Source organism: Schistocerca americana, chromosome 8 (genome assembly GCF_021461395.2).
Source record: "Schistocerca americana isolate TAMUIC-IGC-003095 chromosome 8, iqSchAmer2.1, whole genome shotgun sequence".
NCBI classification, from domain to species: Eukaryota; Metazoa; Arthropoda; class Insecta; order Orthoptera; family Acrididae; genus Schistocerca; species Schistocerca americana.
Window position 1 is genome coordinate 170750493 of NC_060126.1, and position 251017 is coordinate 171001509.

General features: G+C 40.0%; 1 protein-coding gene across 2 annotated transcripts; it reads left to right on the forward strand.

The window, feature by feature from the left end:
* Positions 1-53560: 53560 nt before the first annotated feature.
* Positions 53561-220669, forward strand: LOC124545443 (zinc finger protein 726-like). 2 transcript variants are annotated; one of them, XM_047124365.1, is made up of 6 exons: positions 53561-53731; positions 57664-57735; positions 146250-146324; positions 162580-162636; positions 180387-180424; positions 218588-220669. In XM_047124365.1, the coding sequence occupies exons 1-6, from the start codon at positions 53702-53704 to the stop codon at positions 219798-219800; spliced, it is 1485 nt and encodes a 494-aa protein (XP_046980321.1). In that variant the 5' UTR covers positions 53561-53701; the 3' UTR covers positions 219801-220669. The 2 variants fall into 2 exon arrangements, with proteins under 2 accessions (XP_046980321.1, XP_046980322.1); XM_047124366.1 differs by lacking the exon at positions 53561-53731 and adding an exon at positions 148968-149167 and having other exon boundaries at positions 57690-57735.
* Positions 220670-251017: the final 30348 nt, after the last annotated feature.

The following is a 251017-nucleotide window of genomic DNA, read 5'->3' on the forward strand; positions in this document are numbered from 1 at the left end:
TTTCTATTTAGTTCACCTGCTATATTCAGAAAGTGATTATTAAGTACTGTACATATATGCGACTTATCAGTAACACGGACATCCCCACTACGCACTGATTCTATATTCTCGACCTGTCCCTGCAGACCAGCCACTTCCTTTACGACTGACCATATGGTTTTAATTTTATCCTGAGACTTAGCTATTCTATCTGCATACCACATACTTTTTGCCTTCCTAATAACTTTTTTAAGCACCTTACAATACTGTTTGTAATGGGCTGCTGCATTTAGATTTTGACTGATTCTAACGTTTTGATATAATTGCCACTTTGTTCTACAAGATATTCTTATCCCTTTAGTCAGCCACCCAGGCTGCCTGTTTGTGCTAGTACCCTGTTTTGAACGTTCTAACGGAAAGCAACTTTCAAAGAGCACGAGAAAAGTCTTGAGGAAAGCATTATATTTATCGTCTACTGTATCAGCACTATAAACATCTTGCCACTCTTGTTCCTTGATAAGGTTTACAAAAGTCTGTACAGCAACTGGATCAGCTTTCCTAAAACGTTGGTAACTATATTTAACATGTGTTGCAGCACAAAAAACTTTTAGACTTAAAATTTGTGCATCATGATCTGAAAGGCCATTCACCTTTTTGCTAACAGAATGCCCTTCTAATAATGACGAATGAACAAAAATATTGTCTATGGTTGTTCTACTGTTCCCTTGCACTCTCGTTGGAAAGAATACGGTTTGCATAAGATTATATGAATTAAGGAGGTCTACCAGCATCCTTTTCCTTGCACAATCACTTATACAATTAATATTGAAGTCACCACATATAACTAACTTTTTGTATTTCCTATAAAGTGAACCAAGAACCTCCTCTAGCTTTAGCAAAAATGTTGTGAAATCGGAGTCTGGGGATCTATAAATAACAACAGTAAGAAGTTTAGCTCCACTAAATTTAACCACACCTGCACAACATTCAAACACCTTTTCAGTGCAGTACTTTGAAACATCAATTGACTCAAATGGGATACCGTTTTTCACATACATGGCTACTCCCCCACACCGCAAAGAGCTCCTAGAAAAGCTGCCAGCCAACCTGTATCCTGGTAAAGGAAGCCTCTGAATTATCTCCTTATTTAAGAAATGTTCAGATATACCAATAATTTCAGAGTCAACATCTATAAGCAGTTCACTAACTTTATCTCTAATACCTTGTATATTTTGATGAAATATACTAATTCCCTCATTAATCGGATACCCAAGCTTTGTAGAGAGTGGTTTCTTTGTTAGAGAGACTTCCCTTAAGCAGGAATACCTATCAGCTGACTTCAATCTAAAAAAGGTACAGCTCTAACACCCACAACTACCGGAATTTTCCCATGAGTGATCCCACCACCCCCACCTATGCTGTCACCTATAAGTTTTGCCAACCTCCCCTTCCCATACCTGTTGAGGTGCAGGCCATGTCTAGTGAAACCCGTCCTACTGATAGACTCCACCGACACCACTGAAATGTGACTCATGCCTTCTGTCATCAGCGCACCCCCAAGTCTCATGTTATTACGCCTGACGGCTGTATTAAGATGAGGCCGATCGTGACGCTGAAACAGTTCCACGAAATGCACATTCGTGTTGCCAGTCTGAGTGGCTATCTTTTCCAGGTCACCATCTATGTCATACTCCCCATCCCTATCAATACTATTACCAGCCCCACCCACAATCACTACCTGATCCTCTTTAGTAAAATCCCTACATAACCCCCCTATGTTAAAAGTCACCTGAGCCAATCCTGCATTAGGCTTCACAATGCTGGTGACCTGGTACTCACTCCCCAAAACTTCCTGCAACTGCTGGCCTACACCTCTACCATGAGAACTACCTAACAGCAGAACCTTCTTCTTTCTCTTAGACTTTGCAACTGTCCTAGCCACCGTAACTGCTGAGGTCTGCTGCATACTTCCTACATCTACAGCTACTAGAGATTCCTCTCCACTAGACTCTGACAGTTGGTCATATCTATTACAAACACCAATAGTAAAACTATCTGAAAATCTCCTTCTCCTAGCAGATCTCTTGCCAACAGCCAGCTCCCATTCCCCAACCCCCTTCTCCCTCCTCATCCTATCTAGCTCCTCCTGTGCGTTTTTCAACTGCACCTGAAGGGCACAGATCTTACGCTCCTGCTCCTCTATCAACTTACTCTTGCTACATAACCTGCAGTTCCAGGAGAGGATCTCACCAGAATGCCCACTGGCTTCCCCACTGCATTCCCCCCAGTGAAAATACTTCGAACAAGTCTCACACCGCAATCCACTACTCACGAACCTACGGCAAAGCCCACACTTCTCACTCATGGTAAAATTTTACAATTATTGAAACAAGAAAACAACTTTATCTAAGTTCCGCTACTACAATAAGAAGATGTTAAAAACTGACTACAATAATGACAAACTTGCTCTACAAGGGAAGTAACTACTATTATTGACAGTATTAATCAACAACAAATGAGAATATAACAAAATACTAACACAGAAAGAAAATCAAACGTCTAATGACAGTAACGAAACTGAAAGCAGTTCGCAAAAATTTCTTCTGAAGTTATTTCACCGGAAAACACCAAGAACACCGGTTGAAGACTACTAAAGTTCCTAAATAAACTACTATACACAAACAATTAATTAGTACTTAGCTTTCGATGCGCCGCTACAGCTGCAACTGGTCAGCGCGGAATGTAAACACGGGTAAGAGGTTAAGTTGCTCGATACGAAACACTCACAAATATCAGGCCACAACACAAGAAATGCAGAGGTGAATGAAGAAACCACTAATAAGTCACTTATATAGTAAATATTATCACAAAAACAGTTAAAATATATATCTGAAACCTAAAAATAGATGAAAACTTAGAGAGCGATCTCACACGCAGTCACGCGCTTATGACGTCACACTGTTAAAATGCTAAACAATAAAGAACGTGTGTTTTTAGTCGAACAAGTGTTCAAAGCTGACGGTAAATACACAGTTTCAGTTCGTCAAACACTTCATTCAGTTTTCCCGGAAACAACACTCCCACATCACGATACTGTGCGAGATTTGATTAACAAATTTCGAAGTACGGGTTCAGTGACAGATGCACCGAGAAGTCCATGATCATGAGGATAGACAGGACAAATGGATATTGCAGTAATTTCTGGTAATTAGGTCAGAAGGTGAAGGACATTAAGTCACATAGTAGTCTTCATCGACAATTACACTAGTCCAACAACTGATTTGAGTAATTGGTGGCACTCATCGCCCAGTTACTGAACATTTCTGTACCATGTATGTAATATTACAGAATAATGTTCATAAAATTAACTGAATATAGTAATTATTGGCACTCATTGCCCAGTTACAAAGCATCAGAAGTCATCATTCAAAACAGAAGCTAAGGAGTGGCATAGTATTAACATAATTCACTTAATTATAGTAATCATTGGCATCATAGGTAATCTTATTACAATAAGCAGTGGCATTCATTGGCCAGTTACAAAGCATTTTTTTTCTATTATTCAGAAATCATTATTGAAGGGACATACTATTCAGAGCTGATCAGTATTATTCAGAGTTTTCTTAAACTAGTAGCATTATTTGGGACTGGTAATTGTTTTGTTTGCTTTTGAGTTATTGCTGCAAATGAAGATGTGTAACGTCATTCATCATGAGTCAGCTGTAGCAAGGTTATGAAACAAGTAGAGTATATGTGATCACATTCATAAACGACATAGGTTTAATAAACAACTATTTATACCACATTAACTTCATGAATAATTTCTCCTGCAAAATATACAAAATGGATTATGAAACTGAAAGAAGAAACGCATATTATGCTGAAAAGTAGTGAACTTCGAATTAACAGGTAGTGAAATGTGTATAAAAATACACTCCTGGAAATTGAAATAAGAACACCGTGAATTCATTGTCCCAGGAAGGGGAAACTTTATTGACACATTCCTGGTGTCAGATACATCACATGATCACACTGACAGAACCACAGGCACATAGACACATGCAACAGAGCATGCACAATGTCGGCACTAGTACAGTGTATATCCACCTTTCGCAGCAATGCAGGCTGCTGTTCTCCCATGGAGACGATCGTAGAGATGCTGGATGTAGTCCTGTGGAACGGCTTGCCATGCCATTTCCACCTGGCGCCTCAGTTGGACCAGCGTTCGTGCTGGACGTGCAGACCGCGTGAGACGACGCTTCATCCAGTCCCAAACATGCTCAATGGGGGACAGATCCGGAGATCTTGCTAGCCAGGGTAGTTGACTTACACCTTCTAGAGCACGTTGGGTGGCACGGGATACATGCGGACGTGCATTGTCCTGTTGGAACAGCAAGTTCCCTTGCCGGTCTAGCAATGGTAGAACGATGGGTTCGATGACGGTTTGGATGTACCGTGCACTATTCAGTGTCCCCTCGACGATCACCAGTGGTGTACGGCCAGTGTAGGAGATCGCTCCCCACACCATGATGCCGGGTGTTGGCCCTGTGTGCCTCGGTCGTATGCAGTCCTGATTGTGGCGCTCACCCGCACGGCGCCAAACACGCATACGACCATCATTGGCACCAAGGCAGAAGCGACTCTCATCGCTGAAGACGACACGTCTCCATTCGTCCCTCCATTCACGCCTGTCGCGACACCACTGGAGGCGGGCTGCACGATGTTGGGGCGTGAGCGGAAGACGGCCTAACGGTGTGCGGGACCGTAGCCCAGCTTCATGGAGACGGTTGCGAATGGTCCTCGCCGATACCCCAGGAGCAACAGTGTCCCTAATTTGCTGGGAAGTGGCGGTGCGGTCCCCTACGGCACTGCGTAGGATCCTACGGTCTTGGCGTGCATCCGTGCGTCGCTGCGGTCCGGTCCCAGGTCGACGGGCACGTGCACCTTCCGCCGACCACTGGCGACAACATCGATGTACTGTGGAGACCTCACGCCCCACGTGTTGAGCAATTCGGCGGTACGTCCACCCGGCCTCCCGCATGCCCACTATACGCCCTCGCTCAAAGTCCGTCAACTGCACATACGGTTCACGTCCACGCTGTCGCGGCATGCTACCAGTGTTAAAGACTGCGATGGAGCTCCGTATGCCACGGCAAACTGGCTGACACTGACGGCGGCGGTGCACAAATGCTGCGCAGCTAGCGCCATACGACGGCCAACACCGCGGTTCCTGGTGTGTCCGCTGTGCCGTGCGTGTGATCATTGCTTGTGCAGCCCTCTCGCAGTGTCCGGAGCAAGTATGGTGGGTCTGACACACCGGTGTCAATGTGTTCTTTTTTCCATTTCCAGGAGTGTATATGTGTTCTCTAGCTGTCCTTTCCAAAACCTTCAGTCATCATACCATGCGATATAAAACATACTGTCAAAATGAACTGCAACAAATACTTAAATAACTACATAGCATCTCTTAACTAACAGCAAATATATAAACTTCATCATTATTTTCGTCTGCAAAGAAAAACTTCATTATCCATATCACCATAACTCCATTATTATCATCACCTGTAAAGAAAAACTTCATTATCCATAGTAGCATATTCTTCATCATTATTCATCACCATTCATTATCATCTGCAAAAGAGTCACTTCATTATTAATTATACAACTATTCCTTATTTCTATCATATTTCATCACTAAAACTAAGATGTGTGGTTCTGTCTGACAACCTGCATCAATCGCCTCGTATTCTGAAAGAAAAAATTAGTTAAGACTGCTATTCTACGATGTGTATAGTATATTCTTGTTAATGCTTGTTTATTCTGATCCATTTACTCTTCATCACGAGGTATTGCATCCTCTTTCGTTCATTCCAAAGGTGAAATTCCAATTTCTGCTTAATTTATTTCGTTTACACGATATTTCTTTCTGAAAATGATGAACAAAGATTAACGTCTTGCATTTAATTCATATACCCATATACCCAGTGTTCAGAAGCAAAAATGTACACAGTGTATCACAATGTAGCAGCAAAAAACGTAAAGTAGTCACGATGTTTAGATATCATAAGGCAAAATGTTAAAGTCAACTGGTGTTTGTTATATCTTAAATATTTCATAGTGCATACAAACAAAACAGGGAAAACAATCATACATACATAAAAAATGGAAAATATGCACGGTCTGATGTGTAACGACAACAAAAGCGACCTGCCAACCTTACCTTGCTGGGCACTTCCCAAGAAAAAATACGACAATCATCAGTAAGTAGTCACATAAATACAATTGCATAAGTGGTCATAAAATGTATAAGTTCATCTGGAAAAATATACATGCTCTGATGTGTAACGACAATAAAAGCGACCTGCTAACCTTACCTTGCCGGGCACTTGCCAAGAAAAAGTTACAATAATCATCAGTAGGTAGTCACATAAATATAATTGCATAAGTGGTCATAAAATGTGTAAGTTCATTTGGAAAAATATGCACGGTCTGATGTGTAACGACAAGAAAAGCGACCTGCTAACTTTACCTTGCCGGGCACTTGCCAAGAAAAAGTTACGATAATCATCAGTAGGTGTTCATGTGAATATAATTGCATAAGCGGTCATAAAAATTAGGAAATGGCATTACAGTGTGATAAATCATAAAGTATTTTCATTCAATAAAAGGTTTGACATTCGACACGTGGTGGTCCCCTTTGGTTTTTTTGGTTCTCAAAGTTTCGACGTGTACTACATTGGGGTGAGGAATGCTGCGAATTCGATATGGACCTGCGTATAAAAACTCAAATTTACTGCATTTACTGTTTCCTTTGTTGGGTAAATAGTGTGTACGTACTAATATCTTCTGTCCAATGTGAAAGTCACGGCGTATACAAACCTGTTTTTGCTGTCTTCTCCGGCGCTCTGCGGCACGTTTGATGTTGTTCAGCGCAATGTCAATTATTTCATGGTGTCATAGTCGACGAGATGTAGGAAATGTTACTAATTCTTTAATTTTGTTAGGTGGTTCAACATTTTTCACTGTAACAGACGGAGATAGCATAGTAGATTCATTTGGTATGGAATTAATTGCATCTTGGAATGAGAGTATGTGTGTGTCCCAATCAATATGTTTCTTATGGCAGTAAATTCTACACAGTTTACCAATTTCTTTCATTAATCGTTCACAAGGGTTCGAAGAAGCATGGTACCTGGATATATATATCGGAGATATGCCCATATAGCAGATCGAAACTGTGATCCATTGTCGGAAATTACTTTCAACACATGCCCTACATGAAATAAAAAATGGTTTACAAATGCTTTTGAAACAGTTTTAGCAGTTTGCGTAACGGAGTGAAGGTAACAAATTTTGAAGTGAGTTCAACAGCGACAAAGATGTAGCAAAAACCTCTATTAGTTCTGGGAATCGGACCAAAAATGTCTACAGCGGCCATATGTCTCAATTTAACAGGTATAATGGGATGTAATGGAGGAATATGTGAAGTCGTATCTGATTTAGCTTTCTGGCAGATTTTACACGACGCTAAAACTCGTCGTATACGTTTCTCCATGTTGGTAAAATAACAGTTCTGTCTCAGTATAACAAAACATTTTCTGGCTCCGTAATGTGCATACCTTAAATGAGTATACCAGATTAATTTGTTAACAAGTTCGTCAGGAATGCATAATAACCAATTGTTGCTGTCAGGATGAGAGCGGCGAAACAGAATGTCATTGCATACAGTGTAATGGTTTCTAATGGTAACATTATTCCTATCTTGTCAAAGGTGCTTAATCTCTTTCCATACGTTGTCTTTATTCTGCTCCCGTGCTATGTCTTGTAATGACGACGAAATGAAATTTTCAAATGCAACTTGTTGAATGTACATGACAATGAAATTTGCTTTGCAGAAGTTGGTTGCGATGTCTTGCTGATTGTTGCTGAGAGAACGGGATAGTGCATCTGCTACAATATTTTGTGTGCCGGGAATGTGAACAATCGTAAAATTAAATTCCTGTAGATAAAGTTTCCATCTGCTTAATCTGTTGTGTGTAAATTTAGCGGAAAGTAAAAATTGTATCGCTCTATGGTCTGTGTAAACGGTGGTATGTCTTCCATGAAGAAAATGCCGAAAATCTGGTAAAAGCCCATACAACACATAATGTTTCAAGTTCTGTTACAGAATAATTACGTTCAGCAGGTGACAGAATGCGACTCGCAAAGGCGATGTTTTTAATTACTGTAGTGCCATCTTCTTCAACTTCGTGAAAAATATGTACGCCTAAAGCGGTGTTAGAACTGTCGGTGGCAATGGAAAAATTTCTGGTAAGATCTGGGTGAGATAAAAGTGGTGCATTCAACAAAGCATGTTTCAAATAACGTTTTCGTGAACAAGATTCTGCGTGTCAAAAGTATTGCTTGCGTTACTGGAATATGCAACCTGTACTGTATTTAATCAAATTCTATCTGGCGTGTTATTATTTCCGGGAGGATGCTGTGGCATTTCCAATATTTGTACTGTTCTGTTATTTCTTCCTGACGTATTACGTTCTGGATGATACCTACTGTCTGGTTCATTCATGATTATTTGTTGTGGCGGATGTTCTTGCTGCTGATAAGATAGACTGTTTTTAAATGTACGCTGAAAATTGTGCTCATTACTTTTACGTCTGTCATGATAGTCATTGCTATATGGTGCATTGCGATAGGAATTGAAATAGCGTGTTTTCTGTACATACTGATTTCCTTGTTGCTGTGTGTTGCTATTTGTTGGCGCTGAGACTATACGTGCATGCGGCAAAACATTAAAGCTAGGTTGACCTTGTACATTACATTGTTGGTTAGGTATGCTAACCGGTTGGTTTTGCTGCTGTTGTTGGGAGAAACCTCTATTGTTACCAAAACATGGTTCCTGTTGCTGATAATTTTGCCGATACTGATAATTAAAATTTTGTCTGTTATTAAAGTTCTGGCAGTTTTCGTTCCTGAAGCGTCTATTGGCTTTGCTATTGAAATTGCGTGGCTGGTAGTAATTGCTGTATGTTTGTTGACCTTGGTTATTACATGAAAAATTTTTGTTTATAAAGGAATAATCCGATTGCTGCACTTCTAAAAGCTGTAACAGATCTCTGAATGCCGAAATATTTTCTTTCTGTTGACCCGTTAAAAGTGACACTCTTTATGATCGTGGCAATTTAGAAATACATAATTGAATAAGTGCAGATTCACTGTATGGTTCACTTACGTAGTGGTTTTGTTGGACCATGTGTTCAAAAAATTGTGTGACACTGGGAAAATTTGAGTTCTCATTATTCGGTAAACTAATTAGTTGATATTTAATTCCACGCTGTGTTGTCTTCGACCAATACGCTGACAGAAAAGCATTCTGAAATTCTTCTACCGAATAGCATTGCCTCGCGATCGGTCTCATACGAGTTGCCGGTTCACCTTCCAAAAAACTGCAAATAAATTCAAGTTTGTGCGTTACAGGCCAAGTTGGTGGAAAAGCAAAGCTAAATTGTTGTATCCAATCCAACGGGTGGATCTGTGTTCTGCCATTTTTAAATACTTTAAATTTTCTCACTGATAGAAAATGTTTGTAATCAAAATTATCGTCTCTGTATGTCTGAACAGGTTCACGATTGTATGAGAATCTATTTGTCTGTGACTGTTCGGACTCTAAGTCATGTACTCTCTGTAAATTACCTAAATTATCCTGGCTGTGTGAGTCTGACAAATGTTCGCAAATTGGCGTCTGCTGTGATGTATTAAACGCTGAAACATTTTTCATCTCTGTCACTTTACTACGTTCCTCAATTTGGTTGTTTTGCTGTTCACATTTCTTATCGACTTCCGTATCCAGAGTGTATGAAAGTTCTGGTGACTTTAAATTAAACTCGTCGTGTAACTGTGTCGCATTTTCAGAACATTGTTCAGCGACTGCATTAATTTCATCTCTAAGTGATTCTGTTGTCGCTAAGGCAAAAACTTTTTTCATTTCTGTTACTTTAATATGTTCGTCAATGTGGCTGATCTGTTGTTCAAATTTCTTATCGACTTCCGTGTTCAGAGTGTGTGAAACTTCTGGTAACTTTAAATTAAACTCGTCGTGTAACTGTGTTGCATTTTCTGAACATTGTTCAGTGACCGCACTAATTTCATCTCTAAATGATTCTGTTGTGGCTGCATGTGTATTATTTAATTCTTGTGCAACAGATGTAATTTCTTCATTACTGTTCCTAGCATGAGCCTTACTTTCTTCACATGATTGTTCTTTCGTGTCGTGACGTTGCACGGTAACAGCTGTAATCTGTTCACTAACTTGTTTGTTCTGTTCATTAAGGTTGTCGTGTTTTTCATTCGACAGATTGAAACTTTCATTAATTATTTCATTAAGTTGTTTGAAATGGTTGTCGAAACTTTCATTAAGTTGTTTGAAATGGTTTTCCTGTTTTTCATACATTTGTCGTAAAAATGCCGATACTTGATCCACAGTAACATTACCTACTCTATTCTCTGTGCTGTTTGATGGCGTATCTGCAATTGTCACGTTTTCTGTAACCATTTGGTCATTCTGTAATTCTTGAAAAGGTTTGTCAATCGGATGTGCACTGTTAGTTACTACACCGGAATTAAAACAATCTGTCGTACTCTGACTACACTGTTCATTTTCATTAAAAAAATTGTCTGTTCATTACGTAAATTTTGCAAACCAGGTGTGTCAAGCTGGGCAGCTTTCATTATAACAGAACGTCCCACGTCATCTATTGTCGTTAAATTAACAGAGAACACAATTGAATTCATCTGTTCATCACTAGGATCAAAATCAACATTAGTGGTCGGTACACACTGATTGTCTATGAATGAAGGATTGTCATCATTACACTGCGTGTCGCAAGTACTATCGGTCAAATTATTAGAATCGGCTATTTCATACATTAACATCGCGATGTACTGTTAACAGTTTTTTGCGGCATTTCTCACAAATCAAAATTATTCAAAAATAAAACAAAGACAATACAAAATCCAACAAACACAAGTACAACAAAGAACAACAAATTGCCGATGATCTGTGGAAGAAAGAGTGACAAATTAGTAAATGCGTTGCACCAGATGCAAACTACATTTAAGTAATTAAGAGCAGATATATGACTACTTCTCAGAAGATTCACAAAGAAATACGATCCTGGTCAGATGTCGCCAAGTGTAACCTCCCCACAGAAATAATAATATCTGGTAAATTTTATAAGGACAGCAGCGCTGACCTTCGGCCTTGTATTCTGAATAACAAAAGCAGAATTCTTACCTCAATAAACTGCAACTATATCTGCTCTTATTTATTGACACACCTTCGTGCAATGCTCGTGTATATATTTTTTTTATTCTTAGAAGGAAGGCATAGGAAAAATTCTTTAAATTGAAATGAATGCTTTTTCTTCAAAAGAGTGGAAAAATTCTTTAAATGGAAATTAATACTTTTCTCTAAAAGAGTTACTTTATAAAAAAAATTATTATTGGGGCATTTTTTCTGAACAAATTAAATTACAATCAACGTACATTATTAAATATGCGCAAGGCTGCTTCTTTACCTTCTACAACAATGCTCATCCTCCAGAGTCCTGACCAGAGTCGCGAGCAGAGCACACAGCCGACGCATGCTGACTCCCTGCTACCATATCCGACTGACTACTACTGCAGACAAGCGCAGACTGACTTCTACTGTAGACTCGCGCAGACTAGCGCAGACTAACTTCTACTGTCGACTCGCGCAGACTAGCACAGACTAGCAACAAGCAACAACTAACGAGAAACTACTCTCTGGTCAGAGATTCTGTCATGCCTCGCCCATCGCCAGCGAAGCATACACCTTACAAGACACTCAGAAGAAAAATCAAGAGCCTGCAGGAAAAAAATTAGGAGAAGAGAGAAGAAAAACTATTCAATGAAAGACATCATAAGTGCTCTGAAAAAGAAGGGTCATCTAACAGAGAAGCTGCATGCATTCCTGAATCAACAAACAGGGACTCAGGTGGAGTTAGTGTGCAAATTTGTTGAATAGTAGTGTGTCATCCAAGGGAAACAGGTACAAAACAGACATTAAAACGTTTGCAATGATAGTGTATTTTTATTCTCCTAAGGCGTATGAATAATTACAGAGATTAATGCCTCTGCCTCATAAATCACTAATTTCTCGTTGGGCAGGGACTGTGAATTGTGATCCTGGCATTTTAAGTGATGTGTTCAGGTACTTTGAATTTAACCATCAAGTGAAAACTTAATTTAAAGATTCTAGCCTCATAATAGACAGTATGGCAATTAGGAAACAGGTAGTGTGGGAACAGGAAACTAAGAGGTATACAGCTTATGTAGATTTTGGAGGAGAAGTTGAACAAAGAAAAGAAGTGAAAGAAGCTTCGGAAGCATTAGTTTTTACGCTTGTGTCCATAAAAGGTAAATTTAAGTGTCCTGTAGCGTATTTTTTAATGAATGGCTTTGATGGTAGTGTGCAGGCAAAGTTAATAAACTCTGCTCTGGAGAGGCTAAGCAATTCAGGCATCAGAATTTGGGCAGTCACTTGTGATGGCACAAGGACAAATATAAGTACTCTTCGTTCATTGGGATGCAGTATTAATTCTCATCAAAACGTTTCTTCTGCTCAGTTCATTCGCCCAGTTTCAAACCACAATGTTTACTGTGTTTTGGAGATGTGTCATTTAGTGAAACTTGCTCGAAAAGCATTAGCAGAAGTAGGTGTTATAGAGTCTACAAATGGCCATGTTAAGTGGCAGTACTTAAAAGAACTAAATGAGTTGCAAATTGAGGAAGGCATGACATTTGCTAACAAGTTGTCAGGACAACATATTAATTATGTTAGTAAAAAGATGAATGTCAGCTTAGCAGTCCAAACACTCAGTTCTAGTGTTGCAGATACTATAGATTTTTTGAGAAGAGCTGGCAATCCCAGATTCTATGGTAGTGAGGCAACAGTGGAGTTTTTGAGATTTATAGACAGAATTTTTGATGTCTTTAACTCCAGAAATCCTCTAGCTTCAGGATATAAAGCCAGCATGAAACTCAGTAATCAGGCATATTGGCTTGATATTTTTCATCAGACAGAATCTTATATAAGAAGTTTAAAAGTAAATGGTGTTTCTCTCCTGCAGCACCCAAGAAATACTTTTGCCTTTGGCATAATTTTGAACATGCATTCCATTGAAGCCATTGCACTGGAAATAATGACTAGGGAAAATTCTCCTCTGCAATATTTATTGACATATAAGTTTTCCCAAGATCATATTGAACTCTTGTTCTCATGTGTGAGATCTAGAGGGGGTTGGAATAACAACCCAAATTCATATTAGTTGAAGTGTGCTATGCACAAGTTGCTTTTAGGCACTAATGTTAGCACTGTTGGGGGAAACTGTACAAATTTTAACATGTGTTCAATGGTACCTGTAGGACTGTATGGTTTCCGAACACAAAAATGTCCTCTTGTAGATGATTCTTGTATGTTTGTAGACGAAGTAGAAAAATGGTGGACACTTATTGAAGAGGGTACTCTGTTTTCCACATACAAGCAGAACATTTTGTACTACATTGCAGGTTATGTTGCCCTCGCAGTTTCAAAACAAGTTACATATAAAGACTGCCTCTATTTAGGCCACCCACTGTTTGTAATGATGCAGCATATGCACTTCTTAGTACTGCAGAAAAGAGTTCATTCACAAACTTTGTAAGCCGTGGCAAGCTTATTGAAACAAGTAATGCTGTATACTCTATGGTGGAGCACTCAGAAAAATTGTTTCAAATGTTTTTTGTCAATGGTGACATGAGGCAAAAGCATTTAATTACTAAGATTGTCATGTGTGTTCTTAAAAAATTTGTGAACTTTCATTCCCTAAACTTGACCATGACTTCCATAATTAATGCAGAATTGAAGATTTGCATGAGACACAGCTTGTACGCAAGATTGCATCCAGGTACATTCAGGTGCGGCTGAAAACATGGGAAAAGGTTTTCACTTGGGAAAATAGGTCACAATACAACTAGTGTAAGACAAAAACTCAGTAAGATTATTTTATTCAGTAATGTGTAGTGTTGTGCTTGTAACATTGCAGCAGTGGTTCAAAACGTATTGGAAATGACAAATATAAATTTCGTTTTTCAATGTGTTTTTGTGTTCTCATTTCAATACCCTTGCTCATGCGTAATGTTTACAGTATTCATCATTTTACAAATGATAAAAAAGTACATAGACATATGAAGGTGTTCCTTCATCATTACAATCAGGGTAACTATTAACTAATCATAGTATCTTTGTACCAATTGCTATTCATGTTTCAAATGGCTGGTGTTCCAACTGTTTGTATTATTTTGTACCAAATGTAACGTTTTTATTACCTCTGTGATTCATTCAAATGTCTTTCCACCTCCCTAAAAGCTCTTAGGCTTGTGATTTTTCTTTAATTGCTTTGACTGTGAAGTGAGCTTCTAACAGTGATTTAAGTTGAACAAAGTCAGGTTGATATAAATACCTTAATATTTCAAAGTAAATCTGGAAACTGAATCAACACCGTTTTTACTCCTTATTAACACCTGATTTACTTTTCTTGGGATGTAAATTAATTCAGAACATTAGATATGGGAAAAATATTATGTTTTTTAAGACTGACGTTACCCAGAATGACTGAGTAATTTTGTACCAGTATTAAAACTGAAATTTTACTCCAAGAGAGCGTCTCTAGTACATATTTCCTCATTGCCAAGCACACCTCAGCAATACAGGTGAAATTTTGGTGTCTGTTGTGATGTAGATTGTGTGTGCAGTACTTTCAAAAAGACGGAAAAAAGTGGTGCAAAGTACCCAGATTGACTGTACTGTTTACATACGTTAGTTCTCCGTTAAATATGCACTTTAAACTAACTGATTTCATCGCAATTTTCACGTTGGTACATGTGAATTAGTTCAGTATAAGAAGAGAACAATTTTCGTGTCAGTGTCACAAGTTATTTTGGTTGTTTCATATGGTGCCTGACAATAATTAGCATATTGTTGTAGGTATCCAAATTCACGTTTAAATAAACCCCATTACGTTTTTTGCCAACGCCAAAGATGATGTCGCCACTGATAAGTGCATTACATATGTGAACAAAACTGTTCCTTACGCCTGGGAAAAATATTGTTTCGCCTTTAGCTACTTTATATTTACGATATTACAGTAGACTTTAGTGGTCATGAGCATAAAAGGAAATTGGTAGCTCGTTGCTTTAATGTTAATCTAGTTCGTTTTATTGTCGTCAAGAATGTAGAAACTTCCAAACGAAAACGAGTGCCGCCTTTCTAACTAAAATATCACATACAGTTTCTTGCCTAACTGCAATATGGCGGCGCAAACAGATGACGGCACGCTGAGACAGCCGAAGTTCGCCATCCAGTTAGTATAGAGATCACTGGATGTTACCAACTGAGGATTATGTCGTCTCTGAATTTCTGAAGTCACAGATTCAACAATTTCCAGACTTACGACACAGCGAAGGTTTTTGAGCCATGGCTGCATTTGGAGCAACGGTTTTGGAAAGTGTTGTGTTAGTCGATGTTTAAAATATTTTGTTAGAGATGTGAAGAAGTTGTGAAAGATTGTTGGCCACCATTTTCTCAGCGACGCAACATGGCTAAAATTCTAAATTGTTTAGTAGAAGTGACAATGTAGTTCGTTATTCAATGTAACTCGAATTTCATTTTACATACAGACAAGTCACTATCGTAATTCCTGTGTCATATATTATAATTAATAACTTTTGTTAAAATTACATCAGAAATAGCATTTACATAATCTGAAGAGTTTGCATATTCCAAGTATGATGAAGTTCGTTTATCGTTCGTTTAATCGGAATGGAATAAAAAGTTTGTGCATTGGTCACCTTGTTTCCATTTGCTGACGTAAATTTTGCTGAATGAAATCTTGTCAACTAGTTAACAAATTTCAGTATTTCCTAAAGTGAAAGCTGTAAATATGGATGCCTAAGCATGGCATCAGAAACAATACTGCTTGCTTCCATCTTGAAATTTTGAGCAAAAATCACAGTGATAAAACTGGATATTATTTTCAAAGTTAATAAAGTAGTTTATCTGCTTCGTAGATTTGCTACCGCAAAACATAGTTATAACATTTATTTCAGAGGGTGAAATAAGATTAGTCACAAATGTTCCTTTTCCTATGTGGCGATGCACTGGACAGCGGTGGTAGCGGTGGTATAACAGCCTGACTGTCACCCGCCTTATGGCCTGACATCCAAGAGCGATGGTCTGGGGTGCCATTTAATTGCATAGCAGGATTCCATTGGTTGTCATCCACAGCACCCTTACAGTACAGCTGCAAGTCGACTATATTGTAAGCTCCGTTTTGTTGCCCTTCATAGCAAGCCATCCTTGGCTTAAATTTCAAGAAGAGACTGCCTGCCCACATGCAGTGAGAATTTCTACTGCTTGTCTTCATGCTTGGCCAGCTAGGTCACTGGATCTCTCCCCCTAGAGTTCTCCATTAAATGTGATAAATTGCAAAAACCAGATGTGAACTAAAATAAAGTAGAAATACACAATATCCTTATGATCCATCTGAATAGAACATTTCACACACAAATTTTTAACCAGGAACAAATGTCCACAGAACACTATACAAAAAAAGCATCTTCTGCTGCACATGAAACAAAAACATTTACCTCACACAATGCTACATATTTGGGCCAAAATCAAGCAGAATACGAGCTACGTGTTCACAATGTCATTCAAAAAGTAACATACACACAAGAAATTGCAATCAAGAACACAGTTTCATGAAACCAGGTTGTGTGCCATATTGTGTCAGATGATTCAGACGTTTTGACATGCGCTAAGTCGCAATTATTTTCACATAGTACTGTCCACATTGTTGGAATTGCAATACTGGGTTTTACAAATAAATAATTCTACAGTCAGAAGGCACCCAAATGTCATTTACAAAATTTTACATACTCAAAAGACAACCACACTGTCACTTATAAAATTTTACATGACTGTGAACTTCAGCTATGAGAAGTTAATCTTTGTCTTTGATTGAGATTTCTCGAATGTATAACTCTGGAACGTTACAAAAACCTTTCAGCTTCCAGGTGCACAATTTACTATGAGACTACTACACCCATGCATAAACTATAAATGAAATGATCGTAGAACTTGCATATTTCTAATTAAAAATAAGAGGTTTTGGGCCATATTTCCTCGTGTTCCAAGTTGATTTCCAGACCACTAAGACTGCTATTGTTATTCTCTGCTTCCATGTTGTTAAGTCCCCCCATATGAAGATCAAACATTTTGTCAAACTTTACTAGGTTTATTAAGTAATTGGCAGTGTAGTGCATCGTTAAACTTGTTTGACAAACAAAGAGCATGTTCTATGTGTTTGAGTGAAATTTTGATTGGCAGCAGATTTGAAAAGAAGTCGGTAGTTGTTTGTGTTGATGTTTAGTAAAAAACTTTCCACAGCTCTGGAAATTACGATCCAGACCAAAACAGCATTGGCAACTACCAAAATGGTGGATATTTTGCATCTTTCTCAGATATACATTACATAGAAGGAAAGTTAAGGATAAAATCAACATTCTGTACACAACTTAAGGAGGCATACAGTAAAATAAAAAAATTGAAGCTCTTCAGTTCTTCCACATATGATTTATATGGTCCCACATTGTGGTGTTTTAATGAAGTGTCATTAGAGGAACAAGTTGAATAGTGAGCTTTTTCAAATATGTGTGTTTTTGTTTCCAAGAGTTGTCAGAGTAACCAAGTTATTAAAATTTGATTATCCATTTGCAGAAAGTTGTTGTAATCATCATGTTCTGAGTGTAAGATTTCCATTCTGAGCATAAAATTTCCTTTAGCAGATTTTCATAGGTATATCTATTTCAGCGACCAATGTCAATGTAAGAAATGCTTCATCTGCTTTGCAAGTCATACCTACTAGTGTGAAAATACTTCACAACATCAACAGCATCTGCTCCAGAAAATGTGGTTAAACTGACAAACTTCATTGATACCCAACAAGTGCTAGTTTGATGAACACACAAAGAAAAAATTTTTTTTATTTGCAAACAACTTTGATGGTTTAGGATGGCCTTAAAATGAGCTTTGTGCTCTTTATATTTTGGTTTCCTGTGGTACCAAGCCACGATAACATATCATAATACTAATTTACTATCCACATACAATATTGTTAGATCTTTTTCGTTAAGCTGGCAGATTATCACTTCAAGGAGGGAAAGGACAGCAGCAGCTTCTAAAACTGCAATGAATCTATCACTGAAGATATAAGGTTCATTATAGTAGCTGCCAGAGAGATATTCTCAAGCGGCAGAAAACAGGCACTGCTGTGCAGGAGCAGTTGTGATGTATGAACCCTCTGTTTGTTGTTTGTGCTGTTCAAAGGCTTCTTGTCGCAATTCTACTTGTAATTTCGTTGCTTGGTCCACTGTGGCACTGGTTGTCAATTCTCATTCCAATTTATTTTTAGGCCATATGGATTCCATTGTTCCAATATAAAAATGCCCTGTTTTATTTACATGTACGTTTACATACATCCTCTGCAGTTTTGCATACTAAGAAAGCTCCATGCTTTGGTACTCTGATCTACTACAATGACACTTTTGTGTAACTTAAAGTAATACTTCTACTAGGAAGTGTGACATTGGTATATAAACTTGTCATACTCAGTTTGTCTCTATTTGTAGTTTTGAATCAAGGTACTTGGTTGATTGGTTGGTTTGTGGGATTGAAGGGAACAGACTGCTAAGGCCATCGGTCCATTGAATCAAGGTACTTTTTTCAACTTGTACATCATGAATCCTACGCTTGCATCTTGGAATAATAGTCATAAAGTACCTCCAGAAAGTACTTAGAACAAGAACACTGTTCTCATAGAGCAGGGAAGTTTTGCCTGTTTTTATTTCTATTGAAAGAGATATTTTTTAAAGGCAAGGTTTCAGGGTTTCTGCTGTATGAACATAGTGATTAATTTTATGCCCTGAACTTGGAGCATGGGCAGTTTTTTGATTCTACCTCCAAAAGACTAAGATGATCTCAGTATGTAGACACTGCCAAGATTCCAAATAGATGAATACTGAGAAAGAGACATTCCATATATATCTGTTGGTTTTGTGCCATTAATTGCTCTTTTCTGAGCGAGAAGAATGTCTGAATTGTATGGAGAGAAAAAGCATATGTCTTAACCCAGACATGTATTAAACAAATGTATTACAGTGTCAGTTCCTTGTTTTATGTTGTGTCATGCACTAAATCACTCTTAATATTTGTTCTTAGTTTGTTTCAAGTTGAAATATTGATCTGCTGCTTCAGTAAACTTTCGGCATTCCAACACAATGTTATGCAGAGCAGCAACATTATCGAAATAACTCTTTAAATGTATGCTCTAAAGCTTTTACGTTCTTTTGTTAATATGTATTGGCTAAATCAAGATAAAAGTTTGTATAAGTGTATAAAAAATGAATATATCATACATCATATAAAGAAAGTGTATTGCAATGATAAAAAGGTGCTATGCTGCCAGTCTTCAATTTACCAAAGAGTGACATTGAAGACATAAACAAAACAAGTTAATAAATAATGTAAAGCCTAGAGAAGGTACCATGCAGGTGCCAAAATGTGTCTCATGATAAAAAACATTGTATTTTGTAGAAGGAATCTGTGCATGAGAAACAATTTATTCCGCTAAAGCTCACAATACATTTGCAATAAAATATTTTATTCCATACTACTGACGAAATTTGTCTGCTATCACCTCCAAGTGGACATTTATATATGTAGAGCATCGGCATATCTCACATTATGTCATAAAAGGAACAAGACGTGTGAGAATATGCATAAAGCATAAAAGGAACAAGACATATGAGAATACACCAAGAGCATCAGAATTTCGTAAATCATACTAAAAAACATATTCAGCTTTAAGTACACATTCCTATAAGGGTAATCCCAAAAGTAAAGCCCCCTATTTTTTTTATAAGTACAGAACTCTGTTTGTGTGGCAGTTGGTCATACTGTTATGCAGAGTGTTTCACACACTGTGTGTAAACATGTGCACCCCGCGCTGAGACGCTCAGTCTTTGCTTGTCAGCCACTGAGAATGGAGCTCCCATTGGAAGTTACCGCCAAGTGCGAATTGCGCGCAGTTATTCGGTTTTTGAAAGCAAAGGGCACTGCGCCGATTGAAATCCATCGCCAATTGACGGAAGTGTATGGTGAATCGCGCACAGATATAAAAAATGTGGTGTAGAGAGGTTGCAGCTAGTTGGACCGAAATTCACGACGAACAAAGGAGTGGGAGACTGTCAGTTTCTGAGAAGACAGTGTTGAAGGTTGAGCAAAGCATGCGTGAAGATCGGCGGGTCACCCTGGATGATCACTGCACGTTGGTTCCTGAGGTTTCCCAAAGCACCGCTCACAGAATTTTAATGGAAACATTGAACTACCAGAAGGTGTGCGCAAGTGGGTGCCAAGCATGCTGACTGAGGACCACATGCAGCAACGAGTTGCTTCCCGCGCATTTCTTCACCACCTTGCAGCTGAACAGGACAACTTTCAGGACTCAATTGTCACAGGTGACGAAACTTGGGCATACCACTTTACACCTGAGACCAAGCAACAATCACGCCAGTGGCTGCATCTTTCTTCGCCAAAGCCGAGGAAATTCAAACAAGCAGTCTGCCAGTAAACTCATGACAACCGTTTTTTGGGACTCTGAAAAAACTCAAACGGACAATTCAGAACTGGAGAAGAGGAATGTTGAGCAAAGGTGTACACACTCTCCCTGATAAAGCACGCCCACATATCGTTCGGCAAACTGTTGCTCTCCTGCAACAGTTTCAGTGGAACATAATCACCCACCCACCTTTTAGTCCTGACTTAGCACCTAGTGACTATCACCTGTTCCCTAGGTTAAAAGAACATTTGGCCAGAAAGCTATTCAGCTCTGCCGACGAGGTGAAAGAAGAGGTTCATAACTTTCTGAACAGCATGGCCGCGAGGTGGTATGACATAGGTATACAAAAACTGTCTCAGTGTCTACGAAAATGCATTGACAGATATGATGATTATGTCGAAAATAGCTAAATGTTCAAGCTGTAAACTGATGTAAACCATTGTAGAAATAAACAGGTCCATGTAATTATAAAAAAAGGGAGACATTACTTTTGAGATTACCCTCATCCGTCTAGATCCATCCCAGAGATATATGTATTCATCCATAAAACAATACAAAATGTATGGATGTTTTAATTGTTGGTACAATATTTCTTATGAAATAAAGTTTCTTATTAAATAGAGAACCTGGTATTAAACGTTTTGGTGTGGTATTCGGTATGCCAAATTTCTTGGAGTATCTCTTATGTTTGGTTCTTTATTATGGTATAATATATGACCTGATAATACTACATACATGAAGAGATGAAAATGTGTGCTTGAAATTGAGCAAACAGTTGAAACGTGGCTAAGCTTGGAATGAAACAATTAATTTCAAAAAAACTGACTATTTCAGGAAAAAAGAAAGGTTCATTTTAGTTGTAGCAAATGGACAAACGTAACTTTAATGTTCTGCAAGACGATTAATGCAATAATATGGAAGTAAATAAAATAAAAAAAAGAATCTAATAAGGTCATTTTAGTGTTTTGCTCGCATGGTAACTCCCATTTGTAGCAAAAAACACTTTCTGGGTATGTTCTGGTTGCTTGTTACTCACTCCTTAAGCAGCAAACAGCCATACTCCAAGTGTCCAGAAGCAGGAGAAGGCCCTGCTTAATAGTGTCTTCATCTCTGTACACATAACTGACACTGCTGCCAGCTATTAAACAAATCTTTTATGAGCTGCTCTATTAAAGGGCCCTACACATGTACCAACTGACCAACGAATTTCATGTGTAGCCTACATATGTCCCGATCGACTTCACTCGATGATTACCGTGCAGCCATATCACATGGTGTGAACTACTTATTGTAAGTTCACTGAAGTTATGTTCAATAAAGACGCCGCTTGGTTTTGCACTGAAACAAAAACTGGTATTTGCCTTGGATGTTTTAGAGGTAAGAAGGCCAAAAAAGTGAAGAGAAAGCTCTAGGCAAAGAACAGACTAATGTAAAGAAAGGTTCAAATTGCTCTGAGCACTATGGGACTTAACATCTGAGGTCATCAGACCCCTATAATTTAGAACTACTTAAATCTAATTAACCTAAGGACATCACACACATCCATGCCCGAAGCAGAATTCGAACCTGCGACCATAGTTGTAGCATAGTTCCAGACAGAAGCGCATAGAACCGCTCGGCCACCCCTGCCAGCTGCAAAGAAAGAAATTCATGAACTGTCTGTTACTTAAGAAGAGGGGAGACTACACTTCTTAACATAAGGCTTGGACATAGGCTAGATTTTTTAACACTTCTAACAATGAAGGATACATATTTTATGAATAAAACCTCATAGACTGTCTATGTTTTGGATTTTAGGTTTTGTATTCGACATATATTGAATCTGAAATGTAAGATTTATTCCCCCTCTTCTGTCTGTACTTCCGTTGATAACTTTGCTGGTAAATATCACAAATAAAACATAAAAATCGAAATATAGTAGCTCAACGAACTACTCTTATTTTACTCTTTCTTTATGCTACATGAAACCATTATGCACTCGTTAAAAAATGAAACAATTGCTTCAATTCTTACATCACTGTTGCTGTACTCCTGGCATGACATATTTCACAAACATCTGCACTTCTTAAATGTCTCCAGAACCTCTGTCATCGAAGTTTCGTCGACCTTTCACTCTAGCATGTATATCGAAACAGCTTTACAGTGACAAAAGACGAGACTTTTTTGTTGGATGGTTGGCACAAGAGTATCACACACAGCCCACTTTGTTGGGTGAAGTAGTGGTGAGGGACAGGTGAAGTGGTGGTGGTAACGGTAGTGGTGTCAGCTGTCAGATGGTCATACCTAACAAAATGCCCAACACGTTGGTTGGTCAGTAGGTCAAGAAGCCTTTTACTCTTTTTTTTTAGTCATCAGTCTTCTGACTTGTTTGATGCAGCCGACCACAAATTCCCCTCCTGTGCCAACCTCTTCATGTCAGCGTAGCACTTGCAACCTACGTCTCAATTATTTGCTGGATGTATTCCAATCCGTCTCCCTCTACAGCTTTTGCCTTCTACAGCTCCCTCAAGTACCATGGAAGTCATTCCCTATTGTCTTAAAAGATGTTCTATCATCCTGCCCCTTCCCCTTGTCAGTGTTTTCCATGTATTCTTTTCCTTTCCAATTCTGCCTAGAGCCTTCTCATTCCTTACCTTATCAGTTTCCCAAATTTTCAGCATTTATCTGTAGCAACACATCTCAAATGCTTCGATTTTCTTCTGTTCCAGTTTTCCTACAGTCCATGTTTCACTTCAATTCAATGCTGTGCTGCAAATGTACATTCTCAGAAATTTCTTTCCAAACTAAGACCTATGTTTGATACTACTAAACTTCTCTTGGCCAGGAATGCCCTTTTTGTCATTGCAAGTCTGTTTTTGATATCCTCCTTACTCTGTCCATCATTGATTATTTTGCTGCCTAGGTAGTAGAATTTTTTATCTTCATCTACTTCGTGATCATCAATCCTGATGTTAAGTTTCTCGTTGTTCTCACTTATGCAACATATCATTACTTTCATTTTTCATCCAGGATACCAATGTCATCAGCGAATTGTATCACTGATATCCATTCATCTTGGATTTTAATCCCACTGCTGAACCTTTTTTTTATTTCCATCACTGCTTCTTCGATGTACAGATTGAACAGTATGGGCGAAAGAGAACATCCCTATCTTACACTCTTTATAATCAGAGTACTTCGGTTTTGGTTGTCCACTCTTATTATTCCCTCTTGGCTCTTGTACATATTGTATATTACCCATCTCTCCCTACATCTTACCCCTTCTTTTCTCAGAATTTCGAACATTTTGCTCCATTTTACGTTGTTAAACGCTTTTTCCAGGTTGACAGATTCTAGGAATGTCTCTTGATTTTTCTTGAGTCATACCTCCATTATCAACCGCAACGTCAGAATAACCTCTCTGACGCCTTCACCTTTCCTTAAGCCAAACCGATCGTCATAGAACATATCCTCAATTTTGTTTTCTGTTCTTCTGTATATTACTCTTACCAGCAACTTGGACGCATTAGCTGTTAAGCTGATTTTGCGATATTTCACACACTTGTCAGCTCTGGCAGTCTTTGGAACTGTGTGGACGATATTTTTCCGAAAGTCAGATGGTATGCCGCCAGACTTATACATTCTGCACACCAACGTGATTAGTAGTTTTCTTGCAATTTCTCTCAATGATTTTAGAAATTCTGATATAATGTTATCTATCCCATTTGCCTTATTTGATATTAAGTTCTCCAAAGCTCTTTTAAATTCTTATTCTAATTCTGGGTCCTCTACCCCTTCTAAATAGACTCCTGTTTCATCTTCTATCACACCAGACAAATCTTTCCCATCGCAGAGGCCTTCAATGTACTCTTTCCATCTATCAGTTCTGTTCTCAGGATTTAACTGTGGAATTCCGATTGTACTCTTAATGTTACCACCCTTACTTTTAATTTTTGACTTTCCTATATGGTGTGTCAGTCCTTCCAACAATCTTTCTTTTTTCGATTTCATTACATTTTTCGTGCTGCCATTTCGATTTAACTTCCCTGGACTTTATATTTATTTCATTCCTCAGTGACTTGTATTTCTGCATTCCTGAATTTCGCTGAGGATTTTTGTACTTCCTTCTTTCATCAATCAACTAAGGTATTTCTTTTGTTACACATTCTTTGTTCGCAGTTAACTTCTTTGTACCTATGCTTTTCTTTCCAACTTTCGTGATTGCCCTTTCTAGAGATGTCCATTCCTCTTCGACTGTACTGCCTACTGAGCTATTCCTTATTGCTGTTTCTATAGCCTTAGAGAACTTCAAGCATATCTCATCATTCCTTAGTACTTCTGTATTCCACTTCATTATTTATTGATTCTTCCTGAATAATCTCTTAAACTTCAGCCTACTCTTCATCGCTACTACATTGTGGTCTGAATCTATATCTGCTCCTCGGTACATCTTACAATCCAGTATCTGACTTTGGAATCTCTGTCTGTCCATGATGTAATTTAACTGAAATCTTCCTGTATCACCAGGCCTTTTCCAAGTATACCTCCTCTACTTGTGATTCTCGAACAGCATATTTGCTATTTCTAGCTGAAATTTATTACAGAATTCAATTGGTCTTTCCTCTCTCTCATTTGTTGTCCTGCACCAAAATACTCCAGCAACCTTTTCTTCTACTCCTTCTTCTAGAACTTCATTCCAGTCCCCAATGACTATTAGATTTTCATCTCCCTTTACGTAACTTGATTCTGGATGCTGTTTACAACTGACAATCTGAAGTTCCTTTGGTCTTGGTACATTAATCTTATTCTCATTACTCTTTCAGTACCCTCATGTACTTTCTTTAGTTCTTCATCTTCAGCTTCCAATGTTGGCATGTGTACCTGAACTATTGTTGTCATTGTTGCTTTACTGTCGATTCTGATAAGAACAGCCCTATCACTGTTCACAGTAACACACTCTCTGCTATACCTCTGTGGTGTGCATACAGTAAGACCTTCGGTACACACGCCATCAGATTATTTGACTTGTCCCTCTAATGAAGTAGGCGAGTGTCAGCAATATGTCTGGTGGTCTTATCGTGGCATGTTTATCTTCTACCGTTAGGTCAGACGATAGAAATGCCACTTGCACGCTTAGAGTAGCAGATTGACGGTGACCAACTTTAAACAGAACTTGATTAATTTTCACACACATTTATTAAAATAATAAAAAGGATAGACATTACGTAACTTGATTCTGGATGCTGTTTACAACTGACAATCTGAAGTTCCTTTGGTCTTGGTACATTAATCTTATTCTCACATATCTCTGATGCTTGACAAAGTGTCTATACATTTCTCTTCATGGCTATGTACAGGAGTATGATAATCTTATTAGGCGCAGACTGAAACTTGATTATAGACTAATGCAGACTAATGCAGACTGATGCAGACTGACTAATCGGAGGTCTGTACACTCGTTATAATACCTCTCACGTTCAGGTATCACTGCGCAAGTGTGATTCGTGAGGAGAAAAGGTTCTACATTAGCAGCAATCTCATTGGCTGCATTACATATTAATACGCAGATCGGCGGAAGCAGAATTTGGTCCGTCTCTAAGACAGCGCCATCTCTAGTGCGGAGACGGCTGAGCGCTGCGCCTGCGCTGTTGCACTTAGCGGGGCGCGCTCTAGTGGGAAAGTTGTGTACGCGCTGACTACGCAGAACTATGTACACAACAACCTCCCTATTCATAATGAATCCTTCTACCATTATACTATTTTCAGCTGCTGTTGATATTAGCCTTTACTTATCTATCAGAAATCCTTTTCCTCTTTCCATTTTACTTCACTGATCACTTCTATATCTAGACTGCATTTTCATTTTCAGATTCATTTTCAGATTTTCTTGCTTCCCTACCACGTTCAAACTTCTGACATTCCACATCACACCTCGTAGAACATTATCCTTTCGTTGGTTCTTCAATCTTTTTCTTGTGGTCTCCTCCCTCTTGGTAGTCCACTCCTGGAGATCCGAAACAGATTTGCCAATGGAGAGATCATCACAACACTTTTTTCGATTACAGTCCGCATGTCCTGTGGGCTGTGGATACACGTTATGTTTCCTTAATGAAGTGGTTTCCATTGCCTTATACAAGCTCACGTCATTGATCATTGCTGATTCTTCCACTTTTAGTGACAGTTTCCCACTCTAATGATAAGAGAGTGCCCTGAACCTCTGTCCACTCCTTCGAGCTCTTTGACAAGGCTGTTTGCAGAATGAGAGTGTCTTCTTATGCTGGAAGTCTTCGGCCACCAGTGCTGACTATTAATCAAAATTTAAGCAGTGTCAGGTTCCGAACCTGGAACAAAGGACATTTCTATTTCCAAACAAATACGCTATCCCAAGACCATTGGTACCTACACTACAAATGTCAAATTTGTTGGTTAGTCGGTAGGTGCATGAGCAGGGCATTTAATTCCATTATGCTGCCATTCAGCATATTGAACAATCACAAAAGTCGATACAGTTTCTGTTATCTTCTGTATTGCATGTACACGTAATAGTTATGTCATATTTGAGTTCATCATAGACCAAAAATTTAATGTCTATGGTGCAAATAACCAAGGAGGTTAGAATGAAGGGAGATGTCATCATGTATGCTGAGAACAGTTGTAGGCTGAAGTCAGAGGACAATGCATTCCGCCATATTTTTGTAACCAAAACTGCCCTGCGTGAAATTTGCCCTCTCTAATTAAAGCCACGCCAACAGAATTGCTGCAGTGGTAACACCGAATCCCATCAGATCACTGAAGTTGTAAGTAGGCTGTTTAGGTTTTTTTATTGGTAACGCCACCTCTGTATGAAAATCACTGGCTGTGCTGTGTGCAGTCTGTGGCTGCTTTGCATTGTTGTAATACTCGCCATTGTAGTGTTAGGCAGCTGGCTGTGAACAGCGCGTAGCGTTGCGCAGTTGGAGGTGAGCCGCCAGCAGTGGTGGATGTGGGGAGAGAGATGGCGGAGTTTTGAAATTTGGCATGAACTGCTATATTTATATATGATGATATCAAGGTAAATACATTGTTTGTTCTCTACTAATATCTTTCATTTGCTAAATATCCCTATCAGTAGTTAGTGCCTTCCACAGTTTGAATCTTTTATTTAGCTGGCAGTAGTGGCGCTCGCTGTATTGCAGTAGCTTGAGCAGCGAAGATTTTTGTGAGGTAAGTGATTTGTGAAACGTATAGGTTAATGTTAGTCAGGGCCATTCTTTCGTAGTGATTTTTTTGAAAGTCAGATTGCGTTGCGCTAACAAAATATTGTGTGTCAGTTTAAGGACAGTCGTGTAAGAATTGTTCAAAGGGGACGTTTCATATGTCGACCCTTAGCCGAGGATACCTCACTGGAATCTTCTAATTTTTTTCTTGTAGTTTGTGTAATTAGTGTAGATTCTGTTCATTGCTAGCGCGTAATTATAGAGAGAATTTCCTTTGTAGTTGCAGTCTTTCATTGTTGTACAGTAAAACAGTTGTGGCATGCATGTAGATTTGCACCAAGTATTTCGCAGCTGCGCTTGCAATTAACTAGATATTATTTTCAGTGCTATGTTAATGTGTTCTCTTATTTTTGATCTTCAAATTGTGTTTTTCTGTGTTGTCGTGTGAAATATTGTGACAATTATGGCGTGTGAAAAACGTAATACTAGGCTCCAAAGTAAACTGAGAAATGACAGTGAAAATGAAAGCAGTGTGTTAGCGCCACCGAGTAATGAATTAACTCATGTTCAAAGTAGTAATTTGGTAATGGCGCATAGGGAAATGGAGCGGGCGGCAAACAATGGTGTAGACAGTGAAACAGGTAGTGAACAGGGAAGCGTTATCGATCGATTGGTCGGCAACATCTCGCCTCAGGAATCGGGAATGACAGAACACAATATTGCAAATACTGCAGACTCAGGTTTTGGGTTCTCACCGTTTTCTCAAATGAGTCAAGACACATTTTCCGCTTTTCAAAATGTGAATGTTGCCGGTGCAACTTCACTGCCGAAAAGCACTGAGGAACATGTTTCAGACACCAGTGCATTGTTATTACAATTAATGCAACAAATGGGACAAAAGCTTGAAAAGTTAGACACAATGGAACAACACCAGAGACAAACACAGCAACAGTTAGACACAGTGGAACAAAACCTCAAAAAGTTAGACACAATGGAACAAAATCAGAGACAAACACAGCAAAAGTTAGACACAGTGGAACAAAATCTTAAAAAGTTAGACTCATTGGAACAAACTCTTGAACAAACACGTGAAGATTTAACTACTGAGTTACATAACATTGAATCGAAATGTCAAAAAGTCTGTAATGACGTAAAAACTCAAATTTGTGAGCATTTTCAACCTATTTTTTCGCGGCATGGAAATGCATTACAGAATCACGAAGCAGCCATAAAAGAACTGCAAACTACTGTTCATGAAAATCATGAGACCTTGCAAGCTAAATTTGACTCAGTTGCATCTACCGATTCGGTTACGCAACTTGCAAAAACTCAGGAAAACTTAAAGGACACAGTAGATACTCTAAAACTTGGTTCAGAAAAACACACTGAGGAGATAAGTACACTATCGGATAAAGTAGCCGAACTTTCAGATCAGTTCACTAACTTATCTACAAAGGTAGATGATGATCTGAATGACACAACACCTGTAGCCTTCACAGACACAGAAGAGTATGAACAAATTAGGAAATTCAAACAAAATCAGATTCAAATTAATACGCAACACCAAAGAGAAATCCGGGAAGTACAAGATCAGCTGACACAGGTAATACAAGAATTACGTATTTCAGAGGACACTCGCGCCCCAACACGGGAAGAGGGACTTAGAAATACGGAAAAGACGCAAAATAATAACACAGGGCATTTCGGAAGTTATGAAAGAAACTGGCAATGTGCACCGAATTTCGAGATGGAACGGCCGACACGACCTAACAATGACAGATATGCGACTCGCCGACATAATGATTTTGACTATAAGCTGTTCATTACTACACGTAAATTCAAAACATTTAAGAATTCAGGCAACGACATTCATCCACAAGCATGGCTCCATCAATTCTCTCATTGTTTTCCTCCCAACTGGTCGTTAGAACACAGATTAGAATTTATGTGTGGCTACTTAGAGAATGAACCAGCTGTAAGAATGCGATCGGTAATTCACGATTGCCACAGTGAAGGAGAGTTTTACCATGCCTTCCTCTCAGCATATTGGTCTCAAGCTACACAAGACCGTGTAAAACATAGCATCATGATGATGAAACACTTTGAACAATCTGAATTTTCCAGTCTTGTCAAATATTTTGAAGACATGTTGCATAAGAATCAATATCTTTCAAACCCATACAGCCCCTCAGAACTCATCCGCATTTGCTTACTCAAATTGCCTGAACATTTACGACATATTATTTTAGCAGGACGTTGCAAAGACGACATTGAAGCATTTCAGGGACTGTTACAAGAACTGGAAATTGACACATACCGTCGCGGAACGCGAAACCAGGAACACAACAATTGCAGGTCACATCCGTCGCAATTCCACTATGAAAGAAATAATAACTGGACGCGACAAGACTATTATCACAACACAAATCGTGACCAAAAAAGACACCACCCGTATGACAACCGTTGGCAGAGTAGTAATAACTACAGGGAAAAATCACCTCTCCGTGGTAATGACTATCACAGAGACAATCAGAGAAACAGACAATATGGGAACCAAAATAAATACTATCAAGGGAGACAGAATAACTTTAGACGCAACGGATCAGCGCGCAGTTACGATTCAAGGAGAAATTCTCCACCATGTGACCGACAAGAAAGAAACCATGGAATCTACCGACATGACGACAGACGATATGATCGTAACGACAGACCTGAATTGCATCAGAACTGGCGGGATTCAAACAGAGCAGGGCCCTCTCGTCACGGTGAATTTGTAGAAGTTAGGTCTCCTAATCCCAATAACAACGCGCGGCAACAAAGAGACAGACAATGACTCGCGCCGCAGGCACCCACGTGCGCCGGCTGGCTCAGAGAAAAATAACATTGACGCTAACCCTGTGAAAAATTCCAGTATTCTTTACCGACGTATACCGCATGACAATCGCATTCGAGTTCAAACTCTGATTACTATGAAGAGTAAAGGATTTCACCACACTTCACATATAAAACCGTTTATTGAAAGATAATCTGCTTCTTAACTTAGTCTTTGCCATAAAATTTTTCGCTTCACATTACTAATATGTTTTGTCAGACTTAGAAGCTGTTAACATACAACAATGTTTGAAGTTAAATATCCAATCAAGAACCAAGAGAACTTACTTAAACAGAAATGACGAATGCATTGTTATAGTGAACAGACGTCACAGTGTTATTGTGTGTGTACATTCTTGCTTGTTAGTTGCACGATTATGGAACGACTATAATGCTTAGATACTTAGAACATTTACCAGTACTGCTAATGAGATTTTAATGCAACATTTTGGTTTACTTGAAAATATATTCTGGATTTAAAGTACTTTCTGTGAGATACCAGACGACACAGTGGTTAGTTTATGTGACAACTACACGGTTTTATCAGGACGCTACTAATGAGTGAAAATTTACAATGTTGCTTTTGCAGTGTTTCTGTTTTATATCTGCACAGTTTTCTGTTTTATTCTGGAAAGTAAAACAGGTTTTAGTAGTAACTTTTGTAGTATAGCTACAATGAGACTGCCTTTTCCGTAGCACAACAATACGTTACTGTACAGTACTTTCTTCATCACGGCAATAAGCGTAATAACTAAGACATTTATACGCAAAGCATTTCACTTTTGTGTATTATGAGGTAAGTACATTGACTTCTGCAGAACTTAGCTTTCGGAGGACGATAACTACGACACTTCCACAGAGATTATGTTGCAACAAGACGCACATTTAGCGCTACAGTACACGTATTTGAGTGATCAATTTTATACTTAAAACATTTATTTTTAAAGATTTTTGAATTGCAAAGAAAGTTTTCCGTGATATATTTCATTCCATTGGTGTAATCTGTAACACCTGAGGGTATAATTACATTAATCCTCAGGGGAGTACACGCTTACTTTGTGTACCATGTGTGTGGCAACCACAAGGAACCCTAGCTGATATGGTATTTGCTTATACAACTTTACACATCGGTACCATATTTCTCTAACACACAAATTACACAGCTATCTGATCATTTAACTGAGAGATAAACTTTTTTTATTACATCAGTGACACATGTTTACGCAATTACACAGTTGGATAACTTCACACTTATGAAATTGTATTTTGTCTGTACTTTGTGAAATGCTCATATTTTTTCGGAACCATTGTGATACTATGAGAGCTTTGAATGATGTATTTGGTATGGATTCATGATTTTTAAAGTACGTTTGAGGCAGATGACACTTTTGACATGAGCAGAGAATTTTTTTAATTATTGGAGGAAGCTACGACGATTTTGAGAGTTGACTGAGGTGTTATGATGTTATTATTACGACGACAATGTGTATTATGCTGTTGAGATATGTTTATGATCAATAAGATGATGCTATATGAGGAATTTGGTTATGCTATGTACTTATTATGATGAAATATTGAAGTGTCGTCGCAAGATTGACGTGTCGACGAATATATATGTGTAATAAGGTAAGGAGTAATGAGTAGTGGGTAGGGACTCTTGACTTGTGAAACAGGATGTTGGAAACCAAGAATAGTACTTTAAGAGTTATGAAATGTGTGTATATGCGTGAATGTATCACAATGCTGGCGAAAATTTTTTGAACACTGTTATATTTACAGGATTTTTTTTCTACACATTTGTTACGCAAATTTTCGACCTGTGAAATGTTTATATGAGACTGTCACTGTAGCGGAAACTGCTGTCGTAAATATGTCGGTAAGAAAGGTAAGTGACCGTGACGTAATGCGTTGCGAGTGGCCAGGTGTGCCAGTTGCCTGGAGGAAAAGCCATTATTGCGAGCCCTTTTCAGCGGCACAGGTAGAAAAAAAATAAAATAAAAAAAAGACGCCATTAACCTCGCTTCTGACATTCCTTTGTAGAAAGCATCGCAAAAACGACACGGTCGAACTTGAAAACATATGATTACACTGGATGCCTAATGAAATGACGAGAAATATTTTTATGTCTATACACCTGATTATGACTACTGTCTCTCTAGTTGAGAGATTTTTCTACTAACTTATGAAATGCCACATGGTTATTGAACGATGTTCTTATGCTTTGCTGTGTACATAGTTGCTTATTTCATTTGATATCTAGTTTCTAGCTGCACTGCTGCATTGGTTCAAATAAAATTTTATAGATGTACTAATATAAATATTTTCTGTCTACAGATCCAGTAAATAATAGTTTTGTGATATATTTCAAAAAAATGAGGGAGCGCAAAAAGATATTTCCCTTCACAGGAACTGCATACATAATTTTCTTTACAATATTTGGTAATTTATTTCATAGAGTAAGTTATCGTGATGCATCACCTTAGTGTTAAGATGTGACATAGGTATTAGACATGGCCATTTTTAGTGTAATATTTTTTCTGCTTGAGCTTTGTCATGTTTAGGTATATCATTTTCTGCTGCTGTTTGCCAGGCATAGTGTTGCTGAATTTTAATTTGTGTTACTCTGCTAAGCCAGATTTATTTTTATTTTTTGCGCATTGCCTCATATTAGTTGTAATGTTGAATTGCTTGGTAATTTAGATTTACTGTAGCTTGCTTTGCAACTTTCCATTTTTTTGTCATTGCTGTTTGTGTTAATTGTTTTGTGCTGCTGCATTGCCTCGTCCCTTAGTTTAATATCTGAGCTCTGTAGATTTAAGTTAGCTTATGAGGGGGTAGACTATATAAGAACCTAACTATGGAGAATAGGGAAATAATGCTTTGAAAGTTATATGAAAACGATTTGGGCCTAAATGAGTATTGTACAATGAGCCATATTTATTTTGAAAGAAATATGGTTAGAATACAGAAAAGAGGTACAGATAGGACTTTTTGGGAATAATGATGAACGAAGGGAGATCTCCAAGAACAAAAAAGGTTTTGTTCGCAAAATACTGCAGTACCAAATGTTACACTGAAAACAAACCCTGTCCTTTTCTCCTGTGTTATTCTGGTATGTGTATATGTACCCTTGTGTATTTGTCTTTTTCCTGTCTTCATGTGTTTAGCTAATAAGATTTATGTTGTAGAATTTTTCAAATACTATGTTATTTTCTTTGTAAAGATGTTTAGACATTATTTATTCTGTTCTGATTTAATGCTCATGTGTGAAATTAATGTTTCGAAAACTATTCTCATTATTTTATATATTCACTTATGTCATAATTCCTGTAACACTGATGTATATGTTATTTCGATTCTTTTGTAAAGTTTGTTACTACAAATGTTATCTGAATTGTTATGTTCTTTAATGATGTATTTTGTACCTTTGTAATTGTATTCTTATGTTATAAAATTGTAATTGACACCAGTTCATCATATTATTAACTTGTAAGTTCCATTTCACTGCACACGTTTCTGTTGGTCATAGTATATGGACAATATGTGAGAAGTTGGGACTGTTAGTGTTTGCACGTGTGTTACTAATTCAGCAAGGGACTGGATAACAGCATTGCTGGTTCTAAGGACAGTTCCGAAAACTTTGTGAGTGCACAAGTGGTGGTTTATGGACTTGCTATATTATCTGCAAGACTCTGCAATGGTGATTGTGCACCTGCACAGTCACAACAGATGGCTGCTGGCTATCTCTACAAGGACTACAGTGGGTCTGCATCTATGATGACCCACCATGCCATTATTTCTACAAGGACTGCAGTGGGTCTGCACCTCTGGTGGCCCACCAATACCGTAATCTCTACCAGGACTACAGTGGGTCTGCTCTGTGATGACCTACCTACCAATACTCTTCAAAATTTCGACTGACTCTGCTGTGGGTTTGCTCTGTTGTGGCCCATTACCTGTCTGCATGTCGAGAGTCAGCACTGTCTTTCCATTGGAAGGACAACACTACTTCTTCAAGACTGCATGGAAATCCACTACTTCCGTGTGCATTTTCTTTTACTGCTCAGACTTTGAGAAAAACACTGCTATTCTCCTGTTATGTACGATTAGGACTGTCTTTATGGACTGTGAGACAATTTTAGCTTTTGACCAACATTGTATCAATAAGTGTGTGCATTTGATTTCTTTGTTATTGTAATTATGAAAAATTTTATCAAATCATTATTGGCCACTGCCCAAAAAAAAAATTTGTAAAATTTTTTGTGGGGAGCATGGGGGCTATGTAAGTAGGCTGTTTAGGTTTTTTTATTGGTAACGCCACCTCTGTATGAAAATCACTGGCTGTGCTGTGTGCAGTCTGTGGCTGCTTTGCATTGTTGTAATACTCGCCATTGTAGTGTTAGGCAGCTGGCTGTGAACAGCGCGTAGCGTTGCGCAGTTGGAGGTGAGCCGCCAGCAGTGGTGGATGTGGGGAGAGAGATGGCGGAGTTTTGAAATTTGGCATGAACTGCTATATTTATATATGATGATATCAAGGTAAATACATTGTTTGTTCTCTACTAATATCTTTCATTTGCTAAATATCCCTATCAGTAGTTAGTGCCTTCCATAGTTTGAATCTTTTATTTAGCTGGCAGTAGTGGCGCTCGCTGTATTGCAGTAGCTTGAGCAGCGAAGATTTTTGTGAGGTAAGTGATTTGTGAAACGTATAGGTTAATGTTAGTCAGGGCCATTCTTTCGTAGGGATTTTTTTGAAAGTCAGATTGCGTTGCGCTAACAAAATATTGTGTGTCAGTTTAAGCACAGTCATGTATAATTGTTCAAAGGGGACGTTTCAAAGTTAGGCGCTGTCGGGCTAGGCTAGCACTTGGATGAGTTACTATCCAATCTGCCGAGCACTGTTGGCAAGTGGGGTGCACTCAGCTCTTGTGAGGCAAACTGAGGAGATACTTGATTGAGAAGTAGTGGCTTTGGTCTCAGACACAGACATACAGCCAGGAGAGCAGTGTGCTGACCACATGCCCCTCCATATCTGCATCCAGAGACACCTGTTGGTTGAGGATGACATGGCGACCAGTCGGTCCCTTTGGGCCTTCATGGCCTGTTCGGGAGGAGTTCAGTTTTAATTAAAGCCACGCTATTGACAGTCATAGCTGAGAACTCACATCTATTTAGGTACCATTTACTCATAATCAGACAGTTGAAAATTTCATTTGTTGATTCGAAATTTACTTCGTTAAGCATTGACTACATCGCAACAAAACAGCCAATTGTTTTACTGTAATTCAAACTATTAGCTGTAATAGTTAACTGTACAAACAGCACAAGATCCTACCAGTCATTTTGCTACCAAACCATACGATTTTCAGAATGTAAACATGGAAATGACGGCATTTTTGTGAGAGGACAAGAACAATATTGTATGAAAATTTTTGGTACAGCTCAGGTACATTTAAGCATTACCATTAAATCAAAAGCTTACACTTAATATCAAGTAAAGTGCATCTTCGTCTCTCTCATTCATGTTTCCCCTTCTAAGAAGGTTTAGGTCATTCTAAACACTATCAGTTGCGGTCAACAATTTTTCACAATCGGAAATATATATTTAAATCACGATTTTTACTTAGCACTACGAGCACTAGTACACATATATTCAATTATGACATCTGTAAAAAAGAGTTACACACTTAAACGATCATTTTGTGAGCAACAAAACAAGCATGCAGTAATTTGTTAAATTAAATTTCTAATTCACTTTCACAAACAAAACAAACTTGTACATATTAACCAGTATACTTTATTGCAAACATAGTCATTTCCATTCAAAAACAATCAGATAATCAGACTACTGTCTGTGAATTCATTTCTGTCATGTTAGAAAAAGAGTTTCATCATTCTTGTTGCATGAGCCATACTGATCTATAAACATCATGTGACTATTCATGCCTCATATGAGAACTTCAGTTCAGAAATAAAGTCTTGTTTAAACACTTATTCATAACTTCAATATCTATTAAATCAGTGGAATTCCACAGTCATACATACTGCATAACTTGTTAAAGTAGGTGCTCACTTCGCTACCATTTATTGTTCTATGCTGCAGCAAGAAAGTATCAGATATAAGCCCATCATAAGTGTATGCTCTTGTAAACCAAATTAAAGTGTTGATGGAAAAGGCCTCAAAGCTGAATGAATAAACATTCTGTTTTGGCAATCTGATGTGACAACTCTTCCTTTACACTAAGTAGAATTTATCTGTATAGTTTACTCTTAATCTGTATATTTCTTCTTCTCCAAGGTCATTATCAAATGATTCAAACGACTGTCCCACTTTTTGAGGTGACAATTTGACTGCTGAGGAAGCTTGATTTTCTTACTGTTTTGCATGTTTACGTCATACATAGTATACAGCTTTCTCTTGAAATGAACAATAGTGCCATGAGGTGGTGTGTCTGGATCGATTGGAACGACTTTTGACAACATTATATTACAAATACTTACAAAAAATTAGCATTTAATGTCAAAGTTTTTGATGCACATAAATTATTATTACTTTCTGGAACAGCAGTTAGGCGACTGATGACCTCAGAAGTTAAGTCGCATAGTGCTCAGAGCCAACAGCAGTTCCCATGTGGCACTGAAGTCAGTCAAACTGAGCTCTGTGGAAAGGTAAAAATCAGTTCACAAGATCTCAGATCCATGTGATATCATTTTGATGACGGATGCTGAAACGAATACAGCAGGAACTATTTTCGACTTTTCGTTAGCATTTGATGTGGAGCACTTGGGAGTCCCACATTGGTTGTCATTGTTGATATATTTTGAATAATAATTTCCATGTCAATGACACCTAGGAGCTTCATAAGAACATATCGTTCTTGGTACTATTTGTGTAATTGAAAGTCATAAATGACATACTAGCAGTTAAAGCTTTCATGAAATCTAAGTTACAGCATGAAGTCTTAAGTTCTGACACACTGTCGTAGTGTTGTGTTATAAGTGTGAACTTATGAAGTGTAAATTAGCTCATCTGCATCCAACCATCTCCAATTTTCTTCATCTTTTTCCCTTCACGCTCCTAAAAGATTCTAGAACTTCTTCATCAAATTATAATAAGTATGTTATGTCACATTAGATTTTATGTACATAAAAGAGTGCTCTATCAGTAGTGGGTTGTCATTGTCACTAATTTACAAGTTAATTATGATGACATGCAAATGTAAGTCAATATCCAAAACACACTAATCATCTGACCTACCACTGAGAATAAACAAACATAGAAAAGACTGACACATTTGCAAAAGAAGGTAAGTTAGTCTCACCCATCTATAAGTATAAAAGAAAATTTACAGTCTAGTTCCTTTAGGACACTTATTTGCCAAACTAGAATGTCCTCTACATTTTTAAACATCAATATGACGTTTTCCGCCTTTTTGTTATCAAAAATTGTTACAATACCGCAGCGTTTTCGATTGATCCTCAATGTGCTGATGTTTTGAAACAGCATTTATTCATAGAACAAAAGTTAAATGAGATGCTGCGTTAATTTGTCTGCTAGAATAGCCACCTGCTGTGTTTAATTACAGTCCAACTCCAGAAACCACTTAACAGAGTTTCAAACTATAAATTTACATTATTGAGACACTTTAATGAACCATGTTGAAAGTATACCAGTACATTAAATGGATTCAGTGGTGGCTGCCTTGAGCTTGTTATTTGCTTGTAAATCAAGAATTCATCTCACATTCAGTGTTGATGAAGGCACATTAGGAAAAGTAGTTAGTACAACTTTTCAATAAGCTGTGGAAATATTTTTCCAAACACTTTAATTTATTCTTTATCTATAGCCCAGTCCACATGATTGCAGGACTTAACACAGCTATAAACAACGTAATTATGCAGTCAACGTATTCTGCAGTAGTGTTATCTCCAGTTTCTTTTATTGAGCGAATGTTATTGTTTTGAACATTATGTTCGCCTCACATGTTGTGAATTTAACAATCATGAAAATCGATAAGCAGCTCTCTCATCTTCAGCAGTGTGTAAAGCCAAAATGACACCTCATGTGCATGAAGTGTAGTGAACTGATTCTTACACTTATCATTAGGGACAACTCAGACAGAAACAAGATTAATCAATAGCATTTCAGGGTAGTGTGACCCAGTAGGATTGTTTCAGACGTATCACAGCATGCCTGGCATTTAGGTCATGTGACATCCGCTGCTCACAGGAGGACATTAAGATTACTTCATCAAACTCATGTGCGACATCAAAATCGTATATACTAGCTGTACCAAAAGTGACAGGATCCACGTACCAACCTTTGTGAGTGTTCAAGATACTAAACTGTGGTTAGCCATCCTTGCAGAAGAGTAAAAGAGGAGCTCATTATGTCTTCATTTCATTCTTGGTAACAATTGCTGACTTTTTTTTTCTTTGAAGGCAAAAATCTACCAACTTTATGAAAATAACCTAACAATGTGCTATGTGAATGTTAAAATTGCGGTTCAGTCAGTTAAACAGTGGTGGGCCACGGCAGAAGTGTCATGTTGTAATCCATAGAAAACAATTTTTTTTCTTTATGTGAAAATTCTGCCATGTTGCACTATGATATCAAGTCCACATGAAACTCGATACAGACAAACTACAGAAACCTGTCTACAGGGCAGGTATGAACATTAGCGTTTTCTGATACGTCACACATGCAAACAACTCAGTGTTATGGTATGTCTGTTTCTCGCCATAGCTAGAAATGAAATAAGTTGTATTTAAATACGTATATTGGTTACAGTGGCCTTGTAAATACCACAGAACACACACTTCATAAAAATGTATACTTATTTGTCAAGAATGTTAAGTTATGGTAATGTCTAATTTCTATCAATTGAAAATGTGCCAACTTTGACCTCATCAGTATTTTACTTTAAATTACATTTAAAAGCAAGTCAAACTTACTATCATTTTAGGCATTGCACTGCAGCTGCTATTTTTTGCTATCATCTGCATTACTCATTTCTGCATTATCAAAATAGTTTGGATGTTTTTCATAAGCCTGAAAATTTAGGCCATGATTAATTACAATGTATACAAGCAAAGTAGTCTGTGCTGATACATGAAACATAATGTACTGCTGTTAGAAAATGGATGTCATAGCATACCATAGAGATTTTTCTTCCAGGTACTTTAATATCTCCATACTATTTTATTTGACAGTCAGCATTTATAGAATTCTTCACTCCTGTATTAATCATCGTTTGGCTACTGCAAAGAAAGTACTGTGGAAATTTTAAAATGCATGGGACGTACTAGATGAGATATATTAACAAACTTTGCATTTTACTGATAAAAAAATTTCGAAAATTGTCAGCTTAGTATGGTCACTTAAAATTAGTATTTAACGAATAATAGGTCTCCAGCTATCTATTTTTATGCTCATGCTCATGCTGTTCTCATCATGTAAGTAATGTGCACAGAAACTAAATGTGAAGTCAGCTTTTCACTATGTTGTGACTTCCACCCCTATGACGACTCAGAGAAAATAACTCAGACTGATGCCTTTCTTCCTCCACACACTGTAATGAATATTAGTATTAGCAATGGTGTTATTTTATATCTAGTTCTGGCGAAAATCAGATACACCACAACACTATGTTGTTTTCAGATGTTGGACCCATAGGAATAAACTAATGCACACACTCACTCCATCTGTAGTCTGTCCCCATCAAGTTTGGAGGACGTCCTCTGCACCAATAAAGCAAATGAAGATTTAATATGTTGCTCCTTTAATTTGTTTGTTAGAATGGCTACTGCAGTAGCTTCTTAAACGATTACAAAAGTAAAAAAAAAAATCGATACATGGCTTACATTATTTTCGATACAGCAACCATACATCATAATGACATGATTCATGTGTTTCACAGAGTGTACTTAGTGTCTTTCTTGTTCGCTACATATAAGATCCCAGAGTTAGTTTCTTGTATTTGGGTAAAATTTACACATTATGACCCGTATGCCATTTGTAGGCAATGGTACAATGAAGATCTCTCACAAACATGTCACTCTAGGTATGATTTGTTATAATTAAATGTCGGTTAAGGTCACTTTGGCTGTGAAAGTCGTAAGAAGATTTTAAAGTGAACAATAATCAAATCATTGCTTCTGTTACATGTTCTGGGTCTTCAGCATTCATGTAACAGAAATGCATTCTGCAATATTCAATGTTATTTATATATAATAGCGGGCTTCCTCAGTAATGCATTGCTTCCATTTCATGACTGGAGTTTGATTAAAAAACGAAAGACAAAATTTATGCAAGGGAAACAACCAGCAGTGACATTTATATTCCTGCCTGTAACAAATATTTGACGGTTTTTTTTTTCGAATACGTCGCAATTTCCCAGCCTGTGGTTAGCCACAGATCTAAGAGTACAGCTTAAATGACATATAGATTCTCGCCTGTCACGAATATTTTTCTGTTTATTTCCAAATAGCTCACGATTTCAGGCAGTGCAGATAGACAGGAACCCAAGAGCACAGCTTAAACTGCTACAGTAGTTGAAAAGAGCAGTAATCGTATTAATTATAGTTTTCCTTGTCAACAACACTTTGTTACGATTTTCGAAAGTGTGGGTAGGTAGGAACCTAAGAGCACAGCTTAAATTGCTGCATATAAAACAAACAACGATCATATACATAATCTTGTTTGTCACAAATATTTAGCTCTGATCAAATCCTTAAAAACGCTTCCATAAATCTGGTGCTCAAGACAAAGATCAAACCACACAGCGAGAAAGGGGCGTCATGTGGCCAATTCCCGATTTCAGCTGAACAGAGGAACGTCACATTATCGCTTTTCGGTGTCAGCTATTGGTTATTCTTGTTTTGAGCTGCACTATCCCTTTAGGCTGCATTCACAGTGGCATCGACAATGATCATTAGATACCATTGCCAGAGGTCAACCAATAATATTAACGACAATTTGGTCACTATGTGTCCAATCTCCTTCGTCAGTTCTTGTTGGGATCAAAGAGGTTAGGTTAGGGTAGAATCTGTTCTGTGTATGAAGTAGTTTAGGTTTTTATCCTCCAAGGATGGGATGGATACTACGACATCTTTGTTCTTGGACAAAAGTGCTTCTGTGTAGCATTTGCCATTTAAAAAACGCTAAAGGCATGTAAATGAGCTATGTCTGTCTCAAAAAGGACATGGTGAGTACCGTACATTCCATCTTCAGTTACTGGATTACAACACAAGTTTTAGAAATGTGTGAGATGAACGGAAAAACGCCTTGCTACAAAAGTTAAAAATGCTTTAACTTTGTAACGCCACTTTCCTTCTCCCACCATCCATTAGCATCAGAAGAGGCCACAATCTTTGAAGATAACATGCACTTTATTTGATTTTTTTCTTATTTATAGATGTATATTACGAGAGTATATAGTTTCAATGTTACACTGCATCAAGAATCTCTCCAAAACACGTCGTTCCAATTATTTTTTATTATGCTACAGTGGTAGGATGTGTGACTTCGAATTATAAACGTCCTGACAATCAGGCTATGAACCCATGACAGTTAAGTTACGTGGTGGAAGTAGCTATTTCCATTGCATTATGTGTGGATAAAATTTGTGTGTAAGTAAGCAAATATTGTTTAATTAATGAAAGATATATTTGTAGTTTCATTGCAGCTCACTTTATTCTAAAAACGTTGAGAACTAATGCAGTTCTGGAAGTATATTCAGATAGGCCTAATCAGATGCTTGTACTGGAAACTTCAATGTCCTTTAAACGCTTCCCCTGTGGCTCTGAGAAAGGAAGTAACAAGGTTTCTGGTGGCAGTGTTATTACAAAGTGAAGATTTTAATCAAGGAAATCAACTACATTAAAGTGCCTTTTAGTAGACTCACACAAAACATAGCTCCGAAATTCAGTGTACAATAAATTTAATATTTCATATTATTTGGGGTGCAAAAGTGAAACTGTTACTTTTTAAACTAATCTTTAGGGCAACCTAAGTAGCACCTAACGTATGTAGTGGTTAATAAAAAAAGAAAAGAAAAATAAGAGAGAAGAAAAGAGGTTGAAAAGGTGGAAAATGTGGGAAGAAATGGTGAATAAAAAGGGGGTTTCAAAACGTAAATGACCGTGAAAAAAGGAAAGAATGAAATGCAAATCGGACTTCGTATTACAGAAAAACTATAGTTGGGGGTGGTCCTTGTGGCGTTTTTGAGCAAAAGTTAAACCAATTTCCACTACAAAACTTACTGAAAAGAAACAGAGAATAACAAAATGTAACTGACAGGGGGAAGTGGCGTAGATGAGAGATTATCCTTTACCAGGTTAACTTGTCTTCTTTCGGGCGGCGTCCAGGTCTTCAAAAATCTCCTTCATTTCTGCGTGAAAAATCTGCTCAAAAATCTTGCAATAGTCCAGGAATCACTAATTTATACCAATTAAAATCATCTTGATACTGTATGCAATTTAATTTACTTTGCTACTTCCATCCTCCGAATTTCTTAACAACTTCCACAATGTCTACACATTACAATCAGATCAAGATTAGCCATTAAGTTTTTATGTCAGCATCAGATCACGCCTGCCTTAAGCTTCGGCTAACAAGAGACAAATGAAACGGAATAAAAAACAAAAAAGAGTCAACAATTTTAGTATTTTCTCTCTGCCGTCGAGCGCTCATACCGCTGCGACAGGATATTTTTATCTGAGGGAATGAGTGTAGCGCGGCGAAATTCAAAGTCCCGCTACATCGCCCCCTCGACTGTCACGCTAAAACATTTAGCGTGGCAGGCTAGCAAACAATGTCTATTATACGTATTTTCCCAGGAAACGCCACGTGCATACTTAGAGGATTATCTTTGTCAATACTTGGTTTCTCAATCTATATACTACATACACTTGTTACAGTTTTGATCCTTTTTAGACAATTAATATATATATGTTTACATAGTGTGTGTTTGAGCAAGCTGCTCACCAGCGCAGTTAATGTTGTGCGCTTCCAGCAATCGTTGGCTTCCTGCGTTGGTTTCCCAATGCATCTCTGGCAGCACGTAGTCTTTGCGCATGCGCAGTAGCATCACTGAATTTCGCGTGCGGCAGTTTCAGATTCGCTATGTTATGACAATCTTGCACAGTATTCACTTTCACATAGTGTTCATTACAAGTTGTTATTTCAGCATAAATGGCGTGTTAAGTTCGGTGACACCATAAGATTGAGCGTGTGCGTGATCTGAAGCAACGTCTATGTCTTCTGTTACGACACAACACTCCAGGTCCTTGCGCGTTTTCATGACTATTGTTGCCGGGGTATATATGGTCGATGTAGTTTTTAGCCTTCACATCGCCTACGACAGGTGCTGAGTTTATTGTCTCCAAGCATCTGAGGGCCGGCCAGGAACAACGGCGTCGATGTTCGCAAAGGTAGGTGTATCATCACGTTGTTTACACTCGCCAACAAACGTTCAATTGCAGTGTGAACATCCTCATTATCGTCGAAGTAAATTGCAGTTTATATTGATTTACAAACAGTTATTTGGTTTATCCACGTTTATGCACCATAAGTTTCACAAATAACACAAAATTCGTCGTTTATAACATTCACAGTTTAACACAGTTTGCAACATTTTTTTTGCCATATTTACATTTTAACAAAGTTCACAGTGTCCCAGCATGTTTACATAGTTAATTATTAAAGCTTACATTTCGTGGTCACATTTCAAAATATGTTGACAATATGCAAAGTTTTAATACATATACAAATACATATAAATTTACAAGAATCTGCATGTGAAATATTTACACTAAAAAATTATACTATTGGCTTTCTTTTATTGGGGAATTAATTTTTTTTTTAATCAGGTTTGGGCGTGCCAAGGGATATCAGACTTAATACTTAAAGCAGGGCTTTCCTTCATTTATTATTTCTTTCTTTCTTTTGATTCCATATCTTTGGCAAGTGGTTGACCAGGCTTGTAATGCCATCAGTATTCATGTCCTTTTATTCATACCTGAAAGTTTAGGTCACACAATATATTCTTACATTCCACAAACAAACAATACCCAGCTGCAGGAGGTGGTAGGATAATGGAGAAAGAAAGAAAGATAGACTGGAAGAAACTATTCATTACCTAAAAACTACCAAATCCTACAGCTACTACATACAAAGAGAACATAATACATTATAACATTTGCATCACCTTCAAGGGGTGTATGAAAGGAGGTGCTTACCATTTACCAAATCATAGGTAAATGTAAGTGTTCTTACGTCAAGTCTGCGTAGTGTTACATCATGACAGATTCTCTGTTTGTGTTGTGATTGTTCATATGACTTAGTGTATTATACCTTAACAAATCCTTGCATGAGTGAATTGCATATCTGCTCAGTACTTCCTCAACATCTCCACTTCTTGTGGATATCGTCTATACAAATGGAAAATGTATCTCAGAGATTGTCTCTCTCATAATGTGTATTATATGATAACATATCAAATTTCCTCTCAAGAGTTCAACCATGAACTTTCTTCTACTTTAGTGAAGGTTAAACATCATATATGTGGTGTATATATATCATTTCTTTCTATAAATCATAAATAAAGAACATAGTATTATAATTGACAGTAAAATGTCTCTCTCTCAGTGTTCGTTGCTCGACGTCGGCTGCACAGATGGTCACTGCTCCTTTGCACTTACCTTACATAGCCTGAAAAGTCAAATGTCTTCAACGTAGATGTAATTTTGTCATCTGTTCGCTTAAGTGGAGGTGTTGTACGAATCGCAAAACGGCCTTAATAACTCTCCTATCTTTTGTTTCCTCATGGTTTTCTGTGGTGTGTATAATAAAGGCTAACATGGCACTAATTTCACTTTCGTAAAAAAAAAAATTATACAAATATATTCAGATGAGGGCTGTGTAAAAACTATATTTCAACTTAAGTTCCTTAAAATATCATTCTCCTGTCTGAACACGAAATATAAATGTTTTCTTCCACACAATGGCTTAACAAAACTTAACGAAAGGTTACTAAGTTACACTTCTGAAATAAATTAAGGCTAATGTGTTTCTAAGTTACATTCTTATTACATTTCTTTCCACAGCTGTAATCATCTTTATGTTCACTCTGCTTTTCTTGCATTCATTCCTTTTCAAGGGCACTGAAAATAGATTAACATTTACCGTCCTCTACTCACGTGTTCTAACTCATCACAAATGTTTTCTTTCAAACTGAAATTCTTATGTAATCTTAAAGATGTAGACTGTTTGCTCACTTCTCTATGTAGCACAATATTACCAAAACATTCTCACTCATTCCTTACTCACATATTCATCATAATATATATATATCCTTATACATTAAACATATTCCTCATCATCAGACATTAATATATCACATACATGGGGGCATTTGGCACTTCCATTCTCATAAAACTCCAATATCATCTTCCTCAAATAATCTCTTGTCTCCATCAACTACTTCACAGTAACTTACCTTCTTATATTAACCTAAATATTAACTCATTCATACTGATCATTCATTCTTACGTCCTCATTCATTCTGCTACATACCTATGTCATTATTGATCTCAATAGCTATTATTTCCTCTCATTATAGTGCCTTGAAATAACTAACTAGTTGTTGATTCACCTTATAATTCACAATTAACAACCAATGTAACCTGCGTAGACCTCATTCCTACATGAATATCTTTTCTCATTCAGTAAGTGTACTCACCTGGGTTTACCTTTTCTTCATAATTATGTGTACAAGTGTAACTGCAGTATATAATTTCCATAAGTGAATGTTTGTGTTCTTAGGCTGTATAACTTAATGTTCGTGTATTCAATACAAATATTTATGATCTCGTTTTCACAGCAGCTTGCTCATGTTCAAATTAGTTGTCATTATATTATGTTGTTTTAGTGCACAAAGGATTTCAAATGTCTGTGGGGATGCAGCCCCCTCGGCTTGTGAGATAACGGGTATTCTAGGGAGTAACAACCTGGGTGAGGTATGCGTGCTATTCTGAAAGGACCTGAATATAATAGCTGTCATTTTGTCGTCGTACCTGAGGAAACAAACCGTCTCAGACGTTGCGCTCTTACAACACCTCATGACTGAAGCACGAGCGCTTAGCTCGGTCGTCGACTGTTTCCGTCGTCTGCTGTGTTTGGCCGGGTTCATTGACCAGCTCCACTATGTTTACATTCCGGCCGGTTGGCGCCCACGCGTCAGCTGATGGCGCGCCGCAATTGTTATTGCTACTTCGTGGCGGGGAGTGCATAACTGTACTGGGAAACGGCGGCGGATTCCTTGGAGGGTTATGATTTGTCAAGCGTGAATGTTGTGTGTCCCACATATTCGGTCGGTAACTGTTGGGATTGTTATTGTTTTGATAGTAATTATGTCTGTTATATGGCATGTTCCTGTTAAAGTAGCCCGGGTTGTACCAGTTATTCTCACGTCTCCTATTGCGGTTGTTGTAGTACTGTCTGTGATTTTCATTTTGCTTGTAGTTACCAATTTGATATGGGTGATAATTATTGTTGTTATTATTATTATTATTCCACGAATTTCTGCGGTTGTTCCTACTGTCATAAACGTTTCCATTTGAATATGTTTCGTGCGCAGGCATCGTACTGTGTCGCGGCGCGGAGGGATGGTTCCACCAACCACCGTCACTACGGTTCCTTTGGGGTGGGTGCTGATTTTGTTTACTAATATGCGTAAAATTTGAATGGCGTGAATCGCCTCTGTAAACTACGTCCATTTGATCTAAGAAGTTTAAGAAAGTCTTGACGTCATTCTCCGGTACTCCTATTAATCTGTCTCGGTATGGAAAGGGTAAGTGGCTCTTTAAAGTGTCAATTATCGCTGGCAAGTCGGCTGGTTTGGTCCAGTACAGTGTCTTGTCTAGGTACCTCTCAAAGTATTGTCTCAATGTCTCTTTTTTAGGGTCATAGGTCTCGGGGTTGCACACTTCTCTCCTTAGACTCTGTTGCTCATTCTCGGACCAGAATTCGTCCAAGAAGGCTTGTTCGAACTGATCAAACGTAAAGCACCGCCGTTTCATAGCGGCACCCCACTTAGCTGCTCGTCCTCTCATGAGATTGGTGACGTATCTGATTTTATCGACTTCTGACCAACTACGTGGAAAAACACCGTCAAATGATCTAATAAACACAATAGGGTGGACTTTGTGCTTGTCCTCACTGGAAAATGTCTGGAAAAACCCGTGCCTTACAAACGTGTCATCGGCCATGCCGGTTGGTATAGCACTATTGACGTGGTTTGTGTCACTTGCTACTCTAGGTGTCGTACCGTAATATTGCTCGTTTCGTGGAAAAGAAGGCGGCACATTGAAATTTTGATTGGAAATAGGTCATTCCACAATAGGTGTTCTGTCTGTGTCGTTAGCCATGGTTTTGGCTCTTTTGTCGTTCCCTGACGATGCGTTTGCACCAATCGCCAAACACGGCACAACATTGTCTCGTAATTTTGTCACTTCGTCTTCTATGTGTCTTGTCTCGTCTTTAACATGTGTCTTTGTTTTTGAAAGTATGTCCTGTGTAATTGTTTCAAGTTTTTTGTCCAGATAGTCGTCACACAATTTACATTCATGTACAATTCTCTCGGCCATGTTGGTGTCATTGTTTAGTGATGCGAGGTCCGCCCGGTCTTCTAATTTTTCTATCTTTTCTTTGAGGTGGGTTTGTTCAAGAACTACCATTGTGAGTTGTTGGGTAATATTTCCCACTTCTTCAGTGAGCTTTTCTTGGGTGGAGCTAGCTGAAGTGTGGGCCTGAGCTAACTCTTCCACACGAGTGTTCACTTCTTGCTGCACATTAACTATTTGAGTTAACTGATTCTCACATCGGGTGATATTGTTTTTTGTTTCGTGTGTGAATGTAACCAAAGTTTCTTCCTGTTTAGTGACTCGATCGGCCAATGTCTCAAATCGCTGGCTGAGCTGTTGAGTGGCGTTATTTAATTCTGTCATCTGTTTTGTCGTCCATTCAAAATTTTCGGTCATAGTATGGTTTAATATGTCAATTTTCTGACTAACGTCTCGTTTCATGTCTGCAAATAACTCTAATAGTCGGTCCAGTTTGTCAGTTTCCTCTGTCCGATTTGTGTCACATTCCTGAATTTGTCTCATATTCGGTTCTGACATTGATGTTAACAATGGCGCTGACGGTCTAGTCTCGCGTCCATTCCACATTTCGTCATTTAAAGTCGCCATCTGTGTATTATCACAAATGTTGCAAGTTTGAGGCAAAATCATTGCATTGATCTGTGAACTCGTCCATGGAGTGAAACGCGGACTTTCTTGTTGGTTGAAAGATGAATCTACTTCACTTAACTCATCTGCCGAAACTATCTCTACCTTATCACATTCCATTGTAATAGGATGTATAATCGTAAGTCGAAAGGGAATAATATGAGTCTGATTAATAAAGATTTGACTCAAATTTAGGTTGAAATATTTTCTCGTCAATGTAAATGATTGCTCTATTGCAAACAATGGTTGAGAAAGATGCAGTAGGGCGGACAAAATTTTTCGTAACAAATGACTGTTTGGCGGTCAAATTCACGATCTTCATATGCAGCTACAACAATACTATAATTACCATAAACTACAATAGAGATAGATAATTTTGGAAAAATCTAGAAGAAAACTACAGGATGTGTGGAAAGGGAAAAATGGATTCTGCAGTTGGCTATTGAATGCTTGAATGAAACATAATTGTGTGACTCACCATTAAATTTTCTGCCCTGCAGGGGCTGGTCAATCACTTCTGCGTAAATCGTATTCGTCAAAATATGGATTTTCTTAATACATCTCCATCGGATAATCACCAAAAGGTCTCAAAATAACAGTTTTGCATCAATATATGCCATGAAAAGAAAACAGATTGAATTAGTTACAACAATTCTTTACAATATTGTGGTATCATTTGCTCAGGTACAATAAAGTTGGTGTTTTAGTTACCCTTTAAAGTTCAGGATTTTTTGATATTCTCTGTTGGGAAAAAATACAAATTAAAGTTTCAAATTTGCTCAAAAACGACACATCCGAGAAATTCGTCCTGTCGTGGGAGCCAGTTGTAGTGTTTAATAAAAAAGAAAAGAGAGAAGAAAAGAAAAAGAAAAAAAAGGTTGAAAAATGTGGGAAGAAATTGTGAATAAAAAGGGGGTTTTAAAATCGTAAATGACCGTGAAAAAAGGAAAGAATGAAATGCAAATCGGACTTCATATCACAGAAAAGCTATAGTTGGGGTGGTCCTTGTGGCGTTTTTGAGCAAAAGTTAAACCAATTTCCAGTACAAAACTTACTGAAAAGAAACAGAGAATAACAAAATGTAACTGACAGGGGGAAGTGGCGTAGATGAGAGATTATCCTTTACCAGGTTAACTTGTCTTCTTTCGGGCGGCGTCCAGGTCTTCAAAAATCTCCTTCATTTCTGCGTGAAAAATCTGCTCAAAAATCTTGCAATAGTCCAGGAATCACTAATTTATACCAATTAAAATCATCTTGATACTGTATGCAATTTAATTTACTTTGCTACTTCCATCCTCCGAATTTCTTAACAACTTCCACAATGTCTACACATTACAATCAGATCAAGATTAGCCATTAAGTTTTTATGTCAGCATCAGATCACGCCTGCCTTAAGCTTCGGCTAACAAGAGACAAATGAAACGGAATAAAAAACAAAAAAGAGTTAACAATTTTAGTATTTTCTCTTCCGTCGAGCGCTCATACCGCAGCGACGGGATATTTTTATCTGAGGAAATGAGTCTAGCGCGGCGAAATTCAAAGTCCCGCTACACGTATCACACAAAAACCTTGAAATTTTATTTTGTAAGAATGTGAAACAGGCCTAAATATAGGAAAGGTGTAACTGCCAAATATCAAATATCGAAATGTCAACCAGAGCTATGTCTTTAATGTGATTATCGGATTTTTTGTTACAGCTCGAATCACACCTCTACAAGTACCTGAAATAGGCTTCCATTATCTGAAAGTATTTCACATATGGATCTTCAGCTTTATGTTTTTGAGATGATTAATAGATAGCTCGAAAAGTAAGATTACGAACACACTGTTTTGGTGAATTTATTTGAAGTTTTGCAGACATCTGTCAATCAATGCTCAACACTCAGCATATGGTGTATATGAAACATAAATGTTCTGGACACCAAAAGCACTGAAAAGTGGAAACACATACAGTACATCTGCAAACCATGTACATGAAACATAAATATTCTGGACACCAAAAGCACTGAAAAGTGGAAACACATACAGTACATCTGCAAACCATGTACATGAAACATAAATATTCTGGACACCAAAAGCACTGAAAAGTGGAAACACATACAGTACATCTGCAAACCACTTCAAGTAACAGAATCATCACCCTAATGACTTACAAGCGCCAGCAAGCAGCAATAAAAATTTGTAGAGAGATAATGTCCACCTTCCACAATCCAAAAAAATGTACTACAGTTACTTTAAGTATAAGGTACTGCATCCTTCTCATTTATGATAATTATTTTTACAGGTCATAATTTACGCCTAAAATTCTGATAAAGATTTTTCTTATTTGAGATTTCCAATAAACCTTCAATTTCAGTCCATAGATTCTGAACTATATTCCGATTAAATTTTTCATCCGCAGAATGCCAAAAACTCCTTCTTTGACTAAACTTATCCGTTTCGTGTCATGTCGGCAGATATGACTGAAGAAGAAAGGCTAATTTGAATTTCACCGAAAGTCGTCCGATATCTGTGCATTCGAGTGACGAGATCTGTTATATTATGACAATGCACATCATGGCGTTCGCAGGTACCAAGAGTAACATATTTTCCTCAATATACGTTTGTATTTCGATGAATAATACTATAATACACACATGCTATTCACCGTGTTTTGGCCGGCAACATATGGCAGAGTGGATAAATCGCTGGCTTCACAATGGCGAAGTCCTGTCCACAGGTAACAATCTGGGTGCACAAATGTCTGCGCGCATCACATCCGCGTAGATAGGTTGTTGTCTGTAAACAGGAGATCTGCACAGATATTAGATGTGCGCAAAACTGGACGGTGAAGGTTTGAGCGAAGATGCTCAAACGTGTAGTCAAATCACAAATCGGCCGCCAGGTGCAAGTGTTATTTCTGTCGACGCCAAGTTGGGCGACTTGCCCGCCGGTGATGAGGATGAAATGATGATGAGGACAACACAAGACCCAGTCCCCGAGGGGAGAAAATCTCCAATCCCACCAGGAATCAAACCCAGGCCCACTTGCATGGGAGGCGAGCACGTTATCACCCAGCTAAGCCGGCGGACCACATCTGCGCAGACAAGTTGTACATGTAGACAGGAAATACAAATCTGACGGACTACAGTCATAGGGATAAGAAAGCATCAGCCTATAATTCTTTCACGGAGAAATTACGAGCGGTTAACTCTACGGCAAACAGGGAAACAGTATGCAATAAAAGCAATTCGTTGCGTACTGTTTATCGCAAAGTAACCAAATCTATTTGATCTGGTGCTGAAATATTTCTAGCTTACTTTCACTCAGTACTGTCTCATTTTAGTACTGTTCTATGCCAAAATATAATGTGAGTTTGGACAGAGTAACAAACGAAAGTAGACCCCACTTGTGCTAATGAAGAGTGCAGTCAGAATATTGTGTTAAGCTGATATTGGGAGATCTGATAAAAGAGCCTTCAGGTACACAGCTATTATTCACTGATTTTGCTTCGTAATATAGTATGTGGTTCATAACAAGAGTGATTCACTTCCACAATACTACAAGTAAAACTTTTCAGATCAACTACGAATCTCTTTACAAAATTCAGAATGTAATTTCCTGGATATGCAATGAATCCCTGTCTAGAGTTCAGCCTGGAATTTTACATCCTGGTGTAAAAGTTGCAGGTAGACTTCAGGCAGGGAACTGAAAATATCGACTTAGAAATAAACTGAACCACAGCTCATTGGCAACGGTCCCTATCTAACTTCTAAGAATATACTGTTTCTCAAACGCTTCTATAACTGTAAAAATACGACCAATTACTTGTCAGAATTGAGGTACAGTACTTAACTTGCCTTCATGAAATCACGCTTCAGGACAGCGTAAATGGCGCAGGTGTGCGGGGTATGATTTCACTCAACGCTTGTTTCAAAATTATAGTAGCAAATTATAGATTATTGTAGTTACTGTTGTCTGGAATCTTAACGTCACCGTCAGCCGCTCATTTGGGAAAACTGCTCTCCTTAGGCAAGCCTTTTCTATATTATACTAGGGGTTATGGGCGTCAAAAGATGATTACACGTTCCTGAATTGTCCTTAAATAATTACATTACTCGTGAACTAAATTTATTTGCGAAAACTGCCTTTGCTTATGTAGCCACTGTGTAGACCGTTGAGATTTGTCTCTCTATTTCCGGTATTTTGTTTTCTTTTTGTTTTTTTGCAACACAAATTGCAAATACAGACCGTAATATAAGTTCCTCAATTTCTTAAGAAATGAAATAAATTTCGATGTTACTGTACGAGAGTGTCATCCATTGCCACAACAATTACTTTTCTACACGGACAGATAGCGGGGGAGCAGTAGATTGGAACTTTTGGCGTGTGAACGTACTACATTTGTGGCGATCCATTGCATGTACAGTTATTTGCACAAATACTTGCGCAGACAAATTGTTGAGTGTGGGGGTGCGTGTATTTCCCAGTAAGCTCACTGGTATCTCCGTATTATTCTTCAAACTTCCTTGCGCAGGCTAGTGCCGACTGTCGCTATAGCTGTCATAATTTGTAAACATGTAAAGCTTCCCTGCCATGGACTCGGGGACAAACAGTGCTAGTTTGTTTACACTAAACATTCTGTCAGTGAGGGAGAAAGGGTAGCAGGAAATGGAAGTAACTGACTCAGTGAAGATGGAGGTGAGGAGCTTCTCGTTGTACATGAACGCGGTTGAAATACGTGTAATTATTTGTATCTTCGGTAATCAATGTAATGTGGAACAGTATTTCCCATACATGTGCAATAAAGATAGTAGATAGCGTGCATTCTCTTGTTTCTGTAACCAAGCATTTAACACTGCGTTGCGACTGTGTTCGTTTGTACCACCGCTGTTACGAGGGGTCTCACAGACCCGATCTGCGTATCAGTCTTATTTGATAAAGATAGGGAGCACAAAAGGGCTTCACATTCACGTATGTTGCCTAGATGAAGTAAACAAACACGTTTTGGTTTGGATTCGAGTAAATTGTTGTCCTTTATTACTACGTAAGGAAATTAGACAGCGATTCTAACATTTACATACCGTACAGGACAAAAATGGTTACAGAATGTGACTGTCGTGTGTCATAGCACACAAAGTAGAACAATGAAAGCTGCGAAAATCAAACTCACGTATGAACAGATGAGTAGAAATCGGAAACGTTGTAAGTAAACGGAGAGTCTTCACAATGTCTTTCGAACGTACTGTTTCCACATGTCGTTTTACCACACCAGGCCACTACATGCAGTCTTTACAAATTAAACTTGAGTGTTTTTTTAGAGGCACAAACTTAGAGCATTTGCAACAAATATATTGCGTTTTGCTATCTTCACACCCATAGCACCGTCCTCTCTTAGGCACCATACTCAGTTTCACAATTCCATCGTCTTGCTGTTCGTCTCCCGCCAGCCTGTTGACAGATCTTTTGAGAGGCCGGTTGATATGCTTACTGCCGGCCCTGTATAGCGATTGGCCTCCGACAAGAGCCTACCCAAGCGATTTCAGAAAGTCTCTCCTCGTAGTCTCCCCCTGGTTGTTAGCTCTGAAGATGACAAGGTTATTCATGCCTGCTACATTCAGTAAGCAAAAGAATAAGAATAACTAGTTGTTCTTGCTACATCATAGGTGGCACACATCTGATCTACTAATTCGACCCCACCCTTAGTAGCATTATGCAGAGTTATCATCTCTGGCTTCATTTCTTCCCCAGTTGTTGCATCTTTTTGTTGTCATGGTGCATAGTACTCATTAGAAGTAGGCACCTGTTTTTCTTTGGTACATAAACTGATGTGCACGTGTGCTGAAAATCAAAGATATTTGCAAAAGCATTTCTACCTCATGTGTTCACGAATTCTGGGGGAATTTCCGTCTTGTTCTTCCTCACTGTTCCCAAAAATGTTAATTTATGGCCTTTCAGAAGCGACAGAGCCAGTTGATAGCTTGTAAACCAGTTATCCAAAATTATGTTCCAAGATGTTTTGGGAATATGATTACACAACCTTTAGACATCAGCTGCACAATTACTCACTTTTTATGGTCCATCTGGCTGCTCACCTAAATAAACTTCCAAATTTGATATGTACGCTGTTCTTGCATCAGCTAAATTGAACACTTTTATTCCATATTTGGCAGGTTTGGAAGGAATGTACATTGTTGTGAAAACTACATCGTCCTCAAAATTTGACAAGCATTTCATCTACAGTGACATATTCTCCAAGAGAATAGAGTGCTGTGCAGTTTTTGGTGAACAATATATTTCATATAGGAGCCATTTTATCCTCTTTTTGCCCGTCGGACCTCATTAGCTACACTGTGCCAGAAACCTGAGTGTCTGTAGGGTCATTGTAGAGTAGAATAATTACAAGCCTGTTCCATCTCTGTCCCAGAGTTCTTCTAAATTAATCCTACAAACCTTGTAGATTCCACCCAAATACGACAGACCAAGAAATGCTCCAATTTCACCTTTATCTGTCTCATGACTGAAGGTCTGAGCCATAGAGTATCTCAACTTAGCGGATTCAATACGTTGGTTAGTATGTATCGCTACTTCTTCCATTATTTCATCCATGAAAAACAGCCACCATATTTCTACATCTGTCCTTTTATTCTTTGCCATTCCGCTCACACCAGGAATATGGGAGACACTATTATGTGACCCCGTTCTCATATGAGTAGTAGACATGTCTTTCATCCATTTAATACACTTGCCCTTACGAACAAAATATTTCTTATTGTTGCGGTATCTATCACTGTCATCCTCACTTTTGTTGCTTTCCGTATCGTGTTCACTATCTAGTTCGACGTCCATGTCTCCTCCTTCGTCACCTGCTTTGTCACTAAAAATTTCATTTTCCAGTGCATCGTTACACAGATCTCTTATTACATCCATTATGGTCCTTGTCCGAAATAAATAGGCTGATTCAGCAATTTGAATGTGTGCTACAAACGTATTTGTGTTGGGACAAACGATACCATCATTGCTACTCTGGGTCCTATAGCCCCAACAAGTACTTACCTACTTTCTATGGTTGGTCTGGCAGACCCGAACACACTACTGGCACTCCTAGACAGTGGATTTCCACCATCACTTGACGAGCAAATAGCACAGCTGTGTAAGGTACTAAGCTACAAGTAATGCTGCTTATGTGCAATGTTGTGAACCTAATGAAAACGAATCACTCACACAAGTCAGGGTCCGTGAGACCCACCAATAGCAGTGCAGGGCTAAGCAACATACCCCTAATACTTTTATTCCTTTATGAAGTAATGTTCATAAGCATAATACCAATGCCATGGTAGAAGGTAAAGATCATTAAGACTTCCCACATACATATTTTTCTATGAGAACAAGGATAGAATCAGCGGAAAGTAAGCACTTATGGAACCAAAGATAAAGTTGTTTCCTGCATGCCACTGGTGGGTGGAATAGGCTTGCGATTAATTACATATGTATACTACACATTTTGCCACACTACAGTTGTTCACAAAATATAAATATACATGAAGAAGAACTAAAATTGATCTCATTTCGCAGTTTCACCTTAATCTGTCAGGGAAATAAGCAGTTTATACAGCCGTAATTATTTTAACTAAAGCCCATGTTCATCGAGGATGCAATTTTAAAACAGATTGAATGCATTTCAAGTGATAGACGCTTTTATTTATTTATTTATTTAACCAGGAATCATCTCACAGTGATATAGCAGTTGTCATCGTAACACAACAAAAATAAATAGCTCAGAATGCACATAGACAAAATTTACAAGTATGTATTATAATAATAATAATGGCGTGTGATGAGGGCCTCCCATCGGGTAGACCGCTCGCTATTTATGTGGGTAGTACAGGATAAGACTCAGGATATTAGAACTAATATTATCTGTGTGTGACAGGGTTGGGAGATTTAAACTTAGACTGAACTTGAATATGAATTCATAATGTTTCTGTAAGTTGTCAATTTGTAGTAACACATTCATATGCATTTTTAGTAAGTTATATTATAATATAAGGACATAACATGTGCCAAAATATACATCAGAAATTTGTCAATTGTGAAATACATTTTTTGTGAGTTTACCTTGTAACTTTATATTTTATAATGAATTAGCCTAAATACGATGTTAATGTAGATATTGGGCTATGCTACAAGTCAAACTCTGACTTCAAGCAAAATTTCAGAGGGGAGAGTGCACTGTCTCATAACAGCCAAAACATACTGTGTTCTTATAAATAAGCAAATATATTCCATGTCTTCATAAGGTATAATGAAAAGAACCCTCAAGATGCACAAATAAATGGATATATTTCACTAATGATTACATGTGGCAACCAGTGGATTCCTTGTATGTGATTTCTTATAGTGGAAGATAAAAAAATACTTATCATACATAAATATTTATCACAAATATGTTTTAATTCTTGTCATTCTTAGTCCTGAATTCTGTAATAATTGTTACACGATCACTGATGACACACTTGCATTCATTTTCTTGGAAATATATATAAAAAAGTTTTGTAGGAAAATTTAACAAATTAAGCATGCATTATCATATTACCTATTTATTTGGGATTTAATAAATATTTGGCTTTCAGGGATTTGAATTTATAGCAGTGAAGAATGAACGAGTTGAGGATATGGAAGCTGTTGAGCCAGTAGCATTCCAGGTGTGGTATTATCTGTGTAAGGTTTTTCGGTAATATTGTGTACCACCATAAAAAAAGCGTAGGCAGAATTACTCCATGATAATTTATGTCACTCCTTGTATATATCAATTTTATAATAAAAGTATTGTATAGATGAGCAACTTGACTTTCTGACAACAAGCACTAGAAAAGCATATTGCTCAAGCTAACAGATACTTTCAGTTTAAAACAAACAACAACCATCTCAACAAGAATCTCAATAACTTCTGCCACTACTCTGGACCAATCATTTGTGAACACGAACTGTATTATAAATTGTGCAAATACAAATTTTAGTGATAGTGAAGCCCAAGTGGTAACTATCTCAGGCTATTTACTACCAAGCCAAACCCATAAAAGAACCATGACTGCAGTGCACAGAATGAACACACATTCAATCACTTATGAAGAGAAAGATGGGAGGAAGTTTCTCAGATGCATGGCACTAGCAAAAAGTTGGAAAGTTCTCTGACATCTTCAACTATCATTTTGAAACAGTGTTTCCTCTCAAAACAGTGTTCATAGCTGGGTTACATTGTGCCTGGTGCAATGTTTTACAGAACAGTAATCAAATAACTATAAATTAAGCTGGTGGTTGTCATTTAATTTCTAGATCACTTATGCTACAAGTATTACCAGTTCCTTTTAATAACTAGCTTCATAACTGGGTCTTCTGTGAAAGTGGCCAATCTAACGTGAACTCTTTCCCTGCAGAGCAATCATTGCATTACTGTGTAGGAGGCATTCTTAAGCAGTTTTATATAGAAGAGTGGCATCTATCAAGGGAGCCTTTAAAAAGTCACACTCTTTGCCATTGCTACAAATGACATAGTAAAGAGTCCATTGAAAATTTATTTGTTTGTTGACAATTTTATGGTTTACTGCTCCTCCTCATCTTGCATCAACAACTCGCCAATTACAGTTGACAATTCAGAGGCTAGAGAACTACGCACAAAAGATGGATTTTTTCAGTAGTAGGTAAGATGATGTGTGTTCATTTTAATAGTATGTATTGCGTTTTTTGTGGTGTCACTGCCAGACACCACACTTGCTAGATGGTAGTTTTAAATCGGCCGCGGTCCATTAGTACATGTCGGACCCGCATGTCGCCACTGTGTGATCGCAGACCGAGCGCCACCACAAGGCAGGTCTAGAGATACGGACTAGCACTCGCCCCAGTTGTACGGACGACGTAGCTAGCGATGCACACTGACGAAGCCTCGCTCATTTGCAGAGCAGATAGTTAGAATAGCCTTCAGCTAAGTCAATGGCTACGACCTAGCAAGGCGCCATTAGTAACATTGCATGTATTTTTTACTATTGCAAAATCGATTTTCTGTCACTGAGTGACCATCTTCAGTGCTAGAAGTTAAAAAATTTTTCCACAATACGATCAAAGAGTACAACATAGAAAATCACAATTACATCTGCATATGAACGTAACACTTGTTAGAAACAAACCTATATTGTATAACTTAAATTGGGATGCACTGTTGTCACTAAGCTTACGGCAATCACATAGACTGAGGTCGCTGTTTACCTGCACTTGTTCAGCAGACCTCGGTGTGACGGGGCTTGACACGCCCTCTATGTGACATGTGTCACATGAAGACATAGTATTATGAATTATTAACACTAAATAACTCTTGTACTTTTATGAATGGTGTAGTAATTCAAATTTAAAATGTACGTACAACACATAGCAGACGCAGAAGAATATCTAAAAAACATTGGCGTATTGTTTTTTAGATATTCTTCTGCGTCTGCTATGTGTTGCACGTACATTTTAAATTTGAATTACTACACCATTCATAAAAGTACAAGAGTTATTTAGTGTTAATAATTCATAATACTATGTCTTCACGTGACACATGTCACATAGAGGGCGTGTCAAGCCCCGTCATACCGAGGTCTGCTGAACAAGTGCAGGTAAACAGCGACCTCAGTCTATGTAATTGCCGTAAGCTTAGTGACAACAGTGCATCCCAATTTAAGTTATACAATATAGGTTTGTTTCTAACAAGTGTTATGTTCATATGCAGATGTAATTGTGATTTTCTATGTTGTACTCTTTGATCGTAATGTGATAAATCTTTTTAACTTCTAGCACTGAAGATGGTCACTCAGTGACAGAAAATCGATTTTGCAATAGTAAAAAATATATGACCAATGCTGTCTCTTTTTTCAAGTATACCTGTTATCTGGTCGTAGTGCACAAGACAACATGGAGTTGCCAATCAACATTGCATGTATCTATGGAGTCTCACTTATATCGTCAATAGCGATGTACCAAGGATGGATTAAAGTTAAGTATTCCAGAAGCTACGTACTTTTCTTTATAGCATTCATTACGTATCCTGTTACAGACCTATCTCTTGCCTGCGTGAACTAAACGCGTGCCTTTCAGCTACTTCCGTGGCGTGGCTGTCTTGCTACGCCACAACAGTTGGATCCCATCCTCGTCGCCAACTGTTGTGGCGTAGCAAGACAGCCACGCCACGGAAGTAGCCGAAAGGCACGCGTTTAGTTCACGCAGGCAAGAGATAGGTCTGTAACAGGATACGTAATGAATGCTATAAAGAAAAGTACGTAGCTTCTGGAATACTTAACTTTAATCCATCCTTGGTACATCGCTATTGACGATATAAGTGAGACTCCATAGATACATGCAATGTTACTAATGGCGCCTTGCTAGGTCGTAGCCATTGACTTAGCTGAAGGCTATTCTAACTATCTGCTCTGCAAATGAGCGAGGCTTCGTCAGTGTGCATCGCTAGCTACGTCGTCCGTACAACTGGGGCGAGTGCTAGTCCGTATCTCTAGACCTGCCTTGTGGTGGCGCTCGGTCTGCGATCACACAGTGGCAACACGCAGGTCCGACATGTACTAATGGACTGCGGCCGATTTAAAACTACCACCTAGCAAGTGTGGTGTCTGGCAGTGACACCACATTTTTAGTGAGTCGTAAGAGGGTTTTAATCACACCAGTCTCCATTTCAATCGGTCATCTAGGTTCCCTTGTCTGATATTTGATTGAAGGCTCACATGAATACCTTGTTTTGTGGGACCTCGAAGTAAGTTTGTAAAGTGTCAGTGGAATAACATCTGGTGCAGACAGATCCAGCCTACAACAGTTTTATAGTTTTTATTCATCTTGTCCCATCCAGAATATATCTCTGTTACTTAAGGTTCAATCCAACCTTGGTACCTAAAGATAGTGCACACAGAACGTGCTGAGGGCATCAGACTGCCAACACAGATTTATTGAACAAATCCTGTCCCTAGTGTCAGCGTTGATACTAGTGGCTCATCATTTTCTATCCAATGACAATATTTGACCGTATAAAATGCCTTTAAAGCAAAGTCAGTGAAAGAATCTCCAGTGTCTACCATCATTAGTCACCCTTGGAATGTTCCCTGCTTTATTGGATTGGTGCTTGGAGGTGGATTTCATGTATTAATTCTGATGCTGATGTTTACAATCCGAAATTACTGACTTGCTTATCTGGAGTTTATCTTCCCTCTCCTTTCTTCCTTTGGGAGGATTTCATTTCTCGTACAGTTTGGCCTGTTCTGGAAAACGAATCATGCTTCTAATAACCTACCAAATGAAAGGAGTCGCTCTTTCAAGACATACGCATATTCTTCCAGCTCATACTATGTTAAAAATTGTATACAGTAACTGTTTGGCATTATGGTTTGGTTATTACATCAAGTAATACAAATTAATAGACAGTTCAGAGTCGACTCTCCATCGGACTTCAGACCAGACTTCCTTCTCTTTCTCCCATGACATAGTACATTGTCATAGTGTGCTCTATTCCATTTAGCACAGCGTGCCTCAAAAGCAAGGGTACAGCTGCATGGAGTAACTGCCAAACCAGCAGGTGCTGCAAAACATGACCAATCTGCTGGCCATCTTGCAGAAATGCTGCATCCATCCACACTCTGTTCCAGGCACAGATAGTACAAAATTTCCACACTTTATATGTGTCCAAAGTTACTAAACCAAGCAATGAAAATTAATTGCACGTTTGGTGATCATTATTTGTTGGTATGTATACTATGGCCAAAGTGGTAGATTACACTTCAGCCTTCAGCAGAGCAAATATTTTTGAAGCACCCTGAAGCCACAAAACCATTAAGGATTCGACTGAAACAGCTTTCGGCAGAGAACAGCATTGGAGATATCAAGGTTCTCTGAGTGTGTTGGAGCAAACAGTCACTTTGACAAATACAGAGAGACAGGATGAATTTTAAATTAACTTCCCAACAACAAGATAAATATAACAAATTTTCACTATAAGCACACACATCTTTGTATTTTAAATGATCAATTTTATGATGGCTCCAAACAAGGGGACTTAGATGGTGGTTCCATAATTTTCCAGACAGTGCCCTACTTTCCATTTATACATTCCTTGACACGTACATGAGTTTGTAGAGTTACACATACTGAGTAGACTCTTTCCTGCCACTGCTTCTTAGTGTTACATGGAACAAAAGGCAGGTGTCCATCCTTGAGAGCACTTCTGATATTGCACTGGTTTTGCTGATTGAATTCAAAGCTTTCATTTACCCATGTGCTTTCAAGCTGAGAAGAGAGTCTGCATCTTTGCACCCTACAGCTTCTACATCAGGCCATCAAAATTATTACAAGCAGAATATGCAACAAGTGGTGGTGCAAAGAATATAGGAGCATTTTAATAGAACAATATTAATGGAAACTGCATCTTTATGATATCTCTAGTGAAGATTATCATAGCAGAGGCAAACAGAAAATGGCATTAAATAAAATATGCTACATATTAAGAATATAGGCCACAGACTACAGGGCAGAAAATCAAAAAGAAAATAAAAAGTCTGCATTCGTACTAATGCCATGAAAACATGGCACTGAGGCCTCAAAGAGTAGTTGTACTGTCAGTGAAGATGAGACAGTTTACACATCAAAAGTTTGATTTTTAATGGACTTCATTTTCTGGGCACTGCTTGACGGATAAGAGCAGTGTGTGTAATATACATCCAAGATGAAATTTATGAATACACTATTATTTGCTGTGGAAAACTGCTATTTATTTTCATTTAATGAAATTAGGTATTTTTGTTACAACAGTTGAAGAAAGTTCTGTAAGTGCTACTGGAGAAGATGAGATATACTACATATCACAGTATAGGAAACAAAGATAACATCTTGCTAGCTTCTGCTGCCAATTTGATTGCAGTGTGCTGTGAATGTATGTTTTGCATTGCCAGCATTGTATCTATTTGCAGTATAGTATCTTCACATTCCCTTAGTTAATTACAGATACAGCTCTCCAATACATTGAAATAATGCATGGAGTTTTTGAGAAAAAAATGATGTATAATGCATGTTGCTAAAACTACCTTCTCGACCATTCTCCTAAATTTATTGTTGTTAACAGAACTCTGAATGTATTTGCTAACAACCCAAATGCGTGTTTGAGTCCAGTTTAATGTGTGATCAGAAAGTTTACTATTAGGTGTCACACCATTTATGATATGAGGTAGTTTTATGTTGTTTTTCTTAGAGGAAAGTGCCATTCAGCATTATTCACAACGTGTGCCAAGTTCCTCCTCCTAAATACACCTGTATCTCCAATTCTACCATTACAGCATATATCAGTGTACAGAAATCTGTTGTATGTATCAGCAATAAAATTGCTGTTCATTCTCTTGTAGTTGTAATACATTGATCTGTTGTTCTGCAGACTCATGAATTTGACATGTTTGCCATCTAAGGTCCCCAAACAATAGGGAAACTGCCACAGTACGTTAAAATTTTCTGCTGTGTTTGTCCGCTCATCCTTACAGTCTGGGAAGTGAAACAGTATTGTTTTAGTAGGATAAAAATAAGCATGTATGTTAAGCCTGAACAGTATGTTTTGTTATCAGATACATCCTCAAAAGGAGGATGGCACCGAGACAGAGGACGACCGAAGAAAGGCAGAAATACTGAATTCAGTGTTCCGAAACTGTTTCACTGCGGAAAATCGTAACACGGTCCCTGACTTCAGCCGTCGCACGGACGCCAAAATGGAAAATATTGAAATAAACGATATCGGAATTGAAAAACAACTGCTATCACTTAGTAGCGGAAAAGCATCCGGACCAGACGAGATACCCTTAAGATTCTACAGTGATTATGCTAAAGAACTTGCCCCCTTTCTATCAGCAATTTATCGTAGATCGCTGGAAGAACGTAAAGTACCTAGCGACTGGAAGAAAGCGCAGGTCGTTCCCATTTTCAAGAAGGGTCATAAATCAGATGCGAATAATTATAGGCCTATTTCGCTTACGTCAATCTGTTGTAGAATAATGGAACATGTTTTGTGTTCTCGTATTATGACGTTCTTAGATAATACAAATTTCCTTCATCATAACCAACATGGATTCCGCAAACAGAGATCATGTGAAACTCAGCTCGCCCTATTTGCCCAAGAAATTCACAGTGCCGTAGACACTGGCGAGCAGATTGATGCCGTATTTCTGGACTTCAGGAAGGCATTTGATACGGTTCCGCACTTACGTTTAGTGAAAAAAATACGAGCTTACGGAATATCGGACCAGGTTTGTGATTGGATTCAGGATTTCCTAGAAGAAAGAACACAACATGTCATTCTTAACGGTTCAAAATCTGCAGATGTAGAGGTAATTTCGGGAGTACCGCAGGGAAGCGTGATAGGACCTTTATTGTTTACAATATACATAAATGACTTAGTTGACAACATCGGTAGCTCCGTGAGGCTATTTGCAGATGACACGGTTGTCTACAAGAAAGTAGCAACATCAGAAGACTCGTACGTACTCCAGGAGGACCTGCAGAGGATTAATGCATGGTGCGACAGCTGGCAGCTTTCCCTAAACGTAGATAAATGTAATATAATGCGCATACATAGGGGCAGAAATCCATTCCAGTATGATTATGCCATAGGTGGTAAATCATTGGAAGCGGTAACGACCGTAAAATACTTAGGAGTTACTATCCGGAGCGATCTGAAGTGGAATGATCACATAAAACAAATAGTGGGAAAAGCAGGCGCCAGGTTGAGATTCATAGGAAGAATTCTAAGAAAATGTGACTCATCGACGAAAGAAGTAGCTTACAAAACGCTTGTTCGTCCGATTCTTGAGTATTGCTCATCAGTATGGGACCCTTACCAGGTTGGATTAATAGAAGAGATAGACACGATCCAGCGAAAAGCAGCGCGATTCGTCATGGGGACATTTAGTCAGCGCGAGAGCGTTACGGAGATGCTGAACAAGCTCCAGTGGCGGACACTTCAAGAAAGGCGTTACGCAATACGGAGAGGTTTATTATCGAAATTACGAGAGAGCACATTCCGGGAAGAGATGGGCAACATATTACTACCGCCCACATATATCTCGCGTAATGATCACAACGAAAAGATCCGAGAAATTAGAGCAAATACGGAGACTTACAAGCAGTCGTTCTTCCCACGCACAATTCGTGAATGGAACAGGGAAGGGGGGATCAGATAGTGGTACAATAAGTACCCTCCGCCACACACCGTAAGGTGGCTCGCGGAGTATAGATGTAGATGTAGATGTAGAAACAAGACAAAGAATCTCTGCTTGATGAACCCTGAGGGACTTTACCTTATGACAAGAGCACTGTGTATAGTTCCAGTAACACTACCTGAGGATATATTTAGCAAATTTGTTGCATCTGAACTGCAAAAAATAAGCTGCAAAATACACTGAGAAACAAAGGCTAATATTATCACAGCTTTATCTGTACAGCTTCAGTTTTGCCTGCACCCAGAAAACCTGAAGAACATCTCCTGCTTATCACAAAGTCTACAGCTACATGGATACTCTGCAAATCACATTTAAGTGCCTAGGTAGAAAGTTCAGCAAATCACATTAACAATAATTCTCTCATATTCCACTCTCGAACGGCATTTGGGAGAAAACAAACACCTATATCATTCCGTGTAAGCTCTGATTTGCCTTATTTTATTACGATGATCATTTTTTCTTATGTAGGTCTGCACTAACAAAATATTTTTGCACTCGGAGGAGAAAGCTGGTGATGGAAATTTTATGAGAAGATCCCACTGCATCGAAAAACACCTTAGTTTTAGTGATGCCCATCCCAAATCCCATGTCATGTCTGTGACACACTCTCCCCTATTTCCTGATAATACAAAAATACTTTCTAGGTGTGTACTCCATTAACCGTATCTGGTAAGGACCCAGTAGGAATTTTCCTTACTTTATTGAGATAAGTTACACACAAAGTTAAAAGCACATAAAGGATAGGTCAACACATGGTTGGAATAACAAAAACGGCCTCAGGTTCAAAATGTACATCAGTCACTCACTCGAGATGCAAATGCACTAGTCGGGCATGGCTTGCTAGAAATAGTGGATTCACAGAAATTATTGCCTCGTACCTGTATTCACCACGTGATATCCGCACTTATGATACACAGACTAAGACACACAAAGCAAAATTTATTATCTGCACAGAAGCATGACACAAAAACATAATATCCTCAGCAATTGCATGCCAGGCATAACGATGATGTGTCGCAGAAGCACCTGCTTTTGGAGTGTTGCCATGTGACCAGTTCCTCACGGCGCAGGCGTGGAGCAGCAACCAAAGTGGACAATGAGGGACAGATGAAAACTGGTGAAACTCTGTCAGTGGAAGCCTCACTAGGGGCATGTGTTGTTCCAGCAACTGTAGTGGTGAAGTGTCCTGTCCCATGGCAAGATCGACAACTGTGAACATAAATACTGTGTGAGGGGTGAAACTCGCTGCCTTAGCAGACAGCCGTATCGAGTTTTGAGTGTACGGAACTGCTAAGACAGCTGTGCAGTGAAAGGTCACCACACAGTTCCCCCCACCCCCGCAACCCCTTTACCCCCCAAAGAGAGTGGAGCTGTGATGCTGAGTGAGGGAGGTGGTAATGACGAAGACTGATACTGGTGGAAGGTTGTGTTATGCCGGCAGGGTGGCCAGATTGAGTTGAAATGTGCTTCTCTGCTCTATGGCAGAGGAGGGCGCTGCACATCAAGGCAGCGGGCATATGGAGGGCAAGGCGGCTCGCTGTCAGTAGTGCCGGTCCACTGTGACACAGTGTGCAGTTGCATGCAGGGTGGGGGCATTGCATGAGGATGGTCTGAGCCTGTGTTCGGTGCTGAGGGCGCAGATGTGGGCAGGCACTGGGTGAGGTTGCCAGCGCAGGGCTGCGAAAGGAGGGCACAGCAGCCTTTCTGGGTGGCTGCAAGGTGGTGTTGACAGGGTGACCACATTTTACACCTGAAAGCATATGCACTGGACACTGCAAGCGAAAGTCACTGGTGCCTCCCATGTCAGGACAGGTGGTGGTAGGACAGGAACGTGGCACTGGAAGAGCGTGAAATAACGCTGTTGCGGAAGCATTGGGGCCCTACCCAGCAATTAACGATGGTGGAGGGAAAATAGTTGGGTCATTCAGAGGCTGCAGGAGAGTTAGAGAAGCAGGAACATGAGCATCCTGTGCATTTGTGTTGGCGACAGCCCATGGGTTGGATGCATTGCTATGTAGCACAGTGGGTTTCCTACAGTGTTTTCAGATGTAATGTTGTGGGCGGGCATCTCGTGGGCTTGGGTGGCAGGGGCGACTGGGTTGTTGGAGGGCCTGGCATCATCGGTGGTGGCGTGCATCTGCGGCTTGTTGATGTGGATGGTAGTCAAACTGGGTGGCATGGGGTCAGGCAGCGTATAGGCAGGCTTCAGCCTATCAGTCAAAATGTTGATCAGTGTGCCCTGCAGCTGCAAGGTGAACATTTTGTAGTCCTGTTTTAGAACCCTATGTGGGCCACAGTATTGAGGTTGGAGCCGGGGGTGGTGCTGATGAGTATTGATGCAAAGCATAACGGTGCATGACACAGTTTCACTGTGAATGAAAGTTTGCATTTGGTGTGACACTGGGGAGGAGTGAGTAGCAGGCAGGCCATGCAGTCTTGCAACTCAGGGATGACATCATCTTCAGGCAGGTCAGCAGACTCCAGATAGTTGCCTGGATAGTGAGCAGCTGGCCATAAACAAGATTGGTGGCCGGTGTCTCAAGGTCATCCTTGTGAGCGACACGGAGACCAAGAAGTGCCAGCTGCAGTGCAGCTGTCCTCTTGTTGTGATGGCAGGTGAAGGCAGCCTTCAAGATGCGATGTAGCTGTTCCACTATGCTGTTGGCAGTTGAGTGGCAGCTCGATGTCAGGTGCAGGTCACCTCCGTACAGACCTGTCAGCACACGGAAAAGGCAGATGTAATTTGGCACCCATTGTCTGTAGTGATGTAGCTTGAGCTGCCAAAACTGGCAATCCACATGCAGACAAAGAGGGCTGCTACTGTGGTGGCAGTAATGTCGGTTATTGATGTTGTCTCAGACCAGAAGGTGAACCTGTCCACGATGGTAAGAAGGTAGTGGCAGCCATAGATGAAGGTAGGCAGTGGATGATGTCCATGTGAACGTGGGTGAAGCCATGCCTGATGTCTGAGAAAGCCGTGAAGGGGGTGTGTACGTGTTGGCCTACCTCGGCTCACTGAAAGGCAAGGCAGGTGCGGGCCCAGGTCCTGCAGTCCCTCTGAACGCCTGCCCACACCCTCTGAATACCTGCCCACACGAAGCACTGCATTACTAGAGGGGCAGACACGCACACACCAGGGTGCACCAGGTTGTGTAATAAATTGAATGCAGCCTTGCGGAAGTCAGCATGTAGGAAGGGGCATGGTAGAGTGTGTACATCGCACCAGTGACTTCTGTCAGAAAAAGAGCCAGTGCGCATCGAAGGCAGAGACCAGAGGCAGCATCCTGGCAGAGTCAGGTGAGTTGTGTGTCATGCCCCTGGGCAGTGTTAAGTGCCTCATAGTCCAATGACAAAGCATTGGCACAGGTGTGACTGAGACAGTCGTCCATGACATTGTCAATTCTGGACATATGATGGATTTCAGTCATATATTGTGAGATGAATGACAGCTGCCGAAATTGACATGGGGAGCACTGATCAATGTCTCCTGTAAGGGCAAACATTATGGGTTTGTGGTCAGTGAAGACCATGGAGTGACAGGCCTCCAGTGATGGCTGAAAGTATTTGACAGCCTCATAGACAGTGAGAAGCTCTCTGCCATATGCACTCCATTGCCTCAGAGGGGGAGGGGGGGAGCTTGCTGGAGAAGGAAGTGAGCTGCGAGCAACTGCCGGGTGTCACTCACGTGCTGCTGCAGGATGGCTGACAGGCAGGCATTGACCATGACAAGGGCGCAGTGGGGTGGGGTGGTTGAGCAGGGTGGTATCTGCTAAGTTGTGTTTGGCAGTCAAGAAGTTGTCTTCCATTTGTGGTGCCCATTACATAGGCTTGTTCCCCATTGTTTTGCCACTGCGAAGGGCGCCGGTGAGTGGCTCCTATATGTCAGTGCCATTCCTTAGATGGTGGTGGAAAAAGTTTAACATACTGAGGAAATAACAGAGGTCCTTGAATGTCTTTCAGCATGGGAAATCTAGTATAGCTTGTACTTTGCTGGGTAAGGGATGTAAGCTAGCAGCAGAAATGGTGTGGCCCATGAACTCCACCTTTCTGGCACCGAGCATGCATTTTGTCATTCCAGCGTCCTGGGTACCTTAAAAAATACTGTGGTCATGTGATTCTTGAAGTTTTCCCAGTGTACTGAATGTTCAATGAGGTTTTGGGATTGCAGCTGGGTCATGTTAACTTCTTGCCACAATATTTTGGCTGGCAATCGTCCAGCCATCTTCAGATGAGTGTCTGTCACTGGAGACTGCAAGTTCCTGGTGTCAGTTTTATACAAAAAGTGGCACAGAAATGCGTGCACATTAGTGGCCCTCACAGGAGCGTCCTCTATCGAAATCCACGCCCTCTGCTAATACTGTTCTATCTGTGGTGCACAGGTGCATGCATAAAGGTGAAAACCACATGTCCACACTCTGTCGGAATGTGTGCTTGTGTCACTAAAAACCAGACGTCAGATGTCGCCAGACATGTCACTATGAATAAACTGTCTTCTCTCAGAAGAAATTAGAGAGATCACTGGGTCCCAAGCCTTATCCAGTTGGAAACTGCCATCACGATTTATAATATTTTGTGCTAGGCATATTTTCACAGATTCTTTAATTACTGAATCCCAAAAAGTTGTCGCTGGGGCCAAGATTTTTATGGCAGAAAAATCCATAGCGAGAAGGGCACTAATCTTTGCCAGTGGTTGGAAGACTGCTTTAACTTGATGTTTCCTTAGCATCCTGCCTACTTTAGGTGAAAGGTTGCCAACATATGGAAGGAAAGCCCTGGACCTGAACAGCTTCTTATCTCCATGATGTTGTGGGTGGTCACGTTTCTTCCTTCTGAGCACTGTGCTAATCTGAAGTGGAGTTTAACCATTACCTCTGAACACCGACTGTAGATGTTCTAGCTCCTTCGTAAGGCTGTCTCCATCAAAAACAACATGAGCCTGGTGCACCAATGCTCTAAGGTTGCTGGTACTTTTTGTAGGGAGGTGGCAACTCAACGCTTGCAGGCAAAAGTCTGTATGTGTGGGCTTACAGTAGACAGAATGCCCTAGTGACCCATCCACTCTACTAGTAACAAAGATGTCCACAAATGGCAGACAACCATCCTTCCCTATTTCCAGCATAAACTTGATGTTCTTGTGGATTGCATTCAGTTGCTGCAAGAAACATGACAGTCCTCCTCTATCATAGGGCCACACTACAAATGTGTCGCCCACATATTGCCAGAAGACTCTCAATTTATGTCCTTTCCTAGAGTCTTCCATGAAAATGATTGCTACCAAAGGCAAGAGAAGACTGCCCAAGGCATCAGCGTCAGTCTGCTCAAAATATTCATTGTTAAATAAAATAAGAAGTAGGTTTTGACTAAGGTTCCTCTTAAGGACTCTTTGTCGCTCATCAGCAATAAGTTTGCAGCTGATATCACAGCACTTTTTCATCGTGTCTTTTTGTCAACCTACTTTATACGTAACAATGAATATTTGGAGCAGACTGACCAGCGATAACTTTTTGGGATTCAGTAATTAAAGAATCTGTGGAAATACGCCTAGCACAAAAATCTTATAAATTGTGAAGGCAATTTTCAACTGGACAAGGCTTGGGACCCAGTGATCCCTCTAATTTCTTCTGATAGAAGACAGTTTATTCATAATGTCACATTTGGTGACATCTGACATCTGGTTTTTAGCGATGCGAGCACGCATTCCGACAGAGGGCAGACCTTTAGTTTTCACCTTTACGCATGAACCTGCGCATCACAGAGAACAGTATTTGCAGAGCGCATGGATTTCGATAGAGGATGCCAATGTGCATGCATTTCCCCACCAATTTTTGCTATAAAGCCGACGCCAGGAACTTGCAGTCTCCAGTGATGGACACTCACTTGAAGATGGCTGGACGATTGCCAGCTGAAACATTGTGGCAAAAAGTCAACATGATCTGGTTGCAATCCTGAAACCTCATCGAATACTGTGGACGTGCTTGTGGTGTTCCAGTGGCGTCACTGAAAAAAATGAGTAAGTCATCCAGGTACGCAAAACAGCACAACAGGCCTTGCAGAGCGATGTCCAAGACCTGCTGACACATTGGTGCAGCGTTACGGAGGTTAAAGGTCAGAAAGATGCTCTCCTAGAGTCCAAATGGCATTATGATAGCTGTCTTCTGGATGTCCTTGGGCGCAACTGGAATCTGAGTGAAAGCCTTGGCAAAGTCTATTGTACTGAAGATTGTTAGCTCCAGCCAGCATGTTGTTGTAGCAGCATAGGAATGGCATCAGTTACTGGTCTGGGATACTGCAGGTGTTTAGCTCCAGTAATCAGCGCATGGATCCCTTCTTCTTGGCGAGCTGAACGGCAGATACCCTCAGGCTTTTAGGACGCAGTACCCCAGAGGTAAGCAGCTCATCAAACTCACCCTTGGTGATCTTCAGTTTATGCGACACCTGGGGGCGTGGGCGGCAGAAGACACATTGCCTAGGCGTCGTATCATAGTGTACAGTTGAATAGCAGACCTCCCGTGGCATGCTGGACAGGCTTGTAAGAACAAGGAATTGCACCTGGAAGTCAGTATATGGGCCAGCATATGCCACCTGTTTTGCATCGAAGAGAACAGCTAAATGAGTGGTGCACCTTGTTGATCTCCCATTGTTGCTGTCAATGAGGTGCTGACCAGCAATGTCAGGGAGCAGGTGGTAGTGTTTGTTGAAGTCTGCTGTGGTAATAGGGTTAGTACCATCGGCAATGGTGAAGGACCAGGGCAAGTCCCTTTGCAAGCCTAGATGAGGATGGATGATGAATTCTGTATGAAGCGATGGTGAAATTATTTGCTGCCAGAAGGAGAATGGCTGAGAGTTCCGTACAAGCCTCTGCGGGAAGATAGACAATTTGGAGCCTGTGCCCATGAGGAATGGCATGGCAGAACGAGTGTCGTGGACAAACAGGTGCTGGGAGACTGAGCAGTAGCCAGGTGCACCTAATCCTGGCAGTCATTGGTGTTTGTGTGCCAAGAGCAAGATTCTCTGCAGCTCATTGTATCTGGGCCAAAGTACTACTGGTACCAGCAGAGGCCGGTCCTTTTGTGAGGGGCATCAGCAGGGTGGCCAGAACTGTGGTGTCAGTAGGAGTCATTGCGCCAGTAGCTGCGGCTGCATGGGCTGTGGTGGTCAGAGTTAAGTCGGCCACAGTCACTTGCAACATTGCCACATCAGCATTGAGGCGTGTGAGCATGATGTATACTCCCAGCTGTTGAACACTGCTGTAGGCTGGAGGCATGGGCCCCGTGACATTACTAGCGACTTGTTGAGTGGCAAGGGTGAGCACCTGGTGGGATGGCTGGCTGGGTGACTGCCAGTTGGCTATGCTGGGTGGGAGTGAGCTTGGTACATGGTGGTGGCAGCCATGTACAGGGAGGCCAGCATCTCACGTACCCTGTCGGTGAGGCTGGTAGCAGTGGTGAGGTAGAGGTTGGTGTGTGACGCCACTTCTATCTGTATTGGGGCTAGGAGGCAAGCCAGCCAGAGGTTGTAAAGAAAACCATTAAAGACAATGTCTGGCTCTGTCAGTTTCTGGAGGTGACGCAGGAATAGAAAGGGTTGTAGGTCCCCACATTGCTTGAGGGAAAGGAGGACCTGGCACACTGCATTCCAAAAGAGGTGGGTTACATCATGAGGTGGTGCTGAAGTGTCTCGTAGCGATCAGTGGCTGGGGACGATGAGATGATGTCACGTACTTCCATCGAATATGTAGCTCGAGCTGGCTGATCGCCATGGTGAACTTAGTGGCATCCTGAGTGATACTGCAGCTGGAAAACATAGCACCCACTGAGGAAACCATAGGTGCAGATCTTGCAGGTTGAAGGGCAGCAGATGAAGCACAGCCAGATGGAGTGGTGATAGCTTTTACTGGATCAGACAGTGACTCTTAGAGACCAGTAGGATCAGTGGTGGCGGAGGCTGGGGCTGGTGCACACAGTGACATGGAATCTGGCATCAGGGGCTGGGAAGCTGGTGATCCCATTGCCATCAGTTGTGCACGCACATCGGCATTGCAGCATTCGAGTTCCACAAGCCACATGGTCAGCTTGACGATAATGTCATGCAGCACTGGCACGGCAGCTGCATGTGGTGGGGTGTGTATTGGGGGCCAGTGGTGGTAGCCATTGGTCACTAGCTTTCACAAGAGGTGGTGAAACCCATATTAATGAATGAGTTTGTGTTGTGAAGCACAGTAGCATCTGTAGCACATGTGCTAGGGTCGGAGCATTGCCTAATGCGGCAAGGCAGCCAGTAATGTGCCGAAATAGAATATTAAGTTGACTGAGTTCATCATTGTATCACCTGTATAGGAACGTTCCTTTGTTTTGCTGAGTAACAACGGAAGTTACAAACACAGAAAGAACAGGTCCACATGTTGCTGGAGTAACAAAAACACCCTCATGTTCAAAATGTACCTCAGTCACTCACTAGAGATGTGAGTGCAGTAACCAGGTGCAGCACAGTAGATATGGTGGAATTGGAGAAATCATTGCCTTGTCCCAGTGTTCATTGCATTACATCCACACTTACGGTACCTGCACTAAGACACACAAAGCAAAATTTATAGTGTGTATGGCAGCGTGACATGAAAACATTATATCCTCACCAGTTGTGTGCCAGACATCAAGACGGCATGGCACGGGTGTCTTGCAGCATCATGAAAGCACCAGCTCCAGGTGTGTCACCATGTAGCCATTTCCTCACAGTTCAGGCAGGGAGCAGCAACTAAGGGCAGCCAAAGAGTGGTGAAACTTGGTAGGTGGAAGCCTCGCTAGGGGCGTCTATTGTTCCACACTGGTAGTCAGCGACCATAGCAGTGTCCTGTCACACAACAAGATTAACAACTGTGAATGCATGTACAGTGTGAGGAGTGAAACTTGCTGCCTTAGCAGATGGCCGTAGTGAGTTTGAGAGTATGGAACTGCTAAGACAGTTGTGCGGTGAAAGGCCATCACAATCTTACACTGTGCAGCAGTACTCCAAAAGAGGATGGACGAGCATAGTTAGGCACTCTTTAGTAAATCTGTTGCATCTTCTGAGTGCTCTACCAATAAAACAGACTTTGGTTTACCTTCCCCACAACATTTTATATGTGCTCTTTCCAGTTTAAGTTGTTTGTAATTGCCATTCATAGATGAAACTTCCTGACAGATTAAAACTGTGTGCCGGACCAAGACTCGAACTTGGGACCTTTCCCTTTTGTGGGCAAATGTTCTACCAACTGAACTGTGCTTGGGTAGCTCAGTTGGTAGAGCACTTGCCCGCAAAAGGCAAAGGTTCCAAGTTCGAGTCTCGGTCCGGCACGCAGTTTTAATCTGTCAGGAAGTTTCATATCAAGTGCAGAGTGAAAATTTTATTTTGGTCATTCGTAGGTGTTTGGTTGAATTTACAGCCTTTAGAATTGATTGATTTATTGTGTAACTGAAGTTAAATGGATTCCTTTTAGCACACATATGAATGACCCCATACCTTTCATTAAGTCAACTGCCAATTTTTGCACCATACAGATATCTTTTGTTAACCATTTTGTAATTTGTTTTGATCTTCTGATGACTTTGCTAGGCATTAAATGACAGCACAATCTGCAGACAACCTAAGACTGTTGCTCAGAGTGTCTCCTAAATCATTTATATAGATAAGGAACAGCAGATGACCTATAACGTTACCTTGGGGCATGCCAGAAAATACTTCTGTTTTACTCAATGGCTTTTTATCAGTTGCTATGAACTGTGACCTTTCTGACAGGAAATCATGAACCCAGTGTATAATTGAGATAATATTGCATATACAAGCCATTTGTGAGATACCCTATCAAGAGCCTTCTGGATATCTATAAATACAGAATCAATTTGAAATCCCTTGTTGATGACATTCAGCACTTTGTGTGAGGAAAGAGCTACTTGTGTTTCACAAGACTGGTGTTTTCTAAATCCGTGTTGACTGTGTGTCAATAAGTCATTCTCTTCAAGGTAATTCATAGTGTTCGAACACAATATATGTTCCAAAATCCTGCTGCATGTCAGTGTTAATTATATGGGCCTGTAATTTAGTAGATTACTCCTATTGCCTTTCTTGAATATTGGTGGGATCTTTGCAACTTTCCAGTCTTTGGGTATGGATTTTTCATCAACTGAGCAGGTGTATATGATTAAGTATGAAGCTATTACATCAGCATTCTCTGAAGGGAACCTAAGTGGTGTACAGTCTGCACTGGAAGACCTGCTTTTGGTAAGTTATTTAAGTTGCTCTACTACTCCTAGGATATCTGCTTCTACATTACTCATTTTGGCAGCTGTTGTTGATTTGAATTCTGGAATATTTACTTCATTTTCTTTTGTGAAAGAATGTTGGAAGGCTGTGTTTACCAACTGTGCTTCAGCAGCACTTTCATTGGTAATATTTCCATTGTTATCACTCAGAAAAGGCACTAACTGTGTCTTGCTGCTGACATACTTTACATATGACCAGAATCACTCTGGATTTTGTGCCAGGTTTTGAGACAAGGTTTTATTGTGGAAATTATTAGAAGCAGCTCACATTGAAGTTCCCATTAAATTTCGAGCTTCTGTAAAATATTACCAATCTTGTGGATTTTCCATTCGTTTGGCATGTTTTTCTTTGTGGTTGCTGCAACAGTGTTCTGACCTGTATTGTGTACCATGGGGGATCAGTTCTGTCCTTTCTTAATTTATTTGGTATAAATCTCTCAATTGCTGTTGATACTATTTCTCCAAATTCCAGACAAATTTGTCATACACTTACTCAGTTATTTTGCAAGAAATGGAGATTATCTCTCAGAAGGATGTCAAGCAAATTTTTAGGTACTCTTTGAATAGATATATACATTGTGGGATGTTTGGATAGCACAAGGCAGACTAGACTAGGCTCCACAATATTGCAACCAAAGTAATAAAACAGGATACTTGGGGGACAAGGCAAGCCATTGCCACATGCCCTTGATACAGATTTGTTGTAATGAGAGCGGCCGGTAGCAGCATGTCGGCACAAGAAGTGGTGCGGGCACGAGTGTAGAAAATCATTTATTTGAGCACAGGGATCATCAGCCTAGCAGTGCCAACAAAGATGGGAGAGTCCCATCAGATGACCAGGCACCATGTGACAGCAAGCAGCCACCAAAATTATGGGCCTCTACTGCCACACCATCTGCTAGTACCAAGTCCTCCTCCTTGGACTTGTCATTAGTCTGCCAGCAAGTTAGCAGTTGGCCCATTTCTAGCAGCTGCCAGATTCCTGCCCTGGAAGGCAGTAACTGGGGAGCCGGGTGGTTCAACCACCTACCCTTCTGTGCTAGTGCAATTATTAAGGCTCTGCACACTGTCACTTGTGGGGGCATGTTAACCATCAGAAACTGGCATCCTGTACAAAAAACTCTGCCATCTTCAGTGCCACTGGCTGTGGCCTAGTAACGAGGCTACACACCACTCAGAATCTATTGGAGTCAGCATTGTGGGGCACTTCTGTCACAGTGGGGTAGCCATCAGCTCACTGCTGCCACATGCCGCCTCTCCACGTGCTCGAGGGGGCGTGGTTGCTGCTTCCACCAAGACACCGCCCTTGTAGACAAATGAGTGTTAATGAAATGTTTTAACTTTTGATGTGTGCCTGAGCTATTAGCAGTCTGTCATCCACACAATCTCTAGACCCAACTCTGAACAGAAGTGGTCTAACACCCCAGACAACTTCAGGTGGTGTCAGAAGTGTTGACATTTACTTCAGAGGGCTTAAGTGGACAGCAGAAGGCCCATACTCCATGCACTGTGATGTCACAGCCACAATGTGCAGTTGTCACACAGTGGGGTGATTGAGCAAACTGTTGATTCTGCTTCTGTGTTCAGGGGAGATTGGGTCTAAGCAAGAGCTGCGTAGGAACTTAAGAGTGACTTTGGTCAAACCGGTACAGCTGGTTGGGATATCAGAGTTTGATTGAAACTGTAGGAACACAACTGTGGCCAGTGAGGCGTTCTTCGTGTAACTTGGTAGGGAATACTGCACCTTGTGCAGAGACAGTATCAATAGTGTTGTACATGCTGCCGTTATGACCATACTGGCAGGCAGTGTACTTGAGTCTAGATCATTAATAATAAGATGAAGTGTAAGTTTTTGTGGAGCAGTTATAAGTTTGTGAGTAATGTGAATGAATTCTCTGTTGTGCCATGTTGTATATGAAGGGTAAAGATTCCACAAATACAGAGTCAGAACTCATTGTTTGGTCCAGCAAGAAGCAATACAGTTTTTAATTAGTGATGTAGTGCAATAGAGACCAGACATGACAGAGTTACTGTGCTGAATTGGCGTTAAGGATGAGCAGTCAGCATTAATCCATCAGTGTGATCATCAGATGGATCCAGTTGCTACCATCCTAATTAGTTCCTTTCCTGGTAAGTCAGCTGAAGATGTGATGTCTTTTTTAGATCATCTGGAAGCACTACCAAAGATGGGAGGTTGGCTGAAAGTAGCAAAGTTACAGTTGATTGGGGAGGCAAAAGCCTTTTTAAGGTGTGCAGAGAGGTTAAGGAATGTACAGGCATTTAAAAATTGTAGGAATGCTCCTATAGCGGTTTAAAAAACAGAATAGCCTGAGATTTTTCTGTTGTCAGTTGAGTAATGAGACAGTGAGACAACAGAGTAGTTCACAGACAGAATACATAAGAGTAATGTTCGAACATGTGAATTGCGAAAGAATGATGAGGCAAACAAGATTATACTCCAGAAAGCCAAACGTAGGAACTTGACACTCTGATGAAAGGCATGTCACCTGATAAGTCTGGAAGTGTCATTTTGTGTTGGAGGAAGTAGGTTACTTATGGCATGGGATTATTAAAGAAGGGATCAGAACAGACCAGAGATTAGTAAACAGTTCAGGATTTTCTGGTTCTTAGGACAGGTAAACAGTTGCAAACTGTTACAGGAAGTTTGTAAAGGGATTGGCTGCACAGCCACTCACACCACATGTTGAAAAAGGTGTGAAATTTGAGTGGATGAAGGAATGCCAATTCACTTTTGAGAGTTTGATAAAGGCTTTGACATCAAGCCTGGGTTGATTTTCCCAGACTATCAGAAGGAGTTTGTATTGTCACGTAGTGCTTCATCAGGCAGTTGGGTGGGTTATAAATCAGATAGTAAATAAGGAGGACATCCTTTGGCTTGCATTTTGTGACAACCAAATAAAGTGGAAAAGAATTATTTCATAACAAAGAACTGAAAGCTCAGAGAGAGATATATATATATATATATATACACACACACACACAAAGATGAGGTGACTTACCGAACAAAAGTGCTGGCAGGTCGATAGATACACAAACACACACACACAAAATTCAAGCTTTCGCAACAAACTGTTGCCTCATCAGGAAAGAGGGAAGGAGAGGGGAAGACGAAAGGAAGTGGGTTTTAAGGGAGAGGGTAAGGAGTCATTCCAATCCCGGGAGCGGAAAGACTTACCTTAGGGGGAAAAAAGGACAGGTATACACTAGCACACACGCACATATCTATCCACACATACAGACACAAGCAGACATATTTAAATATGTCTGCTTGTGTCTGTATGTGTGGATAGATATGTGCGTGTGTGCTAGTGTATACCTGTCCTTTTTTCCCCCTAAGGTAAGTCTTTCCGCTCCCGGGATTGGAATGACTCCTTACCCTCTCCCTTAAAACCCACTTCCTTTCGTCTTCCCCTCTCCTTCCCTCTTTCCTGATGAGGCAACAGTTTGTTGCGAAAGCTTGAATTTTGTGTGTGTGTTTGTGTTTGTTTGTGTATCTATCGACCTGCCAGCGCTTTTGTTCGGTAAGTCACCTCATCTTTGTTTTTATATATAATTTTTCCCACGTGGAATGTTTCCTTCCATTATATATATATATACACACACACACACACACACACACACACACACACACACACACACACACACACACACAAACAAACACCACCCAAACAGGCCTTTAATGAAGGCCCAACACTACCGACCGGCTACCTTATCCTCAGCCCATAGGCAACACCGGACACAGATACGAGATACGGAAGGGCATGTGTTCAGCACATTGCTCTCCTGGCCATTGTGTTTTGTGACCGGTGCTGCTGCTACTCAGTCAAGTAGCTCCTCACTTGGCCTCACAAGGACAGAGTGCACCTGGGTTGCCAACAACAGTTGGCAGACCGGATGATGACCCAACCAAGTGCGAAGCTTAACTTTAGTGGTTTGATGGGAACCAGTGTTACCCCTGCGGCAAGGCCATTGGCGCAGATTAATATATTGAGCTAGATTTTTTTGTGCTGTTTGTATAAAAAAATCAAAGTAGTGGCTGATCATGGAGCCCTAAAATGATTATTGGAGTTAAAGGACCCTCAAAGTGAGCTCACAAGAAGAGCATTGAGGTTGAGTGAATTTGGTTATGAAGTTGAATAAGCCAGGAAAGAAGCCTGTAAACACGAATGGATTGAGCAGTAAGTTGGCAGCAGTATAGCCACTAGGGCATAGACTTACTGAATGGCAAACAGCACAAACTGCTTAGACTGTGTGCAAGCTTTCCATGAGACAGCTGCAGTTCAACTTGTTTGATAGCCTGTTGTGTAAGACAACAGGGTTAGGGCCATATGTGGTGCCAGCAAAGCTCAGAGAGGAAGTGTTAAGTGAAACATGTGACAACTTACTATCTGGGCATGAAGGCTGGAGAGGAATGAACAGGGGGCTAGCAGAACAGTGCTGGTGGAAAGGGAGGAGAGATGATGTGAACAAATATGTAAAGGATTACTTTCAGTGTACACAGTAAGTGAGCATGAGCTGTAAGCATATACCTTTACAAATGTTACAGGGAGCAACAAAACCATTCAAAATTATTGGGATGGCTGTCTTAGATCCATTTAACCTGACTCCAGTGGGAAACCATTTTGTTTTAATGATTATTGATCAACTTTCTCTGAATGTGGAAATGATTGCCATTCCAAATCAGCAAGTAGCAACAGTGATGCAAGCCATAGTTAACAACTGGTTGCTCAAGTTTGATGCACCAGAGACAGTGATCATGGATCATTGGACAAATTTCATGTCTGAATTGATGAAATAGTTTGTCATTTGCACCAAGTTCAAAAATTGAGAACTAGTTCGCAACAACTGCAAACTAATGGTAGAAATGAGTGTGTCCATTGTACTGTGGGTAGAATGGCGAGTTACTACATAAATTCTCACTGCAGTGGCTGCGATACATAGCTATCATTTTTGTGGCAGCTCACAACTCGAAGGTTCGCACAGGTACTGGTATCCCCTTATGAGATGGTGTATGGGAGAAAAATGTCCTTGCTATTTGAAGTGATCAGATAAAAGATTGGTAAAATGCTTTACAAGTCGAATCAACATCCATAGTGAAGAGAAAGAGCAGAAAATGTGATAAAGAGGATTGAAATGAAGAAAATGAGGAGTGACGTGAGTTTTTGTGTTATGTTGTAGTGCAGTTACAGGGTAAGTAGTCTGAAGAGGTAGGAGATGTAATTTGAATGGGGTGTATCAAGTATTTTTTTGTGTACTGCAGTTAATATAAAGTTGTCTGGAGTATATGATTAATGTAGGTGTAATAAATATGTCAAGAGACAGAGACTATCCAAAGAGAAGGAAGAGTAATTGTGGATTCTGTTCTGAGGGTGCTGTGCACCAGGATGGGGACAAATGGGATCCTAGTTGTGGCAGTGCTTCACCTCTTCACAAAGAGTGGAGAGGGATATTGCAAGGTCAGTGTCTGGAGTGTTGATTTCCAGGCAAGAAGATGCAGTTCTCCATAAGTAGTCAATAGATTTTGAAGCTAAACATCAATTTGTGGGAGATGAGAAATGGGGAGAGGAGATTGGAGGATATGTTAGCATGGTCATAACAAATTGGAGGAGGAAGGTGTCGTTAAAGAAGTATGGAGGAGTATGGTAGATTGCACAAATCTTAAGAACAGCTATAGGAACAGATGAATCGAGAAACAGATGTGATGCAAATTAAGTTGGTTGGATGGCAGGGAAAGGTTACTGAAAACAGCATTTGAAACTGCAGATCAGAGTGACAGGGAAATAAAATGGAACCTCTGAAGGAGTGAAGGAAATGGCAAAGGATAATAATGGAGTGGTGGAAGGGCTTACCATGCAGTTGACAATCTTGGAGAGGGAGGTGATGAATAGTACACACCATGAAACAGGATCCAAAAATTGTACAAACTTGAAAGGACATTTTGGATATGAGGATAAAAATTGCAAGACTGTTACAATCAGTCGTGGACAGTGTCTGAGATGCATGTGTGGCAAATCTGCAGGAAGTCATTCACCATGCTGTTCATGGTCAGTTTAGGCCAGCCTTGATAACATCAGAACAGTACTTGAGTGGGTTGCAGAAAGTGGAGGAGCAGTTGCCATCAGAGCCAGAACTTACTGCAGAGCCACATAATCAAAATTTCTCTCTTTGCTATCACAAGTGAGGACAGTGGTTACAAGTATTTTGTTTGGTTACCAGTTATGAGTGGGCACATACAATTCAAGTGTTTCACCACTCATGCTTACCTGCATTAAAGTGAAAGATTGCAGGAAAATTTGTACACAGCAGGACAAAAGAAATCTTGTTCATATGAGATGCTGGGGGTAAGCATATGGTAAGACAGTGCAGGAACTTCAGCACCGTCATATGGAAAGGGTTACAGTCTGTCTGATTTGAGTGATCCAGACTGGCACAGGCACAGGGAGGGTTCTGCTGTATGTAGGATTATCCACATGATATTTTGTAGCCACAACACTCTTTCCAGCAAGCATTGCTACACTGGATTTATTTCATTTATGATGCCATAGTGGCTGTATTGAATTGCTGTGAGCAGGGGAGGCTCACAGGGATGAAGAGACTGGAATTACGCAGTAGTGGATTGTTAATAAACGGAACAGCTTGTGACACAACGGATCTACATTCTCTCTGTCAGCTGCAATTACAGGGACTCTGACTCATTTTGTGCAGCTTTCATCTACCTGAGATGGAGAGCCACCCTACCAAATGAACTCCTGAACCCCCGCCCCGAAAGTTAAGGTCGCAGCAGACAGGATGATTAATTGTATGAGAGTGGCAAAAAGTGCAGATGAGCAGAATGAATATTGTTGAGTGCATGAAAATTGTGACATTAGTAGTTGTAAGAAATGTGTACACTAGTATTTAAGGCAGTGTTGTAAAATGCCTTGTCATGTATAAGTCAGGGGAGATGCCCAGGATAAATGCCTGGGAAAATGCCCAAAATTCATAAATACCGGGGAATTTATGCATTTTAAAGATTGATAAGTGGCACTTATAAAAAAATTAAGCTGATATCTTGCATTGGAAAAGGTGTTTTGTTACACTGCTGGTTTAGTGGCTGGGTGGCCATGTTGAAAAAGCTGATTGTGAGTTAGAGGAGAGTTATAAGGGGAAATAAATTGGACTGTAAACATAACTTTTGCATCTTTAATAAGGTCAATTCTTGGGATAGTACATAATAAAAGAAGTAAGCAACATTTAAGATTAAAAGTATTGTTTGAAATAAGGTATAGCTTGTATTAAGTAGCAAGCCTGTGGGTACTATTTTTACTTGTAATACACTACTGCAAAAAAATTAAAACATTGTTCTCAGTCAGTTTTTTGATCTTCATAAGCAGGAGAAGATTCATAAGGTTCGAACTGTGCCTCAGCTTCTCCTGAACATAACTAGAATTAGAGTAAATAAAAGTTTATCCATAAGCATTTTAATTATGGATATGTCATGTGCTGACTCCAATTCCACAATTACAAGAATCACCGATTCTCTGGGAATCATAGGAATTGACTAGTATTGGAAACATTTTCAGCATCTAGGTTATTGATTCTTTGTTATTAAATCTTTTTTATGATAGTGTTCTCATTTTATCTTCACAGCAGCGCAGTCATATAAAAGTCGATAAAGAAAGGAGCAGAATAAAAACCTGTATTCTGTCTCAAATGTTGCTACATCTGACAAAGCATTTGTTTTTGTTTTTTCACTGAAAACCGTTTAACATTTAAGAATATATATTTCATTAAGAAATACTTGCCAGCTATTTAATGCATTCAGTAATAATTTTGCTATCAGTAATCATTCTTCAATAATATTTAGAGAGAGAGAGAGAGAGAGAGAGAGAGAGAGAGAGAGAGAGAGAGAAGATAGAAAATAGAACTGGTAAAAAGGACATTATGAATGATAAGCAACTGTCAGCAACAAGCTCACTTCCTCGGTACAGCAAGTTGGAATACTAGAAGCAACCTGAACCCTGAAGCAATCACTCACTGTTTGACTGCGTTGAGGCATTTGGGAACCCATTTGGCTGATAGCTGTTTAAAGTCCAAAATCTCATACATAATACAACCCACATATTCTCGAGATATGCCAACGGTCTCTGCTATCTTTTTAGCAGTTATCCTTCAATCATCGAGCATCAAATGAATAGCATTCACAGTTTCTATAATGGTGACTTGAATTGATCTTGTAATTGCTGAAATGCCCTTTTTAAATGCAGCAACCCAATTCTAGTAAGTGGAGTAGGAGAGGCTGTTACCCACCCAATGTACCATACATCTCATCATAAATTTGTTTGGTCATGTCCCCTTTTTTTAAAAAAAGAAAAGGACGTTTAATCATAGCACAACTCTTTCATTTTGAATTTTTACTATTACATATAATGTAAAGAACAAAGTTTAATGTCAAAACATTAGAATTATTTGCATCAATTTGAACTAGGAAAAGGCAAGAACTAACAGGCACCCCCTCATCTTAAGGTGCTGTGAACAGTAAACTATTCAAAGCACTGCCAGTTATGAAATATCTGAGCCACATTTTAAGGGCTCAGCTTCACTGAAAGGAAGTATTTGCAGCAGCAAAAGTCTCCCCATCAGTCCTAGCCCTCCTCCCCTGAGGGTTGCCAAGGGGGAAAGGCCGGGAAGGCAGAAACAAGAACTGAGATGGAACTATTCCTACAAAGAGTCACAGTCGCAGAAGAGCAGCCAGAGAGTTCAATACATTTCATGTGCCAAATGTCCACGCTGGTACCGCCCACTCCGATCATAGGCTCGCCTAATGGGCGCCACCCAGCCTTAGCAACAGCCGCATGGCATTATGGCTGTGGTCAGAATTTGCGATGCCACGAAGAGATAGCAACCACTCCTAGGCTTTCACATGGTGTTCAAGCACAGGTACCAGCAGTATGATCCCTGTCGGTTCAGAGGGCTCAGCCAAATGGATACATAAAGCCCCTCCACATGGATTGGCTACCGAGCAGGTTACCTAGCAAATAGGCAAAAGGGCTATGGCAGGTAGGGAGGGGAGGGGGAAAGGTGTGAGTGGGGGGGGGGGGGGGAGGAGGAGGAGGAGGAGGAGGAGGAGGAGAAGAGAAACCCATGCCAAAGACACTAGGGAGGAATGATGGGTCAATTGACTCTTTTTTAATAATCGACTCGTCAGTCAATTGTTTTTTCGTTCAGCCTGTTTTTCCAGTCAAATACAACTGAATGAAACTAGTCTCTGCAGCCATGTCAGGTACATGAATGTTTTCACTCACTCACTGTGTGAGAGTGATTTTACTTACAACTTTTTCAGCTCTTTTGGTTATACATGAACCATGAGTAGGGCTGACAACTGTTTTAGAGCCAAAGTATTTTGTTCAAGGAGATGTGAATAAAAGCATATTTCTAAAATAAAGCATATTCAAAATGTATGTATTTAGTCACTGAAATACGAATTTTTGTACTCATGGCATTAAATATCAATTTTTTGTTGGTTTTAAATGTTTACTGTTTGGTGCTATACTATAGATTTGTGTATATATAAATGAACAATCGTTTTTTAACACGTTTTTATTAGGTCAGTTTCTTGTCTTTCCCTCCGTCACAAACCACGCTTTTCTACCTGTCCTTATTTCTGAAATATATGTGATCAATGCTATAAAGTCAATTTTGGAACACCCTATGTTTTTGATACTGCTTTATAGAAACAGTGAGAAGCCGTCGACAATAGGCAATTGCATACACTATGACGCCACCCCGTTTGCCAGACGAATGAGTATCTTAAATGTCATTTGCCTTCTATTCATTGAGCTGTGTAAAACAGATTTCATTTATGTTTAATTTCCTTACTGCAAATTAGTACTATGTCTGAATATGAATGTCTCCATAATGAGTTTTCACAAATCCTTCTTTCATGTGTAATTTATATCTGCTGGTTGGATGGAGGCATGCATCTGCTGGTGTTGTTGGCACTGAAACGCCAGCAAGAAAACGTTACCCCTCTCATGCTCTCGCTCCCCACACAATATTGTGGCCATTGGCCAACTTGTCGTCTGCAGACTATTTGTGTCTCAGAAAATAATCTGATTTGACCCACATGTCCGGGGTTTTAGAAGTTTTTGTCTGGGGTTAGAAATTTAGGCGATGACAGACTTACCCCAACAATATGTCATGTTAACTACTTACGTGTTAATGGCAACTGGAACAATTTAATCCACAACAATACGTGAATCAGTTTTAAATGATGAAAAGAAAAATTACTCCATTCAGTACATAATTAAATGAGCAGTATACTGCTTATTTTACATTTGGCATACCCCTGAGATACATTTCACTTAGGACCACCCTCTGTCAGTATAAGATTAGTTCAACTAATTAAATTACTGTGGGCTAGTTTCACTCAGAAAAATAAATGGATAGCTTTTTCATCTAAAACACTGAAAGGGGTTTCAGTTATAAGAATGAACACATGGTTCAACCGACAGAAAAACTTCTGATTGTTTTCACTTGAAAAGAAAGAATGAACATTTCACTTGAAAAGAAAGAATGAACAATTCAGCCAATACACAAAGTTACAGTGGTGTCGTATCTTTTCATGCAGTTGCTCCCACAGATTAGTTTCACTCGAAAAAAATGAATGGATAATTCAACTGATACATGTAACTACAACCGAATGAGTCGACCGTTTTTAACAACCAAATGGATCAATCGTTTTCATTTAGTTGTTCCCATCCCTACTAGGATTGGACCTCTTCCCCATTTGGCTCACACTACGGATTTCAAATTTAGAGATGGTCAAATCCCTAAGAGGGACCAAAACAGGAAATCCAAAAGGGAGGAGGGAAAGCAAACAAACGAAAACCAAAGGATGAAACTAAGTCAAGAGGATAGCCAGGCCGACATAAATAAGAATACCAAGAGAGGGACAAAAAAGGGCAAAGTGAGGGGAATAAGGACAGGGGAGAAGGAAGAGGAAGGTAAAGCAGCCCAGAAAAGAAGAAGGAGAAAGGCTGCAATAGTTCAGAGACCAGTGTGTGCCACACATGTACTTGCAAAAGAGCTATGGGCCCCCTGGAGGGATTTATATTTGCTTGGTTGTGTTATTTTTGCAAATTTTATTATGTAAATATGGGCTTGGAAAGTACAGAATTAACAAGTTTAAAGATCATGTGTTTACCAGAATGTGCACAACTGATTTGAAAATATTGCTCATGCAAAATTATATTTACGGTATAGATGGAATGAATCTTTAAACTGGTTTCTGACAAAAAATCATGTGGCTAACTACAAAGGAGGGGGGGAGAGGATGGAAATTAATCTTAGTGTCTTTATTTCTTAATATTCTGATCACCTTCACAGTATTCTCCATTGACCACAACACAGTTCTCTGAATGATCCTTCAGTTCCAGAATGAGATTTTCACTCTGCAGCGGAGTGTGTGCTGATATGTAACATCCTGGCAGATTGAAACTGTGTGCCAGACCAAGACTCGAACTCAGGACCTTTGCCTTTTGCGGGCAAGTGCTCTACCATCTGCAGCGGAGTGTGCACAAAGTGATAATCTCATTCTGGAAACATCCCCCAGGCTGTGGCTAAGCCATGTCTCCGCAATATCCTTTCTTTCAGGAGTGCAAGTTCTGCAAGGTTCGCAGGAGAGTTTCTATAAAGTTTGGAAGGTAGGAGACAAGTTACTGGCAGAAGTAAAGCTCTGAGGACAGGGCGTGAATCGTGCTTGGGTAGCTCAGATGGTAGAGCACTTGCCCGCGAAAGGCAAAGGTCCTGAGTTCGAGTCTCGGTCCGGCACGCAGTTTTAATCTGTCGAGATGTCTCATATCAGCACACACTCTGCTGCAGAGTGAAAATCTCATTCTGGAAACATCCCCCAGGCTGTGGCTAAGCCATGTCTCTGCAATATCCTTTCTTTCAGGAGTGCTAGTTTTGCAAGGTTCGCAGGAGAGTTTCTGTAACGTTTGGAAGGTAGGAGATGAGGAGCTGGCACAAGTAAAGCTGTGAGGACGGGGCATGAGTCGTGCTTGGGTAGCTCAGATGGTAGAGTACTTGCCTGCGAAAGGCAAAGGTCTCGAGTTCGAGTCTCAGTCTGGCACACAGTTTTAATCTGCCAGGAAGTTTCTGATCCTTCAATTGTTCAAAACAGATTTTAAATTCGCTTATCAGGATATTCTTTACACCTTACAGCTATTTTTGTTTTACTTCCTCCACAGTGGCAAAATGCTTTCCTTTCATGTCCATTTTGAGTCTGGGGAACAAAAAATCACAAGGAGCTACAGCCAGTGAGTTGGGGGGATGGAAAATTGGTGTCATACCATTTTTTGTCAAAAACTGTTTGACGAAGAGGGCAGTGTGGGCCAGCACGTTGTCATGATGGAAGACCCAGTCAACTGTGTGCCAATGATCTGCCATTTTCTTCCAGATACTCTCCCTCAATCTTTTCAAAAACTCCAAGTAGTAGTAGTCCTGGTTGGCAGTTTGACCCAAGGGAACAAATTCCGTGTGCACAACACCTCTGCAATCAAAGAAGCAGATGAGCATTGTTTGATGCTTGACTTCACATGGCGAGCTACTCTGGGACAAGGAGAGCCACTTGTCTTCCCCTGACTTGATTGTCATATCCATAGCACCATGATTCATCACCTTGGAAAAAAATTCAGGATCCTCTTTCACCTTATTTTGAAGCTCAAAGCATCCTGAAGTCGATGCTCCCTTTGCTCAACTGTGAGAAGGCAAGGGACAAATTTGGCTGCAACCCTTCTCATGTGCAAATCTTTGAATAAAATCCTCTGAATTGAACACTACAATATTCCAGAAGTCTCGCAGAGTTGATCAGTGGTTTGGCGATGGAGTTCATGAATGAGGGCATTGATTTTGTTGACATTTTCATCATTTCTTGACATTGAGGGGCATCTGGAATGGGGTTGGTCTTCAATTGACATTTCTCCATTTTTGAAACGTGAAAACCACTCATAGGCTCTGGTTTTACTTAGGGAAGCAGCCCCATAAGCAGTCTTAAGCATTACAGTAGTTTCCATGTCTGATTTCCCCAACAGGAAACAAAATTTCCCAGCCACGCATTGCTCCCAACGATCTGTCATCACGTTTTCACTGGGGAAGAAGGTTTTTAACTAAAAAACTCTCACAGGCAGACTGAAGCATTCACACTGATACAACTTCACACACTGACTCAGATGGCATGACTGTAATAAACACTTTGTTGTCCTACATTGCTAACTTGTCAACTAAATCTGAACTAGTGTAGTAGCAGCAGCAGCAGCAGCAGCAGCAGCAGCAGTAGCAGTAGTAATGAAGGTAAATACAACATTCCTTTCCAAACAAATCATGAGTAAGTTCTAAAACTAGTAACTTACTTTCAGGATAATTAATGCCATAATTTGTGTCCTTACCAATATAAACCAAGAAGTTCAAATGGCTCTAAGCACTATGGGACTTAACATCTGAGGTCATCAGTCCCCTAGAACTTAGAACTACTTAAACCTAAATAACCTAAGGACATCACACACATCCATGCCCGAGGTAGGATTTGAATCTGTGACTGTAGCAGCAGCGCAGTTCTGGATTGAAGTGCCTAGAACCACTCAGCCACAGCGGCCGGCAAACCAAGAATTCCCATATACATTCAGAACAGCTTTCTAACAATTCATAAAATCATATACCAAATCTGATCCATTTTGGAAGAATAAATTGCCTCCATCCAAGAAGTCCTTTCAAGAGCAACAGAGATGCATCAACAGTAATGTCTGTCTGTGCTGCATAAGTTTAAGCAAGATGATATCTGACTCTCTCCTTATAAAGACAACTTGTGTCTGACAGTCAGCCTCCCTCCATGCCTGCAACCGCTTAGGAGATGTCTCCCAGTGAATATTACTCCTCACAAGTCTCTCAATGTGACACAGCGTGTAATTTTGCTAATGGTCCTTCTCCTCCAATCCTATGATGAACTTAGGGCTAATCTGGAATGATGTGGCATTCATTTCATCTGGCTTGTCCAGAGAGGCACTAAGGACAGTCGTGTAGACATTGGCTGACCTTCGAGGGGCATTCCCTACCCATGAAGGTCAAGCTGATGGTACACAGATGTGATGTCAAACCATTTTCTGGAATGCCCAGTGTAAACAGAGGAAAAGAGAATCCACGAAATAAAGGTCCTTGACCATCTCAGCTACTTTGAAGCCCAGAAGTAGTTCGACAGACTTCACCCTGTGGATTTCCCGTCTACCTTTGCCTCAGTTATGTCTTCCTCTCCTACCCCCTTCTCCTTACTCCCATCCTGCCCCATTCTCTTTCCTTCACCCTGGTGGCTCCTGTCCCTTCTCCTCAAGGAACTGCCCTTCCTACTCCTCCTCCTCCTCCTCCTCCTCCTCCTCCTCCTCCACAGCCAGAGAAGAAATCTTCTTCTCTGCCTCCTGCTAGGGGTAGCATCCATGCCCAGCGTATTCAAGGTAGGAAGCCTGCGACGTCAAGTCGGATGCAGGAAAGCACATTTCTAGGGACCCAAAGCTGCTTGCTCTCTGTTCAATTCAGGCTTCACTGCCACCTATTCCCATACTGATAACATCTTCAGCAAGAGAAGACGCAGCGTAAGTCCAAGGATGAGGCTTCCATGACATCCTGGGGGAGCTTTGCCCACTCCTCCTCACTCTGAATCAGACCCAGTCTGTACGGATGTCACCTCATCATCATCGGTGATGACCACTAACCCGATGACATGACCTCCCCTCAGCTTTTTTATGTTTAACCTGAACTCTTACTACACAATAATCCAGTGGAATTGCAACAGATGTAACCATCATCTACCACAGATACAACAACTTGTTTCCTCATATTCTGTCTTGCTCTTCATGAAACGTACTTCCATGTTGACAACTCACCAACATTGTGTGGTTATTGAGCGTTCTGTCAGAATCATGTTGGCACCGAGATAGCATCTGGAGGGGTCTGCACTTTGGTTCGCGCTGATGTCATTAGTGACTGGATCCCCTTTCATACCAATGTGGATCCCCCAGGGGGTCCACAACTCTTTTGTGGATACGTGCGTAGCGAGCACGGGACCCCGAGCTAATGCGGCCCTCCCTTTCCGGGCTGCATACCTTCCTTTTCTGCATCCTTCCCTCTCCCCCATCTTTGCCCCTCCTCCCCTCACCTCTGGCTCTTTCATTCCCTTTCTCCCCCTCTGGGAGTATGGTTTGTGCCTACGTCCGGAGACGGACGCTCGTAAGTGTACCGCATTCTTCGCCTTCTCTGCTTGTATGTCTTCATCCTTCCTTTGTCCTTCTCTTTTCCTTACCTCTTCTCTTTACCCTTTTCTCCGCTGCGGCATTTGAGACCTCTCCTCTTTCCTTTCCCTTTCTTTGTTTTTCCCTTTCTCTTTCTTCCTCCCTGTGCATGTCTGAAGGCCGACCCACGCGTTTTTGTGCGTAGCCGGTGACGGGGTAACATGTAGTTCCCAGCCCCGGGTAGACAGGTAGGACACGTACGTACCCCCTGGTTACGGCCAGGCCCAGGGAGGGGTGATTACCCGAGCTGATACCTTCCGAAAGTGCCGATTGGTCCCTTCGTCCGTTTGTCGGGAGGTGTGACCTGAGGTGTGAACAATCACCTAAGGTGGGAGTGCCCTCAGAGAGGGCCCCCACAAGGGAGGAGCGCGCCATCGGAGACGCCGGTAATCATGGGGGATTCTTCCGCAATGGTTTCCTCACCTTCCACTATGTCTGCTCACAAGCGTAAGTTCACTGAGTCTCAGCCACAGACAGTTCTTCCATCATTGCCACAGTTCCTTGTTGTTTCTCGGTCTGACGAAGGTCACGACTTCTCCACGGTCAACCCTTTCATTATTCAGAAAGGTGTCAACGCAATTGCAAGTCCTGTAAAGTCTTGTTCCAGATTACGGAATGGCACCCTGTTGTTAGAAACAGTCAGTGCCCTCCAGGCACAAAAATTGCTGCGTACTTCACTGCTCCACACCTTCCCTGTCCGGGTTGAAGTGCACCGCACTTTAAATTCCTTGCGTGGAGTCGTTTATACACGCTCCTTCAATGGATTGTCTGACGAAGAAATTCAGCACTACCTGTCTGACCAGGGCGTAACGGCTGTTCATAGAGTTATGAAAAAGGTTGACACGAACATCATTCCAACCCGCACTGTCTTCTTGACATTTGACAAAGTTCAACTCCCATCGAAAATCAAAGCAGGTTATGAGATAATTTCCGTTCGCCCTTACGTCCCAAACCCTACGCGTTGCTATCAGTGTCAGCGGTTCAATCACACCAGCCAGTCCTCTTCCAATCCGGCCAAATGTGTTACATGTGTCAAGGATGCCCATGAGGGTGCTTGTCCACCTCCATCCCCTCACTGCATCAACTGTATTCCTTTCGAAATTGCCCCGTTTTTAAGGACGAAAAGCTCATCCAGGAAATCAGAGTGAAGGAAAAGGTGTCGACCTTTGCTGCTCGAAAATTATTCGCCAGTCGACAGCCCACCATGCCTCAGACTGGAAAATACAGCACTGTCCTTGCTTCTCCTCGGCCAACAAAGGAGGCGGCCACGCAGACTTGCGACCACACCTTTAGTGCCACGGTCGTCAGATCAGCCAGCGCAAAGATCGCCCGTTCAACCTCACCACTTTCGCTTGCCCACTTTCTGGCTCACCCTTCATCGGGTTCTGCTAAATCTTGAGCCCAAAAGTCAGACACCAAGACTTCGAAAAAAGAGCATACTCGTGAAGATTTTTTACGTACTCCAACTTCACAACCATCGGTTCCTCCTTCATCTAAACATCATATTTCCAAGAAGGCTAATAAGAAACCCAGTTCATCTCCTTCTCTGCCAAGGCGTGTCTCATCTACAGCACCACTTGGCGGAAATCGCCCTCGGCCGTCTTCTGTGTCGCCGAGGCGCACTGCTGGCGGCCGATCAACCGGCCGATCGCTGGTGGCAGGAGCTGCTCCTGAACAACCTATGGATCAGGATCTTCTGCCTTCGGCTGAATGCCATTCCATGCTGTTGGTCGCAAGCTCTGAGCAGTCGTTGAGTTGACAGCAACCTTGGTCACATTCCTCCATTTTCTGTTCACCCTGTGTCCATTATCCACTGGAATATCCACGGCATTCGAGCCAACTGGGATGAATTGTCGATCCTCTTACGATCCTACTCGCCAGTCATCTTCTGTCTTCAGGAAACAAAGCCGCGTCCCCATGACCGCTTGGTTCTCCCTCATTTTCAGTCCATCCGATATGATCTCCCCTCTGTTGAAGACACTCCAGCCCATGGAGGACTCATGATTCTTCTCCATGATACTCTCCATTATCACCCAATCCACTTACACACTTCCTTCCAAGCTGTTGCTGTCCGTCTTTCCCTTTCTGGATACACGTTCTCTCTTTGTACTGTATACATTCCATCGTCCACACCAATGGCACGAGCTGATCTCCTTCATCTTCTTGGTCAGCTTCCACCCCCCTATTTGCTGGTTGGGGACTTCAATGCCCACCACCCGCTTTGGGGATCTCCACATCCTTGTCCACGTGGCTCACTATTGCTAGACGTCTTCCACCAAGCGGATCTAGTTTGCCTCAACACTGGGGTCCCTACATTTTTGTCTGCCTCCACGACAAATTTATCTCTTTTGGACCTTGGGGTCGGTACTGTTCCGCTAGCTCAGCGCTTCGAATGGTTCGCCCTTGATGATACACACTCGAGTGACCACTTTCCATGTGTCCTTAGACTGCAGCCTCAACTGCCATATATGCGCCCACGACGCTGGAAGTTTGCCCAAGCCGATTGGACACTTTTTTCGTCTCTAGCGACGTTCGATGACCGTCACTTTCCTAGCGTCGACGATGAGGTCACACATATTACTGACGTTATTCTTACAGCTGCAGAACGTTCAATACCACGCACCTCCGAATTGCCCCGGCGCCCCCCAGTTCCTTGGTGGAACGAGGCATGCCGTGACGCAATAAGTGAACGGCGACGTGCTCTTCGCGTTTTCCGCCACCATCCTACTTTGGCCAACTGTATCCGCTATCAGCAGTTCCGTGCACGATGCCGTCGTGTCATCCGCGATAGCAAGAAGGCAAGCTGGAAGTTCTTTATTAGCTCATTTAACACCTTCACTCCCTCCTCGGAAGTTTGGAGTCGGCTTTGACAGTTCTCAGGTGCACCTAGTTTCTCCCCGGTCTCTGGGCTCACTGTCGTGCACGATACATTAGTGGACCCCGTCGCAATTTCTCACTCATTGGGTCAGCACTTTGCTGAGATTTCGAGCTCTTCAAATTACCCGCCAGCGTTTCTCCCGAAGAAACGTGCAGCAGAAGTGCGACATCTTGCTTTCTCCTCTCAAAATCGCGAAAGCTACAATACTGTTTTCTCCATGCGGGAACTCCAACATGCACTCTCTTCTTCTCACTCCTCCGCCCCAGGACCGGATGGTATCCACATCCAAATGTTGCTGCATTTATCAACCCATAGTATGCGTTACCTCCTTCGCCTTTATAATCGAATTTGGACCAACAGTACTTTTCCCAGACGATGACGGGAAGCTATCGTCATTCCTGTTCCGAAACCTGGAAAGGACAAACATCTCCCCTCTAGCTATCGCCCCATTTCTCTCACGAGTAGTGTCTGTAAGGTTTTGGAGCTTATGGTGAATTACCGTTTAGCTTGGTGGCTGGAATCCCGCAGTCTTTTAACACCTGCCCAATGCGGATTCCGAAAGCATCGTTCTGCAGTTGACCATCTTGTTGCTCTCTCGACTTATATTATGAACAATTTTCTCCAGAAACGCCAAACAGTAGCAATATTTTTTGATTTGGAGAGAGCGTACGATACCTGTTGGAGGTCAGGCATCCTCCGCACACTGTTCTATTGGGGCTTTCGAGGTCGGCTGCCCCTTTTCTTCGCGAATTTATGGCAGAGCGCACATTTAGGGTGCGGGTGAACACTACTCTCTCCCGTACTTTCTCCCAAGAAAACGGGGTACCCCAGGGCTCCGTGCTGAGTGTTGTACTGTTTGCCATTGCCATAAATCCAATTATGGATTGTCTCCTTCCTGATGTCTCGGGCTCCCTCTTTGTAGACGATTTTGCGATCTACTACAGCTCTCAACGGACCAGCCTTCTTGAACGACGTCTTCAAGGATGTCTCGATCGCCTCCACTCTTGGAGCATCGAAACCGGCTTCCGTTTTTCTCCCAGTAAGACCGTTTGTGTTAATTTTTGGCGACATAAGGAGTTTCTTCCACCCTCCTTACATCTAGGACCTGTCAACCTTCCGTTTTCAGATGTCCCTAAATTCTTGGGTCTTATGTTTCACAGAAAACTGTGCTGGTCCTCCCACGTTTCCTATCTTTCGGCTCGCTGTCTGCGATCCCTCAACACCCTCCGTGTCCTGAATGGTACCTCCTGGGGAGCGGACTGAGTGGTCCTTCTCCGCCTCTATCACACCTTAGTGCGCTCGAAATTGGACTATGGAAGCATAGTCTACTACTCTGCTCGGCCGTCTATTCTTCGGCGTCTCGACTCTATCCACCACCGTGGATTACGTTTAGTGTCTGGAGCTTTTTACACCAGCCCTGTGGAAAGCCTTTATGCTGAGACTGCTGAACCTCCGCTGTCCAATTGGCGAGCAGTCCTTCTGAGTCGGTATGCTAGCCATCTGTCTTCCATGCCTGCTAATCCAGCCCATAACATTTTTTTCGACGCCTCCTTTGATTTAGGGTATGCAGGCCACCCCTCCTCCCTACTACCACCGGGAGTATGCTTCCGTCAACTGCTCCATTCTCATTCCTTCCGCTTTCCTAAAACCTTCTTGACAACTTGGGGTACAGCACCGCCTTGGCTCCGTCCCCGGATCTGCCTGCTCCGTGACCTTTGTCGATTTCCCAAGGATCGTACCCCTTCACTTGTTTATTGTTGGGCATTTGCTGCTCTACATGCACAAATGACGGAAGCCACATTTATTTACACCGATGGCTCGAAAACATCGTTAGGTGTAGGGAGTGCCTATATTGTTGGTGACACCCCAAATCACTTTCGGCTTCCTGACCAGTGTTCGGTTTATACTGCGGAGCTTTATGCTGTTCTCCAGGCTGTCCACTACATCCGCCGCCATCAGCGGATACAATACGTTATCTGCTCAGATTCTCTCAGTCTCCAAGCTCTTTACCCTGTGCACCCTCTGGTCCACCGGATTCAGGACTGTCTGCGCTTGCTCCACCTGGGGGGGGCATCTCGGTGGTATTCCTCTGGCTCCCGGGACACGTTGGTATCTGTGGAAATGAGGCGGCCGATATTGCAGCCAAGGCTGCAGTCTCTCTTTTTTGGCCAGCTATTCAATCGATTCCCTTCGCCGATCTACGGAGACTTTTATGTCGTCGTGTTGTTCATTTATGGCACGCACATTGGTCGACACTTCTCCATAGTAAATTACGGGACGTGAAAGCTCTTCCTTGTGCTTGGACCTCTTCCTCCCGAATGCGTCATCGGGAGGAGGTAATTTTAACTAGACTCCGGATAGGGCACTGTCTTTTTAGCCATCGACATCTTTTAAGCGGTGATCCTCCCCCACTTTGTCCCCACTGCTCTCAGCTGTGGACGGTTAGACACGTTTTAATTGAGTGCCCCTATTTTAATCCGTTACGCGCCCGTCTACAGCTGTCGCCTGATATATCGTCGATTTTAGCAGATGACACGCGCTCAGCCGATCGTGTTCTCGAGTTTATTAGTGCCAGTGAAATGACGTCAGTCATTTGAAGCTTTTTTTGGGGACAACCAACCCCTTTCTGTAGTGGATTTTTAAGCATTCATTCTGCTTTTAGTTTCTCCAATTTAATGACTTTCGTTCCCATTGCTGCTGGTTTCCATTTTCGGTTTTTTACTGTTTCCTAAGTCACGGACCAGGGGCTAATGACCATAGCAGTTTTGCGCCCTAAAAAAACCAAAACAACAAAAACAACAATACCAATGTGGAAGCAATAACAGCACTGCGGTCCCCCTATCCACAGGCCCCCCTCATCACGAGCCAAACCGTGATGAACCAAGGGTGTAGCAGCGGCTATCCAGGACTGCCATTGGCAACTGCAGTGATTTAAATGACACCTTTCACAGACCAGCCTTATTGCTTTTAAGCATCTCCATGCTAAGGCTCACTACCGTATTAAGCAGAGTAAACAGGAATGCTGGGAGTGCTATATATCCATCTCGAGGACATATGCCTCTTCATCTCAGGTTTGGTCCCAGCTCCATTGCCTTCTGGGCTGCCAGCAACAATTGACTGTTCAGGGTCTTATCCTACAGGGTGCTCTGTGTACTGAGCCATCAGTCCTGGCAGACCACCTCATGGCACAATGACACAATTTAGACAGCATCGGCATCCTCTTCCTACCCTGCTACCTTTTTCCACCAGGAACAATGAGTAGAAGCAGCCCCTTGATGTTTCAAACCCCGCCAAGCTGAGGCCTGTAATGAACCCTTCACTGTATGGGAATTCTTGCATCCTCCTACCTCTTCACATGACTTGGCCCCAAATCCTATAGTGTCCACATTCAGATGATCCAAAACTTGGATATTATCCAGAGGAAACATCTACTCAGGGTCTTCAACTGCATTTGGCTCACAGGTGTCTTCCCCTTGCAATGGTGAGACAGCATAATTATTCCTGTACATAAGCATGGGAAGAACCCAACATCTCTTGTCAGCTACTGACTGATTAGCCTGACTAAAGTATCTTGTAAACTGCTCAAGAGGATGCTTAGCTTCCAAGTATGTTGGGTATTCAAATCAATTTTGTCACGTATTAGTGTGGCTTCTGGAAAGGACCATTTAGTTAGATTGGAAACAGCAATCTGACAGCCTTTTCTAAATGCTGACAGGCTTCTTTGACCTACATAACACATAAGAAACAGCTTAGTGGCATCAGTTTTTAGTTACCCGCCATGATTGGAGCTTTTGCGGCCTCCTTCCGATTTTTATTCGTGAAGTTTTATCCCACCAGCTCTTCCAGGTTAGCATTGGCACTTTACTCAACACCCCTTGAATCCAGAAGAATGATATCCCACAGAGCTCTGTGTTAAGTGTCACACTCTTCCTCGTCACCATCAATGAGCCTGTAATCTCTGTTGAGTATATAGTTACCCAGGTGTTGTATGTCAGCTATTTTTGCCTCTAATGCAGCTCCCACTCGGTAGCGTCTTCTGAATGCCAGCTCCAAGGTGCCATCTGCTGGGCTTCTATGTGGGCCCTTTTCCATGGCTTTCAGTCTTCTCCCTCCAAAATGCAAGACATTTATTTGTGGTATGTTTAAACAATGGAAAATCCAGGATGGAGTGCACAACAAAAAGACTGTCAGAAAGTAGCTTTCAGCCAACAAGCCCCCCCCCCCTCTCCCCAACACACACACACACACACACACACACACACACACACACACACACATACACATTCTGGGTCAGATGTGATCATGTGCGTGGAACTTGTGGTTGAGGTCCATTGTCCACCTGACTTGCATCACATTACACGTTTTGAAAGCAATTGGCTGTTGTCAATTGCTGTCATCCACTTTTGCTATCGCCCCATAGCGGGAAGACTGCTACACAAGTTCTTCATCACCAGAACCCATATATATCATTCAGTTTGACGCCCTCCTCCTTCCGATGAAAATTACTGGGGTGTTTAGTAATCTTAGTAATCTCTGTGACTTCTCTGTGTAGATTTTCGTACATCCACTTGTGGCTGACAGTACCAATTATGGCTGAGTCTTATTTTATTGAATCCAGTGGTCTCCTGGCTGCAAAGCAGTTCCATGACAGCCGATCTGTCTATTTTCCCCCTTGCACAGTTGCCCTTGTGTTCTTATAGAGGTTTTCCAACTGTTTATTTTGGTTTATATAAAAACTGTGTTTTAGGCTCTTTTGTTTAATGTATGTTTCCAGCTGAGACGGTATTGAGTAGACGAGTGCTGGCAGTAGTAGTTGCCTGTGTTTCATGCAGATCGTGCTGAGAGGGGTAGTTCTTTGTTCCCTACCACAAAAGTGAGATAGCACAACAGTGTGCCTAAATTATCGCATTTAATTTGTGTGTGTTTGGGGGGGGGGGGGGGGGGGACAGGCAGGGCAGACGACATGTGTGACATGTGTGACGTGTGCACATTACACATTTTTTTAAAAATTGCTCACCCTTTCTGATTTCTATAAATATAATATCAAACCAAATTATTTCTTATCCGACATATTTTTTTTAATATGTGATACATTATCAGTTTCAGAAAACATATTACATTACACCACGATTGACACAATTTCTCAGTGTGAAGGATTCTGAAAAAGGTCCTTGGTGCACCTCCTGAACTCCATTGCTGCAAACCATGACCAGCATTATCAACATATCCTGTGTGTTATGCACAACAACTTTAATATGAAATGACTGTTCATGAAAATTTATAAACTTAAGAGAGAAGCTCACGTATTGGTAGTTATTTGAGTCCACAAGTGGAATATTTCCTTTCATTGCTCAAAATATTTCTGCTTATCATATTCCATAAGGCTGCCCAGGAGATCCCCCATGTTCAGTCCTTGTGGAGTGTAAGTATATCATAGTAGTAAACTGTTTATCCATACACATAAACCTTGATCCGTGTCCAACATTTACCATCAGTCTGTCATGCTCTCATGCTTTAGTGGAACTGTTCAATGGAAAGTGATGATCAATTCAATGAAGAATTCCTTGTCTGAATTCCCTTGCCAGACTGACCATCACTTTAAAGAAGGGCACTTGACTGTCTGAACACTATAAAGTTAACAGGGTATGTTTGAATGTCATAAGGAACTCATGGGAAGTGTAGATAACACTACAGACATGACTACCCGTACCACTTATAAATCAATCCACAAATTTCAGGTCAGCATTGAAGACAATGTATTCCCACTTGATATGAAAAGTGTGGTATTGCTGTTCCAACAAATGTGGTTTCCAGTATCAACCTACTGTAGAGAACCTCAAAGCATTCTGAATAGAGATGAGAAAATGTTGAATGTGAAAGAAGAGATTGTGACATAAGTTCAACACCATAAACCGGCCACCATATTATGTGTTGACATTTTAAAAGGTTCTGTAGAGATCCAACTAAAGGATGAACTGATAAATGAAGATAGTGATTTACATCTGTAGAGATCCATTTAAAGGATGAACTGATAAATGTGGATAGTGATTTCCATCTAAGTAAGGTGAAATGCCCTGCTTAACCTGCAGGACAGGACAGATAGAATAAATTGTGGAAAGGGGCCAAAATAAGGGGCTGTCAGTTACACTTGAACATACAACTTATTATTTGATCAAACATTAAAAGAGCCCAAGAAATTTTTTTAAACACACAGTCTTAATCTTTGGGACTTAATTACTGGCTGAAAGCCAGTTTAATCTAAAAATGGCTGAAGACCTATAACTTAAAACGCAAGCATAATCAGAACTTTAAAAGGCAAGCCCTATCTTAAAACAGTTCTTTAGTTAGGCTAAAGTAAACAAGTTAAATTCAAATCAGCTGAAGGCCGAACACTTAAAACTCCAAAACGTTATTTTTTTTAAAAAATACCAAAGTCCTTACATGAAACAGTTCTTTAATTTAGGCTGAAGGCCTTAAGAACAAACAACTGAAATTCAAACCAGCTGAAGGCCAAACAATTAAAAATTCAGTAGGCTGAAGTAAACAAGTTAAATTCAAATCGGCTGAAAGCTGAAGACTTAAAAATTCAAAAATTTTTTAAAATGTCAAAGGGCTTATGTGAAACAGTACTTAAAACTAGGCTGAAGGCCTTAAGAGTAAAACAACTATAATTTAAAACACAAAACCGCCTAGAAGCCAAACAAGTACCAACAACGAGAACAAATTAAAAAAAAAAAAAAACGGCTGTCCACAACAAGGGTGCCCAGATGTTTGAGGGTCAGCCTGTAAGTAATACTCGTTTAGGTGAGAGAGGCAGTCGGGCCAACCATTCACGATCCGACGACAACCCAACTGACAGTCAGCGGACCCACCAGCAAGATAACTTCCACATCATCTGACCAGGGCACAACAGGGAGTTCAACAGAACAATGGCACCCACAACCAATCATACACGGAGCTGTCAAACTACACACCGTGCTGGACAGCAACAACACGATGAGAAAACTACACTGCCTGAAATTTATGTCAACACCCAGGGCAGGTAACCAGAATGTTAATGGCCACAAGGCAGAAGATTCCGCTGGTGCACTTCAATTCAAATAACCAGATACAGTGAAACTCAATCAGAGGGTGTCTAGAATTTTCCAACTTGAAAACCATGTTGTTGCTTGCGGGAATATTGTAACAGCCGATAACAAACTCCAAATGACACAATGTGAACAGTCTTGACTTGCTAGTAAGTTAAAATCAAAACTCAACTGTCATGTCCAGGATTGGTGAGCCATGGACCTCATAGCAATAGGAACAGCATCACACTTTCCGACACCGCGTAGAGACCGCCAGCAGGCCCTGGCCAAACTATGCCCCACCGAGAGTTCCTCACTGCTCCATGCCAACCGACCAACTGCTCAGAGCCAGTACGCCGACATCATTTAAAATAATTTGTCAGTCAGAATCACACAAACTACACACAGTTTCATGAACACTTGCACAAAGGATTAGACAATGCTAACAGCAGTGACTGTACAATAACAGGGACAAATCACAAGTCGGTACACACAGCCAACACATAAGCGATCGCTGGCCAAATACACATTGTCTGGCAAGACAGCCAACCGACGACCAACCAAAGTCTTCCCCACTCCAATCATGTGTGTCGGCAACCGTCGGGCGAGTCATGGTGGTCCGGACCTCACTGCTGCTGCACCCAAACTGAACTTGTGCTGCATGCCAACTCAAACACTGCCAGGTCCGAACTAACTGCTGGCATGTTCCAACTCACTGGTCATCACACAACGACCAGGAAGTAATAGCAGTCCAGCAAAGATAATACAGCAGGGTTTCTATTGATAAGTGCTGCTGCTGCCGCTCGCGGGCAGGGAAAGCAGCAAGTCAGTGACACAAGTAATTGAAACTAACATAATGAGGTTGCAGTATGGTAAAAACAGAATGTTAAATAAGAGATGGCACGAACACGAGCCAGGCACAACTCATAAGGCTTCGGACCCAGCCTTGAGCATGCTCAAAGTATGATGACTGTCAAAAAATCCACTCGTGCCACGTAACTGAAGAACTTAGACAATACCACATAGACACGCTTCATCCTTATCAGTGGCCTCTTGGCCCGTGTGGTGGTGACACAAAAACAGAGGGATTTTATTTGTGATTCAACTAGCTTTTACCTCTCCACCACCCATCCCACCCATCCCTCCCCCGTCTGCCTTCTTATTCCATTCACCTCTGCATGGGCCCAAGCTCAGCAGTGGGAGGCAGGAGGTGTATAAAACAGTGCCCAGGAGAAAATAGTCATCAAGACTTTCTGAAGATGGCAGTAAGTTAGCTGGTGGAAATGTCTCACCGTTAAGACAATACCACCTGACTGAATACTGGGATCATTTGAAAATCATTGTGTGCCAGTAAAACCTAAAATCACACAACCCCATAAAACGTTTCATCACAGTCACAGTAGTAAGAGAGGGTGAGTACTTTTATATAAGGAGGCTGGTATGCTGTTATATTACATATGTAACACACAATAAGACTCTTGAGAATATTTGTAGAGACAAACCATAAACAGTGACAGAGGAAATTATTTTAGTCAGTGCATCTGGCAGTCACAACCTGGTCTTCTGCCACCACACAGTTGTTACTGAGAGGGGGAGTTGGGACTTACGTTCCATCAATGATGAAGCATACATCTGCCCATTTTCCTATATGAAAGTTAGATTGTACATTTTTGTAACTCATGGCCACAGTGGAAACCATGTGGACATGCTAAAATGCCCGTAAAGGAGACCTGTACAACTCGCTCACACTCTGAGTGATCTAATCGGAGAGGCAACACAGTTCATGGCTCATGGACAGATGTTATTTTAATGCCTCTCCTGAATCCTGATGAGGTCTGAAGAGACCTAAGATGTTACATGCTGTTGTCCTCAAAGGTCAGTAAGAAAGTGACTGGACTAGGTAGTGATACGCTAGTCTACATAAATGACTGTAAGCAGAGGGCCAAACTTTTTTCCTAGTTGATCCCTCCTGATTGTGTTCTCAAGATTTATCATCTTTGACAGAGAGATCCATTTGTTTATGGGGCAGTAAAGGAAATAATACATATAGAGCTATGAAATAACACAACAAACAAAACAGCAAAATTCTTCATGACAAAAAAAGAATGAAACAAAGGCAGTTTGGAGAATTAATAGGCATGAAGCAAGTACCCACCAAGGAAAATGGTACCCAAATCATTGACCACTAAATTCAACAAATTATTATAATAGCTGAAAACAAAAAAAGGAAACATGGTCTATCAACTCAAGATATCAAATAAAATGGTACATTGTGAGAAACTGTACTCTAATTTGGATCAATAAGTCAAACCCCCATTCAGTAATCTAATTACATTTCCCATAGTTCCCTTAAATCACTTAAGGCAAGTGCCAGGGTGGTTAATTTCCTAGTGACATGATTTATTTCCTTTCCTGACCAGAACTTGTGCTCTGTCTCTAATGACCTTGTCATCAACAGGATGTGAAACTCTAATATTTCTTCCTTTGTTTTGAAAGTAGATCCATTAGCATTATTTAGAAGCAAAATAAGTGCTTAGACACGCATGTGAGAAGCATTCACTGAATTTGAAAGTAAAACTTTTCCAACTGATGTGACTGCAAGGCCCAAAAAGTTCTGGTCTTAAAAAAGCATACATAAAGCAAGCAAGCAAATCATAATATTTATTCTGTTGTTCAGTGATGTGGATACAGAGATAAGGCCAACATACTGAATTCATTCCAACAAAAATGTTTCAACTGTGGAAGATCATAATATGGTTTCTCCTTTCAGTCATCACAAAAATGCTGAAATGACAGATATTTAGTTAGTTACTTTCTCCATGTATCATCCTTATATAAAAATTATGGTTTGGAACAGATCAGCAAAACAAACAACAAATTTCGTAAGTTTATTTATTTTTCGAGTCCAGGACATAAAATAATCACAAAAAGTAATAAGTATTGATTCACATAACAAATTTGCAAAATTAAATATGTACAGTAGTGTTTATGACACAGATTCAGTAATATATACAAACAAGCAGCAAGATAATTATATATTTTGACGGGCCCAGTATTTGGTGGTTATCACAGCAGTTTCGCAGGCTGCAGCAAGATCACTGATAGTGCATGCAGCCGGTAGATTCCTGCAGACTAGCAGATGTTGTTCATCCTGTATGTCACCACACTGACAAGTTTCCTCCTCATTACTGAAGCCCCCACTTCCTGAGGTTGGCTGTGCACCTTGACACCCCAACTCGCAGTCTGTTCAAAGTCTTCCAGGTCATGTATGACAGGTGTGTACCTTTGGCTATTTCCTCCTTGACCGTTATGTAATCGTCTTCAGCTAGGGAGTCTTGTTGCCAAAGCTCCTCTCTGCGAGTTCTGGGAGAAGAATGAATTGCCATAATTTTCTGTAGAAAGCTCTTTTTCTAGACCTCAGCCTTGGCTTTTGAGGGTCATGTCCGAACAAAGGATGTCTAGGGTCGATTTCTTGTTTTTTCTTCTCCACTTCTGTTGCAGCTTGCCTTCAAATGCATGGTGGTGCTATACTTGTAATTTGGTACAGTTTATTGACAGGAGTAGGTCATAAGCAGCCTGTAGCAATGCATCCTGTCTCGTTCAGGGCTGTATCTACATGTTTAGCATGTGCAGAGTTTTGCCAGATGGGTGCTGCATATTCTGCGGCCGAGAAACATAGTGTCAAGGCAAATGTTCTAAGCACTTTTGGCTGGGCACACCAGGTGGTTCCTGTAAGTTTGCGGATGATGTTGTTCTGCACTTTTACTTTGAGGCTCGTTTCTTCACAGTGGGCTTTGAATGTGAGGGAACGGTCCATCTTCACCCCAAGGTATTTAGGAGTTTCGCAGTGGAGTAGTTGTTCTTCTCTCCAAGTGATGTTTGGTTTCCTTTTGGCTTCCCTATTTCTAAGATGGAATGCACAGACTTGGTTCTTTCCAAGGTTCGGTTTCAGTTGGTTTTCATCATAATACTTGGCCAAATTTTCAAGAGCTATTGTCAGTTTCACCCCTACTTCCTCAAAGGTCTCACCTTAGGCAGCGAGTGATATATCATCAGTGTATATGAATGCCTTAGTTGAAGAGTTAATTGGCTGGTCATTTGTGTAGATATTATATAACAGCGGAGACAGCACACTTCCCTGAGGGAGACCATTTTTCTGCATTCTCCATCGACTCTTCTTGTCTTGGAGAGAGACAAAGTATCTCCTGTTTTGCAGCATACACTGAAGGATCTGAGTTAGTCGGTAAACCTTTGTAGCTAACTATACTTTCTAAGCAGCTTTTTGTGGTTAACAGTATCATAAGCCGCTGTGAGGTCGATGAAAGCCACACCTGTTATTCCGCCTCTCTCATACCCATCCTCAATATGCTGAGTCAAATTAAGGATCTGTCCACAGCAAGACCTTCCCTATTGGAAGCCGGACTGCTCTTTTATGAGTATTTTATCAATATACTCTGATATTCGATTTAGGATCAGCCTTTCCAATACCTTGTACAAATGACAAAGAACTGAAACCGGACAGAAACTGTTGTGAATTGGCAGGAGCCAATTCACGGAGTTTGGAGGAAGCCGAAAGGCACGCGTTTAAGCTCACGCAAACTGGCGTGAGGTCTGGAACAGGACAATGTAATTAATATAGCCAATAAGGTACGTTGCTGCTGGAATACTTACCGTATTTACTCGAATCTAAGCCGCACTTTTTTTCCGGTTTTCGTAATCCAAAAAGCCGCCTGCGGCTTAGAATCGAGTGCAAAGCAAGTGGAAGTTCTGAAAAATGTTGGTAGGTGCCGCCACAACTAACTTCTGCCGTCAAATATATGTAGCGCTACACAGGCATGCTTCATAGGCACAAAGATAAATACTGGCGCCAAAACCTCCGCGTCAGTAAATAAATTAAAAAAAAAAAGGTAGAAGACGAGCTTTTTCTCCTCCGCCCTGAGTTTCGACCACTGTATTTTCATACATTATCCAACGAAGTAAATACAAATTCCGTATTGTTCATCTTCGAATGTAGCAGAATTTCAATGTACTACGAAAATCCGACATGCAATACTGTTTCGGATGTTTGTCAATATGGCCAACTCTACTTTCTGAATTTTTTCCTACCTGTGAGAAGAGATGGTTGCTAATAGGAACCTGATGAAATGTGAATCACATGCAGTATTCTCTTCACCATAAGAATAATACGAATATAAACATTTTACCATGTATTGTTTCGTGTTTGCTGCTATCTCATTTAAATCCTGCATGCCTAATAAACTACGAAACTAGAGTGAGACAACAGCAAACGCGGAAGAATATACGTATCGTGTCATGTTTATATTCGTATTATTCTTATGCCTCCTAATAGTGATACAGTCAGAAATGAAGCATGACAACTGACTAGATTTTTAATTCTAAGATGACTAATTTCTGTGCAGAAGTTGATGTGCTAAAGAACTGGCCGCAAAGATTTTCAAACAGAGAAACATTTTCGCCTAACTCTCGTTCAGAACATGTTCTATCATACGCAGTCTATTATTTGGTTCTTGTTGATCATTATCAAAGAAAGCAGCAGTGTAAGTAACAACAAATAGCAGTCTCTTGCCATTGTTTTGCTAGTGAGACGATTACTCTCTCTTTTTTTTTGAATTGTAAGCGGCAGTAGCGCGCACAAAAGCAAGCTATGCCGCGAGCGGCGACAGGCCGTAAACACGCACTATCAGAATGCGACAAACAATGCGTGACACAGTACAGTAATGCATTTTCAGCTTAGAGTGACGCAAACACCTATAACAAAGAAAACAGAACTTATCAGATTAAAGCAAAATAAGCAATCGATTCAAACCAGACGAAGCACGCGAAAAAGGAAGGGTACCCGTATAAATACGGACGGAGCGCCTGACGCGTAGCAATGGCTACCTGGTTAAGCTTAACTGCTAAGCTTACGACTCGAACCAAACTACTGTAGCTGTATCGTCATTCATTCGACCTAAATTGTGTCTCATTATTACAATGGACCAACTTTGTTTCGATTTGGAGGTGCGGCCTAAAACTTTACTCTCCCCTTGAATTTCGAGTCTCAAATTTCCGGTGCGGCTTAGATTCGGGAATTTTTTTTTTTTCCTTATTTCGAGTCTCATTTTTCCGCTGCGGCTTAGATTCGAGTAAATACGGTAACTTTAATCCATACTTGGTGTACACCACTCTTGACGGTACATGTTTTACAATCTCAATATTAACAGGTAATGGCGCCTTGCTAGGTCGTAGCAAATGATGTAGCTGAAGGCTATGCTAACTATCGTCTCGGCAAATGAGAGCGTATTTGTCAGTATAGCATCGCTAGCAAAGTCAGCTGTACAACTGGGACGAGTGCTAGGACGTCTCTGTAGACCTGCCGTGTGGCGGTGCTCGGTCTGCAATCACTGACAGTGGCGACACGCGGGTCCGACGTATACTACCGGACCGCGGCCGATTTAAAGGCTACCACCTAGCAAGTGTGGTGTCTGGCGGTGACACCACAGAAACTTTTTAAGTCTGTTGGTTCTTTCCCAGGCTTTAAAAGTGCTATTACCTTGGCTTTACACCAGATCTTGGGGATTTGCAATTTTGAAATGCAGGTGTTCATAAGGTTTAATATCCACTGTTTTGTGGTAGGTCCAAACTGTTTGATTTGTTCCGTCCATATTTCGTCTTGGCCAGCAGCTTTATTACTCTTTATAGTTGTGAAAACTGTTTCCAGTTCTTTTAAGGTAAAAGGGGTGTTAAGATACTCCTTTTCATTTGCCTGTCTAATGAATTTAGATTTTTTCTGATCTTCCTTTAGTTTTGCCGTTGAGAAGTAATTGATGAGCAATTTGGTCAGGGGTTACCTTTGAGAGCTCAGGGGGTGTAATGGTTGGATCATTGTTGAGGGTCTTCTATAATTTCCACGCTTTTCAGCTATTCTGTTTCATATCTAGGTTTGATACCAAATCACACCACTGTCTGCTTCTGGAAACTGATATGGAATTTAATAGGTCCTCACCTGTTTTTATTGTTTCATCAGAGAGTGGATCTATTTCAAATAGTTGTTCATATCTCTCCAGCAGAGATTTGGAGTATTCATCGGGTCCTGGGATATAGTTCATTCTGCATCCTCTTGGGATATATTTACGTGAGATGGCTGGGACTGTTTTGACAAAATCATCATACCTCTCTGGTGATGCGTCGAGATTTAGGACTTCCGTATCAAGTTCTTGTGTGAAATTCTCCCACTTTACTTTCTTGAAGTTAAATTGTCTTTTGAACTGGACACACTCTGGTTTCACAGCTGCTTCAACAGAACAAACAATAGGTCGATGTTGTGTGCATGGGTTTATGTCTGTAACATACTTCTTTACCTGTTGGGCAACATGTTCACCGGCAAAGATGTTATCTGGGTTATAACCTCTTTGCCGTCAGCCACTATTGAAGGATGGTGGTAGGTAGCTTCCAGTCATGGATTAACATCAGTCCCATTTGTTCACTCCAATCTTCCAGATCTTCTCCATTTTTGTCAGTCTTGTAGCCCCATGGTGTACTGTGGCAGTTAAAGTCACCAATTACTAATTTTGTTGGTTCAGAGTGGAAGTTAGGTGGTTCCTTGAAGCAGAATTTAGCATTAGGTGGTTTATATAAGGATGTCACTGTACATGAATGGATTTCCACCATCAGGATCTCTATGTCATTATCTCACGTGGAACCTACTGAGATGATGTTTATATTAGGTTTAGCAAACACTGCACTACTATATGTCATACTTGGTCTTTCAATGATAAGTTTCATTCCATTTACTTTTGGTCTTCATTCTTCTGGGCCTCTATGTGTCTCTTGAATTAACAGAAAATCACAGGCTGTTTGTTTGCAGATATTAGATAATAAAACTTCTTTATCAGATGAAATACCTTCTATATTAAGGGATATTAGTCTAAAGGCTGGCTTTGATGAAAGCCTTTGTTCTTTTTGGTCCTGGTGGTGGAAGGATTCACCACTAGGATTCTTCCTAATGCCCAGGGTATGCCTCTCTTTGTCAATAATGACCCTTGCACAATCTTCTTGGAGGCTCCTTCCTTCATAAGTGAATAAATGTACTGTGAAGTTGTGTTTAGTATACCCAGCTGTTTAGAGATGCCTGTAATATCTGCATGTGTGAACCACATGCATAATTATAATTACTTTCCTTTTGTGTGATGGAATACTTTTTGCCTAAATGAGGAGTAATGGGTGTCAGTAAATGAAAATAAGCGAAATATAGTAACTTCTGACATTCACATCCACAAAGTTGACAGTTACTTTTATGGCAAAAGTAGCCAAACCTAAATGTTTTTACAAGTTTACCATATGGTATTTCCATTTTGTTTTCGTCAATATGCACACCTAATGAGATCATGGAATAGAAAATTGACTAAAACTGCTCAACAGTGAGAAAGCAGCTAGATCAGATGAAATACCCATGAGGTTCTACAGTTATTATGCAAAAGAACTTACTCCCCTTCTAGGATCAGTTTATTGCAGTTTGCTGGAGCAATGAAGGATACATAGGAATTACTCTCACAGTAAAACATTTTTGAAGAATGAAGAGCTTGCGGATTCCTCAATCGGAGATCTCATGAAACTAAGCTTGGTCTGTTCATCAGAGAGATTCAGGGCACCATACACAGGTGTCTGGGTTGATGTCATGTTCCTTGACTTCTGGAAGTCATTCCACTCTATTGTTTGGTGAACAAATGACAAGGATACCAAGTGGAGGACCAGATTTGTAACTGGATTCAGGGCTTTTTAGGAGATAACAGAATAAAATTGACAAATTTCAGGAGTATATTAGGGGAGATACATAGTGCCATGACTGTTTGCAATATGTATTAATGATCAAGTGGATAGCATTGGAGACTTCCTGAGGCAATTCATGGAAAATGTTGTCCCTAGGAGGGCTGCACCACCAGAGGACTGTAGCAAGATGCAGGAAGACACGGAGGATAGACATTTGGTGCCTGGACTGGCATTTGATCCAGAATGTAAATAAATGTAACATGTTGTGCAGGAATAGGTAAGGAGATGCACTAGTGTTTCATTACCTTATTAGCAAATAATCACTGGAAACAGTTGCTGCCATAAAATACGTTAATCCTAGGAGTTACCATTTGTAGCAACTTGAAGTGATAAGACCTCACAAAACAAATTGTAGGAAAAGCAGATCAGGCTGAGATACATTGGGAGAATCTCAAGGAAATGCAAGACATCCACAAAAGAAGTGTCACTTGTTTGACCAATGCCCTAGTGTTCAGTAGTCTGGAACAGGTAGTAATAGGGCTAAAAAAACAGAGGAAGAAAGGAGATCCAGCAGTATTTTTCATCATGAGAATGTTTAATCAGCATGAGAGCATTACACAGATGTTTAACAAGCTGCTGATGCAGACACTACTAGAGAGGTGGTGTGCATTATGGCAAGGTCATATACATGTCTATTAACATTCATTCCTCTCCTGTACTACTCATGAATAGAACAGAGAAGGGAGGAAAATATAGTGGCACCAGAAGTATCCTCCATCACACATTGTAAGATGACTTGTAATAGAGAGTTTGTGTGTGGTGGTGGGGGGGGGGGGGGGGGGGGGGGGGGGCGTGCGCGCGCGCTCCGGAATGTTCCACAATGATCCAGGATGTTCTGGGACATTCGGAAAGATTCCAGAATGTTGAAGAACAACAAAACTGTTGGAATTATTTACTTGTAGGCACCAGGTGACACCAGGAAGGTGTTTCTAATAAATGTATTGCTAGGAGAACTACGTGTTAAACAAAACATCGCACTGGCAGTTGCATCTTCTGGCATTGTAGTCACACTTTTGGGAGGATGACAAACTTGCCCATTCCACCCTACAGCTATTGTTGTATATGGCTGAAGAACAATTCCCAGTATGTAAAATCTCAAGAGCAGATGGACGGGGTGAACTTGTAAAGCAAGCTGAAATTATCTTCTGGAATGAATGCACAATGGCACATAAGAAATTGCTCAAAGCCATGGACAAAACATTACAAGACTTGCTAGGAAACTCTGAAGTGATGGGAGGAGCTCTACTCACTCTCAAGAGATTTTTTTTTACGAATGCTTCCAGTTATCCCCAAGTCAACAGCATCAGACAAGATCAATGCATGCTTGAAAAAAGTCATACTTCTGGCCATACATACAAATACTGCGACTAACAAAAAATATGAAAGGTGAGTTATCAAAAGACAAAACAGTACATTTTGCTCAACAACTTTCACAAATAGTTGAAGGCACATATCCTATTGACCAGCCCCAATGATTTCTGCAACACAACCACTGCTGAAAACAAACTCGTTGACCAAATTTATCCAAACATTGTTCACAACTATACTAATCCAGACTGGCTGTTTGAAAGGGCAATTTTGACAACTAAAAATAATATTATTGACAATATCAACTTAATATTCAAAAGAAAATGCCTGTGTGCCATTTCTCTGGCGCGTTGCGTATCCGGCACTATTGGTAGTGGCTTGTATTTCTGTTTCCGTCTGGTTCGGCCTGCGCAGGCGGTGAGGCGGCTGCTGCCCTCTGGAGCATTTTTCGTGGGGGGTCGCGCGCGCTCGGCTCGGCAGTTTGATTCGCACTGAGCTGGCGGTATATTGCCTTCCGCCCCGGCACGGAGGTGTGGTCTCGTTGTTGGCGGGCCTCATTGATTTGGGCATTGGGCAGTGTGCCGTGTTGATGACGTGGTGTAGTGGACAACTAATGGATTCCCTCACGAGATCGCTCGAGGTTCTCAGCCTCTGAAAAGGGTGCCACGATATTGCTTGGGTTTCCGCACTCAGGAGTTGTAAGGACTGCAGGGCAGTTTTTGTGTGTGTTTGCTCTGTCCGGTCTGCGTGGTTTGGTCCCGGGGGGCGGCCATATCTGTTGGTGGGAATTATTTAGCAGCGTGTGTTTTGCATGGACCCGGTGTGCTCACGTGCCCTGATTCTGAGTTGAAATTACTGTGGTCAGGCTGGCTCAGTTGCTGGAGTGTGTGTTGTTGGTTTTCTGGCTTGCTGGGGACTGCGCGCACGCCTGTTCCGTTTGTGATGTGGCAGCAGTTTGATATTTTTATATGTGCTTGTTAAGTTGCTAGCAATTGCTTTTAGCCTTGTGCTTACTTATTTTATTTAAATTGCTGGGCATTGTCATTTGTCTGTCCTTTTACCTTTATTTGTAGTGTCAATTAAGCCTAAGACGATGCCCAAGGTGCTAGCAATTGATTTTAGCCTCGTGTGTACTTAATCTTATTTAAATTCGTGAGCATTGGCATTTGCTTATTCTTTTACTCTTATTTATTTATTGTGCCAGTTAGTCCTACGATAATGTCAGACCTTGGTATCTGTCAACCTTATTTTGGCTACTAGCGCTCAGGTGCAATATTGCCGGGCTTATCCCGGATTTGTCATTAATTGAGAGCTTTTTATACTGTATTTTTAGTAGTAGGTTTGGCAAGTGCACTTGCATATGGTATTTATTGTGTTTACCCCTCCCCCCCCCCCCTTCTTCCTCCTTTGTGTAAACTGATTTTGGCAAGATTGCAAGGTGGCCTGTGTTATTACCTATGTAAGTTTACCCGCTGCTGTAGTCGTAACACGTTTTGACCGGCAGGCGGCCCATGTTGGCGAAAGTTTGTATGTGTTTGTGCTGTTAATGTTGGGCCTTGTTGCACATATATTTAATCATGTACGTGTTGTTGTGTTACGGATTTACGGGCATTTTTAGCTGAGACACCTGTTGAAAATTTCATCACTCTTTTAAAGAAGGTATAGGAAGGAGTAACTTCAACTGAAAATTTAATTGTAAATTATACATTTGTGCTTCACATTTAAAAATTTAACTGTATTAGGTGAAAGTATGTAGTTTAATGCACAACGATTATTTGTCAAAGTATCAACTTGTAAAGTTTGTTTGGCAGTGATTCAAACGACACAAATAAGTTTCTCTGTTCACATTTCACATTTTTATTACCTCATATTGTAAGCAGTTTGATTGTTTGTGTCATTGTAATTTGTAAACCATGGTGTAATTCATTACAATTAATTAATTGTTTTGGGGAAATAAACCTTGTATTGTATGTCCCCTTTTCATTAACCGAATCCCATCCAAATCGTCCGCTCAGCCTGGTGAAGAGAGAATACACAAATCGATCGACACAATGGTAAAAACTGAAGAAAGTGTGAACTTCCCAACAGAATTTCTAAAGTCTTTGCAAGTATCGGGAATGCCACTATACTGCCTTCAATTTAAAATTGGGCCTCTGATCATACTCCTCAGAAATATCAAATCACCAAAACCCTATAACTGAAAAAAGATGATTGTCAAACAGCTATTGAATAACTTCGTTGAAGCTAAACTTATGACTGGAAAGTACAGAGGACACACACTGTTTATCCCCAGAATACCACTGATCTGTACTGAACTGCCATTCCAGTTTAAAGGACTGCAATTTCCAGTCAAAGTAGCCTAGAGTTTTACAATTAACAGAGCGCAAGGACATACTTTAAAATATTACGTCAACCTCAAAGATTCCTGCTTTTCTCACCGTCAACTATATATAGCTTGCTCTCGAGTAGGAAATTTGGAAAAATTTTACATATATACTCCGGATAACAGAATGAAAGATGTTGGTTATAAAGAAGTATTGTGAATAGTTGGGATATGTTTTCAACAAAAAAAAAAAAAAAAAAAAAAAAACCTCTTATTCTTTCATAAGTATTGTAAATAGTTAGAGTACACTTTCAATAAAATTTTTTTACCTCTTATACTTTAAAGTTTATCCTTTTATTCCAACTACCATACAATCTCATATCAACTCCCTGAGTGAAGCCAGGTACACCAGCTAGTACATAATATAAAAGAAAGGAAACCACTTATATTTAGAGGATGCATGGCACACAGAAACACGTAATAGAAAACAGCTCTCAAGCTGTTGTTCATTACCTAACAAACACTGTGCAGTTCTATCGTGTATGTGCACATGCATAGACATCAGTTTTAGCAACTCATTAGGTGATTGAAGTGCAGTAACTCCTGGTTATGATGGTATTTCAACCAGAGTACTAAATCTTGTGCTCACTTGATAGTGCCTCTTTCGAAGTACAACTATTATCTGTCAGTGAATAAAGTTGTATTTCCTGAAAAACTAAAGTATACAACAGTGAGAATATCAAATATCCAAGGAAAAAGTTGATTATATGAATGCGTGGTGTCTGTTCTTTTGGACATATCTGAAAGAACAGACAGCATGTGTAATCTGCAGCTGTGATGCATATTACTTACATTGAAGATAGAGGGAGAGGGGGAAGAAGTTATTGATGTCAGCTGGATCAGGACTTTAATGCAGAAACAGTGGTGATGAGTGAAAATGTGTGCCAGATCGGGACTTGAACCCAGGGTTCCTGCTGACTGGGCACTTGCATGAACCACTGTGCCATCCAGAGACAGTGTTTATTGCAACTTGGCCGACCCATGCTCCCACCAAGTGCCACCAATCCACAGTCCCCATCCATGTCCTGCATGCTCGTTTCTTTGAGATTCCTACAGGAGATCCACCATAATAGTGCATCCGAACCAAAAATGGTGGATTCATGGCCCATCAAGGCAAATCAATTGTATGAAAGCATGGTGTCCGTTCTTTCTGACACATCCAAAAAACATAACTGATTCACCTTGATGAGTCATAAACCCACCACCTTCAAAGCAAATGTACTATAATGCAGGACCTGTAGGAATCTCAAAGTAGCATGCATACAGTACAGGGACAGGGACTGCGGATAGGTGGCACTCGATGGGAGTGTGGGTCGGCCGAGAGGTGTACTGAGATAGTCCATGCAGTTATTGTAATAAAAACCATGTCCAGATGGTGGAGTGCTTAATGGAACTGTTTCGTAAGCAGGAGATCCTGGGTTTGAATGAGAAAGGGGAAGGGACAGCAGTGTATGGGTAGGGGGAGAGAAGGGCAGCGTGTGCAGGGACTAGACTAGCAACAGACACAGCATTGGTTGGGAGGTTGTGGGGCAGTGAGGGTAAGGGGGGGGGGGGGGGGCAGACATATTTATAAAAGTGGGTATAACAAGATGCAATACGATATTTGATGTTTGCATAATTTTCACTGTTCCTGAAGTACTTTTCAGTCTGATTCTCTCTCTCTCTATTGCATATAGTTTTGTTCTGCAAATCAAGTACAGAAATTTTTCATTTAAACCATAGTTCTGCAGAGACCGATTTTATTACAAGTAAGGGAAATTTTACTTTAGTAACATGGAATTGTTGGCCACACTTGTCAGACCCATCTGCCTGTTAGGTTGTAAGTTTTAAAGTTCGTTGTTGACGTGCAAAAGTGATGTCAGTTTATATTTGGGTTGTTAAATGTGTTTTTGCAGTTAATTACAAATGAGTTCCTTCAAGTGTTTGAGCAACCTATAACTCTCCACTTCTGAACAAGAAGAGGAGTTACATTGGAAAAGGAAATTATTTGAGAATGTAGATGCATGGATTCATTGTTCACTGCTGGGATAACAGGCTCGCAATTTCTAATTCACAACTGTGTAAATATTAATTTTTACAAACACAGCAAGTTGTGTTCATGTTTGGAAATCACTTCCTGGTGAAACAATAGATGCAGGCTGTAAAAACTTTTCTATTGTCAGTAGCAATCTGCATGAGATGTAGAAAATGGTTGGTAATTTTCCATCAGCGTTAAAAGTACTTGCAGAAAATGGAAACTTCGATAGGTCAGGTAATTATTAAAACACATGTATGCCATCTCCAATTAGTGCTGTCATTGCCATGTTGATTAATCGGGTTTCTGCCGGTTATTCACGTCTTTCCTGCACAATATTTCAGCTGTGTGACTTGTAGTCTTCTTCAGGTGCTGTCTAATACTGCAGCAGCTGAAGAAGACTGCAGTTGAAATATCATGCAAGAAAGGCACAAATAACCAGCAGAAACCTGATTAATGAATGTGACAATGCCTTGTTGGGAAAGCTTGAAGAATTACAATGCTGTTATTATTAACTAAGATTACAAATGCCTATGTAAGCAACAGTCAAGGCAGAGGAGAGTAGACTCGCTGAAACAGAAGAAAAACTATGCCTCAAAACAATTGATGAACAACTTACAAAAGCTCAGGTATAACATTTTGTTGATTTTTTTATTGCAAACACTGACATAGATTACGTTACCCTTAAATGTATAAAAGGTTGTTTGATTACAGATTCCTAATATCATTTATAATGAAAAATATATATACAGGCTGTATCATTTCACTGCTTCCTTTGATTGAGATGAGAAATTTTCTTCATAAAATTACTCGGTGAAATCAAATGTTCCTTTCACTGCTAGGAGTGTCTTTGTAGGACATGTATTTCATACTTAGTGTCACTCATTGGCTTCACAAACTTTACTTAATTTTAGTCTGTTCGCTTAACATATAATAGAAAGTTTCAAAAGAAATTACTTCAAATATTTTTCTAGAAAGAGAAAAAAAATTTAGAAATAGTCACTGTATCATTTAGTGGAGGTAAAATGTAGTTCATTCGTCCTGGATTGTGGTGATGCTTGTGGTAGAAGTGATATAAGAAACAATGAACTGCAGGACAATGGTGTAACGACCAAGGAACTGTTGTCTGAACCACGAACCTCCAGGCAAGTTTTTCAGGATGACAGGGTTAGGTACTTACAGGCCCCTTTGTGTAGGATTCCAGGAAGTGGCATCAAGAATTGGTAGCTTACATAGAAAAGACACACAAGTGGGAATTACAGTGATTGCACATGTGAGTTACTTGTATATGTAACAACACAAACATCCCGAATGAGTTATTTGTTTGCTTGTTAATGATATTAGGCATTAAACTTTATTTTTATACAAGGATTGATTCGCATGAGATTCTAGTGAGTGTATCAGAGGCCATGTTACCTTCAGGCAACTGTAGTGGTCTTGCACTATCCATATAATTTTTTACAAAGTGCTGTACATAGCTCTTGAACTAGTCATTCACGTGGTAACAGATGAATAGAAAATAGCAAATAGATACTATATGTGCCATAGCCTTTATACATCATCTCGTAGTTGACAAAGTTGTCTTCATTTATCCATTTAAACTTCAAGAGTGTGGATTCCATGTCTAAAGCACCACCAACAATTGGAATTAAACTGCCTCTATTGGCAGTTCATTGCTCCTGTCACCGTGCCGTAGTGTAGTGTTTCGGGATATTTGTAAACATCCCAACACACCATTGGAAAGCTGTTGACAAGAGATGCACGTGAGTAAGTTGAATAAGAATAAATGTTGTGGGAAAGTGAAACTGTGTGTTTTCCTTTCTTGTATGCAGTGAATGTGGAGCAGTGGTGTAGCCGGCAAGAAGGGGACCGGTAAAAATGGTATTACAACTCCTGGTCGTCTGAGAGTCATTTGTGCCATGGTGCAGCAGTGCCTGAATATGAAAGCCATGGAGTAAATGATGCACCAACAAGGGCATAATGAACAATTGAACAGAAGTAGTTGTTTATCTGTTTTTGCTCTCTCAGATCCTAAAGTACACATGTACAGACGTTTTTGAATGTACTCAAGAGAGTGGTATTACCGTAGCAATTGTTTGTTGTGTTGTTAAAAGAAATAATGAAAATGTTGGGCAAAATATACCCCTGTTTGTGAGAAATATGGCTATTTATTGAGTAGCGCAGTAGAGAGAACTTGCGGAATCATTCCAAGAATCTTCACCACAGTTAGATCGACAGGGAGGTGGCATGGAAGGATCCAGACCACCAAACAACTACTCTGAGAAGAGAGGATAAAGGTAATAAATAATACTTTCATCAGGTGGTGTATTAGGGTTGGCAAAATATTGCCATGTTATATCGGCCAGGGACGCAACTTCTCGATAGTGCTGATATAAGACCCACCACAAATCCTAAAAAACATACATCAGCGGGAGAAAAAGGGTAAAGTACGCACCATCCCAAAGTTTGTCTTCTGTGGACAGTAACTCAATTTTCTCATACTTTAACATTTTAAGATTTAACTCTTCTTCATCTTTCATTCCTTGCCTGATTTTATTAGCTAACACATGTGCTTCGTCTTTTGTATAGCTTATTTTCATAAAATTTATATTAAAAATCATTCCTGTCCAGTAGTTCTCTGAAAATTACTCATTCTCTATGGCAGTCGTGATAAAGCATCTGGTACACAATTTAATGTTCCCTTGATGTATACTACTTGTATCTGAAACTGTTGTAAAAGCAATACCCACTTCATGAGCCTCCTATGTAATAAACAACTTTCCATTAAGAATATCAATGCTTGGTGATCTGTATAAATAACGATATCTGAACACCCAATCACTGTTTCAAATTTTTTTAAACTTCTTACCACAGCAAGTAATTCTTTCTCAGTTGCTGTATAATTCAGCTCGTTTGTCTAGGCTGCGACTAGTGAAAGCAGTGGTTTTATGTTCTCCTTCTTCTGGGTCCCATTTCCCTTGAAATACTTCTGCTGCTATGCCATATTCTGATGCATCTGTTATAATGCCAAATGGTTCGTGAAGACTCGGATGGCTTAAAATAGGAGCATTGAGTAGGGCATTCATTACTTCCTGGAATGCCTTTTGTGCATTTTCATGCCATATCTATTTCACTTTTGCTTTTATAACAATAGTAGATGTGGATAATTCGTGACTTGTCCTTGTATATACCGTCTATAAAATCCCACTAATCCTAAAAAGGGACATAACTGTTTCACATTCTGTGGGTGTGGACAGTCTTTAATCACTCTAATGCATTTTGGATCTGGCTTAATTCCTCTTATTCCTATGAGATGTCCCAAGAATTTTAGTTCCTCTTGCCCAAAATGTGATTTAGCATTCTTAGTAGTTATTCCCTTGGCATAGAATTTCTCTAGTGCTCTTGCAAGTAAATCACAATGTTTCTCTCAGTTTTCTGAAACAATCAGTATATCATCTACATAAAACAATAGCTCTTGTAACAACTTTCCCCCTAATGCTTGATGTAATGCTCTTATAAACACTGATACCGATAAGTATAACCCAAATGGCAAAACTTTAAACTGGTATGACTTTACATCATATAGGAAAGCAGTATAAGGTTTAGATTCTTTAGCTAATTTCACCTGACAGTACCCAGTCGTCAGATTCATGAAACTAAAATAATTTGCTTTTGCAAAATGAGCAAGTAGTTAGTCTATGCATATGGGATGATCTCTCTCTGGTTCAATGAGACGATTCAAGTTTCTCGGATCTAGTACTAGGTGCACACCTCCTGTTGCCTTTCTGACAATTAACAGTGGATTGTCGTATATGCCTGTACTTCTTTCTATAACATTATGATCTAACATTTTATCTATTTCTTCTTGTATTTCCTGTTTTATGTTGATTGGTACAGGGTTAGGTCTACAGAAAAAGGTTCCCTGCTTTTGATCGGAAAACTACACACATAATCTCCTATACTCCCTGGTTTGTCTGAAAATACATCTGAATATCTGCATAATATTCGATATAGCTCTTCATTTTGAGTAAGGGTTAACAGTTCTGATTCGTAAGCCTTTGTGTACAAATCAGGTTTATTTGCTGTTTGTTGTAGATTACTTACATCCTTCTCCATTGAACTCATATTCGCTATCAACTGTAAATTATTACTCGCATTTAGTCCTTGACATTGATCTTAAACAAGATCTCTTTATTATAGTTATCTAGACTGCACTTAAAAGAACCACTCTGAAAGTCTATTACCACTGCATATTTCATTAGCCAATCTACTCCTAGTAATACTTGCGTATTTATTTTAGGGACTATTAACATGGTTTGTTCAGACACCAGTTGGTCTATTTCAAATGTAACCCTTATTTCCCATTTCACTACATTGCTCTTAGTACCTGTAATACCTAAAATACGTACTCCTGTAGTGGGTAACTTAGGAAATTCCTTTATTCTTCCACTTAATAGCCATTCCTCCAAAATTATTGATACTTCACTTCCTGAATCAATGTAAATTTCCACTCCTTTATTTCCTATTCTTCCAATTACAATTGGTTTGCGTTGTACTTTTTCTAAATTTTCCTCTTCCACTAATAACCTGTCGTTTTCTATGTCACCATTTTTCTTATATATGGGCCAAGTATTGTTCTGTGACATCCTGGATTCTGGCCCTTCACCCAGGATTTTTCTCATTTTCCGTCACTAAGAACTTACTTCAACAATACACTGATATGCCCCTGTGTCATTATTTTGTTGCATATTTATTTGTTGGTTTTGAGGTGTAAACACCTGCGAGTTGATGTTATCAGTCTGAATTCTTTCCCCTCTAGGGTTATTGTAATTTAGACCATTGTCCTTGCTGTGAATAATTTCAGTACTGCTTACTCTACAATAATTGGATTCCTTTGTCCGCAGTAAGGAATTAGGAAAGGATTTGTTATTCCTATTCCCCATATTTCACTGAATAATTTTCATTTCTTTCAGTATTCAGTGTGTCTAAACCTTCAATAAACGTTAATAACTCATTCACAGTTTTTCACCCTCTATACAATATTCCTTGTCAAGTGTGGTATGGTAAACATCTAATGAGTACTTTTACTAAGTGCATTTCATCTATTGGATCATCTAAGTACTTCAATTTTGTCAAATGCCATTCTATGTACTTTTTATATGTGCCCCATCCGGGCTTTCAAATAGAAAATAGAATGGTGTAGTGTGGTGGCCCTCAACTATGTACCCTCTAACTCAGTGTTCAAATATTAAAAGTTTTGGCTGGTTTCGTTGTCTAGCAGTTGGGATACATAGTTGCCGCATTACAAGCCAAATACTGCTGAGTCTGCAGTATACAATATGAATAGACACATGAATCACTCGGCAATTGAGAATGTAACGTAGAAATTCTGTGATTAAATAAAATCTGCATGTACTATCTTAACGACTTTAAATGATGAGTACGATGGTAGAAGTACTTTTGAGAATGTGGTATATTTCTGCAAACACTTATTGGTGTTGTTGGTCCAGCAATTAAATAAAATATAAGTTGAATAACAGGGAAACAATAGATTCCTACTTCACATAATTAGTTATGAACAACAACATAGCTCATGAGATATTCACTTCCAAACACGTACTATGTCTTCACTGCAGAAGCCACGGAAGTCTCACAAGTCAGCACTATGGAAGGTTTCTATCTCTCGCGACCACGTGCAAACTGCTCCACTCCAAGTCTTTCCCACGACTCTGCGTCCGCCGCCGTACTGTCCCGGACTCTCCACGTCCTGTGCAACAGTCCCTCGCACTGTACTGTCACCGACTCCCCTGTGTCCTCTCCCGTACTCTTCTCCCACTTCCACCCAGTCTCCCCATTCACGAGCACTGTGATTGGTTAGAGTGCTCCCACTAAATCTTCAAGCCAACGCACATTCACAAACATAATTAAACACATTTGAAATACTGGATTTACATTTAAATAACTTGAAATTAAATAAATATTCCTATGGCTGGACCGTAATCACGCTCTAACATACATTATTGAATACATAAACCAATTAAATAAACATATATCAGTGGAATAGCAAGTAAAAGTAGGCCAGTAGTATAATGTCTCTGTGCTTTCTAAAAACAGTAAATATTTGACCAATTTCTTCATGAATGGTAGATATTGGATATAAACAAGGACATAGATGAATAAATATATTTATAAGCATGCTGCTACTGTTCTTTTTTTTTTTTTAGCTGTGGAGTACTTATGGCTTGACGTGATCGATGTTACAGCATTTTTCTGTAAGGATGTGATACATTTATTTGTGTCTGATATACTAGCTTGTACCACTTGGAATTGGGAATTCACATTATCTACATAGTCTGTCTACTGTCGGGCTGTTAATCTGTGTATACTTTCCTGTAAATGACCTGTTAACATTTGTTTAGCTCCTTGTTGCACTTCTATTGGCACTGAGTCTTGTAATTAATTTACTCCAGAATTTATTTTCATTATTTTAATGTTTTGATCATTAATTTGTGCATTAAAGTTAGATTCTAAGTTAGCTTTAACCTCTTGTATTTTATGGTTGAGTGGGCATCGATTGATTCAGTAACTTGTTCCTTAATGGACTCAATTAATTCTACTTGTTCCACTCTCCATCCTTCTTTAGCCTTCTCTGCTTGTTCTTTAATCATACCTTCTAGTATTATCTTATCTTTCTCTGCTTGTTCTTTAATTATACATTCTAGTATTGCCTTATCCTTCTCTGCTCGTTCTATAATTATACCTTCTAGTATCGATTTTAACTCCTTGTTTTGCATTGCCATCTTTCTTGTGATCGGCATGCACTATTTATTACCAATCAATAATATTAGTATTGAACCCTATACTCACAGAAATGTCTCTACTTTTTTAAATGTTCACGGCTCACCCTTCTGCGGAACTGTGAACTGCTGCTGGTTGTAGAACAGCCAAAGCCGGCTCTGAAGTTGAAGCTGACGTCTGCTCTCATGTTGCGCACTGTTGCTGACTGGACCATACAGCACCCCGTATCCGCATAACTGCTCGCCGCTCTGCATTGATAACTCCCGCTGGATCGACGTCCGCCATATGCATTGTTGTTGTTGTTGTTGTTGTTGTGGTCTTCAGTCCTGAGACTGGTTTGATGCAGCTCTCCATGCTACTCTATCCTGTGCAAGCTTCTTCATCTCCCAGTACCTACCGTAACCTACATCCTTCTGAATCTGCTTAGTGTATTCATCTCTTTGTCTCCCCCTTCGATTTTTACCCTCCACGCTGCCCTCCAATACTAAATTGGTGATCCCTTGATGCCTCAGAACATGTCCTACCAACCGTTTCCTTCTTCTAGTCAAGTTGTGCCACAATCTCCTCTTCTCCCCAATTCTATTCAATACCTCCTCATTAGTTATGTGATCTACCCACCTAATCTTCAGCATTCTTCTGTAACACCACATTTCAAAAGCTTCTATTCTCTTCTTGTCTAAACTATTTATTGACCATGTTTCACTTCCATACATGGCTACACTCCATACAAATACTTTCAGAAATGACTTCCTGACACTTAAATCTATACTCGATGTTAACAAATTTCTCTTCTTCAGAAACGCTTTCCTTGCTATTGCCAGTCTACATTTTATATCCTCTCTACTTTGACCATCATCAGTTATTTTTCTCCCCGAATAGCAAAACTCCTTTACTACTTTAAGTGTCTCATTTCCTAATCTAATTCCCTCAGCATCACCCGACTTAATTCGACTACATTCCATTATCCTTGTTTTGCTTTTGTTGATGTTCATCTTATATCCTCCTTTCAAGACACTGTCCATTCTGTTCAACTGTTCTTCCAGGTCCTTTGCTCTCTCTGACAGAATCACAATGTCATTGGCAAACATCAAAGTTTTTATTTCTTCTCCATGGATTTTAATACCTACTCCGAATTTTTCTTTTGTTTCCTTCACAGCTTGCTCAATATACAGATTGAATAACATCGGGGAGAGACTACAACCCTGTCTCACCTCCTTCCCAACCACTGCTTCCCTTTCATGTCCCTCGACTCTTATAACTGCCATCTGGTTTCTGTACAAATTGTAAATAGCCTTTCGCTCCCTGTATTTTACCCCTGCCACCTTCAGAATTTGAAAGAGAGTATTCCACTCAACATTGTCAAAAGCTTTCTCTAAGTCTACAAATGCTAGAAACGTAGGTTTGCCGTTCCTTAATCTAGCTTCTAAGATAAGTCGTAGGGTCAGTATTGCCTCACGCGTTCCAACATTTCTACAGAATCCAATCTGATATTCCCCGAGGTCGGCTTCTACTAGTTTTTCCATTCATCTGTAAAGAATTCGCGTTAGTATTTTGCAGCCGTGACTTATTAAACTGATAGTTTGGTAATTTTCACATCTGTCAACACCTGCTTTCTTTGGGATTGGAATTATTATATTCTTCTTGAAGTCTGAGGGCATTTCGCCTGTTTCATACATCTTGCTCACCAGGTGGTAGAGTTTTGTCAGGACTGGCTCTCCCAAGGCTGTCAGTAGTTCTAATGGAATGTTGTCTACTCCGGGGGCCTTGTTTCGGCTCAGGTCTTTCAGTGCTCTGTAAAACTCTTCATGCAGTATCGTATCTCCCATTTCATCTTCATCTACATCCTCTTCCATTTCCATAATATTGTCCTCAAGTACATCGCCCTTGTATAGACCCTCTATATACTCCTTCCACCTTTCTGCTTTCCCTTCTTTGCTTAGAACTGGGTTTCCATCTGAGCTCTTGATGTTCATGCAAGTCATTCTCTTATCTCCAAAGGTATCTTTAATTTTCCTGTAGGCAGTATCTATCTTACCCCTAGTGAGATAAGCCTCTACATTCCTACATTTGTCCTCTAGCCATCCCTGCTTAGCCATTTTGCACTTCCTGTCAATCTCATTTTTGAGACATTTGTATTCCTTTTTGCCTGCTTCATTTACTGCATTTTTATATTTTCTTCTTTCATCAATTAAAGTCAATATATCTTCTGTTACCCAAGGATTTGTACTAGCCCTGGTCTTTTTACCTACTTGATCCTCTGCTGCCTTCACTACTTCATCCCTCAAAGCTACCCATTCTTCTTCTACTGTATTTCTTTCCCCCATTCCTGTCAATTGTTCCCTTATGCTCTCTCTTTAGTAAGTTTATCCAGGTCCCATCTCCTTAAATTCCCACCTTTTTGCAGTTTCTTCAGTTTTAATCTACAGGTCATAACCAATAGATTGTGGTCAGAGTCCACATCTGCCCCTGGAAATGTCTTACAATTTAAAACCTGGTTCCTAAATCTCTGTCTTACCATTATATAATCTATCTGAAACCTGTCAGTATCTCCAGGTTTCTTCCATGTATACAGTCTTCTTTTATGATTCTTGAACCAAGTGTTAGCTATGATTAAGTTGTGCTCTGTGCAAAATTCTACCAGGCGGCTTCCTCTTTCATTTCTTAGCCCCAATCCATATTCACTTACTACGTTTCCTTCTCTCCCTTTTCCTACTACCGAATTCCAGTCACCCATGACTATTAAATTTTCGTCACCCTTCACTATCTGAATAATTTCTTTTATTTCATCATACATTTCTTCAATTTCTTCGTCATCTGCAGAGCTAGTTGGCATACAAACTTGTACTACTGTAGTAGGCGCGGGCTTCGTATCTATCTTGGCCACAATAATGCGTTCACTATGCTGTTCGTCGTAGCTTATCCACATTCCTATTTTCCTATTCATTATTAAACCTACTCCTGCATTACCTCTATTTGATTATGTGTTTATAACCCTGTAGTCACCTGACCAGAAGTCTTGTTCCTCCTGCCACCAAACTTCACTAAGTCCCACTATATCTAACTTTAACCTATCCATTTTCTAACCTATCTGCCCGATTAAGGGACCTGACATTCCACACTCTGATCTGTAGAACGCCAGTTTTCTTTCTCCTGATAACGACATCCTCTTGAGTAGTCCCCGCCCGGAGATCTGAATGGGGGACTATTTTACCTCCGAAATATTTTACCCAAGAGGACACCATCATCATTTAACCATACAGTAAAGCTGCATGCCCTCGGGAAAAATTTCTTCCGTAGTTTCCCCATGCTTTCAGCTGTTCACAGTACCAGCACAGCAAGGCCGTTTTGGTTAGTGTTACAAGGCCAGATCAGTCAATCATCCAGACTGTTGCCCTTGCAACTACTGAAAAGGCTGCTGCCTCTCTTCAGGAACCACACGTTTGTCGGCCTCTCAACAGATACCCCTCCATTATGGTTGCACCTACGGTACGGCTATCTGTATCGCTGAGGCACGCAAGCCTTCCCACCAACGGCAAGATCCATGGTTCATGGGTGGGGGGGGGGAGCCATATGCGTTATCCTATTGAAACAATTTTGTTAAGTTTTGAACTAATTCCATGCACTCACTGCTTGTAATATGGGTGCACTTTCTACTGCCACTGTCTTCTTTTTTTTTCTATTTCAGATATCCAACAGTAAATTATAGTTTCCATTCATTATGTGTTTATTAATCTTTCTCAGAAAATTCATTAAAAGAAGCTCTGAATTATTTTTGGTTTCTTGTTTTTTCTATTTCAGATATCCAACAGTAAATTATAGTTTCCATTCATTATGTGTTTACTAATCTTTCTCAGACAGTTCATTAAAAGAGGTTCTGAATTATTTTTGGTTTCTTGTTATGTGCGTTATTAGGCACTGTTGTTGATTAGTGGTTGTCAGGGGCAACTTCTCTGTCTTCTATTCTTTGAAGTTGTAATTCTGACTCAAATCAATTTTCTGCACTTGCTGGTGCATTCTCTGTTCGCATTTTCCAGGGTCACCACATGGGGTGTATTTTTCGCTCATTCCCCTGCTGATGTATATTTTGTAGGATTTGTGGTGGGTCTTATACCAGCACTATCGAGAAGTTGTGTCCCTGGCTGATATAACATGGCAATATTTTGCTGACCCTAATACACCGCTAGCTGAAAGTATTATTACCTTTATCCTCTCTTCTCATAGTAGTTGTTTGGTGGTCCGGATCCTTCCATGCCATCTCCTTGTCGAATCAACTGTGGTGAAGATCCTTGGAATGATTCTGCAAGTTCTCTCTACTGCGCTTCTAAATAAATAGCCATATTTCTCACAACCAGGGGTATATTTTGCCCAACATTTTCACTATTTCTTTTAACAACACAACAAACATTGCTACGGTAATACCTTTCTCTTGAGTACATTCAAAAATGTCCGTACGTGTGTACTTTATGACCTGAGAGAGCAAAAACAAACAAACAACTACTGCTGTTCTATTGTTCATTATGCTCTTGCTGGTGTGTCATTTACTCCATGACCCTTGAATTCAGGCACTTGCTGTACAATGGCACAAATGACTCCCAGAAAACCAGTGGTTGTAATACCATTTTTACTGGTCCCCTTCTCGCCGGCTCCACCACTGCTCCACTTTCACTGCATACAAGAAAGGAAAACACACAGTTTCACTTTCCCACTACATTTATTCTTATTCAACTTACTCACAAGCATCTCTTGTCAACAGCTTTCCAATGGTGTGTTGAGATGTTTACAAATATCCCGAAACACTACACTAGTCAGTGGTAGTGCCCAGATTGCATGAAACACTTGTGCAGTTTGGTGTCTGCTCATTTCAGCAGCAAATTTTACCGTAATATCAGTTGTCTCTTGGATGCTAGTTACACTGTTAGCTTTTCAAGTCCATTTGAGTACTGGTTGCTTGAACATAATTACTACTGTAATTCCTCTCCACCTTGCCTTATGTACATATTGTTTTACATTCATGTTTCTAAGCCTCACTAATGAGAAATACGATTAGAATATAGTTACTGATGTATCTAATGCATTTCATCACAACAACTTGCACATTTACAGATTTGCTGCATATCTCGTTCTCATTTTACAGAAACACAATTTTTTTAGAGATAGTGTTCCTATCAATTGTTCCTAGTAGAGCAGAATAAATGAGTAACATTTTGCATCACAGATCAGTCAGTCATGATTGCTTTAGTCATGCTGTGAGTAGTACCATAATCGTGCAAGTAATAAGTCTCAAACATCATAGACATGTAGTAAAATTCACATAAACTCCGTTGTAAAAGGAAAAGAAAAATTTCATGAGTTTGAGACTTGTTTTACATTAGTCCTCTGATCTTGAAAACTGGTGTAACAGTTTTTTTAGCACAAAAAGCATATATCAGAATGTTTCTAGAGTGCTTGCCATATGACATTACTTTGTCTCTTCCTTTGCTTGCACTATATAAGATAGCTAATAGCTATTGCACCTGACAAAACTTACTGCTACTACATATATATGTATATACATACACACGTATGTAGAAGTGGTAATTCTTAAGATAAATAAATGGAATTCTTTGCTGTTGCTGCATTATTATTCCAATTTTGGAGCGATATCCTGTGTTGTACTCTTATTGGCAATACAGTTAATTTTATTCATGGCCTCTCTCATCACCATGTGGTTGACAAATTTTATGTAATTTCCAACACAGTGAACAATTAGTTAAATCATTTAGGTAATACACTATCCACACATCATTTGATGATCTTGTGGCTGTAAAAGTCTTTATTGCATGGCTCTCCTGTAGCCAAGGAGTTTATCTCCTCATCATCTATTACAAAAATATTCCTTCAACATTTACCTGGATGACAGTCATTCCATCATCAGAAATCTTCAGCATCTATGCTCATTTGAGTGTGTTTATTTTTTTTATTTACACGTCAAGTTCCGTAGGACCAAATTGAGAAACAAATCTCCAAGGTCATGGAACGTGTCAGTACATGAAATTACAACATAAAAGTAATAACAGATAAAAATAAATGTTCATGAACCTGAAAAAAGTCGGCCCATAAGTTAAGTAAACACTATCAGCAATACAATAAGAATCAGTTTAATTTTTCAAGGAACTCCTCAGCAGAACAGAAAGCATAACCCAAGAGGAAACTCTTCAGTTTTGATTTGAAAGCGTGTGGATTACTGCTAAGATTTTTGAATTTGAGTGGCAGCTTATTGAAAATGGATGCAGCAGTATACTGCACACCTTTTTGCACTAGAGTTAAGGAAGTCTGATCCAAATGCAGATTTGATTTCTGCCGAGTATTAACCGAGTGAAAGCTGCTTATTCTTGGGAATAAACTAATATTGGTAACAAGAAACAACAAAAAGGAATATACATATTGAGAGGCCAATGTCAAAATACCTAGACTCGTGAACAGAGGTCGACAAGAGGTTCGTGAACTCACACCATTTATTGCCCGAACCGCCCATTTCTGAGCCAAAAATATCCTTATAGAATGGGAAGAGTTACCCCAAAATATAATACCATACAACATAAGCGAATGAAAATAAGCAAAGTAGACTAATTTTCGTGTCAAAGTATCACTCACTTCTCATACCGTTCGAATAATAAAAATGGCAGTATTAAGTCTTTGAACAAGATCCTTAATGTGAGCTTTCCATGACAGCTAACTATCTACCTGAACACCTAGAAATTTGAACTGTTCAGTTTCTCTAATCATATGCCTGTTCTGTGAAATTAAAATGTCAGGTTTTGTTGAATTGTGTGTTAGAAACTGTAAAAACTGAGTCTTACTGTGATTTAATGTTAGTTTATTTTCTACAAGCCATGAACTGGGGTCATGTACTGCACTATTTGAAACTGAGCCAATGTTGCACACAACATCTTTTACTACCAAGCTAGTGTCATCAGCAAACACAAATATTTTGGAGTTACCCATAATACTCGAGGGCATATCATTTATATAAATAAGGAACAGGAGTGGCCCCGACACTGATCCTGGGGCAGCCCCACTTGACAGTACCCCACTCAGATCCCACATCACAGCTGTTATAAACATTGTGAATAATGACCTTTTGCTGCCTGTTGCTAAAGTAAGAGGTGAACCAATTGTGAGCTACTCCCTGTATTCCCTAATGGTTCAACTTCTGGAGCAATGCCTTAGTTAAATAAAAAAATACGCCTGTTTAGCCCATCCATTACCTCACAGAGGAAAGAGAATATAGCATTTTCAGTTGTTAAATGACTTCTAAAGCTGAACTGTACATTTGATAGCAAATTGTATGACATAAAATGATCAATTATCCTTACATACACAGCCTTTTCAATAACTTTTGCAAACGCTGATGGCATAGAAATAGATCTAAAATTATCTACATTATCCCTTTCTCCCTTTTTATGAAGCGGCTTTACTACTGAGTACTTTAATTGCCCAGGAAACTGACCATTTCTAAAGGAAAAATTACAAATATGGATAAATACAGGGCTGACATGTGCAGCGCAGTACTTTAATATTCTGCTAGACACTCCATCATAACCATGAGAGTCGTTAGTCTTCAGTGATTTAATTATTGACTCAATCTCCCTCTTGTCTGTATCACAGAGGAGTATTTCAGACATCAATCTCAGAAAGGCATTTGCCAAGAAAGTTATATGATTTCCTGTAGAAACTAATTTTTTATTTAACTCACTAGCAATGCTCAGAAAATGATTGTTAAATACTGTACATATACCTGATTTGCAATAACAGAAATATTTTTACTGCGATCTGACTTTATATCGTCGACCTTGTACTGCTGACAGACACTTCCTTCACAACTGACCATATGGTTTTAATTTTATCCTGAGAATTAGCTACTCTATTTGCATACCACATACTCTTTGCCTTCCTAATAACATTTTTAAGCACCTTACAATACTGTTTGTAATGGGCTACTGTAGCTTGATTCTGACTACTTCTAACATTTTGATATAATTCCCGCTTTGTTCTACATGATATCCTTATCCCACTAGTCAGCCACCTGGGCTGCCCATTACTGCTAGTACCGTGTTTAGAATGTTCTAAAGGAAAGCAACTCTCAAAGAGTCAATATTGGTCACCTTAAATGCTTATGTTCCAGACTCAAACAGCTTATTGCATTTTGCTCATCAGCTTTAAAATCACATGACAGATTCAGATACCTGATGATTAAGTAAAATCCTTGAATTACAGGCTAACACATTTACCTTAGATCTTAGATGTAGATGACAAAAAGGCTTATAATATAGTCTTTTGCCTAAACTTTCTGATTACTAACTCTGTCATTTAGGTGCTTGTATTGTATGGACACAGTATTTGGCTGGCTATCTGTGTTGCGTGTGAAGTCCTTACATACACTCATTCACATATTATGCAAAACACTTTCATACCTTGTAGGACGTCATTAATTTTTCATCACCTCTTAACCAATAGACTTATGACCAAACTGCTTTTACCTGCGTAGTAAACGGGTCACGCCCATTGACGCTGCTGCCCTTAAGCAATACTAACCCTAAGGTTGCAATGGTCATACTACAAAAACATTCTTCTCCGACACATCAAGTGTATGTTTTCATTTAAATGGGAGAGTAGTCGTCTATGTTCTTGCTCCTGTTGCTACACCAATACCATTTGCATATGGATTAGATATACAATCTTTCGTACTTGCAGCCAGGCATTTCTTCTACAAAAAATAAAACTTAGTGTGTTGTGGTAATGTATGTTCCCAATTTCTTAACATTATTAACTAAGCAGAAGATTATACTCAATGTAACTAGCACAGTTCTATAACTAAAGCCTATGCTCATCCTATTTTATAGGTTCAGTCAGTATATGCATTCAGTTATTGGAAATACTTCCCAAGTCTTGTGAGGGTACTGACCTTTAATTTTACTCATAGTCAGATGGGTCGTAGGTAACGAGCTTTGTGGGGAATTTGGATTATCTGGAATAGTCTCATAGGTACCAATTGCCATTTCTTATTCTTTCTTAATAATAGTGAAGGTTTGTAGTGGGTTTTCAACATCACTTTCTCACCTACAGAGTATACCTGCATTCTACCCAGCCTCTTGTCATACTGTTCCTTTTGTAGAGTAGTATTTTCCGTGACAGAAGTCAGCCCTTGTTTTAACTTTCTTACAGGCTTTCCTCTGCTCATGGCATATGTGGAATAGGTTTCAGCCACTGATTCTTTTCTTTCCCATTTCAGTAAATCATCCGGAGTGTGTGAAGTAGGATGCATAGGAAAATTATTCACTATTTCTTCGAATATGCTTGGAAATTCTACCCATTTCATTTGTTTATGAGGTGTGTAAGTCTTCATAAAGTGATTGAACTCACAAAAGATCTGTTCCATGGGATTGGCTTGTGGGTTGAACTGTGGGACCAATATTTGCTTAATCTTCTGATCTTTCAAGTTTACCTATATTTGTGACAAGTGAAATTGCCCATTGTCTGACAAAATTGATTGAAACTTGCCTACCATAGGGATATTTTCATTTACTATTCTCCTAATGACTGGTGTGGCAGCAGCTGATTTCACTGCATAGAGCTTAAGATATTTAGAAAAGACATCATATAAGCCAACAGTATATTAACACCCCCATGGATGGAAGGTGGTAGTGCTGAAAGATCAATACAAACCATTCTCAAAGATTCTTTAGGTAATATCGTATGCAATTCTGTCTTACTGCCCAAGTTCAAAGGTTTTGCCTTTTGGCAGGGTAGAGACTTTTTGGAATGTGTTGTGTGCATTACTACATATTTGGGAAATAGTGATGTAAGGTCAATTTCCTGCAGCACTTTTTTGCACCATGCATAATGAGTATGCCATACAAGAGCATTTTGATAGGTGGCAGAATACACATGCATGCACTGTGATAAGGTGTCAGCAATGATTTAGTCACTTCATTTTACGTAAACAATATCAAAGGTATATGACTAAAGAAACATTGACCAATGGGTAAGATGATTATACAGCAGTTTTACATAACAGTAAGAAACTGAAGGCTCAGTGATAAAAGTAAACCTTGACATGTCTTCCAAACAATTAATAGTTAACTTTTTTAAAGCCCAGACAAGATCTGTACTTCAGGTGCAGAATATCCTCATTCATACTCAGACAGGGTCCTACAGGCAAAGCTCACTTCCTTATTTCATATTTTCCTTTGCATAGAATCGGTTTCAAATAAAGTGTCGGAGGCAAGGCAAAAGTCTTTTGATTTGTTGGGATGATGCAATATGTCAGAGTGAATGAACACACACTTTGTAGCCCCAAAAGTCCTCCTCACGTTCTGTCCTGTACCGCGGACTATTCTTTAAAAGGCCTAATAAGGCATAGCTATTCAACGACTGATGTGGCACAAGTTGCCTAAAAACATAAACATAACCCTATAAAGGCTTTCAGCTGTTGATTGTTTCTTGGAAGCAGAAAGTTCTTAATAGCACTCAATTTCTCACGATTAAACAATGGAAAATCCAGGATGAAATGCAACAATATTATGAAAAGGAAAGTTGCTACTCACCATATAGTGGAGTCACAGATAGGCACAACAAAACGTCTGTCACAAATAAGCTTTCAGCCACTACGGCAATAATAGATCACACACACACATACACATACACACACACCATGCAAACACGACTCATACAACACACACGACTGCAGTCTCTGGCAGATGAAACCACGCAAGTGGTGTGGCTTCAATTGCCAGACTGCAGTTGTGTGCGTGAGAGTTGCGTTTGCATGAGAGTGTGTGTGTCTGCTGTCTGTGACGAAGGCCATACTGGCCGAAAGCTTATTTGTGACAGTCTTTTTGTTGTTCTTATCTGTGACTCAGTATCTCCACTGTATCATGAGTGGCAACTCCTTTTCATAATATAATTTCTCAGGATTGGAATTTATACCCTCAGATGAAATTACTTGATTTAGGAATTTGATCTTGCTTCACCCAAACTTGAATTCTGATAAATTTTCAGTAACTCAAGCAGATGAAAATTTCTGCAAATTTTTTTCATCTAACAATTCTGTATGTTTCTGCCAGGTAGGAGTGGCAATATTGCTTCTGTTATTGGAGAGTAATATTGATGGATTCTAAGAATAGTGGCCAGTGACCCGATCTACTTGAGCTGCATGTGTGACATGTTATCACCAATTTGCCCTTTTACAGCGTTTAATTCCTTTTTCACACAATCAGTTTGGCTAGTTAATTTATCTTGAACCAGTTGTTGCCATTTGGACAGATTTTGAGGCAACGTTTACCTCATGGAACTAAATTCGCACTTGACAGGTTGCACATACATCAGTGACAGTCTGATGTATCACATTCCTTAGCTCTATTTCGAATTTTTCAGTTATCTGATTACCCTATTCTTTTAGAAATTCCTCTGTTTTGCTTTTAGGCTCAGCAGATATATGTACTACACATGACACTACTTGTTTCACTGCAAGCTTCAGAGTATTTTGATCTAGTTTCACATAAAAATTTGTTGTTGTTTTTTAGTGTTGAAAAGTCAGTATATGTGCTCTCTAATTTTTGCAAAATCAATGCAAGAGAATCTTGTTCTGTAGTAACAGATCCAGTTGTTAGGACTGATGTTACATTATCTACTCTGACAATGGGGCTAGAAATCATTGTATCTTGGGTCTAGAAATCATTGTATCTGGATCAATTATGGGATTAAAATTCATGGTATTAACTTCAGCAATAGAACTATAGGTTATAATATTGGATTCTGTTTAATATCAGTTTCAGCTGGCAATGTAACGCTACTTGCCATAGCCGAGTTGGTAGTTGTCTTGACATTGATGGGATTGGCATTAACCATTAGGCTATTCTCATGTAGAGTATTAGGCTGTGCCATTTTCAGCAGTTGCTGGTGAGGTAACACGATGATGATGGAGAATAACTTTCTAAAAGTTATCACTTATACATAATTCAGCTGCCATATGTTACAGGCTATAAGATGTTACGGACTAGAAGACGCATCTTAATTTTTCAGCACTTTTTTAAGAAATAACATTTCTGGAATTTTTATTATTAGACTGCAACCCCAGACTAAACAAAATCCTTAGGCTATAAAACTGAAGTGACCTTTAAAATCCCTGAATATCAACATCTGAACCTTCTTCTACTACTTCCTCCCCCCCCCCCTCCTCCTCCTCCTCCTCCTCCTCCTCCTCCTCCTCTTTGTCGTCATTATTGTCATCTTATATAAGATGGTCTTTGCTACCATCGAGAGCGTGACTTATGCTGCACTTCGTGAAATATTTAAGAATGATGTCATCTCTCACTCTAGACCATAACTGTTTTATCCACTAACACACTTGTTTGTTTGTAGGTCATTTTAAAGCTCCCTTTGGTATGAATTCATGTTTAGTTTCATCCATCATCCGTTTGTTCCATTCCTCTCTCATACCCTCTTCAAATGGTCTATCTATTGACACATCAAGAGTTCGTAGTTGTGAAGTGAGTCCTACCAGAATAACAGCAAGCTCTGTATTTCCCTGTTTCAATTTCTCTTTCACATAATTGTTTAAGTGATTACTAACTCTAACTAATCTAGTACAAGAAGAGAACTCATATTCAGTAAAGCACCTTTCCTTCTCTCCCACACTCTGTTAATCCATAATTTCATACCAGCCTTCTCCCTCCAACCCTTGTCATGTACATTGTTGAATGGTACTTAAGATAAGTAAATAAATTAGTGAAATCAAAGTGAAGTAGAAATTAGAAAATAAATGAAAAACTTAGTTTAGTTTAGAAGAATTACACACTGTGAAACAGTGGGCAGAGCAGAAGAGACAATGACCGTGAAGTCAGCAAGTTCAGAAGAAGCCATCACCCTCCCCACATAAGCGGACGCTGTCCATTCAGCCATCAGGGCATCGCCCGACCCGCTCGCGTGTTTCTCAGTTGTCACATGTGAGCAAAGGCCCTCGCCTACATTCCAAGAGCCAATGACCGACGTTAAGAAGATTCTTCAAGAAGCTTTTCAATGTGACAGAAGAGGCAATGACCGGCTCACGTGTTTCTCAGTTGTCACATGTGATCAAAGGCCCTCGCCTACATTCCAAGAGCCAATGACCGACATTAAGGAGATTCTTCGAGAAGCTTTTCAACGTCACAGAAGAGGCAATGACCGTGAAGTCGTTCACCTCCAGTGAACTGAAGTGAATAAATACGTGAGATGCAGTGGGCCCGACAAAAAGAGGAAGAAGAGAAGAAGAGTAGCAGTAGTTTTCAGTCAGTTTCGGTGCTGAAGACCATCATGCAAGAAAAGACTTCATCATACACAGACGCACCAAGTCCGCCGCTGTAATGGAATGGCAAGCAGCAACCTCGGTGCCAGAAGACAGAAGTTAAGAAGTATTTGAAGTCTGATTTTTACGTACCCGGGTGACTTGTGAGGACGGGAAGGAGACGGCCTCACATCAGCAGTCACCTGTGAGCTGGGATGAAGATCTGACAGCCGAAGATTGGCAAGCGGGAGTCCATTGTTCGAGTCCGGGACACTGACCTTCCCCTGCAGCACCGCTCCGCTGGCCGACGCACAACACTGACACATGCGACTGCTTAGAGAAGAGAAACACTGGGACGCCACATCCAAGGTATCACCGTCCGATGCACGACTTTGCTCTCAATAATTAAACGGGCCACCGCATGATGCGCATCTCCAGTCAACTGGGCGAGACAGCGACACGAGATACACACCGCCAGGCGTAATCAGATGCTGCTGCTGCCGCAGCAGAAGGCTTCGCAAACGACACAGCTGCCGCTCTCCGAGCCAGAACATTGAGTAAGGGAACAGTTTTACAAATCTTCAATAAAAGTTATCTTATGTAAAAATGCTGTTTCATTCTACCTCATACCCGAGCCAAGGAAGAACCCACCCTGCCCACATGTTGTTAAGAGAGAAAAATTAATTTATTTATTATTTTCACCCTGACATAATGCTTTGGAATCAAATGCCCTTTGCAGTAATGCTCATCCTGACAATTGACTAGCATCAAAAGAGAAAACCCAGTTACATTTAGTGGCAGAAGTGTTACAACATATACAATGCCACCTGTTGGTATTGTTTTGCATTAGACAGTGATCATTGGATTAAGTTTAGTACCATCTGTGGAAAATGAAAGAACAACTATGTAGTGCATTTTTTCATGTCCACTTGTTTCTATAGTTACAGTTTTAGCAACTTTCATGGCAACAGTTCTATTACTTGACACATCAAATGTCAGACAAGTTTTGTCCATATTTGCTATTTGGCTTACTTCCATACTGGTTTTCTTTTGATTTTGAATGATAAAGCAAAGGAAAGATAATATTTTCTCTACATACTCTTGTGGCATTTTCTGAGATATATTGGTTTTGTTTTGTATGCTAAGTCCATGATGCTTCATAAACCAGTTGCACCAACCAACTCATCCCTTAAAGTCAATTAAGTTCCACTGTTGTGCTAGTTTATGAGTGTGTATTTGAATCATTTTAGTATTAATTAAAAAGCCATTTTGACAGTGTCCTTGAATCCATTTCAATACGTCCATTTATAGTTTTGACCATCTTGCATTCAATCCTCTATTGACACAGGTAGTCTTCCTCTTTTTTTTAGTTCCCTCTTACTAGCCCACCAATTGTGAATCATTTTTTATGTTGGTGGAGGGCTGAAATGCCTCCCAGATGCAACACACAAGATATACCATACACTCAGTACACCCTAAGGAGGTACTAGAAAACCTCAAAGCTGTGTTGAAATACTTGAGCCATGAAAAACATTCTTGGACAATATGTTGGAGTTTGAATGTATGTGGTATGTCCCTTGGTCAGTAATCTAAATAAAACTGCTGTGTTTCATTTGTGATTGGTGCAGACAAGCGAAAGACAGGCATTGGAAGGTGACTAACTGGCCCAAAAGAACAACCCAATTCACCAACTACAATAAATGAACTAAGTGTTCAATCAAGCAGGATACTATCACCATCTCTTCACATCAAGCTTGCATTAATGAAACAGTCCACTAAAGCACTTGAAAAGATGATGACTGCTTCTGGTACTTGGTAACAAGATTTCCACATGTATCATGTGAGAAACATAAAGAAGGGATCTTTGTGGGTTTGCAGGTAAGACGTTTAGTGCGAGACAATTTATTTGAAAGTGCATTGAATCCACAGAAGTAGTGGCCATATTTTTGGGCTGCAACGAACATCCAAACTATAAACCCTTGGTGAAACAATGTTGCAGATTTCCATGAAATTAGGATGTAACGTAAGCATGAAGCTTAGTTTTCTACATTCACATATTGATTTTTTCCCCCTGTGAACCTTGACTGTGCGAGTGAAAAACAGGGAGAATTGTTTTACCAGGACACCAGGGAGATGGGAACGAGATAGAAGGGAAAACAGAATGCAAACATTATGGCTATGGTTGACTGTTGTTTTATGCTAAGAGAGATGGCATCGGTGAAGGGAGACAATCAGTGAAGAGAAGTTTAGCTCCATGTCATAAAAAAACTTGATGCCATGAAAACAACAAAGGGAAATTAAATTGCTATGAATGTGCTGTGTTTTTGTAATAATTATCAGCATTTTAAAGCGAACACACATGATTGTCGACTTTAATGAGGTGTGTGGTGGTTCTATACAAGGCTGGAAAGTAAATAATCAATTTTTACTTGAATTTTAAAAAATCCACATTATAAGAAAAATGTGATTTCAGAAGTGATTTGTTCATAAATTTGACATTGTACGGAAAAACTCAAATCAGATCTGAAATCAGGATAAAAAATGCTGTATACTTCTGATTATTTGGGGTAACTGAAAAACAGGAATAATCGAGATATTTCCACACATGCATTCTTTGTTCAAAATTATATCGAAGCTATGTAGTCCTGTTTATTTCTTAAAATAGTCTGTGATGTTGGTTTGCTTCTGAGAGTTGTTGACGCTTTTCCACATAGCATTTCAAAGTTTTCTTGCAGCAACAACATCACTATAGTGAAGTACAATGACTGACTAGTTTACTTTCTCTGTCCCCACTTTCTCATTCACTGTCCTCTTATTTGTTCTGTTGTGAAACAGTAGTCTCAATTTCAGTGTCACTCATGTTGTGGAAGCTGGGGTCACAAGTGTTGATCTTCAGCCACTCATTCAACTTTCCTTCATCAGCATGTTCAAAACCATTTAAACCTGTTGCCAAATTTGTTATTTGTGCGGTTGTTGTGTCTTCTCACTCAAACCATGAAAATCACTTGCTTTTGTACCTGGAAGAATTTTTCTCCATTATTGAACTGGTGTATGTGGCTTGACTTCCTGCCAGGCATCAGAAATCCCATGTATGGCATCTAGAATTGTCAACTCTCCAGAACATTACCAAATCATTCTCGTCAACTAGCATTCTCAGTTGGCCAGCCTAGTAGTGCTATTTTACCAATGCAATTAAGCCTTGGTCCATTGGCTGTATAATGGCAGTCATATTAGTAGCTAAAAATTTTGTTACAATGATACCATCACCAAATATGAGAACCCTCTCATTAGGAAGATAGAACAGCGTTCTGTAGCCATCCTTTCTCACTAGAAATCACTGCACTGTACAAAATGTGTGTGGAACCAGTTTTTGAAAATTTCACTATCCATGCTTGTTTTTGATCATAGTAATGCACTGGGATATCCTTATCTGCAATATCCCTGAACACGTTTTTTATTTATTTATTTATTTATTTTTATTTTCCAGTCACTAGCAGTTTCACTTTTTAATTCCCAGAAGCATTAGTGGTGCACAAAATTGTAATGTGTTCTTTAGAAAACATATCCAGCAGCACGAACTTTGCTCTTAAAGGCAAGGGTTCTGGTTGGTAAGCATTTCCAATTCAGACCACTTTCATCTGCATTATGTTTGGTCTGGTGTGAAATTCTCTTTTTCCATAAATTTCTAGAACTCTTCCCAGAAGGAATCAGCTGCTGTAACATTTGAACTAAACTGCTCTCCTTGCACAGTAACATAACATTATGAATCTGATTAGCCATCCAGATGAGGCATTAAATTGCCCCTCTAACTCTAGAACTTCATGAAAAAATCCTTTTATGGCATTCATTACACATGAAAATGAAACCTTCTGCTTGTTTTTGGCTAAACCACAGGAAAAGAGCAGCATCTAATTCAGGGCTTAACAACTGGCCAGTTTTGAGCACGAGTACTCGCGTCTGCTCAGGCACGTGCTCGCGAGCAGGTGCAAGGTGGAGGAGTAGGGAGGGAGGGGAAGTGCACGCGCACATTTGAATGTGATCTCGCGTTCTTAGCAGATTTAACTAGCCATCTGAATGCTTTGAACATTTCACTACAAGGTAAAGATCTGCTAATTACTCATTTCATAGATCAAATATGAGCTTCTAAAATGAAATTGACACTTTGGGTGAGACAGCTGGAAACAGGAAACCTAGCTCATTTTCCTAAATTATCATCCATGCAAGATGTTCACAAAGACTGTGAACGTTATTCACATAGTTTAGTTGATCAGCACTTTCAAGATCCGACAGCACTAGACAGTGATTTTGATCTGTTTTCTCCATATTCAGCGAATATTTAAGAGATTCGTCCTGAGCTGCAGCAAGAAATTATTGACCTGCAGTGTGACAGAGACTACAGAGACAAATTTCAGAACAAGAAAAACATTTTGGAATTCTACAGACACTTCCCTCAGGATAGATTTCCTCGTTTGCACAAACTGGCGGCTACAATAATATCAATGTTCGGTTCCACGTATGTTTGTGAACAACTGTTCTCTGCAATGAAATGTAAGAAGATGCGCCTGAGAAACGCATTGTCTGATCGAAATTTAAACTGCACGCTGCGCCTAAAATGCACAAGAACAATTACTCCGAACATAGATGTAATTGTAAAGGGCAGAAAGTACAAGATAACCGAGAATCCCACACTTCAGTGACACCTTTTATTGTGTAACAGTTAACAAATTAATGCGAATGTAGAGGCATACACTAAGCTAATAAAATTATGTGGCACGTGTACATTCTCCTTTATTTGTTTCATTTGTCGCAGTAATAATTCGTGAGTGATATCCCTGCAGGTGGCTGCGGATTTACATTGACAGGCGGCAGCTGTTGTGTGCCCCACGTGACTCTCACCACTCTCCGCTCTGGTCTGGTAGTGGGGGTAGCGTGCTCGCGCTGCTCCGTGCTCGCGCCTTGCTGCTCACAGCTTGCTCCGCTGATCTAATTCATCAAATGTAGATCTCTTCATGTTTTTTTTTGTAGATGATCCAGAACTAGAATCACGTTTCGTGACAAAATCCTGTATTATCTGCTTATTCGTTTTAATGACAGTGCATGATATCATAGTCAACATTTAGTTTTGCAGCAGTTTCACCTTTCTCAAACCTTTCAGTTAATTCTAATTTTTGTTTTAAAATCAACTCATGCTTCTTTCACTTCTCCATTGTCTCTTTTTATAAATTCCTTTTAACTTGCTCTGTTGACACTTACCTGCCAATTAAAGTCAGAAATAGAAATTGTTTTTGATTTACACAGGACAGGCTGGCTGATGAGAAGGGAAATGGGTCTCTGTTGTCAAGCAGCAGTCATTTGAACAACAGAAGTGGCACCTATTGTTGTGTGACAAGTTGTTGGTTGCTGTTTGCTAGAGAAAAATATTGCACATCTTTTTTCTTTGATGCACAAATAATACACAAACTGCATAATCCATACACAAATAATCAGGTGTACACAGTATTTTAAATACCACTCACAATCATAAAACATCATTTCAAAGAACAGAAAATTCAGAATGGCATAATGACAGTAGTATGACACACACACACACACACACACACACACACACACACACACACACACACACACAAAAAAAAAGCACATGCACATGCAAGTACAATTCACACGCACATGGCCACTGTCTTGGGCCACTGAGGTTTAATGATATGTGCAGAAATCATGTGTTACGTTGAAAACCCAGACATCTTGCAGAAGCCTCTTCTGGGATTTGTAATTCCAACATTTACAGAAAGGCCAATACTTTTACTGCTAATGGTGTTTTTGTTAATAATAAGAGTGAAATTTAGAATCACAATACTACAAGTGAAAATAATTTCCATATAAAATACATATACCTATCTATAGCTCAATAAATCGTTAACACAGGAGGATTGTACAAACATACAATCATTCGAGCATCGCACAGATGCATGTATGGAGGGCATAGTAAAATAGGTATCCCTGGTGCAGAGAAGCAAGTGAGAGTATTGAAAACAAATAAGCTGTCAGATCTGGATGGAATCGCAGTTCAATTTTACAAAGACTACTCTACAACATTGGCCCCTTACTTACTAGCTTGCTGCAGAATTCTTGAACATATTCTGAGTTTGAATGTAATAAATTTCCATGACGTGGAAAAGCTCCTGTCTACAAATAAGCCTGGATGCAGAAAGCATCGCTCATATGAAACTCAAGCTTGCCCTTTTCTCACTTGATATCATGTGAACCGTGGATGAAGGATAACAGGCAGATACCACATTACTAGTCTTTCGGAAAGCATTTGACATGGCCACCCGCTGCTGACTATTAACGAGGTATGAGCTTATGGAACAGTTCCCAGATGTGTGAGTGGTTCGAAGACTTCTTAAGTAATAGAACCCAGTATGTTGTCATTGATGGCAAGTGTTCATTAGGGACAAAGGTATCATCAAGGATGTCCGGGGAAGTATGAGAGTACCCTCTTGTCCTTCTATATACCTTGATGGGATGACGGACAAGGTGAGTAGCAATTTGTAGCTGTTTGCTAATGGTACTATGGTGGATTGGAAGCTGTCATTGAGTGGCTGTAGGAGGATAAAAGATGACTTAGACAAAATTTCTATTTGATGTTATAAACAATGGCAGCTTGCTCTAAATGTAGAAAAAAAATGAGTTAATGCAGATGAGTAGGAAAAAAAATTCCATTACATAGAGCATTGGTAGCATGCTGCTTGACACAGTCATGTCTGTTAAATATTGAGGTGTAACATTTCAAAGCAACTTGAAATGGAACGAGCATGTAAGGGCAGTAGTAGGGAAGATGAATACTTGAATTCAGTTTCATGGAAGAATTTTAAGAAAATATGGCTTGCCTATAAAAGAACCACATATATAACATTAACACTACTCATTCTTGAATACTGTTAGAGTGTTTGGGATCCTACCAGGTTTGATTAAAGGAAGACGTTGAAGCACTTCAGAGCTGAGCTGCTAAATTTTGTACCAGTTGGTCATGGAGATGTTTTGTGACTTCAAATGGGAATCCCTGTAGGGCAGACAACATTGTTTTTGCAGAACACTGTTGAGAAAATTTAGAAAACCGGCACTTGGAACTGGCTGCAGAATGATTCTACGGCCTCATTGTACATTTTACATAAGGATCATGACAATAAGATAAGAGGAATTGGGGCTTATATGGAGGTATCTAGACAGTTATATTACCCTTGCTCTGTTTGTGAGTAGAACAGGAAAGTAAATGAAGCTACACTCCACCATGCACCATATTGTGGCATATGTATCGAAATGTGGATGGTTCAGACAGTAATTTCATATTCTGGTACAAAAGGCTGTAATGGGTTGCTTGCTGATATCAGTTAGGAAATTGGAATACTCCAGATACAAAAAGATATCCGTTTGGATTCCTACTCTAGCAAGAGGGCACTTTCAGTTATGTGGTTTATTTGTATCTGCAAAATACATTTTAATATAAGGCAAATCAGGTTTAATGAAAGGGCATTCCTTGTTTTTGATGGAGTATTACCTTCCATTTTAGGCAGTAGCACAAAATGTTATGCAGTTCTTCAGCTTCTCCCAGCTTACTTATTATGAAACAGTTCACAAGTGAACTGCCCAGATATCACTATCCAATGGATACAATATTTCAACAGGTGACCTTGTTGCCATCATCAGGTACACTGATGAACTGACCACTTCAGGGGCGGCACATTGCTTTCATCTCCTCTCCCCATCCCTCGATCCCCCACTCAAACTGCTGACAAAGTGCTCTGTCTTAGGCTCACCTAGGGATGCATACTGGTGGCACCTCTGCTGTTCCTCCACCTGTTTGTGAAGTCATTTGATTTTGGGATATCTCCTCCCTTTTCATAATCAGACTACAGGTAATAGCACGTTCCCAAATCCTTACTAAAGATATAGCCATTGTCATGCTTGATCAGAGATTCTCTTAATCAAATCTCAATACATTCTTTAATAACAGAGCCCCAGAAATTAGAAGCCTCTATAAGAACTTTAGAATGGTCATAATCTACTCTGTGTAATTCCAACAGGCATGAGCAAGGTTGCGTAGTGGTTAGCACATTGGACTCTCATTCAGGGGGCTGTTGGTTCAGACCTGGGTCTGGCCATCCTGATTTCTCTGAATCACTTCAGGCAAATGTCAGGATGGTTCCTTTGAAAGGGCATGACCAGTTTCCTTCCCCATCTTTCCCTAATCCAAGCTTGTGCTCTGTGTCTAATGACCTCATTGTCGATGGGACATTAAACATTTATCTCCTCCTCCTCCTCCTAATTCCAACAGCTAGTGTTCAACAACTGCCAACTTTTTAGACTGTTGCAATCTGGCATGCTGTTGGTGTTCTTAGCAATGATCTTCAACAGTACACACTGTCTGACCAATAAATGTCTTGCCACATTGGCAGGATATTTGATAGACCCCTTATATCCATCTTTGGGATATCATCTTTGACACTACCAATCACTGCCCATGTTGTAGATGGTGCATATAAGACTGTCTACACTTGGTGTTTCCACATAATTCATCCTATCTTTCTGGATAATGAACAACAAGAAGGAATAGATGCAGTGGTGACATCGTCATGAGATATCTGGAATGTTACAATTTTTTGTGTGAATTCATGACTGTTATCAAAACTCTGTGAAAGGAAATGAGTAGTTTTCAGTGGTATCATTTTATCCAGCCAAGAATGAAATATTTGCCATTGTTATAATATTCTTTTATGTGTGTTAAATTCTTAATATTTGTTTATATTTAACATCATTATTCTGTTTTATGATTGATTTCTTTAATTTTCCACATTTTATTTTCATGTGTTATAATTGCTGTACCCTATGCTAGCTGGAAGACCAGCAATAACAGTGTTTTGTAACTTTGCATTCAAAGAGATGATGGACATAATACTTGGACGTCTGGCACCCAGAACTTAATACAGTCACTGTAATCAGTAAAGGACACAAGTTGGTTATAAAAGTGAATACAGCACAATGGACAATGCAAGCCATAGACAAAATTGTAGAATGGAGCAATGAGTATGCATTAGCATTTTGTCAAAATTCACATATGTTGAAGAAACTTTTGACTTCATTTCAGCAAAAACTGTGCAGATGGCTATTGGAAAACAAGGGAAAAGGTGCAGTCCAACATATGTTAGCTTGTTGAAGAATATATACAACAATAGTACAGCTTCCATTAGATTTTATCAGTACTGAAATAGGCTACAGGCAAGGAGATTCCTCTCAGCAGTCCTAGAGCAAGTATTCAGATCCTTGAATAGGAAAATGAAGACCAGTCTTAGTTTAGTGAGTATGCAGTGGATTTGTTATAGATAATGCAACTTCAAACTGATTTTTCACATTTCATTTTGTATTACTATTTATTATTGCAGCTATAGCTGTGGTTTATTTATTCTTTCTTCACCAAACAGGGTCTAATGAACCATATTAATTGTTTTGGCAGCTGTAACTACAAGAGCCCAAATTCCTTTCTCTTCTTGACTTCCTGCAGATATGGCTGCTCATATCCCTGTTCTGCTTTGGTTCATTCATCTACTCTTGTTACTGCTGGTGTGTATTTATTAATTTGTTTTACTCCAGATTTGCATTCTTATAATTGTGGGTGATCCTTGTTATTGATTGGTTGTATAATTATATTGTGGTGTTGTTTCACAAACTCCTCATTCTGTTTTTCTTCAAGGAGATGACAACTTGTGGGCTTGTTGGTGTAAAGTGACATCTGCATGTTACAAGAATCTCCTTGTGCAACACATGATTCCAGCTTTGCAAGAACACAGCTTTGTTCACACCACTATTTCCATACAAGTTGGGGCGACACCACATTTCTTTTGCAAGGTGAAAGATTTGCTTTGAGAAGCCTTTGGTAATGAATGCATCATATGTCGGCAATTTTGAGATGCGTGGCCTTCAAGATCCCTCAACACAAATCTATGTGACTGCTGGTTGTGGGAACATCGTGTCCATCAGTGATGTATCCAGACTCTTCCTGATATGCAGGATAGCATACAGTGATATATCACTGTGATTACACCGAATATGCTGTGAGCAACTGTCGACCATGCCATGTTACAATGCGGCATGTTGCTAAGTCAGTAGACTATCTTGAACAAAGGTTGTAACTTGTGACCATTTTCTAATAAACGTTCCAGAAACACGGTTATCATGTGTTTGATTGTTCCTCCCCATTCATTTTGCACAAACCACATTCTGGCTGCTGACAGTGCCATATTTTCACCTGATGGCAGAAAATGGGACTTTTTTGCCCCCCCCCCCCTCCCCCCACCTCACCCCACCCACAGTATACTCTGCAAGCACATTATTAATGAACATACTTACAATATTTCAGCTCCTGGCATGTATACAGCCCACATTGCAACATTAGGAACACTGTCAATTTAATTATAACCACCCAGCATATAGCTGAACTCCATCATTGTGTTAAAGTATTTGTGCATATCACACTACTGATTGTTTATTTGATGATGGTATAATTAAAATAAACATAATAATGGTTATTATTTTTCATATTTTACTGGTTTCTGGACTGACTGTAGCAATTCTTGATTGTTTGTTCGCCTGACAGATTTCACAAACAGTTCACAAGGCAAACTTGGTACTACTGTTTCTTAGGTTGAAGTATTTCATGTTGCAGGGAACTGATGATGTGGAAGTGAAAGAAGAGAAATTTGAAGATGTCTCTGAACCTGATACTGCAGATGTGGAACAGGTGAAAACTTATTTTTCCTGCTCGTATATTACTTCCATTCACTCAGAATTTTAATGCCATTTATCTGATAACAACAGAATATACACAATCCATAAAATGCACACACATTATATTTTCAATAAATACTATATTTCAACTGTCACATTGCATTCACAAATAGTGTACAAAACACTTTTCTTTATCATTAACATTTTGTGTAACTTAGTTTACAGATTAAACTGGATGTCTAGAAAAAGCAGACCAGTTTTTATCCATAGAGAATGTTTGTTTATTTTAACATGTTCAGCATACCTCTGTTTGGGAAACATTTGTTATTTTTAAATATTTTTTGAGTGATGTATCAAGTGTTATATGTAATGCCAATGGCTTTCAGTAAAATTTATGTAAAATTTGTAAAACTGGTGTATAGGTTCTCAAATGTCCTGTTGACCTTTTGCTACAACAAGAAAGAGATGAGATATTAGATGGAACAGTGATCAAGAAACAAAAAATCTGCTTCTGAGCAGGTAATATGATAATTCAAGACAACTGATTATTACATGTGGGTTGAAGACGAGGTACATGACAAGTAAACGAAATAAGAAGGTAGATGTGACAGTTGCAACCAACATCAGAAAGTAGTATAATACAGAGAAACGTAATTTGTGGAGTTGGAGAAAAATTTGTGCCAGGAAGATAATTTATGGGAGAGAAATTGACTATTGTGAAAGTAAAATGGTGCACATTAACAAAAACTGCAACTTTTCATTAGTGCATGCACTGATAACAACTGTGCTAAAAGATTTAACCCTTTAATTGGAAAGGTGGCCTGCTCATCCTCAGTTCAATGGATATATCCATCCACAGCATTCTTTGGTGTGTAGCCAATGGGAATGACTACTTTCGGGCTGACAGGTTTAATGCTACGGATAGACGTGTATTACACTAGATGGTATCTCTTGTCAGTTAAAATAATATATTCACAGCCACTTATAATGTTGGTATCATGAGCACGCATCTCCCGTCAAGAAAGTGATGACAGCTCTAATAGTTGGTAAGACACAGATGGTAAAAATATAAAATTGACATAGGTTCAGAATCATCTGATAAAAATGCAGCACTGCAGCAGACACCAAAAGATGCATTTGTACATGTTAATGTTAGTTCAGCTTGCCAGTGCTTTTTGTTTACTGTAAGAGTGGTATACGTTTGGCACTAATAAAGAATGATGTGATAAATTGTTTTCAGTGTTTTGTAGCTGACTCTTTGTACAAAACAAAATGTTTGGGACTTGTTGGTTTATACTGTATAGACATAAAGCATGACAGTCATTTTTGTGAAGAGAAAATAAATTTCTCAAATTATTTTATAACCTACTCATGCTTTGCTAGTAAAGGGTTATTGTATTTACCTTTACTATTGGTACAGTAGTCCAGATTTAGTTGATAAGTTAACGATTAAGGACGCTGCCACTGTTGGCACAATGTGGCAAAACAGAGAAGTTCCCAGACTCCATGGAAAATGAAAAACTGAAGAAGGGTGAATATGTAACAATGGAGAGAACAAGCAGAAGTTCATGAAATGACAGGACAAAAGATGTTGTGATAGTCAGTACAGTTTGTGACAATACATTGCAAGAAGTAAAAGCCAAGAACTGCATAGTTCAAAAGCTGAGTGTTGTCATGGATTACAACAAGAATATGGAATGTGTAGATAGGAGCAATTGCCAGTTGAAAACTGAACAAATGGCCACGAGCAAACTGAAAAAAATTTGTTACAAGATTTTTCCTCATTTGTTGGACATTGCATGCTTCAGAATATATCTTGTGTACAAAACACATGGTAACAAAAGTAGCAGACTGAATTTATGATTAGTTTTGGGAGAACAGTTGGCCATATTCTCTCCATAACATGTGTCATCTACTAGAGTTCCACCCCTACACCAAAAGTTGCTAATCTTATGACAGGGAAAGTTCCCATACTTTTGCGAAGTACAGTAAAGAAAAGACCAACAACGTGTGGAGTATGCATGAAAAGAGACCTTAGTTCCTCCTTCGTACCACAGTGTTATAAAATATTTCACGCAGGAAAGGCCTGTAGTTATATGACAGTGAAATTTCATTCTCTTCTCTAATGCATTCTATTTGAGTGTATTAATGAGGGAGCAAGGCACATGGTGCACCTGCACCATTCAAAGTTAGGGGAAATTGGTCACTGAGGTAGAGGAACACAGTCATGCCCTTTGTCATACATAGGTGATTCTCTTCTACTTGAGACATATGATCTTATATCACAACCAGTCTAAAGATTCACTCCATCCATACCATAAATGTAATTTTGTGGGAACAATATTTCCAAATCAGTCTTGCAGATTTTGGTAAACACAGTCTTAAAACATGTTAATTCTGTACTTTTCAAGCACCTTTTTACATAATTAAATTTACAAAAATAACATGACCGAACAAGACTAAATATCCAGGCTGGAATTGTATTCCAGCAGACTGAATCAGTCAGGGATATTTTAAATGGTCTTACGTGTGATATTATACATGGTTCATTAGTAAGAAAAAGAGGTACTGGTCTTGACAGTCGCAATCACAAGTGCGAGAGAATTGTGTGTTTATTGCAGTGAAAGATTAAACTGCAAATATTGTTTATGTGCAGATATATGCCAATCAGAAATTACATGAAGACTACCCACCTGATAGAATGAGGCTGTTTTTGGCACACAAGGCTGCTGCGATTCAACATGACATCATTTCTGCATGAAGTCATTGCCGCATGAAGGGAATCGGAGGGGGACCATACATGTGCACACAGCATATTTATGACTTCAGACTGGTGAATCCTGGCTGACAGTTGTGGTAATATACAGTGATCCATTAGTGTACTGTGAAAACTCTGCAATTTTTCCTCTGCCAGAACTCTTTATCATAGACTGTAGCTTCTTAGTTTTTATTCACTGTTTATTCCAAGAACTAAATGTGTCCAGTTTCTGTCTTTAGAAAAATAACATCTTAGTGAAACAATAATGGAAAATCCTGGATTGAGCAACACATAAAGTAAGAGAATGGCAGCCAGTCATCTGAAGCAGATGAATGAATGAATGGAGCACAGTGACACATAACAGCATCAGTCACACTAACTTTTGTGCGTTAGCTCTTTTTCTAGCAATGGTATAGATATTCATATACAGAACCATGGACACCCAAACACATATTCGTGTGGCCATAACAAGTCTAATTATTGATCCTCAGTTATCGAAAGCACTTGCCTGAGGTGATGTATGTGAGAGGGGTAGGAAAGAACACAAGGAGGGAGTAGCAGGAAAGTTGAAAGTCGTTGTACAGATGACTTTGCGGTCACACATCAAGACAAAAAGAGTGCAGAGGGTACAACAAAAAGAGGTTTATCAAGGAGGGGGGGGGGGGGGGGTGACTGAAGAGTGAAAAAATATGAGGGGAAAAAGGAAATAAAGGTGAAGATGACAAAGGAGAAAGATAGAAGATAGGGGGGAGGGAGGGAGGGATAGAGAGAGAGAGAGAGTGAGTGAGAGAGAGAGAGAGAGAGAGAGAGAGAGAGAGAGAGAGAGAGAGAGAGAGAGAGAGAGATTGCCAACATGGGAGGGGAGGGGGCAATGAGGAAGAGTGGTGGTAGAAGGCAATGCATGATCTGGATGGAGGACTGTTGTAGACGGGAGAGAGAAGGGAAAAGGCAAGGTGAAGCAGGGGGAACAGGTTAGTGAAGGTTTAGCCCAGAGGGATTGTTAGAGAACAGAATGCATTTGAGAGACAATTCCCATCTGTGTAGTTCAGATATTTTACACGTGGCCATGCCTATTTTTTGTGGCTAGGAAGTGCCAGTGACTGGGCTATGGTAGGAGGGGGTGGGTGAGTGCACAGGTCTTGCGCCTGGACCACCTGCAGGGAAACGACCCATAGGGTGCAGGATTGAGAGTAGGAATGTGGTATGTATGGACAAGGATTTTCTGTAGGTTGCATGAGCAGTGGAAGAGTATTTTAGTGGAATTTTGGTAGGATTTTGGATAGAATATCCATCATATCAGGGCACGATGAAAAGTAATTGAAACCATCATGGAGGATATTGTTTAGCTTTACAAGGCCAGGCTGATACTGGGTGGTCAGCGGAGTGCTGGTTCAGGTCTGTTTCAGTTTCATAGGTTTACTGGTCTCACAGGCACAAATGGCACAGGAGAATTGTTTATGTATGAACTATATAGGATATTGTGTGCCAGTAAAGGTTCTGTTGAGGCTATATTTTGACAACTGTAGATGCAGTGCCCAAGGATGGCAAGGCTGTAAGGAAGAGAATTTTCCACATGGAATGGTTGACAGCTGTCAAAGTGGAGTTACTGGTGGTGGTTGGTGCACTTGATATAGACAAATGCATTTACTGAGTCATCTGAGAATTAGAGAGAGACATTTAGGAAGGTGGCTCGATGAGTTGAGAAGGACTAGGAACAGGTATTGGAGTTATGGAAGAAAGAGCAAAGATTGTCCTTGCTGTGAATCCAGACAATGAAAATGTCACCAATGAATCTGAACCATGCGAGAGGTTTTAGGTGTTAAATGGATATGAAGGTTCCTCCCAATGACCCGTAAATAACTTGGCATAGGATGGTGCTATGTGAGTACACCTGGCAGTACCACAGATTTACTACAAGAATCAGCCTTCAAAAGAGAAATAATTGTGCATCAGGTTGTGGTCGGATTGAAGGATAAGTAGAGGTGGTGGGATTCATATCAGGAGAGTGATGAGAAAGGTAGTAATCCATGGCCATAAGGCCATGGGCATGCGGGTGTTTGTGTTAAAGGATGTCACATACATAGTTGGCCAAGAAAGGAGTTTGGAGATATTGGTCAACAAAGGCAGAAGTTCATTCTTTGGGTGCATTGTACCTATAGCTACAATGGGATGATCAGTATGGAGACCTGTGGAACAGGGTTTGTGGGAGTAGGTAAAAGGTAGTAGTGCAGGAGTTGCTGATGTGAGGAGGGAGATAGATTCAGGTGTCAGGTTACATGATGGAGTTAAGGCCTTGAGAAGCTACTTGAGGTCATGTTAGATATCTGGGATGGAATCATGGTTGTGTGGTTTGTAAGCAGAGACATCAGAAAGGTGGCAGAGGCCCTCAGTCACACAGTCACTATGATTCACGACCACTGTGGTGGAGCCTTTGTTTGTGGGAAGGTTGATTAGGTCTGGATTGTTTTTCAGGTTACGAGAACATTGTGTTCTATTGGAGTTATATTGGGCACAACTGGATGGGATTTAGGAAATGAAGGTGAGGCCAGGTTGGAAGTGGAGGAGGATCATGGTTGGAGTAAGGTTGGTACTGTTGTAAACAGCATTACGTATGGGGGTTTTGGTTATCTGTTGTCAGTAGAGGATGTGCTGTAGAAATGTTCCCACTGCAAAGATCAAGTAAAGGAAAGAAGGTCCCTTACATGTCCAGCACGGCTGTAATTAGGTTTGGGACTTAAGAAAGTATTGAGACTTCCTCAGGGGTCAGAGTTTTGGCAGAAATATTGACTAAAGTGTTATGAGATGGGTATTCAGAAGTAGTGTCTTTCATGGAAGGTGGAGAAGTTTTAGGGGATGTGGAAGGGAGATTAAGTCAACAAGACATTGTCAGCCCCCCAGGGGGCATGCCACTCTTTGGCAGGCTTGAGCTTGACTATCACGGGACTCCTGCCTTTGCCACATCTTGTCCCTTCCATGCTGCATGTCTATCCTGTTGCTATTCTTTTCATCATTCCTTGGGGAACATGTCTGCAGGTTTTTTGGAATGATCTGCATTGTCCATAGAACTGTGAATTCTTCCTGTGGTGTTATTTACACTAGACTTCTCAATGGCCTGACCTAGGCCAAAATCCTAACATACCTTTGATTAGGTGTCATTGCCATCCATCTGGTGAGGGAAAAGATAGATGCCTCCTTAGTGCCCATATGCACTCTTTTTCCCATCTTTGATAGAGTGCTGCTTCCGTCCAAGATCAAAGCACGCTATGAAGTTATCACAGTCTGACTGTACATTCTGAACCCGATGCACTGCTACCAGTGTCATTGTTTCAACCACACTCAAATGTCTTGTCAATACCTGGTCAAATGTGTACCCTGTGGTAGGGACGCATACCAGGGCAATTGTCCACCTCCTTCTCGCTGCATCAACTGCAATGGTGACCATGCCGCCACCTCTCGAGATTGTCCCGATGAGGGGGCTGTTCAGGAGATCTGGGTAAAAGAAAAAGTTCCTTACCCGGTCGCTCGCAAGGTATTGGCTAGTCGCAAACCATGTGTTCTACCTTCTGGCATTTATAGTAATGTTCTTGCTACATCTCGCTCCATGAAGCACATGGCCACACACACACGTGACCTCAAATTCAGCTCTGAGGTTGTGAAATCAGCCAGTGCAAGGTAGCATTGCCATTCCCTCATCCAGCAGTGCAAGAAGCCATCAAACTCTCGCCTCAAGGGGTGAAATCATCAGCTCCACAACCAGCAGGCCGGAAAGGGCAGAAGGAGTACTCTCGTGAAGACTGCCTACGTCCGTGCAGCCAACCAGCACCTGAGGCTTCCTTTCAAACTGAAAGGGCTCAAAGAAGTTTAACAAAGGCAAACGGTCTTCTAATTTGCCAACTTGAAGTTCCTTTTCGATGGTGTCGCCACATGATACCTTTGCCCGGCTGGCCTCCATGTCACTGGTGTGCACCACCAACCGTTTTTCTGCATTGGGCTCTGCAGGCTGACAGCACAAGAAAGCCAGTGCGTCTGTGGACCTCTTGGAGCAGGGTCATCCTGCCTCTCTGTCCTGTAATGGTGAGTCTTCACAGGCTGGCACGCAGCAGCCGTCAAGGTGACACCCTTCATTTTTTTCTCATCATGACTCTCCTCCAATGGAATGTGTGTGGCCTTCGATGCAACAAAGAGGATTTATGGCTGGTTTTAGAATTGCAGCATCCCCTTGTATTCTGCCTTCAGGAAGCAAAATTGCATCCTCCTGACTGCTTTGAGGTTTTGCATTTCTTCCTGGTACGTTCTGACCTTCCTCCTGAGGTCCTCATTCCATTCCATGAGGGAGTCATGCTGCTCATATGGGATGACGTTCATAGTCAACCCATCTCCCTGACTACCCGTCTTCAAGCTGTTGCCTTTCACCTTTTCCTTCTTCATCTGACCTTTTCCCTTTGTACCTTTTATACCCCTCCATCATTTGATGTCACCAGGGCAGACTTCCTCCAGCTTATTGGACAGCTATCTCACCTATTTCTGCTGCCGATTGACTTTATTGCACACCATCCCCTTTGGGGTTCTCCCAGAACCTGTCAGAGAGATGTTGTCTTGGCTGACCTTCTTAATCAACTTAACCTCTTCTGCCTTAACACAGGAGTGCCCACATTCCTTTCCAACTACTTGCACACCTATTCCCATTTGGACCTATCCTTCTGCACTGCCCAGCTTGCCCATTGTCTTGAGTGGTCTGTTCTTTCTGACATCTCCTCGAGTGACTATTTCCTATATGCTATCCATTTGCTGACTCCTATCCCACTTGCGTGCACACCCAATGGCAGCTTATTAAGGCTGACTGGTGGCTTTACTCCTCCCTGGTGACCTTCTACAAACAAGATTTCCCTAGTTGTGATGACCAGATGGATTATCTTACAAATGTTATCCTTACTGCTGCAGAAAGTTCCATTCCTTGCACTTCCTCTTTACCATGCTGTGTCCCAGGCCCTTATTGGACTGAGCCATGCTGCTATGCAATTCATGTGTAGAGACGTGCTCTCCATGTTTTTAACTGTCATTCTGCGATGGTAAACTGCATTCATTATAAACAGATGCAAACGCAGTGTAGTCACATTCTTCGGGATAGCTAAAAAGCTAGCTGGATATCATTCACTAGTTCTTTTAACAGTTCCACTCCCTCCTCTGTTTTGTGAGCCAACCTCTGATGGCTCTCTGGGAGCAAGATTCATTCCCCAATTTCCTGCCTGACAGTAGCAGATGATGTCATCATGGACCCTGTTGCTATCTCCAACAACTTGCTCCGCTCTTCCCACTATGACCCTGCCTTCCTCCATCAGAAGTAAGTGGAGGCGGCTCAGGCGATACCCTTCTCTTCCCAGAATCGTGACTGCTACAATGCCGCCTTTACTATGAGGGAGCAAGATCATGCTCTTACTTCATCACGATCCTCTGCCCCAGGGCCAGACGCTGTTCACAACAAGATGTTGCAGCACCTCCCTCTAGCAGTCAAACACTTTCTACTTAATGCATACAACAGCATCAGGGAAGAGCGCATGTTTCCCAGACGCTGGTGTGAAGCCACTGTCATACCTATACTTAAGCCCAGTAGGGACAAACAACCCCCTTCTTGCTACTGCCACATCTCTCTCACCAGCTGTTTCCAAGGTTACGGAATGTATGATTCATGCCCTGCTGGTATGGTGGCTCGCGTCTCGCAATTTGCTAAACACTGCACAGTGTGGATTTCGAGTTCACCGTTCTGTAATTGGCCATTTCATTGCTTTGTGCATCCATGTCCTGAATGGTTTTCTGTGGAAATCCCAGATTGTGGCCATGTTTTTCGATTTGGAGAAAGCCTACAACACCTGCTGGAGGACTGGTGTCCTCCGTACTCTCTACACATGGGGCTTCCGTGGCCGCCTGCCCTGTTTCCTTGAGGAGTTTTTAACAGACCCGAGTTTTCAAGGTTCATGTGGGTTCTGCCTTGTTAGACACCTTTATCCAGGAAAACGGTGTGCCTTAGGGTTCCTTCCTGAGCGTTGTCCTCTTTGCTATCGCTATTAACCCTATAATGGCTCCTCTTCTGCCAGGCATCTCCAGCTCCTGTTTTGTTGATGATTTTGCCATCTATTGCAGTTCTCCATAGATCAGTGTCATTGAGCAGTGTCTCCAGTGATGTCCCAATCATATTTATTCACGGAGCATCGACAATGGATTTCGTTTTTCCACTGGCAAAACCATTTGTATGAATTTCTGGTGGCACAATTGGTTTCTTCCACCATCTTTACATCTTAGGCCTCTTGCTCTTCCATTAGTCGGAACTACAAAATTCCTGGGGCTCATGTTTGATAGGAAACACTCTTGGTCCTCCCACATGTCTTACATGGCAGTCCGCTGCACGCAGTCTCTCAGTGTCCTATATGTCCTCAATGGTACTTCCTGGGGTGCAGATTGAACCACCCTCTGTTTGTACCAGTCCCCTTTCCATTTGAAACTAGACTACGAGTGCTTTGTTGATGCATCTGCACGTCCATCGTGGCATGCATTTGGCCACTGCTGCCTTTTACATTAGCCCGGTTTAGAGTCAGTATGCAGAAGCTGCTGAACTACTGCTGTCTTACCATTGTCACTTTCTTCTTAGCATGTATGCATGCTATTTGTTTGGCATCCATGGACACCCGTCCTATGCCTCCTTCTTCAATGACACCTTTGATCACCAGTATGGAGCATGTCCCTCTTCTCTGTTACCCCTTGGAGTTCGCTTTCAACTCTTGCCCTGGCAGCTTAACTTCAAGCCACCTGCAACTTTCCCAGTGGGTGTGAACCCCTCATCACCTTGGCTTTTTGCTGTGGCCCTTGTTCATCTTGGCCATCATTTGCTTCCTAAAGACACTACTCCAGCCTCAATTTCAGCTTCAGTTTCACGAACTTCGCATGAAACTTCACGACTGTATCTTTGTGTACACTGATGGGTCTCAGACTGACCTTGGTGTCAGGTGTGCCTTCGTCACTGGAGCCGATGTTTTTTCAGTATTGGCTTCCAGCACATTGCTCAGTATTTACAGTAGAGCTCTTCGCCCTGTATCAGGCCACAGAGTACATCCAGCAACACAGGCTTTTCAATTGTATCATCTGGTCAGACTCTCTCAGCAGCTCAAGATGACTGGGTGTTTGTGTTGTCCTCATCATTTCATCATCATTCCTGAAAGTAGCGAGTTTGGACTGAGCGAAGGTTGGGAATTTGTACGGACGCTGATAACCGCGCAGTTGAGCGCCCCACAAACCAAACATCATCATCATCATCATCATCATCATCATCATCATCATCAACATCTCTCAGTGCCCTTCAAGGCCTATGTGCACTGTACACTGCCCATCCCTCAGTGCAACAGGTCCAGGAAAACTGTCACCTTCTCACTCTTGATGGAAAATGAGGCTGCTGACACTGCTGCCAAGGCTGCAGTCCTCGTGCCTCAGCCCACTAGTTCTTATATTCTCTATGATGATCTCTGTGTTGCCATTTGTCAGGGGGTGGTGCACTCTGGCCTCGCTGCTGGTCCTCCCTTCATGGGAATAATCTCCAGGTTATTAGGCCACTACCAGCGGCTTGGATGACCTTCTCTCGGCCCTTCCACTGCAAGGAGGTCATTTTGACTAAGTTGCATATTGGGCACTGCCTTTTTAGCTTTTGTCATTTGTTAAGTAGCACTCCCACACCACTTTGTGCACATTGCACCCAACTTTTGACTGTCCACCATTTCCTGGTGGAATGCCCATTTTTTAACCGCTTACTTTCCCTCTTGGGTTTGCTGTCTGAGTTATTGACTGTTTTAGCAAATGACTCGTGGGCTGTCGACCATGTTTTACTTTTTATTCATTGTAGCAATACGGCGAAGGCCATTTAATTTTTAGTTCTGGACGTCCATTTCTCTATGGGTGTGTTTTATAGACCTTTCTCTGCGTCCCATTTTTTAGTTGTCTTCTCTTCCATCAATTGGGATTGACGTGTAGTCATTTTTAACTGCTCTCTTTGTCTTCATGTTTCACAGTTTTGAAATTGGCGCGTATGACCCTAGTTGTTTTTGTGCCCTTAAAAAAATTAAGCATGGTCTGGGAGCTCAGGGAGCTATAGAGGGTTAATGTGGTTCTGGTCAGAGTGGTAGGCTTTTACTTGGCTATAGTTAGCCCATGTGGGCATAAGCCGGGAGTAACTGGGACAGCTTCCTCAGACAGTGCTGTGAATGCTGTTCCAACTGTAAGAGGGCAAGAGTTTCTATTGCAGTGATAAGCAGCCAGTTAGTTGGTGTCACAGAGTAAAAATATTTTGTGAAAGGAGTATAGGCTGTCAAGTATGATTTGAGCTTGGGTTGTATGATTATGAAACATCAAATTGGTGAGGGTGAGGGTCTGATGGAATTGGAAAAGGTGAAGGTTCTTGTTGTAGGGTGGGTGACAGCCTGAGGTGTCAATTTTAATGGTAAGTTCATTAGGTGGGATACCATGTTCCAGATAAGGTTTTAGAAAGTGTGTATGTGATTGGAGTTTTGTAAGGGCAAAGGTGAGTTTTTGGAATTGGTGAAGGTAGAGTGAGCAGGGATTCATGGTTGGATGGTGGATGGGTGGAGGACAAAAGGAGTAACAGAAAATTTGTTCAAAAAGGTGAAAAATAAGATGATGAAAATTTCTGGGTGCAGTATTATAACAAAAATAAATGATGGCAGTATATAGAGGGCTTTGTAGGAAGATCAGATGATGTTTGAAAGTTGCAGGAAGTAGTGGATGTTCTCATAAATAAATAAGATCAATCAGAAACTGATATGTGTGACAGGAAGAAACATGTGATTGTAAAGAAATATACACAATCTCACAGGGAGATCATAAACAAACAAGTGCAAACTACTGACAGTCAAGTTAGGTAGTATGAGTCGATGGAGGAAAATAATCTTAAAAACTGCACTGGAATTAAATTTTCGAAATGTGGATGTCACCGTGAGAGTAGGGAGTTGTAGCACAGCACTGTGTAGTGTGGTGGGCCGTTACAACAGCAGGCATTCAAACCACCCGACAGAGGGTGGCAGGTATGTGGACTGAAGGCAGGTACATAGAGCAGAAGGAAGTATAAAAAATTAAGGAATAAAGAATAGACAAAGAGTTGTACATAAATAAAGTGAGACAGGTCACAAGTAAAAAGGTATGTAGAGGAAGACAGAGGAACTGGCAATGTGTGATATTAATGGAATTTCCTAGATGGAGCAGTACATAAGACACAGAGAAGGCAACCACCCACCTACAGCAGGTTGATAGTGGACCACAGTAGCACATAACAAAAAACAGCACAGAGGTCACAACAAAAAGAGATGTAGGAAGAGGGGGGACTGAAAAGGGGGGGGGGAGAGGAAGAGGAAGATGAAGATGGAGAGGAAGAAAGTGAGAGGGGGGACAAGGGAGAAGGGCTTCTGAATGTCTTTTTGTTATACTCTCTGTGCTTCTTTCATCTCGTTGTGTGGCCATGAAGTCATCTGTCCAAAAACCTGCATCTTTCCCACTGCTCACTCATTGCATCCTTCCCTACCCCTTTACACCCCCATCAGGTCAGGCAACTGCTTTCAATAATTAATGATCAATAATTAGTCTTGCCATGGCAAAGGGAGTGTGCATTTGGGTGTCTGTGTAGTTACGGGTTTGAATGTGTGTCCTATTGGTAGAAAAAGAGCTAGTGATGGAAAGCTAGTGTGAATGATATATTCTGTTATGTTACAGCTCTCTGTGCATCCTTCTTCTATGCATGAGGAGATGAACTTCCCTTACTATATATATAACTTTGTAGTGATATGTCTATATGTTTCATACACCAGACAGTGAGTTTCAGCAGCATTATGTCCTCAGACATTGCAAATTCTGTTCCTGCAGCAAACTTTGCTGTCTGCAGAATTGCTAATATTGTGCTTTCAGGATTAAAACATTAAAACAAACAACATGAGGTTATAAGGCTAACCAACCACATGAAGCTGCTGAGCACATGTACTAAGCGAAGTGTGTTACACTTCATTGAAAATGATACTATGCTTTTGAATTGTGCCTCAGTCTGTTATTTATGCCCGTAATACTGTAGAAGTTAAGCATAAGATATAACTTGTGTGTTTATTGCATATCTGTGTGATTGAGAGCTTTTTTATTGTTTCTTATTGTTAATTTATCACATAGACACAAGGATACTCAGTTGTTGTTGTTGTGGTCTTCAGTCCTGAGACTGGTTTGATGCAGCTCTCCATGCTACTCTATCCTGTGCAAGCTTCTTCATCTCCCAATACGTACTGCAGCCTACATCCTTCTGAATCTGTTTAGTGTATTCATCTCTTGGTCTCCCTCTACAATTTTTACCCTCCACGCTGCCCTCCAGTACTAAATTGGTGGTCCCTTGATGCCTCAGAACATGTCCTACCAACCGATCCCTTCTTCTAGTCAAGTTGTGCCACAAACTCCTCTTCTCCCCAATCCTATTCAATACTTCCTCATTAGTTACGTGATCTACCCATCTAATCTTCAGCATTCTTCTGTAGCACCACATTTCAAAGGCTTCTATTCTCTTCTTGTCCAAACTATTTATTGTCCATGTTTCACATCCATACATGGCTAAACTCCATACAAATACTTTCAGAAACGACTTCCTGACACTTAAATCTACACTCCTGGAAATGGAAAAAAGAACACATTGACACCGGTGTGTCAGACCCACCATACTTGCTCCGGACACTGCGAGAGGGCTGTACAAGCAATGATCACACGCACGGCACAGCGGACACACCAGGAACCGCGGTGTTGGCCGTCGAATGGCGCTAGCTGCGCAGCATTTGTGCACCGCCGCCGTCAGTGTCAGCCAGTTTGCCGTGGCATACGGAGCTCCATCGCAGTCTTTAACACTGGTAGCATGCCGCGACAGCGTGGACGTGAACCGTATGTGCAGTTGACGGACTTTGAGCGAGGGCGTATAGTGGGCATGCGGGAGGCCGGGTAGACGTACCGCCGAATTGCTCAACACGTGGGGCGTGAGGTCTCCACAGTACATCGATGTTGTCGCCAGTGGTCGGCGGAAGGTGCACGTGCCCGTCGACCTGGGACCGGACCGCAGCGACGCACGGATGCACGCCAAGACCGTAGGATCCTACGCAGTGCCGTAGGGGACCGCACCGCCACTTCCCAGCAAATTAGGGACACTGTTGCTCCTGGGGTATCGGCGAGGACCATTCGCAACCGTCTCCATGAAGCTGGGCTACGGTCCCGCACACCGTTAGGCCGTCTTCCGCTCACGCCCCGACATCGTGCAGCCCGCCTCCAGTGGTGTCGCGACAGGCGTGAATGGAGGGACGAATGGAGACGTGTCGTCTTCAGCGATGAGAGTCGCTTCTGCCTTGGTGCCAATGATGGTCGTATGCGTGTTTGGCGCCGTGCAGGTGAGCGCCACAATCAGGACTGCATACGACCGAGGCACGCAGGGTCAACACCCGGCATCATGGTGTGGGGAGCGATCTCCTACACTGGCCGTACACCACTGGTGATCGTCGAGGGGACACTGAATAGTGCACGGTACATCCAAACCGTCATCGAACCCATCATTCTACCATTCCTAGACCGGCAAGGGAACTTGCTGTTCCAACAGGACAATGCACGTCCGCATGTATCCCGTGCCACCCAACGTGCTCTAGAAGGTGTAAGTCAACTACCCTGTCCAGCAAGATCTCCGGATCTGTCCCCCAGTGAGCATGTTTGGGACTGGATGAAGCGTCGTCTCACGCGGTCTGCACGTCCAGCACGAACGCTGGTCCAACTGAGGCGCCAGGTGGAAATGGCATGGCAAGCCGTTCCACAGGACTACATCCAGCATCTCTACGATCGTCTCCATGGGAGAATAGCAGCCTGCATTGCTGCGAAAGGTGGATATACACTGTACTAGTGCCGACATTGTGCATGCTCTGTTGCCTGTGTCTATGTGCCTGTGGTTCTGTCAGTGTGATCATGTGATGTATCTGACCCCAGGAATGTGTCAATAAAGTTTCCCCTTCCTGGGACAATGAATTCACGGTGTTCTTATTTCAATTTCCAGGGGTGTGTAATCGATGTTAACAAATTTCTCTTCTTCAGAAACGCTTTCCTTGCCATTGCCAGTCTACATTTTATATCCTCTCTACTTCGACCATCATCAGTTACTTTGCTCCCCAAATAGCAAAACTCATTTACTACGTTAAGTGTCTCATTTCCTAATCTAATTCCCTCAGCATCGCCCAAGTTAACTAGACTACATTCCATTATTCTCGTTTTGCTTTTGTTGATGTTCATCTTATATCCTCCTTTCAAGACACTGTCCATTCCGTTCAACTGCTCTTCCAAGTCCTTTGCTATCTCTGACAGAATTACAATGCCATCAGCGAACCTTAAAGTTTTTATTTTCTCTCCATGGATTTTAAAACCTACTCCGAATTTTTCTTTTGTTTCCTTTACTGCTTGCTCAATATACAGATTGAATAACATCGGGGAGAGGCTACAACCCTGTCTCACTCCCTTCCCAACCACTGCTTCCCTTTCATGTCCCTCAACTCTTATAACTGCTATCTGGTTTCTGTACAAATTGTAAGTAGTCTTTCGCTCCCTGTATTTTACCCCTGCCACCTTCAGAATTTGAAAGAGATTATTCCAGTCAACATTGTCAAAAGCTTTCTCCAAGTCTACAAATGCTAGAAACGTAGGTTTGCCTTTTCTTAATCTAGCTTCTAAGATAAGTCGTAGGGTCAGTATTGCCTCACGTGTTCCCATATTTCTACGGAATCCAAACTGATCTTCCCCGAGATCGGCTTCTATCAGTTTTTCCATTCGTCTGTACAGAATTCGCGTTAGTATTTTGCAGCCGTGACTTATTAAACTGACAGTTCGGTAATTTTCACATCTGTCAACGCCTGCTTTCTTTGGGATTGGAATTATTATATTCTTCTGGAAGTCTGAGGGTATTTCGCCTGTCTCATACATTTTGCTCACCAGATGGTAGAGTTTTGTCAGGACTGGCTCTCCCAAGGCTGTCAGTAGTTCTAATGGAATGTTGTCTACTCCCGGGGCCTTGTTTCGTCTTAGGTCTTTCAGTGCTCTATCAAATTCTTCACGCAGTATCATATCTCCCATTTCATCTTCATCTACATCCTCTTCCATTTCCATAATATTGTCCTCAAGAACATCACCCTTGTATAGTCCCTCTATATACTCCTTCCACCTTTCTGCTTTCCCTTCTTTGCTTAGAACTGGGTTTCCATCTGAGCCCTTGATATTCATACAAGTGGTTCTCTTTTCTCCAAAGATCTCTTTAATTTTCCTGTAGGCAGTATCTATCTTACCCCTAGTGAGATAAGCCTCTACATCCTTACATTTGTCCTCTAGCCATACCTGCTTAGCTATACTCAGTTAATCATAGCCATTACATGTCGAAATTGTGCAGGTACTATCATTTGCATTGCTTCTCTTGCAGGCACCAGAAACAGGCCACCCGTTGGAGATGCTCCAAATTGAAATCAAAGAGGACGAAGTAAGTAATGTGGAGCTTCACATTGAGGCAGTAATAGATGATAGTACATATGAAATTTATTATTAAATTTTTATATATGAAACACCCTACGTTTATTCATAAGGGTCATTTTAGAATATATAATATGTTATAAATAACAGAACTACAAAATATTTTAAAGTAATTCTGATTTTATCTGAGACAGAATTTTAGAAATCTTTATGATACACAATTTGCCTTATTGTGGTATACGTTGTAACTTCCAAGACTTTCAAGAAGCAAATTTGTAAATAGAGACCTCCAAACCATTCCTTTGTGGTATATTTGTCATTCTGGTACATGCATGTACGTCCATGCTAACAAACCATTTTGACGTGTGGTGAGTGATACTTCATGTACCAGTACCGTGTTCCATTGTATCAGTTTCATTTGTGAATGGTGTGTAGAAAGAATGGCTGTTGGTAAGCGTCTGTATGTATTTACATTTCTCTCATTTATAGTCATTGTACCCTCATCACAATACATATTAAAAATTTGGACAGGTAATCGCTCTGTGATGGACAACACCTGTCTTACACTTAATAAAATATCCCAGGCCATTACACCATGGTTGGATGAATTCCTTGTTCATACCCAATGTTTTGTCCCCAGCAGCATAGGACACTGTCAAGGGGAGTTTTAGCTTTCTTGAAGGTCCAGTGTACACGTGGCTTGTGTGACATCACACAGGATCATGGTGGGAGACCACTACACAATTACTTCATCACCATAATCCAGATATCATTGAGTTTCACACCTTCCTCCTTCTGATAAAAAATATTGGGATGTTTATTAATCTCCATGGCTTCTCTGTGTAGCATTTCATGGTATCCATGTTCCACAATAGCTTATCTGTCTTTTTTCCCTTTCTGTGGTTGCCTTTGTTTATTCTGCTTGTTTTTATCCATTTCTTTTAGTAGTACTCATGTTCATGTCACCACGACTATACAGCATCCTGTAAATTCAAGCTTTTTGCGGCAGTTTGAGAGCATCCTTGGCCAATTATTTTATCTTCTGGGAGAATTTGCAAACTACAGTAATATTCTGTTTTGTCAAGATCTTTTGTATGCAATCAGTAGTAGACTGGAGTCCTGTGTTGTGGCATAGCATCTTTGACTAATAACAAAAATGTCCTGGGTCCCAAGTCCAAACCCAGCCACTTTTTAAACTTTGAAAAAAATTGGCAGCAATGGCTATTGAAAACTTCTGGTATAAGCAGTCACTCTTATTCTGCAAACAGACTTGTCAAAGAGGATGGAGGAGCTGACAGAGGTTAGGAAACTGCTCCTAAAAGACGTATGAATCAGTAGTGACAGATGACTGAGGATGTAGGAGGCAGTGGAAATTACTACATTAAAGACACACAATAGGAACTCACAGGACATGGGGCCTGCAATTTAAAAAAAGTGTTGTGACAATGTTTCCATTGGCAAAAGATTTCAGATTAGTCCTCCATTCAAATCTCCAAGAGGAAATTGCCAAGGGGGAGGTAACAATGGGGAAAAGACAGAATAACCAATGGACAGGAAACATTCTGTGAGTTGGGATGTGAACTGGAGTGATAAGGCTCAATCTATACTGGGGTCAGTGAAGAAGAATGATGAGAAGGAAGGTTTCTGATTAGGTGAATATAGGGTAGCATAAACAGCAGCAGAAAAAGGCATAATGGGAGTAGAATTCTTTATGAATAGGAAGGTATGGCAGAGTGTGTGCTCTGTGAATCTTCAGTGGTAGGGTTGTTCTCATCAGAATTGACAACAAACCAGTGCCTCCACCAATAGTTCAGGTATACATGCCAATGTCACCAGCAGAGAGGGAAGAAAGGAAGTATAGGAGGTTACTGAATGGGTAATTCAGTAGATAAAGGGAGATGTAAGTAAACTAATCATGGGGGACTGGAATGCAGTTTTGGAGCAAGGAAGGAGTAAAAGAAATGGTTGCAAGATAATATGGACTTGGTAATTGGAATGAGAGAGGAAAAAGACTTATCAAGTTCTGCAATACATTTCAGCTGATAATAGTCAATACTCTATTTAAGAACCTCAAAAAGGAGGTGGTGTATTTGGAAAAGGCCCAACATGGGAAGATTTGAGCTGGGTTACATCACGATCCGACAGAGATTCCAAACTCATATATTGGAGTGTAAGGCATACCCAGTAGCAGGTATAAACTCATGGCACAATTTAGTAATGATGAAGTGTGGACTGGAATTTTAGTATCATCCTGAAGCATCAATGTGGAAAGAAGTGGGATACTGAAGTGCTGAGGGAGGATGAGATACATTTCAAATTCACTAATGATGTGTATACTGTGCTAAGAATTGCTATAGCTGGCACTTCAGTAGAGGAGCAGTGAACATCTGAACATCTCTATGTAGAGCACTCAGAAATGTAACTCCAAAGAAACCTTGAATAACAAAAGAAATACTTTAATTGGTTAATGAAAGAAGGAATATAGGAATATAAATCACCTGGGAATGGAATTAACAGTTGGTGCAGTGAAGCCTAGCTATAATGGCTGCAGGAAAAATGAAAAATGATGATCAGAAGGAATGGCTCAGCAAATAGAAAAGTCAAAACAATCTTTGGTGAAATTAAAAGCAAGGGAGACAACATTAAGAGTGCAAGGGAGTTCTCTTTTAAGTGCAGAGGAGAGACTGGATAGCTGGAAAAGACTACATTGAAGGCATCTATGAGGGGGAGGAATTGTTTGATGGTGAGATACAGGAAGAAACTGGAGTCATAGAGAAGAGTTTTGACATCCCATCAGTCAGAATTTAAAAGAGCTGTGGAAGATTTGGGATCAAAGAAGGCAGGAGGAATATATCAAATTCTATTGGGGTGTCCAAAACCATTGTGAGAAGTGGCGACCATATTAAATTAAAGTTGATATGCAGAATCTATGAGACTGGCATCAAACCATCAGACTTCTGGAAAAATATCATCCAGACAATTCTGGAGATAATAAGCAGGTAAGTGCCAGAACTATCCCACAATCAGCACAACATCTCATGCATCCAAGTTGCTGACAAGAACAATATTCAGAATAATGGAAAAGAAAATTGAGGATATGGGGTGTGAGGAAAGTTTAAGGTACCAGAGAGGCAGTCCTAATGTTGTGCTTGATAATGGAAGTGAGCCTGAAGTAAAATCAAAGGACATTCATAGGATTTGCCAACCTTGAAAAAATGTTTGGTTATGTAAAACTGTGCAAGATGTTCAAAATTCAGAGAAAAATAGGAGTAAACTACAGGTGAAGATGAGTATTATACATTATGTACAAGACCCAAGAATACAAAATGAGAACTGAAGTCCAAGAACGAAATGCTCAGATTAGAAAGGATTTAAGACAAGGAAATGGTCTTTTGCCCCTGCCCTACAATCTGTACACTGAAGAAGCAGTGATGAAAATAAAAGAAAGGTTCAAGAGTGAGATTAAAATTCAGGATGAAAGGACATCGGTGATAAGATTTGCTGATGACATTGTTATCCCCAGTGAAAGTGAAGAAAAATTACAGGTTCTGTTGAATGGAATGAACAGTGTGGATACAGAATATGGATTGAGAATAAACTGAATAATGATGAAAGTAATGAGAAGTAGCAGAAATGAGACTAATGAGAAACTTAATATCAAAATAGGTGATCATGAAATAGAGGTAGTTAAGGAATCCTGCTACCCTGGAAGCGAGATAACCCATGACGGATGAATCAAGGAGGACATAAAACACAAACTAATACAACAAAAGAGGCATTCATGGCTAAGAGAAGTCTACTAGTATCAAACATTGTCCTCAATTTGAGCAAGAAATTTCGAAGAATGTATGTTTAGAGAACAGCATTGTGTGGTGGTGAATCATGGACTATGGGGAAATGATAACAGAAAAGAATTGAATAATTTAAGATGTGCTGGGCCAGAAGAATGTTGAAAATGATGTGGAATGGTAAAAAATGACAAGGTTCTCCACAGAATTGGTGAAGAGAGGAATTTGTGGGAAACACTGGTAAGAAGAAACAATGATTGATAAGAGTTGGGTTAAGATGTTGAGGAATAACTTCCATGATCCTGGACGGAGCTGTAAAGTGTAAAAACAGAGATTGAAATATACATGAGAAATAATGGAGAAAGTATGTTGCAAGTGCTACTCTGACATGAAGAGGTTGGCACAGGAAAGGAGCTAGTAGTGGGCCACATCACCAGTCAGAAAACTGATAACTTAAAAAAGTCTTTAATGAACTACAGGAAGAACTTAGATTTTGCAGATACCTGTTCATCCATATGATATTTGCATGGCAGTCTTAATGCTGATTTTATCTTAGTGGATGACTGTCCATTTTTTGACAGCGATTGGTGAGATATGCATGAATTTTCAGTATACAATATGGGCCAAACTACCATCTTCTGTCTTGAAGACTATTATATCAAGGAAATGCAATCAGTTGTCTACCCACTTCTCGATAGTGAACTGAATCTTCAGAATAATCTCATTAAGATGTTCAAGAAAACAACATAGTTCCTCTCTGACATGTCTCCACTGCACAAACATGTTGTCCGCATAATGGAACCATCTATTTGGTACTTTATTGGCAGTTCCTAATTAGTCACACCAGTTGTTCAGATTTTTCCTTGAAGAAATTTACTATCACCAGGCTTAAGGTGCTCCTGATAGCCACACCAACTGTCTGTCTGGAAAAACCATTTTTCCATTTGTTGTCATCAGATGATATTTAAACAGTTCTGCAATATTTGCACAAAAAAAAAACATGATTCAGTTGTTCCAACATGTCATTAAGTGGACCCATGGTAAACAATGATACACCATCAAACTGACTAACACGTCCTCTGCCTGGACCACTATGCCAAATAAAATGCACCGAATTCTTGATCTAAGAATCCAGTTGGTCTATGAATGGTTGTAATAATTTTGTCAAGAACTTGGCAGTCAAAATAGTTGGATGAACCAGTGGCATGTACTGTATGTCTTGGAGGGACATCCTCCTTGTGAATCTTTGGCAGCCTATAAAGCCTAGGTGGTTGCACAACTGAATTGAACAGACTTTGCTGCCCACTCTAATTGAGGTGGATTTTTTTATCATCCATGTCACAGTTCTAAGAACATTGCCATTTGTGTCCCAATTCAGCTTCCTGTATACTTGCAGATCTAATAAGCTTGTAATCTTACTGTGATATTCAGTTATCGGTAGCTATAAGTGGATACTGTGAGAGGCTGTACAGAGAAGTCATAGAGGTTACTAAATATCTCAGTAATTTTAAATGGAAAGAAGGGGATAGAAAACTAAATAGTATCTGGATTCTGGTGCTGAAGAAGATGGAGACTTATGAGAGGATCTTTAGAGGGGTCATAGATATTAGGAGGAGGAGGAGGAGGAGGAGGATGTAAAACTGAATGATACCTGGATTTCAGTACCAAAAATGTGTACCATGTGGTGATAATAATAGCAGATCACAGGTACCAACAACTGCCAGTTGTGCTAGAGTTTTCAAAACATATGGTGTTATACCTCTGTGTGAGAGTATTTGGAATCAGAATTTTACTTCATTCAGTGGCAAGCCATGGTGCATGTCAGACATTCACAAAAGCTACAACTCCCTGTCAAAGTGTCATCTGCAGATGTGAATAAAACATTGGATTTCAATAAGAAATTTGTCTAGCCACAGCATAATAATTTAGAATATTTTAATAAAAGTGACACTTCCAGTTATGAAAATTAACGTTTCACAACACCTGTCTTACAACATCTGTCACTGTAGTCTGATGACCATATTTCAGACACTATTGCACTTACTAAGTTAACTTTGATGAAAAGTGTTGTATTTAGTATTTGTTATGTCTCTTCTATAATTTTACTAGGGAAGGGTCCCAGACTCACAAGTAATGCTAAGGAACTGGGTGGAATGTTACTCACCATGTAGAGGGAGTGGCAGACAGTTCCATTCAAGAAGACTGCTAGTTATTATCTGGCTATCAGATTTAGTCCTTCATCAGATGCAGACAAAAGAAAAACTCTCTCTCTCTCTCTCTCTCTCTCTCTCTCTCTCTCTCTCTCTCTCTCTCATGCATGCATGCATGCATGTGTGCCCCCCCCCCCCTCCCTCCCCCCCCCACACACACACTATTTCCATTGCGTCTGACAGGAGTAGCAATCTTTGTTAAGTTGGGTAATGGGGGTATAGATGATGGGTGGGGTGGTGAGGGTGAGAGATTGTTGGGTAGGGGTTTCTATAACTTCAGTGTTAATTAGACAAGTTTCTGCTCAACCAATTTATTATATAGCATGGTTGTAATTAAATGTTTGCTGCTTGAGAGAGCTTACATGAAAAGTAAGTGATCATAAGAAAATGAAACTTTGTTCAAAAATTTGCAAGGACATGCAGAAGAGAAATAATAGATAAACCATTAAAAGAAACACATTTTAATTTCCACATGAGATTGTTCAGATCAGGTGATCTTGGTGTTTTCGCAGTTTGGAATGATCGGCTAGTGATTTGGTTTGCTCCTGGGGGAGGCCAACGGTCAATTGCACCACAAATTGTTGAAGAAGATACTGCTGCCATGGCTGAGAATACTGGATGCAATGTGCAGTCTTCAAGCTGTCGCATGGCAACTGAACAGTCTGTGGTTCACTGTTCAGAAAGTGGTGTGAACAATTGTGGAATGATAACTGTACAAACTTCAAATACCCACCAACATGTGCCACGTGACGCAGATATCTGAGTAGACTTTGCTCTTATGTTTCTTGCAAGGACTGAAATTTAGGACATGTATCCTTGGCACATTTTGTGGAGTAATGAAGAATACGTTATCCTCATTGAGGCATAAACTCTCATAAATGTCAGATTTTGGGATCATCATTGCCAACAGACATTCATGAAGTTCCCTTGCATAGTGAACATGTCACTGTGTCGTGTGTCTTCATAGCATAGTTAACGATTGATCCATTTTTCCTTGAGGAACTCGAACCCCATAGACCAAAGACATGCAGTGTGAATGGCACACGTTACTGTGATCTTTGCTAACATGTGATCCCTTCTGTACGGGAGATGGTGGACTTTGTGAAGCCATAATGGCAGACATTTCGCAGTTCATATAGAAATTAATAATAGCCGGAGGAATCATGATGCCTCAAAAAGAAACATGTACATTACCATTATTTGCACGACAATTCTTACTGTGTAATCAGATTTTTAATATCTTTATTAGTTTAAGGTTTAGTATCTGATGATAAATTACACAAGTAACACCCAGCAACAAATTTCCAAAATCTAAACGGTTCATCTGATTTTGTCGATCGACATGTCTTTATAAAGCTATTACTGTAAACCTAAATTGGTATGAATTAGATGCATGTAACTTGAATAGTACTTGAGTTATTAGAGGTCAAAGTGGCCGATTACTATCAATTGCGTCAGGCCGTAAGTACTCCACAGTTCCACGAAAAAAATGGTAGCTGCAGGCTTATAAATATATTTATTCATCTATGTCATTGTTTATATCTGATATATACTATTCATGAAGAAATTGGTCAATTATTTATTGTGTTTTAGAGAGCACAGAGACATTAGGCTACTGGCTTACTTCTGTTCCTTTGATATAAGTTTATTTAGTTTGTTTATGTCTTTAATAATGTGTGGTAGAGTGTGTTTATTGTCCAGCCGTAGGAATATTTATTGAATTTCAAGTTATTTAAATGTAAATCCGATATTTTGAATGTGTTTCATTATGTTTGTGAGTGTGCGTTGGCTTGGAGACAAGGTGGGAGTGCTCTAGCCAGTCACAGCGATCGTTCCAAAAAAGGACACGTGGAGAGACTGTATGGAAGAGGGTAGTTCTGGATAGTACAGGAGAGGACACGAGAGAGTCCTGGACAGTATGGCGGAATGGACGCACGGTCGTGGGAAAGTGCTGGATGGGTAGACGCGACAGCTGGTCATAGGAACTACGCTGAAGAGTGGAGTTTTGTGCATGCGCACAGAGATAGAAATAGTTCGTAGTGCCGACTTGTGCACTTGTAAGATTTACATGGCTTCTGCAGTGAAGACTTAGTATGTGTTTAGAAGTGAATATCTCATGAGCTATGTTGTTGTTCATAACTAATTACGTGAAGTAGGAATCTATTGTTTCCCTGTTATTCAACTTATATTTTATTTAATTGCCGGACCATCAACATCTATAAGTGTTTTACAGTAATAAAGGGCATTCTTAAAGGTACTTTTGCTATCGTACTCATCATTTAAAGTTTTAAAAATAGCACCTGCAGAATTTATTTAATTCCAATCTTTCATTTATGAATATCTATATTATGTCCAAAAATCGCAACTGCCGGGTGATAGGAATCTTTGACCATTCAATTCATTTGTATATTTATATTGTATACTATAGACTCAGCAGTATTTGGCTTGTAATGTGGCAACTACGTATCCCAGCCCCTGGACAACAAAACTAGCCAAAACTTTTAATATTTCAACTCTGTGTCTGAGGGTACATAGTTGAGGGCCGTCACACCATAATTAGTTTAATTTGAAAGCCCGTAACATGATTCTTGCGTATTAAGGGTGTTGAAATCGGTGTACTGTCTTCATTGGCACAGCATAACAGGCTGTTGTGGGACAGTGCCGTGCCGTAAGCGTTCCAGCAGTGGAGAAATGGAGTCAGTTCCAGCCTGAATGACAGGCAGCTGTGCCAGCTCTTGAGGAAGGTAACTGTGCTGGCAGGCACTGGCACACAGATCCATGCAGGGCACATGGCCTGAGTGTGTGGCAGTCAGGTCACCACTGCTAAAGTGGCTTCTGTCTTTCCGCTGTGTCAGTATTACAGCCCTGGCTGTGCTGTCAGGGCTTGAAGGTGTGACGGCTTCACTTACCACAACACCATGTTGAGGATTCCTGCAGTGTCATTGTTGCCCCTCATGTAGCATTTTATGCTAGAACATCTAGCTGGCCTCCTCCAGCCCTGCTTCCCTGATAGTTCTTACATCAGTCCATGCTCACATCTTTTTGGTATCTCAGCTATGCCAAGTAATGAAGCTCTAGTACAACATGCCTCCCTCTTTGGAAGATCCAATCACCCAGATCACAGGTAGCCAACTTCTCTGAAAATGACTCAACAGCACATCTTACATTATAACATATAAAAGGTGTGGTCAAATGAAAATGAGGCAGATGGAGAAGAAGAAAGTGAACTGTACATTATTTCAAAAGTAATCAAAACTGTATATTATTTCAAAAGTAATCAGCATAACTACTAATAAATTTATCCCATTATTAGACTAGATGGAAAATGTCTTCATGGAATAATGTTTTTGGTTGCCCACAGAACAATAATTGTATCCAGGCATGCACCTCTTCACCTGAAACAAATCCACAACCATGAATGTCTGTCTTACCTTTTTTGGAGGTACATGGATGGTACAAGTATGGTACGGCCAAATAGAAAAAATGCCCTGAACCATTTCCTGGATCATATTAATTTTCTACCTCCTAGCATCAAATTCACTATGTAGGTTATACCATTCGAGCAAGATATGGAGACCTGTTTCATCCAATGTTAAGAAACCAGCAGTAACTGACTTTTGTGGCAAAATACATTGACAGTATTATGTGATAGTGATTTATACATTTCTGTCAGCTCCCATTCCTGAGGCCCTTGTGTACTGTTTGTTCACTTGTGGTAGGTGGCAGCAGTGACAATTTCTGGTGCATGCACTGTTGGCATTCTGTGGCATATAAAAGGATGGCTGTTCGGCGGTATCAATCAGTTCCAGCAAGATTAGCATATAGCATTCTCACCTGAAGATAGCAGCCACCTCTACCACCAACATATTGTGTTCAAATGATTGCATACCCAGCTGCAGAGCCAAGAAGAACATTGTGTTTGTCCTTCTTTCAGTTTAGAATAAGTTTAACACCCTATATTAACGCAAAAGTACAAAGCCATTATTGCAAATTTGATCACTTGTCTTGTTTGTCCAGGCTTTGGAGCTACAAAAAAGAATGAAGAACATTGGTTGCCTTTGGTAGTTATTTTATGGCAATCTTCCTCAGTGCACTATAAATTTACTACCCCATTTTTATACACTGACAGGGAAAAATGGCAACACCAAGGAGGAACTGTGCAACATAAATGAAAGTTGGTAGTCATGTTTCTACAACTGAAAGACAATGTCTATTAAAATTTCGTTCCAGTTGCATAAGAGTGGCACTGGTAGTGCCACTATGATGATACAAATTAGGTGTGCTTAAGTACGCACTGTAACACTCAAGAGTGTTAGTTGCCTTTTGAGATAGGACATGGTGTGTTGATGTTAATCAAGAATGCCTTTAATGCAATAAAGACACCTTTATCAACATGTCACTGAGTTTGAATGAGGGTTAAGAGGAGCTGTATGTTCCTTCTGTGAAACTGCAGAAAGGCTTCACAGGAATGTAGCTGGCAATGGTGGTCATGGGAGTGTATGTTTGGAAGAAGATTGGGCTGTGGATATCCATGTGAAATTATCAAGAGCGAAGACCATCATGGTTGGTGTATGGTCCTGCTGCATCATACTGCATCTGCAGCCGCAATTTGAGCAGCACTTGGCACCACAATGATGCAACGAACTGTTGCAAATCGGTGACTTGAAGGACGGATCCGAGCGAGACGATCTGTCGTGTTTTATGAAGAAAGCTGGTTCTGCCTCAGTGCCAGTGATCACCATGTGTTGTTTAGGAGGAGGCCAATTGAGGGCCTGTAACGAACCTGTCTTGTGTGCTGGACACACTGGGCCTGCACTTGGAGTTAAAATCTGGGATGAAGTTATGTATGATAGCAGCACCACTTCCATGGTTATCCCAAGCACCCTGACTACAAATTTGTACGTTGTCTGGTGATTCAACTTGTTTTGCTACCATTCGTAAAATGCATTCTGGGGGGGGGGGGGGGGGGGGGGTCCAATAGGATAACCATCACCCACATACTATTGTTGTAACCCAACATGCTCTGCAGAGTGTCAAAATGTTGACTTTGTCTGCTTGATCACCAGATCTGTCTCCAATCAAGCATTTATAAGACATCATCTTACGAGAACTCCAGTATTATCCACAAACAGCATTAACCATCCCTGTATTGACCAACCAAGTGCAGCAGGCATGGAACATGAGCCTAGAAATTGACATCCAGCATCTAAACAACACAATGCATGCACAATCGCATGCTTGCATTCAACATTCTGGCAGTTATGTTGGTTATTAATGTACCAGTATTTCACATTTGCGATGGCTTATCCCGTGCGTACATTAACCTGTGATTGTGCAACATTAATCAACATAGGCAGGTGTATTCCTGAAATTTCATTACTCTACATTAATCATTTTGTGGTGTTGTGATTTTTTTTCCATCAGTGTAGTTGCCTATATTATTAAGTGTTGAAAGAAGTACGTGAAAGTATTAACCACCTCCAGTGACACCTTTTAACATACTAAAAATTTCAAACTAATATGTATCCATATTTACTGTGACAAATTTACTCTTGTGGAGAACCTTTTCAGAATAACAAAAAATGTGAATCTGAGTAAGGTGGCACAGTTGTAAGACAGTGAACTCGCAATTGGTGGTTGACCATTCAAATCCCCACCCAACCATATGGATATAGGTTTTGTACAGTTTCCTTAAGGAGCTTAGCGAAAATGTTGAGAAGGTCCCTTTGGGAAGGACACAGTCAGTTTCCTTCCCCATCAAGACTGTGTGCTTTGTATATAATGACATCATTATTGACTGGACATTAAACCATAACCTTCCCTTGTTTTAATGAATGTGAATACATAATACCTGATAGATTGTTTCATGTAACATAATTGAAAAACTTTGTGTCGCTACATCAAGGAACTTTGTAAAACAGGAAATAAAAATCTCTTGACACTCTTTGATCATTGTTTATACTCATGACTTGCTCTTATGCTCCTCTACTTTCAACAATCCTTACTTTATCCAGAAGTATCTGAGCATGTAGATAAGTTTTCAATCATGTTATAAGCTGTGTAGCAGAATTTTGTTTGCATGTTATTTTAATGTTATGCACCATAATTGGAGTATAGTGTAGTTGACCCTTTATGTTGTAGAATACACAGAAGTTTCTTGTTCCTCAGTGTTATTATCTTTGAAATATAATGTCTCACTGTTTTTTCCAAAACCTCGTAAGTTTCTTTCCATCACAGATAAAGCTTACCATTTCATTTTTTATCACCAAATATGAGGTTATATCTAGAAGGAACAGTATCTTGAAAAGGTGTTAGTCTCTCTTTCCATGTACTTCATTTATTTACTGAATCCTCATGGCTGTCAATTATGTAACATTTCACGGTGTGTGTCCATTTATCTTCATTTGACACTGTTTATCTTCCGAGTTCCTTTAAACAGACTCTCTTTTCAAGTGGCTCTAGTGTTACAGAAGTCCAATACCTCTTTGCTTGTGATAGCCTATGTGTTGTGTCGGAGAGAAATGAGCCAAAAATTTCTGTTATCCTACCACTTGCTTGCAAGGTTGACTTCTTCTGATTTATGTACATTCCCAAAATTTTGGTCTTACTTTTGTCTCCAGACCTTTGAGTGACTGCAAGCATGATATTAATTAGTCCATTCAGCCCTAGATCTTATGACTGAATGAGGAGGTATGCAAGTGTCCTTTTTTTTTTTTTTTTTTTTTTACAATGATTGTATCATTGTTGACACAAATTTGTAGTAGATGCCCACTGTTTGTTTTTCTCTTCATGATCATAGAAGTCAACCACTGAATTTGTGTCTCTATTAATATTCACTAAAGTCATCCTGATTGATTAACCTTTCATTGTTTGGTATCTCTGGCACAACATTGTTTAGTTTATCATAAAGTTAAGTACTTTTGTGGGACCACACAGAGACAGTTTATGCTTCAACTTGGCTGATGCGGATTTTGCGGAAAGCATTCTCCTTAACAGACAAAACCATGTGACATGCAGATTCGTACACCTCAATATCATTTCTCACATTTTTAGATACTGTTATAGAGACAGTAATCATGGTCATATTCATTCTTCCCAAGAATTAAGCTGTTTTCCTCTCAGGAATAAAAAAAATACTCATGATGGGCACAACCTTCCAGTTTGTCTCACTAACGAAATTACCTCCATGTCATATAGACCTAGCTTGCCCCTTCCCCTTTCCCTGATATCAGAATGGATATTGTAAATTAAAATTGAAACTTTAAGCTATGTGGTTATCACAAGGAAAACTACACTGATTGTTTCACATTATCTTCCACTGCAGTTGGAAACCTTTCTGCTCATTGACACAGCTTCACTCTAGAATTTGGTACTCAACTTTTCATTGATGTAATCAGATTAACCAGTGTTCCGTATGTAAATTTCATGATGAGATCTTATGCTCACAACACATCCTGGAATCTTTAAAGCGATACAGGAGCTCTCCTCCATTTGATTCTTAGGGCCCCTTATAAAATAGTGCATTCCAGCAGCTTTTTTTAATGCTATTATTAAGAAATTAAGAATCCATTTGAGCTTAGAGTATTTGATGGCATGACTAGCACTACAAATGGTTTACGTAGTTTCCTATTGCCTCTGAGGAAAGGAAGTTGAGAATGTACAGAAAATCAAGATGATGTGAAGGAATATTTTCAAGAATGGTAGTATGTAAGAGGAATGTGAGGAGCCAGGGAAAGTACAGAATATCGAGATAGATATAACCCGGATAGAAAAGGGGATAAACATCATGAAAGCAGGAAAAGCACCTGGACCAGTAAGTATGGAGATGGTAATGTTGGGCTGCAATGGCTCTGTCAGGCCACGAGAACAATATGAAAAGAAGGAAGACCTGAAGACTGGCAATAGGGAATTGTAGCACCAGTTTTTAAGAAGGCCTGCAGGAAACTGTCACAATTATAGGGGAGTTGTTTTGCTGTGTCATTCTGCCAAGATATTTGAGAAAAGTCTGGAAAAAAAGAGTACAGAAGAAAGGTTAAGAGGGGAACAATATGGGTTTAGATCAGGAATGTCAACAGTGGATCTAGTTTTTAGTGTAAGGCAGCTCGAAAAGAGGCACTGGAACTGTGGTTAGGATTTGGTTCTGAGAAACTGGTGTCTGGAGGAAGAATACAGATGGTGCATGTACACCGGCAGCACACAATATCCTGTTGCAGAGCATGCTCTACAAGAAGACTGTCGTGACCTTGGTGCCTATTTCACACATACGCCATCTGTATTACGAGGTGCATTCAAGTTCTAAGGCCTCCGATTTTTTTTCTCCGGACTGGAAAGAGATAGAAACATGCGCATTGTTTTAAAATGAGGCCGCATTCATTGTCAATACGTCCCAGAGATGGCATCACCGTACGGCAGATGGAATTTTACCGCCAGTGGCGAGAATGAGAACTGTTTTAAATACTTAAAATGGCGACGTTTTCCTTACTTTAACAGCGTGCAATCATTCGTTTTCTGAATTTGCGTGGTGTGAAACCAATTGAAACTCATCGACAGTTGTAGGAGACATGTGGTGATGGAGTTATGGATGTGTCGAAAGTGCGTTCGTGGGTGCGACAGTTTAATGAAGGCAGAACATCGTGTGACAACAAACCGAAACAACCTCGGGCTCGCACAAGCCGGTCTGATGACATGATCGAGAAAATGGAGAGAATTGTTTTGGGGGATCACCGAATGACTGTTGAACAGATCGCCTCCAGAGTTGGCATTTCTGTGGGTTCTGTGCACACAATCCTGCATGATGACCTGAAAATGCGAAAAGTGTCATCCAGGTGGGTGCCACGAATGCTGACGGATGACCACATGGCTGCCCATGTGGCATGATGCCAAGCAATGTGGACACGCAATGACAGCATGAATGGGACTTTCTTTTCATCGGTTGTGACAATGGATGAGACGTGGATGCCCTTTTTCAATCCAGAAACAAAGTGCCAGTCAGCTCAATGGAAGCACACAGATTCACCACCACCAAAAAAAATTCTGGTAACCGTCAGTGCTGAAAAAATGATGGTGTCCATGTTCTGGGACAGCGAGGGCGTAATCCTTACCCATTGCGTTCCAAAGGGCACTACAGTAACAGGTGCATCCTACGAAAATGTTTTGAAGAACAAATTTCTTCCTGCACTGCAACAAAAACGTCTGGGAAGGGCTGCGCGTGTGCTGTTTCACCAAGACAACGCACCCGCACATCGAGCTAACGTTACGCAACAGTTTCTTCGTGATAACAACTTTGAAGTAATTCCTCATGCTCCCTGCTCACCTGACCTGGCTCCTAGTGACTTTTGGCTTTTTCCAACAATGAAAGACACCCTCCATGGCCGCACATTCACCAACCGTGCTGCTATTGCCTCAGCGATTTTCCAGTGGTCAAAACAGACTCCTAAAGAAGCCTTCGCTGCTGCCATGAAATCATGACATCAGCGTTGCGAAAAATGTGTACGTCTGCAGGGCGATTACGTCGAGAAGTAACGCCAGTTTCATCGATTTCGGTTGAGTAGTTAATTAGAAAAAAAAATCGGAGGCCTTAGAACTTGAATGCACCTCGTATTCCTCCAGACATGAGTTTCTCAGAACTCAGCAGGTGGGAACTAGCACTACAATATGTCCTTGGTTCTTTCCACTACCTCTCCTTAATTTACATTAATTTCCTCCATCTCCATGTTTCTTCACAGTAACTCTCCTTTCTTCACTCCGTTCTAGTTTTCTACATCTTTAATTTTCTGACCTTTTTTTTTTTTTTTTTTTTTTTTTTTTTTTTTTTTTTTTTTTTTTTCTGTCTCCCTTCCACTTCTGTTACATAAAATGCACTTAGGTTTTCACTCTTATCAACTTGCACACAATGTTTTAGCAGTAATCTCTGTCTTCCATATTTTGCTGTCTTTCACCTTTAAGCTCTCAGGTTTTCAAATTTCATCTGGGGTGCAATTTGCTGCAATCAGCCTTTCCTTCTTGTCCAGTCTGGTACATTTCCCCTGACCCAGGGTTCTGGGTGACTTTCCTGAACTCTACCCCTTTTCTTAAACCAGTCCAGTTCCTTTTCCTTCACCCATCTTTCTTCCCCTTCAGATCTTCTGCTGGAAACAGGAGCCACTGGCTCTGAAAGCTTGCATTAGTAAAACCTTTTTCATATTACAAAATGTTTAGTTCGTGTGATGAACGGCATCTTACTCTAAACGTAGAAGAATGTAACTTAATGCAGATGAGTAGGAGAAACAATCCCTCATTGTTCAAATACAGCATTAGCAGTGTAGTACTTCACACAGTTGGATCAATCAAATATCAAGGTGTAACACTGCAGAGCAGTATAAAATGGAACAAACACGTAAGAATTTCAGTAAGGGCGGCAAAGGGTCGACTTTAGTTTTTTGAGAGAATTTTAGGAAAGTGCAGTTCATTTGTAAAAGAGATAGTGTGTAGAACACTAATGCGACCCATTATTGAGCACTACCCAAGTGTTTGGGATGCTGACCGGGTCGGATTAAAGGAAAACATTGAATCAATTCAGAGATGGGCTGCTAGATTTGTTACCAGTAGGTTCCATTGACATGCAAGTATTACAAAGGTGCTTCATGGAGTCAAATGGGAAACTGTGAAGGGGAGGGGACTTTCTTTTTGTGGAACACTATTGAGAACATTTAGAGAACTGGTGTTTGAAGGTGGCTGCAGAACAGTTCTACTGCTCCCAACATACATTTCTTATTAAGGACCATGAAGAGAAGATGAGAGAACTTATGGCTCATACAGAGGTATATAGACAATTGCTTTTCCCTTGCTGTTTGTGAGTGGAACAGGGAAGGGAATGATTAGTAGTGGTACAAGGTACCCTCCACCACATACCATACAGTGGCTTGCAGACTGTGCATGTAGATGTAGATTATGTAGATGTAGACGTAGATGGTGTAGTTTACTGATGAAAATGTAGTGCTTTTATTTGGAACATTACTGAACCTGAAAGGGGTTAACATCTTGTCTAGTACACATGACACTTGTCAGTAACATTATGAGCAGGATTGCAGTGGTCTCCTCGTGTCATACACGCACAAAAGGATACATATGTTATGGTATACGCTGTACTTAGGGGTGATGTGAGAAGAAACCGTTCATTCCCCTTCATAATCTGATATAGTAATACAAATATTTGGAAATTCGTTAAGAGCCTTTCAATAGCATCCTCACTGAGGAGGCAAATATTTTGGATTAAGCAAATATAGTTCTTAAATGGAAAACACACAGATGTATCTCCACTGAAGCTATATTTCCAATAAATTACCTACAGTGAAGGTGTAGTTGTATGTCATGGCAGAAGGCACTTCTGTAACTTGTGATGGTGACTACAGTGACAAATAAATAATTGACTACATATCATTTTGACAATTTTCTCGTATGACTTGAATGACATCATTCAGCTATTCATTAGATTGATGAATCACTCCTGTAAAGTGTATTTGTGATATAGTTTACATCATTAAAATATGCAGGCCAGAGTTTAAAACTGGTGAACTGGAAAATGAGCTCTTAAACACCTGTGTCCACCAATAGGTAATAACTTATAACTTTTCTCACTAACGGAATAGTTCAGTTGGCAGTATTTTTGATTAGTGAAGTTTCTTATTAGACTTTTACAAAGACAAGGAGAGGCTATAACTTCTGTATCATACTACACTAAATATTATTATGTTTTTATGAAATAGCATTATTTAATGTTTCAGGCACTTGGGCCAAAAGAAAAAGTGTTAAACAATGCATGGTAAGTTTTCCACTTAGATTTGAAGTCTCTTTTATTTGTTTCAGAATTTGCCACTTTATTATGTTATGTTTACAGTTTGCATAAATGTAAAATTCTTGCTGTTCTGTATATGATCAGGGTCTTTAAAAGTTTTCACCAAACATTTAGAGATGCTAGATCATGCTGCAATGAACACAACTGTGACCTACGTGACAAATTCAAGTTAATCTATAGACATTTACAACAAGGACTTCCTCACTCCACCATTACATTGTTATAGACAGTTATCACTGCATTGACTGTGTGACATTGTTGCTGGTTAAGTTTAGGTCACATTTTTGCTGCAGTCATGAATGTTTGTTCATAAATGAACTGCTTGAGAAAAAGATGGTCAACATCATGCCATTTCCACCAAGAATTTGCAGAATTTTATTCATGTATCTTTAAACAACTAATTATAATAGATCAATTTAATTTTTGTTATTGCTCTGGTTGTCATGAATGGTCAGTGCATGACATTTATAAGACCTAGACACATAAGTTGTTTTATGCCAGTCACATGAATAAAACTATTAGCTCATTAAAAAAGTTAAAAAGAAAACTCTCTTGAAAATGATTAGTAATCAGCTAGTGGCTCAGAATACTGTATATTTAGCCATTATCATGAATTAACAACTTTCGAACGGTAAACATAATAACTAAAACGAAAGAATTTTTGTTACCAATGTGTAGTTATAGGTTGCTACATGAGCTTTTGTGTAAAATATACTTCTATAAACAATGGCTGAGAAGTGTTCCTTTTGTAAATGTGGTGATGTCAGTGACCTATGTATTGTGGGACAGGTATTAGATGGGTAAATGTCACACCTTGGTGCTATCCTTCTTTGACTGTTTATTTTAAAGCTGTGTAACTGTGCTGTAGCCACTTTGTGAATTAATGAATGACCAGAAAGTTACTGCACCTCCCTCACCATTCATTGTATTACTGATAAACTGAGTCGTACTAGCACTAATTCTTGCAATTGTACGTGTGTCTTCAAAGTTGTATGTATGATACGATCTGATCTATCTTAAAAACACAGTCCTAACCAGACATAAAAATCAAGTTATCCTCCTGTAGAGAGCTGAGAAGCCCAGAGCAGTTTCAGTGTAGCTTTCAGAGCTCCCGTCCCTAGGAGGAAAGCAGAATCGGCATCCTTGTGGTATAATGTCGAAGACTTTACAGTCTTTAGGGATACAGCTAAATATCAAGTATATATACTTGTAAATGAGACATATCAGTCCTCACTTCACGTATTTTTCTCACCAACAATTTGCAAACAGTTGTTGTTTCAGTGCACATGTACTGTAGGATGCAATTTTCCACAGTTTTGTCACTGTGATATCCTGCAACGAAGTAAAGTCTGATGGAAAGCTGAGACTTTCTGTTATGTTATCTTGTTCAGCTTATTATTTCAGCACACTTGCCAACATTATCTGATCAGACTTTTTTTCTCAAAGTGCTGCAATTACTGCTGAAAATTAAGAGTACAAATCCAACATCCAATACAATGCTTCTTATGAATAGTGTGTGTCATATATTGTACTCCTGTTTATGATGATTATGTGATACAAAAGTGCTTTATTATGCAGAACATTGCAGTACATTGATACGGACTAGCGGTCCAAAACACTGTTTTATTTAAGAGATTTTAATTGAGTCCCTGTTTTTCTCCTGCCCCCTTGATGTCATAGGCATTGTCACTGCTACTCCTCCAAGGCATGAACACATGGCAAAGGATAAAGTGTCTCATCAGCAGGCACTGAAAACATGGCACAATGTTTATTGTTGGCCCAACTAGCAGATATGATGCGTGCTTGTATCTCCTGATAATGTGTATAAATAAACCGTACATCCAAACAGTGGATTATCTAATACATTATGAAAATGAACCTTTTTAGTGGTGATCATCATTTGTCAGTTTGAAAAGTTTTTATACAACACATCACTTCACCAAAGTGATATGGTAACACTACATGGGCACACACACATTCTTTTCATCAGCACGTGAAGGTCTATGCAGTAAAGCTGTTAGGTCTCATCAGTCATCTTCCTACACACTGCTTCATGACAAAGTCAAATGTAAACTAGCCTTCTGGAAGTAGCTACTTGAGAGGCATTCCTGTGTATGCAAGTGCAAATATTATCTTTCTATAGAGTTAAACAGTCTTTGAAACAGTGTGAAGGCACTATATTTGTAAATATTCCTTTAGGTAGAGAAACATAGGACCCTCTTTTAACCCCTTGGCCTACAACCATGAGTGAAATTCATGGTAAGGAAGTTGGACTACAAACAATAACCATGAGTCTGCCTCATGGTCCTTGATGTGTCTCACACATAAACAGTATTAGGCTGGCTCATGGAATTTCATGCGGGACAAATGACATCAACATGAGGAAGATGATTGGGTCAACAGTTCTTGGTAGCCTCTTACTTCAGTTGTGTGTGCTCGTTAGTTACATTCACACGTCAGTAAAAAAAACATCTAATATTGATGATAATGGTGATAAGTGTGTTGTTATTGTGGACAATGACTTTGTAGATTCTGCCTATAATGGTCTTGATGGGAATGGCACTGTGTTTTCTGTACAGAAACGTCAAAGACGATTAATCGTTGATGATGACACTAATACTGTGCGGCTGATCCCGGCGGCGGTTCGAGTCCTCCCTTGGGCATGGGTGTGTGTGTTTGTCCTTAGGATAATTTAGATTAAGTAGTGTGTAAGCTTAGGCACTGATGACCTTAGCAGTTATGTCCCTTAAGATTTCACACACATTTGAACATTATGACACTAATGATGAAGACAATATTAATCATCAATCACTGAAGCAGTGGATTTAGAAAGAAGAAAATAACAAGCCAAAAATCTGTGGTATTTGCAGACTCCTGGCGTAAGAGCACAAATTTTAGAATGGTTAGGTGGAAGTACAAGAGTGTTTTTCCGTACAATGTGTTTTGGAATAATATTGTGACAAATGAATCAGTCCTCAGAACAAACAATGATCAGTGAAAATATAAGAAAGAAAATTGATGAGGCATGGATCCATGTCAGTTTAAATGAAATTAAAATGTACTTCCATGTTATGCAGAATAATGGCTCCAAGATAATAATAATAATAATAATAATAATAATAATAATAATAATATGAGATGTATTGTTCTACAAGAGCCACTGTAGAAACACTGATATCCAGCAAGGAAATATTTTTGCAAATGATAGGCTTTTATATTTTTGCAAATAATGCTGTGACTGACAAGATGGATAAATCATGTAAAGTCACACTTCTGATATATTTTATAAAAAATTCGAAGTAGTATGCAGAATGGAAGAAAACACCACACTTAATGAATTGTTAATGAAATAAACAATTAAATCTCTTGAAGAGGCCAAGATTTGGGATACAGCTACCCTCCCTGTTTTCCTTTCCCTGTTGCTTCATAACCTGGGTTGTGAGTAACGGAATCCACTTTCCCTTCTTCCCTTTCTTTCCCCTCTCTCCTGTCTGATGAAGGAACATTTGTTCCGAAAGCTAGGAACGTAAATTTTCGTTTCTGTTTTTTGTGTATCTATCGGCTGTACTGAGCTGAGGTAAGTACTGGCCAGCCCCTCTATCTCTTTGTTAGTATTTGTTTCACATCTTTATATGAGATTTTCCATTAATCATTTAGATTTCCTTGGCTTTGCTCAGTTGCTTACTTAGCTGTTGTGTTTGAACACTTGAATGTGTTGAACTTGAGTTTACAAGGAAAAAATGTAGACATGTTCAACGTTGAGGATAAGATTAGTGCTATGGTCAGAAAGTGGCAGATCTGGGCATCAAGGATAGAAAATGAGTCACTAACTAGCTTTTCTACTTTAAAACAATTCTTGGAGTCATCAGAGGAGAGTTTGCCTGACCAGATCAAGATCGTTGTAGCTGAGCATCTATGCAGCCTAGCCACCACTTTTAGAGAGTATTTCCCTGAACCTGACCCTGACCACAGATGAATTCAAAATCCCTTCAGCTGTGAAGAAATAGACAAAATCCAAGGCCTCACTGAAGAAGAGCGAGATCAACTTGTGGATCTGTCCAGCTGGGGTACGATGATAAACATTTTCATCGGTGATAAAATTACAGACTTCTGGGCATTAGCATGCAAGGACTACAAGAAACTTGGAGATAAGGCAATGAAAAAGATCTTTCCATTTGCAACTACATATCAGTTTGAGCAAGCATTTTCTTCCATGTCTTTCGTGAAAAAAGATATAGGAATTGGATCGACATGCGGTCGGATTTCAGAATGAAAGTTTCAAGTTTGGAACCTAATATTTCAGAAATAATGGACTCAAAGGTCAGATTGAACTCATCTCATTAAGAACTGAAAATTAAAACTAACTGTATACTGATGGAGTACTCTGTTGTAACTGTATTTTTTTCAAATAAATAATACCTCGTATGGAAGTAGTGTTTTCTTTTTTTCACACATGTCTACTCAATGCAATCTCAAGTGTAGAACACTTGAAAGACCAATACAATCAGTTTTAATTTTTTCCTGTCATTTTCAGTTCATACTCAATTTTTAATTTCTATAAGGAGTCTAAGGAGTCTGTTATACTAAACACCTAGATTTGAGGACAAAGATTTTGAGCAATAATAAAAAATTTAACAATAACAATGATGGCTAAATTGAAAAAGTTTTAAGCTCAGTATTTTTTCAATAATGTGCATGTCAAGCCTTTTAGGTACTTGATACTGTGATGTGACAAGGTACCAATCATGCTTGATGAGGGGGTCCTCGAGAAAATTTTGTTGGGAAACTCTGGTCTATGGATTTTATCAGAATGTAATTTAAACTAAGTATTAATTTACAAGTTGTTAACAATCCACTTCCAAATACTGAATTGTTTTTATTCACTGATGAATCAGTCAACTTTACTTCCAAGACATCTTCAAAATATTCATTATGCCTAATGTTGTTTATTATTTCACAGTTCTTTAGTTCCACTGCGAGAGAGATATGGTACAAAGCACATACTGTTTGCACAAGTTTGAGCCCTTGGCTAAACAGCATAATGACTCGGTGTGTGAACAACTTTCTAGCTCACTGTGGCCCAAGCAATTGGGAAATGGCAGGTAGGGTTAATGAGTCAGGTGTATGCTGCACATAGGAAATGGCTGCTAAAGTAGAAACGTACACATCAGGTTTTGGGACTGAGAAATCTCTCCCCAGGCATGTTTAATTATGTTTTGACTTCAGAAAGAACAAAAAAGAAAAAGCCCCATTGATTAACTTCGTTGTATTCATCATGAGACACAGGAGAAAGGAATAGCATATGCGTCCGTGGAAAGCTAGTCTACCTTATAATCGGCAGTAATGCTTATACCATACCAGGTATAAAAAGCTGGCTGAAATCAGAGCTTACTAGCAGTGAAATTCTAAATTCTAATTGTAATATATATCATTGGGATGGGTTCAACAATGTTGGTGGAGGCATTCTTATAGCCATACATAAGACAGTAATATCTTGTGAGGTAGGTACAAATTTGGAACATGAAATAATTTGAGAAAACATTGATGTTAAAGCAGGAGCAAACATAATAACTGGATACTGTTTGTAGATCCGGTACCTCAAGAGCAGCAGCGGGGTTTTTAAAAACCAACTCTGAGAAGGTTGTGCATAAATTTTTTGGTCATGTTATAATATGAGAGGGAAAAGAGTCCAGCGATTAAAACAGCTAGTAGGAAAATTGTTCCAAGTGCCTTACCCAAAAATTTGGAGCAGTTAATAGGAGAACAACTTGAAATAGTAACACCTTAGATCTCCTGATTACAAACAGGCTCAATTTTTTTTATTCAGTCAGTTTACATAGAGCTGGTAGTCAGTGATTATAAGCTGTTATAGTATCACTGACTATATGTGTGAGTATGAATGTAAAGATAAATAGGAAGATATTTCTGCTAGTAATTGAGACAAGAAACTTATTTCAGGTCACCTAAACAGTCAACATGAAACATTTGTTGCTGTGACTGAAAAAGTTATGTGTAAGCAGATAAAGTTCAAAAGTATTTTTAATGTGGATAGTGTCATATGAGTGGGGAAGATGAAATGATGGAAACTGATTAATAATTGCAGCTTTACTAATTAAAAAAATAATTGGAAAGAATAATTAAAAGAAATTGGAAGGTACACACATCCTGGGTGAACTTTAACTAGTGCTAATATATCAAGAAGCCTTCAATGTTAATACGAGGGCTATCCACAAAGTACATTATGTTTTGGAATTAAAAATAAATAAAGTATTGGAAATTTTTTTAATTATATACAGATGAAAGCCACACTTAAATACTACTTTTCTACATAGTTGCCACTTAAATTAAGGCACTTATCGTAGCGATGGACGAGCTTGGAAATTCCTTCGTTGTAAAATTCGGCCGCCTGCACCTTCAACCACGTGGTTACCTCTTCTTGAAGCTGTGCGTCGTCATCATCACGCTGCATAGCCAACCACTTCTTCATTGCTGGGAATAAGTGGAAGTCGCTTGGTGCCAGGTCAGGACTGTACAGCGGATGAGGAAACAACTCCCACTTAAAAGACTTGAGAACTTCACAAGTGGTATTTGCCGTGTGTGCCCGGGTGTTGTCGTGAATCAGCACGATCTTTGAGTCCAACTTTCCCCTGCACTTGTTTTGTATTGCTCTTCTGAGGTTGTGCAGAGTTTGGCAATACCTTTGAGAGTTTATTGTAGTGCCTCTTTCCAGGAAATCCACAAAAATCACACCTTTTCTGTCCCAAAAGACAGTCACCATCACCTTCCTTGCCGACATTGTCTGCATACATTTCTTGGGTTTTTGAGGGGAATTTGTGTGCCCCCACTGAACTGACTGCAATTTTGTCTCGCAGTTCATATGCTTAACCCATGTTTCATCACCAATAATGATGTGATCGAATAATGAGTCGACATCTTTCTAGTAAGTGTCCAAAAACGTTAATGCTCCAGCCATTCGCTGATTTTTGTGAATCTCTGTCAAGATTTTTGGTATCCATCTTGCACAAAACTTGTGGTAACCAAGCTTTTCGGTAGTGATTTCGTGCAACAAACTTTGTGAAATTTGTGGAAAACTCATAGAGAGTTCCGTTATTGTGAAATTACGGTTTTCACGGACCGTGGCATCGACTTTTTCGACAAGTTCGGCAGTCACTGTGCTGGGTCTTCCACTTCGCTCTTTGTCGCGAACGTTAGTTCGGCCATTTTTAAATTTTATGACCCATTGACGCACTCCACCTTCAGTGATTATATTGCCCCCATACACTTCACAAAGCTGCCGATAGATTTCTATCGGTGCACTTCACACTTTGCGGCATTTTCAATTAACGCTGACATTTCAGACTGTCACAGTAACTCAATGGAGTACAGCACAAACCTCTCACTAGCACTGCAAGATGCCGACTGAGCAGCGGAATGCCATGACACCAAGATGGCCGCGCTAGCCCCGCCCCTAACGGACACAAACGAAAACGTAATGTAGTTTGTGGATAGCCCTCGTACATTCAAGATGAATATTCATCATTTAAAGTTACATACTTTTTCTCATTAGTTCCATTGCGCATAGAGCTGATTAAGATATTCTGATACAGGATCGCCCCTTCGCTGCTCACGCAAATTCCTCGTCTGCTCCAACCTCCTGATGCAGGATTCTTGGTGTGGGCGAACTGATGAACAGATGGGTGTTATTGATTCAAATATACATATGAATGAACTTTCCTTCCTAACAACTGTTATAATACCTTTTAATATACAGATGGAATGCACATTTTTAAACAATACTGGCATAGCAGAGCTAGTCATACATCCGCCCGCTACCACTTGTAGGAACAAACAGATGAAGATACAGAAATTAATCAATTGAAGGGCATGTGTCTTTTCTTTTTTTATGAAAACATTATCTCTGGCACAAAATGGAGTGACAAGGTGAAATAAATTCCTCGGGCCACTGGTACAGAAACCAGTTGTCACTACTTCAAAGGTTTCACAAAGGATCACACCACTAAAAACAGCTTCACAAATTTATGCAGTGAAAGCCACTATAAATTCATGGCATGGACACTCTGGCTCTGTACTAGATACGTGAGTGTGGGCTGGGATGATACCAACTGTTGCACTGCCCACACATGCTTTGCAAGCTAAACACTGTGTAGATGCTGAATGACAACACTGGGACTACCCGGTTACAGCAAGCACTTTGTTAGGAGAGAGAACTTATGCATGTATGTGTTAAAAGAAGCTGACATGCCCATATAAATAGATAATCACACAAGATATCTCCAATGGCCAAAAATAAAGGGTATGCCCATACCGGCCCGGGTTATCAATTCTCAAAAAGGGAAATAAGCTCAGGCACTGTGCACCTCTGTATGATGCCAGTGCACAATGAGGGGCAACTGTAATGTATCATATTATTTTTTCTTCCTTTGTTCTTTTATTTTTATATATTTATTTATTCATTCATTCAGTTTTCCACTTATGCTGTACTTGCTTGTTTATCTGAAGCAAGACTTTTCCGGTCCATCAAATACACAAGATGTACAACTTTGCTTCCGCCATTTTTTCCCCAGCATTTGAGGCTTTAATGAAACAAATTGGTTACACATGTATCATTCAAAGTATTTTCCATTGCTGGCCCTACTTTCTCCCATCTTTTGGGCAGTGTACAAATCCCGCATCGAAAAAATTGTTCATCTTTTGAAGCAATCCATGAATCAATCCAATTTGTGACTTCTTCATGAAATCGTAAGTGTTGGTCAGCCAGGCCATGTGCCATTAATCTAAACAGGTGATAGTCAGAGGGAGCAATGTCTGTAGATTACAGTGGGTGGGGTAGGACTTCCCATTTTAAAATTTCCTAGTATGTTTTGACCTCTTTTGCAACATGGAGTCGAGCATTGTCGTGCTGCAAAATCACTTTATCGTGCCTCTCGCTGTATTGCGGTCATTTGTCTTTTAATGCTGTGCTCAAAGACATTAATTGTGTTCGACAATGAGCACCTGTGATTGTTTCACTTAGTTTTAACACCTCATAGTATACGACACCGAGCTGGTCCCACCAAATGCAGAGCTTGATCTTAGAGCTGTGAATATTCAGTTTGGCTGTCAATGTGGAAGCATGGCCAGGATATCCCCATGATTTTTTTGCATTTAGGGTTATCGTAATGAATCCATTTTTCGTCCCTGGTCACAATGCGATGTAGAAATCCCTTCTGTTTTTGCCTCTGAAGACACTAATCACAAACACACAAATGCTGTTCGTCTCTTGGTTTCAGCTCACACGGGACCCAAGTTCCTTCTTTCTGAATCATGCCCATAGCCTTGAGATGTTTTGAAATGGCTTGCTGTGTCACTCCCACTAATCATGCCATTCTTCTTGAGTTTCACGCAAGTCTTCATTCATCAATGTCTCCAATTCTGCATCTTTGAAAACATTCTCTCTTCCACTACCATGCCAGTGTATGATGTTAAAATCACCATTCTTGAAGCGTTGAAACCACTCACAACATGTTCTTTCACTAATAGCGTCCTTACCATATATACTTGAGAGCATTCAATGGGACTCAGCCGCTGTTTTTTTCATACTGAAATAAAACAGTAACACCTAATGCAAATGACGAGTCTTAGGCTCGTAAAGTGACATTTTCAATCAGGAACAACTTTATGATGCAGACATAAATCGAGTAATGTTTGAATGTGGTTATGTTGATCAAGGTCCAAGCTAACTGCTTGACATTTTTGATCTGTTTCTTTCGACCGGTACTTATCATTGCCGCCACCTATCGGCAAACAGCGGAAGCGAAGTTGTACACCTTGTAATTAGTGCATGTACTTTCACTACATAAATTTGTAAATATTGTACATATATAGATATAATGTATATAGTACCATAACTTCAGTAAATATCTCATAGTTTACGATCGCTTTCTGTGTATGTAATCCCTCAGCTTATCTTTGTATGTGTGTATTGTGCAGATAGTTGTAGTTGTAGCATAGACTCTTCCTAAATTTTCTATGTCCCTGTTTATGCAGTAGGCTTTACAAATGCTATTGTAGGCTGTAGCTCATAGGGTTTGTTTGTTTTGGGTACTCCAACACTCCCAGCTGTGTCCGTCCAGTGTGCACACACTTGTGTTTGTTGCCTAGCTGCTCCCCATTTGCATGCCCTGTGTTGTTCTGATACCAGTTATATCGTGGCGAGTTTAGTATTGCATTGCACACTATCGTGTGTTTCATATGTTTGTTTATTTCTTTAAAACTAGGCCATGCGCAAGGGAAAGCATAAATTCTTCGTCACATTCACTCATTTTATCGCTGACACATTTGACTATAAGAAAAAAACAGAAACAAAAATGTTCCTTATCAATTAACAACACAAATTCTGGAACATGATTTTCCAGCATCCTAAATCAAATATTAATATACATATGTACAACTTAGAGGGTATACCTACCTTGATCACATCTGATAAAGCAAGTATCGATGAAGCTCATGCCCCCGCTCTCCTCCCAGGTCACAGAACGGGGGCCTACCATGACCAGTTCAAGTTTTCTGGTGTCGCAGTGGCATCGGTCTCTGGGTTAGGCATAACTTCTATTATATGGACTACTGGTGTTTGATTACACCAGTTAGTATCCTGTGAGGCTCTCGACTCCTGTGAGGCTCTCGACTGAAATTATCTTTGCCTTTGTGTGTTATTTGGCATATGTGCATTATTTTGTTTGGCAAATCCCACTGTCTGTGGATTATTTGGATGTTTGGTATTGTTTTGTGTTTGCCAAGTGATCGGCTGGTTATTGCCAGTAGCTTGTGTCTGTACATATTGTACAGGATCACCAAATGCTATCTGCCATTGTAGTTTTTTTGCCCATTTATTTTATATCTGCCCTTGGATTTATGGCTTTGTCCATTGCCATTGTGATTACCATTGCCATTACCATAGATCTGTGTGGCGTAAGGTTGCCATCCGTGTTGTACTAAGAATCCATTGTTTACTTGTTGGTCCGTAAATCTTTGTAGCACTGTGTGCATATTAACAGGCTTAGGTTGTATTGGCATCTCTTTGTATATCAAATCTATTGAGTCCAGTACAGATAGAAAGTATTTGGTGTCATGTTCCACAATAGTAATGAGTTTTTCCCTAATGTGGGCCGGAAGATGACTCTTTAAAATTTTCAGCATGTCTACTTGAGGTACCATGTTCTTCCTGTATCTGGTTTTATTCAAATATTTTTCAAAATAGCCCCTTAAGCTTCCATGTTTGCTATTGAATGGAGCTGGGTTGAATACATCACATCTGAGCCTCTCTTGTACAGTCTCAGACCAATATTTATCCAGAAAGGCTTTCTCAAAGTGTTCATAGTAATGGCAATGTTCCGCCATGTCCATAGCCCATAGCAAGACGTCACCCTGTGTGTATCCAACAACAAATCTAATTTTCTGGGCTTCAGTTCTGGTACAAGGTAAAACATTTCAAAATGTTCTGATAAAGACCATGAGGATTATTCATTTCCCTTAAGAGGTAAATACCAGAAATTGTTGACGCCTAAGTAATCCCTCATCTGCAATTAGCGTTGACAAACATGCCGCGCTGTCAGTGACAGGCATGTTTGTGTTCGCTTGTGGGTTAGTGCATGGCAACTGTGCTTGTGCAACAGGTACAGCTGCTGGCAATAGTTGTTTTTCCTTTGATGGGTTAGCCCCATATTGTGGGTAACCAGTGAAAGTATCTAGCCTCTCTGAAGGCATGGGTTTGTTTTCTGTCAAACGTTGTTTTGGAATGTCAGTAGTTTTAACAGTAGTGCCTTGTAACATTTCCTCTGCTTCCTTTAAACCTGAATCTGCGTTAGCTAGAAGTTGGCTTCCCTTCTCCTTTAGAGCTTCTTCTACAGTATCTACATAAATTTTGCACCCTGACACTACCTTTTCAGCAAAGGTGCTGCCCTTATCGAGCATCCTGACTTCAGCTTTTTCAGTTACTTCCTTTACATATGCACATAACTTATCTCTCTGTTTTTTGCCAAATTTTGACTCTAAAATCAACTGGTCTACTCATAACTTTTCTACTTCTGTAGGTAAATTTTTGCATACATCTTGCAGCTCACTGACTGCATTTGTCACATTTTTTACCGACGCATCCACTTGGGATTGCGTCTCCTGAATTTGAGAATATGCTTCACTAACGTTTTGTAACTCACCTGCAAGTAGTTCCTGCTTTATCGTCTATGGATGATACTTTTTCTGTTAATGTATTTATATTGCAGGATATGTTGGTAATAATTTCTTGTTTTAGTTGTTTACCTTGCCCAGTCAACTTTCCGGATAGTTCATCAGATAATTCAGTGCATGTAGCTTTGCTCGCCTCGCTGAACTGTTGACTAATACTCTTCTTGAAATCGTTAAATGCCTGATTTTGGTGTGTAAGCTGTTGTCCTATATTTTCGTGATGTTTTGTGAACTACAGCGGTAAACTGTTGTCCTACAAAATGTACAACTTTGCTTCTGCCGTTTGCCGATAGGTGGTGACAACGGTAAGTAGCGGTCAAAAGAAACAGATCGAAAACATCAGGCAGTTAGCTTGGACCTTGGTCAACATTACTTCCTTCAAACATTAATTGATTTGTGTCTGCATCATAAAGTTGTTCTTGATTGAAAATGTCACTTTACGAGCCTAATTCTCGTCATTTGCATTAGGTGTTACTGTTTTGTTTCAGTATGAAGAAAACAGCAGCTGAGTCTCATTGAATGCTCTCAAGTATGTATGGTAAGGATGCTATTAGTGAAAGAACGTGTCATGAGTGGTTTCAATGCTTCAAGAACAATGATTTTAACATCATACACTGGCATAGTGGTGGAAGAGAGAATGTTTTCAAAGATGCAGAATTGGAGACATTGATGAGTGAAGACTTGCGTGAAACTCAAAAAGAATTGGCATGCTTAGTGGGAGTGACACAGCAAGCCATTTCAAAATATCTCAAGGCTATGGGCATGATTCAGAAAGAAGGAACTTGGGTCCCGTGTGAGCTGAAACCAAGAGACGAACAGCATTTGTGTGTTTGTGATTAGTGTCTTCAGAGCCAAAAACAGAAGGGATTTCTGCATCGCATTGTGACCAGGGACGAAAAATGGATTCATTACGATAACCCTAAATGCAAAAAAATCATGGGGATATCCTGGCCATGCTTCCACATTGACAGCCAAACTGAATATTCACAGCTCTAAGATCAAGCTCTGCATTTGGTGGGACCAGCTCGGTGTCATGTACTATAAGGTGTTAAAACAAAGTGAAACAATCACAGGTGCTCATTATCAAACACATTTAATATCTTTGAGCAGAACATTAAAAGACAAATGACCGCAATACAGCGAGAGGCATGATAAAGTGATTTTGCAGCACAACAATGCTCGACTCCATGTTGCAAAAGAGGTCAAAACACACTAGGAAACGTTAAAATGGGAAGTCCTACCCCACCCACTGTAATCTCCAGACATTGCTCCCTCTGACTATCACCTGTTTAGATCAATGGCACATGGCTTGGCTGTCCAACACTTTCGATCTCATGAAGAAGTCACAAATTGGATTGATTCGTGGATTGCTTCAAAAGATGAACAATTTTTTCGATGCAGGATTTGTAGACTGCCCGAAAGATGGAAGAAAGTAGTGGCCAGCGATGAAAAATACTTTGAATGATACATGTGTAACCATTTTGTTTCATTAAAGCCTCAAGTGTTGAGGAAAAAACAGTGTAAGCAAAGCTGTACACCTTGTATATTTTCCTGATGTTTTGTGAACTGCTGTGTAAACTGTTGTATTATTAGTTGCATGAGTTGTGTCAAATAGTGTGTCTTGCTAGTGTTTACATTGCTTTTATGAACTGTTTCCTGTTCTTGCATTTGGGATGTCATGAGCAAATAATAAAAGGAAGTTTTGCTGTTGCGCGCTTCAGTGTCACTATTTGAAAAAAATGGTTCCCAATGAGAACTGGGAAATCGTCTCATCAAGCGTCATAAAAGTGACATCATGATTAATTGTATTACCAGTGTTGTTTTTGATAGTGGGATGCCAACCTTGTTGTTTTGGTAGCCTTTGCCCAGTTCACGAGTTGGCGCATTACTTACAAGTGTTGCCAAGCTCAGATTTTCAACATCTTGGCATACTGCATTTTGTAATGAGTTTTCAACAATTGCCATTTCCTTTGACTCCATTGTGAATAGTGTTTAACAAAATTTAAAAAATTAAATTTTGTTTTGTTGGTACTTTTCAACTAAAGTAGATTTATCTGCCTATTCATTACTGAGCTTGATTATTATCTGACACAGTCATATAGAATTTGATGACTTATCTTGCACTTTAATGATGACTTTATTCAAATTTTCTGTTCTGTAGAATTGCACTTTCCATAAAGGATATTAATTGGAAGGAAAAGAGATTATCTACTGCCAGAGAGATGGTGCCAAGTGCAGCCATATAAGCATATAGGGTAGCAGTGTCCTACCTTTACCAGCATTCCCGGCGCACCTGGTTTCTAGGCAGAATTTAATTTTAATTTGCTCCTTCAATGTTTTTGTTATTTCCTCTCTCACTGACATGTAACAAATAAAACAGAGCTTTCATTTGTTTCTTGTGACAGTAAAATGAATCATTCATAAAAAAAATTTTATCTCAACAATTGAAAGGTCCGTTCATATTCCGTTTGGTGCCATCCTGTCACGGTCGCCTCTGAATAGTGTCATATGAGTGGGGGGGATGAAATAATGGAAACTGATTAATAATTTAAGCTTGAGTAATTAAAAAAACATTAATTGGGAAGAATAATTAAAAGAAATTGGAAGGTACACATATCCTAGGTGAACTATAACTGGTGATAATATCAACAGACTTTCAATGTTAATACATTTTAGATCAGTATTTATCATTTAAAGTTATGTACTGCTTTCAAGATTTTAAACATGGCTGCAGCAGCAACTGTTAAAATTCTTAACAATAAAGGATGGCAGCCAAAAACAGTTGCAGGATAGAATTTTTTTTTTTTTTTTTTTTTTTTAATTAATAAAAAAATTCTATCCTGCAACTGTTTTTGGCTGCCATCCTTTATTATGTACTACTTCTTATTAGTTCCATTGTGGATAGAGCTGATTATGATAATGCTGATACAGGGTTGTCCCTCCACTGCTCATGCAAATTCCTCTCATTTGCTTCGAACCTCCTGATGCAGGATTCTTGGCTCAGGAAAAATGATGAACAGATGGATGTTATTGATGCAGATATTTATATGAAAAACTTGCCTTCCTCATAACTTTTTTAACGCATTTTAATATATGATCAAAATGCACATTTTTAAACAATACTGGCACGGCGGAGCTAGTCATACGTCCACCCGCTACCACTTATAGGAACAAACAGGTGAAGATACAGAAATTAATCAGTTGAAGAGCATATTTCTTCTCATTTTTTGTATCAAAATATTCTCTCTGGCACAAAATAACTTGTTACTCTACCATTGGTTTGTGTGTGTGTGTGTGTGTGTGTGTGTGTGTGTGTGTGTGTGTGTGTTACTGTAAAAATAAGATGATTGGTAAATCCTAGAATTAACTGGTGAAACGTAAGGCTTACGACCACGATGTGTCCAAAATTTCTTATTATATGCGTAAATTTCGAACTTTTACCAAGACACATTGGTAAATTTTAGTATATACTCATACCAACTGGTAAAACCATATTCATTAAAAAAACTCACCTTAGCAATTTATTGAAATAGTTTTTATTTATTGTAAATTTATGTATTTTAAACATTCTTGCATTCCAGTGTGATTATAATGAGCAATATTCCAGATTAGTGAAAAATGTTTGGAAAATATGTTACCTTGTGAACGTTAATTTTTGTTACAACAAGGCTGAATATTGTGGCATTTCGAATTACATAATATGAAATATGACTTACACAAGCATTTTTTAGTTGAATGCTTTCTTAAGAAATTGCACTTTTTGAACCCCTGTGCTCCAACAAAAGATTGTTTGTTAACCGCTTCCCATAGACTAATTTCTTCTCTTGCTACTTTTTCGATGTTGATAAAATTTTCCTTGCGCATTGTAAATTGGTTCCTAGTGTACAATGACTTCAGTTTACCAGCTTTGGTACCAAGTTGATAAAATTATTCATCCTGAATATTTATCACTACTGATATAGATTTTGCATCAATTTTTGCCCTGTCTACACCCAGTACTTAAATTCTCACATTCTGTCCAACTGAAGGTTTTGGAATTTTGTTTCATGAGGCTGCTTTCATTTTCTTTGCCTGCAATTGAAGACCTTTGGCAGCTTCTCAGATCCATTTCATTTTATTAACACTTTTGGAAGTTGTCAGCATCTTGTCACAACCCTCAGCTGGTGCCATTGTCTCGTTAACTGTAATCAAATCCTGTGTCTCTGATGCTTCCTCACCTGCTGCAGCCACACTTTCTTTCTCCATTCCATCAGTTCCAGTACTTGATTCACTGGTATAAATTCCTTGGCCATCATTTTCAATTTCCTGTGAGTCAGTGGAAGTGGTATTTAACATTGGTTCCAAGTCTTCTTCAGTGTTTTTATTTTTTACTAAATCACGTGCAAGAACTGAGGTGGCACTGCCCATATTCATGGGAACTCCAAACATGGCTTCACGTGATGAACATCTGATCTCTTCATGATAATCACTATTTTTCATTGCTTGCACGTATGTCAGTCCTTCAAACCATTTTGAAGTTTCATTTGTTTCCATCAAGTTGATAACATATTTTTGATATCATGATTTGCTCTTTTGACTGATTCCTGAGACTAACTGTGCCTTGGCTTCACATTTTATAAGCTGATGACAATATTCGTCTTTCCAGCATGACGTCCACGACTTGACTTTCTCAAGATCCGACTCTCTAACAAGTTAAAAACTAACTAACAACCGCTTACGCGCCCAAAAATCAGAGTTACAAGTACATCAAAGATCATAGTGACAAAAGAAAGAATACACATAAGAATAATATCATTGCAATATAAAAATATCGATGTATCAAAAGTGAAATCAAATCTGAATGTTGTCTCAGAAATATGTTAAGTAGTTAACAGAAATACAGTTGAATATTACTGGTATCGAGAGGTTCAGGTGAGGTACCATAATGGTTACGTAATTCAAGTACCATTACAAAGTCAAACACCAATATTTCATTTAATTCAGTCTTTAATGAAAGTCACCATCCTCAACAGTCAATTGTTCCAGTGGCGATGAAGGTTTCTTTATTTTGCACAGGCTCTCAGAACTTATCGCCCACACATTTCACTGCATGATGTAGCATTGGACAATGAAATAGTACTATTAGTTTTCAGAATATAATAAGATCAGTCATGTGTGAGAAAACTTCAGATTAAATATGTGATGTGGGACACTAGAGGATGTGGAATTTAACACTGTAACAATGAGGGGGGTCAAACATCATCTTCCAACTTCTATTTCTGCAATAATTAAATCAGTTTTTAACATTTTCCTACCAAACTATAGTACTATTCCTTATTTGACAATGGTGTGCTACAGTTTGTTAAATTTTCGCAATTGCATGAAATGTATCTAGAGTAGCAGGAGGGGTTAGTTGACCCTTAGCATAATTCCTTTTAGAATATTACTCTTTCCATTATTATAAAGGTACTTGCATTACATTTTGCTTCAGTCAACAGTCAGTGCTTCAAATAATGATATGTGGATTGTCGGAGAGGTTTGCATGCTGGATGCTCCCATATAAGTTTTCATCTGTGTTCCATGTGTTGCTATTATTTGCCTCATCAGTTAGGATTTTTTGCCTTTAGCAGGCATTTTCAGTCATGCCATGTCAGCACAGTCTAGTAGTGAAGAGTTTTTGTGTGTTCAGGAGAACTCAGGATCTAGATCAGAAAGTCACTCATCAGGTACAGATTGTAACAATGAATAATATGAGTGAGGAAGAGTTACTGCCAGTAGAAGTATCTCCATCTCAGTTGCCGCATGGGGTAGCCACACGGTCTGAGGCGCCTTGTCACTGTTCGCACGGCTCTTCCCATTGGAGGTTCGAGTCCTCCCTCAGGCATGAGTGTGTGTGTGTGTGTGTGTGTGTGTTGTCCTCAATGTAAGTTAAAGTTAGGTTAAGAAGTGTGTAAGCTTAGGGACTGATGACCTCAGCAGTTTGGTCCCATAGAACTTACCACAAATTTCCAGTTTCTTCCATGTCTGTTTTCTTCAGTAAAATCTCAGAAGTCAATTGTGTCAACAATGAAGATGGCTGTTAGAGAGGGAATAGAATAGAATGGAATGGTTGCAAACTTACTGTCACCTGGAAGAAGAGTGTTTCTAAATGTTCTGAAAGAGAGGGGAGGACCCAGTGCATGATGTAAATGGCTGCTATAAAGTCACCAGTGCCTTCTGACTCATTTTTTAATAGTCAGTGCTGAGTGTCTATTAATCATCAGCAATTGAAGCTTATGGCTAATGATAGTACCCCTTAGGCAAATGGCATTAAGGTACAGAAAAGGACACCAGATGCACTCAATGTGTATGCCTGGGGACCTGATTCAACATTCTGAAGAGGCTATTCCAGCAAACATTGAGCAGAAAGGGTGCAACCAACTGCAGATTATGGTACATCTTGTAACAAATGATGCCTGTCATCTGAGCTCTGATATCACACTTGGGTCATCCCAGTGACTGGCAGAGAAGGTTGAAAAGACCAGCTTTGCACACTGAGTTACAATGAGACTCACAATTTACAGCATTGTCCCCAGAACTGATCATGGCTCCTTGTTACTGAGTCAAAGTATTGAACCAGAGACTTTGAAGGTTCTGTGACAAGTTAGGCTGCAACGTCTTGGACTTGCGCCATAGGATTGAGAACTTTAGGGTCTTTCTAAATAGGTCAGGTGTACACTACACCTGATAGAGGCTGCCACTCACATAGCTGATTGTGTGCAGGGTGCACACAAGGCTTTTTTAGATTAGTTGACTCTCTATCAAATCCAGATGACGATAGCTTTAGGAAACCTAGATGTATCAGTGTAAGATGAGAAGAAATGCCTCCTGGAGGTACGAGTATTAAAATCCTAGTGGTTAACTGCCGAACCATTTGCAACAAAGTGATGGAGTTTGAAGCTCACCTGAAAAGCAGTGAAGCTCATATAATACTGGGTACAGAAAGCTGATTGAAGCCTGAAATTGATATCAGTGAGATTTTTGGGGAAAATTTAAGGGTATATCGAAAGGATAGGCAAATGGAAAATTGAGGTGGTGTATTTGTCACAGTAGTCAAGAAACTCAAATCCATGGAGATATAAATTGAAGCTGCATGTGAGATTGTTTGGGCTAGACTCAGTATCAGAGGTAGGCATAAAACAATAATTGCTCCTTCTATCACCTATCAGACTCGTCTCCTGACTTCAGAGAAAACCTCAGATCACTTGTAAGTAAGTTCCCTAGTCATACTGCAATCATCAGTGGAGACACTAATCATCCAACAATCAACTGGAAAAATTACAGTTTTGTTAGTGATGGGCATGACAAGACATCCTGTGAAACATTACTAAATTCCTTCTCTCTGAGAAGTATCTAGAACAGATAGTTCAGAACCCCACCCATAATGGAAATGTATTGGATCTAATGGCAACAAATGAACCTGACTTCTTTGAGGATGTCCACATCAAGACTGGTATCAGTGACCGTGATGCAGTAGTGAAGTTACAAAGGACAACTAAACCAAGTAAAAAGATGTATATGTTCAGTAAATCAGATAAAAAAATCAATAGTACCACATCTCACTGAAGAACTTAAACCTTTCAAAACATGGAAGACGAACTGTGGCTCAAGTGTAAAAGTATAGTTGACCACTGGATAGATACTCATTTGGTTGTCAAGAGAGCAATGCATGTAGCCTTCATTGAGTACCATAGCAGAATACTCTCAAATGATCTTTCAGAAAATCCAAAGAACTTTTTGGTCATATGTAAAGGCTGTTAGTGTTACCAAAGGTAGTGTCCTGTTCCCGGTGAGTGAGTCAGAAACTGAAATTGAAAGTAACAAAGGAAGGGCTGAAATGTTTGGCTCTGTTTTCAAATGTTCCTTTACTAAAGATAACCCTGGAGACTTGCCCCAATTTAATCATCTTACCACTGAAAAGATGAGTGAAATAAGTATTAATGTCAGCGATTTTAAGAAACAGCTGCAATTATTAAAATTAAACAAAGCTCCGGGTCCTGAGGGAATCTCTGACAAACCCTATACTATATTTGTGGTTGATTTAGCTCCTCTTGTAACTATAATCTATTGTAGATTCCTCAAACAAAGAAAAGTGTCCATTTGTTGGAAAACAAGTGCAGGTCACACCTGTCTACAAGAAGAGTAGTAGAAATGATCCACAGTATCCTTGACATAGATTTGTTGTAGACTCTTAAAACATACTCTGACTTGAAACATAATGAGGTACCTTGAACTGAATGACCACCTCCCTGCCAACCAGCATGGATTCTGAAAACATCTCTCATGTGAAACCCAACTTGCACTTTCTTCACATCGCATACTGAAAGCTTTGGATCAAGACAGGCAGGTAGATGCAGTATTTCTTGATTTCTGAAAATCATTTGACTCAGTACCACATCTACACTTATTATCAAAAGCACAATCATATGTGGTATCAAGCAAAATTTGTTACTGTATTGAGGACTTTTTGGTAGGGAGAATGCCGCTTGGTATCTTGAATGGAGAGTCATCATCAGATGCAGAAGTAACTTTGGTAGTGCCCCAGGGAATTATGTTGGGCCCATTGCTGTTCATGTTGCATATTAATGACCTTGCAGATGATATTAATAGTAACCTCAGACTTTTCACAGCTGGTGCAGTTTTCTATAATGAAGTTCTGTCTCAAAGAAGCTGCATAAATATTCAGTCAGATCTTGATAAGATTTCAAAGTGGTGTAAACATTGGCAACTTTCTAAATGTTCAGAAATATAAAATTGTGCTCTTCACAAAATGAAAAAAAAAAATATTACTCTTTGACTTTAATATCAGTCAGTCACTGTTGGAATTGGCCGACTCATACAAAGACCTGGGTGTAACCCTTTGTAGGGACATGAAATGGAATGACCACATAGGGTCAGTTATGGATAAAACAGGTGGTAAACTTTGGTTTGTTGGTAGAATACGGGGGAAGTGCAATCAATCTACAAAGGAGATTGCATACAAATCACTCATATGACTGGCTCAAGTGTGTTGGACCCACACCAAACAGGATTAACAGGGCATATTGGATGTGTACAGAGAAGGGCAGCACAAATGGTCACAGGTTTATTTGATCCATGGGAGAGCATCACAGAGATACTGAGGAAGCTGAACTGGCAGACTCTTGAAGATAGATGTAAACTATCCTGAGAAGGTCTGCTAACAAAGTTTCAAGAACTGGCTTTAAATTGTGACTCTAGAAATGTACAACAACCCCCTGCATATCACTAACATAGAAATCATGAGGATAAGATTAAAATAATTACAGCAGGCACAGAGGCATTCAAAAAGTCATTCTTCTCACACTCCATATGTGAATGAAACGGGAAGAAACTCTAGTAACAGGTAGAATGAGATTTACCCTCTGCCACACACTTCACAATGGTTTGCAGAGTATTGATGCAGATGTAGTTGCAGATGTGTAATGAAAAGTAACACACAATATTAAATGCTCCGAATGGAGTAAAGTGTACCATTTAGACCATGTTGCCAAAGGAACTGGAGGAAGTGTACACAAGAGAGACTCTTTGAGCTGAATATGTTTCTTAAGATCATCTTTGATCTCATTCATGGGGATAAAATATAAGGGATGAAATGATGAAAGATTTTGTGAACTTGTTGGATTTCTCCTCTTTGATTTGGAGTCATCTTGAGACCAATACATCCCTGCTGAAAAATTCAGACCCATTTCTGAAGTTCAGAATACACTTTTGGAAACGACTTCCACTATTACCACCCTAATGAAAATATTACAGCTGATGAGCAGATATTTGCATGCAAAGCAAGGTATAAATTTACCCAATTCATCAAACCATTCTGACAAATATAGACTCGAGATTTTGACAGCCATAGGTGTAGTATTACAGCATTTTTGCCATGCTGTCCCATATATTGGTAAGGAGAAATGCTGACAGGGCAACCAGCTATTGAGAGAGTATTTCACATTTGTTCCATGGAGCCATTTACAAACAAAAGAGTGAGTGTGACAACAAACTGTCTCTTCACATACCTTCAGTTTATGAAGGAACATTGACAGAAGAAACTGTTGTTAGTGGGAACAATGAACAAGATTCTCTGAAAAGTTCCTAGTTACATAAAGACTAACAGTTCTGACTTTCATTCCATCATTATCTTGAAGAAGGCTGATGCATACTGACCTTGAACCAAAAGAAGGAAACCAAGAATGTCATTCTTGTCAGCACACTACATCCTGAACTAGCAGTGGGCGAACAAGAAATGAGAAACTATTGCCTTCCTTGACTCCTTGAAATATGGTGTGGATGTCTTTGCTTAAATGATTCATAAACATGCAACTAATGTTGCTTGCAGGAGATTGCAGATACATATCTTTTACAACATGCTAGGCAGGGCAGCACGGGTCACCTACAATCAAATAACTAAAATAAAAAAAATTAAAAATTAAAAAAATTGTTCATTGTTCAACTGTTAAATGAACTCACAAGTGGAAAACAACAATGAACAGGACAACATTAAAAAGTCAGTTGAAGGAAGACTCAGTTGCAAGACTGGACACATCAAAAATATGACGGGTGTGTGAAACTGAAATGTACCAGCATAACAAGATCAATTATACCTGTGTGAAATGAAAAGAGTGTCTGTGGGAAATGTGTACAAAAGTACCAATAATCTACTCAGTACGTGATTTCAGACTTGTGAAATGAGTAAATGTTAGGAACTTTAGAAATACGTCACACTCCTTAACAGATAAGTAATGTTCATGTATTGAAAATAGTAATATAAAAGTAATAGAATTTCAAAGTAAAGTTTTGGCTGAAATGTATCACATATACATGAACGGCAGATATATAGATCGTACTTTAACCCTGTTGTTGATTTTTTTATAAAAATCTCATTGGAGACAAACGACCTCAGTGTTCTATGGGTATCACATTTTTTACTGTCCTAGCTTTAGGCCTAAATTTATATCATGACTCGGAAATACTGTGGACAGCTTGTTATTTTAGCTGAATAGTGTCATTGTAATTCTCACTGCCAAAGGATCAGAGTTCAAGCTCCACCAGTACCATTACATGTAACTGTGGACAGCTTGTTATTTTAGCTGAATGGTGTCATTGTAATTCTCACTGCCAAAGGATCAGAGTTCAAGCTCCACCAGTACCACTACATGTAACACTGTAAGGTTTTTCATTCTCAGTTTATCTAGCACCACACGTGAAATAGTGTTGTCATTGAACATTAATCACCACTATTCAAGTTTAGTTTAGTTTAGTTATGTCATGTTCCGTAGATCATTTTTACGATTATTTTATCAATAGTGTGGTCCATTGCTCATGACCGGGCCAAATATCTCACGAAATAAGCGCCAAACGAAAAAACTACAAAGAACGAAACTTGTCTAGCTTGAAGGGGGAAACCAGATGGCACTATGGTTGGCCCACTAGATGGCGCTGCCATAGTTCAAACAGATATCAACTGCTTTTTTAAAAATAGGAACCACCATTTTTTATTACATATTCGTGTAGTACATAAAGAAATGTGAATGTTTTAGTTGGACCACTTTTTTCTCTTTGTGGTAGATGGCGCTGTAATAGTCACAAACATATGGCTCACAATCTTAGATGAACAGTTGGTAACAGATAGGTTTTTTAAATTAAAACGCAGAACATAGGTAGGTTTGAACATTTTATTTCATTTGTTCCAATGTGATACGTGTACCTTTGTGAAGTTATCATTTCTGAGAACGCATGCTGTTATAGTGTGGTTACCTGTAAATACCACATTAATGCAATAAATGCTCAAAATGATGCCCGTCAATTTGGCAATACATGTAACGAAATTCCTCTCAACAGCGAGTAGTTCGCCTTCCGTAATGTTCGGACATGCATTGAGAATGCGCTGATGCATGTTGTCAGGCATTGTCGGTGGATCATGATAGCAAATATCCTTCAACTTTCCCCACAGAAAAAAATCTGGGAATGTCAGATCTGGTGAACGTGCAGGCCATGGTATGGCACTTCGACGACCAATCCACCTGTCATGAAATATGCTATTCAATACCGCTTCAACCGCAAGTGAGCTATGTACCGGACATCCATCATGTTGGAAGTACATCGCCATTCTATCGTGCAGTGAAACATCTTGTAGTAACATTGGTGGAACATTACATAGGAAATCAGGGTACATTGCACCATTTAGATTGCCATCGATAAAATAGGGGCCAATTATCCTTCCTCCCATAATGCTGCCCCCATACATTAACCCGCCAAGGTCGCTGATGTTCCACTTGTCACAGCCAACGTGGATTTTCTGTTGCCCAATAGTACATGTTATGCCAGTTTATGTTACCATTGTTGGTGAATGACGCTTCACCGCTAAATAGAATGCATGAAAAAAATCTGTCATCATCCCGTAATTTCTCTTGTGCCCAGTGGCAGAACTGTACACGACATTCAAAGTCGTCGTCGCTATGCAGTTCCTGCTGCATAGAAATATGGTATGGGTGCAATTGATGTTGATGTAGCATTCTCAACACCGACTTTTTTTAGATTCCCGATTCTTGTGCAATTTGTCTACTACTGATGTGCGGATTAGTCATGACAGCAGCTAAAACACCTGCTTGGGCATCATCATTTGTTGCAGGTCATGGCTGATGTTTCACATGTGGCTGAACACGACCTGTTTCCTTAAATAATGTAACTATCCGGTGAACGGTCCAGACACTTGGATGATGTTGTCCAGGATACCGAGCAGCATACATAGCACATGCCCATTGGGCATTTTGATCACAATAGCCATACATCAACATGATATCGACCTTTTCCGCAATTGGTAAATGGTCCATTTTAACACGGGTAACGTATCACGAAGCAAATACCGCCTGCACTGGCGGAATGTTACGTGATACCATGTACTTATACGTTTGTGGCTATCACAGCGCCATCTGTCACAAAGTGAAAAAAGTGGTCCAACTAAAACATTCATATTTCTTTACGTATTATGCTAATATGTAATAAAAAATGGGAGTTCCTATGTAAAAAAACGCAATTGATATCCATTTGACCTATGGCAGCGCCATCTAGGGGGCCAACCATAGTGCCATCTGGTTTCCCCCTTCAAGCTAGGCAAATTTTGTTCTTTGTAGTTTTGTCATTTGACGCTTGTTTCATGAGATATTTGGCCTGGTCATGATCAATGGACCACCCTGTATATAAAAACAAAAACACAACACACACACACACACACACACACACACACACACACACACACACACACACACACACGAATAGTGCTAATATTAATATTACTGACATTTTTAGTTCTGCGCATGGAACTACATTTAGAGGTACAACTTTTTTATTTTTATTTATTTATTTATTATTTTTTGAACCAGTTCCGAAGCAGGAACTCGTCTTTGGAATAGAAGGAGTTGTCCAAAAGAAATTATTTTAAGCTAGATTTAAAACGTCATCTGCTATCTGCCAGACACTTTATGTTGTTGGGCAAATGATCCAAGATATTTGTTGCTGAATTATGTACTCGTTTTTGAGCATCTGACAGCTTCAATAATGGATAGGAAAAGTCATTTTTCCCTCTAGTGTTGTACATATGAACATCAGTGTTCTTCACAAATTGAGATGGATTATTTATAACAAATTTCATTAGTGAATATATGTACTCTGATGGTGCAGTTAAAATTCCTAACTCCTTGAATAGGTGCCTACATGCCTTCTTTGGGTGAACACCACTAATTATTCTCAGTGTTCTCTTTTGTGCAATGAATACTTTATGTCTAAGTGAAAACTATTTCATAAGACAATAGGAGGCTGATCTGTTTATTATGAAGACTAGTGATTATACGAAGAGCGAAAGAAGCTGAACTTAATAGTTTAAGAAGCTCAGTAATATGCTTCTTCCATTTCAAGTTGTCACCAATTTGAACACCCAAAAATTTGGGAAAATCTACCCTGTTAACTGTGCCCTGTTCATACACTACATCAGTTGTTGATACGAGTCTATTTGGTGCACAGAACTGGATATAGTGAGATATTCATGGTACATAATTACATGATGCAGTACAAATTGTATTACTGTTATAACTTTTATGACGTAAACACTGAAATTATTTGCATCAGTCATTGTTCATAGTGGTTTTAGTGGACAGAAAAACATTTTCTAAGCACTGAATGATGTCTGTGTGAACATTTTGTGCATTTCACCAGCAGTGGCAGCCATGGCTGCTGCCAGTTCAAACATATTTTCAGATGGTTCATTCATGTTGTAGCCTCTACAGCCTAATCAACTGGTGATTTTCCTGTAACAAAATTGCAAATCTTGTTTTCTTTATCTCAGTGGTTCTGTATGTTTTTTTGTTTACTGAATCCAAACTTGATGTTTTCCGTCTTGTAGGAGGTTGGCATCACAATGGAAAACACAAGATATCTCAATTTTCCCACTTTTTTTCAGGTTTTTTTGCTTATCTCTCAATAACTCTGCCTTTTTTTTTTTTTTTTTTTTTTTTTTTTTTTATAAGATGACCACTCTACATATAAGTAAGGCAGACAAAATTTTCTAAAAATTCTCTAGTCTTGTTTGGTTTTTCAGTGAGCGGTATTGGTGCTAGAGCACACTTCTGCAAAATTGTCAAAGATAACCACTCCCATCCTGTAGAGCTAAAAAATATACATGTTACAAATAAAAACCTTTACAGCACATGAAAGTACATTAAATTCCTTGCAGGAGATGTCTGTAACATTCACTTTTACATTATGGGAAAGAAGCAAAGCGAAAATTACAAAAAACTACCTTCTGTGCCTACAACTCACCTGCCTATATATAATTGGCTCTATACTTTCAAGAATATTACATTAAAAAGATTTTAGTTTGAATAAACTGAGAGGAAAGCATGTTCAGTGAAAACATAAACAAATTATATTTACAATATGTTAGGTACATGACACTGAGTAGAAAGATGAATCTGATATCTGCATGTAGTAACAGGATAAATTGTGTAGTTAACTACTGATGTATAAATAAACACTTTTATTGATGTTGAAGCATGCAACAAGTGATTTTTGCCACTTTTAAAACTGTCACACTGTGACCCGACTTACTGCTGTGTCTACACACAAAGTCCAAGCTATAGGCACAGGTGGTGGTAATTGAATACATGTGGTAATGCAACATCTCATTTATTAACAATAATATACACGCACAAAAAAACTCATAATATTCTCACTCAAAATGCTCACGAGGGCGATTGCGCGACAGTGGTGGATGGCTCAACCCACTAATCTCAGTGATTGAGCATGCAGTACAGTCTCGTAGCTGCAGAAGGACAATGGTCATGTGAGTGGCCGAGCATGTGATTTGTCTGCTGACTCATGGATACCATTTAATTTGCTGGCACAAGAAACATAGCAAACAAGTAATGGCTGTCTGGTTTGCATATGCGATGGTTGATAGAGTGCATTGTGCTCAATCTGTGTGGACCATAGCTCAAGAGATTGAAGAATGGTGTAGAACTCCATGCAGTATCAGCTGCTTGTTTTCACTACCGTCTCTCTTTGTGGCCTGTACACCCTTGGGCACTGCATTGTTGCTGAGCTTTGGTCTAACAGTACTTCTGCATAGGGGAGTGGAGCTCGTTAGGCGCAAAAATTGAAAATGTTCCATCTACAGCTAGCATACCTGTATGTCTGTGTCTCACATGCTTGTGGTGACTTCTGCATGAGCACAATGGTGGCAGTGTGTGATGCAGCGTGAGCACAATGGCTGTAGTGTGTGACATCACGTGCAGCTGGTGTGGCATGCACGGGGGTGTGCGTGGGCTGCTTTGTGCGGTGTGACATTATTATGATGCAGCATGGGCATTTGAAGCGGACACAGCAGCCGGCATGTGTGATGTAGTCCGCTGGCTGGAATGCAGTCCAGGCAGCCGTCTGGGTGGGGCGATTGGGGTGCTCATGGCTGCTTGGTGACAGCTGGCAGCTTGAGTGAGTCATCGGCAGGTGTGGGGATGGGCTCTGCATGGCTGGTTACATTGTCCATTGCCAAGCCCACCTCCAGGTTGAAGAAATGTGCAGCAGCTGGTTCTGTCTAGATGAATGCCTATTTTACTCTGTCACTGGAGACTTTAGTCAGCCTATTATTGTACTTGACCTCCAATGCCTTCCCACCATGAGTCATCAAGTGGTGCAGTGCCAAGTAGGATGGCCAAAGTGGTAGCTGTAACACACCTGTGTGCGGCACTGTAGATCTGCTTGGAACGAAAGCTCTGCCTGTGCTGTGCCGCATCAGTGGGTGCGGTCAGAGTCCAGCCATGTGACAGTGCAGACATGCTGCTTGTGGTGGAGCCAAGGTGTCATGTGGCAGCGGTAATTCCTCCATGAATTCTCTGGAGATGGAGAGTGACTGGCCATAGATGTGGCGTGCTGGTGAGGTGCCGATCTTTTGCTTGAGGATCACTCACAGGCCAAGGAGTATGAGCCAGGAGTGCCTCCATCCAGGAGGTATCATGGCACATCAGGGCCATCTTCAGCATCTGATGGAGCTGGTTGGTAGATTGTCATGCAGTTCAGCCACACACCACACAGATGGGTGACGTTTTTGAACACAGTTGAACCGGCAGCTGTTGTGTGTAGTTACGTGGCTAGGGCAGCCGAAGTGCACCATTCAGGTATCAACAAAGGCAGTAGTGACCGTCTCAGCGGTAATGTCTGCTATGGGCATCACCTTCGGCCAGCAGGTGAAGTAGTCCACCACTGTAAGAAGGTAGCATTTGCCTTGGGACAGAGTAAATGGGCTTGGTGCACTGGCATGCCATGCATGTGCATGCCTACCGACGGAAGTTTCTCGAAGTCTAAGCTAGACAAAATATGGCGCCACAAGCAACACCATGATGTTTGCACTGGGATTTGATAACATGGGGACACAGTTTTGAACACTGCATGAGACTTTCTGGAAAGAACGGATGATATGTGCCTGTCATAATGTCGCATCAGACCTTCTGGGACCAATTCTAGATGTAGGCCACTGGAGGTGTTGTGTTGGAAGCTGTACAGTTCTCCATCGCCCTCCTGTTCTTTTGCGGCATCTTCAAAGTTCAGTGAGATGGAGATGACTGCGCAGTCACGAGACAAGCTATCAGCAACAATATTGTCCATCCCAGAGATGTGCAGATGCCCATTGTGATCTGCAACACATACTCCAACTGCTGTAGTTGGCATGGTGAACAGTTGGTGTTGTTGATCCACAAAGTATCTGTTATAGGTTTATGTTCAGTGAAGATAATGAAGTGGTGGGCTTATACCGACAAGCAGAAGTGTTTCATCGCCTGATACACAGCCAGCAGCTCATGGTTGCATTCCCTCCAAGGGCATTGATAATGTCGATAACTTTCGCAAGAAGAAGCCACGGTGTTCGCATTGACGACCAAGTCCACATCATGTATTGGATGGATGAGTAGTACAGCTTTGGCAAGGCACCATTTAGACATTTAGATAAAGCTGTGCTCTATTCATCAGTCCAGGTTACAGGAGCCCTTGCTTTTGCAGTGGGGCTGCATTGCGCTGCAGTCAGAGCTCTGAGCACTGTGAGAGCATTACTCAGATTGTGCGAGTAGAACTTAATCATCCCGAGGTAATGATGTAGGCCTTTGTGAGTTGTGTGTGTGTGTGTGTGTGTGTGTGTGTGTGTGCGTGTGTGTGTGTGTGTGTGTGTGTGTGTGTGGCATGTTCACTATTGCCCGTACTTTGTCTGGCAAAGGTGTAGATCCAGTAGGTGTGTTTAAATGTCTGCAAAATTCAATTATTGCAGGTTGATCACAATGCCAGCCTCTATGAGGTGCTGGAAAACAGTTGTTACGTGGTTGTGGTGTAGCTTGGGTGTCTCGTGGAACACAAGGATGTCATCATGGTATGCAAAGCAGCATGGTTAACCTATCAAGATCCCATCCAAGAAGTGCCAAATCTGAGCAGCTTTCTTGAGGCCAAACATCATAAACATGCTCTCGTAGAACCTGAAGGGAATGGTAATAATGATTTTTCCTACACCATAAGGTGCGATAGGATCTGTATGTACATCTTCACATGGTCAGTTTTGCTAAAAACAGTCACACCTGCTGGGACATGGCTAAATTGTTGCAGATGCAGCACCAGAAATCTGTCTGCCACTGTCCTGGAATTTAGCATGCAGAAGTCCCCATGCGTGTGCCACAAATTATCCTTTTTAGGCATCAAATGCGAGGCAGAAGACCACAGGCTGCTCGACGGTCAGATGATGCCTTGTCACAACATTGGCTCAAACTTGGCCTTTGCTATCGCAATCCTGTTGGTTGCTAGGCGATCTAGGCAGCACAAAATTGGAGGCCCTATGGGGAGATGATAATATGGTGGAGCATTGAATGCTTGATGTCCCTTAGATGGGTGAGTTAATTCCAGAAATTTGTTCAGAACAGCCTATGAACAGTCTGGAACATGCCTGGGGTTTAATGGTGAAAAAGACAGCCTGCTGTCACTGCCCAGTTATCTTCAGACTTGTTGTCATGTTGATCAACTTGGCACTTTCAGTATCTGCCAGTGTCCACTTGTAGTGTCTGAGGAAATCTGCACCCAGACTGGTTTGTGAACCTCCACATAAATGTGTGACACAGTCCAAGACCCAATGTTGGGTGTTATATGTTTTTGTGGTGAATTGCTTGCCACCATGAGACACGGTGTTTTGGCCTTCTTGTGATCTCTTAGTGTGGTTCTAGGGAAATTGATAAATCTGATCGAGTGTCTACATGCCCCCACCTTGTTCTGCTACAAACAGACGCTTCAATATAGTACTGCAGCTGGGTGCATCTATATTGATAGCAGCTGGTGTCTAGGTGTGAGCAAGAGGTGCAGCACTTGGTTGCTTCATTTCTGAAATTGGTATGATACCAGCAGACACTGCTGGGAGCCTGCTCTGACATCAGCGGGGCACTGTGAGAGTGACTGCTGCTGCATTGCCAGCTGCGTAAGCCATGCCACCTGATGCCTGGTCTCCTGCTGCTGCAATGTTGCTGCGCTCTTGGTATGAGTTTGCCAACCAGTTGTCTAACATTTTGATGGCAAGAATGTGGGAAGTGTATGTGCAAGCTTCCCACTTCTCTTATACAAGTTGACTTACTTGGTGTACACAGCCAGCTTCTGGAATCTCTATAAACTTCTTCTCTGAAGAATGGTGCTAGTTACAGGAACCTTAAAGACTCTCTCTCTACTTGTGAAGTAATTAGGTACTCGAAGAATACTTTTCAACAACTATCAGTATATTTGAGCTTCATAAAGAACAAAATTCACACTTCTCACATAAACATTAGACTTCTCGTAAGTAACTTGTGTTATCTCACATTAGAAACAGATTTAAGTACATTTAGCAAAGAGTTGGCTTAACTACCATAACTCTATTACAAACATATCATAAAATACGTCTTGCCTCCAGCAGGCCCAAGATAAGAGATTTTTTTTAGACTTCAGAATCTCAATTGTTCTTGCTATTTATAACAATGGTCACTGATACAATTATCACAGAATAACCTAGAAGTTCCACAGTTCTTCCGTATACTTTCACTAGAACTTCCACGGATCACCCCACTGCGTCTACCTTCCACTCATGACTGATTTCACACCTGCACACACAAACATGTGACGCGCAATAGATAGGATTCTGGCATCCCACTCTCACATCTAAAACATCGTGTGTTTGAGATGGTAGAAGGCCGAGTGGTTCTAGAATTTACACAGAAATTCTCAAAACACTACATATTCCCCTCCTCAGACCGAACACACGATATTTTTTACATAATCATTATGTAAATAACATCACCCATAACATTACATATCATAACCATATACTTTTCTTCTACATGTTTATATACATATTTTTTTCAACTACAATTCTTTGGATTCTGTTAAAGAGGCTTCTGCTTACAGTCTTTCTACTCTTTTCTTGCTCTACTTTGTTCAAACTTGAGCATTTGTGCAAGGTTTTACTCAACTTTTCTAATATTTAGGAATTATGAGGACTCCCTTTCTCCGATTGTAAGCTCCAGATATTTGTGGCACATGAGTAATCTACTTTCTGTTCTCATCTATTGCACTACCTTTCCTTAGTATGTACTATTTCTATTATTCTTCGTAGTTTGGAGGAACTCCGGACGAAATGAAAGTGTTCTCTAGACACTCGTAAACTTCCATGAAATGTATTAACGCTCGTTGTGCATAGCATTTAAACTTTCCAGAATAATCCCTACCAGATTTTGTAACTTTTATCACGATACTGTCCCTTTCCCCTGGGATCAGTACCTATACCTTGCTTGTGGTTGACCTTATGAGAGCACTTCCTCTTTCCATTCTGGTAGGCACACCCCTTTATAAAACATTCCTATTTTTTAGGCCACAGGTTGTCCTATCTCCATGTAGGTATGCCTGTCCTTTATATTTAGTAAATGCCGGGTATGCCTCCCTTAATCTTTCTGAGAGGGTTCATGGTTCATTACCCTAGTATACGTTTCTATGTATACTATAATCAAGTACTTTCTGGTAAAGCTACAAATCTACTCTACACTTCACATTCACTTTTTAATTTAATTCATAGAGTCCTCCTCAACTTCTATACTCTTAGTAGATATTACACCTACCTATAATTCAAGTCTTACTATCCTACTATTCATCAAATTTCAGAATATTTATTATACTGACTTTTCTTAAATGACTATCACGATAAATTCCACTCTTGTTTGTGTTCTTTGTCTTTGCTCACACATCCTCCTTATGTATACTTGATGCAGAATCTTAGTAGTTTTTATATACTTATGTATATGTATGATAGTTTTTTATATATATTTGCGATGTAGAATCGTCACAGTCTTTATATATATTTGTATGTGTGTATGTGCATATTTTCGTATATACACACATTCTTTCCCCTACAACACCTGGCAGTCTCACATCACAGCAGGTTTCTAGTCTGTAATTTCAATGTTTGTGTATAAGGGTATTCTTGTGTGTATGTGGATGTGTCTTCATGTTGTCTTCATGTAGTCTGATTCTTCATCTTTCTTATCTAAATTTAAGATGTAGGTTGTTATAAACCAGGGAAACAAGAAAGGACTTCAGCGATAGAAGTTTGTGAATATGGAAAGAGTGGAAAAATAGATAGGTTCTCAAATGAAAAGCAAGAAAGGAAAAAAATAGATATGATTGCTGAGATCTAAGAAGAGAACGAAAATAGCCCCAAAGACAGGAAATCCTTACCACCCTTCTTCCCCAGGATCCCTACCCCTCAGGTACTTGAGTGAGACACCGTAGGAGGTTTGGTGTTAAATCATCTCCTACAGAATAGACATTCCCACCTTCGCCCTTGAGGTCCCCGAAGGAAATCTTAGCAACCCTATGGAAACAGCAAATGGTGAAGAATCAGGCACACTTATTTGCGAGGGTTGTCTGAAAGGTGTGATGTGTGTTTTGTGTTAGCCATGGTTTATCTGCTCTTGAAAACCATGCTTTTATCTACAACACCCATCCCTTTCAAACTTAATACAAACCTTCCCATTTATATCACATCTCACAAAAGGTATAAAATATTCTATACAAAATAGAAAATCTATATACTGTGGTATATTAGTTGTTCAACTAGTCACACAATATTATATTTTCTAAAACACATAATATTCAATTCATTTCAATTTATCTAAATACCACTTTTTACCTGTGATTCTGTAGGATTGTTTTTTATTTGACTGTAATATCCATTTTTCTATGATATAAGATTACAGGATAGTTGAAGATTTTAGGAATAGATGACAGAGTAGTTTAAGATTTTAAAGGAATTCGATGCAGGGAAACTGTTTTGGAAGAAACACCGAAAACAATTCAGGATCCGACAGTCGTCACTCCGTCCATTAACTCAGAATGTTAATGTCCCTGGGGGATATATGACTCTGCCCGGGTCCCATGGATATGATATTAACTTTTCTTGTGCTCTTACAGGCCAATACTTCTCTTTAAACTTCTTTTGGAAATCTCCCCAAGAGGAAAAGGTCTCAATATTTATGGTTCCCCATTCTGAGGCTTCTCCTAGAAGGTAACCCACAGCAAATTCGATCTTTTTAGAATCTTCCCAATTTTCTGGCAAAGCCTGGTTAAACCTTTTCAAAAAAATGTGTTGGATGTACCTCTCTATTAAATTTAGGGAATTGTCTCGATAACCCCAAATGAGCTCCCAATTGCAAATCAGTAACTGCTTCACTGGTTAACACCACATTAGGTGAAGTTACTCGTTTTTCTACTTGTTCCTGGATAAGTTTGAATTCTCTCCAGAGTTCATCTATGCCCTTCCTGGTATCAGTAAGTTCAGAAGAAGCCATAGGCGACAGGTTCCCAAATGTTATTCTCGCGGTAACTTTTCTTTCTATAATTTCATCAACTTGTTCTTCCAAACTACTTATATTTACAATATAATAGTTTGCTATTTTCTCTTTAAAGCTTCTTTCTACATTATCCACTCATGTACTTACACCTGTAATTTATGACTGAATGGCAGGCATTAATTCGCTCTGCTTATCTACTCTCTCTTTTAAAGTACTCAGTCCCTGCTGTACAGCATTCAATTTAACATTACACACATTTTCGAAAGATCCTAATTTTTCGTTGATTTCTGATTCTACATTATTGCATCTGTCCTCAATCTCAAATTCTAAGTTTTTTTGATAACTCCTGGAATTATCATTCTGTTTTCTACTATGGTCAGTGAACATTTGATTTACATGAATGTGCAAGGAACTAGTCAGTTCATTCTTTAAATTTGTCTTAACATTCTCTACTTTAGTATTTAAAGTGTTGAATTCAGTCTTCAAATCTCCCATGCCTTCACATAGATTACTAAATTCTTTACTTTGTGAATCTACCTTGGCATTTAACAATCCTAAAGTTTCATACTGAACATCAAATTTAGCATTTAAAGTTCCACTCTGACCATCTAATTTAGCATTTAACTGCAGACTCTGAGCATTTAAGGCTTCATTTAATTGAGTTTTGATTACATTTACCTACTCAGACCAATCTGGCCCTTCTTTACTAATTTTCATAGCCATGACTGGTTATGAAGTTTCCCCAACTTGCTGTTCGTTATCCATATTTTTACAAGCTTTAGACCTTGTGAGCATTTAAAAATTAACTTTAAGTATAATAACTACACTAATAAAGTTCACTCAATAGTTTGTATCACTTCTTGCTAAGGTACTAAAGTTTTGTTTCGCACTCACCTAGCATAGACTTTTGGCAGTGTAGGTGAGCGGATGTGATGGCAGGTCAACACCGGTGAACAGCAGCTGGTGCCAGCGACATCGGATGTAGGGTGGTTTCCACATCTGCATCCTTATGATGTGTGTGAGAGCTGTATACTCCCTGCACCAGATCTTCTTGGTCATATCTTTCTAGGCGTGTCTCTTCTTAGTCTAATATGTCAAGATCTTCTATCCTGTTTTTTACATTGTGACTTTCTTAAGTCTTCTCCTTTTTTACATTCATAAATTTTCTCCATCTGATACTTTAGGCTTAATTCAATTTCTTGGAATGATTCTTTTGTCTCATTATGCTCAGTTGCTATGGCAAGACATGATATCTTCTTATCTCGTTTTTGTCTCAAAATTCCTGTCTTCTTGTGTTCTTTCACACCAGTCACCACATTCTAACATTTTGAAGACAAGAATTTGGGAATTGTATGTGCAGACTTCCCACTTCTCTTATACAAGTTGACTTACTTGGTGTACACAGCGACTTATTTGGTGTACACAGCCTATCTTCTTCTCTGGTTATCCGGCTTCTGGAATCTCTATAAACTTCTTCTCTGAAGAATGATGCTAGTTACAGGAACCTTAAAGACTCTCTCTCTATTTGTGAAATAATTAGGTACTCGAAGGATACTTTTCAACAACTATTGGTATATTTGAGCTTCATAAAGAACAAAATTCACACTTCTCACATAAGCATTAGTCTTCTTGTAAGTCACTCATATTATCTCACATTAGAAACAGATTTAAGTACATTTAGCAAAGAGTTGGCTTAACTACCGTAACTCTGTAATAGATTCTTCAACCTGTAGTAGTGCTATGACTGTATGATGAAGGGGATAGATTGCTACTCACCATATAGTGGAGATGCTGAGTTCCAGACAGGCCCAACAAAAAGACTGCTAAACAAGTAAGCTTTTGGCTAAGAGGCCTTCTGTATTAGAAAACACACACATTCATGCAAATGCAACTCGCACACATGTGACCACTGTCTCTGGCTGCCCGAAACCAGATTTTGCCTTACATACATGCTTATCATAATTATTTACAGTAAGGTGCAATCTAGTGTTTCCTTACAGTGTTGTTATTTTGAAGTAGAGTATTTTTCTTTTAAAATCCAATGACACATCAGCTGCCAAAGAACTTGGGCGTGAATTTCAGGACCGTAGTATATGACTGAATTAAATAGCTTTTGTGATTCGTTTGTATCAAGTGACACCTAGATTGCAGCAGATGTCAGTACTTTCTCAGAATTAGACTTGACTTGTATGTTCCAGGTATCCAGAATTATTTTACATTTGCTGTACTCCTGGTTGACTTTAAGTTACCTTTTAATAAAGTCTGAAATAAACTTAAAATTTGTATGACAATACACACTGATGTTTGTAATGGTGGTACAATTTACACAATGTTTTGATTTTCTATTACTCTCATGTCAGAGTCTGGCTACCAAATAATCCATCATCTATGATAGAGATGTATATGTGAAGTTGATCGTTGCCCACATCCTGAAGTACATTTTCATCCTAAATAGTCATCCAAATGGCTCAAAACTGGAGACATTGATAGCCAAAGCAATTACTGTGATGAAACAAGGAAAAGGAGGTGGAGAGATATTGACAATTCAAGTTGTGGCCTTAGCGAATATGAAATGTTACTGGGTGAGATTGTACGCTACTGTTTATAAGGAGGACACAATAATAAATATATTTAATTCTTGTTATCTATAAATACATGCTAAGTGCAGCTTGCATGCATTTTCAAGAAATAACAAGAGTATTAGGAAAAAATAGATTGCTACTCACAATAAAGATGACCCATTGAGTTGCAGACAGAAAAGTCTATTAGACATAGTCTCCACCCAACAGTTTCCATCCTCTCGTCCTATCACCTCTGTCCTTTTCGCATTCCTTCACCCTCTTTGTGTGCCACCCTCTACCAATGTACCTGCATGTTGTTATCTCTTCCCTGATCCTGTTCTGCTTGCCTTTCCCCGCACCCCACCTCCTGGCGCTGTGCTGGGAGTCTCTAGACGCTGCACACTCTGGTAGGCAGGGCTTTCTCTCCCTCCACCTGTAACCTGTTATCTCTCCCCTTTCCTGCCCCACTCCTGCCTGTGTAAGTGGTCATATGTACACGAGTTGGGTTTCATTGTGTGAATTTGTGTTTGTTTTCTTTGCTGAAGAAGGCTTTGGCTGAAAGCTATTAATGTGTAACAGTCTTTTCATTGTGCTGGTCAGAAACTCAACATGTCATCTTTACTGTGAGTAGCAATCTATCATTTTTTGATAGTGTTGTTAATCCAACCTAGAGCTTCCATGATTTCATTTTTCATGAAATAATTCTCTTATTGAATGCTAAGGAGGTACCAAGCAACTTTGTGTCATATGGGCCTGTCACAGCAGATATTGTGTGTGTATGAGTGGGGGGGGGGGGGGGGGGGGGGGGGGTTTGCATGTATGTTTCTTGTCCTCTACAGTTAGTTCACTTAACTTTTAAGAAATATATACAATTTAAAATTTTGTACTGTTTTTTATTGGTATCCTTAATTTTATAGGTTACTGCAGAGTGCTTCTGGAAAATGTACTGATACATCAGGAGAAGGTCTTACAAATTCAAGTAGCGTTATCAGTGTTGACAGTTTGCAACCATCATCCTACATCTGCAAACGCTGTGGCAAGATATTTCCTGATGCAATAAGCTTGAGAAAGCATTCTTTGAATGATAAGAGGAGACCATTTGTGGCAGCAGGAGTGGAGACATTCAAAAGTGTAGCATTGGAGTGGTGGTTTTGTGAAATATGTCAAAAAAGATTCAAATCAAAAGACTTCCTGACAGTACACATGTCAGAACACGCTACAGAAATTGAGACAACTGCTTCATCTGTGAGTGAAGATGCTGAGGCTGAAGAACGCAAATGTGAGCAGGTAAAACCACGCCCATACAAGTGTGAAGTCTGTGGAAAATCTTTCACTGAATCATCCAGATTGACAAGACATGCAAATTCACACTCGGGTGTGCACCCATATAAATGCAATGTGTGTGGCAAATCTTTCAGACAGTTATGCCATCTGAAACGACATGAACTTATACACACTGGGGAACTACCATATAGTTGTGATGTTTGCGGCAAATCATACAATAGATCTGACCGACTTGAGAGTCACAAACGCACACACACAGGGGAAGTGCCTTACTGCTGTGAATTCTGTGGTAAAGGTTTTAAAGACCCTTTCAATCTCAAGAGGCATAAACGTCAGCACACTGGAGAAAGACCATACAGTTGTGATATCTGTGGGAGAACTTTCACTGTGTCTATTCGTATGAAGGAACACAGGAAAATTCATGAAAAAAAGAAAGTGTATACTTGTGATGACTGTGGTGGAACTTTTACAGAATCTCATGCTTTAACTGTGGTGAGACGTGATGGAGAAAGGAAACGAAGTTGTGAAGTTTGTCGTAAACAGAGTGGTAAATTTAGGAGACGCAGGCGAGCAGGAATGATAGGACCATTACCAACATTTGACTGTGAAGATTGTGGTAAATCTTTTGATCGGTTAAGTGGGTTGGAAAGACACAAACGAATGCATACAGGAGAACGTCCCTTTGGTTGTGAACATTGTGGCAGGTCTTTTACTCAGGCTAGAGGTTTGAAGAGTCACATATGTACTGATACAGAAGGGCCACCATATGTCTGTCAAATTTGTGGTAAAAGTTTTGACATATCCAGTAGTCTTAAGAAACATAACACAAAGAAACACAAAATGTAATATGTGCTTTTTTTTGTGATACTTGTTCTAAGTTGTGAATTTTGAAGCACTAGCACAAATAGCGGTGAATCTATGTTATTGTGAAATCAGCTTGTGATATGACTCTGATTCTGCCGCCATATCCATCTTGTGGTCTTCATATTGACAGTTGGAGGAATTCTGTAAGCTTCAGAAACTGAAAGAGCCCACGAATAAACAGATTGGTGCTGTACATTTGTGTTAACATGCACTATTGTTCTTAGCTGTAAAAAGAAGTTGGTGATATACATTCCACAGGGATTGTGTTGCTTCAGTCTATTATGGTGGATCAGGAGAGGTGCTTGCATTAACTTCTACATTTTTGGGTCTTCAGATAATAATACAGTAAAACCTGTAATTGATTAAAATGATAGCTAACATTATGAATGTGACTTAAAACAAAGTGTTTTAATAAAGTGTATTGTTATGGAAAATTATACTGCTACTGGTTCAACATATTTGGAGATAAATTCTCACACTTTACACCAAAGTGCTGTCAGATTTTTAAAAAAGGTTTCACTGTTGGTACTCTGTTTTAAGACTTGTCAGTTGTATATACAGAAGGATGATTTGATTTGATTTGATTTCTTTATTAATCCGTGAAACAATTTACATTGTATGGATTTCGTCATTGAATAATAGACAATTTAACAGTTTTAATTTGTTTCTTACACAATAGTTGACAGTGAAATTTTCTTATAATCTAATTTACATTTTTCAGGCTTCCTTTTATAATTCAAGTACTCCATTACTGTATAGTAACTTTCATTTTGTGAAATTTTTTTTAGTTTTTCTGTGAAGGAGGAGATTGTCTCTATGTCTTTTATGTTTTGCGGTAATTTGTTATATAATTTGATGGCATTGTACATTAGACTCTGTTGCGTTTTAACTTTATTTTTTTCTATCCAGTTGCAAATTATTGCAGTTCCTAGTTTTGTAACCATGTACAGAACCATTGTTAACATAGTATCAAATGTTTTTTTAATGTATGTAACATTCTGAAAAATATATTCACATGGGACAGTTAAGATTTCCAGCATTTTAAAAAGTTCAAGGCAGTGAGCCATGCTGCTACTCTTGGTCATTACACGTACTGCTCTTTTCTGCAATTTGAATATAGCTTCGATATTTTTCCTGTTCACTGCCCAGAATATTATCCCATAACTAATAGCAGATTGGATATACATGTACATCTACATCCGTACTCCGCAAGCCACCTGACAGTGTGTGGCAGAGGGTACTTTGAGTACCTCTGTCGATTCTCCCTTCTGTTTCAGTCTCGTGTTGTTCGTGGAAAGAAAGATTGTCGGTATGCCTCTGTGTGGGCTCTAATCTCTCTGATTTTATCCTCATGGTCTCTTCACGAGATATACATAGGAGGTAGCAGTATACTGCTTGACTCCTCGGTGAAGATATGTGCTCAAAACTTAAACAAAAGCCCATACCGAGCTACTGAGCGTCTCTCCTGCAGAGTCTTCGACTGGAGTTTATCTATCATCTCCGTAACACTTTCGCATTTACTAAATGATCCTGTAACGAAGTGCGCTGCTCTCGGTTGGATCTTCTCTATCTCTTCTATCAACCCTATCTGGTACGGATCCCACACTGGTAATCAATATTCAAGCAGTGGGCGAACAAGTATATTGTAACCTACTTCCTTTGTTTTTGGATTGCATTTCCTTAGGATTCTTCCAATGAATCTCGGTCTGGCATCTGCTTTACCAACAATCAACTTTATATGATCATTCCATTTTAAATCACTCCTAATGCATACTCCCAGATAGTTTATGGAATTAACTGCTTCCAGTTGCTGACCTGCTATATTGTAGCTAAATGATAAAGGATCTTTCTTTCTAGGTATTCGCAGCACATTACACTTGTCTACATTGAGATTCAATTGCCATTCCCTACACCATGAATCAACTCATTGCAGATCCTCCTGCATTTCAGTACAATTTTCCATTGTTACAAGCTCTCGATATACTACAGCATCATCCGCAAAAAGCCTCAGTGAGCTTCCAATGTTATCCACAAGGTCATTTATGTATATTGTGAATAGCAACAGTCCCACGACACACCCCTGCGGCACACCTGAAATCACTCTTACTTCAGAAGACTTCTCTCCATTGAGAATGACATGCTGCATTCTATCTGGGAACTCTTCAATCCAATCACACAATCGGTCTGATAGCCCATAGGCTCTTACTTTTTTATTAAACAACTGTGGGGAACTGTATCAAACGCCTTGCGGAAGTCAGGAAACATGGCATCTACCTGGGAACCCGTGTCTATGGCCCTCTGAGTCTCGTGAACAAATAGTGTGAGTTGGGTTTCACACGATCATCTTTTTCAAAACCCGTGTTGATTCCTACAGAGTAGATTTCTAGTCTCCAGAAAAGTCATTGTACTCGAACATAATACGTGTTTCAAAATTCTACAACTGATCGATGATAGAGATATAGGTCTATAGTCCTGCACATCTGTTTGACGTCCCTTCTTGGAAATGGGAATGACCTGTGCCCTTTTCCAATCCTCTGGAAGACTATACTCATCTAGAGACCTACGGTACACCATTGCAAGAGGGGGGCAGGGGGGGGGTGGCAAGTTCCTTCGCGTACTCTGTGTAAAATCGAACTGGTATCCCATCAGGTCCAGCGGCCTTGCCCCTTTTGAGCAATTTTAATTGTTTTTCTATCCCTTTGTCATCTATTTTGATATCTACCATTTTGTCATCTGTGCGACAATCTAGAGAAGGAACTACAGTGCAGTCTTCCTCTGTGAAACAGCTTTGGAAAAAGACATTTAGTATTTCGGCCTTTATCTGTCATCCTCTGTTTCAGTACCATTTTGGTCACAGAGTGTCTGGACATTTTGTTTTGATCCACCTACCACTTTGACAAAAGACCAAAATTTCTTGCAGGAAGTATACTGATCTAATACATGAAATATTGCATGCTGGAGTAAGAACTCTGAGGGCATAGCATGCTGTAGAGATTCTGTTATGAAGTATTTTTACATGGTCTTCCCACTTCAACTGACTATCAACCTTCATGCCAAGAAATTTTGTGCTTTCCACCCATTTTATGCTTTCATTACCTAACTTCAGGTTATTATAATGTGGTTTTTTGTTAATGTAAAACTACATAGCACTTGTTTTCTTAATATTAAGCGTGACTTTGTTGTTAGCTGCCCACTCATATACACTTTTTAGTGTTTCTTCAGCTTTCTCTCTTATATATACATGTGATGTGTCACTGATTAGCACATTAGGGTCATCTGCAAACAATATTGTATGCCCATGCTTTATACTTTGTGGGAAATCATTAATATAAATTAGAAATAGTACTGGACCTAGGACACTACCCTGTGGTACACCTATATAGAAATAGTACTGGACCTAGGACACTACCATGTGGTACACCTATATTTATATATTTGGGGCAAGAAACATATTTTTCAATACAGTTGGAGTTACATGATAAATGTGTTATTTCAGTCATCTGTATCCTATTTTCTAGATATGACTGGAACCATTTTTTTACAACCTCCCTTATTCTCAGTTCATCTAGCTTAACCAACAGTATTTTATGATCCACTGTGTCAAAAGCTTTAGTTAGATCGAGAAATATACATGTTGTATAGTTTCCTTTATCGAGTGCTTCTAGGATATATTTAGTGAGATATGCTGTTGCTGCTTCTGCGCCTTTCCCTGTTCGGAATTCAAACTGGTCCTTGGCTAGGAGGTTGTTCTTATTTAAGTAGCTCACAAGTCTATCTTTCACAATAGTTTCTATTATTTTTGCAAAGCATGAGAGTGGCCTATAATTTTCTATATTTCCTGTGTCTCCTTTTTTGAAGAGAGGCAGTGTTTTAGCATATTTTAAGTAGTCAGGAAAGTAACCATGCTTGAATGATTGGTTTATAATATTAAATCATGGTGATAACAGGCTCTCTAAACAGTCTTTAATTAGAAAAACTGGAACTTCATCTAAACCAGCTGAATTTTTATTTTTCAGTTTGCAAACTACTTTGTAGACTTCTTCCTTTGTTGTGGGCAGTAATACAATTGAATGTGGTACACTTTTGTTTAGATTTGTGATACGAGGGTCTTTTAGCAATTTTTACTGTAATTTTTTACCTATACTGCTGAAATAATTATTTATAGTTTGCCAAATATTTTGGATCTTTTACTAGAATCCCTTCTTTTTTTATTTTTATGTTTGACACATTCATCTATCTGTTGCCAGTTCCCTGTTTTACAATCTTCCAGACTGCTTTGTTTTTGTTTTCAGCACTCAGCACCAGTTTGGAGTTGTGAGCCCTCTTAGCAGCACACTACACTTTCCTGACTGTTTTCCTGTACCTTTTATAAAAAAGTGAGAAAGATGGATTTGTTTGATAGAGCTGAGGTACTTCAGTGTTGGAGATGATTTTTTGATACCTTTTGTCACCCATTTGTTTTGTTCAGCTGTTGAGAATGGACGTAACACTTTAAGAAAGATCTCTTCAAATTTTATTTTGAATAGTGTCATGAAGTTCTTGAATTTATCATTTGCATCTACCTCTGAATATACAGTTTCCCATGTTTCATCTGCTACTTGTTTAGCAAACTCCTGCCTTTTTGGTTTGGAAAAATTTTGCCTATATACTTGTATTTTCTTTGTTCTTTCTGTGGTCATTTTTATATTTATAATTTGACCAGCATGGTCAGATAATCCTAGCTCAACAACATATACACTACAGTTTTCTTTATCTAAATCTGTTAAAACCTGATCAATAGCTGTCTTTGAATGGTTTGTTATTCTTGTTGCACTGTTAGCCCTTGACACTAACTTGAAACTTTGAGTGACACTTATTAATGATTCCCAGGTAGGATCTGGATTCAGTTTGTCTATGTTTAGGTCTCCACATATGAGAATGTTGCTCTTTGGAGTGGATATCATATCAAGTACTTGATTTAGTTTGGACAAAAAAAAAATAATTGATGTATTTTAAATAAATTTGCCAGCTGGGTGAAAATTACTCTAATGGGTACTGTGTAATATATTCCAAATAGCGTACTACATACAAATGCCCTGCATTTTCTTCTCAAATATCCAGGTTTACTGAGTAATTATAATGCTGCACTTGTTATAGAATGATTCCCATTAATCTCCTCGAGTTCTTGCAGTGAATTTCCCATACTTGCTATTTACAAAAGTGTGAAATAAGGTAATGTCTACATTGAATTTCATATTGCTTACCATTATGCTCTCATTTCAAAGTAGAATTACCAGCATAAAATTAACAGCAGCTTATTTATGAGTAGAGACTTCACTTTTAATTTAATGTGTTAAATTATGGAGATGCAAGCAGAAATACCAGTAACCAGTACAGTGACGTTTTACTGTTAAACAATATACTCATTAAATTCTGGATAATTGCTTTTTTTATTATTTTTTTATTTATATGACTTGTTCCATATTCCATCAGGTACTAATTCTTGATGGGGTAGACTGTCCACAATGAATGACTGTGAATGAATTAATAAATAACTTATCTTACCTGAGGTTACAAATTTAACTGCAGTCTTACATACAGTGTGTGTGTGTGTGTGTGTGTGTGTGTGTGTGTGTGTGTGTGTGTGTGTTTGTTTTCAGGAAGAAACAGAACAAGAGCTCAAAAGCTAGTGTTAATTGTTTTCAATCAATTACATTTCTCTGTGTGCCATATACCACTTCTGAAATGAATGGTTGCCTTTCCCTTATTTTATATATTTTTCCATCCAGGAATTTCCATTATTGTTACATTCAGTGTCCTGATAGTCAGTACAGTGTTTATTTAAATAAACTGGCATTTTATTAAAGCTGAATTTCAATCAACCATATTCACCTGCTCAGGCAAGACATGAGCCATTTGTGTGGTGTGCCTCTGGTGCATATAGACAGGAGCTGTAAATTAATTTTATGAGTCTAGGAGAGGCCAAGGTAACGTGTTACCAACTGTATAATTTATGGAGCACTATACTCGCAATTTCAAAAATGATGAGGTCAGATGATAGTCTTTTCCTAAATCCATGTTGTGCTGTGGCAAGGATACCAAACAGGCTCCCATCTGGCATTGGGTGGGGATTTGGAAGTCCATATCAATCCAAAGGAAAATTAGAACCATACTCTGTCTTTCTACAGATTGTCTCACTGTCTAGATTCAAGGACTGAAAGTCCCTGTTAGCTACATTGCACACACAAGTGTCTATTGAAAAGCTGCATGAATACCAGTAGCACACTGAAAACAGATGTAGATGGCTGTTTCCTTTGAAGATTGTTGCATTCCTGTTAGCTGCAGACTAAACCTGATTGACCATGAATTGTGTACTGGCTCCTTTGCAATGCCATAAGATACTAGAGGGAGCAGAAGCTGCCTTCAGTTACTTAGGACAGGTGAAGGGAAGGAAGAGAATTGCTATCATACTAGAAAGTATTCTGGATTTCAAACAGGTATTTGTTATTGTTATGATGTTCAGTCTGAAGACTGGTTTAATGTAGCACTGTGTGCTACTGTATCCTGTACACTAAGCAAGGTGGCACAGTGGTCAGCACATTGGATTCACATTTGCATTTGGGAGAACAATGGTTCAAATACCCATCCAACCATCCAATTTTAAGTTTTACTTGACTTTCCTAAATTGCTCTAGGCAAATGCTGGGATGGTTCTTGAGAAAAATGCATGGCTGATTTCCTTCCCCATCCTTTTGTAATCCAACCTTGTGCTATGTCTCTAATGATCATGCTGTATACAGTACATTAAACTCCAATCTTCCTTCATTCTTTCTATCCTGTACATGCCTCTTCATCTCTAAATAACTGCTGCAACTTACATGCATTTGAACCTGCGTATTGTGTTCATCCTTTGATCTAAAATTTTTACCCCTAACTCTTCCCTTCATTACCGCATTGGTGATTCCGTGATGCCTTAGGACACTGGTTTCCAATGTTTTTTAACTATACTTTAGAAAAAAATTCTTTAAACACTTTTTTTTAAATAACACAAGAAAAATGAAGTGTCAAATCTCACATTTGCCAGGAGAATCAAAAAGCATTGCATCTCTTTTGCTGTGTGCAAAACATTGAGTAGTAGTCTGATATCACAGAATTATGTTGTTCACTGCAGAAAATAAGGTGATAAATTAGAAAATAAATAATTTATGATGAATGTTCCAAGTACCATACCAAGGAGCTGACTAGTTTTAAGTGACAATAAGAAAGTTTGTTTCAAGTGCCATGAGGCCCTATGTTTTATTTGTGATAAAAAAAGTACAGAGATTCAGCAATAATGTTTTAAATCATTCTCATATTTTGTAAATTTTTTACAGAAGAATACCAAAATTAATTTCAAGAAAAAGCCTCCCTCAATATGCCTTCTGTTTCTTATACAATTCCATTCTAGGGATCAGATGCTGTGAAGTTTACTGTATAACTCCCTGTACTATTGAGAAAGAAATGACATCATTAACAGGCCTTTCTGTTTTGCAATTGATGAACATGGCTGATCTTTCAGATGAGGTACATCAAGACATGTATTGGCCATGGTCTTCCCTCTTTTTAACACACTGACATTTTTCAATTCTTCTGTTTCAGAGTAAGAATTTCTAATAGCTGTTTCAGACAAATGAATACAAGACACTTTGATCATACTGCACTTGGAGATCTTACACGCGTGCATTGACAAACAGTGTGTCAGCAGCATCCCAAATCAAAGAAATCAGTTGCATGCATTGGAATTACACAGAATGGTTTCATAGATCAACAATATTGTTCAAATCTTGTCGAACAAAGGTCGTGTTTGCCTTCTTTTGATTGACTGTGAGAAGCAAGTGTAGATGGCACAAAGGAGAAGTGCAATTGCACCGGGGAGTGGCAGTGTGAATGGAATAACAAGACTTCCAATATAAAGAAATAGCACACGAGTTGTATTAAAAGACAATTTTTAAGACAATTACCATGCTATTTCTTCACATTGGCATTGCTGAAAATGAAGAACAAAAATATAAATGACAAATTGGTCTTTGTGATGGGTGGAGACATGAGGGGAAATGCCAATGTAATCAGTGCTTAGCACTACCAACAGAAATTGCAACATTCAACTTCACCACGCAGTTTTGACTCTACAGCTGCTAGGTCACTGGTGTGAGCAGAAATGAAAAAAGAGGTCACAAAAATCCAAAGATGGACTGATCAGACACTTTGTATTGTGCCACTGACATGCAGTTACCACCGTTAGAAAAGTGGTTATCACCAAACGTGAATGTGCATCAATTTCCTTACATTTCTTATGCTAATGGGGGTAAGCATGCTCACAGCTTGTTGATGTAGAAAATATCTAATAACAAATCAATTCTTAAATATACAGCTCTAAAACTGGCAATATTTTTACAGTGTGCAGCTCGATACATTGGTATTTTTTTCGTCAATATTTTGATACTTTTTTCCAAGACATTGAGAGCCGATAATGATATTTTTTAAAATATCAATATATTAGATTCCTGACATTTTTAAAAATATCAACAGTCCTACTTGGAACTCCAGATGGAAGCACTGCTTTGAAACATTTCCTCCATGGTTTGGCTCCAGGAACTACTCTAGTGACTTGCATCAGAGTACGAAGCACACAACAGTATTGAACATGTGTTTAGTGAAAAAAGGCTTTTAGAACATTGACTATTTCCATTTTTCAGTGATATTTAGTTTCTCTAGATGATTTTTTTTAAACCACAAACTGATGAGTCAATGACACAACTGGTACTATGTATTTCTAACGACCTTTTTCTATAGAATGGTGAAGCAATTCTCAGTGCATTCCCAGTGCTGCCTACAACTCCTCCTCAGAAAAGAAAACTAACTATTCCGTTGAAGGTAGAGACTTGTTAAAAAGAATCCTTCCTCTGCACCACCCTCTCCATAATGATGCGTGGTTCAACCACACACAGCACCCCACAGGTATATGTCTCGATCTAACCATCACAATGCTTGGTGAAAAGTACAAAGTTTGTGTGGTGAGTGGACCATATGAGGGTGATAATGATCATACATTTGCTTCACAAGCTGTAGCCCTCATGGTGTACTGTGTGTTGTTTGGGGAAAAAACTGTAATGATTGATAACTTAGGTAATCAGTAATACAGTGCTATAAAATAGTGAGAATAGTAATGATCTTTTAAAAATAATCTAGTTTCATGACTAAAACACAATCAAATCCTTTTGTTTTTATCATCCAGGAGGTAATTACCTCCAAGTTGGCAACCACTGACTTAGGATATGTCATGTCAAATCTTCTTTGAGTCAAGTTATATCAAAAATTTATTTTTCCATGTGTTCAGTTCAGTTCCTCCAGTAGTTATTTGATCCTCCTATCTAAATGTCAGCATTCTTCTGCAGCAGCACATTTCAAAAGCTTCTTTTCTCTTCCTGTCAGAACTGATAATCATGTAATTTTGGTGTAAAGTTATTATCCAGACAAATATCTTCAGAAAAAACTTCTTAGTACTTAAATTTATCAGTAGAACACATGCTGGAAGTGCATACTTTAAATTTATGTTAGATTTCAACAAATTGTTCTTTTTCAGATATTATATTTGTCAGTCTGCATTCTGTGTCTTACAGCCTCTCCACTTCAATTGTCATCTGTTATTTTCCTGTCCAAACAACAAATCTCCACTACTACTCTTAGTATCTCATTTCCTAGTCTAATCCCATCAGCATCACCTAATTTACTCATAATTCGACTAATTCTATTACCTTTGTTTTACTTTCATTGGTGTTCTGTTATAATCTGTTTTCACGACACTGTCCATTCTATTCTACAGCTCTTCCAAATACTTTGCTGTCTCTGGGGATTATTGCTTCTGTATCTGCAGTATTTCCAATAAAGTCATATGTGCCACACCATTCAAAGAGCTCAGTATTTGTTTGGTGGGTATGGGCTTGTCAAACCCGGGTTTCATAAGCTGGGGACTGGCCATGCTTCAGTGATCACCATGCTTTGGGTTGGTGGAATGTGGTGTTTCACAGGATACAAGGATCTTGTGTTAACTGCCTGGATTGTGAGAATGACAAAAACCTCTCTCTCTCTCTCTCTCTCTCTCTCTCTATATATATATATATATATATATATATATAAAGAAAGATGATGAAACTTACCAAACAAAAGCGCTGGCAGGTCGATAGACACACAAACAAACACAAAATTCTAGCTTTCGCAACCAATGGTTGCCTCGTCAGGAAAGAGGGAGTTCTGGTGTGAAAAAAGGCGAAAAAGGGTTGGTTAGGGCTGGGCTATGTTGATCCTGTGGTGAACTTGTGTAGGTAGATAATGATGTGCATAAAGGTTAGGTGGTTGTGTTGCCGCCAAAACACGTTAAAGGGTGGAGAAATTCGGGAAAATTTCGAAAAAACTACGTGAGGATGTATTAAAAGGAGTGGTTTGGTGGTGGCAGATTATGGAAATGAAGCTAACAATTGTTTGATGAAGAAATAATGACGTTAAAACCTGTGGGAAGCGGCTAAAAATGATCGGTGATGTGAGAAAAACGGAAATGGAAATAAAGCAAAAGTTATTAAAACTGCCGAAAGGGTTGTTTAATAGCTAAAAGGAACTGTTTGTGGACTGGAAACGGTGGATTTTATAGCAGCAAAGCGGGAAAAAAAAATATTTTTTTTTTTTTTTTGGTTATGGTTTCGAAGTGATTTACGTATTATTACGTATTATTGAGTGTATATCGACGGGATAAAATTGTATACTGGATTACGGTAAAAAAGGGAGAAGGTGAATAGAAAGTGAAACTGCTGGCAAAAACAGAAGGAGGAAATAAGACGACAGAAAAGACTTCGAAATGTAACAGTGACAATAACAATAACGATAACAATAACAAACGTGATTGTTGGCTTCAAATTAATGATATGAATATAATAGAGGGAAACATTCCACGTGGGAAAAATATATCTAAAAAGAAAGATGATTAAACTTACCAAACAAAAGCGCTGGCAGGTCGATAGACACACAAAAAAACACAAACATACACACAAAATTCTAGCTTTCGCAACCAATGGTTGCCTCGTCAGGAAAGCTAGAATTTTGTGTGTATGTTTGTGTTTGTTTGTGTGTCTATCGACCTGCCAGCGCTTTTGTTTCGTAAGTTTCATCATCTTTCTTTTTAGATATATTTTTCCCACGTGGAATGTTTCCCTCTATTATATTCATATCATTAATTTGAAGCCAACAATCACGTTTGTTATTGTTATCGTTATTGTTATTGTCACTGTTACATTTCGAAGTCTTTTCTGTCGTCTTATTTCCTCCTTCTGTTTTTGCCAGCAGTTTCACTTTCTATTCACCTTCTCCCTTTTTTACCGTAATCCAGTATACAATTTTATCCCGTCGATATACACTCAATAATACGTAAATCACTTCGAAACCATAACCAAAAAAAAAAAAAAAAAAAAATATTTTTTTTTCCCGCTTTGCTGCTATAAAATCCACCGTTTCCAGTCCACAAACAGTTCCTTTTAGCTATTAAACAACCCTTTCGGCAGTTTTAATAACTTTTGCTTTATTTCCATTTCCGTTTTTCTCACATCACCGATCATTTTTAGCCGCTTCCCACAGGTTTTAACGTCATTATTTCTTCATCAAACAATTGTTAGCTTCATTTCCATAATCTGCCACCACCAAACCACTCCTTTTAATACATCCTCACGTAGTTTTTTCGAAATTTTCCCGAATTTCTCCACCCTTTAACGTGTTTTGGCGGCAACACAACCACCTAACCTTTATGCACATCATTATCTACCTACACAAGTTCACCACAGGATCAACATAGCCCAGCCCTAACCAACCCTTTTTCGCCTTTTTTCACACCAGAACTCCCTCTTTCCTGACGAGGCAACCATTGGTTGCGAAAGCTAGAATTTTGTGTGTATGTTTGTGTTTGTTTGTGTGTCTATCGACCTGCCAGCGCTTTTGTTTGGTAAGTTTCATCATCTTTCTTTTTAGATATATTTTTCCCACGTGGAATGTTTCCCTCTATTATATATATATATATATATAGCTTTCGCAACAAACTGTTGCCTCATCAGGAAAGAGGGAAGGAGAGGGAAAGACGAAAGGATGTGGGTTTTAAGGGAGACGGTAAGGAGTCATTCCAATCCCGGGAGCGGAAAGACTTACCTAAGGGGGAAAAAAGGACAGGTATACACTCGCACACACACACATATCCATCCACACATATACAGACACAAGCAGACATATCTGCTGTGCTGTGCTCTTTCCTGATGAGGCAACAGTTTGTTGCGAAAGCTTGAATTTTGTGTGTATGTTTGTGTCTGTTTGTGTTTCTATCGACCTGCCAGCGCTTTCGTATGGTAAGTCATATCATCTTTGTTTTTAAATATATTTTTCCCGCGTGGAATGTTTCCCTGGCAGGTCAGTTGGTAGATCACGTGGGTGCTTTCACACGTGGCTCTGCCTTTGATCGTGTACACCTTTCGGGTTACAGGACTGGAGTAGGTGGTGGTGGGAGGGTGCATGGGGCAGGTTTTACACCGGGGGCGGTTACAAGGGTAGGAGCCAGAGGGTAGGGAAGGTGGTTTGGGGATTTCATAGGGATGAACTAAGAGGTTATGAAGGTTAGGTGGACGGCGGAAAGACACTCTTGGTAGAGTGGGGAGGATTTCATTAAGGATGGATCTCATTTCTGGGCAGGATTTGAGGAAGTCGTGTCCCTGCTGGAGAGCCACATTCAGAATCTGATCCAGTCCCGGAAAGTATCCTGTCACAAGTGGGGCACTTTTGTGGTTCTTCTGTGGGAGGTTCTGGGTTTGAGAGGATGAGGAAGTGGCTCTGGTTATTTGCTTCTGTACCAGGTCGAGAGGGTAGTTGCGGGATGCGAAAGCTGTTGTCAGGTTGTTGGTGTAATGCTTCAGGGATTCCGGACTGGAGCAGATTCGTTTGCCACGAAGACCTAGGCTGTAGGGAAGGGACCGTTTGATGTGGAATGGGTGGCAGCTGTCGTAATGGAGGTACTGTTGCTTGTTGGTGGGTTTGATGTGGACGGACGTGTGAAGCTGGCCATTGGACAGGTGGAGGTCAACATCAAGGAAAGTGGCATGGGATTTGGAGTAGGACCAGGTGAATCTGATGGAACCAAAGGAGTTGAGGTTGGAGAGGAAATTCTGGAGTTTTTCTTCACTGTGGGTCCAGATCATGAAGATGTCATCAATAAATCTGTACCAAACTTTGGGTTGGCAGGCCTGGGTAACCAAGAAGGCTTCCTCTAAGCGACCCATGAATAGGTTGGCGTACGAAGGGGCCATCCTGGTACCCATGGCTGTTCCCTTTAATTGTTGGTATGTCTGGCCTTCAAAAGTGAAGAAGTTGTGGGTCAGGATGAAGCTGGCTAAGGTAATGAGGAAAGAGGTTTTAGGTAGGGTGGCAGGTGATTGGCGTGAAAGGAAGTGCTCCATCGTAGCGAGGCCCTGGACGTGCGGGATATTTGTGTATAAGGAAGTGGCATCAATGGTTACAAGGATGCTTTCTGGGGTAACGGATTGGGTAAGGATTCCAGGCGTTCGAGAAAGTGGTTGGTGTCTTTGATGAAGGATGGGAGACTGCACGTAATGGGTTGAAGGTGTTGATCTATGTAGGCAGAGATACGTTCTGTGGGGGCTTGGTAAGCAGCTACAATGGGACGGCCAGGATGATTGGGTTTGTGAATTTTAGGAAGAAGGTAGAAGGTAGGGGTGCGGGGTGTCGGTGGGGTCAGGAGGTTGATGGAGTCAGGTGAAAGGTTTTGTAGGGGGCCTAAGTTTCTGAGGATTCCTTGAAGCTCCGCCTGGACATCAGGAATGGGATTACCTTGGCAAACTTTGTATGTGGTGTTGTCTGAAAGCTGACGTAGTCCCTCAGCCACATACTCCCGACGATCAAGTACCACGGTCATGGAACCCTTGTCCGCCGGAAGAATGATGATGGACCGGTCAGCCTTCAGATCACGGATAGCCTGGGCTTCAGCAGTGGTGATGTTGGGAGTAGGATTAAGGTTTTTTAAGAAGGATTGAGAGGCAAGGCTGGAAGTCAGAAATTCCTGGAAGGTTGGAGAGGGTGATTTTGAGGAAGAGGAGGTGGGTCCCCCTGTGACGGAGGACGGAACTGTTCCAGGCAGGGTTCAATTTGGATAGTTTCTTGGGGAGTTGGATCATTAGGGGTAGAATTAGGATCATTTTTCTTCGTGGCAAAGTGATACTTCCAGCAGAGAGTACGAGTGTAGGACAGTAAATCTTCGACAAGGGCTGTTTGGTTGAATCTGGGAGTGGGGCTGAAGGTGAGGCCTTTGGATAGGACAGAGGTTTCGGATTGGGAGAGAGGTTTGGAGGAAAGGTTAACTACTGAATTAGGGTGTTGTGGTGCCAGATTGTGTTGCTTGGAATTCTGAGGTTTTGGAGGGAGTGGAGCTGGAAGTGGGAGACTGAGTAGATGGGAGAGACTGGGTTTGTGTGCAATGAGAGGTGGTTGAGGTTTGCTGGAAAGGTTGTGAAGGGTGAGTGAGTTGCCTTTCAGGAGGTGGGAAACCAGGAGATTGGATAGTTTTTTGAGGTGAAGGGTGGCATGCTGCTCTAATTTGCGGTTGGCCTGTAGGAGGATGCTCTGAATAGCCGGTGTGGATGTGGGAGAGGAAAGATTGAGGACTTTTATTAAGGATAGGAGTTGACGGGTGTGTTCATTGGCTGAGTTGATGTGTAGGTGAAGGATTAGGTGGGTGAGGGCAATGGATTGTTCAGTTTGGGACTGGTATAGGGACTGATGGAAAGAAGGGTTGCAGCCAGAGATGGGAACTTTAAGTGTGAGGCCTTTGGGGGTTATGCCAAATGTCAAACAAGCCTGAGAAAATAAAATATGCGAGCGTAATCTGGCTAGGGTGAAGGCATGTTTGCGGAGGGAATGTAAATAAGACTTAATGGGGTCGTTGTGGGGGTGTTGTGAGGGTTGAAATGAAAATGAAAGATAAAAATATATGGGGAGAGATAAGGGTGAACTAGAAAATAACTGGAGATCTGGTATGAAAAAAGGCGAAAAAGTGTTGGTTAAGTTGATCCTGTGGTGAACTTGGGTTGGTAGACAGCGATGTGCATGAAGGTTAGGTGGTTGTGTTGCCGCTAAAACACCTTAAAGGACGGAGAAATTCGGGAAAATTTCGAAAAAACGTGTAATTGTATTAAAAAGAGTGGTGTTGTGGTGAAAGATTACGAAAATGGGGCTAACAATTGTAAATAATGACGTTAAAACCTGTGGGGAGCGGCTAAAAATGATCAGTGATGTACGAAAAACGGAAGTGGAAATAAAGTAAAAGTTATTAGAACTAGCCGAAATGGTTGTTTAATGGTGAAAGCAGCTGTTATTGAACTAGAAACGGTGGATTTTATAGCAGCGGTATTGCTGAAAGCGCAAAATAAAAATTTTTTTGGTTATGGTTTGGAAGTGGGTTACGTATTATAGAGTATATATAGGCGGGATAAAATTGTATAGAAAGTGAGACTACTGGTAAAAACAGAAAGAGAAAATAAAGAGAAAATAAGACGACAGGAAAGATTTAGAGATGCAACAGCGACAATAACAAACGTAATTGTTGGGTTCAAATTAATGATATGGTTATAATAGAGGGAAACATTCCACGTAGGAAATATATATCTAAAAACAAAGATGATGTGACTTACCAAATGAAAGTGCTGTCAGGTCGACAGACACACAAACAAACACAAACATACACACAAAATTCAATCTTTCGCAACAAACTGTTGCCTCATCAGGAAAGAGGGAAGGAGAGGGAAAGACGAAAGGATGTGGGTTTTAAGGGAGAGGGTAAGGAGTCATTCCAATCCCAGGAGCGGAAAGACTTACCTTAGGGGGTAAAAAGGACGGGTATACACTCGCACACACACACACACACATATCCATCCACACATATACAGACACAAGCAGACATATTTAAAGACAAAGAGTTTGAGCAGAGATGTCAGTCGAGGCAGAAGTGCAGAGGCAAAGATGTTGTTGAATGACAGGTGAGGTATGAGTGGCGGCAACAGCAAAGTCTTTAGCACCCGTACGTAGTTCACAGGGACTTTACTTCTATGGCCTGCTGGCCATAAGAGACAGTGACATTATAGGAAACACTCAATTACTCTGGCAATATTGATTACTAGCTGCCAGAGATGACCATTGTTCCTTGACAAATGTTATGCTAGGGCTCACTGTAAATCTTTACAGAAAGTCATATATCATCTCATTAACAGAGGAAAGTGCAGACTACTACTCCTGCTCCTCCTTCTGTTATCTGAAACATAGACACCCAGTAATTCTGTTGTTCTATGCTCATCTAAGTCAGTTGATCCCTGCAGAGGAATACAGTGTTCCATGCAGATTGATTACTGCTGCATGGCACACAGAAAAGTGATGACAAGGGTTAGCTGGTAAATTTCAAGACATCTAAGTATGTCTTCAACTCTGACTGCACCTATACTGTAACAGCTACCATATTACACACCCAGCTTGTGATGGCTTCTTATTTATCAACACCAATGGCTATCATGTAGCTTGTACTGTTCCTTAGTGATTTCCTAATTTTCTGGAAGTTTCCGACCTGTGTCAGGATGATTTTTAAATACAAGTGGCCCTGTTAACATGTGCATGTTTCATTTGGCCCACCGCCGTCACTTGAGGCTGTGAGTGCACCATACTCTTTCTGTGTTGGCACAACTATGTTTTGAATAAAATGACATCACAGTTGCAATTTTCTTTTTAACAACCACAAAATAAAATTAAAAATAAAACAGGTAGTGACATTTTATTCAAAATCAATACTACAGCTGCGAAACCTGTACCAAGGTGCTCCACATACTGGACAAGAAATTAAACAGCTACGTTTTCTTGCTCAAACTACTCCCTGTTGGTCCTGTGTAAGGGGGTCTTAAAGCATTTGCTAGGCTGCTATGGAAGATGAACTACAGCTGTTTAATACGAGGGTGGTTTGAAAAGTTCTCGATCACCACGAGAGGTCAGCACTAGCACAACGAGTTGTTCACATAATATTCATTGGACTGTTGCCTGTAAACATGTGCCATGTCAGTGCTCATGGAAGAGAGCTGTGGCGGTGACGTGGCTCTGTTGTTGTTCCTGTGTAGTGATTTGCGAAGATGGGAAAAACCGAGATTTGAGTAGTGATTAGTACTTCGCAAAGAAAGGTATGAAAGAAAAGGACATTCATGCCAATTTCCAGAATACACTTGGGGACTCTGCTCCTTCATATTCAACTGTTTCCAAGTGGACAAATGAATTTAAGTTTGGTCGGGAGAGCTTAGATGATGATCCGTGCAGTGGTCAGCCAAGATGTGTTACTACACCAGAAATCATTGCAAAAGTGCACAGAATGGTCATGGAGGAGTGCCGATTGAAAGTGTGTGAAATTGATCACATTTGCTAGATGTCTTCTGAAAGGGTATATCACATTTTCAGTAAAGAATTAGAAATGGAAAAAATTATCTGCAAGATGGGTGCCGTGACTCTTGACGCTGGATCAAAATTACACAAACTAATATGTGAATTGTTTCCAAACACACCTTATTCATCTAATATGGCTCTGTCAGACTTCCATCTCTTCCCAAAACTGATTTTTTTTTTTGGTGGACAAAGATTCACTTCAAACGAAGAATTGATAGCCGGAGTTGACAACTATTTTGCAGTCCTGGAGGAAACTCATTTTTGAGATGGGACCAAGGCAAAGGAACATTGTTGGACCAAATGCATTAATCTACAAGGAGACTACATTGAAAAATACAAAAAATTTCAATGATGTAAGTTTTTTTTCTATTTTGTTCCAAGAACAATGACCCTCGTACATGAAGATAAAACAGGTTTTTATGAAGTAGAGGCTTCCGTGCTAAGTTACTGTAGTACATGTAGCTCATGTAAGCACAAATAATATAAAGCAGTATATTGATACTTTTTTACTGTTGCATACAGATTAAGTTACCAAGTGCTGCTTTTTTTTTTGTTAATGTGTAACTTGATTCATTCTACATCCCTGAATGTTTTCCTACTGTATGGGTCCTACAGAACATGAGGAACAAATGACAAATAAAAGGGCTGTGTTAAGACTGTGTCAATTTTTTGGTGTATTCTCAGTGTACCTTTAGGTCAATGTAATGTAGTATTTTAGCTGTAGTGGCAAACTTCAAAATTATTTCCCAGTTATTGATGAACTACTTTCATTAAGTGGGATGCAGAGCTGAGGGGGTAAGGCTTGATTATAGCATTGGTTTAATCAACTTCCATTCATAAAAGTATGTAAACACAAACTGACTTTGTGACACGATGCGCATCAGTTAGCATATTCAGTGTATAGCATATTCAGTGACGTGCTCACCAATGAGTATCAAAAATCTGTATTCTGCCTTGACCATATGAAATGAGATAGACTTCATCATTTGTAAACAATTAAAAATTATCAAAGCAGTAAATACATTAATATATGTGGTTAACATGCAAACATTTTCTAAATACAAAGTACCTTAACACAGTGAATAAAGTATTTAAATAGTAATTGATTGAAATACAATGAATAAATGTATATGAACCAATATAAAAATATTAATACAATAAATATAGTTCTTGTCTTACAAGCTAATAACCACAATACATAAAAAAGTAAGGCTTTGACTATAATTATCATACAAACTGATACCAGCAGTGTTCAGTTTGTAGAATACTTTGAGATCATTTAATGACATGGCCTGTGCAGAGTGTTGCTATCTGCTCTGGATTTAGAGAGAGTGTACTTTATATATGTTCCCAGTTTCTGTGTCTTGGAACATAATAATCTGCATTTGTTCTGGATTGTAGCCATATATTTCTTACATGACAACAAGCTTCATGTGACTGTTTCTGAAAAAGAATACACATATGCAACAACAATTAGTAGCCTGAACCTGCTAAAAAGAGGGCAACAATGCTTCATAGGATCAGCTGTACACATCTATGTGTTGTTGTTCTGTTTTTAAAATATTGGTAAAGTGAAGTGTGTGTTCCTAAATGAGAAGGTGATACTGAATGTGTGGCTGGAAGAGTTCAAGATGTATTACTCTTGAGTAGTCACAAATATTAACATCTCTAAATTTTCATAAGATGATGATGATAATAATAATAATAATAATTATTATTATTATTATTTCTTTCCTTTGTCAGATGTTATGTCTGGTTAAAAATGGAAAGTGACGCGGACCTTGATCAAGCGTGACTTCCTTTTAACTGTACGGTATATGTTACATTGCATTTAGGAACTTTCGGGGAATTGAACACGTATCAATAATTACAGATTTCTGTAGTTGTATATATAAGTTTGCATGTAGCTGTATTGCGTTGATGTACTGATGGATATTGTGAGGTATGACTCCTGTAGTTGATAGTATAATTGGTATAATGTCAACTTTATCCTGATGTACAAGTTAACCAATAAGGGGGGCAGTACCGAGCCCTATGGGAGTCCATTGTTGAGCACTACACATCTGCTGGTTTTGCCATTAAGAGTTACTCTAATTTTTCTTATAGTTAAAATGTTGCAAGTCCTTGCACTCACAACCTTTATCAAAAAGAACTATCAGGATAAGAAGAAAATTGGTGTTGTCTTGTTGGATCTAACCTCAGCATGAAAAGTCACATCAGTTAAAATGTTCTTCGTAAGTTTATATGTGTGGCTGCTCTGAGTTTTTCTTTCAGTTTATAAAGTAGGCCATCCCTCCACACTGTATTGTATGCTGAGGCTGGATCCAACAGGGCAATGCCAGAATTCTCTCAAATAATTTACAGACAGTGCATAAAAGAGAAATTGCTCGAAAATCTTTGGGGTTTTCCCCAGTCTTCCCTGGTTTCAGGACAGCGAATACCTTGGCTTCTTTCCATATAGTAGGTATTTTGTTCTGCCTGATGCACTCAGAGAAGAGTTTTCTAGTCAATTTCTTCCTGCTGGTCCTAGATTTTTAAGGAATTCTGGTAGGACTCCATCTATTCCTGCTGCTTTGCTGGCCTTCACTCCTGTCAGTGCATTATTGATCTCTTGAAACTCTACATCTTTTATCAGATCTGTCTTCTCCTGTTTGTTCTTCATTACCTCTTTCATTATATGACCGAAGTCTTTCTTTTCAGATGTTGTTAGATGGATTTTCGAGGTTTGTTTTATGTGCAATGCTATCTGGATGGCTGTCATTCTCGTCTGTGGTCTGTGTAGGGTTGTAGCTCCTGTAGGGTAGGGTTGTGAATTCCATAAGAGATAAGGGATTTGTGGAATCTTTCAGTAGACAGAGCTGACACCTCCTTCATACCTTTGGAATCGACATGTATTCCTAAAACTCTACAGATTTATGTACCTGTGGGCAATCCTAAAAAAAGTTGCCATGCTTTTTTTGGATTATTGTTGTTACTGTTGTCATCATTTCCAGTAAGACTGGTTCGATGATGTGCTGCAGACTCAGGGTTACAGAGTAGTTTGATGAGAACAAGCTGAGTGCACACTCCTGTGATTTTAGTATATCTTACTGGAAGTTGATACGTTGTTTCATGAGGAAAGCAGAGCTGTCATCAGCATAGCATATGACAGTCTGATCTATGTAATGAGGTGAGTCACTGGTATTAGGAATGAGAAAGGAAGGTCAAAGGACAGAGGCATTTGAAACACCAGTGTTTAAGTTCTGTTAAGGTAGAGTGTTCGTTTTTGACCGAGAGAAATTGTGTTCTATTGTTAGGACAGTAAGTAAATATAGCAAATGCAGGATGACACAAGCATAAAATTCCACTTTGCTAATAGAATGTCAGAGGGAATGCAGTAAAATGCTTAGTTTAGGCTACATGATAGAAGTGTTATTATACTGCTATGCATTTCAAACTAGATAATTGAATGGGTATTCATTAGTGAATCTAATATTTTAGAAAATATTGGAACAATTCAGACAGGGTGATAGCTTTGTGGCAGATGTTTATCACTCTCCTTCCATTTAGACAAATTGTTGACATCTTGAGTGAATCAGGATAAACATTTGTTAAATATGAAATTCGATTATGTGCACATAAAGTTCACTAGCTGACAAAAAAAGTATGTGGGACACCCAGAAGTGGAGGAGGAAATTAAATGAAACTTCATGGTTTTGACAGTATATAATGTTATTTCAGTGGTTACAAAATAGTCAGATTTACAATGAACTTGACAGTGTAAATCCACATATCTGAATTGTAGTAGCGGATTTGAATTCATAAAATCATAACAACACTTTGCATGGTCTGCACCATTATATGCCTCCATGACTTTTAGAATAATTCAATCAGGCGTACAACCTAGAGGGAATGTTGGAAACTAACAGTGTTAGGTGGGAATAAACCTTGAAGGTACCCTCCATTCAGTGCTGTATCAAACATTTATGTAAGTTATTTACCCTTTTCACAATTAAAGATTACTTTTTTTATCTAATTTATAAACACCTGTGCTATCTGAAAAAAGCTGCACAAATATTCATTCAGATCTTGATAAGATTTTGAGAAGGTGTAAAGACTGCAACTTGCATACTTGTGTCTAACACTTTGTACGATTATGGAATGGATTGATCACATAGGCTTGCTTGTAGGTAAAACAGATGGAAGCCTTTCATTCATTGGTAGAATACTAAGGAAATGCAAGCAGTCTGTAAAGAACATTACTCATGAAATCATAGTGCAACTAATTCTAGCATATTTCTGTAGTGTTGAAGAATCATACCAAATAGGACTGATGGGATATTGAATGCATATAGAGAAGGGCAGTGTGAATGGTCACAGGTTTGTTTGACCCAGAGGAGTGTGTCACAGAGATGCTGAAGAAACTGAACTACCAGACATTCGAAGATAGATGCATACTATCCTGAGAAAGACTAATTACAAAGTTCCATGAACTGGCTGTAAATAATGAATCTAGGAATCTACTAAAACTCCCTGTGTCACTCCTATAGAGATCACGAAGACAAGATCAGATTTATTAGAGTTCACACTGAGGCATTTAAGCAGTCATTCTAGCTGTGCTCCATACGTGAATGGAATGAGAAGCTGCCCTAATCACATACAATCATAAGTACCTCTGCTATGAACTTCACAGTGGTTTGCAGAGTATGGATGTAGGTGCAGATGGTGGTCAATGATGTGTATGCCTGTCCACATGTTTCCATGCAGTCCAACATCACATTACTGTCACAATGAATTCCCCAAAATCTGGGATATTGCCACTTTTGACCAGCCAGTCAGATGGAGACCCACAATGAGGGCCCTTTCAAGCTTTGTCAAGTTCCGATAATGCTATCTCACAGGAGTGTGCATCATCTCAATATTCTTCATCACTCAACATCTGATGCTGTTCACACCCCACACTCCTTATGTACCCAACAAGGTCTGGTAACAACACTAAAAACAAAAAAACACTAATGTGCTCTGGTGCCTGTTCTAATGTCATGGGGAATTACAACTGTTATTATTTACATGCCCACCAATTCTACGTACATTATGAAGTTACACTGACTTCTGACCATATCTTCTGGCTGCTTCAGTTTGTCTGGCAGTGTATATCGTTTGTATCTTTAATAATGCAGTTAGGTAGCTGGCAGTAACAATCCAGGCATTTAGTTTCAGAATCCAGAGACTGTTCTTTTAATTTCAGCTGATGTGTAGCACACCATATGAAATTGTGATCTGGTGGCTGGCCAGGTGTTTCTGTTCCTGCAAATTGAGCTGAGTCTTGTGGATGTGACGCAAAGGATTGTCTTGGGTGGTAACTTACTACACTGTGTTTTATTTATTGGCTGCATCTTCTTTATATCTTTTATGGGCTACCTTTTTACCATTTGTCAGCAGACTTATGACATTATGACATTTTTACGTTTTACAGTGTTTGTCCTTAAAGTAATTAGACTGTTATTGTGTGTTAATAAACGTCTTTAGATGTGTTTAGTCCTGTACTTTTAGATTCATTACTGGTTTCATAACAATGGGAGCCACATCTTCCAGTGAATATATGCATGACAATAAATCAAAAATGCAAACAATCATGAGGCTCACTGACAGAATGATTTTCCAAAACTATTTTAAGATTTTTAATTTGCCCTGAACTTAGGGACATACTGCCCAAAATAATTCCCACCCATCCCAAAATGGTGTTCTGCCACCCACCCAACCTCCACGACATCCTAGTTCATCTCTATGCCATTTCCAATACCAACCCCTTGCCGCAAGAAACATCTCCCTATGGAAGACTCAGGTGCAAAACCTGCCCAATCCATCCACCCAGAACTTTCTGTTCCAGTCCTGTCACAGGTTTATCCTACCCCATCAGGGTCTGGGCCACCTGTGAAAGCAGCTGTATCATTTACCAGCTCTGCTGAAATCATTGCACTGGTATTACTACCAACCAGCTGTCCACCAGAATGAACAGTCAACGGCAAAATGTGGCCAGGAGAAAAGTAAACCACCCGGTGGCACAACATCCAGCTGAACATAAAACGCTTGATATCATGGATGCTTCACTACCCGAGCCATCTGGATCCTTCCCTCCACCACCAGCTTTTCTGAATTGCACGTGTGGGAGTTATCTTTACAAAACAATCTCTGCTCCCATAATCATCCCAGTGTCAACCTCCGGTTACCCTGTCCGCCCACGACCTCCACCCAACTGTTTCTACCCTGTCTGTCCTATCATCTCTTCCCCATTCTCATCTCCCACCCTGTTTATTTGCAGCCCTCTGCCAATGCATCAGCCTGTCTTCCCCACTCCTCTCCTTATTCTTCCTTTTTTACCCACTTCCCTGCCCCACAACCTTATGATGCTGTGACTGTTGGCAGACTAGTTGCTGCACAATCCACTAGACAGCATTTGTCTCTCTCCCCACCCATATGCTACTATTCCTTCCCCTTCCACTTTCCCTTCCCCTTCCTCTTCCACTTTCCCTTCCCCTTCCCCACCCCCACCAGAGTGCTGCTTGCATCTCATGTGATGTTGCATTCCAGTCTGAGATTCTGGAGTTGGCAGTTGTGTGTGAATGAGGTGTGCTTGCTTGCTTGCGTGTGTGTGTGTGTGTGTGTGTGTGTGTGTGTGTGTGTGTGTGTGTGTGTGTGTGTGTGTGTTTTGATGAAGGCTGGCTGTAGCTGAAAGCTATATGTGAGTGTCTTTTAGTCATGTTTGTCTGCAACCTGACAGTCGGTTTTTACAGTAAGTAGCAATCTGTCTTTCCCTACATTGTTGAAAATCATGAAGAAAGATATCTATCTGTTGCTGTGCACTGATGATACCATGGACTGCTTAAAAGGAGCAAACTATTTCTCAGCTATGAACATGTAGAGAGGCTACTTGCAAATCTTGGTTGATGAGGCTCACTGGAAAAAGACTGCCTTCATAACTCCTGAATACCTCTGTGGGTTTTAAGTTACACTGTTTCGACTGTGTAATGCTTCAGACACCTTAGAATGTGTGGTAGAAAATCTGCTTCAACTTCTTAAATGGACAATGTGTCTTTTCTGTCTGAAAGCCAATATCATTTTTTGAATGTATTTGAAGAGAAACTAATCTGCATAGCAACTGTGTTGAAGTATGTTGAAACTGCAAGCCTTCATCTTAATTTTAAAAAAAAAGTTTCTTTGCTGCCCAGAAATTCTTAAACATTTAGTGAATGTTGATACACACAGAAAATAAGAGTAGCTACAGATTGTCCTCAGTATATTTATGATGTGAGAAGTTTCCTGGAATATGCTGATACTGCCCATGATTCACAAAGAAATTCTGTACCAAACACAGTTCCTGCAAGATGACTCCAGGGAGATGCCAAATTTTCCTGGAATGAGGTGCAAAAATGATCATCCCTTCTTCTTGAGGAGATGCTAGCACCATCTCCAATTCTAGCATTGTCTGACAAGAATGCTGAGATATGACTTCATACCAACACTACCAGTTACGGGATAGGTGCAGTTGTTGTGCAAATTCATTAAGATGCTGAGAAGATAATTACTTACAATTTCAGACTCTCCAGGTCTAGAGTAAACTACTCTACGACTGAAAAAGAGCCCCTTGCAGTTGTTTGGGATAGCACATTTGTGATATGAGAAGTTTTCTTGGAATGGCAGCCTATTCCCCATTGTGATGGATCACCCTTCTCTATGTTGGTTGGCTAGCCTGAAGGATCCATCAGGCCAGTTGGTGAACTGAGAATTGAGGCTTCAGGAGTATGGCATCAAAGCAGTATACAAAAGTGGACAAGAACACAAAGATGTTGTGTGCCTTTCAAGGAACCCTTTGAGTGAAAAATGCAGTAAAGATGAAATATCTGTCATTGCTGTATTAAATGATGTTGCTGTTGAACAGAGGGAAGATCCAGCAATAGTGGAACCACTACCTGAATCTAATGGATTCCATTATGTCCTATCTGTCAGCGACCAAACGACTGTGTGGTTGGGACCACTCTGATCAGGGACATGCCAGCAGACACAGTGGCAAGATTGTTCATTGACTGATGGATAGCAAGATTTGGCTGCCCTGATTTGCTAGCAACCAGTCAGGGTATGCAATTCGAATTGACCCTGTTTACGGAACTGAGCCACCTCTGCGGCTGCCATAGATTCCATACCACAGCCTACCATCCACAGTAAAATGGCATAGTGGAACGGTGGTACCACACACTGAAAACAACACTGGTGTGCCACTATAATGAATGGTCAGAGGCCCTACCCTGGGTGCTGCTGGGTATCAGAACAGCCCACAAAGATCTCAGTGCCTTGCTAGGGAAGATTCTCTATGGCAATGTGATTAGCCTCCCGGCGGAATTTGTCACACAGACAATGGACAAAGGCAAAGGCAACAGGACCTCCCAGACCTTGTACAATGAGTCAGACATCAGATATGCAGCATCAGAGTCCCACTGCCATCGCACCACACAACACCCACTGTATTTGTGTACAAACATCTACAGACTTGCACTCACGTAATGCTGCATTCAGACGCCATCAAACCAGTGCTGCACCCAGCATTCAGTGGACTGTATAAAGTACTAACACAGGGACCAAAGACATTTGAGATCACGCTAGCTGGCAAGCCCACTACTGTGTCTGTCAATAGACTGAACCCAGCGTGGACTTTGGTGGAGACACTGGGAAACAATACCGCCCCTTTGATCTCACACCACGACACAACCCCCCTTTCCTTCACATTCAGTGTCAAACACTGCCTTCCAGAAGATATCACAATGTCGCTACATGACATGATTGTGGTATCTGCCACGTATGAAAACCAACAGGTTGGCAACAGCATGGTGTCATGATCATTGCACCACTCCCCACCAAAACCACAGTCAGTTGATACAGCTGCACTGTTACCTACACTATCCAGGGACAGCATCCTACATGTGTCAGCCCTAGACCACAACATGGAAAATCAGACACAGGATCAGCCTACACTCCCATCACAGGATCACATACAAACACTGGTGGATGACTTAACAATGGTACCTCCAGTACCACCTACTGAGACAGTACCGACATCACCTTTCCAGACACAGGCAGACTGCTGCGCCAACCAAGACATCTAGACAAGTACGAGCTAGACAACATCTCCAGAGATGTCCTGCACCACACCGCAACACAACTTTGCCATGCCTTTGGAAGCCCTGTGGGGACACAAGATCTATGGACTTCCATCCCCAAGAATATCACTACAAAAACAGTATCTCTGGACCTAGGGCAGTGTTATCTGAGACGCCAAGTGTTTAAGTTGTATCTGTCCACATAATGTTTATAAATATGTGTATAAATATTTATTTTATGTATGTGAATCAGTAATTTTGACAGTCATTACAGCTCATGAACAATGTGTTTTATTACCCAAATCAGACACAGTGCTAGCAGAGCTACAAAAGATATCTTATTCTATGACCTTGTAAAAGCTTCGATGGTGCGGATCACAAAATTTTACTCATCAAACTAGAGTATTATGGCATCCCTATTGCAGGGATGGGATCTTACCTTCTTAATAGAATACAGCCAGCCTCATTAACAGGCATGAAAATGACTTCAGAACGTGGAAACATAACATGTGGAGTGACACAAGGATCAGTAACAGGCCCTCTCTTGTTTCTAATGTATATAAATGATCTTGCAATGACTTTAAAGGTCAGTCCAACACTTGTAATTTGCGCTATTCAATGGCTCAAATTCAACCATAGCAGACACTACTAAGATACTACTTGACCAGGTCTATAAGTGGTTCACAGCTAGCAGCCTAGGTCTTAACTTCACAGTGACTCATATTAAGCAATTTCAGACAAGTAATAATGACTTTTCAGCACACATTAATGGCTATACACTGCATGAAGCACAGAGTGTGAAGTTGCTTGGTGTCCCACTGGATAACAATTAAAATGGAGTCAGCACATAGATAAACTAGTCAAGAAGCTCAATTCAGTGCGTTGTGATCTTAGATGTACCTCTCATTGTGTTTACCTAAAGAAAAGTGTGTTGGGTTCTTTTGAATATTTTCATTCCTAGTTGCCTTATGGAATTCCCTTCTGGGCAGTGTTTATTCAGAAGAGGCAAGCAGTATGAATATTGTGTAAAGTGTATCTTGCAGAAGCCTTCTTAAACTCACATCCCAATACATTTACTCCTTAATGGTTTTTTGTTACTGATAATGAATATAAGTTCCAGCTGAACTGTGATGTACAGGGTGGTTATAATTCAACTTTTGCTACTTGAGGGAGTGAGTAATGCTGGGCAATGAAACTTTGGGGAAACATTTGTAAGGACATGTGGAAGAGAAGTAGTGAATATACCATTGTAAGAAACATGCTTTAATTTCCCCATGAGAGGGTTTAAATTTGGTGATATTAGTGGTTAAACTATTTGGAATGATAAGCTAATGATTCAGTTTTCTCCAAAGGTGTTATGGAGTAAGCATGTGATCTCATAAGCAGTGCAAGATGGAGCTCTGTCGTATATTAATACAGTTGAGTCCCATACACCCATCTCCTAGAAAGCAGAGATTACATGTTGGTGGAGCAAATCACTGTAATACATGTTGTTCATTCTGAATGTCCTTGGACATTGAGGTCTGAGTTCCTCAATGAATACTAAACTAGTCACGAACTGATCATGAAGCCATACAACACAGTGATGCATTCACTATGCAAAGGAACTTCATTAGCTGTGATGATCCCCAAATGTGACAATTGTGAATATTCACTGCCCCAGTAAGTGTGCTTAAGCAGCCCACAAAATATTCCAAAGCCACATATCAACTTCAACCCCTGCAAGAAACATATGAACAAAGTCTACTCGAATGTCTGTGACACATGGCAAAAGCTGGTGAGTAGTGTGAATTGTATAGGGATACAATCCCAAAACTATTCACAGCACTTTTCAATTGGTGGATCATGGATTGTTCAATTGCCGTGACACAGTTCGTGCATTGCTAAACGATCACACATTGCATCGAGCATTCTCAGCTATGGCCACAGTATCTTTCTCAACAATTTGTGGTGCGATTAGCTGTTGGCCTCTCCCAGGAGCAAACCAAATTGTTGGATGATCGTTCCAAACTGTATATACACCAAAATCATCAGATGTGGAAACTAAAATGTAACAATGGAAAATCCAGGATGGAATGTAACACTATTAGAGAGGACAGTTGCTACATACCATTTAGCAGAGATGCTGAGTTGCGATAGGCACAACAAAAAGATTCACACAATTATAGCTTTTGGCCATTAAGGCCTTTGTCAGCAATAAGCACACATACACACACACACATGTAACTTGCACACACGTCTGCAGTCTCAGACAACAAACCACATTGCAAGCAGCAGCACCAGTGTATGATTGGAGTGGCAACTGGGTGGGGGTAAGGAGGAGGCTGGGGCAGGGAGGGGGAGGGATAGTATGGTGGGGGTGACGGACAGTGAAGTGCTGCAATTTAGATGGAGGGCAGGAGAGAAGGTGGAGGGGGGGGGGGGAGGGGTAAGTAGTGGAAAGGGGAAAGGAGAGAAATAAAAATAAATTAAAAGACTGGGTGTGGCAGTGAAATGACGGCTGTGTAGTGCTGGAATGGGAACAGGGATGGGGCTGGATGGGTGAGGACAGGAGGGTTACAGGAACATAGGACATGTTGCAGAGAAAGTTCTCACCTGCGTAATTCAGAAAAGTTGGTGTTGGTGGGAAGGATCCATATGGCACAGGCTGTGAAGCAGTCATTGAGTCGAGGGATATCATGTTCGAGAGCGTATTCAGCAACAGGGTAGTCCACTTGTTTCTTGGCCACAGTTTGTCGGTGGCCATTCATGCAGACAGACAGCTTGTTGGTTGTCATGCCTACATAGAATGCAGCACAGTGGTTGCAGCTTAGCTCGTAAGTCACATGACTGGTTTCACAGGTAGCCCTGCCTTTGATGGGTTAGTGATATTATTGACCGGACTGGAGTAGGTGCTGGTAGGAGGATGTACGGGACAGGTCTTGCACCTAGGTCTATTATAGGGGTATGAGCCATGAGGTAAGGGATTAAGAGCTGGGGTTGTGCAGGGATGGATGAGTATATTGTGTAGGTTCAGTGGATGGTGGAATACCACTGTAGGAGGGGTGGGAAGGACAGTGGGCAGGACATTTCTCATTTCAGGGCACGAAGAGAGGTAATCAGAGCCCTGGCAGAGAATGTAATTCAGTTGCTCCAGTCTCAGATGGTACTGAGTTACAAGGGGAATGCTCCTCTGTGGCCGAACTGTGGGACTTTGGGAGATGGTGGGAGACTGGGAAGATAAAGCACGGGAGATTTGTTTTTGTATAAGGTTGGGAGGATAATTATGGTCAGTGAAGGCTTCAGTAAGACCCTCGGTATTTTTTGAGAGGGACTGGCCATTACTGCAGATGTGACAACCATGGGTGGCCAGGCTGTATGGAAGGGACTTCTTGGTATGGAATGGGTGGCATCTGTCGAAGTGGAGGTATTGCTGGTGGTTAGTAAGTTTTATATGGACGGAGGTACTGATGTAGCTATCTCTGAGGTGGAGGTCAACATCTAGGAAGGTGGCTTGTTGGGTTAAGTAGGACCAGGTGAAGCAGATGGGGGAGAAGTTGTTGCGGTTCTGGAGGAATGTGGATAGGGTGTCCTCACCTTCAATCCAGATAGCAAAGATGTCATCAATGAATCTGAACCAGGTGAGGGGTTTAAGATCCTGGGTTTTTAGGAAGGATTCCTCTAGATGGTCCATGAATAGGTTGGCATAGGATGGTGCCATTCAGGTGCCCATAGCTGTTTCCTGGATTTGTTTGTAGGTAATGCCTACAAAGGAGAAGTAGTTGTGGGTGAGGATATAGTTGGTCATGGTGACTAGGAAGGAGGTTGCTGGTATGGAATCCATAGGGTGTCTGGAAAGGTACTGTTCAATAGCAGTAAGGCTATGGGCATTAGGAATGTTAGTGTACAGGGAGGTGGCATCAATAGTGACAAGCAGAGCACTGTGTGGTAAAGGGACAGGAACTGTGGAGATTCGATGGAGGAAATGGTTGGAATCTTTTATATAGGAGGGTAGGTTCCGGGTAATAGGTTGAAGGTGTTGGTCTACAAGAGCAGAGATTCTCTCAGTGGGGGCACAGTAACCAGCCACAATGGGTTGTCCTGGGTGGTTGGCTTAAGGACTTTAGGAAGCATGTAGAAGGTAGGAGTGCGGGGAGTGGAAGGGGTAAGTAGAGAGATGGACTCTGGGGAGAGGTTCTGGGATGGGCCTAAGGATTTGAGTAGTGACTGGAAATCAAGCTGGATAACTGGAATGGGGTCAGTGTGGCAAGGTTTGAAGGTTGATTTCAATGATTTATTCATTATTTAAAAAATTTCCACAAAGTTTCATTGCTCTATGATCAATAATTTTTCATAAGGGACCTCCCAAGTTGTGAAAATTAAAATTATAACCAACTTATACATATTCACAATACAAGACACAAAAATAATTTTCAGGTAGATTTTACCTTCTTATGTACAGTTCAGAATGGAGTTATGTATTCTTGTGGTAACATGTTTAACAAGCAGCCATCCAAAATATACCAAAGAATTGGGAATTCCAACCAGTTCAAAAGAAAATTAAAAG

What these genes read in the sequence shown, in the direction of transcription:
- LOC124545443 (XM_047124365.1), top strand. Translation starts at nt 53,702, where the DNA reads ATGGAAGTAACTGACTCAGTGAAGATGGAG. An exon ending in ATACTGCAGATGTGGAACAG is followed by an intron (nt 146,325 to 162,579) that starts GTGAAAACTTAT and finishes CTTCTCTTGCAG; the next exon opens with GCACCAGAAACAGGCCACCC. An exon ending in AAAGTGTTAAACAATGCATG is followed by an intron (nt 180,425 to 218,587) that starts GTAAGTTTTCCA and finishes TTAATTTTATAG; the next exon opens with GTTACTGCAGAGTGCTTCTG.